General features: G+C 38.2%; 23 protein-coding genes, 4 non-coding genes and 3 pseudogenes across 36 annotated transcripts; 13 read left to right on the forward strand and 17 right to left on the reverse strand.

Moving 5' to 3' along the window:
* The first annotated feature begins 15,479 nt into the window (after window positions 1–15,479).
* On the forward strand, window positions 15,480–16,747 carry LOC121786909. The gene is made up of 2 exons (XM_042185507.1): window positions 15,480–15,623; window positions 15,713–16,747. Exons 1-2 carry the CDS (start codon window positions 15,480–15,482, stop codon window positions 16,745–16,747), a joined length of 1,179 nt encoding a protein of 392 aa, XP_042041441.1.
* Window positions 16,748–17,561: 814 nt separating this feature from the next.
* On the forward strand, window positions 17,562–19,395 carry LOC121785976 (uncharacterized protein At5g01610-like). The gene is made up of 3 exons (XM_042184472.1): window positions 17,562–17,912; window positions 18,580–18,634; window positions 18,818–19,395. The coding sequence occupies exons 1-3, from the start codon at window positions 17,700–17,702 to the stop codon at window positions 19,195–19,197; spliced, it is 648 nt and encodes a 215-aa protein (XP_042040406.1). The 5' UTR covers window positions 17,562–17,699; the 3' UTR covers window positions 19,198–19,395.
* Window positions 19,396–19,907: 512 nt separating this feature from the next.
* Window positions 19,908–22,106, forward strand: LOC121785838. The gene is made up of 3 exons (XM_042184300.1): window positions 19,908–20,229; window positions 20,360–20,482; window positions 21,568–22,106. The coding sequence occupies exons 1-3, from the start codon at window positions 19,989–19,991 to the stop codon at window positions 21,723–21,725; spliced, it is 522 nt and encodes a 173-aa protein (XP_042040234.1). The 5' UTR covers window positions 19,908–19,988; the 3' UTR covers window positions 21,726–22,106.
* A 2,598-nt stretch (window positions 22,107–24,704) lies between these two features.
* Window positions 24,705–28,740, forward strand: LOC121786286 (protein IMPAIRED IN BABA-INDUCED STERILITY 1-like). 2 transcript variants are annotated; one of them, XM_042184890.1, is made up of 9 exons: window positions 24,705–24,935; window positions 25,038–25,556; window positions 26,214–26,498; window positions 26,571–26,888; window positions 26,991–27,218; window positions 27,336–27,433; window positions 27,520–28,132; window positions 28,209–28,347; window positions 28,498–28,740. In XM_042184890.1, exons 2-9 carry the CDS (start codon window positions 25,215–25,217, stop codon window positions 28,515–28,517), a joined length of 2,043 nt encoding a protein of 680 aa, XP_042040824.1. In that variant the 5' UTR covers window positions 24,705–24,935; window positions 25,038–25,214; the 3' UTR covers window positions 28,518–28,740. The 2 variants fall into 2 exon arrangements, with proteins under 2 accessions (XP_042040824.1, XP_042040825.1); XM_042184891.1 differs by having other exon boundaries at window positions 25,051–25,556.
* A 324-nt stretch (window positions 28,741–29,064) lies between these two features.
* Window positions 29,065–33,282, forward strand: LOC121786056 (formin-like protein 20). The gene is made up of 3 exons (XM_042184574.1): window positions 29,065–29,310; window positions 29,663–32,885; window positions 33,036–33,282. The coding sequence occupies exons 1-3, from the start codon at window positions 29,259–29,261 to the stop codon at window positions 33,037–33,039; spliced, it is 3,279 nt and encodes a 1,092-aa protein (XP_042040508.1). The 5' UTR covers window positions 29,065–29,258; the 3' UTR covers window positions 33,040–33,282.
* A 4,417-nt stretch (window positions 33,283–37,699) lies between these two features.
* LOC121786055 (formin-like protein 20) lies at window positions 37,700–46,351 on the forward strand. Its single transcript, XM_042184573.1, has 17 exons — window positions 37,700–37,800; window positions 38,175–38,332; window positions 38,971–39,677; window positions 39,757–39,978; window positions 40,063–41,939; window positions 42,156–42,282; window positions 42,684–42,755; window positions 43,013–43,111; window positions 43,222–43,263; window positions 43,716–43,847; window positions 43,931–44,012; window positions 44,431–44,525; window positions 44,872–44,943; window positions 45,016–45,132; window positions 45,321–45,389; window positions 45,465–45,531; window positions 45,609–46,351. Exons 2-17 carry the CDS (start codon window positions 38,260–38,262, stop codon window positions 45,758–45,760), a joined length of 4,005 nt encoding a protein of 1,334 aa, XP_042040507.1. The 5' UTR covers window positions 37,700–37,800; window positions 38,175–38,259; the 3' UTR covers window positions 45,761–46,351.
* Window positions 46,352–48,289: 1,938 nt separating this feature from the next.
* On the forward strand, window positions 48,290–52,934 carry LOC121788048 (SNF1-related protein kinase catalytic subunit alpha KIN10-like). 2 transcript variants are annotated; one of them, XM_042186900.1, is made up of 11 exons: window positions 48,290–48,402; window positions 48,972–49,165; window positions 49,350–49,534; window positions 49,650–49,832; window positions 49,953–50,084; window positions 50,163–50,348; window positions 50,706–50,795; window positions 50,873–50,956; window positions 52,009–52,119; window positions 52,305–52,541; window positions 52,649–52,934. In XM_042186900.1, the coding sequence occupies exons 2-11, from the start codon at window positions 48,988–48,990 to the stop codon at window positions 52,799–52,801; spliced, it is 1,539 nt and encodes a 512-aa protein (XP_042042834.1). In that variant the 5' UTR covers window positions 48,290–48,402; window positions 48,972–48,987; the 3' UTR covers window positions 52,802–52,934. The 2 variants fall into 2 exon arrangements, with proteins under 2 accessions (XP_042042834.1, XP_042042835.1); XM_042186901.1 differs by having other exon boundaries at window positions 48,323–48,402; window positions 48,984–49,165.
* A 518-nt stretch (window positions 52,935–53,452) lies between these two features.
* On the reverse strand, window positions 53,453–60,445 carry LOC121787914 (LON peptidase N-terminal domain and RING finger protein 1-like). The gene is made up of 18 exons (XM_042186758.1): window positions 60,099–60,445; window positions 59,915–60,013; window positions 58,398–58,480; window positions 58,193–58,277; window positions 58,017–58,103; window positions 57,518–57,579; window positions 57,235–57,416; window positions 57,040–57,100; window positions 56,525–56,702; window positions 55,007–55,045; window positions 54,845–54,906; window positions 54,636–54,672; window positions 54,508–54,557; window positions 54,346–54,412; window positions 54,134–54,209; window positions 53,977–54,056; window positions 53,823–53,891; window positions 53,453–53,735 (listed from the first exon to the last, which is right to left on the reverse strand). The coding sequence occupies exons 1-18, from the start codon at window positions 60,162–60,164 to the stop codon at window positions 53,670–53,672; spliced, it is 1,449 nt and encodes a 482-aa protein (XP_042042692.1). The 5' UTR covers window positions 60,165–60,445; the 3' UTR covers window positions 53,453–53,669.
* A 13,671-nt stretch (window positions 60,446–74,116) lies between these two features.
* On the reverse strand, window positions 74,117–77,304 carry LOC121787517 (probable xyloglucan 6-xylosyltransferase 5). Of its 3 annotated transcripts, none has more exons than XM_042186264.1 (2): window positions 75,505–77,301; window positions 74,117–74,394 (listed from the first exon to the last, which is right to left on the reverse strand). In XM_042186264.1, exon 1 carries the CDS (start codon window positions 76,910–76,912, stop codon window positions 75,539–75,541), a length of 1,374 nt encoding a protein of 457 aa, XP_042042198.1. In that variant the 5' UTR covers window positions 76,913–77,301; the 3' UTR covers window positions 74,117–74,394; window positions 75,505–75,538. The 3 variants fall into 3 exon arrangements, with proteins under 3 accessions (XP_042042198.1, XP_042042199.1, XP_042042200.1); XM_042186265.1 differs by having other exon boundaries at window positions 74,117–74,387; window positions 75,505–77,300; XM_042186266.1 differs by lacking the exon at window positions 74,117–74,394 and adding an exon at window positions 74,423–74,740 and having other exon boundaries at window positions 75,505–77,304.
* A 2,819-nt stretch (window positions 77,305–80,123) lies between these two features.
* LOC121787444 (vesicle transport v-SNARE 13-like) lies at window positions 80,124–86,179 on the forward strand. 3 transcript variants are annotated; one of them, XM_042186168.1, is made up of 6 exons: window positions 80,124–80,428; window positions 80,543–80,636; window positions 84,441–84,499; window positions 84,579–84,764; window positions 85,393–85,563; window positions 85,801–86,179. In XM_042186168.1, the coding sequence occupies exons 2-6, from the start codon at window positions 80,543–80,545 to the stop codon at window positions 85,951–85,953; spliced, it is 663 nt and encodes a 220-aa protein (XP_042042102.1). In that variant the 5' UTR covers window positions 80,124–80,428; the 3' UTR covers window positions 85,954–86,179. The 3 variants fall into 3 exon arrangements, with proteins under 3 accessions (XP_042042102.1, XP_042042101.1, XP_042042100.1); XM_042186167.1 differs by having other exon boundaries at window positions 80,125–80,428; window positions 80,514–80,636; window positions 84,579–84,767; XM_042186166.1 differs by having other exon boundaries at window positions 80,126–80,428; window positions 84,579–84,767.
* Window positions 86,180–86,210: 31 nt separating this feature from the next.
* LOC121787443 (protein NEN1-like) lies at window positions 86,211–90,033 on the reverse strand. Its single transcript, XM_042186165.1, has 6 exons — window positions 89,622–90,033; window positions 89,058–89,215; window positions 88,676–88,722; window positions 88,334–88,397; window positions 86,764–87,557; window positions 86,211–86,627 (listed from the first exon to the last, which is right to left on the reverse strand). Exons 1-6 carry the CDS (start codon window positions 89,893–89,895, stop codon window positions 86,393–86,395), a joined length of 1,572 nt encoding a protein of 523 aa, XP_042042099.1. The 5' UTR covers window positions 89,896–90,033; the 3' UTR covers window positions 86,211–86,392.
* Window positions 90,034–91,497: 1,464 nt separating this feature from the next.
* On the reverse strand, window positions 91,498–96,243 carry LOC121786028 (annotated as a pseudogene).
* A 3,451-nt stretch (window positions 96,244–99,694) lies between these two features.
* Window positions 99,695–102,897, forward strand: LOC121786027 (galactoside 2-alpha-L-fucosyltransferase-like). Its single transcript, XM_042184537.1, has 2 exons — window positions 99,695–100,141; window positions 101,289–102,897. Exons 1-2 carry the CDS (start codon window positions 99,907–99,909, stop codon window positions 102,746–102,748), a joined length of 1,695 nt encoding a protein of 564 aa, XP_042040471.1. The 5' UTR covers window positions 99,695–99,906; the 3' UTR covers window positions 102,749–102,897.
* A 961-nt stretch (window positions 102,898–103,858) lies between these two features.
* On the forward strand, window positions 103,859–110,738 carry LOC121786910 (annotated as a pseudogene).
* LOC121787072 (peptidyl-prolyl cis-trans isomerase NIMA-interacting 4-like) lies at window positions 110,478–112,193 on the reverse strand. 2 transcript variants are annotated; one of them, XM_042185687.1, is made up of 5 exons: window positions 112,093–112,193; window positions 111,443–111,574; window positions 111,237–111,346; window positions 110,846–110,988; window positions 110,478–110,730 (listed from the first exon to the last, which is right to left on the reverse strand). In XM_042185687.1, exons 2-5 carry the CDS (start codon window positions 111,570–111,572, stop codon window positions 110,688–110,690), a joined length of 426 nt encoding a protein of 141 aa, XP_042041621.1. In that variant the 5' UTR covers window positions 111,573–111,574; window positions 112,093–112,193; the 3' UTR covers window positions 110,478–110,687. The 2 variants fall into 2 exon arrangements, with proteins under 2 accessions (XP_042041621.1, XP_042041620.1); XM_042185686.1 differs by lacking the exon at window positions 112,093–112,193 and adding an exon at window positions 111,949–112,051.
* Window positions 112,194–113,054: 861 nt separating this feature from the next.
* Window positions 113,055–118,492, reverse strand: LOC121787330. Its single transcript, XM_042186033.1, has 20 exons — window positions 118,171–118,492; window positions 118,011–118,080; window positions 117,492–117,534; window positions 117,277–117,354; window positions 117,059–117,143; window positions 116,830–116,912; window positions 116,377–116,434; window positions 116,171–116,281; window positions 115,834–115,891; window positions 115,660–115,756; window positions 115,281–115,316; window positions 115,062–115,198; window positions 114,916–114,986; window positions 114,772–114,825; window positions 114,536–114,678; window positions 114,315–114,449; window positions 113,951–114,181; window positions 113,806–113,865; window positions 113,456–113,731; window positions 113,055–113,364 (listed from the first exon to the last, which is right to left on the reverse strand). Exons 1-20 carry the CDS (start codon window positions 118,319–118,321, stop codon window positions 113,212–113,214), a joined length of 2,130 nt encoding a protein of 709 aa, XP_042041967.1. The 5' UTR covers window positions 118,322–118,492; the 3' UTR covers window positions 113,055–113,211.
* A 7,623-nt stretch (window positions 118,493–126,115) lies between these two features.
* On the reverse strand, window positions 126,116–138,406 carry LOC121786478 (NAC domain-containing protein 100-like). Its single transcript, XM_042185121.1, has 4 exons — window positions 138,032–138,406; window positions 137,746–137,943; window positions 126,836–126,906; window positions 126,116–126,754 (listed from the first exon to the last, which is right to left on the reverse strand). The coding sequence occupies exons 1-4, from the start codon at window positions 138,216–138,218 to the stop codon at window positions 126,335–126,337; spliced, it is 876 nt and encodes a 291-aa protein (XP_042041055.1). The 5' UTR covers window positions 138,219–138,406; the 3' UTR covers window positions 126,116–126,334.
* Window positions 138,407–144,190: 5,784 nt separating this feature from the next.
* Window positions 144,191–147,006, reverse strand: LOC121786479 (2-hydroxy-palmitic acid dioxygenase MPO1-like). Its single transcript, XM_042185122.1, has 4 exons — window positions 146,565–147,006; window positions 144,829–144,891; window positions 144,683–144,754; window positions 144,191–144,589 (listed from the first exon to the last, which is right to left on the reverse strand). The coding sequence occupies exons 1-4, from the start codon at window positions 146,901–146,903 to the stop codon at window positions 144,473–144,475; spliced, it is 591 nt and encodes a 196-aa protein (XP_042041056.1). The 5' UTR covers window positions 146,904–147,006; the 3' UTR covers window positions 144,191–144,472.
* A 3,299-nt stretch (window positions 147,007–150,305) lies between these two features.
* Window positions 150,306–150,379, reverse strand: TRNAI-AAU. Its single transcript has one exon. It is a non-coding gene; the product is annotated as a tRNA-Ile (tRNA).
* Window positions 150,380–161,378: 10,999 nt separating this feature from the next.
* LOC121786911 lies at window positions 161,379–162,093 on the forward strand (annotated as a pseudogene).
* Window positions 162,094–165,312: 3,219 nt separating this feature from the next.
* LOC121788141 lies at window positions 165,313–165,402 on the reverse strand. The gene has a single exon (XR_006047593.1). It is a non-coding gene; the product is annotated as a small nucleolar RNA R44/J54/Z268 family (small nucleolar RNA).
* An 85-nt stretch (window positions 165,403–165,487) lies between these two features.
* Window positions 165,488–165,575, reverse strand: LOC121788140. Its single transcript, XR_006047592.1, has one exon. It is a non-coding gene; the product is annotated as a small nucleolar RNA R44/J54/Z268 family (small nucleolar RNA).
* A 64-nt stretch (window positions 165,576–165,639) lies between these two features.
* Window positions 165,640–165,714, reverse strand: LOC121788139. The gene has a single exon (XR_006047591.1). It is a non-coding gene; the product is annotated as a small nucleolar RNA Z267 (small nucleolar RNA).
* Window positions 165,715–167,340: 1,626 nt separating this feature from the next.
* Window positions 167,341–170,403, reverse strand: LOC121786069 (agamous-like MADS-box protein AGL65). The gene is made up of 12 exons (XM_042184589.1): window positions 170,213–170,403; window positions 170,028–170,074; window positions 169,610–169,801; window positions 169,255–169,314; window positions 169,145–169,163; window positions 169,003–169,067; window positions 168,898–168,913; window positions 168,755–168,816; window positions 168,514–168,610; window positions 168,137–168,363; window positions 167,674–168,055; window positions 167,341–167,573 (listed from the first exon to the last, which is right to left on the reverse strand). The coding sequence occupies exons 3-12, from the start codon at window positions 169,792–169,794 to the stop codon at window positions 167,562–167,564; spliced, it is 1,125 nt and encodes a 374-aa protein (XP_042040523.1). The 5' UTR covers window positions 169,795–169,801; window positions 170,028–170,074; window positions 170,213–170,403; the 3' UTR covers window positions 167,341–167,561.
* Window positions 170,404–197,324: 26,921 nt separating this feature from the next.
* On the reverse strand, window positions 197,325–199,396 carry LOC121787660 (cyclic dof factor 1-like). The gene is made up of 2 exons (XM_042186464.1): window positions 199,109–199,396; window positions 197,325–198,503 (listed from the first exon to the last, which is right to left on the reverse strand). The coding sequence occupies exons 1-2, from the start codon at window positions 199,271–199,273 to the stop codon at window positions 197,541–197,543; spliced, it is 1,128 nt and encodes a 375-aa protein (XP_042042398.1). The 5' UTR covers window positions 199,274–199,396; the 3' UTR covers window positions 197,325–197,540.
* An 11,129-nt stretch (window positions 199,397–210,525) lies between these two features.
* LOC121786912 (expansin-A23-like) lies at window positions 210,526–212,054 on the forward strand. The gene is made up of 2 exons (XM_042185509.1): window positions 210,526–210,640; window positions 211,435–212,054. The coding sequence occupies exons 1-2, from the start codon at window positions 210,526–210,528 to the stop codon at window positions 212,052–212,054; spliced, it is 735 nt and encodes a 244-aa protein (XP_042041443.1).
* A 6,041-nt stretch (window positions 212,055–218,095) lies between these two features.
* LOC121786913 (NAC domain-containing protein 102-like) lies at window positions 218,096–218,767 on the reverse strand. The gene is made up of 3 exons (XM_042185510.1): window positions 218,575–218,767; window positions 218,236–218,495; window positions 218,096–218,152 (listed from the first exon to the last, which is right to left on the reverse strand). The coding sequence occupies exons 1-3, from the start codon at window positions 218,765–218,767 to the stop codon at window positions 218,096–218,098; spliced, it is 510 nt and encodes a 169-aa protein (XP_042041444.1).
* A 12,972-nt stretch (window positions 218,768–231,739) lies between these two features.
* LOC121786535 (uncharacterized acetyltransferase At3g50280-like) lies at window positions 231,740–233,662 on the reverse strand. Its single transcript, XM_042185174.1, has 2 exons — window positions 232,807–233,662; window positions 231,740–232,321 (listed from the first exon to the last, which is right to left on the reverse strand). Exons 1-2 carry the CDS (start codon window positions 233,629–233,631, stop codon window positions 231,833–231,835), a joined length of 1,314 nt encoding a protein of 437 aa, XP_042041108.1. The 5' UTR covers window positions 233,632–233,662; the 3' UTR covers window positions 231,740–231,832.
* Window positions 233,663–251,336: 17,674 nt separating this feature from the next.
* LOC121786385 lies at window positions 251,337–256,179 on the forward strand. 3 transcript variants are annotated; one of them, XM_042185006.1, is made up of 7 exons: window positions 251,337–251,444; window positions 252,293–254,281; window positions 254,367–254,421; window positions 254,689–254,837; window positions 255,390–255,476; window positions 255,557–255,685; window positions 255,774–256,179. In XM_042185006.1, the coding sequence occupies exons 1-7, from the start codon at window positions 251,376–251,378 to the stop codon at window positions 255,858–255,860; spliced, it is 2,565 nt and encodes an 854-aa protein (XP_042040940.1). In that variant the 5' UTR covers window positions 251,337–251,375; the 3' UTR covers window positions 255,861–256,179. The 3 variants fall into 3 exon arrangements, with proteins under 3 accessions (XP_042040940.1, XP_042040942.1, XP_042040941.1); XM_042185007.1 differs by having other exon boundaries at window positions 251,338–251,444; window positions 252,318–254,281; XM_042185008.1 differs by lacking the exons at window positions 255,390–255,476; window positions 255,557–255,685; window positions 255,774–256,179 and having other exon boundaries at window positions 254,585–254,830.
* A 6,316-nt stretch (window positions 256,180–262,495) lies between these two features.
* LOC121785702 (myb-related protein 306-like) lies at window positions 262,496–264,162 on the reverse strand. Its single transcript, XM_042184111.1, has 3 exons — window positions 263,811–264,162; window positions 263,517–263,646; window positions 262,496–263,421 (listed from the first exon to the last, which is right to left on the reverse strand). The coding sequence occupies exons 1-3, from the start codon at window positions 263,941–263,943 to the stop codon at window positions 262,779–262,781; spliced, it is 906 nt and encodes a 301-aa protein (XP_042040045.1). The 5' UTR covers window positions 263,944–264,162; the 3' UTR covers window positions 262,496–262,778.
* Window positions 264,163–284,464: the final 20,302 nt, after the last annotated feature.

The following is a 284,464-nucleotide window of genomic DNA, read 5'->3' on the forward strand; positions in this document are numbered from 1 at the left end:
TGAATTCTACGACTCCTTTCAATTAAACTTCACAACTGAAAACTTACAGAAAAAAGATACGAGTATTTTTATTTTGCTCATTAAAACTACTCCCTCTGTCCCATCTCATGTGATGGATTTCTTTTCGGCACGGGAATTAAGAAAATGATATGTATTGAGTTAAAGTGGAGAGAATAAATATGAGAGAGGAAAAAATAAGAGAGATTAATAGAGAATAAAGTAAAAAAAGAGAGAATAAAGTAAGAGATGGTTGAAATTTTATTTTTAGCTAAAAAAGGAAATCAATCACTTGAGGTGGGACAACCCAAAATGGAAAGTTGGTCACTTGAGGTGGGACAGAGGGAGTATTTCTTTAACGATAATTGTTGAGATTAATATTATTTGATTACTACAAATATTATCAGTATTTGATTATGTGAAATCTATACTAATATAAAGTGAGAGTTGTCTTAAAAATAACAAGATTGCCATTGATGATTGTTTTGGCGGGAACGTTATCTTGGATTAAATTTTGACACCTTATTGTAAAATCCAGTTAGCTCAATTTGAAGCTTATAGTCTGATCTGTTTTGTATGAATCGAGATATATTATCTTTTTAGTGTGCAGTCTACTAAATATAGGTCTGCTTAGCTTTAGAAAAACAAATGAGATTCTATTACAATTTATATAATTTTTTTATTATTTCAAAACTGTTGCTCATCCATTATTCAATTTCCAATACAATTTATATAATTTTTTATTATTTCAAAACTGTTGCTCATCCATTATTCAATTTTCACTGCAATTAGTACTTGAAAAAACTTTAACATGTTAGTTTTCTTAACTATAAAGACATAAAATCAATTAAGAACCAAAAGATAATCCTTACCAGGAATCGGAATGAGCATGTTATGAGTAAAAATTCCATGCTCATTCCATACCAAGTGGCATGATTATGTGGTATACCTCACCACTAATTTATTGACAAATGGAAGTAAAAAAGGTCCCACATGCCACATAAATTTAACTCCAATATAGTAAGGTAACGACGTGGCAATTCTTTCATTTATGGAAGGTTATTAGATATGGAATGACTATAGACATGATACTCCAATATCTCCCTTATTATATAAAAATTATAAATTTGATACTTCAGTATCTCTCTTATAATTTCCTAGAATTGGCGTAAAATATACTTCAATATAATAGTAATATTTTATAAAAAAAAAGTAATCATACTAGTATACATAACTTTCATGTTATAATTGTTTGATAGTAGTGCTATTTTAGGATTTGATAGTAAGAATATTTGTCTTTATTTTATATTTATATATACAAAAAATTTATAGAAATAAAATTTATGACTATAGCTTAGCATAATAAATTATACAGTTTTCAATTATTAGCAAGTAAAATATTAAGAAATTTTATAAACAAGAAAATCAAAAACTAAAAATAAAATAGTATGATTTCAAATAGAATAACTTGAAGATCACCGAAAAGTATAATCTTATGAAACTTAGTCGGTAACTAGTACATAATATGTCTCCCACTTTCATAAACAAAAGAAAAAAAAATACTACTCCTTGTTCAAATTTAAAGTATCACAAAAATCTCTTCAAAAGTATTTCTTCACATTCTAGCAACGATACCTAAAATAAATTTCACCAATCCAAAGTACTTTTCTCAACTTGAGATAAAATCAAGGGGGGCAGTCACTCGGAAACATGATTTGAGGTACACTTGGAACACCTTGGTAACCCTACAAAGCAAAAATAATGTATATCTAGTTACAAATGAAGCACATAAGAAAATAAGGTAATATATCATCTTTTCAGTGTGAAATATACCTGAGTCAATAATGAAGTATATGAGAAAGGTTGTGCATGAGCATGCTGAATCGACATCATATTAGATGACAGACCCTACAAATTTGTACAGCAACAAAGAACTCAAATATGATATATTCATATAGATATAATATATATATATATATATATATATATAGATAAGCTAATATGCATAACTTTTAGACATACATACCATGGTTTGGTGGCTTGGATTCATGTGAAAATCTGTATTCAACATTGGTGTTTGCTCTATGGGAGTCATGCCATGAAATGGCGGCAAACGTTTTTTTCCTTTCGAAGAATTTCCCTTCTTTCGCTTCTCTATAGCACTTTTTCAGTCGAGTATTTGTCATCCCCTTTGGCTTTCTTCTAAGAGGATCAAGAATCTTAGTTGAAGCATGTTGAGGGACATCATTATCCTTATTTCTCATGGCGGGGTTTTCGCTCTTAGAAACCGAGGAGGCATAATTTCTAATCTCAACATCAAGCTCATGGAGTTTGTTTTTTGCAATTTTAACGGTTTCAATGTCATTTACACTTAAGCTCATGACGTTAAAAGATTGGCGCATCAACTCCTTCAGATGATAAGTTTTTGACATTGTCAAATCGAAGGAGCATGAACCACCGTCATCATGATGAAATTCTCGTCTTGCACTTTTCGTCCACCTCTTTAGTATGTATTGCATAGGAATAGTAGTCATATTCAAATGATTATTCATTACCGTCAATGCATGGCAACATAACCACCCCAATAAATCAAATAACCTGCATGTACATGAGATGATAACATTATTTGAATCAAAACTTACAGAATGCTCCGCATGACCTAATTCCTTCATCAAGGTGTAAGTGTAAACTCCGCCTTCATGCTTTGAACTTGTCACATGCCATGACAACCCTTGAAAATACTCGGCTTGAAATTTTTTGAATATCTTCAAAGTATACACTTGTGCCGCTTGCCTCAAAATACCACAATCCACACCGACTCTTGGCACCCCTCGAGTACATTCAAAATCATCGGCCACTTGATTATCACGCATCTTTTCTGCTTGCTTCTCATAGTGATTAACAAACTCGGTTAATGTCATTGTAAAGACTGTAAATGCTTCAAAAGGCTTTGACAATCTCCTGCACTTATTAAGTTCATCCTCTTTGACTGTAAAAAATTTCTACAATCCTGCAGAGTAAAACCAACATTTTGTGCTCCCCCCGCTTCATTTGTTAGGTAAGAATAAGCTTCTGTGGCTTTAATCCCAGATTCTACCATTGTGTTAAGAATGCCTCCCTTCGTTTCTGTAATTTTTCGACACGATCGAATCAAATGCTTTTGATTATCCTCAACAAAAGGATGATTATGAAAATCATTGAATTCGACCACTTCCCAAACACCTCCTTCGATATGAAATCTAATACGAGCCATACACCCACATCTTTTTAGTGACCTTTCAGTTTTTCTATCATCGGATGGGGAAAATTCTGAGTATCCCTCACAACAACACAAAAACGTGCATCCTCGAAGCTCGTTTTTACGATTATAAAATTTCTTACCTTTACGAATACCAAATCCCTTGCTGAAGGCATATGCATTATAGGCCTGATACGCCTCTTCTTCATTCGTAAAAGTCATTCCACGTTTAAATACAAATTCAGTCTCCACAAGACGCACGTAGGAATCAGATGGAATTTCTATCATAGAAAAAAATATGTATAACTCAATATAAATTCACGCAATTAAAAATACTACTATATGTTAATAAATTCAAATTAAGGATTCACTATCTTATCATTATTCAATCAAAATGAAATTATTAGTAATAGAAGAACGTCAATTGTAAAATCAAGAATGTGTATTTTCAAAAACATATTACAAAATGGATATAATAACATATTCCACTATCTATGTAGTCAAACAACACATACATACATCATATAAAGATAATGGAGGAAAACTTACCCATGGAATTCAAAAGGGATGGAGAATTGGAGATGATTTCTTCTCTGTTGCGTGATAAGACCGAATGAAAATGCAATACACAGACCGAATGAAAATGCAATACACATAAAAATATTTTTATATTATAAGGGAGATATTGGAGTATCATGTCTATAGTCATTCCATATCTAATAACCTTCCATAAATGAAAGAATTGCCACGTTGTTACCTTACTATATTGGAGTTAAATTTATGTGGCATGTGGGACCTTTTTTACTTCCATTTGTCAATAAATTAGTGGTATGGTATACCACATAATCATGCCACTTGGTATGGAATGAGCATGGAATTTTACTCGCATGTTATAGTCTTCAAGAACTTTCAAGTTTTTCAACTCACCAACCTCAGCTTGCAAAACTGAAAGCTTAATGTTATCAAGATACAGTTTCTCAAGATACAAGATACAATATAAGAGATATAAAACATACAGGGATTTTTCGTGCCAAACATTTAGGAAATAATTTTTGCAATAACTGATTATGTTTTAGATAAACACTTTTACGAATGATTTCCTACACAAAAGGGGCTATAAATAATTGAGTTCTGACTATGATAAACCTAAAGACATTTATAAATAATTGAGTTCTGACACAAATTCGTTTTTGTCATATGTAACTGGAGTGATGAAATCTTAGATAAATTCGTCTATTGAGTTTAAGATTCCATACATTTGTTATTTGGAACTCTAAAATAATTTCTTACATTTATATCTTCTTTTTTCCTTCTACTGATTGATTCAGGTGTAGACATCCATAGCTTCCATGCGTGAGAACACATGTTCCTCCCTTTGTAATGATTGTGTATTATGCATTTCTCTCTCCTTCTCCTTCAATGATAGAGGCGGCTACTTTTTTTAGGGTTTTTTAAAACCGATTTGTATTCCTAAGATAGATGTTAAATTTAAATAGGCCAAATTCATAATATAGTATTTATTGGCCAAGTCAGATGGCCCATTAATGAATAGGTTTAAATAGGTTTTAATGTTTCATTCTTTTTTTTATTTATTATTCGACCGTTTTTAGTGTGTATATATATATAGGAGTATTAAAGTCCTATTGCCCCCTTAGTGTTAAGTTCCAATTTAATATCAACCATTGAATTAAGATGCTGGACGGTATGATGAAGCCTTAATATAGGGAACCGTTTTCCATTATTAGTTGTAGTATGTACATTATAGGGTTATAAATGTAAAAATATAATGAATCACACACGTAATTAAGTGGGATTTTGAGTGACCTTCCAAATACTCACACTCTCTCTCTCTCCCTCTCTCCAACCGCATCCCTCTTCAACCCAAAATCCTCAATCGTCTCCCCGCATTCCCAACCATTCCTAAACCCTAGCTTCAATTTCCGCTGTCAAATCCACGTTCCGCCGCCGTTTCAGAGTTGAAGCCTCAATCCCTTCGCGCGTGGCGGTCTTTTTCCGTTCGACAAGAAGGTAGGTTTTAAAAGTTCCAATTTTTCGTGAATAGACACTTTGAATCGATGAATTTCACCATCGTTCGGTTGATTTTTCACGATTTTTTACAAACGTTCAGTTCATATATCCTTAAATCCTGAAATCGGGCTCATTTTTGTTAGGGTTTTGTCCATTGTTGAATTGTGTAGTTAAGTACAGGAATACAATTGTGTAATTGTCGATTTTGTAAATTAAATCTTATTATGTTTTGATTGTTGGTTTGTCTGATAGAACATTAATGACGAAAAGAGACAGACCCTTCAAAAGCCAACCTACCCAGACTGCAGGTGAGCAATATATTGCATTTGCCATTTGTATCCATCGAGAAGTTGGTCATTATTGTAGTCTGTGGTGTATATGATGATTTTGTTCTAATCTGAAACGATTGATTCCCCTGAATTTTTGCATTATTTGTTTGTTGTGGTACATTATTGACCAATTTCTTGCATTTGCCATTTGTATTCATCGAGAAATTGTTCATTATTGTAACTGTGGAGTATATGATGATGTTGTTTTAATCTGAATCGATTGGTTCCCTTGAATTTGTGCATTATTTGCTTGATGTTGTACATTATTGACCAATCTCTTACATTTGCCATTTGTATTCATGGAGAACTTGTACATTATAGTACGCAGTGGTGTATAAGTTTTTGGTTTAAGCTACATCTATTAGTTCCCCTGAATTTGTGTATTATTTGTTTGTTGTTGTACATTATTAAGCAATCTATTGAATTTGTCGTTTGTATATATGGAATAGTTGTACATTACTGTAAGCAGTATTGTCCATTATGTGTTTGTGATATGTTGTATCAATTGATTTCAAAGAAATCTTGGAATTAAGTGGATGTTTTATTGATCTGTGCATTATTTGCTTATTTTTGTACATTATTTAGCTAGAAGTGTTCATTACAGTAAATTAATGTGATACATTAGTGTGTCTTATTTTGGACAAATCGTTTAGCAATCCATGGGCTAGGGTATAATAGTCTCTATTGTATTCTTACACATATTAGGTTACATTATTCAGGTTAATTGTTACATTATTTGCTACTAATGTACTACATTATATGTGATGACATATTCATTAATTGATGTTGCGTGTACAATATTATGTTTGATGAATCCGCGAATTTCTGATGTTGATGAATGCAGGAAAATGCAGATCACGACACAGAGATTTACGTGGTTCGATTTACTGAGGTAAATCTACGTCCACGGGAAGAAAAGAGGGCAGAGTTGTATTGCTTGATCTGTTTTCTACAGCTTACAATACAGACTTGCTATTTGATCTTTTATCTCTAGAGAGCTTAACAGAACTTAACCTTATCTATCTGATCTAGGTTCTATTTATACATTGAACCAAGATCGTGGCATGCAGCACTATTTACTAGGCAGTGGATGTCGTGGAGATCGTGGCGATCTTGCATGGGTCCACTATCCTGCATGAGTTAAAGACTGCTTGACACCACTAAATAGATCGTGGGTGTAGTGGAGGTGGAAATCCTGCATGAGTCCACTGTCTCCTAGTTCGGTCGAATACTGAGACCGAACTGCTGAATTATTGTCGAGCAGCTTTTGCCGATCTGAGAGTAGAGCTTGATGCCGACCTGAGAGCAGAGTTTGATTGGTTGGCTTTTACCGAGCTGTAGGCTGGGGCCGAACTCTTTGGTTGTGCCGAACTGATCTCTTTAGTCATGCCGAACTGATACTCTTTCTTGGGCTTTAGGCTGATGGGCTTGTTTAGTACGTATTCCATCACTACCCCCCCCCGAAAAGCGAAGTGAATCACTTCGGCATTCTGGATAAAGGTACGGGGTAAGTTGATGTTTGTCCTCGGTCTTATGAAGTGAACTCTTCTTTGACCGGACTTGGTTTGTGTCCTAATTTGGCGAGTTTTATCGCTCGGATCGGACTTTCCGTTGTCCTAATTTGGGGATCGGACTTTCCCTTGTCCTAATTCGGCGAGTTTTATCGCGTGGATCGGACTTTCCCTTGTCCTAATTCAGGCAAGTTTTATCGCGTGAATCGGACTTTTGTTGCAGTTCGTTTCAGACGAAGTGCTTGATTTTTAAGCCGAATTGTGGTCTTGTATCCTCTTTAGAAGCTTGGACTTCACAATCGTTGGCTTATTGCAGTTCGTTTCAGACGAAATGCTTGTTTCTTAAGCGGAATTGTGGTCTTGTATCCTCTTTAGAAGCTTTGACTCACAATCGTTGGCTTATTGCAGCTCGTTTTAGACGAACTGCTTGTTTAAGCTGAATTGTGGTCTTGTATCCTCTTTAGAAGCTTTGACTCACAATCGTTGGCTTATTGCAGCTCGTTTTAGACGAACTGCTTGTTTAAGCTGAATTGTGGTCTTGTATCTTCTTTAGAAGCTGTGACTCACAATCGTTGGCTTGTATATGTTCTAAGAAGGGGATCAGCCTTCGAAGAACAAGATACCTCAGTAACATTTGTAAGAGACGACACGCACAGAGACAGGCAAAACACACAGACAAAACGCACAGAGATAAACAAAGACCAAGCAAACCAAAGAAAGCACAAAGACCAAGCAAACCAAAGAAAGCACATTGACCGAACAGGACTCAAGACTGACTGACCGGACTGTCTCTTACAAATGGAACTTCTTGAGGTTGGAAATGTGCCATGTTCGGGGTACCTGTTCTCCTGACATGTGAGCCAATTTGTAAGACCCTTTGCCGAGGACTTCTGACACCCGATACGGACCTTCCCATGTGGGTTCGAGCTTGCCCAGCTTTTCTGCTCGGCTTACTTCGTTGTTTCTCAAGACGAGATCTCCCACTTGAAATTGCAGCTTCTTCACCCTTTGGTTGTAATACCGGGCTACTTGCTCCTTGTACTTGGCTGCTTTTATGCATGCCAATTCTCTTCTTTCTTCGGCAAGATCTAGCTCGGCTCTCAGTCCGTCGTCATTCATTTCTGCTGAGAAGTTTAGAGTTCGGGGACTGGGTATGCCGATCTCCACCGGAATCACGGCTTCAGTGCCGTACACAAGACTGTACGGAGTTTCACCGCTGGAGGTTGTGGGTGTAGTTCGGTAGGACCATAGGACTTGAGGGAGATTTTCTACCCATTGTCCTTTGGCTTGTTCTAACCGAGCTTTTAACCCTTTCACCAGGATACGATTTGTTACCTCCGTTTGTCCGTTTGCTTGTGGATGAGAGACCGAAGTGAACCGCTGTTGAATATTCAGCTCTTGGCACCAATTCTTGAACGTCTTGTCGGTGAACTGAGTCCCGTTATCCGAGATGAGGATGTGGGGTATGCCAAATCGGCACACTATGTTCTTCCAGACGAAGTCCAATGCCTTTGAGCTCGTTATCGCAGCTAATGGTTCAGCTTCCACCCACTTCGTAAAGTAGTCCACGGCAACGATAAGGAATTTCATTTGCCGAGGAGCTTGAGGAAGTGGTCCCACTATGTCTATGCCCCATTGCATGAAAGGCCAAGGGCTTTGCATAGTGTATAGATCGGTCTGCGGCATCCTTGGGACATTTGCATGGATTTGGCACTTCGTACACTTCTTGTACCATGGTTGGCCAATAATATCCCCATCTCAGAACTTTTTTAGCTAAAGCTCTGGCTCCGATGTGGCTACCGCACGATCCTTCATGAACTTCTCTGAGGATGTAGTCCGTCTCTTCTGGTCCTACGCACCGCAATAACGGCTGGAGGTAAGACTTTCTAAAGAGGACTCCTTCATGAAGTTCGTACCGAAGTGCTCGGCACGTGATCTTCCGAGCTTCTCTCTTATCCTCGGGCAATTGTCCTTGATCCAGATACTGCAAGATCGGCGTCATCCAGTTCGGCGAGCTGGATACTGAATGTACCTCGGCTTCATCAATGCTTCGATGCATTAATTCTTCCGCCTTTGAGCTCGGATCTGAGGCCAACTTACTTAAGGTATCTGCTCGGCTATTTTCCGCTCTGGGAATGCGGATTATCCGAAAATAGGAGAAACTTCGGCTGATGCTTTGCACTTTGTCCAAATACTTCTTCATTCTCTCGTCACGAGCTTCACTTGTACCCAACATGTGATTTACTATGACTTGTGAATCACAATGGACTTTGAGAGATTTGACGAGCAGACTTTGCGCTAACTGGAGTCCGGCCAGGAGGGCTTCGTACTCGGCTTCATTATTAGTAGTGGGGAATAGGAACCGAAATGAGTAGGTTACCTCGTGTCCGTCGGGAGCGACAAGTAAAATACCAGCTCCACTTCCCATCTTGTTTGAAGCTCCATCTACGAATCCGCTCCAGCAGTCCGGCGGCTCTACTTCGGATTCCAAGGGCTGTGCTAGTTCGGCATTGGCAGAATTCTTCTGTTCGGCAATAACAGGAATTGCTTGATCGAACTTTGCTTCTGCAAGAAAATCTGCCAAGGCTTGTCCCTTGATGGCTTTTCGAGGTAGGTACTCGATTGAGTGTTCTCCCAGCTCTATGGCCCATTTGGCGATTCTGCCTGATGCTTCTGGCTTAGTCAAAACTTGCCGAAGAGGCAGATCGGTTAAGACGCATACCTTGTGAGCATAGAAGTATGGCCGCAGTCTCCTTGCTGCATTTACTAACGCCAGAGCAATTTTTTCCAGAGGTTGATACCTTGTTTCTGGACCTCTTAATGCTCGGCTTGTAAAGTAGATGGGAAACTGCTTTAGGCCCTCTTCTCGTACAAGCACCGCGCTGATGGTTTGATCCGATGCCGCTAAGTATAAGAATATTACTTCGGCTTCGGTTGGAGCAGAGAGAATAGGAAGCTCGGCTAGATAACTTTTGAGCTCGTCAAAGGCCTTTTTCTGCTCGGCTCCCCACTCGAACTTTGGTGCCTTTTTTAACACTTTGAAGAACGGCAGTTGCTTTTCGGCTGCTTGGGAAAGGAATCTATTTAATGCGGCTAGACATCCAGTTAGTCTTTGCACATCGTGTATGGACTTCGGCATCGCCATGTTCTGAATAACTTGAACTTTTGAGGGATTTGCCTTGAGTCCGTCCTTTGAAACCCAACAACCCAGAAATTTTCCCGAATCTACCAAAAAGGTACATTTTTGGGGGTTGAGTTTGAGGTTGGCTTTTCGGAGTACGTCGAGAGTGGATTTGAGGTTGTCTTCGTACTCCGAAGTGCTTTTGCTTTTGACAACTATGTCGTCGACATACACTTCAACCTGTTTTCCGATTAGGTGCCGAAAAAGCTTGTCTACCATCCTTTGATAAGTGGCTCCGGCATTCTTTAAACCGAATGGCATCTTTTTATAAGCGAAAATGCCGAAATCGGTAATGAAAGCTGTTTTCGGAGCGTCACTCTCATCCATCAACACTTGGTGATATCCTTTGTATAAATCAAGAAAACAGAAAATTTCGAAGCCGATCAAAGCTTCTACTTTTTTATCTATATTCGGAAGGGGATAGCAATCTTTAGGACAGTGCTTGTTTAGATCGGTAAAATCTATGCACATCCGCCATCCTCCTTCTTTTTTCTTGATCATCACAGGATTGGCCACCCAAGAAGGATATTTCACCTCGAATAGTACATCCGCTTTTAGTAATTGGCGGACTTCGTCATGGATGACTTGGCTTCTTTCTGCCGCAAAGAGTCTTTGCTTCTGTTTTACTGGCCGGATTGAAGGATCAATATTTAACCGATGAGTGATTACCTCGGGGGGCACTCCGGTCATGTCCAACGGAGACCATGCAAAGACATCTTTGTACTCCTTGAGGAGCTGAATGGTCTTTTCCCGGAGTAGAGGCATTCCTGCGAAGCCGATCTTGACCGTTCTGGATGGATCATCTTCGTATAACTGAACGGTCATTGAGTTCGGCTCTGAAGTGACTTCGGTCATCTTGCTTGTCTCTGACTCCGGTTGCTGTGATTGCTATGCTTGATGGTGCCGAACTGATTGTTCGGCACTTTTAAGCGCAATCTGCAGACATTCTTTTGCTCTCTTTTGATCACCTCGGATGACCGCTATCCCACCTTTAGTGGGGATCTTGATGGTGAGGTGATAAGTAGAGCAAACGGCCCGAACTGTGTTGAGCCAGTCTCTCCCCAGGATGATGTTGTACGGGGACCGAGCTTTCACCACAAAGAACTCGATCATCGTATTGGAGCTTGTAGGCGCTTTTCCCACCGTGATCGGAAGGCTGATAATACCTTCAGGGCGGGTGTCCTCCTGGGCGAAACTTTTCAGAGGAAGTGGAGCCGGACTGAGCCGAGCTGGATCCACTTCCATTTTATCGAAACATTCTTTAAAAAGAATGCTGACTGACGCTCCTGTATCCACAAATACTCTGTGGATCAGTTTGTTTGCCACTCCGGCTTGAATGACAATAGCGTCTTGGTGAGGAGAGATGGCTGGGACGGGATCGGCATCTGAAAATGTAATCACTTCGTCTTTCTTCAGCCTTTTATGTGTTGGCTCCTCTTGATTGGAACCTCTGCGTTCTGCTTTTAGAGACGACTTAGTCTTCCCGGCAGGGAGAGCATCAATAGTCTGGATTACTCCATCATATTGCGGCTCGTCGTCGTCTTCGGGATCCTCATGCCTTTTCGGATCCTGAGGATTGCAGTTCGCACCTCTCTGCCTTTTGTTCTTTTTCGGCTGCTTGCTTTGGTATTCTTTTAACGTTCCTGTTTTCACAAGAACATCAATACCTGCAGCCAAATTTCGGCACTCCTCGGTATCGTGACCGTGGGCTTGATGGAAGGAGCAATATTGATCCTGAGGTCGCCGCGCGGCTGATTTCGTCATCCGCTTTGGTTTTTCGAACATATCGGAATGTAGTTCGAAAATTTCCGCTCTTGACTTGTTTAATGGTACGAACTGAGCGGGCGGCTTCTCAGGATTGAGACGTGGCCCCAATCTGCCTTGTACCGGTGCCCTTTGAATTCTTTCAAAAGGAGTTCGGCGAGGAAGCACCTGGCCGCTTTGATCGGGCTTCTTTTTCTCTTCTCGGGATGAGCTGTCTAAAGACCGTTTTCGACGGTCTGCCTCATCCGCACGGGAAAACTGGTCCGCAATGTCCCACATTTCTTGAGCTGTTTGCGGACCGCACTCCACGAGCTTTCTGTAGAGAGCTCCGGGCAGGATTCCATTTTGGAATGCCGAAATGACAAGTAGATCGTTGAGATCATCTACTTGTAGGCATTCCTTGTGGAATCTCGTCATGAAGTCGCTGATCTTTTCGTCGCGACCTTGACGTATAGAAAGCAGCTGAGCCGAAGTGATCCGGGCTTCCGCTTTCTGAAAGAACCTCCTGTGGAAAGCATCCATTAGATCTCGGTAGGATCTAATGCTACCTTGAGGAAGGCTGTCGAACCACCTTCTGGCGTTCCCGATGAGCAGCTCGGGGAACAGCTTGCACATATGGACCTCATTGAGACCCTGGTTCGCCATATTATACTGATAGCGTCCCAAGAAGTCATGAGGATCCACTAGCCCGTCATAAGTCATTGACGGTGTCCGGTAGTTTCCGCGGCAAAGGAGTTCGGGTGATATCGTCCGAGAACGGAGTCTTTAATGCTCCGTACATGGCGAACCCGATATTTCTTCGGTACGGAGGAGATGGAGTTCTCCTGTGGTTCCGGTACCGAGGAGGAACAGGAACATGTCGGGGTTGAGGATTCTTTCTCCTGGAAGACACGTCACTACTGCGGTAGTGACTTTCATGTCTGGATGAGGAGGGAGAATCCGCCGTTGTCTTCTCCGGCTGTTGGCTCTTCTGCAGGAAGGTTAAGAACTCCTCCTGCTTCTCGGCCAAGAACAGCTTGACAGCTTCATTTAAATCAGGCTGCTGGGAAGACTCGGTGCGATGACTCCTGGAGTGGCTTGTTCCTTCTTCGTGAGAACCGGAGGTAGATGTCTCCCGAGGCCGTTTTTCAGACCTGCGAGCTGGACTAGCTTCCTCACGGTTATCACGAACGGTATTATGGGTGTTATGTGATCTGGTATGCATTTTTTTTTTTTTTTTGGGTGGAAAAAGGGGTCAAAAATTCGCTTTATCACAAATTTGGTTCTCTGCTTCCCACAGACGGCGCCAGTGATGAATCCGCGAATTTCTGATGTTGATGAATGCAGGAAAATGCAGATCACGACACAGAGATTTACGTGGTTCGATTTACTGAGGTAAATCTACGTCCACGGGAAGAAAAGAGGGCAGAGTTGTATTGCTTGATCTGTTTTCTACAGCTTACAATACAGACTTGCTATTTGATCTTTTATCTCTAGTGAGCTTAACAGAACTTAACCTTATCTATCTGATCTAGGTTCTATTTATACATTGAACCAAGATCGTGGCATGCAGCACTATTTACTAGGCAGTGGATGTCGTGGAGATCGTGGCGATCTTGCATGGGTCCACTATCCTGCATGAGTTAAAGACTGCTTGACACCACTAAATAGATCGTGGGTGTAGTGGAGGTGGAAATCCTGCATGAGTCCACTGTCTCCTAGTTCGGTCGAATACTGAGACCGAACTGCTGAATTATTGCCGAGCAGCTTTTGCCGATCTGAGAGTAGAGCTTGATGCCGACCTGAGAGCAGAGTTTGATTGGTTGGCTTTTACCGAGCTGTAGGCTGGGGCCGAACTCTTTGGTTGTGCCGAACTGATCTCTTTAGTCATGCCGAACTGATACTCTTTCTTGGGCTTTAGGCTGATGGGCTTGTTTAGTACGTATTCCATCAATGTTATATAGCACTCTAAAATTTTTGAAACCGTCTTTTACACAACATCAAAACTACCAAGGGTAGACTACGAAGAGATGTTGGATGATGTTGTTCCGATAGCAATTGCGCATCGTTTCCAGCAGAGAATGACAGAACAAAAAGATGAGCCCCCTAAAGTGCAAGCTGAAGTGGGTGAAGGGCCCAGTAGATCAAAGAAAGGGAACCTCCTCTATTTCAGGAGGGTTTAATTGACTATTTGGTCGTTCACCATTTGTTGTAATTGTATGGTTGTTTTTTTATGTGTACATTAATTCTTTATTTAGTTACATTATTAACATATTAGTGTACATTAATTGCTTGATTTTGTGCATTATGCATGTCAAAGGATGTATATAGTACATTAGATTAATGTGATACATTATTGATGGTTCCGCTCATGAGTGGGTACTACAACCTAGCCCCATGGATTGCTACACCCAAAGGGAAAGAATTCAATTTCCTTTCAACATTATTCTCTTCAATCTGTACATTATTTACTGATTCGTGCACATTATTAGATACTATCGGTACATTATTTACTGTACCAAATCTTAAACGCATTAAAAAATGAAATTTAATTCATGTGGTGGTGCTATAACCTAGCCCAATGGGTTGCTAAACTCAAGGGGAATGATTCAAACTCTCTACCCTTTGTAATGGTTCCGTTTGTGAGTGGGTACTACAACCTATCACCATGGATTGATGAACCCAAATGACATGAATTCAAGTTTCTTTCAACATTATTCTCTTCAATATGTGCATTATTCACTGATCAATGCACATTATTAGATACTATTGGTATTCACTGAATCACTCAGCTACCTACCTTTACTCTGTTTGTAGGTAGTTCTTACCAATTCTTACCATTCAGAGATTAATATTCTGATTTTATTCTTTGTTTACAAATATGTTCATTTATTCTGATCGTAGTATAGATATTTTCATCTATTCTATTGTTTTCATGCTTAGTATCTTTCTTCTTTGAACCCATGTTTTAGTTTTTATTGTTTCCTGTTTTGTCAGCAAACAATGCTTACACTTTCTATCATTCTATTTTAATTTATATGTAGATGTTCAGTATAATCCTAACCTTTGTTAGTGCCTCTTTGATCCCATGTATTTTCTTTTATGTATATCACATCCTGCAAAAAAGAGTTCAACTGACATTAATCCCTTGACTGCAATTATTTATCTGTTAATAAATTCTGTAGATTATTATTCCCTTCTTTGTTTACCATCTTTCCTGATTCTGTTGTTATTTCAAGTTAGTATATTTTGGTTTAGATTTACCTTTTGACTGTTTGATGTTAACTTCGTTGTCTTTGCTGCCATTAGTAACTTCTTTATTGTAGGACAATCCCTGCACAAAAACTGAACTAAAATAATATTTTTCTGCTGCCATTAATGTTTTCTTTTCATTCTAATATACTGATACTGAAAAGACATGCTTTGATCATACAGAAAACCTAATTCAAGTCATGGCACCTTTCATCACTGCTATTGATAATCTTCATCCCAGTATCTCCAACTCTGCTATCAAAGTTTTTTGTCTCCGTTCCTATCAACACAAATCTGCAGAAAAAAATGATGATATTTTAGAAGATGTTTTCCACGATAAAACGGTATGTTTACTGATTATAGCATTATAGCATATTATTAAACTGAAACTTTTATCTTTGTCGAATCATATGAATGTGGCTTCATATGAAAGACATTGTCTGCAGGGATTCGTTCGAAGGGTGATATTGTTTTGAATGTGGCTTCCAGTGGTATAGCTTCTTTATTATTGCCCGGTGGTAGAACGGCACATTCCCGCTTTAAGATTCCTGTCAATGTGAATGAAGATTCGATGTGCAATATAAAACCAGTGAGTGCACTTGCTGAGCTCATTTTGAGAGCTAAACTTATTATATGGGATGAAGCTCCTATGATCCATAAACATTGTATAGAAGCTGTAGATAGGAGTTTCAGAGATATTATGCTTGGATGTAATGAGTTTAGTATGGACCAACCTTTTGGTGGAAAAACTGTAGTTTTTGGTGGTGACTTTAGACAAATTTTACCGGTTATTCCTAATGGTACCCGACAAGATGTTGTGAATGCTACCATTAACTCTTCTTATCTTTGGAGGAGTTGTATAGTTTTGAGGTTGACAAAAAACATGAGACTATTGAGTTTTCAATATGGTGATGAAGCCTCCAAGTTAGAGGCTTTTTACTCTTGGGTTGCCTCTATTGGAGATGGGGTTATTGGTGGTCCAAATGATGGTGAAGTATCTATTCATCTTCCTTCTGACATTGTTTTGTCTAATTCTGGAGATTCTCTTATAACCATTATTTCCAACATATATCCTTCGTATATGAATCTCCATGGGTTAAGTAATTCTTTGCATGGTCGTGCAATACTTGCTCCTACTTTAGAGATAGTTGATGAGGTTAATCAATTCATGATTTCATTGGATCAGTCTCAAGGTCGAGTTTATTTGAGCTCTAATAGTATATCAAACTCTGATTTGACATTAAATGGCTTTGCTGAGATTCATACAGTTGAATTTTTGAATAATTTGAAATATTCATGTACTCCTAATCATGAATTATTGCTGAAAGTTAATACTCCAATGATGTTGTTAAGGAACATAGATCCTTCTAATGGTTTGTGTAATGGCACCCGATTGATTATTACACGTTTAGGTGACTATGTTTTGGAGGGACAAGTATTGGCTGGTCATATGGTCTTAAGGTGTTGATTCCTCGAATGACTTTAATACCATCTGATCCAACGTTGCCATTCAAATTCCAACGACGACAATTTCCATTAGCTGTGTCTTATGCAATGAATATTAACAAAAGTCAAGGTCAATCGCTTTCACATGTTAGATTATTTCTGAAAAAGCCCGTCTTCAGTCATGGACAACTGTATGCTGCTGTATCAAGAGTCACAAGTCGTGATGGTTTGAAGATATTAGTTTGTAAATATGATGTTGATAGTAGTGGAGATTCTACTATTAATGTTGTTTACAAAGAAGTTTTTCAAAATTTATAAACTCCTGGTTGTTGTTACTATTGAGATTCTACTATTAATGTTGTTTACAAAGAAGTTTTTCAAAATTTATAAACTCATGGTTGTTGTTACTATTGTACTTTCTATTTTTCTATTTTTATGATTTTTGTTATGAAAAGTTATGATCTATTTATTTAGTGAAATTGTTAACTACTATTTTATAATTCTGATTTTATAATATTGTATTTGTATAAGATTAGCCCTCAAAATTCATTTTAGTTGCTCATTTCCTTATATACATTTTAATCAAAGGAATTATATTCTACATTCTTAAATATAAACATCGTTATTTCTTCATTATACTTTGTCTTACTTTTTCACTCAATTTTACAAATCAATTTTTCATAAATTCATGTGTCTATTACTAAATAGTTTACTTCGCGGACAGAGAATAATATTTTTCTTTGTATTGTATTTATATTTATTTTAAATTACTTACCAATTGTTGTCATTATTGAAAATTCTATGACCGTGCATAGCACGAGTATTAATGCAAGTCAGATTAAATCGGAAAATCGGCGGATCAGAATCTCGTTGATTTAAAAAGGGTAGTCGAGTTGCAATCTTATTTGTCGGGGGCGCCGGTTTTTCTTTGCTCTCTGCCATTTAATGCCAAATTTCCAATCTTGGATCAGTGAATGAGCTGTATCACACACACACTACTGTGTGAGAGGGACAGAGAGGTTTTCATAAAAAGCAAGAGGGAACCTTTCATTCTCGTTTGTGGTGGAGGAAGTGAGCTTTTGAAAATGGAGAAAGCTCTGGTAAAAGTTGCCAGTATTAAAGCAGGCTCCTTTTGGGTTTCCAAGAAAGCCAAAGAAGAGATCTCCAACATCTCTCAAGACATCTCTGTATGCCTTCTCTCTCGATTTTTTATTTTTTTTGTCTTTCTAGGTTTTGTTTGAGCCCTCTTTCTTGTAAAAATTTGTGTTTATGTGTTTGAATGAGCCTTTTTATGTGTGATGATAATGCTGATTGGAAAAATCAATGCTTGTTCTTGATTAGTGCTGAATTGGGTGTTTTTGCTGCTGTTTGAGTCTTCACTTACAAAAGATATCACAATTTTTGAAAAAGACTGCCTTTTTAATGGAATGATGTGATTTAATGTGTGAAATGCTGATGGAAAGGAGATGGTTGAATTCTGCTTTTATGAATCTGTATCACCAATTGCAGATATGTTTTATATTTAGTTAGATTTGAAAATTCCATCCAATTTACCTCTTGAGTTATGGTGCAATCTGCTGATAGATTCTCCAAGATATTATTCCTAAATTGCTGTTTGGAAGATTTAAAAGTTCATGTAATGGTAGTATATAATGACATGTTGGATTAATTGATTTTCCTTTAGCATAATTTTCTTTGGATTGAGTATTTGATTTGATTTTTCATCAATACTCTTTAGATATATATCATGTTGAAACATAGTAGTAGTAGTAGTAGAATTCTTGTATGCCGCTCTGTGAGTGATGCTGACAATTAGGCGAAGACCATGACTTGTTTTTGTGTGTCGAATTCCAGACTCTGTCAAACACCGTTGAAGAGAAGGCGAAATGGATCTTCAACAAGCTCAAAGGTACATTGCAAAACCATAGGTTGAATGGACTTGCTAGATTCACATTCATTTTTGAATCACATCTTAGGTCATGGTTGAAGAAATGAAGAAATTATCACTTGAATGTGAGATGATTTCAAGTTTATCATAAGATCAAAGCATCTAGTTTCTTGAATCATGATTTGTTGCTTAATCTCACTGCAGGAAAGCCATTGAAATCGTTGCCAGATCTCCTCCGAGATTACAATCTTCCTCGTGGCCTCTTTCCTCAGAACATAACATGCTACGAATTCGAGGAGGCAAAGTCCAAGCTCATCGTCCACATGTCCTCCCCGTGTGAGGTGTGCTTCAAGGACTCGTCCGTTGTGAGGTACTCGACCCGTGTGAAGGCCACATTGTCGAGAGGGAAGCTGACAGGAATCGAGGGGATGAAGACAAAGGTCCTGGTGTGGGTGAAGGTGAGCAGCATCAATGTGGAGGGCACTAAGTCTGATAAAATCTGCTTCATGGCGGGAGTGAAGAAATCGAGATCTAAAGATGCGTACGAGATGCCTCGGGATGGCCTTCGAGTCGAAGAATTCTGAAATGCAAGAGCTTCTCAGTTCTCACCATAGCAGTCTGTCGATATATTCTTGGAATTCTTTGGTTAATTTGTTTGGAAAAATCAATAATTATTGTAGTAGTATTATTTGTTTGTCCTCGGTTTTCAGAGTTGGATGATTTGGGAGTCTGGTTCTTGAATCTTGATTGTGATCAATTCATCAATACAAACAGATGTTGGCCAAATTATTGCTCTGCTAAGAATGTAAATAATCGTGAAATTAAGTAGAATATTACCTACTACTATTCAAAACCAACAATACAATAACTCTCGGGTTCATGAAAAATAGTTTTGTTTTTTCATTTGATCCGCTACTAAAATTGTCTAGTGTTAAATTTTCTCTGCAACGTATCTCATTTTTTACAAATAATATTTCAATTATTTAATCAATTTCATCAAATACTAAGACTATTTTAGTAAATAACAGAGAAAATTGTTTTTTAGAAGTATATTAGGTTAAGTCTACATTAAGAACTGGTCATTTTTCTAATTGAAACATTTCTCTTTTTTGAGACATTTTATTCAAATTGGATCACTTAAAATATTTATATCTGCTTTATTTTTATTTTTACATTATTTTATCTATTCATAAATCTATTTATTTTGTCACTAACTATCAAAATAAAACATAAAAAATCGAGGTTGAAGACAATCACAAATTCACAATGAAAAAAAAATACTAATATTACTACTACATTTTTTATTGATGGAATTCCCAACCAATAAAAATCACAGAAAATTAACCGAAAAACAAATTTCAGTGGGCTCGACGGTATGAGCTCCGCGCCCGGTTCGGTATCGCCGCCGCGAGCTCGGAAACCGAAGGATGAAGAGCTGCCCAGGTTCTTCGACACTAAGGCCAAGAGCATGTGCTGGGCCAATGCTGACACAGTGCCCGGCCGCCACCCGGAGCGCTGGCGCAAGGACGCTGCCGGCAACGTCGTCTGCAAACGCTTCTGCAATTGCCAAGGCTGCCTCTGCTTTGAATATGACCACATCGTCCCCTTTTCCAAAGGTCCCCCTCATGTTTCTAGGGTTAATTGATTGTGCTTAATTATCATAGCATTGGAAATTTGTGAGATTTCTGTTTATTTTTGAATGGAAATTTGGGGGAAACTAAGTTGTGTAGTTGTAGTTTTGTGTAGGTGGTGAGTCTGTAGCAGAGAATTGCCAGATTCTGCAGACGAGGGTGAATAGATTCAAATCGGACAAGGAGGGGATTGATGATTCCATCTTGAAAGGCTACTCTTGTGACATCAAGTTCACTGGTATACATAACTTTGCTTCTTCATGTTCTTCTTCTTACTTGTTTGTGCTTATTGTTTATCAATGCAAGTTATTTTGTTTGATATGCTTATGCTTGTGGTGAATAAATGATTCATCTTGTAAATGGTAAAGGATTGGCTCAACCAATACATGTGCTATGTCTGTACTGGGATGAATTGAGTAGTAAATGAGTGATTTATCTTCGTCTCCTTGAAATAAAGATGCTTCGTGTAATGTAATTGTAAGTGGTATGCATAAGACGATGGTAGCAGTGTTGCGTATGCTAAGACAGGTGCGAGAAGGTTAGTGAAAGCATAGGAGGAGGTTCAAGATTTTCGATCTAGGTGGAAAATTTTGTGTAACTTGGAGAGAAACGAACTTTGACAGGCCATGTTACCAGTGAAAACTGATGATGAACTGACTCTTCATGACTATGTATTAACTGTTTGATCTAGTGGCACACAAACCTACTCATGTTTTAATCTTTTTATCCTTGTGATTATAGTACTTAGTTGATCAAATCACTAATCTTTTTCTGTGTTTAGCCACACTAAGCTCAAGTCAATGTGGCAGTTCTTATTTAGGAGTTGGGAGATTGTGAACCAAATGCATAGGAACAAAATTAGGAGAAGAAAAGAATACCACACTGACCTAAAAAGAAGAGATTTGAAGGCCATGTTGCTGGTCGTTATGACATTGGTTTATGAGTTTGGACTTTGGAGGATGACTTGGATGCTGAGTGAAACCTACTACTAATCCAAACATCTCATATTATCTTGTTGATCGAAGAAGGCATTATCTATGACATTGTTTTATGCCTGAAAATTGTGTAAGAGTATCTATTATAGAGATATATACACCATATATTTAATGAATGCTGCAAGTGAGAAGCAACCCAACTGCAAATAAGTGCTTCTTCAGTGTGGTTATATTTGTCAAAATGATTATACATAATGTGTTTGAATATATGGTGTATATTTCTAGAATAGATATTCTGTTACAATTTTCATCTGAATGTTTTATTGAGTTGATAAACTGTATCATCTGATTCTACTTTAAAGGGTAACTCTGCCATCTTTTATGACAGACAAGGAGCTCGATATCGTTGAAATGGCTGTCTATGGAGATGTTATAAGGCCAGGAAACCAGTGCCGCTGCAGAACCATTGCTGAAATGCTCGGGCAACAAATATCCAAAGATAAAAAGGCTCCGTGCAAGTTGCCCTACGATGACAGCTCTTCATAGAAGCGAGGTGTTCAAAAGCACAGAGTTCCATTCAAAGAATGTCGACTACTACTTCAACCAACACTTAGACAGCCGACTCGAATCAATTCTTGTAACAGCCATTACAGACCCTATGATCTCATTTCAATAAAACAGCGAAGACAGCGTGGCATTTATCAATGAATCAAAACAGCATTATGCATTCTGTGCTGTGATGAAAAAGTAGGTTCTGTCTGATTTCTTCGTGGTACGTGCTTGTTTCGAGATTGAAAGTAGTGTAAACCATCAGACATACTTGTCTTCAATCTCTAGTTGATTCTTGGATACAGATTGATTAAGGAAATGTTCATACTGTGCTAATTTTGTTGTTTAAACCAGTTGAGAATACTTCAATTTATTAAATCTCTCTTTTTAACCAGTGAAACTGTACAGAATTTTAAATTCACTCTTAACATTTGTTTTTCACTTTGATCTTATATCAACACTTTCTTTTTCAACACTTTCTTTTACAAAGTCAAATAATTTTTTAAACCGACACCAAATTAAAATGATTCTTTAAATCGTGAATCGAAAGAATATGAATCTAACTTTTCGGTACCCCAAACTTTAAAGTTTAAACATAGCCTTCTTTTATTCATTATCACAAGATCCAAAGTGCCACTTTCTTGAACTTCTCAAATTTCTGACATTGTCAAATTTTTTTGAGATATTTCAAGAAACTGGAAAACGGAACAATGTCGAGAGAAATCATGTTTACTATAATGAGTGGTATTAGCATTATAATGAGAAATAAGACGTGGGAAGCAGCAATGATTGAGGTTAAAATATTTGGAGTCGAGTATTGTAACATAGCACATGCTACTTTCTAGTGAAAATTGTTGGACTGTCAAATGACAAATCCATTTAATCTAACTGCAGAAAGTTAACTTCATTTTTATCGATCACAACACTACGATTATAATAACGTACTGTAATTCATAGATTATTGGTGTTACAAACTAATGCTGCAATTATTATTATTTTATTCACGTAATTTATGCTATAGTACATTAGTACTACATGAATAATGATACACGGACTTATATGATTAAGTTTCTTGTGATTTTTTAATTATTTATAATGTAGATTTTTATTTGGTTTATAGGGACAACAGAAAACGCCATTACTAGAAATAAATGAGAATAATCTTCTCATAACCAAAATAAATTGATATGGACACTTTAATTTATATGATACTAAAATATAACAAGTGTGGAAACTCGAAAAGATTGTAGAATTTGATCTAATTAAATAGATTGTAAAGTTAATAATCTCAATTACTTTAATTATTGTAATTTTAATTTTTAAAGAAGGGTATTTATAGGAGGTATGTTAAAATCGTGAGACACACCTCATGCGCGGGCGTGTTCACGTGCCTGCATGCAGCTCGGACCTCGTTGCAAACCTCAACCGCGGTGCCACTGGCCTCCCCAACCGCAATTGGAATGCGGATGTCCTAAATGAAATAGAAATATATGAGAGTGAATTGATTATATCATACTTAGAATTACAAAAAAAAGGTGTAACTTCAGGCTTCAGCAATAAAAAATTGTACTGTACTTAAATACTACTGTAGTATTTTGACTGTTTTAAAGGTATTATATTTTTTCACTAGATTATTAAGTGTATACTAGTATATTTGACCGTTTCAATACGTTATCATACTTTTCCTCTCTTAAACTCAATTATATTCAAAATAAATTAGTATTACTCAATCACATTTATTTAATGTTTTTAAAGATTTTTTTTTAAAAAAGTTATGCTGGACGATTTAAGGGGTTAAATATTTGGATCCAAATCCCTATATTTGCATTCATGTCATGATAAAATTATAAATTCAGTCTTATACGGGACTTCTATTTTATTTATTTATTTATTTAAACACGGTAAGTATATCTAAATAAGCATTTTGTGATTGTATCATATAGTAATTATTTAGGCGTTAATAATTATTTCAATATGGATAGCAAAAACAAAAAGCAATTAAACACAAAAACATAAATATTGTTGAAAGCAAAGTGAAGGGGCGGGCGTGCATGTGCGATGCTTTGAATTATGGGATATGGTAGCAAGCAATCAAATTAATGCATTTAATATTGCCTTAAAAGTGGTAACACAAATGCACAATGCAATATGGTAAATTAAAAATGATAATTTTAGTTGAAGACTATTTCTAAAGTGGAAGAAATGGAAAAAAGATTTGAGAGTGGATGTGGAATTCTACTCTACTACTATAAGAGACACCCTTAATAATTTCCTCTTTGCCTTCTGTTTTCCTATTCTTTTGTTTGGGGTGAATTTTATTCCACTTTTGCTTTATTTTTGTTAATGTGAATATTTACTAGTACTACTTTGTCAACTTGTTGTACTCAAATCGAATTAAAAGTAAAAACAAAATGAATATTTTTGATACACTTTATTTGGGGTGAGTTCATCTAAAAAAAGATAGTTATATGGAGTAGAATAATTTCTTGAGTGTTTTAGGTGTTATTTAACTTTCTTATGTTAAATCACTATTCATTGAGAGTTTTCACTTTTCGTTTTCTCTCGACATTTCGTCTAACTTAGTGATTAGTCTTGATCAAATTCATACCTCGTCAAACGAAGTTTACGTACAAGTATAAATTATTTCTATTTTAAATTTCCATAAACATGCTCACGTTTTTACCATACATCATTTTCTTCTTGTCCAATCAACTCAAATTCAATTCTTTGCATTCATCGGATTACACTAATATGCAAGTAGTAAATATTGAATATCACTATTATTCACCTTTTTATAGTGGAATTCGACAGTTCACTTCTTTTATTTTTAATCTTCCCACCCTTTTTGTCCCCTCTCAATACACAACTACCCCACTAAAAAAATAAAAAAAATTAATCAGCAAAACATTATGAGATAAAATGTCATAAAATAAGAACTACACATAAATTATAATTTAGGCCTTAAATAAATTAAAATGCAAACCACCCCAACCCACCACCTCCATATTCTCATTTTCAGTGACTGCAACTAATCCCCCACCAAAATGGGGTGTTTAGTTATGATGTTTGAACGCTTTTGAAGGCAAGTAAAATATGGAGTACTAACATGAAAACCAAAATTGAGTGAAGAATGGTGCAGAAATTGAGCCCCAATCCCAAAATTCAAATCAACGTCAAAGTCAAATACCATTCCCTCGGTTTTTCTTGGTATAATTCTGCCAACTTTTCTTGATTTTACATTCCCAGATAGATACAGTATACGTACGTATACGACTAGCTTCTCACTGCGTTGATTCCGCTTGAAAAAAGATCTTTTCCGCAGCTTGAACCAACCGAAGCTTGAACCAACCGCCATTGCTTTTCCGCAAAACAGAGCTCGACCCGTTTCAAGATTTTGTATTTTCTGATCTGGGCCGGGCTTACTTTTCAACTCCGACGCTCACAGCGGCGGCGATTTTGATGGGCTGGTGAGGCGGCGCCGCCGCTATGGGTTGCGTGTCGTCGAAGCAGACGGTTTCGGTTACGCCGGCGGCGGACAACTCCGTCGTTGGGTCGGGTCGGAGCAGGGTGGGGAGCTTCGGCGGTGGGAGCGGTTTGGCGGTGGAGCTGGATTCGAAGCTGAAGAAGGTGAAGAAGAGAGGCTCTACTGAGTCAGGGAGCGAGTTGGGCGAGTCTGGTAGGGCGAGTTCCAATAGGTCGGTGAGTTTTAGGCTGCACAAGTCTGTGGAGGGGGCGGCGGGGTGGCCGGCCTGGCTGAGCGCGGTGGCCGGAGAAGCCATCCAGGGATGTGCCCCACTCAGAGCAGACTCCTTTGAGAAACTTGAAAAGGTTTGAAATTTACAATCTTGAAATTGTGATTGTATATGATTCAAGTTGTTATCATCTTTGTTTAGTAATTTTGAGGTATTTTTTTTATTTTTAATGATTAGTTATGGAATGGATCATTTGTCTGCGTATACTGAGTTTTGAGATTACTTTTATTCAATTTTCTCTGCATATCAAGATCAGTTAAATGAGTATGAAATTTACAATCTTGAATCATGATTAGCCATGTTTTTGGTTGTAGATATGTGATTAAGTTGTGATAATCTTCGTTTAGTAATTGGGGGTATTTTTTTAATGATTAGTTATGGAATGGATCATTTGTCTGCATTTTCTGAGTTTTGAGATTACTTTTATTCAATTTTCTGCATATAGATTAGTCAAATGAGTATGAAGTTTTGTTGAATTTGTCTTAACTATGGACACAGTGTGTGTGTGAAGGAGTTGCTGCAATTTATTGTAATCATTTAAGCCTAACCTACCTTTGAAACTGTCCCTAGATAGCTACGGTATTGAATTGTAGTTAAAAAGGACTAGTTTGTTTCCATTTTCAATTTTAGTAGTAACTCATTTCAACTAAACATTACCTTTACTGCTTATTACAAATCATTGATAATAGGGATTTTTGCTGATGAAGATAATAGTTCCAAATTGTATAAACAGATTGGTCAGGGAACATATAGCACTGTATTCAGAGCACGTGACTTGGAAACCGGGAAGATAGTTGCTTTGAAGAAGGTCCGGTTCGACAATTTTGAGCCAGAGAGTGTTCGTTTCATGGCTCGGGAGATAGCAATTCTGCGCAGGCTCGACCATCCAAATATTATCAAGCTGGAAGGGCTGATCACATCCCAATCTTCAAGCAACATCTATCTTGTGTTCGAATATATGGAGCATGACATCTCCGGACTACTATCTTCCCCAGAGATCACTTTCACCGAAGAACAGGTTTGCATCCTTTTTTGAGTTAATCTTCTTTTCTTGGACTATTGTTATGATTCCTCTGGCTTGCTTTTACAGGTCAAATGCTACATGAAGCAACTGTTGTCTGGGCTCGAGCATTGCCATGCTCGAGGAGTGATGCATCGGGACATCAAAGGTGCCAATCTTTTAGTTGACGATGGTGGAGTCCTCAAGGTTGCTGATTTCGGATTAGCAAACTTAAGTTCTTATGGGCAGAGGCAGCCTCTGACTAGTCGAGTTGTGACTTTGTGGTATCGCCCTCCGGAGCTCTTGTTAGGCTCCACAGAATACGGGGCATCCGTTGATCTATGGAGCGTAGGCTGCTTACTTGCTGAGCTTCTGATTGGTAGACCCATCCTTCAAGGGAGGACTGAGGTTAACACCCTCTCCAACACACTAAATCGCGCACTGTCTTTGCTCGTGACTTATGAAGTGCGTTTTGAATAGTGAAGTTTTTCGTGTTATTTGTATAAACAGGTTGAACAGCTGCACAAAATATTCAAACTCTGTGGATCCCCGCCAGACGATTACTGGAAGAAGACAAAGCTTCCTCATGCGACATTGTTTAAACCACAGCATCCTTATAAGAGCTCTCTGTGGGAAACCTTCAAGAACTTACCCGAATCTGCTGTTTCGCTCGTGGAAACTCTTCTATCTGTGGAACCGCACAAGAGGGGCACGGCAACCTCAGCCCTGGCTTCAGAGGTACTCTTTTTTCACAATCAATGTTCACTTACATTTTGCAAGTTATTTGGTGCAAATGGTTTCATGTCAATTAGGAGGATCTGTCTGATCACTTGATTCTTTCTATGTGATCATTAGTACTTCAAGACGAAGCCGTATGCTTGTGATCCGTCGAGCATGCCAAAATACCCTCCGAGTAAGGAGATAGACAATAAACAGCATGAGGATGCTAGCAGGTAGTGCTTAATATACCTAAAGGTGGAGTCTTGAAGCCTATTTGCTGATTCTTCAGAGTTAGAACTTTAACTGTGTTATGTTTCAGGAAACGGCCCGTTGGAAGATCACGAGGGCCTGAATCGAGGAAGCCTACTAGGAAGCAGAACGGAACGAATAAACTAGCCCCAGAAGAGGCCCTATCTCTCAAAAGACAGAACTTGCCTCCTCAAAAGCAAGGTGAAAAGAGAGTGAACGATGGAATCAGCGTCAGCAATCGCAAAGCAGACAATGCACTGGATCAGGAGCTGCCTAAGCGTGTGACCAAAGAGGCGTGCCATGTGAAGAATGCGTCTCAAGGCGATGATGCATATGCAGGCCCTCTACAAGTCTCAGGGTCGAGTGGCTTTGCCTGGGCGAAGAAGAGGATGATGGATTCATCGTTGAGGTCGCGGAGCAGGTCTAGTTCGAGAAGTCTCATTCTTGAACCTTCCGGTGCTATGCAACCAAGGAATAATTTGGATTCAGCCAGGGAAGAGAATTGTGAAGGTGTGAAAGGCAGTACGAAAGGCCACGACTCATATGGAACGTTTAAACGATCGATGCTCAAGAAATGGAGCCAGTTGGAGCGTCCGGACTCTTTTGATGCTTCTGATGGATACCACTCTCAAGAGCTGTCAGCTGCACTCTACCATAAACAGGATTCTAAGAGAAGAAATTTGGTATTTTTCTTTACATGTAACAATGAAAATGATGAAACATCTTTTCTTTTACTAATGTGCATTGGATTTGATACAGGTTCATCATGATGATCAAGGGGAGAAGGTTGAATTTTCGGGACCCTTGCTGTCTCAATCGGATAAAATTGACGAACTCTTGGAGAAACGCGAGCGTTGCATTCGCCACCAGGCAGGTCGTAGATCATGGTTTCAAAGAGGTAAGCTACAAGTTTCTTCATACTGTTATGTCTCATGTAGATTATGAATTTGCTACTATCAGAAGCCTAGTTGATATAATGATATTGTTATCCAATATCTAGTTGTAATACTAATCAAATTATACTAATCACTACTATTTTTTAATGCAGCTAAACACAATGGGAAGTAAGTGGAAATTGAAGCATTTATGGGGTTTAGAGAGGAATGGATTATCATGATTTGAGGTTTTTGAAGAAAGGGTCTCTGCTTCTTCTACATATCCCATTCATCCAATGGCTCTTCATTTTTGTTGTAATGTACAGCAAGTTTCCAGAAAGTGTTCATTTGAAACTATGAATTTTGATGTAATTTTTATACTTTTTTTTATATAATATATAGATAAAAGGTGGTCATTATTTGAAATAATAAATGAGGAAGGAAATCCGACTGGGTTCTATAGAAAGAGAGAAGGTCTATGACTCTAATTTTTATTTATTTTAAAATTGGAAATGATGACTTAGCCAAACCTAACTTTGTATTTTTATTTATTTTTAAATTGGAAATGATGACTTAGCACCCAACCTAACTGTGTATTTTTATTTATTTTTAAATTGGAAATGATGACTTAGTACCCTAAACTTTGTCTTAATGTGTTTGTTTTTTTATTTGAATTAATATTTTATTCCAAAAGTCCAACAGTTTAACGTTCCACAGCATTAATTAAAGACCAGCTGCTGCATGCGTCTCTATTTTCCTGGGAATTTGATTGATTTAAGCTGGAATTTCTTCCCTTTTTCCTTGTTTGTTGTGGTTCCTGAATCCTTTTCTCGACCATTTCGGTTTCTGCGAAAATTAGAGTGTTGGATTTGGATTGTGGAGTAGTAAATTGGATTGGGTTTTGTATGTGGTGAGGGGGAATCATCGGCATTAGATGGCGCTATTCAGAAGGTTCTTCTACCGGAACACGCCTGATTGGCTCGACGGTATGCCATTTTCAGCTACTGCTTCATTGTGTGATTTTGATGAGTTTTACTTCTTCATCATTATGAAAATTCTTTAATTTTGAACAACATTCTAGTGGATCAGGCATTGAAGTTTTGACTTATATCTCCAACTCAACTGTTCATTGTTTTCTCTTTTGTATGTAGGTTGGTTGGATTCATATAGTTTTGTTTTGGAAATGTGATTGTATTTGTTATATTGTTGAATTCGAAACAGCTCATTAATAAACCTAGGCATTAAATGGGTTGATTGCTTTGGAGTTTTATCATATGTATCATCATATCTTGGATTGGTCACATGAATCCCGTTTTTGTGATTCTATTGTAAATACAGAAGAAGATGAAAGTGGGTATGAAAATGAAACAGAGAATGCCGAAGCTGAGGAATTTTTTGATGCAGAAGAAGTATTCAGCACTGCAGTTTATGCACAGCTCGGCATCGAGCCATGCCCGGAAACTCCCCTATCCCCTGCCCCTCATCCCCACCTGTCCAATGTACATAATACCAGTAGAGTGCCGCCACCACCACCTCCCTCTCCCCTTATTTCTTCCAGGAGTTCATGGCATGTGCCTTTAAGAGTATCAAGTTCTCCCTCACCTTCACTTCTTACTTCTGCATACTCTAATACATCTTATAGCATAAGAAATCCCTCTCCACCTCCACCTCCACCTCCACCTCCACCACCTCCTCCTCCACCACCTCCCCCTCCCCTATTTTCTTCCAGGAATTCATGGAAAATGGCATCATGTTCTCCCCCACCTTCACTCCTTACTTCTGCATACTCTAATAGATCTTATAGTATAAGAAATCCCTCTCCACCTCCTCCTCCACCACCTCCACCTCCGCCACCTCCACCTCCACCACCTCCCCCTCCCCTATTTTCTTCCAGGAGTTCCTGGAAAATGGCATCATGTTCTCCCCCACCTTCACTCCTTACTATTGCATACTCTAATAGATCTTACAACATAAGAAATCCCTCTCCACCTCGACCTCCACCCCCACCACCTCCTCCTTCGCCTCCACCACCTCCACCTCCCCTATTTTCTTCCAGGAATTCATGGAAAATGGCATCATGTTCTCCCCCACCTTCACTCCTTACTATTGAATACTCTAATAGATCTTACAGCATAAGAAATCCCTCTCCACCTCCACCTCCTCCTCCGCCTCCACCACCTCCACCTCCCCTATTTTCTTCCAGGAATTCATGGAAAATGGCATCATGTTCTCCCCCACCTTCACTGTTTACTATTGCATACTCTAATAGATCTTACAGCATAAGAAATTCCTCTCCACCTCCACCTCCTCCGCCTCCACCACCTCCACCTCCCCTATTTTCTTCCAGGAATTCATGGAAAATGGCATCATGTTCTCCCCCACCTTCACTCCTTACTATTGAATACTCTAATAGATCTTACAGCATAAGAAATCCCTCTCCACCTCCACCTCCTCCTCCGCCTCCACCACCTCCACCTCCCCTATTTTCTTCCAGGAATTCATGGAAAATGGCATCATGTTCTCCCCCACCTTCACTGCTTACTATTGCATACTCTAATAGATCTTACAGCATAAGAAATTCCTCTCCACCTCCACCTCCTCCGCCTCCACCACCTCCACCTCCCCTATTTTCTTCCAGGAATTCATGGAAAATGGCATCATGTTCTCCCCCACCTTCACTCCTTACTATTGAATACTCTAATAGATCTTACAGCATAAGAAATCCCTCTCCACCTCCACCTCCTCCTCCGCCTCCACCACCTCCACCTCCCCTATTTTCTTCCAGGAATTCATGGAAAATGGCATCATGTTCTCCCCCACCTTCACTGCTTACTATTGCATACTCTAATAGATCTTACAGCATAAGAAATTCCTCTCCACCTCCACCTCCTCCGCCTCCACCACCTCCACCTCCCCTATTTTCTTCCAGGAATTCATGGAAAATGGCATCATGTTCTCCCCCACCTTCACTGCTTACTATTGCATACTCTAATAGATCTTACAGCATAAGAAATTCCTCTCCACCTCCACCTCCTCCGCCTCCACCACCTCCACCTCCCCTATTTTCTTCCAGGAATTCATGGAAAATGGCATCATGTTCTCCCCCACCTTCACTCCTTACTATTGAATACTCTAATAGATCTTACAGCATAAGAAATCCCTCTCCACCTCCACCTCCTCCTCCGCCTCCACCACCTCCACCTCCCCTATTTTCTTCCAGGAATTCATGGAAAATGGCATCATGTTCTCCCCCACCTTCACTGCTTACTATTGCATACTCTAATAGATCTTACAGCATAAGAAATTCCTCTCCGCCTCCACCTCCTCCGCCTCCACCACCTCCACCTCCCCTATTTTCTTCCAGGAATTCATGGAAAATGGCATCATGTTCTCCCCCACCTTCACTCCTTACTATTGAATACTCTAATAGATCTTACAGCATAAGAAATCCCTCTCCACCTCCACCTCCACCTCCTCCTCCGCCTCCACCACCTCCACCTCCCCTATTTTCTTCCAGGAATTCATGGAAAATGGCATCATGTTCTCCCCCACCTTCACTCCTTACTATTGAATACTCTAATAGATCTTACAACATAACAAATCCCTCCCCACCTCCACCTCCTCCTCCGCCTCCACCACCTCCACCTCCCCTATTTTCTTCCAGGAATTCATGGAAAATGGCATCATGTTCTCCCCCACCTTCACTGCTTACTATTGCATACTCTAATAGATCTTACAGCTTAAGAAATCCCTCTCCACCTCCACCTCCTCCGCCTCCACCACCTCCACCTCCCCTATTTTCTTCCAGGAATTCATGGAAAATGGCATCATGTTCTCCCCCACCTTCACTCCTTACTATTGCATACTCTAATAGATCTTACAGCATAAGAAATCCTTCTCCACCACCTCCTCCTCCGCCACCTCCACCACCTCCCCCTCCCCTACTTTCTTCCAGGAATTCATGGAAAATGGCATCATGTTCTCCCCCACCTTCACTCCTTACTATTGCATACTCTAATAGATCTTACAGCATAAGAAATCCCTCTCCACCACCTCCTCCTCCGCCACCTCCACCACCTCCCCCTCCCCTATTTTCTTCCAGGAATTCATGGAAAATGGCATCATGTTCTACCCCACCTTCACTCCTTACTATTGCATACTCTAATAGATCTTACAACATAAGAAATCCCTCTCCACCTCCACCTCCACCACCTCCTCCTCCACCACCTCCCCCTCCCGTATTTTCTTCCAGGAATTCATGGAAAATGGCATCATGTTCTCCCCCACCTTCACTCCTTACTTCTGTATACTCTAATAGATCTTACAGTATAAGAAATCCCTCTCCACCTCCTCCTCCTCCACCTCCACCTCCACCACCTCCTCCTCCGCCACCTCCCCCTCCCCTATTTTCTTCCATGAATTCATGGAAAATGGCATCATGTTCTACCCCACCTTCACTCCTTACTATTGCATACTCTAATAGATCTTACAACATAAGAAATCCCTCTCCACCTCCACCTCCACCTCCACCAGGCAGGTCGAAGATCATGGTTTCAAAGAGGTAAGCTACAAGTTTCTTCATGCTGTTATGTCTCATGTAGATTATGAATTTGCTACTATCAGAAGCCTAGTTGATATAATGATATTGTTATCCAATATCTAGTTGTAATACTTATCAAATTATACTAATCATTACTATTTTTTAATGCAGCTAAACACAATGGGAAGTAAGTGGAAATTGAAATATTTATGGGGTTTAGAGAGGAATGGATTATCATGATTTGAGGTTTTTGAAGAAAGGGTCTCTGCTTCTTCTACATATCCCATTCATCCAATGGCTCTTCATTTTTGTTGTAAAGTACAGCAAGTTTCCAGAAAGTGTTAGTTACTCAAATCTTCCATCTTTACACCAATCATTTTCATTTTGAAAAATATAACTGCCCACACCCCGTCCACTATTCATAATCGCAATAAAATATTAAGAACAAGTGTTTCAGTTAGGGCTGGACATTCGGTTTTCGGATCATTTTTTTTCCTCAAATCGAACTGAACTGTAAAAACCCAAATTATCCCAAAAAACTGAATTCTGAACTACAAAAATCCATACCAACTGAAAAATCAAAATTCCACTATTATATCTAAAAATCAAAAAATTAAAAGATAACGAAAACTGAAATTTCATAAATATATAAAAAAAATCCAAATTTTAATTTTTATAATTAACATAAAAATATGTATCACATCAACCAGTTAACATATCAAAAGTTCAAAACAATTATAATTATCATGATATCTAATACCTTAACATTTATTAGTATAAACCAACACAAATTCAGTTTGTTTTAAGTATAATATTAATATAAATTTTGTTTTTATTGGTTTTTATACATTTGAACCGTACAGAAAAATCAATATTTGTCAAAAAATGTAAAATGTACTAACCAAAATCAGGAAAAAAAATGAATCAAATTTAATTTCAGTTTGATTCGGATCAAATATTCAATTTTTGAGTAGTTTACTCACCTCTAATTGCAATCATATTTTGGTTAGGATAATTTAATGCTTGATATACATAAACATAATAAATCCATTTATATTTTTTTAATAGGCTAAAGGTCAGGAAAAAATTTCTCAGCTTGTTCGAAAAACTTAATTAGTTTCATTAGTGAATCAATTTTGTGCCTCTATTTAAAAGCATTGTGCCAAGACATGTCGATAAAAGAAGAAATCAAACATCATCAACCACTGGTGGGTCTAGGATTTTCGGTTTGAGGGTACGATAAATAATTATAGCGAGTTGAAGTTTCAAAATACAAAATTTTTTTCTTCTCTTTAATTTTTTCTCTCAATCAAAATTTTTATTCTTTATTTTAGTTAAAATTATTTATTGAATGTAAATATGAATTATTTTTAATTTAATGATACTACTTAAATGACTTTCAATATTCAAAATAATGTAAATTATAGATAAATTATTTTAACGTTTGTATTGTGTGTTATCTTTACTAATAAATAATTCTTTTTGGCTTATTGGAGATATGTTTCAATTATTTAAAGAAATAGAAGATAAAAAATAGAAGAATATAAAACAAAAAAAAAGATAATAGTACTAAATTACATTAGAAAATAATTTTAAAATGCATAATGATTTATAAGATGAGGAATTCTTTCTAAAATAAAATGCATAAAATATTTAAGATGAATTCGAAATAGAAATATAGGAGTACAAAATAAAGGGATCCGAAGAGAATGGAATTAAATCCATTAAAAAGTCAAAATACTAAACGTTATAACTTATAAGAGAATTATTTGAAGAACCTGAAAGGGAAAAATACTTTATAAAATGAAGAGAAGACTGAAAATTCGGATCTAAGTGGGAATCAAACTCGGCTTAATCAAACGCTAAAGGAAGCATCTACCGATGGAATAGGGAAGCAAACTTATTTACATATGGATTGTATAATACTCCCTCCGTCCACGAATAGGAGTCCCGTTTTTTCATTTTGGTCCGTCCACAAATAGGAGTCCCGGTTCATAATTACCATAAATGGTAAAGAAACTCCACATTCCACTAACTCATTCCACTCGCATATTATTTAAAACTAATATATACAAGTGAGACTCATATTCCACTAATAATCTTCCACCCATTTTTCTTAACATTTCTTAAAACCCGTGCCAGATAGAAATGAGACTCCTATTCGTGGACGAAGGGAGTATTAATTCTAATTTTGGGGTATAGTGGTATCCCTCTTTGCTCCTTAGCGGATCCGCCACTGTCACCAACATGAAGTCATGAACTACAAATATACAACTTAGGATTTTGGACCATGTATAAGAACAACCACCCAACTCAATCCAAGCAACCGATTTTTTAATATTTAACCAATTTCTATCTCTTCCCACGTTCTTAATATTCATCCAATCTAACCATACATTTTTTTATAGTTTGTCAATGATATCACACCATTATTTCTATATTAATTTTTTAAGATAATATTAGTAATTAAAATATTTTATTACGACAAACTAAAAATTATAAAAATAAATAAATAAATAAACATAAATGATTATAATTGAAATATGAAATTGAAGATAAAAAAATATGTGGTGAAAAGTAAAGAATATTGAAAAAGTTAGATATTATACAGTATCACAGAAGGACTATAAAGGAAGAAAAAATGAAATTTGTGTATGTGTTTTAAAACATAGCATAAATGGTCTCTATTTATAAAAGATGAAAAACTATGAATTTTGATGTTAATTTTATAATTTTTTTGATATAATATATAGATAAAAGATGGTCATTATTTGAAATAATAAATGAGGAAGGAAATCCGACTGGGTTCTATAGAAAGAGAGATGGACTATCACTCTTAATTTTTATTTATTTATAAATTGGAAATGATGACTTAGCACCCAACCTAACTTTATATTTTTATTTATTTTTAAATGGTGGGCTCCACCTCCACCACCTCTTCATCTTGGTGTATCTGGTGTACAGTCACCCCCACCACCTCCGAGAAGGGGAAGGGGAAGGGGAAGGGCCTGACATACCGTCTCCTCAACCACCTCCCGGACTGACAGGGGTAGCGCAGTTGCCAACGGAGGGACTTATCTTGCTGCAATAAATAGGGTCTCTTTTATAAATATACAAATATCGTAAAGCAATTTATCAAATGCGAAGGTTACGTTCTTTTTCTTTCACGTGACCGTTTTGAAATCGATTACCGTTACATATGTTACAAAATCACATAAAAATTAATTTTAATTAAAGCTATAGGTATGGAACAAAAACGGTTGATAAATTGGAGGAAAAGCCGTACTCATTAATTAATGATACGATATCAAACAAGGTACTATGTTTATTTATTTTAATAAACCCGTAAATTGCAATACTTTTGTTTCGATTATGCTTGATTAACAAAGACTTCCTAACTCTGCAACATTTATGATCCCCTTCTTGGTAGTTCAACTGAAATGTCATTTTTCAAACATCAAATAATAGATTCGAATATCTTTTATTGGTTAGATTTGTTTAGGGGAGGCTATCATTATATAATCACATTTTTTTTTGTCTAAAACAAGAATTCGAAAAGGACTCATTGGTAAAGTTGGCAACAATATTATGCTGAAAAGGATTAAAATCTTCAAATGATCAGGTAATGTTTAGCTAGTTTTTAAGGAATGGAAGTATTTAACAAAAAAACCTTTATTGTGGGAAATAAACTAGATTCTTAACGTTATATTCTGAAATTTCCCAACGGTTACATCATAAAACAATTAGATCTTTAATAGTTTTATTTTATTTTTATATGAATTAAATAGCAAAAATACCCATCACGTTTCCATAAAAAAGCAAACAGATTTTAATTCAAGGGATGCAGTTGAGGAATGAGACTCTGTTCATCTTTAAGTAAAGGTTATGAGTTTGACTCTTGCCTATATAAAATAACCTTAAATTCTTAAGTCAGTTGTTTGGTCCTTCAATATGTTTATAAATCAAAACCAAAAAGTAGTTATTGCTATCTCACCCAATCCCGTTAGTCTAACAAGTAACAACCAAATAGAAGCAAATATATTATAAATGTTCACAAATTGGACAAATAGGTCGTCCTGTTTAATAGGTGGTCTTCTAACCATCGATACAATATACTTCATATGTCCCATTAAAAAATGAAACGCTTCTTAAATTAGAAACAACTCTATCTCTATTTTTTTATATCTCTTACTTTACTCTCTCTTCATTAACTCACAAAACAATACTACATAAAATCTTGTGTCAATTTCCAAATGTTTCATTTTAAATGGGACGGAGGGAGTACTCCATATCTTGTGAGTTAAATGAAAAAAATACACGAGAGTATATATGCATGCTACACAATAGGAATGTGATCAAATACAAATTATAAATCTTGTACAAACTCTGCTACAATAACTATTATCAAACCAAAAATTATGAATCTCCTATAATTAATACATTAATTAATAGAGTCATTTTACTATTTTGGTAAGTTTAAGTTAATTGAGTTATTTCTATTTTTGATAAAAAAATGTAATCATCCTTCTTATTTTTATTCCCTCTTCATCCCTCTTATTTTATTCTCTATTACTTTATTTAGCATCTAAGTAACATATTTTTTAAAATTCGAAAAGAAACGCATTTATTAACAAGAAATGGAAGGAGGGAATACTTTGAAGTCGAACTACATAAAAATTGGGTCTTTGAGAAAAGAACTCTAAGTAGGAATAAAAAATTACGGCAAAATAAACGTTTTAATTGTTGAAGTATATTAAAACTGTTCAGAATCATTATATGGATTCGAGCTAGATGAGTATATCTGTCTCTTGATCGTTGTCACCATTTATCCACGTGAGTTCAATATCCCATCAAAACAGCAATCAGTCCAAAAACAAACGAATCAGAGTTGGAGAAGGAAACAACAGTTTCAAGATATCGACAAACGCAAAATCGTGTATTTACCGTTTATCCGAGTTGGATAACCTTTCTCATTTGTGTCCCACTACGTTTCCCCCTCTCTCTCTCTACACCCCCATGTGATCAAGTCCCCCTTTTCGCAATCACAAAACGGTCCTAGTGTTTTTCATGCTACCAAGAATTGTGTATCGCTAATTCATTATCATTTATGCTCGCACTCGATTGATCGTCAGCTCCTTGTGCTCAAATTTGACTGATTTTGAGCTCAAATTTCTTCCTTTTTTTTCCCTTTTCTTGTGTTCTTGAATCTTTTTCTCGGCCATTTCCGTTTCTAGTTCAGTGATTGAACTGTTTGGATTTGTGAGGTGGAAATCCGGAGCTGAATTGCGTGGTTGGTGGTGTTTTGATCAGGGTTTTGTTCAGCCTGGTGAGTTGCGGTGAAGTTTGGATTGTGGAGTAGTGAATTGGGGTTTTGAATCCGAAACGGCGCCGTTAGATGGCGCTATTCAGAAGGTTGTTCTACCGGAAGCCGCCTGACCGGCTTCTTGAGATTTCCGAGAGGGTCTATGGTATGGCATTTTCAGCTATTGCTTCATTGTCTGATTTTGATGTGTTTTAGTTCTTCTGCATACATTCTAGTGGAGTAGGATTACAAGTTTTGACTGATTCTTGGGAGTTTTCTTTCTTTGGTCAATCAATTCAATGTGTGACAACCTCTAGCTCTAGCTCAACTGTTCATGGCTTTCTCGTGTTATGTAGCTTGGTTGGATTGATGGTGCTTTTTTATGGATGCTGCAAATTGGTGCAAATTGGATAGAATGTGGGAATGTGATATATTTGTTATATTGTTGAATTCGAAAAAACTTTTGGAATCGTTGAGCTTGGATATATTAGTCAGTCTTATGTATTAGGTGAAGCTCGATGTACATATTCAAGGAAAACTATGGCTCCATATGCTGCAGAAAAGTTCGTATATAGCTTGGGAGTTTTATCTTAGATTGGTCAAATGAATGCATTATTGTGATTCGTATCTAGATTTTTTAACTCTAGACATTGTGAGTTTGGCAAGTCATTTAAGCATTGCAGACTCGTAACTATGGATACTTGGAAAAAATGATGTTGGTTTCGGTGATTATAGTTTTATGTATGCTTGCAACACTCTTGTATTGTGCCATATACTGATGCCATTTGGTTTTTTTTACTGTAGTGTTTGATAGTTGCTTCTCCACCAATGTACTTGACGAAGATGAGTACAGAACATATATGAATGGAAATGTTGCTCAGTTACAGGACCACTATCCCGATGCTGCTTTTATGGTTTTCAATTTCAAAGGAAGAGAAAAAAGGAGCCAATTGTCCGATGTGTTATCTCAGTATGATATGACAGTAATGGATTACCCTCGGCAGTATGAAGGGTGTCCGTTGTTACCACTGGAGATGATTAACCATTTCCTGCGTTCAAGTGAGAGCTGGCTGTCGCTTGAGGGCCAACAGAATGTGCTTCTAATGCACTGCGAAAGGGGAGGATGGCCTGTCCTCGCCTTTATGCTTGCAGGCCTTCTTCTGTACAGGAAACAGTACACGGGCGAGCAGAAGACACTTGAAATGGTGTACAAACAAGCACCGAGGGAACTTCTTCATCTATTGTCTCCTTTAAATCCACAACCGTCTCAGCTCAGATATCTTCAGTACATCTCTAGAAGGAATAATGGGTCCAACTGGCCACCGGCAGATACACCTCTGGCTCTGGATTGTATTATTCTTAGGATCCTTCCTTCATATGACGGTGGAAGAGGATGCCGGCCCGTATTCCGTGTATATGGTCAGGATCCTACTTCAAAAACATCTACTAGAAGTTCGAAGCTTTTGTTCTCAACCTTGAAAGTCAAAAAGAAAATCCGCTTCTATCAACAGGTAATGCCTCAATCCTTAAATTTACATCAATAGATGTAAAGATTGCGAATTTCAGTGTTCTTATGTCTTGTGGATGCAGGAAGAGTGTGAGCTAGTAAAAATTAATATCCGTTGCCGTGTTAAAGGAGACATTGTTCTTGAGTGCATCCACTTGGAGGATGACTTGGTGAGAGAAGAGATGATTTTTAGAGTGATGTTCCATACAGCATTTGTCCGATCAAACATTTTGACGCTAAACCGCGATGAAGCTGATGTTCTTTGGGATGCCAAGGATCAGTTCTCTAGGGAATTCAGAGCAGAGGTAAGATTTAACATTGTTCGTGCTTTGTTTGTCGATTTTTGAAGCTTTAGGATTAGGAGTTGAACTTCCCATCCTTTTGTGCAGGTACTCTTTTCGGATGCAGATTCTGTTCATTCCATTGTAAACACAGAAGAAGCTGAAAGTGAAGATGGAAATGAAACAGAAAATGCTGGAGCTGAGGAATTCTTCGAGGCGGAAGAGATATTCAGCAGTGCAGTTCATGCTCATGATGGCAAGGTGGAGTCAGAACCAGAATCTGATGACTATGCAGTTATCACAGGTTCTGAGGTCAACGAGAGTACTCAGGAGGTAGCTGTGAAGGGCGATTCAGATCATTATGCATTTGAAGATTGTGTGTCTGATGAGGGAATTCAGAGGCGTAGTGGGAATGCTAAAGTAGAGTCTGTACTTCAGACTGATAAAGAAGCTACTAGTGCTGAAACAAAATCTATTAACGGTGGAACGGGTGATGAGTGTGAAGATGAAAAAGAAGACGAGCAAGGGGAAGAAGCTCCTCGGGTAATTAAGTATCTCGAAGAGCAGGCCCATGAACAGAGGCTTATGGCTGATAGTAATAAGCCAAAGTTTGATAGAAGCCTCTCGAGTGTATCTAAAAAGCCACCAATTTCACGATCTGCTTCTGATGCAATCACTACCAACAACAAATCTAAGCTGCCAGAGTCGCAGAGCACTCCAGCTAGAGTGGCAAAACCAAATGCTGTATCGAAGTGGATACCTACTAATAAAGGTTCTTACACTAGCTCAATGCATGTGTATTATCCTCCATCAAGAAATAACAGTGCTCCGGCATCACTAACTCTTGGCAAAGATTCTATGCCTGGAGGGAAATCTAAGCCTCCCTTGGTAATTTCATCTTCACCATCTGCTACAACTGACAGAGGTACTGCATCAGGCCATTCCAAGCATGTATCTAGCCCATCATCACTAGACGCATCACTGGCTTCTGCCCCGTCTCTACCTTTACCCTCAGAGGTGGGAGGTGAAGCTGAACATGGTACAGAATCTCCACCACCTTCAGATATACCCCAGCAATTGCCTCCTCCACCACCGCCGCCCCCACCTCCTCGGCCTAATGTGCAGAATAACAGTAGAGTGTTGCCGCCTCCACCACCTCCTCCACTCCCGTTCTCAGCTGGGAGTACATGGCATGTACCTTCAGGAGTATCAAGTTCTCCTCCACCTCCACTCCTTATTTCAGCATACTCTGAAAGATCTTCTAGCATAAGAAAGCCCTCCCCACCTCCGCCACCTCCTCCGCCACCACCTCCCATGAATGAGCTTCCTTCTATTCAATCACATAGTGATTCGCCTCTTCCCACAGTCCCACCTCCTGCTCCACCACCTCCTTTTTCACGTGGTGTACCCCCACCTCCTTCTCATGCATCTCCACCACCTCTACCACCTCGTTCTCCTTTGTGCAGTGCTCCACCTCCATCACCGCTTCCTCCTCCTGGTGCATCTGGTATACCAGCACCTCCACCACCTCCTGGACGTGGATTGCCTGCTCCACCACCTTCTGGACGTGGAATGCTTGCTCCACCGCCTCCACCACCACCTCTGAGACAGCCTGCGCCACCTCCCCCTCCCCCTAGTGGAGCTCCAGCACCTCCACCTCCTCCTACACGTGGATCCCCAATTCCACCTCCCCCACCTTCAACTCGTGGCCCTCCACCACCTCCACCCATAGGAGGTCGTATGCCTGGTCCACAAACACCTCCAGGACCTTCAGGAGGTGCCCCACTCCCACCTCCCTCGTTTGGGGCAAAAGGACCTGCAACAGATAGTAAAGGGTTGCTTGTTGGTAGAGGGCGTGGGCTTTCACGTCCAATGGCAACAGCAGCTCGAAGACCTACCTTAAAGCCACTTCATTGGAGCAAGGTAACCAGGGTATTACAAGGAAGCTTGTGGGAAGAACTACAGAGATTCGGGGATTCTCAAGTGTATTTCTCTCTCTCTACTGGTTTAGTTATTTGAATTAAATGAATCTATGTACTCTATTTTAGCATTGCTAGGTTTCTTTTTCCCTTAGAAAATAAAGTAAGTCACTTTTATATCTCTATATCAAATGAATCATGGGATAGATTTCTGCAATTTATTCCAATTCCTTTCTCTTTTGTCACATTTTTTATGACTAATATGCTTCTTTCTTACTCTAGTTCACCAGAATTTGACGTTTCAGAACTCGAGATCCTTTTCTCTGCCACAGTACCAAAGTCAAGTATAGGAGGAAAAGCTGGGAGCCGCAGATATTCTACTGGATCTAAGACTGAAAGAGTCCATCTGGTAATGTCAAACTAATCATTTTTTTTAATAATCTCTTTCCTTTTCATGGTAGTGTGTGGGTGGGGGTGTGTTTGTGGCAAATGACTGAATGACCGATGTCTTCTCAAACGGCTAAAGATCATTAAATTTGTTCATAGTGTCATTTAAGTGCACATAGTTATTAAATTAATAAATCTGAATATGTGTTATTTAACTAACCAGAAAACAACGTACTATCTTTAGGGTCCTACCTATATGATGCAATGCGACTTACTCATGAAAAAGATGATGAATAAAAATGCTGAAGAACATGAACTTTTGAGCTTAACTAGTGCAGGATTGGAAACATATATTGGACTAGTTTTACTTAGTGAATCCTTCCTTCAACTTGTTTCTGAATCATACTGTTTCTGTTTTTATAGATTGATCTGAGGAGAGCCAACAACACTGAAATTATGCTTACAAAAGTGAAAATGCCCCTTCCGGACATGATGGTATGCTGTGCTGTGTATTTCCTGTTAAATTTTCCTTTACAACTTGTTTCTACAAGTATATCCATTTAACATGTACAATGTAGCTCGAGATATCATTTTTAGTTGTGCATTACTACTTTCTAAACCAATTTTGAATGCCCTTCTGTGTTCATGTTTAGTTATTTCCTTTAATAGAAATATGTATTCATAGCATCTATATCCAGTCTACGCTTTCTTTTGGGAAGTATTATACCATTATTGATAGATGACCTTGACAGGCTGCAGCACTTGCAATGGATGAATCAATTTTGGATGCTGATCAAGTCGAAAATCTCATTAAGTTTTGTCCAACTAAAGAAGAGATGGAACTTCTTAAGGTGAAGTTTTATAGTGCATATATTCTGCATTGTTGCAATTCTGCACTTTGCACTAATCAATAAAAGCATATATGATTTCTTTTAACTGATAATGAATAGTAACTGTTTAGGGCTACACAGGAAACAAGGACAATCTGGGGAAGTGCGAACTGGTCTGTTAACTCTAGCCCCATTGCTTTATTTGATCTATTATGTTAGTACTGCATTATGATGTTTTTTTGCTTGTAAGATTAGTCTAGTCAATCTTTTTTGCTGATAATATCTTGTTATATCTTAGCTGGTTTAATGATACCCGTGCTAGTACAATTTGAAATTTGTCCACCTATTTTTCTGAAAGATCGTGTAATTTCTCATTCTTGCAAGTTTCAAGTCATTATTCGTGGACGAGATGATTTTCAGAGAAAAACTCTAAGGTTCCTCATAGGTTCTTAGTCAGTTGTACTACAATCTGACTCCAATTATGATTTTGCTGAATTGTGGTATAACATTCAAAGTGTGAGGATGAGTCAAGTGTATCGTTGTGACAAAATTCTCTCCCATGCGATCCTATTTGTATTGGTGCTCTATAATCACTAACGGATCTCGTGTTTCTGATTTCTCTCAGTTTTTCCTGGAGATGATGAAGGTTCCACGAGTTGAATCTAAGTTACGGGTTTTCTTATTCAAGATCCAATTCATCTCTCAGGCTTCTGATTTCACGAGAAGCTTGAAAACTGTAAATTCAGCATGTGATGAGGTACACTAAATTTTCTTTTGAAAAACATCCAACATGTATTTATCAGAAGCATCTCACTGACATAACTTCTTCTCTCGTGCTAGGTTCGGGGGTCCTTCAAACTGAAAGAAATTATGAAAAAGATTTTACACCTTGGAAATACTTTAAACCAAGGAACTGCTAGAGGTATGGCCTTTTTATAAAACATGATAAAGATGCAGGATTTTTCTCAGGACCTCTCTTTGTTCCAAATTTCAAGGTTTTCGTTGAAATGAGTGCAAAAGGTCGAAAGTTACGCACTTTTGAAAGTCTTTTGGACTACTTCTGCCACCACTTTAATTTGCGGGACCAAAACCCTTTCAGAGAGTTATGAGGCTAAAAATGCATTTTACCCCTTGTTCTTTAAATTTTTGGATTTATTGCATGATTTTGCTAATTCTTGTCGGTAAATACTGCGTATTTGATTCCACACGTAAATCTATTTTCCTCCGTATGAGTCTTATTCTCAATAAGAATGCTATTTCTTACTGTTCATATATTATGTGAAAAACTCATTTTCAGTTCTAAAAGCATATTCAACTTAATATTTACTTTCTGTTTTCAGGTTCTGCTCTTGGATTCAAATTAGACAGTCTCCTGAAACTCACAGATACACGTGCATCCAACAACAAGATGACGCTCATGCATTATCTTTGTAAGGTATTGTCTCTGTACCATGTTTATTTATTTTGTATATTTCTATATGCTACCCCTTCAATTTCTCTCACGCACCAAAAATTTATCAATGAGTCAACGTGCTTTGTCCTGATTGAGTCTATTATAATGCCAAAATGTTGATCCCTCGGTTGGCCATCACATTCTACAAAATTCCAGCACCTACTAATTGAATTGGTTTAATGACTATACAGCTAATTAGAAATGTCACATTTCCTCTTTGCTGTTACAGCATGTGTTAAAGTTTTCTCCTGACGTGTCCATTTATTTCCGGAGGCTGTGCACACCAAGTAAAATCTGGAATCATGTTATTAACACCTTTTTTTCGCAGGTGCTTGCTGCAAAGACACCAGCACTTTTAGACTTTCATGAAGATCTTGTTAGCTTAGAGGCTGGCTCTAAGGTTCATATTTATCCTCTTTCTGTTGGATAGATTTCAAAAGTTCTTGAAAGAATAATGAGTCCCCTCGTGTAGATACAATTGAAATCTTTGGCAGAAGAGATGCAAGCCATTCTCAAAGGCATAGAGAAGGTGAAGCAGGAATTGGTTGCTTCGGAAAAGGATGGTCCCGTATCTGAAACTTTTCGCAAGGTATTCTGGTATTCAATATGTGTTCAATTTCTATTGATTACATTCATTCTTACCCTTGTGCTGTATAATTCGTAATTTTGAACTTCTCGTCATTGAGACCGTGGTTGCATCTTTACTGTTCCTTACCAAGGGCTTCCGAAAATCTGTTTTGTTTTTCCTTAACAAGAGAAGCTTATTCTGTTGGACAGACATTGAAGGAATTTGCCACTGTTGCTGAGACCGATGTTGCATCTGTGATGCATCTCTATTCTCATGCGGTAAATTTCTCTTAAACAAATGTCTCAGATAATTTTCTGCTTGCTGTTGGTGATGTCATTGATCGTTGTTTGCAGGGGAGAAATGCAGATGCACTAGCTCTATATTTTGGCGAGGACCCTGCACGATGCCCTTTTGAACAAGGTAACATTACAATATGCTCTCTTCCTTGTTGATATTTCACTTCACATTGCTGATCCCATGCCTTATCATTTGTGCAGTCATTGCAACCCTCTTGAACTTTGTCAGAATGTTCCGCAAAGCTCATGAAGAAAACAGCAAACAAGCTGAATTAGAAAAGAAGAAAGCTCGGAAGGAAGCTGAAGTGGAGAACGCCCAAGGATTAACTCGGTCAAAGAGAGCGAGAAACTGAGTTGAATGCTTTTTAATGGGTCCATATGGCTGTTCCCAGTGATCATCAGCCTATGCTCGTCTACTATATTTTACTGCAGACGCTGGAGGATGCAGTCAACGAGCCCTCAGTTTGCTGGAAATGTGGTGCAGAGAGTGATGTCGAGCCATCACAAAACCTGAAACTGTAGAGAGAAGGAAATATGAGAAAGCCTGGTGGCGATTGGGTGCTGATCTCATCGAAGATTTCTTCATCAGAGGTACGTGTTGAGCCCTCACATGTCTTGAAACTCCGTTGCACGCTGACAGGTTGGACTACTGAGAAATATGCACATCGCCAGATGAAACCTGTACATAAATGCTAACCCCTCATCTTAGATTTAACACTAATTCTTTGATGTAGTTATAGATATCGATTTTGTTCCTCGCGTGGAACCTTTGATGAAATGCGTCCTTGCATAGATACGGAGTCAAGAGGATATATAGAAGTATATAGTCGTAAGACTCGTAGATAGTGATGATCTAGTCCGTCATAGGTTTTTTGGTCTCGTCTGTTTCAAATTCGGTTTCTAGAATTGGATAATTCATTCATTAGTGAGCATTACGAGCTACATCTATGTTTCGATCTCGTATTTATTTTACTGAGTACTTTTTTTGTATTGTATGAAGATGAAAAAGGTTGATTGAAATAGGTTCAACTGTCCGAACAAACTTTTTTTATGGATAAATGAATTTAAAATTTAAATTTAAAGCTGTGTTACGGAGGGCTGGCTCAAACAGGAGGCATTAATCTCTCTAACGCTATGCCAAACTTTTGACTACATAACTTTTCACTTGGCCAATAAGAGATAAAAATATTGCAGTTCTAACAGTTTATAACTATGCTTTATTTATTGGGCAAATTTTTGTACAAATCATCATGAATTTTGGTCAAATTATAATCTGTTTTGCAACTTTAAAAATTAGCCATGATATTTTGATTTTGGTCAAATATCAAGATTTTGTTGATTTGACTCACATGTGTTTTAAATTGAATGTGTTTTAAATTGATGATATAGTTGAATTATTTGTTAAGCTGGTTCAGAAAAATTATAAATCTAACGGTGGTCTTGTTCTTGCAAAAAAAGGATACCACATTAAATGCAATTTCACCCAAATTAGATCTCGTGGAAAAAATGAGAAAAATATATTCATGTTTTTATGGCTAATTTTTAAAGTCTGCTGGATGAACCCAACTTAAACCAAAAATCATGATTTTTTTCGCCAATTTGACCTATATTCCATTATATGACCTCTTGAAACCTATCTTTCTATGAAAACCGCGTACATCATTATAATTTCTTTAAACACTCTTTAAGATTTTTTTTTCATTATAATTTCTTTACCACCCAATACCTATATCCCTATTTAAATTTACATACTTTTTTATTTTTTTTCATTCATCATTTATTCCAACTGTATCTTTGTCTTTACATTTCATAACTAAAAATTCTACTTACAAAGACAAAAACAGAGAATTACACATTTATAATAGAAAAAAAAAGAAGGAAGAAATTCAAACCACCAAATCCAGTGCCTTCACCTGTTTACAAAAACAGAGATGATGCTGCTCTTCTCTGCAACTTTTCAAGAAAAAGTAGCCAACAATGGTGTCGACAATCACAACCATCGCGTAGATATATGCGATCACCGCCGCCTCCAAAACCATCGCCGGAGTCACCGCAGCTCCACGGCCGTAAGCATTAATCACGCGGTACTGAAATAATGCTTCCACGGCGGCAAGAGCAACATCATCGCCGCTGCGAGTGACAACGCGGCGGAGCTCCGGCCGCGGATAAGCACGAACGCCTCCACATTTCATAATTGATTAAGATAAACTTGAATATGAATATTTTCGCTAAATATTATTTCAACAACTATATATATGAACTTGAAAAAAAGAATATCTTACAAATAACTTTAAATCATCCCATTATCACTATTAACTTTGATATTGGACTACTTGGTCCTTCCATTAGGCTTCAACAGTTCAATGAACTTAGAAACACATTTTATATAGACTCCAAAAGTCAGTCATTGTCACGTAGCTATCTACAAAATTTGATAACGACACATTTTTGTCAATATTTTCCATACCATATATAGACTGTTCGATTAGGTTTTGAATTATGAAATTTATTATGTACATTTCACTCTATATTGTTTACTTAGCATACTAAATTCAGATTCATTAGTAGTGAATTCGGTAATTTATTGAATGTGTATATTAACGTAAGTATTTGAATCCCAATTTATAAATGTTGGATGCTAACAAACATAAACTATGGAAAATTATTTTCACGAATTTGGATTCATTGGCATGTAGTGGTTATCAGTACCTTGTACGTTAAATAAACTTTCATTTTCACCATTCAATCAAACGCAGAATTATGCGACACTAAAAGACAAACAATCAATTGAAAGCTTAATTAATAGTAAATACTAATTGTCAATAATTAATTACGTAAATTTGCCAATACTAATTGTCAATAAATAGAGGAGCACACGAGATGCTGAGTCAGCACCCCAACCATATTTATCTCTTAATTTTTTGGTGTAAAACCCAATTACTTATTTTGTTAACTGTTCCTCTAAATCAGAAGATTGTTTTGCATGCTTCATCAGGTGATTTCTCACTCCAAAATCGAGGTTTTACAGTTGATCTTCCACTCAATTATCCTGAAAATGCTTCTGCAGTTGTTTCTCCTTCGTCTGATTTAGGTGTATGCCTAGTGTTTCAAAACCAAATGATTTTGTAGGTCGATTTTGTGATTAATTAGGGTTTGTATGTCTGATACTAGAAGCGGAATACTCGAAGACTGTATTAGCTACATCTTTAAACTGGATAAACTATGGGGTTTTAGTTTGATTTGTATAAAGGGATTGATTTAAAAAAAATATTAGGTTGCTCTCAGCTGCCATAATTATGCCAATATTACACTTATTGGATAATCGGTTGAGGAGTTTATTGATAGGTGATACAAGAAGGGAAAAAATAGATTTTTTGCAGACGTATGTTGCTCGGTGAGCTTTATGTAACCTCGGGTAATGTTTAATTATATTTCCCAAACATTTAGCTCAATCATAGAATGGTTTGTGCCTGTTATAATTTCGGTGAACATAATTGCATTTGAACTTCTGACAAGTATTAATCTCAGTGAGCATGTAGTTTTCTGACGTCCATTGAAATGTAGTTTTTTATATAGAAAGATGGAGGCTGTAGGTGCGGCTGCAGATTCATTTCTGAGGAACTATAGACTCGGGAAAACACTTGGGCATGGTTCCTTTGGGAAGGTCAAACTTGCGGAACATGTACAGACCGGGCATAAGGTGGCCGTTAAAATCATCAATCGTCGGTTGATGGGGGGTCCTGAAATGGAAGAAAAGGGTAAGAAGATTTGCTTCATTGAGAACAATAAAAGATATGCAAGAATTTCTAGTCGCATGGCGGAGGATATGCATATTCTAGTTTCTCGAGTCTGGTGCTATTATGTTTGCATTTAAGGCATTACCCTTTCATTTTATTAGCAAAAGTGTTTTATAGCCTTCTAAGAGTCAATGGTGTTATGCAGTGAAAAGAGAAATTACTGTATGCCGAATGTTTGTGCATCCACATGTGATCCGCCTCTATGAGGTTATAGAGACACCAACAGATATATATGTTATCATGGAGAACATGACGCGAGGAGAGCTCTTTGATTATATTGTGGAAAGGGGCAGGCTGCAAGAAGATGAAGCTAGACACATTTTCCAGCAGGTAGAATCATTTTTGTGTTCTCTTCGTCTCTGGTTGCTGTCTTGCCCACATGATGTGCAGACAATGTGTTGAGCTTATAACTCATTGTGCTTAATTTTTATTTGCTTTTGGGCAGGTTATTTCGGGAGTGGAGTATTGCCATAGGAACATGATAGTGCATCGTGACCTTAAGCCGGAGAACTTACTTCTAGATGGAAATGGCAATGTGAAGATAATTGATTTTGGATTAAGCAACATTATGAGGGATGGGCACTTTTTAAGAACAAGTTGTGGAAGCCCAAACTATGCTGCCCCTGAGGTTGTACAGTCAGCATGCTTTGAAATATAGAAAACTATTGTTCTGATGATAATAGTGTCTGTAATACATGCCACGAGGCTTTGTATTATGGCTAAGTTAGTTTAATGGAGCTCATTGCAGGTTGTTTCTGGAAAACTTTATGCTGGGCCTGAAGTGGATATTTGGAGCTGCGGTGTTATTTTGTATGCTCTTCTTTGTGGGGCTCTTCCTTTTGATGATGAAAACATTCCCAGCCTCTTCAAGAAAATAAAGGTATATGTACTAAATGTTTCCTGGAGCTTGTAATGTTTGACACAAATTATTACATTAAGTAATTTTGATATATCTTAGAGTGGAATGTACACTCTTCCGAGCCACTTGTCTGCTGGAGCTCGTGATTTGATTCCAAGATTGCTGCTGGTGGACCCTATGAAGAGGATAACCACGCATGAGATACGACAACATCCTTGGTTCAAAAAAAATCTTCCTCGCTATTTAGCTGTCACGCCACCCAATGCAATGGAACATCTAAAAACGGTAACTGTTATCTAATGCTTTAATGCTCTTTGGTGTGATCTTATGAACGATCAGATGAAACATTCTTGTGATTCTATCATTTGAAAAGTATTTTGTCCTTCAGCCGATCTTTGTCTAGCTTCTTCTTTTTTCCCGTTGAGAACTTTTATATGCATTGTCTTGTGGAGCATCTTGTTTGCCAACTAGAATTTAGTTTGCTTAAGCAATCAATTTACAAGTGACAGCCTATAAACATCTCATTTACCAAGAAACGTTTGGAGTTAGATTTCTCATTATGCTTCCAAACATCAACCACGGATCAAGTTTCCAAATTCACGTGCAGGGATATTACTGATGCAGTTTGATTTATTGTTGCAGCTTGATGAAGAAATCATTCAACAAGTTCTTAGGTTGGGATTTGAGAGGGGGCAGCTTATTGACTCACTGCAGAGCAGGCTACAAAATGATGTTAACAATTGCATAAATATCAGCAGTAGTTTAGTTCTAAACCTTATAGATTGTTAATAGTATGGCCTTTACTGCAGGCTACTGTTGCATACTATCTTCTATTGGACAAGCGGTCCCCCATTTCAAATGGCTACCTCACTGCTAACATTCAAGAGTCACCGGTATGCATATCTTTTTCTTTTGCATACATAAATGGAACTTATTATTCTCTTCAAATGTTTTTCAAAGTTTACATTCTCTGATTCTCATAACTATCTATATTAGATGTGTTTTTTTACCAGGGACGGCAACCACACATAAAGTGTTGAAAGCCCTTCACCATCTTATGATGACAGTGTAGTTAGGCTTTTGGGAACTTTAAAAATGGGCTCCAACTACCATCCCCTTTCTTCCTATTGCAGTAACCCTTGATATTCATTCTTGATTAGTTTCTATTCTTGTTAAATCTGCAATCTAATGATTCCCGGGCACATGTAAAATGCTTCTTGTCAAGTGCCTATATTGATGATTTGGATGTGTGGGACACATATCAGCTACGGTCACGAGTTATCATATGTTGGATATGGGCATAATCCATTCCTATAAAAGCTTATCCTCATATGCAAACTAGAATAGTGTCCTTGGTCTTTCTTTGTTGACCAATGTAGGATCAATTCAAAACTGTAAAATAATAATGAGATAACTAGGTTAAGAACCCATTTCAATGAGCTGGACATGAGTGAAGGATTCTGAGTATTTCGTGCATAACATTGATAGAGTAAGGAGGTGCTAGGTATGACGGAATACTGTTAGGGGGGGATGGAATGGAGCTAGGAACTAATGGCTAATCCCATGGGTTGAGGAATTATCTAGTGGGAATGGCCATTCCATATGGACTATTGATTCCTAAGAAAGAGTCGTACCAATTACCAAGTAAAGGAATGTGTTGGAGGTAGGAATCACCGTTCCATACCCTCTCCGATTCTATCATACCAAACACCTCCTTAAAGTTTGAAGAACAAAATCATCCAGTTCTGTATAAGATTAGTCTGTTTGAATAATTTCGAACACCAGTATTTAGTAATATGCATCAATATGTTTTCCAAAATATGCTGCCTGGTTTTTATCTTTTTCATATCATAGATGGCGATGCTTATACCTTTTGCTTCCAGATGGATGAGTGAAAAATTGCACTCGCTAAACATTTAGTAAAATTTGGTTCATCTTCTTTCAGGAAATTTATTCAGCGGCACCTAGTCCAGATCCTAATGTACAAGCCTTTCCAATTGACTTAAATTCATCACCATGGATCCCAAGAAAGAAGCAATGGGCTGTCGGAATTCAGGTAAAAATTGTGAAATTCAATGTTTATCTTTCTCGGGCTTTGGAACAGCCCTACATATAATACTTGATGTACCCAAATATCTTCAAAAGTTTAGTAACAATGATTGCTGATATTGAGTAGCATATATAGCTCTAGCAGTGCATTTGTTTATGTGCCATAGTTTCTCATGTTTGCTATTTTACCAGTCCCCAGCACGTCCAGGTGAGATAATGACCAAGATTCTCGGAGCTTTGCAAGGATTAAATGTCAGGTGGAAGAAGGTCGGGCACTATAATATGAAATGCCTCTTCACTCGTGGCATTCAAAACCTAGACAGCATGGCCACTACTAACCACATGAATGACAACCATTATGTTAATGGCATAACTTCCACCGGCACAAATGGGTCACAACAAAGTTCTGCTGTGAAGTTTGAAATACAGGTTAGACTTATATTTCATATACCAGGATGCATATCCCAATAAGAATACCGTTTAAAATTTGATGCATATCCCAATAATAATACTGTTTTAATTTGATGCAACGATAGCTTTACAAAACCAGTGAAGTGGAGTACGTGCTTGATCTTCAGATACTCAGTGGTCCTGTGTTCCTCTTCTTGGATTTCTGTGCCTATTTCATGACACGGCTTGAGTTTATTAGTATGTTTACTGACGACAATAAGTTTGTAACCTCCATGTAAATATTGCTATTTTCAATGGTAGAGTAAGACCATTTGTTAGGATTTAATTGTGTTGGAATTACGAAAATTTTAACTGGGCTTTGTATATATTTCCACATGATTTTGTTGACCAATAGCAACTTTGGTTTTATTAGAGGACTCTACTTAGGTACGTGATTATTTGCACATTTTAGTGGCTTGAGTTTGTATATATTTGGGACTATTTATTTATGTACTCCCCCGTCACAATAAGTCTTTTTTGTTTTTTTTATCCGTCCCACAATAAAAGACCCTTGTTAAAACTAGGTTTCATATTTTACTAATTTATTTCATTCACATTTTATTATAAAATTAATACTCCATTTGCTCATTTTATAAAGTGATTGATATTTCTGTTTTAGTGATTGATATTTCTGTTTTAGTGGCTCATTACACAATCCCACAATCCCTTCACTTTCACTGAGTACTAATTCTATTTCTATTGAACTTATCATTTTTTAAAATCTCGTGTCGAAAAAAATTGATCATTTGAGGTTGCTCCTATTCCCCAAATGGAGGGAGTACTAATTAAATTGATCATTTGAGGTTGCTCCTATTCCCCAAATGGAGGGAGTACTAATTTTGATAAATTGAGTGAATGCTACTGAAAAAACAGGGGAAATAGAATACACATACAAAAAATGGAATTTCTATACTATTTACTGTATGTTCATAACTAGTCTTTGATTTTTACAGTATACCATTTCCCACAGTTTAAAACTTTAAAGGTGAGTAAGATCCACTGCTATGTGGATCATCAATGAATAATAGTATGGATAAGCCTCTAAACAGAAAGAATGCCAACAATCAAATTGTGAAATAATACAAAGTCACACACTGTTGAATTGCCTCACTGCCAAATCAACCTACATCCTTGTTCTTCCGCCTTCATAAAAAGAAGAGACCTTGTAATTCTCTGCAACAACGAAGCCAACACAGTTTCAGTTGCTTGGCAATGAGATACAGGGAAGCATTAAATAAAGAAAATAAACGTCGTTGGTACCTCTCGAGTATCTCTAAGCCGAAGAAGCTCTAATCTCTCTGATGGCCTACGGTTTGTCAATGTAGCAAGCTGCATCATCGGGCACGCTATCAATTGTCGCGGAGAAAAACAAGTTTTCCCAATTATGATTCAACCAAAATGTGCATTAGCATACCCAAAAACTGAAGCGCTCAGGATCACGTGTCGATGGCATCAATCCTTCTGCTTTAAAAAGCTCAGCAAGTCTTATTCCATCTGTAGAGGGTATTTTTCAGAAGTTAGAAGATTTGGGTTTGAGAAACACGGCCAAATATACTGTAAAACGTATCTACCCCCTTGTGCTGCTTCTTGTGCCTCCTTGATCCATTGGCGAACAAAAACTGCTGCCTTACGTGTCATCTCCACCAACTGTAAGATTAGACGATCAATCTTCTTTAGAGAAAACGGAAACCGAGAAGATGGTGACAAACTAAGCACATCCCTCAAATTTTGGCTGATCATGTGAAAAATGTGCAAGGAAATCCAAATATCAGTTAGTACTCACAGCATTTCTCTCGTTTCCCTCCGCTGGATATGTGTCGTTCACCCACTCAACCTCGGCAACACGGTATCTTCATATCCAATGACAAAATAGAGTGAATCAGTTTTAGAAGCTATACTTATGTATGATATGGTCACTAGAAAGTAGAGGAAAACTGAATATTACCCATCTTGATCCCAATTTCGAATGATACGACATCTCCTCCGGCTTTCAACCTGCGTCCAGTAGTTGTTCATATAGCAAATAAAGTAGAAACAAATGCACATAAACATGTAGCTTACTTATAATTTTACCTCTAAAAAGAAACGTCCATCTGGAAGAGGCTCGCAGCTGCATTAAGAACCAGAACAAGTGATCATATGTATTAAGCAAGTGCAGTGTCGATAAAAGCAAATCCATATTCCCCATGAAAGAGTAAAAGGAGGGATCAAACAAAACAAAATACCAAAAAAGAAGAATACGAAATTATAGAAGTATGGTCCAACTATTAGCAACCACCTACTCCGTAATCTCCACCTCACATGCATAATCAACGACTGAACCAGTTGATGGGTCAATCACAACCTACACCATACAAGAAGCAAGAAAAAGAGTGAGCATCTACATTGGACCCTAACAGTTGCTATAATACAAGAATGAAGAAACAACTCAAGTAACATTATACCATTCCCATCCGGCGATTTCCTTCCATTATCCTCCTCACCTGTTGTGGCACAAAACGTGGGACTTAAAATCAGCCAGCAATAAGATGCGTATTAAATCTATACTCATTTAATATGCCCACAAGATCACTATTAGAACAACTTTTGGTGTCCAAAACTACCAAATATCGCCACTATATTGATTTGACAAAATTTGTGGGAGCGGATAATTATCATATAAGCAGCAGAATTCTCATTTAGCTAGGTTAAGGAGATCAGAGCATCCGCAATGGGGCGGACGATAGGCCGCCCGATGCCTCGGGCGCCATCGTCCGCCCACTGTGGGTGCGCGGACGATGCCCGATGCATCGTCCGCGCCTTATAGATCGTCCGTGGATGATAGGGCATCGTCTGCCCCATCGTCCGCCCATTATGGGCGACGCGGACGATGCAACGCGTTTTCATTTTTTTTTTAGAATTTTTGTCTATTTAAACCTCGTTTGTCATTCTATTTTTCATACGAACATTTCTCTCATCTCTCACATTCCATACAAATATTTCGATAATCTCTCACAAACAAAAATGAACCATGACGACGACTGGAGTACCTCGGAGGGCGTTAGTCGGACCTTGACGCGAGCCTTATTCGATGCCGTCAATGACGCAATGGCGGAGCTTTAGTCGGACCTTCGGTGTAGCAGGGTCGAACAATGACATCAACGTCCTCAACTTATCCACCCTCTTCACCGAGCAATGCAATGACAACGGCCCGACCATCGAGTTCACTGCCAACAGACGCCAATATCACATGGGGTACTACTTGGCCGATGGCATATACCCAAGGTGACCTGTTTTTGTGAAGACGATCAGCTGCCCAATGGGTGAGAATAGAGTTTTATTTGCGCAAAAGCAGGAGGCGGCGAGAAAGGATGTGGAACAGGCATTTGGTGTGCTCCAATCACGGTGGCAATAGTGAAAGGGCCGGCGCGTCTCTGGTTCAAGGAAGTCTTCGCCGATGTCATGTATGCGTGCATAATCTTGCACAACATGATAGTCGAACACGAAGGTGGAAGCGTCACCGATTGGGCCGATGATGAAGGTGGATCTAGATTCAGCACAGCAACCGTGCTCCACGCTCGAGGATTACCGACGGGCTTCAATTAGATTCTGTCTAGACAAGCCTCAATGCGCAACCAGCTCATGAACGACATGGTTGAAGAAGTTTGGGCCCGTAACCGCCGTCGTTGAAAATGCGTATTTTTTTAATTCGTATTGTAATGTATTAATTTTAAATGAAATGAAGGTTTTTTTTCAATTTTTGTAGTTATTTAAATATTCAAATAAAGAAAATGCTTAGGGCGACCTTTAGGGAGGCTTATAGGGCGCCCCACTGCAGAGAATGGAAAAACTCCAAGATGTACTATAAATACTCCCTTGAGATTTTGCCAATAGATAAGACAGAATGTAAAGAGGGAGTTCAGATTTTTAGAGCTAAAATTAGTCTGAAATAATGAAATGTGGAGGCAATTAGATCTACTCACCATAAGTCTATAACGTGGTTCAAAAATGTTAAGCTGTAACTTCTGGCACGGTAGGATAACATCCATGGCAAAAAGAGGCAACAAATCAGGACCAGGGTTTGTCAAACTGAGTTGCTCCAACTTCCTCTCTGCGTATTCCTCTGGAAAGCTCTTCTCTATGATGTTGTTTAATGTGACACTGCAAATGCCAATCAACTGACAAGTTATATCTGTCACACTGTCATAGTTATGTGCTTCTATGTGCTTGCTGATAGTAAGCACATTATACTGATTTTGTTTGAGCTCATGTAGGCCTTGTTAACGTAAATGGTTTGAGCTTGAGCTTGAACTTAAAATATTTTTTGGGTAGAATGTGTATCTAAATCACACAATTTGGCTAAAATAAGCTCACGAGCCTTATGTTTAATTATTTAAACTTTACTCAGCTTGATAATAAATGGGCCAACTTATACTTTCAAATGCTCATTCCTGTTTGGTTATGCCCATGATTGCAACTATAGCAGTAGAAAACTAACCTGATTGCACATGTTCTGGGACTAATAAACAAAATAGTACGACATAAAGGGCATCTGTTACCTGAAAATAAATTCAAGATATGATTAAAAAATGAACCATTGGAACAATAAAACAGAATCATGGATGTTATTGAAACAATATCAATGTAGAAAATGAAGAAAGGCAAATAAAGAGAAGGAGACAGGAGATAACACCTCGGTCCATAGTCTGAAACAGGCATGACCGACAGAAAGAATGTCCACAAGGAGTTGTGATTGGTTCGTACAGTAACTTCAAACATAAAGTGCAATCATAATCATCTGTTCGTTGAGGATTGGAATGGCTTCTCCTCAAAAAAGTATTGGCTATTTTCTTCTCTAAATTTGAAAGAGCGTTGCTGCAGACAGAAATATTATAAGTAATTATCGCAAGTTTATAAATAGGAAAAATATAGGTAGTATGATACCTATACAAGTTGAGAAGGAACCTCTATATTACCTTTGGGGATCAATCTGATGGCCTGAGCAAATAACACCCTGAGCCAGCTCATACTTTTCCAACTGACAGAAAGAGAATAAGGAATGGCATTACAAGCAAGATGCAGCACCCAGAAAAACCATAGAGGCGTATATGAGAATAAATACAAAAACACAGTAGAAAGCAAATTGCCTAGATTATAAAATTGTACGTACACAACTTTAGATGCAGAGATCTATCAACAGCTAACTGTTGTAAACCTAACCAGGACAGAAATTTTCCTAAGTATAATATGTCTATCATTTTTTGAGTTTCTACCAAGCCAATAAATGTCTGATTGTGTACCAATTGTGAACTCTTGAGGAATATGTAAACCTAATCATGGAAGAACTTTTCATTTGTATCAAGTATTTTTCAGTTACTATTAAGCTGATAAAAGTTATTACCAAATTACCAATTACCAATTACCAACCACAGCATATTGAGATGGAAGAAAACTGAAGCAAAAAGGCATTCTTACCAGAATAAGAGCATTAGCCTTAAGAATGTAGGAGGCTGCTGTATTACTATGTAGATTCATCACCTTCTCCGCATCATTCAGTGCAAGCTAAAATACATTTTAAACAAGAAATTGATAGGACATCTCAAGAAAAGATGGAGCAAAAATTGGGAGGAACACTAAGATATGGAACACACCCCAGCATGGGTTGTTGGATCCAACCCATTCAATGGCCTATATTCTGAAGCCGAAGGAGACCTGCTTCTGAGGAATTGGCTAATCCTGGGGATCAACTCAAATTTAAAAAAATAAGAATTCAGATACCTAATCATACCAATCAAATTAATTGGACAAATTGCTCAAAAACACTGTCACGATAAATCATGGTTAAGGACCTCGTACCGGAGATAGGCAGCACATCGGTTGCTTAGAATAATAGAATCACCAGGCTTAATGTGGTTAGCTCTTGAGTATAATTCAATTGCCTGATAAAATTCAACATTAGGATGATAAGTTGGTGACAAATTTCATGTGTACTGTCCAGAAAGACATGCCCACTTACTATGCCTAACATTAACAAATATAAAACTAGAACAGAGTAGATACGTGGTCCAGACAATTTCTGTAAACTATATAGCACTAACTAAACTTACTAGGCTAGCATCAACTGGCCTTGCTAACCTGGTGAGCTTAACCCTAAGAAATTTGATAAAATGATTATGGTGTTGCTAAAGTTGACCAACAATAACTTCACAAGTAGCAACCACAAACAGATGTCATTTTTTATGCCAAGAATGTTCTGATGACCCAATTACAAAAAAAAAATGAAACCTCAACTTCTTATCTGTGTATTACTCCCTTCATAATATAGGTGGATAGCTAAAGAAAATTAGGGGCTTGGTACAATTAGAGATATTCACTCAGAAAAATCCATACCAGCGTACCTACTACTCTGGCCTCTAATATCCGAAACCGAGAAATGGCAGATGAAAATGAAAAAATGTATGAATATGGGAATTGGTGGTACTTTCTCAGCATCAAAGAGAACAATGATTATCGAATGAACATGACTAGGCTCCTACTATTTGAGCCATCATTCACTTACTTATGTTGTCTCAGTCATAGTAATAAAATTGCAATCATGGAGCATCAAAATAGAATATAACTATATACCCATGCAACCCAAACACATCTTCAACAAGCAGCAAGAATTGAATTATATTCCTGAAGTCCTAAAGGAACTACTTTGTTCATGTTCCATGAGACCCAAACCATAACCAATAATCAGTTTTTGAGCCACCAATGTCAATGAACCTTCAGTGCTGATGTCTTATGTTCCCAAGGCTAACACCCAGTTCTCCAAATACAGTGTTGCTTATTCCTCGAGAATGAATTGCTTATCATCTACTGCTTTATGTATATGTAAACTTTCTAAGGCTTTATCTTGCCATGGAAGTTCTTCACATTACCCTCTGATTGGGGTCAAACAGATTCAAGAAGCATGGAGCACCATCCCATGAAGATTTGCGGCATTAATTCAAACCAAAATGACGCCTCTTGCATTATCGAGATTATCCTGACACTTATAGACATGATTTGTACCAAAAGAGCAGGTAAACACTTAGGCTTCAACCAGACCAAAAGTAGAAAACACCATTAAGGAGTTCATCCATGGCAACACAGCAACAGCCTAAAGCATAAGGCCAAGTCCTCTAACCGCCAATGCACACCTCATGCTCATAGGATAAAGAACAAATAATCCAACTAAACTAAACTAAACCACCAACTAAATACTAGCATTCTTCCAATTCCAGACAATAAGACCGATATGTTCCACAAAGAAGTCCAATTTTTGAAAGAAAATCACATATAAAAAACTTATCCAATTACATAAAACACTAATTAGGACGGCAGATAACCTGATCTAATCGACCTTCACGAAATTCCGTGTTTCCCCTTTGCATGAGGTCGTAGAGATGGCCATACCGCTCCAACGACATTGGTGATCCTTCCTCATTCTGCCAACATCACCCAATTTAATTAAGCTCCCAACACATACACACGCACAGATAAAAGAAGCAGCATATTCAGTCAGAATCAGACCCATGGAAAATCGTGGACATCATCAATCCCTTCCAAGCTGAATCCGGTAGCTGGAGAAGACTCCATTTTGGGAAGAAAAAAAATCGGCAAAACAAAGTAAATGAGGTATAGAGTCCTTGAAAGAACAAAAGTGGTGGCCTATGTGTATCGAAATGAAAGAGGGCGACGTGTAGCCAATGGAAAAGTCGTTTGATTGATTGATGAATGAGAAATGAGATTGTGGCGGTAGTGGTGAGTGGAAGCGGCGTGTTCGCTCCTGTATCCTTTGTTCCACACTTGGACTCTATTCGTTTACGTGTTTCTCTCTCACTACACTCTTCTCTTCTCCATCTCTCTCTACTTACTCTATGCATATTGGAGTATACAAAATGTAGGCTGCTACACTGTGGAGTATGATCGATTATGCATGTAATAAAACCATTGAAATTTCTCTCAGCAATCGTAATTTTGTGTGGATTACTGTTTTTCGCTGTGCACGTGGCAGAATATAAGCCCCGAGTTTATATTTGTGTATTGATTAAGAAATTAACCATTTGAGTTTATACGTCATCAATGAATTTTTTTTGGAATAAAATTTTACTGTAAAAAACTTACGAGTAGATATGTCTTCAGTGATTTTTTTTTTCTCAAATTATTCAAGTTATTATGTTAACAATAATATTCGTAATATTTTAAAATTTAGTCTAACGAATTACTCCTATAATTATCCTAGTCCAAGAGTCAAAGTTTAGCTAAAATTTGAATAATTTGTACAAAATATATTTCTATTTAAATAGGGTTGATTGATTTATAATTAGTCACTCCACGGATTTGGCCATTACGTTTACTTTAAATTTTTATATATTAATATATAGAGAAAAGCATTCATGAGTCATGACCCATCTAACCTAACCTAACCTAATTAAAGTGGAATTGAAATTAAAACTTCTTTCGTTACTATCAACAAAATTGAATATTTAATCTTTATATAAATATATGGCTATCACGCATTATCGTAATCTATAAAACACACTATATACATAGATGCATTATTGCAATAATATGTTTGTAAATATTTAGATAGTGGGTATTATATAATAGGTTGATGAAATGGATCTTGTTAAGCCGACCGATTTAGAGATAGGAACAAATTGAAGGGTATATAATTAACACATTCCAACAAAAAATTAACGACAAAACATCATAAGATTTGTTCCAAAACACATTACATGTACTATGTATTTATGTTTTACCAACATTCCAAAATATTAAAAGACATCAATAGTGAATCATCAACACGTTTTACTTGAATGTCAAATTGTGAACTATACTTTCTTTATTCAACTATTTATCTCAGATCACAATATAATGACTGCTGATATTTGGTTAATTTCTTAACAAATTTAAAAATAATTCGTAATTAATTCCAAAGTGCATTTATAATAATTTAATGTGGTACCGAAATTTCGAAGATGGTACTAGTATTGAAAGTGATGGAATATGGGTCGTCTGCCTAAAAAAATTGTCACTTAGGGAGAGTATTTCAACCAGCAAATGGAAGGTGCCAAGGTTGAAATAAGATTTTTGATGTAAATTATTTAAAAGATAAGATGGTTAAATAATTTATTAACCTTGATCTATTAGTTTTTAAATGTTGATTTTATGTTGTTTTGTCATTGTGTTTTAGTGTTAGTTCTAGAAATTCTCAATCTATTGGTTTTAGGTGTTGCATATAAGCATTGTTGCTTGCAGTAAGAGCATCCACAATGGCAGAAGTCCCGGCGGCACGCCGGGCGTCGACGTCCGTCATTAGGCAGCATGCATATGGATACGAACGTCCGCTGCGGACACCGGAGTTCCGCGGCTTTCCGGGACGTTGACACGACGGACGTCCCGGCGGACGCCCCAATTTTTTATTGTTTTTTGTGGATGTCGGTCGGGATATCCTTGGGGATGTCCGTCATTGTGTAGTGGGATGTCCTTATGACGTGACAGTGCAATGGGATGTCCTTATGACGTGACAGGAGGTGTCTTTGGGAAGTCCGTCGGGATGTCCGCCGGGATATTCATCCCATTGTGGATGCCCTAAGTTGCATGAAACTTCTTATGTCCTGGTTTTGCTCATTGTCTGTGAGTCTTTTATTTATTAAAAAAACATAATTAAACAAATTGAGTATAATATATGTTCGTTATTATAGAATATAAATTTTATGCACGATTCGTATATTATTATATTCTTGCCCTGTGTAACATAATTCAAAATATTCAAATTTGGAACTCGGAAAGTTGTACTAATATAAAAACAAACATGCTAGATTACTACAATCACACATTCTCTAGGTGATCAAATCAAACCCAATGGCAGCATGGATCAAATTCTTGACTTATTATTAGAAAGTGATCAAATCAAACCCAATGGCAGCATGGATCAAATTCTTGACTTATTATTAAAAAGTACTAACTGCTGCTACTCCCTCCGGTCCAAGGAAGATGACCCTTTCATTAAGCGAGACGAGATTATATATAACTTTATTTTGTGTATTAAGTGCAGAGAGAGAAATGTAAGAGAGAGGAAATGAAGTAGAGATAAATGTATTTTTATTTTTAATAATAAGTCATCTTGATTGGGATAAATCAAAAATGAAAGTGAGTCATCTTCAATTGGACAGAAGGTGGAGGATTAATAATTGCAATTTGTCATGACTTGAATGGTAGGCTCCAAACACCAACCATGTGGTGGGCCTCCAATTATCCTAAATCTAAGTTCAACTATTTTTGTCACAAATTGAGGAATATTACAGCCGTACTAAATAGGCAAACAATTGTCACGTACCAACGAAAGGCCGATTTGGAATCCATGTAATTTGATTAAAACGAAAGGCCGAATTGGAATATGTCTAATTTGATTAAAATATTGGTACCAAATGATTTATTTTTAATCAAGAACTATCATTTCACATTAGTAGCCGTATACCAAAAATTAGTTTGGAGGTATCCTTTATTTAATTGAAAGTTGGTAGTAGTATTACTTAGGTGAACGTATGCAGATAACGTTATGCTAAACATGCTTTATGTGTTGGTTAGAGACTTAATCTCATTATTCCAAATGACACGTTAGTTTTTCTCATTCCAGTCCCAACACTTGCAACGTAGTTTTAATTTAAACCTAATTCAATTTCACAATCATCATTTAAAAAAGAAAAACTACTTCATATTATTTTTAAGAGTAAACTACATAGTACCTAATCTTTCACTTTCGCACAAAAATGGTACATAATATTTATTTTATATCATTTTTTGTACCTCGCGACAAAAATAACTCTAGATACCAAACATGTGACTTTTGAGTCATGGAGAGTATCTTTGAAAATTTTAATTAGATAGTATGAAACATGTGATTATTTTTCTTTTTCTTTCTTCTTTCCATTTTCTCCTTAGTTTGTATTTCCTCTTCTTTCTTTCTTTCTTTCTTCATTTTCTCCTTTTTTTAGTATTTTATCATTCATAATATAAATTAAGGACAAAACACCTAATTAAATCAATTGTCTAAAATAATTAAATTAATTGAAATATTTTTCATTTAATTGTTTTATATCATTTTAGAACTAAAACACCTAATTAAAAATATTCAGCTATTTTTTATTGTTATAAATAAAATTTATAATTTATAATTTTATTAATATTATATTGATTAGTTATTAATAAGATAAAATCATTATAGGTGTGTTTGAATTGGAGTTTAATCTTTCATTTAGATAAGAACACAATCATTTTGTATCAATGCTTTTCTTGGTTTTCCTTTTTTATTTGTGGTGTTTGAATTGATGGTATATTATCTATAATCCTTAATAACACATGTTTGGTTTGTTATTTAAAACCACATAATAGTAGGAAATTCCAAAATTATCCTCCGACTTTTTTGTATTTTACCAAGATTGGGGGCTATATTAGTAATTTTAAATAATCTAAGATTGAAATAGTGTTGCACATATTATTATCACTCAATTTTTTTATGATAATAAAACACTCTTTGAAGAAAGACAAAAATTTGAATAAACACAAAAATTTGGAAATGGGAAGAGGGTGAGGTGTGTGAAAATGAGAAGGAAATATGAGTATTCACAAACAAATACTACTCCATATTTATTAAATTAAAAAAAATGAAAATAAATTGATCATGCCGCCGCAAGCACTACTTGGCGACCGGCGATTCAGCCCCGAAGGAGGCAGTGGCCGGACGCCCGCATGGTTTTAGGAGAGGCAATGCAGCCCCAAAGGCAGCCGCCTTGAACGGGGCTGAATTGTGATTGCTCTTAAAACTAAAATTTATGTGCGTAACTTTTTAATATAAATCCCAAATAAAAAAAATATGTAGACATTTTGCTAAAATTTGGGGCTGAATGGTGAATGCTCTTAAAACTAAAAATCATGTAATTTTTTAGTATTAATCTCAAACAAAAAAAAATATGTAGACATTTAGCTAAAAAAATTTAACTAACATTTAAATGGGCTTATGGGACTCAGTCGTTTGTTAAAGAGTCTCATTTGATATGAAATAATGAAAGCCCATCCAGTTTTCCATGGGCTGCAGTTATACAATGCAAAATTCTCAAAAAAGAAATCTGAGTAACCCAATTATTGTGTATTTTTAATTTTTAATTAATTGGAGTTTTATTCTTAATAGAAATGACTTAATGAGTTGAGCCAGTGGCTGAGCCACATGAGAAACTTGTCTTCATAACCTAATTAGATATATGTAGCAATAACTTGGTGACTTGGTCCAACGTTATTTTCCACTTCTAAAACAGCAAGGGACCGAGTTCGAATCTCTTCAACGCATCTCCTAGTTTGTTTTTTCTTTGTTTATTCCATTTACTTCAATTCCCTTCATACTCGCTCGCCATTTGCTCTTTTTCTTTTGTTTATTCAATTATCATCTTTAATATTCTAATGTGGATTCCAAAATAGAAACCCATCCTTGCAGATATCTTTATTTTTTTGTTTTATTAAAGCTTATGCATTTCTTTTGTTTTTTTTTATAATATTTTAATGCATTTGAAAGTTGAAACCTACCCAATTCACATATGTATTTATTTTTTCTGTTTTTTTCAAATCTCTTAAAGCATTTTATTTATAACTTCATCATTTTAGGTTTTTAAAAAATGTTTTATTACATTTGAAACCTACACAATTAGCACATATATTTATTCTTTCAGTTTTCAAACCATTAAAAGAAATTTTTTTCATATGTTCATCATTTTAGATTTATTAAAATATTCTAATGTGTTTTAATTCCATATATATCCTTTGGTCATAATACATATCTTTCCAATTCTCTTGTGCACATTGTTTTAATAACAAAAATAAATCATAAATTTTGATTGAGAAACAAATTAAAGAAAATAAAAAGAATTGGTTAGTTTTGAAGCTTCGAAGAGCTATAATAATTTATCGTACCCCCAAATGAGAAATCCTGGATCCGCCACTGAGTTGAGCGAGAAAGTTTTAAAAGTTGAGCGGATAAGTTGCACTTTCACTTTTTACTTATAAAAAATGATAATTATAGACTAATAGAATTATTCTGGTATAGAGGTGCCGACGGTTTCCGGTTCCAGCGGTTAACCGCCGAACCGGAACCGTGACAATTTTTACGAACCGGAACTGCCGTATTTGGAACCGCGGGCCAGTTTCGGTTCAAGATTTTACGAACCGAAACCGTCACCGAACCGCCTGTTCCGGACGGTTCCAAACCACCGGTTAAATGGCGGTTTCACAGTTCTGGCGAGATATCCGAGGCGTCAGCCGTTGGCAGCTTTTTCATGCGGTTTTTTGACCGGAACCGGCAAAAATTGGCGGTTAACCGTGAAACTGGCGGTTTTCCGGCGGTTCCGGCGGTTCCGCCGGTTTTATCCCAAAACCGCCGGTTTCGGTCGATTTTCATTTTTTATTTTTAAATTCTGATTTTGAATTCAAATTGATCCATTCCCCCCCCTCCCATTTTTGAGATCTCCAGCGATCGGATCTACTAGCTTTTCGAATTGAGTGTCGCCTTTGGGTGGTGGCGCCGCCCGCAGCCTCTTGCATTTTCTCTTCTCACTTCCTACACTGGACATAGCTAAGATTGAGCAAATAAAAGAAGGATTGTGAAGGGAATGGTGGTTTGAAAAAGTGAAGAAGGTGAGTGCAGTTCAGAATCGGCTGAATTTAAGTAATGAAACGACTGTATTTATGGTGAGAGAGATGAGAGGGGAATCGGTAATGTACCTTTTTAAAATGACCGTTGATAAAAAAAATCAATTTAACCTGCGGTTATAACCGGAACCGTCGGTTTGAATTTGACTATTTGATTTGGATTTATGAGACAAGACAATAATGGTAAAACGTAAAAGCAACCTTACGTATCTATTCTTGGGAATTGATCGGCTATCAAGAGTTTCCGATACTCTCGATAATGGCTAAGGAGATTTTCGTCGTTCCCGCTTCCACCGTCGCCGTTGAGCAAGCTTTTAGTGTCGGCGGTTGTGTCCTAGACGACAAAAGGAGCAATCTCTCCGCTAAAAACATGTAAGCTACTATGTTATTTGATGATTGGGCAAAGGCAGACACGAGAGCACAAGAGCCGGATTTTGACTTCCGTGTAGAGAGTGATGGTGGAACTTTTCCACCGATGACGAGGTCGGAAGCTCAACAATATCAATGACGGGGGGAGTGAATGGCGAGCACGACCGACCAAAAAGGTAAGCAAGGTAAGAGAACTACGTGGGCTTTGATTCCTTAATAAAATTGTGGATACGTAGGCAACTCAACTTAAATTTGAAAAGTTTAACTTTGAAAGTTTAAGTTGAGCTCAAGCCATTTTCAATTTTTTCATTTTTCCCCTCATTTCATGTTTTTTTATTATGTTCCGACGACATTTATAAATTATATCACATTGTTGTATACTTGTATATGTATTGTAAATTGTAATGCATCGTTTCCGTTACAACTCAAATTCAATAAAATTGATATGATTTTCACCTTATTCGTCTTATTTCAATTTAAATTATCAATTGTCTTGTTCCAATTTATTGTATAAGTCCAAATTTCAAATTACATAGCCAAAAAAACCGCCAAACCGAGCAAGAACCGTGAGAACCGTCCGAAAACTGGCGGTTCAGAACTGGAACCGCCGGTTTTCGAACCGGAACCCTGAAATAGCCTCACGGTTCGGTTCCGGTTCCGCCTTTCTCAAAACCGGAACCGCCGGTTTAGTAACCGTGGGCACCTCTATTCTGGTATACTAGATGAAGAACATAAAAAGATTGTATTTTTCTACGAATACTATCAAAATTATCAGTTTAATTTTGTATGCAATAATGTTATTGGAGTTCATATGATAGTTTTTTTATTTTATAAAAATATCTATATAATAATAAAATCATTAACTCATCGTGCTCAGAATTAAAAAAAGGATCACGGAAACAACTATTGGGAAAAGTCTATTCAAACATATTAATATTTAATGCTATATATATGGGAAAACATCATAATGTTTGGTCATTTTGAAAATATGGAATGAAATATAGGAGTATTTTATTACCAAAGTACATATTTCTAACTTTTGATTTACAAAATAAAAGTAATTATACTGATAAAACTAATGATCTTCCAACATGTAAAATACATATTCAAACACAACTAATGAAAAGAAATGCGCAATCCTAAAATGAGACCACATTCTCCATACCCAAATCTTTTTTGAGTGAAAGAAGACTTGGAGTAAAAAGAATGGAGCTAATATAGTGACATTTATCAACTTTACTACCAAACAAATCAATTTCTCTAACACTTCTCCACTTGTATGAGTAGTATAAAAAGCGGTTCACAAATCACAACCCATAACATCAACATATTACCATTTTGTAAATTTTGATAGGCTGAAAACGTGGTTTGTCATGTATACATAATACATTGGTGAAGGTTAAACATGATGCGTAAGCATATAGGAGGAGGGTTAAACATGGAAAATCCTCCTAAATAAGGTTGTTCCATGATAAAAGTAGCTTGCTCCAACGTTCCTCGTCTTGTTCATATTCCCAAATCTCGTTATCATATGGCTCATCGTCGCATAAACACAAGGAATCCCCCAAAGTATACAACCTATATTCCATATCATGACCTCTTTTAATATCCACAAGAATAGGAAAAGTGTTAAAACATTCCGTCTCGACATCAAAGCAACAAATATAAAGAAGTCCCCCAATATTTGAAAGTAACCAACAGAGATTGCCATTAACAAATGCACCACCGAAGGAGAAGGAGGTGGGGCAGCAATAAAACCAGAAGTCAATAGGTCTCCATGAAGATCCTGTTTCAAGAGTTAACACATAACATCCGTAAAAGGGATTAAGATGGACAACCTTGTGCTGTCCACTTATTTTGCTAACTCCAAGTCCAAATAAATCTATGGCCCGATAGTGTCTAGGCCCACGGAGCTCAACAAATTCACGGGTGATCGGATTACATACATAAAGAAGATTATAAATAGTAGAAGGATTTACTAGAAGAAGCAAACCATTGGCATAGCAATGTAATTGTTGGAGAAGATTGCACCGAATCAGGGAAAAGATATACGAGAATCAATCTTTACCAAGTATAGGAGATTTGGAATCAATGTAATTATGTTAATTAGGTTTACCATATAGATGAGTCCTTAGCCCTATATATTGATGCTATGTGTATAATGTAAATTCATTGAGAAATAATATATCGATTCTACCGATACTTTAACATGGCCTCAGAGCAGGAATGATCTTGGCTCAGAACAATATCATCATAGCCACAATATACCAAATTCTCGACCTCATAGCCAAATCAACCACAGAAATCGAACCCTACATCAGAAACAATGTCAGACACCGAGAAGGATACAAAAACGGATCTGGAAACACCAACAAAGTTAAGGAACAGCAAGAACGTTACTGTCACGTTCAAACTGAACGGAAAGGACTACCCGATCTGGTCTAGATTGACGAAAGTCAAGATAGGAGGCCGAGAGGCCTACGGTTGGGTAAAGAGGGAGGTTGCCCGGAGGAGTATCAACACAGCCCCCCCACCCACCGGAGACGACGACGGCAGAGCAGCCGATTCGTCGACAGGAGGAGGAATTGGGCACGGCCTCACAGCCCAGAGCCAACGCCCCAACTCGCGCGGACCACCACGACCCACCACGACCACTCACCGACCGGGAAGCAGGCCAAACAAATCCCGGATAATCTGTTCTCATTGCGGGAAACCGAGACACTCCGGGGGGAATGCTTCCTTCTAATCGGATATCCGGAGTGGTGGGAGGAGAAACAGAAAGAGAGAGCTCAAGCAAAGCTCGCGGTCAGCGTAGATGAGAAGGGGCATCCCGCTCGAATTGGTGCCGGAAATAGGGAAACGGCGACTGGCCAAGGGAAATCGTCGGCTGGAGCTTCGACCGGCGGCGACGGCGTTCGTAGAGTCGGCAATTTTGCCGAGAGGGCGGAGGAGCTGAGGAAGACGAGCGGCGCCGTCTATGGAGGTAAAGGGTTTGGTTTAAAACCAAACCCTTGTATTTTTCCCTACTCTACTTTTGACCCCAAGAAGAAATGTTTATTACAAATTGGACCCCATGATATTTCATTTAGACCCCTAGATCCTATGGGTTATCAAACACGGCCCCAGAATATGGAAAATTCTCGAAAAAGCCCAAATATTTGCAGTTTTGTGTCAAACAACCCCTTTGCACCGTTAGAAACTATTTCCGCTGCATTTCATGTTTATAATAATGATAGAACGAGCAATAAGGGTTGGATTTTTGACTGTGGAGCCACAGATACTATGACCCCGGATAGAAATGATTTTAGTAGCTATGGTGAAATTGCTGATACATTTATTAGAACTGCAAATGGGGAGTTGATTACTGTTGTTGGGTCGGGAACTATCAATATATCTCCTACTCTATGTTTGTCAAATTGTCTACATGTTCCTACGCTATCTCAGAGATTGATGTCCATAAGTCATGTGACTAGAGACTTGAATTGTACACTTCTGATGCACCCCACTTTCTGTATATTACAGGATATTCAGACGAGGAGGATTCTTGGGCGTGGCACTGAGAAACAAGGACTTTACTACGTGGATGAGATAGCTCAACATGGCAATGCGATGCTGGCTCACGGAACCACGAAACAAGAAATTTGGCTGTGGCACCGAAGACTAGGGCACCCCTCTCCTGGTTACTTTAAACTTCTTTTTCCAAACATTTCTATTCCTACCGATTTTTCATGTGAAACATGTGTTTTGGCCAAGAGCCATAGACAGTATTTTAAGCTTACCAACACCCGTATGAATTCTATTTTTTCCTTAATACATGCTGATGTGTGGGGCCATGCACCAATTGTTGGTGGGGGCAGTTTTCGATATTTTGTGCTATTCGTGGATGATTGCACTAGAATGACTTGGATATACTTTTTGAAACATAAATCTGAAGTTGTGGAAAAATTTGTCTTATTCTATAAAATGATCCAAACCCAGTTTCACACCACTATCAAAACCCTTAGGTCCGATAATGGGAGAGAGTTTGTTAACAATTCTATGGCCCAATTTTGTAAGGATAAGGGAATGATCCATCAAACATCATGTTCCTACACACCCGAACAAAATGGGGTAGCCGAGAGAAAGAACAGAGTTATCCTTGAAATCACCCGGGCTCTCATGATCGAATCCAAGGTACCCAAACATTTCTGGCCTGAAGCTATAGCCACCTCTGTCTATCTCATGAACCGTTTCCCTACCAAAATCCTCAACAAAAAAACCCCGCTCGATACCCTCTCCAAAATGACCAAAATTCCCCAACACCTGAACCTTTCACCTAAAGTCTTTGGGTGCACCGTTTATGTCCATATCCCGAAACACGAGAGAACCAAACTATCACCTTGTGCAACAAAATGTGCCTTTGTCGGCTATGGGATAAACCAGAAGGGATACCGATGTTTTGACCCTCTCACCAAAAAGGTCATTACTACCATGAACTGTAACTTCCTAGAAACCGAATTCTTTTACCACACCCACCTTAGTAGTCAGGGGGAGAGTGATCCAGGTAGTTCACCAGACTATCTAAGTTGGGTTGTGCCACTTCCAAACTCTTCGATTGAGGATCCAACAGAACCAGTTGTTATTGCCGCCGAGCAAGTCTCACCACAAGAGTCATCTCATCTGCCGTCCCCGGATCCTCCTTCAATGATATCCGAGGTAATTCCTGAACCCGATCCTAGTGAGAATACAGTTTCTCCTAACCCCTTGAGTCCAGATTTCCCCGAAGAAGATAATACGATTGACAGTGATACTGGAGGGTATGTTCTCCCTCATCGGACTACAAGAGGAATACCACCAAAGAGATACTCCCCTGAGAAGATTGGGAAGAAGAGCCGTTATAGAGTAGCAAATTTTGTGCAAGGGAATTTGGCTAAAATGGCACGAGCTTTCGAAGCCGCACTGTATGAGGAAGAGGAAATTCCACAATCGGCAGAGGAAGCAATGAAACATAAACATTGGAGGGATGCTATGCTTACTGAAATGAGGGCACTAATAAGGAACAATACATGGGTGAAAGGCAAGTTGCCTGAAGGAGTAAGGACAGTCGGGTGCAGATGGGTGTTCACTATAAAACATAGACCAGATGGCACGGTGGAAAGGTACAAGGCCAGACTTGTGGCTAAAGGGTACACTCAAACCTATGGAATCGATTATGATTGTGGCGAAAATTAATACTGTGAGGGTCTTGTTCTCAATCGCCGCCAACAAGGATTGGCCACTTCACCAGTTCGACGTGACTAATGCCTTCTTGCAAGGGGAGCTACCAAAACCAGTCTTCATGGAACCCCCACCAGGCTTTGCTAGTGAGTTCCAAGATGGAGAGGTGTGCCAACTGAAAAAGACATTATACGGGCTCAAGCAGTCTCCAAGGGCATGGTTCGGGAGATTCACGGAGGTGATGAAGAAGTATGGATATAAGCAGAGTAATTCCGATCACACATTGTTCATTAAGAAGAAAGGAGGTAAAATTACGTGTCTAATCATATATGTAGATGACATGATTATCACTGGAGATGATACAGAAGAAATGATCGAGTTAAGGAAGAACTTGTTCAATAAATTCGAGATGAAGGATCTAGGACTCCTTAAATACTTCCTGGGGATAGAAGTGCTAAGATCGAAGAAGGGGATCTTCATAAATCAGAGAAAGTACGTCCTCGACCTATTGGCAGAAGTGGGAATGGTGGACTGTAAACCCGCGGACACTCCAATGGTCCAAAATCATGGGTTACAAATGAAGGAAAACGCAAGACTTGCCGACAGGGGGAGATATCAGAGGTTGGTTGGAAAATTGATTTATCTATCACACACTAGGCCAGATATTGCTTATGCTGTGGGAGTTGTAAGTCAGTTTATGCATGCACCACAAGAAGAGCACTGGGATGCAGCATTAAGAATCGTCCGATACTTAAAGGGGACGGCAGATCATGGACTTCTGTTTGAAAAACACGGGAACTTGGAGATACATGGGTTTACTGATGCGGATTGGGCAGGAAATCCGAATGATAGAAAGTCAACCGCAGGATACTTCACCTTTATTGGAGGTAATCTTGTGACATGGAGAAGTAAGAAGCAGAAGGTGGTAGCACTCTCTAGCGCGGAGGCATAGTTTCGCGGAATCAAAAGTGGATTGACCGAGCTACTATGGCTAAGGAGGATTATGAAAGAATTGGGCATGGACTCATCGAAGACCTGCAAATTGTTTTGCGATAACAAGGCAGCCATCAGCATTTCTGAGAACCCGGTTCAGCATGATCGAACCAAACATGTTGAAGTTGACAGACACTTCATAAAGGAGAACATTGAAGCAAAGATAGTGGAGATGCCATTTGTCAAGTCCGAAGATCAGTTGGCGGACATCCTTACAAAGGCAGTGAACTCGAAACTATTTCGGGAAGTATTGTGCAAGTTGAGCATCGGTAACCCCGTCGCTTAACTTGAGGGGGAGTGTTGGAGAAGAATGCACCGAATCAGGGAAAAGATATACGAGAATCAATCTTTACCAAGTATAGGAGATTTGGAATCAATGTAATTATGTTAATTAGGTTTACCATATAGATGAGTCCTTAGCCCTATATATTGATGCTATGTGTATAATGTAAATTCATTGAGAAATAATATATCGATTCTACCGATACTTTAACAGTACTGGTGATGTTGCTTGGGGCAAATTAAACTTGGTGATTGGATCGTGCTTGTGCTCGGCTTCCAATTTAGAAAAATTAAACCAATTTGAAGTCGTCAAGGGAATGGAGTCGTCCAATTTGAAAACAGTAATCCAATTTGAATCCTCGTCGTGAATCAAGACAACTAGGGCGGGAGCGGATTTAGAAAGACCTAAGTTGAGAAAATCGCCACTCTCAATCAAATTGAGCCATGACTTGGAAACGCATTTGCAAATTGCGATGTTTCTAAGAGAGAGTCTCGATAGGATGCCGATGACAATTTCTGAGGGCAGCTCTCCCCACAAATCTTGATTCATTTTTCCTTCACCTTCCAACTTTCTACTCCACATAAACCACATGATACAAACACGATAAATTAAAGTTGAATGAGTTCACATAATATACCTCTTTAAAAACGGATTAGTACTAGTATTATTTTTTAAACCAAATCTTTGCGAGATAAGGGAAGAGATATGCTCGAATTAAAATTAAAATTTCATGCCTTTTTACATTATTTCTATTTATAACACAAAATAAATAAATAAAAATGTTTCTGTTTGCATGAACAGTTTGACGTGATTAACTCTATTTTTCAATTAGGATTAGGGTTAGGACATTGTGCTAAATCGCTACGGGTTTATTTGTACAAATTGTTGTCTCATTTATTCAAATTACTTTATAGAATCTGAGAATAATGTAACAAACACGGCAATCATATTATACTCGTAAAAAGAAACCAATCTTTGAATTTGTAGAACTAGCAACTTCTGCCAGTTAAATAAATGTGCTCTCTTTATAACAAACATTTCATAATGTGTAATACTAGTACACGTGATCGAATTAGAACCCAAATTTTAACCTAAACCAATGAAAAAGGCTAAAACTTAAACAACAGCTATTTTAATCAACCCCAAAAAACAAAAAAAACTATCACAAAGGTTTTTTTCTCTCCATGTTTTCTGGCTTTACAGAACAGTACATCCAGCACCACCTCCCTATGTTCATGAACTCACAATGTCTTTGATCCCTCCCCTGTTAATGGAAGCTGTAAACTACAACAGAACAATATCAACAACAATTCACCATCATAGAGTTATTCGATAAAATTTCCAGTTACATCACATTTATCACAAGGCAGAGTGTCGAGCAAATTTCAAATCACACACTACAAAGATGTCAACTTGCATGATGGAAATATTAAATATGATGAAGGCTGAGAGAAATTAATGTATAGTGAACTGAGACAAATATAATAAATACATGATGAAAATAAATATAATGTGGACTTGTATGTTATATCTCCCACACATAGAATATACTTTTTGTGTCACCTTACTTTCTTTATATTCCTTCAATCTGACATAAGTTGGGATGCAAAATATGTTTACAGTTAGTTACCTGCTTTGGATAGCAAGAAAAAAGTTAGCATTGAATCAATCAATTTTATTTAGTTTTTTTGGATAAATTATATTAACTTTAAATCAATGTATATTAAACATTAGTGACAGCAGAGTACTTTTCCTAATAAATGTATCATGTATGAGGCTGGTAGAGTCTGATAGCAAAGGATGACTATAGGTTGGAAACTAGAGCAAGTAGAGATATGTAGTTTAAATTGTAGGAAAGCGGAGTAGTAAGGTAAATTGAAGTCAAGTTCCTGTTTATACAGGTAAATAGTAATAACAAAATCAGGGGAAATGAATTGAAGCCTAGGAATTAAGTGTCCACTCTTCACAACAAAAAATGGAGCAAATCACAGGCATTATCAATTAATTAATCTTAGGTTGGTGGGGTAAAGTTTATCAGTATAGCCTAAGCAGATCACAGTTGAAAGTTGACAGTAACTAAGATTTTGAACCAATTCAAACTTTCAATGAAATTGTTTTTTCAACATTAAGGTAATGGATGATAGAACTAAAGAGATTGCAATCATTAGGTTGCGAACACATGATCTGGTAGCAATAAATAGCAGCACAAGGTTAAAAGCACGATCTACAATTTATAAACCAAACTCATTATGAATTCAAGATAGAGTAATAGTTGAATGAATTCCAAATCAAGTACCCCAATACAACAGTTCCAAGATCAGTAAATATAACCAAATCAAGCAAGTAACCAAATCAGAGACGGTCATCAAACTCAAAAGCCAAGTAGTAATTTACCTGCAAGATGTTCTCAAAGGTTCCGGCGGGATAGCTAGCTCCGAGGTTCAGTGGTGTGGTGAGCAGCTGCATGCCGAATATCAAACTGATCTACATTCACCAAAGGAGCAGCCGTTTCATTCCTGATCCGCTTTAGATTTGGGCTAACCAATCCCTTATGCCTTAACCCATACAAGTTGAGAACTTGATTATCTGCAAAGTTGAAAGCTCTCTCCATACCCCTCAAACACCTCTCCACTGAATAATCTCCAGATTTACTACAGGGCTTGCAGCCCACAAAATGCGTCACCAGCGGCCACCTCTCATCTCCCATTCCCGGGTGGTTCTTCTCAATCATCTCCTCATACCTATCCACCAAACTCTCCCAAAATCCGTGCAAGTAAAAGGAGTTCTCCACAAACACCTTGCTCAGCCACTGCTTCTGCGAAAGCAACAAGTATATCAAAGCAGACTGGTCATCGGCCTCAAAGGCCGGACGCCCCTTCAGATAGGCCGTCAAGATCTTTCCAGCCTCCTCACGCATCGGGCCCTTGGGTCCCATAGGGGCCCAAGCATCCAACAAATCCAACGACCACTGGCAGTTCCGGAACAGGAAACTTCCTGTGTTCAACGCAATCCACGACTTCTGATTGAACAACAAATCAGGAAAGCCATGGATGACCATGTTATAATCCTTATACTTGGCAATAGGAATATCAAACACCATATCCGTAAACATAGCATCACTATCCATCCACCAAATCCACTCCACATCTGGATGCGACAACATCAACCGCCGCAGCAGCGGCAATTTCGCCCAAAACCCGGCCATTTCCTTATCCAAATGAGCCATATTATACAGGATCTCAATTCCATGAATCCTACAGTAATCAATCTTGTTTTTCAGAGACTTCAGCAAGTAATGATCACCAATCGCATTGTCACAAGGCGCCGGCTGCGAACCAGTCACAAGCAGAATCCTAGGTTTTCCCTTAACATAACTCGGAAATTGGTGGTTTTTCTCAAGCCATACCTTGCGATCTTCGTCCCAAGTGCTGATCCTCGGCCCTAAGCTGAAGGTATCATTGAGGCTGAGATATCGCACAGGCGCCTCGTCCGGGTCGCTCGGATCCTTGTCGGATCGGATCTCATCGAGGATCTTATCCGTTTCCTTAGTCAGATGCTGATTCTCCGCGTCGGCTTCGGAGGAGACGAGGTTCCCGAGCCCAATCGTGCCTCGCAGCACCAGAATCGTGACGAAGCCGCAGAGGATTGTGATCTTGATGTTGTTGAACGTCTTGTGCATCTGCCGCCCCCGAGGCAGCAGAGCTGCGGCACGGCCCCGCGCTCCTCCGTTCACAGCGGCGTTCGCCGTCGGTAGGGCGCCGGAGCTCCGCTTCTGAGCGGAGAAAGCTCCCTCCGATCCCATCTACTCGGATTCAAGCTGCTAAAGTGAGAAAAAGGTAGGGTTTATAAGCAGGAAGAGTGTGGGCTTAGCAAGTCGTCCACGATTCAGAAAATTTAGTATGCACACATTTCCCACCTCGATATTCCTCTCCCCTCACTTTAGAGGAAAAAAATGGGATGAATGTGGAGAAGAGGAAGTGGAGACGAAGAAGGAAGCAAGCAAGCAAAGCACCGACTGCGATTTTCTTTCTTCTTTTCTTTTTTGGTGGCATCTTAGATTAATTTAATGCGAGGTTTTGGATTTTTTAATGATAATTAGTGGGTCACTTGGAAAATTAATTATAATAAATTAAAAATACGACGACGATGGTTAATTAAGGCGACAAAGGCGCTATCTATGGGCTGGATTTCACGCGTCTGTGTGAAGTTTGTTTTTCACCATTTTTGTTTCGAGTGTTTTCTGAATTTCGTGGTTAGGTTACCTGTGAGGGCTGCTGAATTCGACGGTGAAATGATAACCATGTGATCGGAATCCAAGGCCAAATCGACCGTTCATATTTTGCCGATGAAAAGTGGTTATATTTCTAAAAAATGAAACCGTCGATCCAATCCGAGGCCAAATCGACGGTAGTAGATTGGAATATTGAAGGTAATAGTAGTATGGAAAATGTGACCAGGCTTTGCACACAGTAGATGCAAATGACAAGTGATTTGAAAAATATAATAGTGTTAGGTGTGGCCGAATTGTGTGGGGATCATTCCATGTGTGGCCATTTATTTACTCTTCTCACACTCTCCATATCTTTCTTATCTATATTATTATATTCAATACACATTTTGTTTAACATGAGCATGGACCGGACCTTAAATGAACTGAATTATTGTTGTTCAATTCAATGTAATATGTAAAATCCAGAAACATTGAAAGATTGGTTGTTGAAAACATATTAGTAGACGAGTAGTTGGGTTGGTAAGATATTAGTGACAACTTTTTATTGACATATTAGGTTAAACTCAACATTTTGATGATAGTAATTCAACTTCCCCAATGTGTTTTTGGATTATTTTGTTTTCTAGGGTCAGAAATATATTGCATTGGATTAAATCCAATTATATGAGTATAATTTTTTTGTTAATATTAAGGGACACTAGTTTTAAAAAAGTAAAACTTTGGACGAATTTAGAAAATGGTCTTTAAGAATCACAACTTTTGAATGAACAATTTTCTCAATTCGATCTGAATAGAATTTTTTTTGAAGTTCACGGAAAATAACATGAGTTTTGGATTTAACGAGTTAGTAAGAGCATCCACAATGGCGCCAGCGCACCGCCTAGCCGAGCGCCGGCGATAGGCGGTTGCTAGGCAAACCATTGCAGGAGCCGAAAACCGCCGAGCGGTTTTTCGGAAATGAATTTCGCCTAGCGCTAGGCGGTCAAAAACCGCTGGGCTATGCGCTGGGCGATCCGCCCAGCGGTTTTTTTTTTCTTTTTCGAAACACTATATATACGCGATTTGCACTTCATTTTCATTCGCACCACTTGTATTAACGAGTACTCTCTCTATCTTAATTTCTGTACAAGATCAACACCGAGAAATGAGTAACGCGAGTGGTAGTAGTGGAGGTAGTGGGGGGGACGCTGAGGAGTACGAACGTCGAATGGCCGAAGCGCTTGAGGCATATACCAACCGCGGGATAGACCAATGGATGCAAAGCGCCTTGCAGCCGGCGGTACCTCGACCTCGGGCAGTTGTCCATCGCCGACAAGTGATTGATCGTGATCACGTAGTTGCACATCAGAGCCTATACGAAGACTATTTCGCAGAGGAGCCGCGGTTCAACGCCAACCTTTTCAGGCGACGTTTTAGGATGAGCAGAGCCCTGTTTATGCGTATTGTTAACGCCTTGGAGCAGCGATATATGTATTTCCGCTTCAGGCACGATGCTGCTGGCAGACCCGGCCACACACCTATTCAAAAGTGCACTGCGGCAATCCGGCAGTTGGCCTACGGAGGCGCGGCAGACATGTGGGACGAGTACCTCCACATCGGTGAGACGACTTCCCTGGAATGTATGAAGTATTTCTGTGAGGGCGTGATTGAAATATTTAGTGATCAGTACCTTCGAAGCCCTACCCCCCAAGACTGTCAGGATCTGATGCAGATGCACGGGGAGAAGCATGGGTTCCCGGGAATGTTAGGCAGCATAGATTGTATGCATTGGGAGTGGAAGAACTGTCCCACTTCCTGGAAGGGGTTCTACACGACCGGCTATAAGGGAAAGAATCCCACGATGATCCTCGAGGCCGTAGCTGATTACCGGCTGTGGATTTGGCATACGTATTTTGGGATAGCTGGGTCGAACAACGACCTCAACGTCCTCAACTCGTCGCCCCTTTTCAACGAGCAGTGCCAGGGCGTCGGGCCGGCCATCAGTTTTGTCACCAACGGCAACCGGCATGATATGAGCTACTACTTGGCCGATGGGATATACCCTAGGTGGCCCGTGTTTGTGAAGACGATCCGATCGCATCAGATGAGAGGAAGGCCTACTTTGCGGCACGGCAGGAGTCGGCACGCAAGGACGTGGAGCGCGCATTTGGTGTGCTCCAGTCTCGATGGGCGGCGGTTAGGGGTCCAACGTGTTTGTGGCATGTTGACTGCATTGCTGATATGATGTACGCTTGTATTATCATGCACAACATGATTGTCGAAGATGAAGGTGTACAACTGACTGATTGGGCCAACGACGATAATGAAGCCGGTCCAAGCCACGGCGTCGCCGCCGCCAACGTACGAGGTGGAGTACCTCACGATGAAGAAGCCCTCCTTCAAGCACATACCGACATGCGTCAGACGGATGCTCATATTCGACCCCAAAAGGATTTAATTGAAGAGTTATGGGCGCGGAGGATTGCAAGACGTTAGTTTTTATTTAAATTTATGTAATTTTTTAAAATGTAATTTATTATAAATTTAAATAAAATTGTTGCATTTTCCCATATCTGTGGCGTAAATTTAATTCCGTATTTTGTGTGATTGTTCATTATTTGTTTTATATAATTTTGAATGATGTGGCTGGGCTATGGCTGGGCTATTTGCTTGTTTTGATGATGTGACATGAGGATTTTTAGTGCTGATGATGTGGCAGGAAGAGTTTGTGGCTAGGCTATGGCTGGGCGAAAACCACTGTGGATGCCCTAACAGCTGTGAATCTGTGATTGAACACATAATTGAAAATTGCTGTGTGTCAATTCTAGTTTAATCCGACAATGATGGGATGCATAAATCAGTAATGGCGTGATTTTTGGAGTGGTGGCAATCCCAAAATTATAGTCAAAGTTTAGTTTACGCGTATTCGTTGTTTCGATTGCTGTAAACGGTAATTGGAAACTTTCATTTACTGAAAGTATTGTCACCAATCATCCGTTCACACCACATTCCGACTACACACCTAAAGGCCTTTTCAACGCGGCGGTTGTTCGATCAAATCAGATCATTCTCGGCATCCCGATCTACGCCGATCCGTTCAATTTCAAGGTGCGTGGACTTTGTTCTCTGATCCTCTCACAATTTCATCTATTGCGTTCTGAATTTTCGGTTGTTTTTATATTCCTTGTTGCAGTAGTTTCTAACATACTAGCGTTGATTCAGATGAGTCAAGCGTTCGAAGGTTATGAGCGGCAGTACTGCGAGCTGTCTGCTAACCTATCCAAAAAGATTACTTCAGCAAGTCTCCTTGATGGAGGTGAGGCGACTGTGCTATTTTATACATTTTGTTATTCAATGTGGAGTTTTTGATTCGACTGCAGTAGCTGAATTAAGTTCACTATTCAATTATATGTTCTTGACATTAGGTTTTTCAATTTGGCATCCCAATTGTAAGAGAATTAATTTTGACATTGGTGCTAAGATTAGACCAGGAACTTGGACTTGCTTTCTTAACTTGTTAACTGATAGTATGATACTTGATGGAGTACGGACTAAACAAGCCCAACAGCAGTGACGGCCCATCAGCCCAAAGCCCAAGGAAGAGTATCAGATCGGCATTACCAAAGAGTTCGGCCCCAGCCTACAGCTCGGTAAAAGCCGACCAATCAAGCTCTACTCTCAGACCGGCAAAAGCTGCTCGGCAATAGTTCAGCAGTTCGGTCTCAGTATTTGACCGAACTGGGAGATAGTCAACTCATGTCAGAACCTCCACGATCTCCACTACACCCACGATCTATTTAGTGGTGTCAAGCAGCCATTAACTCATGCAGGATAGTGGGCCCATGCAGGATCGCATGACCTCCACGACATCCACAACCATCATTAGTGGTGATGCAAGCCACGATCTTAGTTCAATGTATAAATAGAACTTAGATCAGATAGATGGGGTGCTCTGCTCTCTAGAGATAAAATATCAAATAGCAAGTTTGTATTTGTAAGCTGTAAAAACAGATCAAGCAATACAACTCTGCCCTCTTTTCGTCCCGTGGACGTAGATTTACCTCGGTAAATCGAACCACGTAAAATCATTTGTGTCGTGATCTGTATTTTTCCTGCATTCACAAACATCAGAAATTCGCCGATTCATCACTGGCGCCGTCTGTGGGAAACAGAGAACCAAATTTGTGATAAAGCGAGTTTTTGATCCTCTTCTACCAAAAAAATGCATACCAGATCACATAACACCCGTGCCTCCGTCCGTGATAACCATGAGGAAGCTAATCCAGCAGCCCATAGGCCTGGAAAGCAGCCTCGTGAAAAATCTACTTCCAGTTCTCACGGAGAAGGAACAAGCCGCTCAAAAGGTCCACACACCGAGTCTTCCCAGCAGCCTGATTTGAATGAGGCTGTCAAGCTGTTCTTGGCTGAGAAGCAGGATGAGTTCTTAGCCTTCCTGCAAAAGAGCCAAGAGCCGAAGACGAAAAGGGTGGATTCTCCTTCCTCCTCCAGACATGAAAGTCACTACCGCAGTAGTGCCGTGTCTTCCGGAAAGAAGAATCCTCAACCCCGACATGTTCCTGTTCCTCCTCGGTACCGGAACCACAGGAGAACTCCATCTCCTCCGTACCGAAGAGATGTCAGTTCGTCTGAAACGAACTGCAATAAGCCAACGATTGTGAAGTCCAAGCTTCTACAGAAGATACAAGACCACAATTCAGCTTAAACAAGCAGCTCGTCTGAAACGAACTGCAATAAGCCAACGATTGTGAAGTCCAAGCTTCTAAAGAGGATACAAGACCACAATTCGGCTTAAACAAGCAGTTCGTCTGAAACGAGCTGCAAGCTAACGATTGTGAGTCCAAGCTTCTAAAGAGGATACAAGACCGCAATTCGGCTTAAACAAGCAGTTCGTCTGAAACGAGCTGCAAGCTAACGATTGTGAGTCCAAGCTTCTAAAGAGGATACAAGACCGCAATTCGGCTTAAACAAGCAGTTCGTCTGAAACGAGCTGCAAGCTAACGATTGTGAGTCCAAGCTTCTAAAGAGGATACAAGACCGCAATTCGGCTTAAACAAGCAGTTCGTCTGAAACGAGCTGCAAGCTAACGATTGTGAGTCCAAGCTTCTAAAGAGGATACAAGACCACAATTCGGCTTAAACAAGCAGTTCGTCTGAAACGAGCTGCAAGCTAACGATTGTGAAGTCCAAGCTTCTAAAGAGGATACAAGACCACAATTCAGCTTAAGAATCAAGCACTTCGTCTGAAACGAGCTGCAACAAAAGTCCGATTCACGCGATAAAACTTGCCTGAATTAGGACAAGGGAAAGTCCGATCCACGCGATAAAACTCGCCGAATTAGGACAAGGGAAAGTTCGATCCCAGCGATAAAACTCGCCAAATTAGGACCAAAGACGAGTCCGGTCAAAGATGTTTATTTCATCAGACCAAAGACGAGTCCGGTCAAAGATGTTTATTTCATCAGACCAAAGACGAGTCCGGTCAAAGATGTTTATTTCATCAGACCAAAGACGAGTCCGGTCAAAGATGTTTATTTCATCAGACCAAAGACGAGTCCGGTCAAAGATGTTTATTTCATCAGACCAAAGACGAGTCCGGTCAAAGATGTTTATTTCATCCGACCAAAGACGAGTCCGGTCAAAGATGTTTATTTCATCCGACCAAAGACGAGTCCGGTCAAAGGTGTTTATTTCATCAGACCAAAGACGAGTCCGGTCAAAGATGTTTATTTCATCAGACCAAAGACGAGTCCGGTCAAAGATGTTTATTTCATCCGACCAAAGACGAGTCCGGTCAAAGGTGTTTATTTCATCAGACCAAAGACGAGTCCGGTCAAAGATGTTTATTTCATCAGACCAAAGACGAGTCCGGTCAAAGATGTTTATTTCATCCGACCAAAGACGAGTCCGGTCAAAGATGTTTATTTCATCCGACCAAAGACGAGTCCGGTCAAAGATGTTTATTTCATCCGACCAAAGACGAGTCCGGTCAAAGATGTTTATTTCATCAGACCAAAGACGAGTCCGGTCAAAGATGTTTATTTCATCAGACCAAAGACGAGTCCGGTCAAAGATGTTTATTTCATCAGACCAAAGACGAGTCCGGTCAAAGATGTTTATTTCATCAGACCAAAGACGAGTCCGGTCAAAGATGTTTATTTCATCAGACCAAAGACAAACATCAACTTACCCCGTACCTTTATCCAGGATGCCGAAGTGACTCGCTTCGCCGAAGTGATTCACTTCGCTTTTCGGGGGGGGTAGTGATGGAGTACGGACTAAACAAGCCCAACAGCAGTGACGGCCCATCAGCCCAAAGCCCAAGGAAGAGTATCAGATCGGCATTACCAAAGAGTTCGGCCCCAGCCTACAGCTCGGTAAAAGCCGACCAATCAAGCTCTACTCTTAGACCGGCAAAAGCTGCTCGGCAATAGTTCAGCAGTTCGGTCTCAGTATTTGACCGAACTGGGAGATAGTCAACTCATGTCAGAACCTCCACGATCTCCACTACACCCACGATCTATTTAGTGGTGTCAAGCAGCCATTAACTCATGCAGGATAGTGGGCCCATGCAGGATCGCATGACCTCCACGACATCCACAACCATCATTAGTGGTGATGCAAGCCACGATCTTAGTTCAATGTATAAATAGAACTTAGATCAGATAGATGGGGTGCTCTCTCTCTCTCGCTCTCTAGAGATAAAATATCAAATAGCAAGTTTGTATTTGTAAGCTGTAAAAAACAGATCAAGCAATACAACTCTGCCCTCTTTTCGTCCCGTGGACGTAGATTTACCTCGGTAAATCGAACCACGTAAAATCATTTGTGTCGTGATCTGTATTTTTCCTGCATTCACAAACATCAGAAATTCGCCGATTCATCAATACTGCATACTGCAATCAAGTTTAAACAGCTGGAGGAATTTATACACGAACACCATAACTTTGGACTTTATGTACTTAAGAGCAGCAGATAGAATTGAACTGATAGCTCACGAGTCATGAGAAACGTTTATTAACAGAGTTCTTCATGTATTTATGTATTTGTCTGCATTTGTGCACTGCTGTTTTGCTGAATACACAACCCCGTTGTTGATGCAGAACAAAAGAAACAGAAAGTATTTGAAATACAGACACGATTGGGGGATGCTGAGTCATTGGTATTGTATTTCAAACAAGTAAAAATGACATATAATGACTTCTTAAAATGTAAACTTACACTTTGAGCTTACTGTCTAGATACGTAAAATGGATCTTGAAGCTAGGAGCTTGCCACCGAGTGTGAAGGCCATGCTTCTTGCCAAACTAAGAGAATATAAAAATGATTTGAACAATTTGAAATCAGAAGTTAAGAGAATCACATCAGCTAATGCCAATCAAGCTGCAAGGGATGAGTTGTTGGAATCTGGATTGACAGATACAATGGCGGTATTGTCTCCTTTTTTCCTATTCTTATTGCAGAAATGATACTTTATGCTGGATGATTGTTCATTTACAATTTGAGACATCCTGTTAAACAGAAATTATCAATAAATCATATAGTTCAGTTGCATTTGTATTTGGCTTTCCAAGAGTAATCCCTAATAATTGGAAACTTTCGTTTTGATTAACTTTTCATATTGGGAAGTTTCCTTTGATGCCCCTCATGGGTAACTAAGATTTTGGGGCAAGTGATGGCAGCAGTTGTAGGGCTCAAACTCTACTCCCTTGCTAATACTTCTTTAGTTGATCTTGATTCTTGTAGCAGGCTTGCCTAGTGAAGTTTGCTCTTCACATGTGGTTTGTGGGCGTGAGAGTCGAGTTCATTCTATGCACTCCATAATAAATGAGTTCTTGTCACTGGGATAAAACAACATTAGAAAATCTAAGCAAGAGTTTGTGAAATTTCAATTTTTTAAGTTTTACAAAATAAAGACTGGAACAGTTTCATTTTTCTGTTCTTTTTTCGTGCAAGAGATACTTCTATTATTATTGCATAGTGTATGATCAGTTACTGGCCCAAATTTTGCATAGCATTATTTATTGAAAAGTTTCAAGTATACCCTTTGTGCAGGTATCAGCTGATCAAAGAGCAAGGCTGTTGATGTCAACTGAAAGACTAAATAAGACAGGCGAAAGGGTCAGAGAAAGTAGAAAAACAATGCTCGAAACTGAGGAGCTTGGTGTCTCAATTCTTCAAGATCTGCATCAACAACGTCAATCACTTCTGCATGCACATGGCACTGTAGGTTTTACTCTCTTTAGCTTCTAATGTTGTGGTTTCAACTCTCAAGAATTGTCCATTTTGATATAGTTTTGCTGAGCCAAAATCTTCACATAAGGTTCAATTCTGCTACTAACATGAATAATTAGTGGAGTACTATAAGATTCATTCTCGTCACATACCTTCAGCAGTAAGCGATGAAGCGTGATACTGTTTGAGTTCAAAAGATTGATTTATTGACGGAGTTATGTTCTGCAGCTTCACGGGGTGGATGACAACATAGGCCGGAGCAAAAAGATTCTCACCAACATGTCAAGAAGGATGAACAGAAATAAGTGGATGATTGGAACAGTTATTGCAGTCTTGATTATTGCAATTCTTCTCGTTCTTTACTTCAAGCTGATCCATTAGATCGTCAGCTCTGATGATTGGACATCCTGTTTTATTTTTCCACTCCCAAATGTGGATGTCTTAAAATACACCATTTTTTATGATGTGTGATTGTCGCTTTCTTGATTTTGTTGGACTTAATTTGCATCTCAAAATATTATGGTAACTGTAATATGATAACGCTTCGATCAATTGAAAGGCAAGACACTGGAAAGTCACGAACATTGTATGTAATTCCTTTTGTTCCTGATGAAATGTTAAAATACAAGAAATGCTACTCAGATGAAAGTATTTAACACTATAAAACTTGTAAGTTGAATCTTGATTACAAATAAATAACTTTCTAAGAGAAATGTATTAGTATAAAATGACTTCATTTGCATCATCAGTACTGAGTTCTTATATGACTATCCAAAGGGTATCCTATCCAGCAGTTAGGGCGCTATCAAACTAGCAATTATCATGAACTTGGATGAACAATCAGTTTTTTTGCCACTAATCGGATGCCGGCATTTTGCTGAAAGTCGTAGGCAACCAAAGCGAAATAGGCATCAACAACATGCCCCGGAGTGAACAACGAATTCAGTCCAGCAACATCGTATCTGCTAAACACAAGCTTGTGTGTGGTTGAAATCTCCTTCTGGTATATCTCTGTTGTCCATCGGTTGATTTCACCGTCTGCTAAAGTGGGTACGCTGCGTAGCATAAAGTAAAGTTAGATATTCAATTCTATCCCAGCATTAATCAAAAGCGACAACATTCAGTTATCTTCTATTTTGACAGTTACATCATTCCTTTCTTGGTCTAGAAAGAAAAGGGGAAAGAACTTACTGCAATCGGACAGTGGGAGAGTTGAAGAACCCTTGCTTCCTAGCTACTACATGATGCCACTCAGAGGAGCTACCAGAATCAGTCGAAAGCTTCTGCGCTAGCCTATCAGCTCCATCTAGAATATTGCACAACTTTGGTGATGCATCCACAACAAAATTCAAACGTGGCCGACCAGAATGATCAACAAACTTCGTGCTGATCCCAAAACGAACTTTCAAGCTTGCACATTTAAGTTGCAATGGGAAGTTTTGGTGTAATATTTGTATTCTTTGAATTCCAGGGTAAAAAGGTGCAAGAGTAACAGATATTGAAGGTATTGAAACACCATCAGGCTCCAAGAAGTCATTAAAGCTGTCGAAACATCCATCCACTACTGAAGTTGAAGACTCTTGAGATGGTATAGCAGCTTTATCTTCTTCTTCTTCTTCTTCTTCTTCTTCTTCTTCTTCTTCTTCCATACTGTCCTCAGGAAGAGGCTCTTCCATTCCAGCACGCATACCGCCCAAGTCAAATGGACCAGCACCGGCTGCACTGGGTTCAGCTGACACATTCGCTTGACCAACCGTACACGCCTTAAGCATATCTACTGAGAATGGAGATAATGTTGATGGAAATTCAATCTTCATTGGAGATGGCGACGATGTTGATGGACATGAAAACCTGTCGCTAGGTGGTTTGATAATTTCATCCTTCCCAATCTGCTGTGTGGAATTTTTTCCATTAGTTCGTCTTCTTGTGGTCGCATTGGGAAAAACCTCGCTGTTCTCAATTAATATGTCTGGAAGGGTGGATTCCTGCGGCAAAGTGAAAGGCCAATATCATAGCTGATTCAACACTTCTATCGAACATTTGACAGCTTCAAAAAAGAACTAAAGCAGGATATGGGGAGAGTAGATGAATTGCTCAGTTAGAGTTTGACAAAAGGAAGCAAGTTTCCATTTCATATTACAAAACTATTGGTGTGAGACTAAATCTGTCGTAATCACCACTTTAAGAAATACTCCCTCCGTCCCATAAAAATATGGGCAATGAGTATGGCACGGGAATGAAGACAAATTGGTAAAGTAAGAGAGAGAGGAGAATGGTATGATAAAGTAAGAAAGATAAGAAGAATGGTAGTTAAAGTAGTATTAGTGGATAGTGGGACCTACATTATTAAATTGATAAAACTTTCCAAAAATGGAATGCACATATTTTTGTGGGACGGACGAAAATTGAAAGTGCACATATTTTAATGGGACGTAGCATTTTAGCCCTCACATTGTCACGTAAACAAGCTGATACGGAAAAGAATGGGCCTCTTGTAAAAATCATTTCATAAAAGTAGAACTCGTGTTTTTGGGTGACGAAATTCCAGTTCGTAGTTACACACAAATTAGCAAAACACAACCTTCCAGCTATCACCATATTTCCCTTTACCAACTCTTCAGAAGAATAATAAATGATGCCATTGGATAATCTCATTTTATGTGGAAAAAGATGCAGCCGAATGGTGTAAAAATAATAGACAATAAAGCTCATTCCACAGAGCTCGAGAATCCCCATAAAAGCTACAAATTTGAGAAATTACCAAAAACAGGACTGTTGCACAGTACTTAAGGACTTCAAGATTCATGCGTACATCATCCAGACTCCTGGAGAATAGCATCAAATTGTCAGCAAAGTAAAATTTCAACAGAGAGACAAAATCGCAAATCTCTACGATCTTGAAATTTTTTTTTAAAAAAAGAGAAATCTCGTTGTGCATAATCAAATGAATAGGTAGTTATCAAACATGCCACAAATTATAGTAATATAGTGTTGAATAACATTTTAAGACAAATAAAAGCATTTGCATCTCAGATAGATAAATCCATTGATCATTAAAGTAACGGGTAAGAACATGACACGAAAATAAAGAGATCACACTCACCTATGTGTTTGCTTTCCAAGCCCAAAATATGATGCAAGAGTTGCCATCTGAAAGCAAATCTCAGTATCATTACTCAATTAACATATGAAGCATGCACCTAAAATTAAATTTTAGCTATATTATGATGTATGAGGCCGACTAGTACAGAACCAAAATCAATATGGGGTTCCTGTAGCAAATATTGGCTAACAATCCTTGGTTTTCCTCTCTTCAGCAAATGGAAAAGGGAAAAAAGAACTTGACAAGCATACATAAAAACAAATTATGCTTGATTTTCTATGTAAAAGAATTGCTCTGATGTGTATTTTAAAACAAAAGCTAAGATTTATCTTTTCGAATGATGATGGAAGCTCTAACAGTTCCGACTATAGTAAGTATATACCTTCATATCACCAGCTCTTCTTCCAAACTTTTGTGTTAGCAGTTGTAGCGTATCTATAGCTCCTTTAGGCTCTGGAGCTGGCCTGTTTATCTCGGAAAACGCCTCTCGTACACGAGGACAATCAAAACGCAATATGTTATGGCCAGCCCATATTCTTCCTGGTGTGCACAACATTGAAATAGTACAATATTATCAGAACTCAAAAATCTGAAGAAAAAAAAAGTGAATAAAACCAATCCGTTGTAAATCAACTAAACCACTGAAAATTTGTTAAGACTTAGTCAGAACAATAAATTATCACCAATAAATTATCACTGACCACAAATTCCAATCAAATGAATTAATACCCCATTCATCTTTGAGATTATTTCATGATTCATCGAATGCACAAAATCACGTATAACTCCTTTACCAATAAACATAAACCCTATTTCTCAAATTGAGCCGCAATTATAACAAACGGCAATAGCAAATGACGCAAAAAATCCAATCAAGTGGAACACAGCTTCTCATACTTAAAACACACCGCTGAATCCCTAATTCCGGAGAAAAACGAGAAATTACCGTGCAGCAGGTCGTACACTTGATCTGCGACATCAGCGAAATTCGGAGCAGGGACGAGGGTGTCCTTGGTGATGCCATTGCAGCGGACGGAGAGGGAGGTGATTAGCGAGGGGTCAGCGGGTCGGATAAGGGTGGAGTAGCTCCGGAGCTCCACCATCCTCATGGGGCAAACCACAATGGCTCCGAATTCCAAAAGGGCGTATCCCTGCCCCGTTCGGGTGGGGATCGTTGTCTCCACGTCGAAGAAGACTATCTCGGAGCTTTCTTCGGCCATTTTGTTCACTGATTTAGGTTGTTTGGAGGGAAAGGGAAGATGATGTATCAACTATTACGAGCATGAGTATATCTCATAGAGGAAGAAGGATTAAGGATTTTGGGTTTTAGAGAGAAAATGGAATACGTGTGAAAGAGTCACACGAAACAAGGATGCATGTGGTGTTACTGTTATGCCCCTACACTACTACACAAAGAATTATCCCTTACTTGTACCCTACATTTAGATAATGTGAAATTTTATGTTTTAATTAATTACTATTATAGTGTTATGAGTTATTTTGGAAAAATCAAATTTCATTCAATGCTCATATGTAAAATATTTGAAAGTTGTAGTAATTGTATTATGTGTTCGACAGATACAGTGAATTGATAAATCAATTATATAGATTATAAATCAAAAGTATAATGATAAAATATGTTTTGGATTCTAAAATCACAGTTTATTTTGATTATTTCTAAGAAAATAAAAAAGAAGCTTATCAAAATTAATCAAAAATAAAAATAATACTACTACTGTATTACTACAGAATTAGAAATTATGCAGTGATATTATTATTATGTCTTTGAATCATAATCTTTTCATAAATTAAGAAATTTATATTTTACATGACAACAAAATCGACGAGAAAGTTGTGATTTTAATGATTAATATGTCTTGAAAATTTGTAAGTATGGTTTTTGACTCTTTATATCTGAACTAAATGTAAATTCACTCAGGTACGTGCCGATTTTGTGTGTATTAATTCTTACATCATTTATTACTCCATATCGTAAATTTTTATTTCACCTCTATTATATAGCAGTAGTATCATATATTTTTAACTATTTATTTATTCCACTATTTTATACTCCTACATCATAATTAAATTAAATTTATAATTTAATTAAAATCATAAAATAGCAATTTAATGAAAGCCAAAAAATATGCAATTAAATTTCTAAAATTACACATTATTCTAAGTAAAAAAATACATAATCAAACTATAACCCGTAGTTGGTGTGACCAAATCATGCGAAAATATGCTTGACAAGATCATGGGAAGCGACATCGTGCGAAAACTCATGCGCCTTAAGTATTCTTATAATGGTTGCGGCTCACTTTTATTTGGGGGATCGGTTGTTGTGGACGAGTTTGACAAGCTGACTATATCCTCCTTGGCCCGATTAAGGGCTCATGGGCGATGAGCCCTTAATCTTCAACGATCATGTTGAACATTATAATGCATCACCCATGATATCCACAAGCGCTCTCTAGGACCACAAACACCCGAGCCTTATATGACGGCGAAGCGTGCTAGTAGAAAACGCCAAGTGCTCATACTATGTCTATGCAGGCCACCTCTTGCTATTATGCAAAAAGAACACGTTTGGCTCGGTATAACACTCATATTGATGGATACCGCAAGAAAGGAGCATGGAATCGAGATTTGTTCGCAGATGATGGAGACGGGCATACAGCCTAACCTGGGGCTTTTACATGAAATGGCAATCAAGGGTTACAAGCCTGATGTGTTTTCTTACACTACACTTCTTTGATTTGAGGGCTTAAAAGAATGTGTCTTGTTTTGCTGTTTTAGCAATTTGAACTGATCCAAGCGGATAACAATGAGCTCATTTCTTTAATATCAATGGTGTAATGTACATTTTGTAAAGAAGGGAAAGTTTTGGGACAGAGTAGCTATTGTAGAATGTATTTCTACAACTCAAAATCATATTCATTCAAATTATACTACAAACACTACTCCCATGATACATCTAAATCACTCATCTCGTTGTAATTATTTGGTCGTCGTCTGCTTCTGCTTCTCGTCTGCAAACATATAAAAGTATAAAATCACATTGCTCATTGCTAATGCTAGTGCTGATAGTAACGTTTCCAAACGATAAACTAGTGCAATTCTGAGATGATTAGAGCGAATAAGGCGACAATATTGAGAAGTTTCGAAGCAAAAAACATAGTAAGATCCTACCTTGAAATAGGGAGAATGGAAAGTTTATACTGCAACTGCTACAGGCCTTTTGCTGGTTTTGATCCATTTGATAGCTGCAGTGCAGACACAATAAAAACGAAATTTAGATTTATCGCTCAGTACCAATTTTTCAATAAACACCGGATGAAGCAGCTGTATCCTTGCCTTCAGCATAATCAGGAGCTCCGAACACAGCTGAGCCAGCAACCAACGCGTTGGCTCCAGCCTCAATTACCTGTGCCAAGATATTAAAATAAACACATAAAAGTGAAAAGATAGCTACAGACAGTAGTTATTTTCATATGTCCTAGGATCTACGTTTCGTTTCTCAGTAGACTGGTAAAACTTGAGTTTGCTGTTCAAAGAATCTCAATGGATTGCACATAAGTTCATTCTTCCTCAAGCAAAATAACTGCTTCAATTGAACGGCCCAACTAGGAAAAAACAGAAGCAAATGAAGTCCTATCCAATTATATAGTCTATCAAGGAACAACAAGAAGGTGACAGGGAGAAACAATGGTATACGGAAAATTTCAATTTTTAAGACCATATCTAGCCTTAACTTATGGGCTAAGATCAGGATCATATACATTTGAATCGATCCTCCTCAAAGATGAGAATGTGTATGGAAGTTCGAGATTCTAATATGATGGTTTTGAGAACGAAAAGTTTCACAGAATTCGTCGTAATCTTTAGTAGTAATTGATAAAGAGAAAAGAGACAGTGTTGTGACCTTGTAAGCATTTTTTGGACCGACTCCGCCATCTACCTCAATCCACGGGTTCACTCCCTGTAACGAAATGTTTTAAAAGAGTAAGGGAAATCTAGAAGCATTGCATGCAAGAAAGCAAGGGAGGAAGTAAACAGCCATATTCAAGTTACCTTCTCAGCACACAATTTTCTCAAGTCTGATATTTTCTTTACTTGGCTCTCTATGAAGCTTTGCCCACCAAACCCGGGATTTACAGACATGATCAGAACTAAATCAATCACTGTAGATAAGAAAAAAAGGAGAAGGCATTAATTCACTCAACCGAGCACACTGCTGGAGACAGCAGCTCAACTGCTCAAGTATGAGAACCCTACCATCTACTGAGATTCAAAATTCAATTAATTTGTGTTAAATTCACATCTCCCAACCTCTAGCCACACAAAAATACAGGGAAAGTGAAATTGTTTTCGTAAAAATAAAGTGACTTTTAAGAATTAAGAATGTGACCATTAAGCACTGTTCAAAATTCAAACCAGTGTTATGGCTCTTTATTGAGTTAGCTCTAATCCGGTGGTCGTTTAAGCTACTATTATGGCAAGTTATGGCTCTTTATTGACATTATCCTCTTTGCAACTTGCCATAACAGATTCTCAAAGGAGACACTGAATCTTACCATCAAGAACATACTCTATTGTACTCAATGGAGTTCCAGGGTTCAGGACAACTCCGGCTTTAGCACCCAAGCTCTGAATCTGAAAAAAAACACCAAGTGAGTGACTATCATTTGGTCATGTGAAATTTAATCTACATGTTATAAATAGAAGTGTACAAGCTTCATTAACATGACAGATAAAACAACTCTTATTGAATATGCTTCACTCAAATTTCCCAATGATGTCTTAGTTACTCTATGTACAGTCTATAGGTCATTTCCGAAGAATGAACTGAAATACCAGAGGCTTAACGTACTTCAAATATTTGATATTCAGTGTCATGGTGCTAATGTTGAAGCTGTTAGAGTTTGTATACTAGAAATCACCTTTCGGGTGATTGAATACTGTAAAACTCTATATTTTATTTTCCAATGGATGCAACAGATTATTTTTGCCATAATGTTGTTATGTTTTACATTTAATGGATGTTTATTGCATATTTAAATGTATAAGTAACGTAACAAAGTCTAAGTCTTTGTTTTAGTAGATCGATTGTGGGTGCCGTCCACTTTAAGGTAACACGATCAGTTCTGAATAAAGAAAAATAAGAATTTCACAACCTAGATAGGCCTAGACTACCTATCGTGAAAGGTTGCAATGTCAGTCCGCATATTTCTAAGTCTTACTAAAATAAGATGACATTGGTATGGTATAGCACTGAATTGGATCTAACAGTCAGACGAGTCTTTATGCTATCTACTGAAAGACGAGGTCTTGATAATTAATTTCTTAATCAATGTGCGTTAGCATTGAGCATACAGTATCGATTATGCACTACTTTGACTTACCAAAAGGTGCGGGTTTTTCGCAACCCAAGAATTCTGGTATATTGGGTAGTGGTGATTGATATCTAGCGGTGCTAGGATTGCTATTATATTGAATCGTCCGCGAGGTGAGTCTCGTTTGATAACGTCCACAAGAGGAGCTCGAAACAAGGTTTTATTATTCAGAACCTAGCTAGTTGTGGAGTTTGATTACTCTATGAATAATAAATAAGCGTTTCTTGCTAAGTCCACTCTTGAAGTTAATAATATGCTAATTAATTAAGTTCATAGCAGACATTAATTAATTAATGGACGTTTCTATCTTAAGCACGGGAAATGAACGACAAACAAATGGAAACCCGGAATACTTGTAATTTCGGATTTGGATGGGTAGTGCAATATTACTTCTGTAATGGCTGCTCGTAGTATTCCAATATAAGCTTATATTAAATTGTGGGTTCAATTTAATTAGTAAAAAGCTAATTGGGGGAGGTCATATCCAAATTCTTCCATAGATCTCTGACTGGGCCTAATATGTGACTTAATATAAATAGGAAAATAAAGGAAACAGAAAATACACTTAATTTTTCTCCAAATTTTCGTCCCCCTCTCCTTGCACACGAGGGACGATTTTTCAGCTCCCCCATGAGTAGTTTTCGTCTTTTTTATTTAAGTTCTAGTATTCTGGTGAGATCAGCTCACACTGATATCAGCGTACAGTCCGGGAAGAACCAGACAGAAGATCCGTGGTTTAGTACTCATGATCTTCACGTGGAGAAGGCGCTAGCCAACTTCGATTCTTTAGAGAATTAACGAGGTAAATTGGCTAACTCCGTAGTAAGCATGTTTTAGGTTTCAATTACGCTAAAGCATGATTAAATTCAAGTTATGAGCATGATACACGTGATAATTACGCGAATAGATTTTGTCTAAATAATCTGCTAAATAGATCAGAATTTTTATGTGATCAATGTGATGCATGCTTCCGCTGCCAACCCTTCAGAAGCAAGTAAAACGAATGCACAACATACATAAAATGAGAACACTAGTTTAAATCTTACTTGATTCACTGTACGATGCAAATGAATGGTTGAAGCTAGTTCGCAATGAACACTAACTATGTCAGCTCCAGCCTTGATGAAGTCTGGTACTCTTTGCTCGGGCTCCACAGTCATCTGCCGTGCTTTGATAATGTTAAGAAAAGGTTGATTCGAAGCATTGCATAGTTTAAGGACAAAAAACTCAAGCATCGGTTACCAAATGCACATCCAACGGGAGATCAGTGACAGGGCATCGACTACGAGGGGGCCGATTGTAATATTTGGCACAAACCGGTCGTCCATCACATCAACGTGGATCCAATCGCAACTTGCCACCTCCACTGCTTTGACCTAGTTGTGTGATAACATAGTAAGGAAGCAGCACCTCTGTATAAATCGCCAAATTGATGCTTAAATTGTTTGAAACAGATGCCATTTGAATATACCTGCTCTCCTAATTTGGCAAAATTAGCAGAAAGTATTGATGGAGACAATTATGTGGCTTTTGGAGAACTTATCAACTCTAGCAGTTGCCTTAACTACAGCTCTAGATCTTCTCCTGTTATCAAAATGTAAGAAATATAAGAAGGGGCCTTAACATTTCAAGTCCAATGATTCATAATTGGTTGAATTTCACCACAGAAGCATATTCACAAACAGGTTATGCTAATCCCAAAATTCCAGTTCATCAAGAAATGATTTTTATTAATTTTCAAACCATAAGCATATTATGAGGTAAAATAGCCACATTAATCATCGATCCGGTCGAAACATTGGAGAGCAAGTCAATGCCCAGTTGTAAAAATTCAAGAAATTTGACCAATAAACAATCAAAATGAGTAGTAGAAGATGAAAAGGGGCTGCATCAGAATAATACCTTGTAGAAATGAGAGAAGTGGGGGTTGCAAGAGAGAGCTTTTGACCTTTAATTCCACCGGAAACTGACTGAATTAAGCTGAAGAACCCAGAGAAGCAGCTGCCGACGCCATGTTATTTAGCACTAATCTTCTTTATTTCTTTAAAGATTGCTCCTTTTGAGGCAATCAAGGGATAAAGCACCTCGGGATCATTCCACTTCAGATTCACCAAGCACCTCAGGATCATTCTATGCCAATAATCATAAATCATTTGATTAAAATGTACTACTACTGCAAAAGCTGACCCTAATTACTTCTTCATTTCGTATTTTAATTTGGTATTTATTTCACTTAAATTTTTCTATATTTATTTCGTCCCATTTTATTTTGGCATTTTTTATAAGCTATTTAAGAAAATTGTGTATATAAAGTTGGATGGCGATAATAAAATAAAGAACAGAATGTGTTTAGTACATTAGATGGAGATAATAAAATAGAATAGAGAATAAAGTGTAAAATAAAAAATAAGTGAGAATACATTTTTTATTTTTATCTATAAAAAAAATGACTCAAGCAGCTTGAACAAATTAAAACGAAATACAACTCAAATAACTTGCGATAGGAGGAAGTAACAAAAAAAAAACATAATCTTACTTATTTTATTCTTTTTTACTTTCCTAATATTTTATTCTATTTTCTAGTTTATTTGATCTCTGTTTAAATATTTAATAGAAGTACTAAAATTATAATATTTCGTGTAAAATAGAAATATAGTATAGTTATCAATTAATTTGAGATATCAGAAGTATTTTTTAACTTCACTTGAGTACATTGCCATTAGTCAATTACACAGTTCAAGTATACACAAATACTCCCTCCGTCTAAAAATAAGAACTTTAGAAATGAAACGAGTTTTTATGCAAAATTGATAATGTAAAAGAAAATAGAAAGAAAAATATGTTCATGAAAAATGGGTCCCACTTTTTTGGAAAGGAAAAAATTTTCTTATATAGAAACTTTTTATTTTTTGGGGATGGACCAAATACGAAATACATAGTATTTATTTTGAGGGGATGAATGTAGTATTAAATTATGAATTCTGTTTGTATAGTTAAAAAGTAATGGGCTTTAAAGTGGGAAGTCAGAATTCAAATAAAACTATTGGTTGTGTTTTCCATTAAATTGTTTGATCTCAAAGGAATAAATCGATATAGCATTAATGACGACATGCCGAGTTTCTAGTTTTAAAGAATTAATCTTTATTTCTCATTTCCATATATTAGAATTGGAAAACATTTGTATGTCACATAACCGCATAAACTAACAAAATATGGATCATTTTCTTTCTCATAAATAGCTCATTTATAACTTTGTGCGTATCATGGGCTAATAGAATAAATTGTCTAGGTTGTAACGGGCCAATGCTTATGGGCTAAGACAATTTATATTGATAACGGCCCAATGCATTTATTCTGATTGCATATATGTTTTGTTTTGACACGTATTTAACCGAAAATTAAAATATAGTGACATTTGACATCTGGTCTCGGTTTAAAAATACTTCATTTTTTCCATAAAAGTATGTACACGTTTTTTTATTTTTGTTCGTCCCATAAAAATATAAGCATTTCATATGAAAATTTGTTCCATATTATTATCCACATATAATCAATTTATTTACGACTTATACCACTTGAGTCCATCATTAAACACTAAAAATAACATTTCTTACTGTGTTCGTTAATTGTTGCATTAGGTTGGTAGCCTAATGCAACGTCAGAATAAATCTGATGTTGTATATATTTTGCGAAAAAAAGCATCAATGAAAGTCTTAGATAGCAACAACCAAAAAATTTAAACGACAAGCTATAAACTGGTGTCTTTTTATATTTAGTAGACCCAATTATAAATTTAATTGTTTGAAATGTGGAATTGTTTAATTATTATACACTATACACACTAGTCTATGTACTCACTCGAATTGTTTAATAGTTACTCGAGATATATATGATGTGATTGAAGAATAAAAGATTTCATATTGTAATTTGGCACAAGTATTAAATATACCACCATGTGCGCTGACATCCCAATATGGAAACATGCAACATCACAAATTTCGGTTTAAATTTAATACTAATATTTTATGTGTATATGATAACGATAATTTGCCGTGCCATACCATACGCTATTTTAATAAAATCTAAACATTATCACTTTCTATGTTTTTAACTTTTCTTCCTATAAAATATCTTATTTACAGCCAAAAATATGGACTTCAGCATATCAATTTACAATTATGAACTAGTTAGTTCGGTCAATTTGTGAATTCGTTCCTCATTAAGAAACTATGTTTATTCACACATGCAATGAACAATATATTGGAAAATGTATAAATAAGAATTGTTAATTATTGTAATTATTCAATTGTAAAAATGTGTGATGGATGCATCTCCTCAATGTAATTTCTTTAAAAATAATTAATTAATTTTAGTGATATAAATTTACAAAATTATTGAGAAGTAGTTGGTCATAGTCATTGATGAGATTAGGGGCCCATTTATTAAAAAATTTATATTGGTAGGCATCAAATAAATTGAAAGGCAACGACAACAATAGTTATGAACCATGATCCCCAACCCCACTACTATTAATAATGCCTCATCTATTTTCTGTACTATGTTACTCATATAATGAATCTAGCAAAATTGACTTCCATTTAATGCATCTTGTTAACGTATTTATGGGCTCTATATACGTGTAATTGCATTGGTTTAATAGCATTTAAGAATAAATTCCTTTTTCCTTACTTCGCACAAGAGAATTTAGATAGGTCATATATACAAAGATAAAAAGGAAATAAAAAATTCCGAGTTATCCTTTGGGATTACCATCGACTTAAGAAAAAAAAATCATATGATTTAGTACTATATAGTACTATTAAGTTTTATATAAGAGATTAGGAATAATTGTCTAAGCGAGTTTCACGAGATTAACAATATAATAGCTTTAAACTATTGATTATTGGATTCCATTTAGATTACACCATAGTAGTGTCACTAACTGTTGTCGAAGTGCACAACTTTAATTTATAAGATTTGTTTAAACACAAAAGAGTAAAACCCCCAAAAAAAAGACTAAATTACGGAAGTGGCTAACTGCTTTTTTTTGTCCTTTTCGTTTTGTTTAAATTAAAAATCTAAACAATCCAAAAAATATGAAATTTGGTCAGTTTTGATTCTATCTTTGGAAATAAGTCGGGAAAGTATTAAGTTTGAATTTGTTTTTAATTATCGCATAATTAAAAAAATTGATCGTCTAAATGTAACATATCGCTAATGTCTTCCAACCAATCACAATTATTTTTCATATGAATAAATAACATTGTTTAATTCATGGAGATGAAGTCAGAATTATTACTATATCATATGCTCTCTGTTTTTCATTATACTTGAGTCGTATTCTTTTTGTGTCATCCTAAAATAGTTGATTCGTTTCTTTTTCTGATAAAAATTTTATGCTCTCTTCCTCTATATTTTCTTTCTTACTTTATTTAAGCTTTAAAACCCTCATTTCTTAATCTTAAAAAACTGTCCAACTAAGATTGGGCGGAAGGAGTACAATTATATGAATATTGTAATAAATTCAAATAAAAGTTTTCACCATTAAATAATTATAAATAATTTAAAGTTAATAATTTTCTGTCTAATTTTAAAATTATGGGATGCAAATTAAATCCTCACCGACATCATACTAGCATTTGAGGTTTTAACCTCAGCAGCAAAGCAGAGTAAAAATCCTAAAAACCCCACACACACTCAGACACACACCAATACATGAAGTGCAGCAAAACTCATTGAAGATCACTCATAAAACCACGGTGATTGCTCTCTCTAGCAACGTCCCAGAAATTCCCATATGACAAAGACCTCATTTTTCGCAACAAACTGCGGAAAATGAAGAGGCCCAACGGCAGAGCCATTTCCGCCAACGCCGCCGGCCAACCCGGCGCCACCTCCGGCCCAGACTGGAAATGCGGCTTCAATCCCATGAAACTGATGGGTGTGTTTGTCGTCCTGGTGATGGGCCTCTCCGTCTTGTTCTCTGTCTCCGTCGTGCTCCGCGACCCGCCGTCGGACGGGCTTTGGACCATTGTCGAAGCCCGGAATCTTGATTTTGCCCATCAAAAAGGTATCTTTTTTGGTGGGATCTTTGACTCCTTGTCTGATCTTTCAGTTGTGTAACTGTTCTTGTCTTTATTGGAAACATAAAAAGTTAAAAACCTTTTCTTTTTGAAATGTTTGTTGTTTTTTGTGGTGTTTACTTTAGTGTGTTAATAATTGGAGATAGTGGAATTGTTCTTATTCTAGTGATGGTGAGGGAGTGGAATGTTAAGATCTTATGATGAGGTTGATGGATTGTTCAGTGTTGTTAGAAGTGGAGTTGTTTTAGTTTTTTTTTTTTAACCATTGAGTGGTCCTTGCAATGTGATTTTGGCTGCTTTAGCTTTCAAGTTCCTTCCTTTATTCAAATGTATGGTCCACATCACTTTTTCTTTTTTTACCATGTGTTGTTCTTGAATTCAGCCTCACAGTCAAGGAGGGAGGAAGATGAACTGGTTTCTGAACTTATGTGTTGTTATTGAATTCAGCATCACATTAATTTCACACTCACAGAACAGTGAATTCATCTACATGACCCTCTCTTAGTCAATAAGGTTCAAATTTCAAGGATTTTTTTTTTTTTGAAATTGGGATGGTCCAACAAAATCATAGAACAAATTTTTGGTTTAGATTTGATTGTATATCTTGAGAAACATTAGTGATGGTGAACTTGGTGGATTTGATCAACTAGTTGCATTGAAGCATCTTAAGCTTTGCTCTGTTTTGCAAGAACTGTTTTACAGCAAGAGTCTAGCTTGGCTTTAAGTAGTACTAGGCATTCTTGTAAAGATTAGATTTTTAGGATTTTCTGGGATTATATGAACTGAAGCTAGGCTGCTTTAGTAAATTTGAGCATCAAATTTAGCAGAAGGTGGCTTAGTTATGTTTTTTCCTTTTAATTTATTAGTACTTTATTTGGAGGATCAATCAAAGGAGTCCAATATCTATGAACTGTTAGTTAAGATAAATGTCACTCACATTTCAATCTTTACAAAGTGGCATATTCAAGATTTTCTACTTATGAATTTTGTTTAACTTCATTAGGAATCAATACATTTTGGGTTGTGAATCAGCTTTCATATATATTATTGATCCTTTTATCTTTATCTTGGAGACTGAATGTTCTAAATATAAAGTGTATTGCCGTTGTAATTTTTAGTTGCTCTTTTTCTCAGCCATACTAGAGGAAAACAGTCATGCTCAGCCTGTTGAGGTGCCTAAGGACAAGCTGCTCGGTGACCTTCTCCCAACCGGATTTGACGAAAGGTCTTGCCAGAGCCGGTATCAGTCCCTCCTGTATCGCAGGGGACTACCTCAGAAAGCATCTTCTTACCTCATATCCAAGCTAAGAAGCTATGAAGCCCGACATAAGAAATGTGGACCTTACACGAGCTCATACAACAAAACAGTCGAAGATCTCAAATCTGGTAGATACTCGAGCACACCAGAATGCAACTACCTCGTCTGGATATCCTTCAGTGGTTTGGGGAACAGGATCTTGACGCTCGCCTCTGCTTTTCTATATGCTCTCCTGACTGACAGAGTCCTCCTCGTTGACAGGGGAGTCGACATTCATGATCTTTTCTGTGAGCCCTTCCCAGAGGCCTCCTGGCTACTGCCCTTGGACTTTCCCCTGATAAACGAGTTCAGTAGCTTCAGCCAGAGCTCACATCAGAGCTACGGGAGTGTGGTGAAGAGCAACTCCACTGAATCAGTGCCAAGGCCGTATATGTATCTCCATCTGCTTCATGACTACGACGATCAAGACAAGCTTTTCTTCTGCGATCAAGATCAAGCACGCCTGCAGAGGATCCCGTGGTTGGTAATGAAGTCCGATAACTACTTCGTTCCATCCCTTTTCCTGATGCCCTCGTTCGCGCAGGAGCTCCACAGCCTCTTCCCAGACAAGGACACCGTGTTCCACTTCTTGGGGCGTTATCTCTTCCACCCGACAAACGCAGTGTGGGGGCTTATAAGGCGATACCATGAAGCTTATCTGTCGAAGGCTGATGTCACAGTAGGAATTCAAGTAAGGGTATTTGATGTTTCACCTGGTCCATTCAAGCACATATTAGATCAGATTCTGTCTTGCACGACAAGGGAGAATATACTCCCGGAGATCAGCCAGCAAGAAGGAGGCTTCGTCGGCTCATCAACTAAGCAGAAGACTCGAGTATCAGTGCTTATCACCTCTCTGACATCCGGCTACTTTGAGCAGATAAGAGACCTGTACTGGGAGAATCCAACCACGGCAGGGGAGGTGGTTGCGGTGTTCCAACCGAGTCATGAAATGCATCAGCAGTCGGAGAAGCAGAACCACAACAGGAAGGCGTGGGCGGAGATGTATCTGCTGAGCCTAACGGACAAACTGGTGACGAGTTCTTGGTCGACGTTTGGCTATGTGGCTCAGGGACTTGGAGGGGTGAAGCCGTGGATACTCTACAAGACTGAGAACCATACGGTGCCTGATCCACCATGTAGACGAGCCATGTCGTTGGAGCCTTGCTTCCATGCTCCCCCGTTCTACGACTGCAAGACGAGGAGAGGGATCGATACGGGCGCTGTGGTGCCTCATGTTAGGCATTGTGAGGATATGAGCTGGGGTTTGAAGCTGTTTCAGCACCACAGTCAATGATCAACTGTTTGTAAATTGATAATGATGAATGCATCATTTTATATTTTTTTGTGATCATATTATGGGAAGGAAGAAGACTGTGTTTGATGAGCTCATTTTTGTGATCATATCTTGGCATGTCTATCAGGTTTTGAGTTATTCGGATTAGAATTTTTTCGAGTGGGAAATTTACAAACCTAACCTTGACACCATGTTTATTCATGATCTACCTATTCATAAAACAACAAATACTACATGGTTTCGTGTTCCCGTGCGAGCTAAGTCATATGTCGGGAACGGGATTTGAGGAGAGAATGTTCACAGCGACTCGCTGGCTAATCTTGACGAGATTTTGAGCCTTCACACATTCGTTTTGTGTTTTTCTTCCCTGTTGTATAAATATCCGGCTAAGGTTCCTCCTTTTGAGATTTTGAACATTGTAGTAGAACTTATTTTTCTCATTTTGAGGGCTCCTTCATTTCTTGAAGAATTATCAAAAATCCACTTGTAGTTTCATTCAATATTGAAGTATGCTTTAGTAGTGTTAAATTGTTGTTTTGGTGAAGTAGCCTTTGGGCTGTTTTCATTGTATTAAGTAAGGTCTATGGTTCCAAACTTTAATCTATAGCATAACATAATATTCATCTTTTCTTCATTGTAATCATTTGTATTTTTTTTATTTCTTGTTGATTTTAGTTAGGCTTATTCAATATTGCAAGGACAAGTCTTGCACACTTGTGTTCTTAAATCTACAAGATTCATATTTATTGTATGGTGTCATTTGTCACAATCTCATTGATTCGTAATTTTTAAATGCATAATATTTCTTATAGTAAATATGAATTTTTCAATTTATTTATATTAATAAAACTAATGTAGATATATATATAGGGATGTGATCAAACTTACTAGGCCAGCCCCTCGGGTTTGTAGAAACTAAAAAAATATAGAAATAGAGACATAAAAGAAACCAGAGAAAGCAAGATATTATACGAGAATTTTATTATATGAATGAATTATGAATTACAAACTACAAGATGTAATGTATGCATGGCTGCGTGCGTAGAAGATAGATAAAAGAGACTTGCTAACAATGTGTTATTAATATTAATGTTATTAATAAAGGTAGGAATGAAAAATGCTAGCACGTTGCTGAAATCTCTCACCTGTTTGCTGTTGAATTCTAATTTTTTTTCCCATAACAGTTGGATTCAGAGCTGGATATTTTCAAATTTTTAAGCACGCACAATGCAAGCAGCCAAGCACTAACATGGTGATTTAAATTTATTTTAGGAACAAATTATTGCAGCTATGGAGAAGAGGGTGAAGATGAGAATAAATATGGTGATACACAGTTGCAGAGAGAGATTGATCTCATGCCTGTGTTTCTCGGTTTGGTGCTGGGCTTCTCCATTTTGTTCTACGTCTCTGTACTGCCACCGATCCTCGTTGAACACCGGAATCTTGATCTTACCCCTCAAAAAGGTTGTATCTTTATTGTGGAATCCTGTATCATCTTTCAATTTGACCAACTATTTGCATTGAAATATGCTCTGTTTTGCAAGAACTGTTTTACAGAATGAGTGAGGTATATTGCTGTTGTAACTTATAGTAGCTCTTTTTTGGCATCCATACAAGGGGAAAGCAGTCCTATTGAGGTGCCTAAGGATAAGCTGCTCGGCGACGACCTCCCAACAGGATTTGACGAACGGTCTTGCCAGAGTCGGTATCAGTCACTTCTGTATCGCCGGGGAGTACCTCAGAAAGCATCCTCTTACCTCATATCCAAGCTACGAAGCTATGAAGCCCGACACAAAAAATGTGGACCCTACACGAGCGCATACAACAAAACGGTTGAAGATCTCAAATCTGGCAGATACTCTAGCACACCAGAGTGCTGTGCAGCTACCTCATATGGATATCCTTCAGTGGTTTGGGGAACAAGATCTTGACGATCGCCCCTGCTTTCCTGTACGCTCTCCTGACCAATAGAGTCCTCGTTGACAGGGGAGTCCCTGTTAATTATGGAGCCTAAAATATCTCCTACCATGTTTAGGATTTGTTTCCTTGAAGTATATTTCCTTGTGATAGATTTATTCCTTAAAAGATATTTCCTTATGGAATATGTTTCCTAGTTTGACTAGAATTAGGGCTCTCTAGTTACTTATAAATAGAGGTGCTCCCTCATTGTTAAATCATCCTGAAATTATATAGTGAAATCCCTGGCTTGGCATCGCCCCCAGACGTAGATACACATTGTATCGAACTGGGTAAACAACTTCTTGTGTTCATTCTCTTTCATATTTGTGATTGCCTGCGTTTATTTCCCAACAACTGGTATCAAGAGCCTAGGGTTTAAGAGGCAGAAATCACGATGGGGATCGACGAGAAAATTGCTGTAGAGAAGTTCGATGGATCTGATTTCGGATTTTGGAAGATGCAGATTGAGGATTACCTGTACGGTAAAGATCTCTGGAAGCCTTTAAAAACCAAACCCGAAAAGATGGAACATGAGGAGTGGGAGCTGCTGGACAGAAAAGCGATGAGCGCGATTAGGCTATCGTTGTCCAAGGATGTGGCTTATCACACGACTGCAGCAAAGTCGACAAAGGAGATGATGAAGATCTTGGAGGACATGTATCAGAAACTATCAACGGCAAACAAGGTACATCTGATTAGACGATTGTTTAATTTTAGAATGCAAGAGGGAAAGCTGGTGCAACAACATCTCAACGAGTTCAACATGATTACTTCGCAACTGAACTCGGTTAATATAAAATTCGATGATGAAATTCGTGCCCTGATTTTGCTATCGTCTCTGCCTGAGAGTTGGGCTGGCACAGTGACAACAGTTACTGCTGCAGAGACAAAACTAACAGTTGACAGAGTAAGAGATCTGATGATTGGTGAGGAAGTTCGCCGGAGAGAATCAGGATCTTCTACTTCGGGATCAGCACTGAATACAGAACAGAGAGGCAGATCGAAGGGAAAGCAAAATCGTGGAAGATCAAATTCCAGAGGAAGGAGTCAATCCAAGAAGGATTTGGATAAAGTTAAATGCTGGAATTGTGATGAGTTTGGGCATTTTAGAAATCAATGTGAGGCACCGAAGAAGTATAAGAATAAGGATCAAAAGAACAAGAAGACAACAAACGCTACCATGTCTGATGACGATGGCGAGGCGTTGGTCTTGAGTGTCAGTAGTCCGATGGAAGCGTGGGTATTGGATTCTGGAGCGTCGTTTCACTCCTGCAGCAATGTGGAGATAATGGAAGACTACGTTTCTGGCGATTTTGGGAAGGTACATCTGGCTGATGACGAGCCCTTAGATATCGTGGGAAAGGGAAACGTGAAGGTAGTGACGTCCAATGGATCCATAATAAAACTGAATGGAGTCAGACACATTCCTGGATTGCAGAGAAGTTTGATTTCGATTGGGCAGCTTGATGCAGAAGGGTACACCGTGACGTTTGGCTGCAACAATTGGAAGATTACCAAGGGAGCTATGATAGTAGCTCGAGGTAAGAAGGAGGGTACGTTGTATACCACAACTAACTCAAAGATTGCATTGATATTGCAAGTGAGGCAAATAATGCAGATTTGTGCCACTGTCGTCTTGGCCACATGAGCGAGAAAGGGATGAAGATAATGTGCTCAAGAGGTTTACTGCCTGGCTTGAAAACTGTTGAAGTTGGCCTGTGCGAGGATTGCGTGTTTGGGAAACAGAAAAGGGTGAGTTTCTCAAGAGGAGGCAGAAAATTGAAGACACAGAAGTTGGAGATGGTCTATACTGATCTATGGGGACCAGCACCTGTGAAGTCCCTAGGAGGCTCTGAATATTATATGACTTTCATCGACGACTCTACTCGAAAGCTATGGGTTTATTTTCTGAAGAGTAAATCCGATGCGTTTGACGCTTTCAGGAAATGGAAAGCCCTTGTTGAAACTGAAACCGGGATGAAGGTGAAGTGTCTAAGATCCGATAATGGAGGAGAATATGAACTTGCAAAGTTCAAGGAATTCTGCGCCGAGAATGGAATCCGCATGGAGAAAACTGTGAAAGGAACTCCACAGCAGAATGGAATCGCAGAGCGCATGAACAGAATGTTGAATGAGCGAGCAAGATGCATGAGGTTGAAAAGTGGATTGCCAAAGAGTTTTTGGGCAGATGCAGTCAACACAGCTGCAGTCCTAATTAATAGAGGTCCATCAGTTCCCTTGGAGTTTCGGATACCCGGGGAGGTTTGGACAGGAAAAGAGGTAAATCTATCTTTCCTACCCATCTTTGGTTGTGTTGCTTATGCTCATGTTAGTTCCGTTGAGAGAAGTAAGTTGGATGCTAAATCTATTAAGTGTACGTTCATTGGTTATGGAGGCGATGAGTTCGGTTATAGACTCTGGGATGAGCAGAACCGTAAGGTTATTCGCAGTAGAGATGTCATCTTCAATGAACAGGTATTGTACAAGGATAGATTGGAGGCGTCAAGTCCCAGCAGTTCTGAGCCACAAGTGGTCGAGCTAGACATCTCAAACTCGAGTGGGAGCAAGGAGAGTCAGAATGCTGAATAGGTGCTTGAAGAAGAACTAAGCATTCCACCACCGACTATTCCGCTGCCTAAATCGACTAGAGAGCGACGTGCACCTGATAGGTACTCGCCCTCTAATTTCTATTTGTTACTTACTTATGGTGGTGAGCCCGAGTGTTATGCAGAGGCAGGAGAAGGCCCTGATAAACGAAGGTGGAAAATTTCCATGGATGACGAGTTTGCCTCTCTTCTCCTAAATGGCACATGAGAGCTTGTAGAACTTCCTAAAGGGAAAAAGGCATTGCATTGCAAGTGGGTCTATCGAATCAAAGGTGAAGCTGATGGTAGCAAGCGCTACAAGGCTAAGCTGGTTGTCAAGGGATTTGAGCAACGATACGGTATTGATTATACAGATGTGTTCACTCCTGTTGTGAAACTAACTACTATTCGTTTAGTGCTGAGTATGGTAGTTGCAGAAAATCTATTGTTACATCAGATGGATGTAAAGACGGCATTCCTTCATGGTGATTTGGAGGATGAGTTGTACATGACACAGCCTGAAGGATTCATAGTAAAAGAAATGGAAAACCTTGTATGCAAGTTGAAGAAGAGCTTGTATGGTTTAAAGCAAGCTCCAAAGCAGTGGTACAAGAAGTTTGATGGATTCATGATGGAGATTGGCTATAAAAGATGCTACGCTGACCATTGTTGTTACTACAAGAGGTTTGACAAGAGCTATCTTATTATGTTATTATATGTTGATGATATGTTGATCGCAGGAGGTGATCAAAAGGAGATGGATAAGTTGAAAAGACAATTGTCTGAACGATTCTCCATGAAAGATCTTGGAGAGGCTAATCAAATTTTGTGCATAAGAATCGAGCGTGACAAGGCGGCAGGAAAATTGTATCTTTCGCAAGCTGCTTACATTGGTAAGGTTTTGGAAAGATTCAACATGGATAATTCGAAGCCAGTAAGTGTGCCTTTGGGCAGTCACTTTAAGCTGTCGAAGAAGGAGTCGCCGAGTACAAAAGAAGAACGTGCTGAAATGAAGAAAATTCCTTATGCTTCAGCAATTGGCGGTATTATGTATGCAATGGTGTGTACGAGGCCTGATATTGCACAAGCAGTGGGAGTAGTGAGCCGGTTCATGGGTGATCCGTGCAAGCAACATTGGGAAGCAGTTAAATGAATCCTTCGATACTTGAGAGGTACTACAGAAAGCGTCTTATGTTTCAATGGAAAGAATGTCGAGCTGGCAGGTTATGTGGATGCAGACTTGGCGTCCAATGATCTTGATGGGAGAAGAAGCACAACCGGGTATGTATTTACTTATGGTGGTACTGCTATTTCATGGACTTTTAAGTTGCAGAAGACTGTTGCTTTGTCTACTACGGAGGCTGAATATGTAGCTGCGACAGAGGCAAGCAAGGAGATGGTGTGGTTGCAGAGTTTCTTAGATGAACTTGGGAAGGAGAACAAGAGTAGCATACTCTACAGTGATAGTCAGAGTGCTATTTTCTTGGCGAAGAATCCAGCGTTTCATTCTAGGACAAAGCATGTGGAGTTGAAATATCATTACATCCGACACCTAGTGGAGATGAAAATCCTGCAACTTGTGAAGATACTTGGAAGTGAGAATCCTGCAGACATGTTTACTAAGGTGGTGACCTTAGAGAAATTGAAGCTATGCATAGCTTCAATTGGCCTTGGAACTTGAAGAGAAGGTTAGGCGATGCTAAGCGGATGAAGGGATGAGATCACGAGGAAATGGTTGTTTAGGAGTTGTTAGTTTCCAAGTGGGAGATTGTTAATTATGGAGCCTAAAATATCTCCTACCATGTTTAGGATTTGTTTCCTTGAAGTATATTTCCTTGTGATAGATTTATTCCTTAAAAGATATTTCCTTATGGAATATGATTCCTAGTTTGACTAGAATTATGGCTCTCTAGTTACTTATAAATAGAGGTGCTCCCTCATTGTTATATCATCCTGAAATTATATAGTGAAATCCTTGGCTTGGCATCACCCCCAGACGTAGATACACATTGTATCGAACTGGGTAAACAACTTCTTGTGTTCATTCTCTTTCATATTCGTGATTGCCTGTGTTTATTTCCCAACAGTCCCTTCCCCAAGGCCTCATGGCTACTTACCTTTGGACTTTCCCTTGATCAACGAGATCAGTAGCTTCAACCAAAGTTCGCGTCAGAGCTACAGGAGCGTGGTGAAGAGCAACTCTACTGATTTAGTGCCACGGACGTATCTGTATCTCCATCTGGCTCATGTCTCATGACTATGATGACCAAGACAAGCTTTTTTTCTGCGATCAAGATCAAGCACGCCTGCAGAGTATCCCCTGGTTGGTATTGAAGTCGGATAACTACTTCGCTCCATTTCTTTTCCTGATGCCCTCGTTTTAGCAGGAGCTCCACAGCCTCTTCCCGGACAAGGAGACTGTGTTCCACTTCTTGGGGCGTTATCTCTTCCACCCGACAAACACAGTTTGGGGGCTTATAAGCCGATACTATGAAGCTTATCTGTCGAAGGCGGATGTTACAGTAGGAATACAAATAAGGCCATTTGATGCTACACCTGATCCAGTCATAGTGGATCAGATTCTGTCTTGCACAACGAGGGAGAATGTACACCCGTAGATGAGCCAGCAGGAAGGAGGCGCCAACTCATCCATTAAGCAGAAGAAGGTATCTGTGCTGGTCACCTCTCTGAGCTCTGGCTACTTCGAGCAAATAAGAGACTTGTACTGGGAGAATCCCACCACGACCGGGGAGGTGGTTGCAGTGTTCCAACCGAGTAATGAAAGGTATCAGCAGTCGGAGAAGCAGAACCACAACCGGAAGGCATGGGCAGAGATTTACCTGCTGAGCCTGACTGACAAACTGGTGACGAGTTCTTCGTCGACTTTTGGTTGTGTGGCTCAAGGGCTTGGAGGGGTAAGGCCGTGGATACTGTCTGAGACTGAGAACCAGACAGCACCAGATCCACCGTGTAGACGAGTCATGTCAATGGAGCCATGCTTCCATTCTCCCGCATTCTTCGACTGCAAAACGAAGAGAGGAATTGATCCAGGCGCTGTTGTGCCTCATGTTAGGCATTGTGAAGATAGGAGCTGGGGTTTGAAGCTATTTCAAAATCACAGTAAATAAAACAATTTGTGTCATTCTTAAGAAACTTGACACTTTTGTAAACTGCTAGACTTAATCTTGCGCACACACAAAAAAAGAGAGTTTATTTAATAATGGTAAATGTTTTTGCCCAAAAAAGGCAAAACTCACAAACCAAAAGAGCGTTTATATAATGATCCACAGTTTGCCATAAAGTGAACAAATTGTACTTGGCAGAAACAACTGCAGTTCACTAGTTTCTGCCTCAAAATCTGTAGTTTGATGATCAGCATATGATTCAGCTGCATCTCAGTTTTTCCTCCCTTCAGACAAGATAATGTGGTAGCCATGCCTGAATTTGCGAAAATTGAAATGAATTAGTACGTGCAATTAACGATTAATCGATTATAGAGTAGAGATCGGGGGAAATTTCATCATAACGAAATATGCTATGAAAGAAAACCCACGTTGATTTAAATGGTGCACTGGTCACCCCTACAGGTGTGTTAAACGCCACCTCCTGAAACGGACCAGCCATCTTACCACGTGGGAACCATCCTAGATCCCCACCTTTCTTCCCTGATGGGCATTCCGAATATTCTGCAGCTATCTGAAGAAGAGAAATAAAGAAACAAGGTTGTAAATGTGAGCTTCGCCTCTGTCTCTCATGCTAACAAATCACCTCATCGGTTTAGTATTTTAGTTCTTTCTAATCAATCAAGATTCAAAGTCTAAAGTTTAATGCTTGATTATCAACAAAAAGCATATCTTGCTCTTAAGATACTTGCAAATGAAAATTTACAATCATGCAATTGTTCCTAACCATTGAAAACAAGACATAACATCAGAAATCAATACCTTAGCAAACTCAGCTGGTGGAACTTTGTCTCCGTTACTGAGCCAGCCATCCTGTAGCTTCTTATAGGCTTCATTGATCTTTCCTTGCTTCTCACACAAGACATGCCTAGCTAATAAAAGTTAACAACAGATGCCAAGAAATCATTAACACACAATAAATCTAATACACTACACTACTAAAGTTGTAGTTGGGGGTAAGGAGGAACCTTTAACATATGCGCAAGTTCCTAAACCATCCGATTTCCCTCCTTTTGCTTTGCCCTTCGATCCAGCATCGTCACTGCCCCCAGCTGATTTTCCCTTGCCTTTTCCGGCTGACTTGGAATCCTTCCCCATCACTGCACACATGCATATACGACAAGACGCCCAAAAATAAGAGAGATTAAACTAAGGATACACCAAATCCACACCCCTTATGATTGAAGGATAGCATAATTGACAATTTTCCCTCCTTATTTCATATGCAGACTTCATCAATTTATCAAGTACTTATCCAATCTCATATAATATGAGAGATCATGCAGCTAATGAACTAAAAAACTGTATATTATTCTCCACAGCATCTGAATATATAGAATCCCCAAACGAAAAAAAAAATTAAACAGGACAACTAAACCTTCTTATCCCCCATCTAAAACCTCATCATAAAAACATAATGAAATTCGATTGAGGCAGAAATAATTCTACAGCAAACGAATTCCAGCCATCTCACCCACTGACAATAAATTCCACACGGAAAGAAAAATCTTTCTTCTCCGAGCTAAATTAGAAGAAGTAGGCGCAATGGATTAAGCAATCACGAGTATTAACAGAAAAAATCAACGATAAATGCAAATTTAGTAGCATAGAATCGTACCTCGGAAGTGAATATTTTAGAGTTGCGGAGAAAAATCTCCATTTCTTCTTCAAGTAGTGGATTTAGTATTCCTTTGCGTGACTGATTTGACGACTTTACCCCTAAAACCCTTGACCGTATTGGACATCAAATATTTGATTGTTTGCAATGTTGATTTGATTTGTTTATAAATTATAAGTGTGTTATTCTCAAATTTAACCTATTAAATAATACTTCATCACCAAAAATCGTTTTATTGGTGTACAAAATTGATAAAATAGAAAAAAGCAAAAGATACGGGGTAAAGTAGGAGGGGAAGAGAAAAAATATTGATAAAATACAAGATGAATAGATAAAAAGGTGAGTACTATAATAAATTGAGAGTAACTTTCCGTTTTTAGTATGATACTATTACTAATTTTAATGAAAGAACAAAAATGAAAAAAAAATAGATTTCATGAAATGTGAGGTGTGAAATTGGAATTCTAGTCTTCAATTTCAAATCCTAGTAAAAAATGGATATTTTTATGAAACAGACTAAAAAGAAAGGGTACATGCTCTTGTATAATGGGGAGAGAGGATATTTAAATATGAAATTGAATTATAACTAAAAATATCTCAACTACACAATGTGAATTTCATATATAAAGTGTACATACACTACACATGTTAGATAACCTTTTTATTGAAGGATACACCAAATCCACACCCCTTTTGATTGAAGGAAATTCCAAATACTTATTAGTTAGATACCTTCATTGCATATATCCATAACACACGTATACAAAAAATACATACACTGATACTACACATACTACATACACTATACACAAAATATACACGATACAAATACACATTGCATGTGTATAATGTGTATGTAGTGTGTATATTAGTACTAGTTGCATATATACCCGTAGAGAATTTCAAAACGCTGAAATACTGATATAGCGAAATTATCGTAAATAAAAGATTCATGCAAAATATAGTACATTAAAACTCATTTCTATAAATCAAATTATTTGTTATACCTAAAAATCTAATGTTGCAATATAGATAGAAAAGCAAAAAGTGAGGCCAATTAGCGTGTTCCTGAACAGCGTTTCTTGTGTAAAAATGCATGAAAGCGATTCTTGAATCCTACTATTCGGAATCAGAGTCAGAGAACGCTACTTGCTCTGCATTTTTGGGATCAAAATCAGTGGTGGACGGAGGGATAAGCTGGTTGGATACACTCCCTCTTTTACCTCTCATTCGCCTTCGTTTCTCCTCTTCCTGCTTTCGTTTCTCCTCTTCCTGCAACCAGTTCGAGCAGTCAACACAAGATTATGCGTAAGCGTCTTTTATTAAACGCTAAAATAGAGCCTGTAGGTAGAAGTTACCCGACCTTTGTTTGATCGCACTCGTTTTGGCTGTCGTTGGATTGAGTTTGAGTTTGAGTTTGAGCTGATCGGTTTTTATTTAGCCAAATGTAGCCAGATGACATCAAAGCTAGCAGAAGCAGAGATGGCCCGATTCTTGGATCACCGAGGTGATCAGTGAAACGGGATTTGAAGCTGCTGGCCAAGTGTTTGATGTTGCCTCCTGAAGGGACGAGCCTTTTGGTGTTCTGCGTCCAGCTCTGATCGGCCTCCTCAGGAACCAGCTCCGGAGCTTTTGTTCTCTGCAGAAACACAAGCACATTTGAGCAACACAAATTCGATCTCATCCTTTCACGTGAGGGAGGAACCGACTTACAAAAGGAGGGATCTCTCTGGAGTCGCCATCAGAAATTATTCGAGAAATCCAGCTTATGATCTGAGGCCAAGTAAATTTGAAGATGGTAACATAAGCATTGTTTACTAATCATGTGAATTAATATGAGTTTCGAAGAACTCTTAACCTCAGAAGTTTCGCTTGTGCCATTGTACTTGGCAACCAGTGTTGACACCGGATCAGATTCAGTCTGATACCAAGAATGCAAGATGTGCTCCTGTTTCTTCGCGTCTAGCTTCTCATCCCTAGGGAACCTCTCGTATCGCACTATAAACAAACGAGCTGCATCCACCATACTGCGTCTAGGCCCACACGTCTCAAAGCTATCTTCAGAATGGAGATTGAAGAAACAATATTTCTGCAAGAAAATATCACCTCCCCTTAAAACTACAGCATGTGATGCAAAAAAGCGCTCCCGTGTAATTACTGAACTACAAAATCATCCCAGAATACAAAACGATCAAAGTGAAAAGAGAAGGACCGAGGCTCACATTCTGGGCCTCCCCATCTAGCCAGGCAAATGTTAGTCGTTTTTGTTCAAGTGCTGACGCAGCTGGAGCAGATGCGGGTTCTTGATCAACTGTGCCTGTCGTATCCGTAAGTTTATCTTGTACTTTGCGCATGGTCTGTAAAAAAATGTCAGTTACTTCACTTTACGCCATAGTCTACCATGGAAAAGGGAATAAAATACTCGATTATAAAGTATCCTCACTTGGCGCATTTTACTGAGTTCTGGGCTTGGCCTTCCAGCAACAAGGGCACAATACCATATCTTGGTATCTTTCCCAGCACGTGAATGGCCATTGACGTCACAACCTAACTCCATCGAGGTCAGGCTTCTCAACTGGGGAAGCACTGCAAGAAGCAACACAAGGTTCAGAAACTTGCCTACTGTGACTGATTACATTGCTTTAGAAAGTGTCTCAATTAACGAAACGAAACATGTACCGTGATATTTGTTTTTCTCCATGAGATCTATAAACGTCGAACTGTTGATATGTCCTGAAAATTATAGATCTGTTAGCATGTAACAAATTAAATTTGAACAGACTTGTCCAACTCAACAAGGATGGAAGACGAGCTGGTGCACACCTTCATGCACCACAGGTTCGACTCCTGGATCTTTCACAAATACTATTGCGGGAGCGGACTCCACACCAAACCTGTTTGCTGAGAAATATGAAACAACTACAAAAATATGCGCAGGAGAAGGAGAAAACAGAAAAGAGTATACATACATATTCCACCAGAAAGCGGATTCCTCTTGTCTCCACATAGCAAAGGCAAAGGTGGCATATGGCGAGTAAGTTCTGGTAGCCTGGCGAATGAATGGAGTAGCACGCTCACCCGTTTTTGAGATGAGAATCACCTTAACCTACAAGGAAAAAGCCCTCATACGAATTAACCTGTGTCCATAAAATAATGTATTGTTCCTAAAATAAGTGACTTGACAATACCTGATGAGGTTTACTCTTAACCAGAAAATTTTGCACCTGATAAAATCAAAATTCATATTAAATGTGAATATCAGAAGGGGAATCTACACAATATTATATTGTAATGATAGTTTGAAATAAAACGCAGACGTTTTACCCAAGATTTGAAAAAAGTTGGTGGAAACAGAAATCAAAATCTTGAAAACACAACACATAGTGACAATGGAAATGCCACATAAGTATAAAAAGATATGCAAACTTGACAGTATTGCAAAACAATATGGCCAATCAAATAACTTTCATAACTAAACAGAGAGAATCCAGATGGGGGTGGAAAAAAATTGAAAAAGGATTTCAAATTAACACTACTAATGTGGTGCATGTAAATCTGATGGATTACCAGTGACTCCTTTGAATGATAAGGAATACGAGGTAAATTTAGGATGCTTGTAGCCAACCAATTTGTTACTGCATCAACAGAGAGCTCATCCTCATACCTAAGCAAGTATACTCATTAAGGCAACAGAAAGTCAAAAGTTTGCATAAAGAAACCATTTTTGAAGAGGATCCACACCTATAAAGACAGCTGGAACTTTTACACCCGGGTGGGAAACCCAAAATTGTTGGAAGTCCTGCACATTGTTGGACAAGAAATCAAAATACGAAGGGAGCTTTACTTTTCATGATTGATAAGATTCATGATTGAGTATTTCTTATCCTCGTTACTAAAATTTATAATCAAGTACTGCTATATTAAATTAAGCTTTTCATACCAAATGCCAATTGGAGGTTTCATACAAAGCCACATAAGTATGGATATGCATAAGCGATGAATCTGTCGAAACTAATTCTATCTCAAATGTGCACATAATTCAACCTGCAACAGTGATAAAGTGGTCAACTAGTCTTACCATTTCTAAACAAAGGTTGACCACTGGACTTTTTTTCAGCTAGATATGCAGCAAGCTTGACATCACTAAGTTCAACCACTGCGGTATTTGCAACCCCGTCCAGTAAACTGACTAAATTGTTCAAACAAAACAAAAAAAGAGTGAGAAAGGAAAATAAAAACTTGCAGCTTAAAATAGAATTGAGGTATAAAACTAGGGAAACTTGCCAATTCGCTTCCAAGTAGCCGAAAACTCCAACGAGCGCTTGCTTACAGTAGAAATTATCTGAACCAGATCAAATGATAGAGCACACAAATAATATCAGTAGAAATTTTAGAATATCAGACATGCACAGATCTGCAAATAGAGATAAAAGTAATAGTTTAATGCTAAAATTTCAACTAGTTATGAAGGGATAAATGGAGCCAGTGCGAGATGCAAGCACAAACAAATATGGGAACCCACAGTCAGAATAAAGTAAAAGAGAAATACATCAACATCCAGCTCCAAAATAGAAATTGGAGGAGTGAAAAGGTGCAATTAAAATAACAAGATATTGTGTGCCAGGATAAACAAATATACTTCTAATGTTGTTCTGGGAAGCTAACCATAAAATGTGAGTTAGGATTTGGGAATTGTGAAATTCAGACAAATCTATTTGCAAGATATGCTAGTCATACCTGCAGCAGAAGTGGCTTGTCATCTTCAAATATGGATGAGAAGTTCTCGGATTTGATGACCTCCAGATCTTGATCGACAGGATCTAAGATGATTAGCAGAAATATAAGAAATCACATTTTTACCGGTATATACATGCAAGATTATCAAAAGCAAGGTAAAACCATATATACTGCGAAAGCGAGATAAAGCATGACAAAAAATCATATAGTATAGAAGATTTCAACCAACCAAAGGAAGCGGCCTCTATAAGTGGAAGGTCAATTTCAGATAAATGTTTCCCAGAATGCTGCTCGTTGACTTTGTCAACAACATCCTATAAATCAGAAAAATGGAAATCGTATTAAAATGAGCATTCTGTAAAAATATGATAAGAGTATATATGAAGAATCGCTTAAGCAGAAAGGGGGGAGATTCAATAATATGACGACTAAAGGATAAAACCATACAATGTATTCATCAATGCTAAATATGTCATAGTCTCTCTTCAACAACTGATTTGTTAGCAACTCATAAGCATATTGAACCTGCAAAACCAGCCACATTATAAAGCAATGTCAACTGAATTCAATGTTTCAAAAGCTTCCTCACATTAAATGCATAAACTGAACCAAAGAAAATATGTCAATTAGACTTAAACTAAAGCAACATTAATGCTGCATACCTTGACAAGATCGACTTCTGGAGGAACTGTTACACTTGAGTTCCTGAATCAATGATAAAGTAAGTTCAACTACATCATCAAATAATGCCAGGATGATAATTTCACACAATGCCCAGTTCAACTACAATGCTCAATGAAGTCGAATTTTACATCAAAACATAGTGTGAGAAACTTTCTCATGTCTTATGTCCAACATTCATGATTACTTCAAATTACCTAAGATGCTTGATTACAATGCCAAGAATATTAGCTCTTCTACTTCATTATATGGGATATCTTCCTACATATAGACAAGTCAATTATGCAATTTTTCTATGGATACATTTACTAAGAACCACAAAAACTGAACTTGCTTCCAAATGAAGCAACAGCAAAAAGGCAACAGCACTAAGAGATGCATATTCAGGAAAATTCAAATCAAATAAAGGTGAAAAATGTGAACTTGTAATCAAATTTACCATATTCAGGAAAAATCAAATAAAATAAAAGTGAAAAAATTAAACTTGTAATCAAATTTACCATCTAGAGGTGATCTTCTCGTAGGCCTGAGTGACTTCTTCGACGGAGCTATACTTGGGAATCCCCAAAACTAGAAATTCAAACAAAAAAAAGTAAATTGGAAAAAACCCAACAAAAATTAAACTTAAATAGGGCGGAATTAAAGGGTGTGGCGGCGTACCATCGTAGTGAGATGGGGGAAAACTGCGAGGCAAGACGACGAGCTGGAAGAAAACAGAGGTGGCGAGGAGTAGAAGAGGGATGTAATAGTGTTTGATGGAAGAAATTGTGGGTGGATTGTTGGGAAGGTTTTGCCGGCCTGGAGTTGCCATGAACGCTAGATTCTTGATTGGAGAGTGAAGAGAGACTGTTTTTATAGTTGTTTGTAATAGAAAATTTTTGTACTAAAACCTCGATGGAGATCCCTACACACTGCAGAGAATCTTCGATTGAATTTATTGGTGCAAATTAGGGGCTGATTTATGAATAACAAGAAGATAGCGATGACTTCGATATAGTATTGAATTTAATCATTATATGTTGGAAGATATATTAAAATCACAACAATATGAGAATAGATTTTTTAAAATTAATTACTACTCCAATTTATAAATATTCATATCATATTTTTATAAGTATTTAATAGGATTAGAAGTATGTATTACCTATATAATGACCTATCATACATGACATGATGAATCATACCTAAGCATAATATAATGTACTTATAGTTATTCGAGTCTTTTGTTTATTTTACTAATCTTTTATTTTTGGCATTATATTTTCTAACATTATATAAATCAAACTACATTATATACACAGCAGTAAAAAGCATTGAACAATAAATCGACACTGATAAATACAAATTACATTTTCTTATGCAAATTTCTCCGTGCAGATTTATGAATTTGAGATTTTGTTAAAATTCTCATAAATCACTTTTAATTTGATACTCCATCTGTCTCAAGTAAGTTAAAGTGTTTCGTTTGAATACAAATTAAGAAGTTGATGTATAAAATTAAAATAGAAATAAAGGAAAGTAAGAGATAAAAAAATTACTTAAATACCTTAAAATGGACTGAAGGAGTATACTTTTGGTTGGAAAATATCGATTATTTGGGTGGTAAGACTATTGGTGGAGCTAGAATTTCATCTTTTTGGGGCGGACTATAGTACATAAATATTAAATATTACTTCCTCCGTCCCAGTTAAGATAACTCATTTCATTTTTTACACGTGTTTAGTAAAAATCATAATAAATAGTTAAATTGGAAGAAAAGTAAATTAAGAGAGAGAATAATATGGAAAACAGACTTTCTTCTACATTATTCTTTCTCTTACTTTACTTTTCCTCTACTTTAACTATTTATTATGATTTTTTCGAAACACGTATGAAAACGAAAGAGGTCATCTTAAATGGAACAGAGTGATTAATATTTAAAAATATATAAATTTACTTTTCCTCTACTTTAACTATTTATTATGATTTTTTCAAAACACGTGTGAAAACGAAAGAGGTCATCTTAAATGGAACAGAGTGAGTAATATTTAAAAATATATAAATTTCTATTTTAGTTTTACATGATAGTTGTCTCCTACAAATATTAATGGGGTATTATGCAAACGATCCAAATTCGTTTAACGAGTAATCTTTCAACTTTCATTTATTTTTGTATTTGTTATACATCAAATTTCATTAATAAGAAAATTAGGTGAAGTAAGTAACATTAAAAAGAGAGACTTTCTAAACTTTCTATTTTAAGAAGTGACCTCACAATACACTAATTCTATTTCCACTACTTTTTCTCTTCATTTCTCTTACTTTACTCATTTTTCTCCACATCTCTCTTACTTTATCAATTTCCTCTCTTATTTTACACATTGTTCATTAAAACTCGTGGTTTTTCAAATGTTTCTATTTTTCAAATGCAGAGGTAATAGTACTAGTATTAAAGACAAAAAAATAGAGTTCAATATACTAAAATAGTTAAAAATCTAAAGGCAAAAATATAGAGTTCAATATACTAAAATAGTTAAAAATCTAAAGGGTGTTGGCGAGTGGCATGTGACTTGTTCACCCTTAACAAAGTAATCAAGGATCCATCCCTGCCTTTAGGTATGGAGCAGCTTTGAATCCTTAGAGTGTCCACAATGGTGGCCCTTGAAGGCCACCATTTGTGGCCCGGCCACCATTCGTGGCTCTCATGTGGCTTCCGTAATGGTAAAGTCAACAAAACTATCAAAAATAACAAGGGCCACCAAATGTGGCCCTCTTTAAAAAAAATTAATTTGTTTATTTTTTTAATATTATTTTTTAATTTAAGTCTAATAAATTTTATTAGTTTTAAATTTATGATATTTATAAATTTAATTAAAGTAAAATAATGTGGATTGTAAATTAGAAAATTCACAATCTAGAAAAATGTAACAATAACTTCGTTGTATTATATTGAAATAGGAAAATTATACAACGAAAGTGACATAATTTAAAAACAACAAGCCGGAAACCCAAATCACTCTGTAGCGCCCCTTCTACGGTTCCAGACCTCTTCAACCATATCAACCTGCAGTGAATCATGCGATATTTGGCTCCGCATATCGGTGTACCTCTGGATCAAGTTGACAAGCCGGGTCGGCCGGTGGCATCATATCGCAAGTTGAAGCACCTGAACCGCTGCGCCAAACACGTCGCTATATGGACGAAGAGATTTTTCGACATTCTGAATCGCCGACGGAAAACTTCTGGCGGATAACGGGCGTTGTCGTTGAAGTAGTCCTCCATCAACCTGCGGTCTGCCCCGACATGATCACGATCGAAAAATCGCCGATGATGGAATGGCCGGCCAACTGCCACCGCCGCCTCCGCCGCCTCTTCTGCCTCTTCCGCTTCACGTTGCACCGCCGCAACAAGGTTTTGGAACTCTAGATCTACCGCTTGTTGGAATTGTTCATCGTCGGAATCCATAATTACAAGGTTAAATTGAAGTTGGAAGGGAAGATTGGAGGAAAATGAGAGTAAAATGGAGTTGGAAAATGGAGTGGAAATGTAGTATATTTATAACAAAATTTTGAAAATTAAAAAAAATAAAAAATAAATTTCCGCGGCCCAGCCGCGATTCGCGGCCCTTGCAATGGGAGGGCCGCGGCTCACACGGCTCAGCCGCGTGAAGGCCGCGGCCGTGGCTCAGCCACGATTCTCGCCTCACCGCCCCGGCTCTCGACCTTTGCAATGGGGGGCCGCGCGCCGAGCCGCGGGCCGCGGCTCCCCCATTGTGGACACTCTTAGGCTAACTGTTCCACCCATTGAAGTGTCTACAAATCAGCGCGGGAATAGACATTGGATCTACCGGTGAAAAACGTTAAAAGTTTTTGGAACTATGCTGGTCATGAATCAAATGTATAAGCATTAGAGAATAAATGGTGACATTACTAAATAAATGGGCGGAGACGCGTCAATACCTGATGGAAGACGTCTTCACGTCTACATGGGTTCTTCGGCGCTGATGGAAGATCCCCTGCCTACACCCCTTAATAAGACAAATTGTCATGTATTCTCATTTACTATTGTGGTCTCATCATCTCTCTTATTGTTAGATGATTTGGACTTAAATGGAGATGGTTCGAAAGTGTTTACCTCTTGGGACAAGGCCTTTGAGATATGGGGTGAGTTGGAGAATGTTATGCACCGCTTATAGAGAGCATGGGGAGGAAGCTTGATGGAGAAATGTTTTTTTCTATTAAAAATGAAATATTTCCGAAAATAGAAATTAAATTTTCTCTAATTTTTCTTTTATCCTACTTTATTCTCTCTTCTCAATTCACAAAACAAGCCTATATAAATTCCTGAAAAATAAATATTTCATATTTAATGGGATGTACCATGTCTTAGCTAGGATTACCTTTTAGACGCTTTGACAAGAAGCTTTAGATCTATATCTTTTATGTCACTTCATGGTCTATTTGGAATATCCGTGACAAGATTGTGAGTTTGAGAAAAGTCGATTGTTTTGGCTCCTTGGCACGTGGACTAGAGGATGGTGCCCTCACTTCCCCTTCTCACCGTGGGAAATTCTGGAGGATTGGAATGTTATCGAAGAGTGGGAGGGTTGACACTAGATTTGAAGACTTGCGAAACACATGAAATAGGTGGGTGCTGCCTCTTGCTTCCTACACGTTGTCTGATGTTCTCTCAAGTACCCCTTGGGTTGTTACTTAGCTCCTGAGGTCTATCTTCTCTTTGTTAGTTCGTGGTTCTGGACCGGTTCGGCCGGTTCGGTTCGGTTTGAGGACCTCAAATGAAATGTGACAATTAAGTTGGGACGGAGGGTGTAGTATATTAGTAATATATATATGTCGATTATTGACTATTAAAAATTATACAGTTCAGTCCTTATAATCAGTTTTTTCTGCGTCCGCCCCTGGTTGATACCAGCAAATATTGGGATGCAGGTTAGGAGTGGGTAGTATCTTATTGAATGTGGCGAGTATCGGGTAATACCAACCCAATATTGGTTACCCTACCCACACACTCATACAAAATTACCCTAATTAATAATTAAACATTCTTAAAAACACTCTCTATATTTATACAATACTCACTCAAACAAAAATAATTAATTAAGCCTCTGCTTAATTTATCGAATATATGAAATGGCCATGGTCGCATGAGTTGAATATTTAGGCTATGTTTTTTACGATGAATATTATTCACGATACCCTTCTTTTTTTTTCTTTTTTTTGCATTAGTTTCTTTCGTCCAATGAGGGCGAAATGGTATATCACTTGAGATAATAAATCATGTGGAGTATTTAATTACAAAAGGTAGTTTTTATTGGTGATCAAACAATCCAATAAGGGAAGTAGATTAGGGATCATACAGTGATACAGATGTTAATTAATTATTTCATTAATTTAATTAATAGTATTGATTAAAGAAAGGTATGTAAGTAGTATAGTAGTTTAGGCCCCAAATTCGTACAAAATGAGGTCTATGATTCTATCCTCTTGAACTAAATTTAGAAAAATATTTACTCCATATCGTAGGGAATCCAAATTTTCTTGAATTTTCAAAATTACGAGAAAATGGAAAAAAAATATGAGAAGTTTAATTCTTGTAGAATTCAAATTGTTTTAGGATATGAACATTGAACAAAGTGTAAGGCTTATAATATTTGTTGGTGGCTGAAATGAATGAGTAATTGAGGTGTGTTACATAAAATTCACTGTTGTGAGTTTTACCAGATATTCAATTCACACCACTTAGATTTAGGATTATATATAACTGTATAATCGTTTATATGCAATGTAATTAATAATTAGCAAATTCTTGGAAAAATCATCATCAAATTACGGTACTCATTGCAATTTTAAATTCAGGCGGAAAATAAAAAATTTGAATTTGTTTACAATTATTCCATATCGAATAAATCTGATCGTATATTGCATATTTTTCAATGAAACGATATTACTTACTTTATGATCGTTTAACGCATCAGTGCCACATATAGTTTCCATGTTGTCGTATTAGATACAACCAAAAAAAATCTTCATGAGATCATTGCTTACAAATTTAACTAATTTTCCAAACACAATAATAGATTACGGACATAACACAATACCCAAGTAACAATATGTTCAATCTCCAAAACTCAGCACACGTTAGTTTCACATGAGCATGTAAATAATTGGCATATTACCAAAATCAAGACTTAGCACCTTTTTGTCCCATAATTTGATGTTGCCGCAAATCCAAGATACAAATGGTGGGTGGTGTCGGGGTCGACCAACCTCACCATATGAAGGTCTAAAAATTCAACAATTTAGAGTGTCCACAATAGGGAGCCGCGGCCACCGCCCGAGGACATGGCTGGGCCGCGGCGAGGGGGGGTGGACACGGGCGGGCCGACTAGTCGGCCTGGACACGGCGTTGGTAGTAAGGCCGCGGCGCCCTATTAGACGCGGGTTGATTTTTTTTTTTGAATTTTCGTTTTTTTTGTGATAAAATAATGTGATTTGTGCTAACAATTGATAAAAATAATTAGATTTGTGGCTGTGGATTGTCCACTACTAGACTGGACAAATATTTTTGAGGCTGTGGACAAATTTGTGGCTTGGCCTTAGATGTGGCCAAACTATTGTGGTCACTCTTAGGTACTTGGAGTTGTTGTCGATTCACGGTGCGACAACTCTGTCATAACTCAAACTTTGGGGTGTTGGTTCACATCCGAAATTTGTCTGCCATCTATTATCACGATAGTAGTCACGCTACGTATGCCTTCAACTCGAATGACAATCTTTTTATTTATTGTGTCCGACTTCACTAGTTTATTTTTTTCCTTCCACATCTTAATATTGGAGTAGCATTTAAGAAAGTGTTACTATCAAATCAAAGTTTACCCCCTTTCTATTATGGTCACATTCATGATAATGATACAAAGTATTTGATGGCCAATCTAAAATGGAGTGGTTATTATTAGATGTCGTTTTCAAATTTAGAGAAGGCCAATGCATGTTTTCGGTATTGAATTCTTAAGTCCAAAAAAAAGCTAAACAAACATCGTAAAATTTAACAAAAGTTATACGAATTATTTGTATAGTTTTCGATTAGCAGTGCAACTATCCTCAATAAAAGAGTGGATGCGGTTTATATTTGAAAATAAACTCAAGTTATGATATATTATTGCGTATTTGCGTTGATATCAAAAGTGTCGTCCATTTCTTAAAAAATGAGCAAAACTTTGATGTAGAGTCATATTAATCCTTCAATATATACAAAACTAATAAGTGGAGTAATTGTGTTGGGCCAATTTAGCACTTGGACATTTTGTACTAGGTTGCGCAATAACACGTGCTTGGTACCTAGTTTTGAATATTTATTGTATGGTTATTATTTCGACTCTAAATTTTGATCATTTAGCTAAGGTTGTCGTTCAACTAATCAGCCCATTCCAAAATATATTTGATCTTTATGCTTTAGAATTTGATGTGTGTTACGGACTTAATTCCCACATCGGTTGTGAGAACAACTGATGTGGGGTATATAGACTAAATGGGATCTCTCTCCTAATAGGCTAGTATTTTGGGATGAGTTCTCCTGTTTGGTCTGTATCAATTGGTGCTTTCATTGAGAGCCCAAATGGCTCGGAGTGGTGGCCGGGCAACGAACTCGCCGTGACCAACGAGTGCGTTTGGGACCGCTCGGAGTGGTGACCCACGGAGTGGTGGCCGGGCAAAGAATCCGCCGTGACCAACGTGGCCGTGACCAACGAGAACTCGGAGTGGTGGCCTGGCAAAGAACCAGCCGTGACCAACGTGGTCGTGACCAACGAGGACGTTGGCCCTTAAAGGAGGGTCGAATGTTACGGACTCTATTCCCACATCGGTTGTGAGAACAACTGATGTGGGGTATATAGACTAAATGGGCTCTCTCTCCTAATAGGCTAGTTTTTTGGGATGAGTTCTCCTGTTTGGTCTGTATCAATGTGTCATAGACTTTTGGTATTTGAGGATATGGTTCGCGGCTATAAATACAACGAATGTGTAATGTAACTTAAAAAGTCCTGGATGTTTAAATAATAATGACTCATTCATCCTTAACTAAAGATCAGACAATCAATCATGATCTTGTATATATATTACTACTAGTTTTAAATTGTTTGATCAATTCTCATCTTACGAGAGAGGTGTCTACAAATTATTTGTGTGCATATTAATATGACCATCATAGAATGGCCCTCAAATAAAACAAGATATAAAAGATCCTCAATACATCCTAGTTTTGATTTTGCGATTATGTATATCAAAGCTAACGGGTATAGGGATGTACTTATATTAATAAATTATTGCATACCAAAGAAAATAAAAAAACAAAATTAATTATTTAATCACCAAATCCAATAGAAAATTTGACCTTAGTGAGGTAGAGCACCACATATATAGGGTTTAAAAAGTTGACTTAATCCACACATTATATATATATTTATCCAAAATCAAATTTGGATTAGTTAAAATATGCAGATTTGATAGGGATCATATTTTCAATGATGTGACTCAAGAATCCATCCATTCCCACGTTCAATCAAAGCAATTAACACAAAATCATACACTAAACTACAACGTATATTCCTTTCACTATCTTGTTAATACAAGTATATTACATAAAAACTGCTTAAAATTACAAAATGGTTGATTTTGTTCCATCATTTGGAATGCTTAATTTTACATGTCATTTTATTCTAAAAAATAAAGCGATGGGTAATGAACGATAAATATCAACATGATAGAACATATTTAGGTAAACGTATAATCCTTTTACCCTAAAAATAATAATATGCTCCGATAATTTGTTAAATCTGAAGTGATGAGTAACCCCAAATGCATTCCAAATCCTGAGGCTCAACTGCACTCTCCTGTTCCTCAAACGGCCTCTTTCCGGCGTCGAGATTCGAGACGCCAGAGGAGTTCTCACCACTCAACGCAGTCTCCTGCGACAAGCTGCGTCCATAGCTAGCGAGAAAATGCCGGAGAAAGGCCGGATCCGGCACCGAGGCCAATTGCCCCCACGGAATCGAGGAGGGAATTGAAAAATCATCGTTGATCGGAGCACGAACAACATCGGTGTTGGAGAAGCAGTGCACGTGGCCAGATTCCGTCTCCATCAGCGGCGGCAGCGCGGCGGCGGCAGAGCCCATCCTAACCAGACCGGAAATATGTACCTTTTTCCCTCCACTTGCCTTTTGAAACACCCTGCTGATCACCCAATCGTTCTGCACACAAATCGAGAAAACCGTTTTTTACAAATTTCTGTTCAAATAATCGAATCAATCTTCTTAAATTATTTAATTCACCTTGGTTGATTTATCGACAGTGAAATTGCCTTCCAATCTGTATTCGTGGCACACCCAATCGGATTTGCTGCCTGATGGGGTGCGTACTAAACAAGCCCAACAGCAATGACGGCCCATCAGCCCAAAGCCCAAAGCAGGAGTATGAGTTCGGCATTACCAAAGAGTTCGGCCTCAGCCTACAGCTCGGTAAAAGCCAACCTATCAAGCTCTGCTCTCAGATCGGCAACCAAAGCAGGAGTATGAGTTCGGCATTACCAAAGAGTTCGGCCTCAGCCTACAGCTCGGTAAAAGCCATCCAATCAAGCTCTGCTCTCAGGTCGGCATCAAGCTCTACTCTCAGATCGGCAACCAAAGCAGTTCGGTCTCAGTATTCGACCGAACAAGGAGTTAGTGGACCCATACAGGATGTCCAACACACCCACTACCACGTGGTGTCAACTCAGGCCACGATCGTAGGCCATGACCTACGCTACATCCACGATCTTAGGCCATGACCTACACGACATCCACGACTTAGGGTGGTGATGCAAGCCACGATCTTAGTTCAAGATATAAATAGAACTTAGATCAGATAGAAGAGGGTTAAGCTCTCTAGAGATAAAAGACCATATAGCAAATAGCAAGTTTGTATTTGTAAGCTGTAGAAAACAGATCAAGCAATACAACTCTGCCCCCTTTTCTTCCCGTGGACGTAGATTTACCTCAGTAAATCGAACCACGTAATTTCTTTGTGTCATAATCTTCATTCTCTACCAGCATTTACTAACGTCAGAAATTCGCGGATCCATCACTGGCGCCGTCTGTGGGAATCAGAGAACAAAATTTGTGATAAAGCGAATTTTTGATCCATTTTTTTCCACCCAAAAAATGCATACCAGATCGCAGAGTACCCGTATTCCTGCCCGTGGGAACCAGGAGGAAGCCAATCCATCCCATAGGTCTGGAAAACAGCCTAGGGATAAATCCACCACCAGTTCTCATGGCGAAGGAACAGGCCGCTCCAAAAATCGTCCCACTGAGTCTTCCCAGCAGCCTGATTTGAATGAGGCTGTCAAGCTGTTCTTGGCTGAGAAGCAGGATGAGTTCTTAGCCTTCCTACAAAAGAGCCAAGAGCCGAAGACGAAAACGGAGGATTCTCCTTCCTCATCCAGACATGAAAGTCACTACCGCAGTAGTGCCGTGTCTTCCAGGAAGAAGAATCCTCAACCCCGACATATTCCTGTTCTTCCTCGGTACCGGAATCACAGGAGAACTCAATCTCCTCCATACCGACGAGATATCGGATTCGCCGTGTACGGAGCACTGAAGACTCCGTTCTCGGACGACATCACCCGAACTCCCCTACCACAGAACTACCGAACTCCGTCGATGACTTACGACGGGCTCGTGGACCCTCACGATTTCTTGGGGCGCTATCAGTATAACATGGCGAACCAGGGTCTCAACGAGGTCCACATGTGCAAGCTGTTTCCCGAGCTGCTCATCGGGAACGCGAGAAGGTGGTTCGATAGCCTCCCCCAGGGCAGCATCAGATCTTACCGAGATCTAATGGATGCCTTCCACAGGAGGTTCTTTCAGAAAGCAGAAGCCCGAATCACTTCGGCTCAGCTGCTTTCCATTCGTCAAGGTCGCGACGAAAAAATCAGCGACTTTATGACAAGATTCCACAAGGAATGCCTGCAAGTAGACGATCTCAACGATCTGCTTGTCATCTCGGCATTCCAAAATGGAATCCTGCCCGGAGCTCTCTACAGGAAGCTCGTTGAGTGCGGTCCGCAGACAGCTCAGGAAATGTGGGACATTGCGGACCAGTACTCCCGGGCCGATGAGGCAGACCGTCGCAAACGGTCGTTAGACAGCTCATCGTCCCGAGGAGACAGGAGGAAGCCCGATCATAGCGATCAGGGACATCCTCGCCGAACTCCTTTTGGCGATCAGGGACATCCTCGCCGAACTCCTTTTGAAAGGATTCAAAGGACTCCGGTGCAAGACAGATTGGGACCCCGTCTCAATCCCGAGAAGCCGCCCGCTCAGTTCGTACCGCTGAACAAGCCGAGAGCGGAAATTTTCGAACTACACTCTGACCTGTTCGAAAAGCCAAAGCGGATGACGAAATCTGCCGCGCGCCGACCCCAGGATAACTACTGCTCCTACCATCAAGACCACGGTCACGATACCGAGGAGTGCAGAAAACTTGGCTGCAGGTATCGATGTTCTTGTGAGGGCAGGGACATTGAAAAAATACCAAAACAAGCAGTCAAAGAAGAATAAGAAGCAGAGAGGTGCGAACTGCGCTCCTCAGGATCCGAAAAGGCAGCCGGATCCCGAAGACGATGACGAGCCGCAATATGATGGAGTAATCCTGACTATTGACGCTCTCCCTGCCGGGAAGACCAAGTCGTCCCTGAAGTCAGAGCGCAGAGGCTCCAATCGAGAAGAGCCAACGCATAAAAGGCTGAAGCAGGACGAAGTGATTACGTTCTCGGATGCTGATCCCGTCCCGGCCATCTCTCCTCACCAAGACGCCATTGTCATCCAAGCCGGAGTGGCAAACAAACTGATCCACAGGGTGTTTGTGGATACAGGAGCGTCAGTCAGCATTCTTTTTAAAGAGTGCTTCGACAAACTAGAAGTGGACCCAGCTCGGCTCAGCCCGGCTCCGCTTCCCCTGAAGAGCTTCGCCCAGGAGGACACCCGCCCTGAAGGTATTATCAGCCTTCCGATCACGGTGGGGAAAGCGCCTACTAGCTCCAGTACGATGATTGAGTTTTTCGTGGTGAAAGCTCGGTCCCCGTACAACGTCATCCTGGGAAGAGACTGGCTCAACACAGTTCGGGCCATTTGCTCCACTTATCACCTCACCATCAAGATCCCTACTAAAGGAGGGATAGCGGTCATCCGAGGTGACCAAAAGAGAGCAAAGGAATGTCTGCAAATTGCGCTTAGAAGTGCCGAGCAGTCAGATCGGCACCACCAAGCATAGCAATCACAGCAGCCGGAGTCAGAGGCAATGACCGAAGTCATACCGGAGCCGAATTCGATGACAGTTCAGCTGTACGAAGACGATCCATCCAGAACGGTTAAGATCGGCTTCGCGGGAACGCCTCTACTTCGGGAAAAAACCATCCAGCTCCTCAAGGAGTACAAAGACGTCTTTGCATGGTCTCCGTTGGACATGACCGGAGTGCCCCCCGAGGTAATCTCTCATCGTTTAAATATTGATCCTTCGGTCCGGCCGATAAAACAGAAGCAAAGACTCTTTGCGGCAGAACGAAGTCAAGTCATCCATGACGAAGTCCGTCAATTATTGAAGGCGGATGTGTTATTCGAAGTGAAGTATCCTTCGTGGGTGGCCAATCCTGTCATGATCAAGAAAAAGGAAGGAGGATGGCGGATGTGCATAGATTTCACCGATCTAAATAAGCACTGTCCCAAAGATTGCTATCCCCTTCCGAACATAGATAAAAAAGTAGAAGCTCTGATAGGCTTTGAAATTTTTTGTTTTCTTGATCTATACAAAGGATACCATCAGGTTTTAATGGATGAGATTGACGCTTCAAAAACGGCCTTCATTACTGATTTCGGCATTTTCGCTTATAAAAAGATGCCATTCGGTTTAAAGAATGCCGGAGCCACTTATCAAAGGATGGTAGACAAGCTTTTTCGTACATGACGTGCAAAGGCTAACCGGATGTCTAGCCGCACTGAATCGATTCCTTTCCCAAGCAGCCGAAAAGCAACTGCCGTTCTTCAAGGTGTTGAAAAAGGCACCAAAGTTCGAGTGGGGAGCCGAGCAGAAAAAGGCCTTTGACGAGCTCAAAAGTTATCTAGCCGAGCTTCCTATTCTCTCTGCTCCAACCGAAGCCGAAGTACTATTCTTATACTTAGCGGCATCGGATCAAACCATCAGCGCGGTGCTTGTACGAGAAGAAGGCCTAAAGCAGCTTCCCATCTATTTTACAAGCCGAGCATTAAGAGGTCCAGAAACCAGGTATCAACCTCTGGAAAAGATTGCTCTAGCATTAGTAAATGCAGCAAGGAGACTGCGGCCATACTTCTATGCTCACAAGGTATGCGTCTTAACTGATCTGCCACTTCGGCAAGTGTTGACCAAACCAGAAGCATCAGGCAGAATCGCCAAGTGGGCTATAGAGTTGGGAGAGCACACAATTGAATATCTACCTCGGAAAGCCATCAAGGGACAAGCCTTGGCGGATTTTCTTGCAGAAGCGAAGTTCGATCAAGCAATTCCCGTTATTGCCGAACAGAAGAATTCTGCCAATGCCGAACTAGCACAGCCCTTGGAATCCGAAGTAGAGCCGCCGGACTGCTGGAGCGGATTCGTAGATGGAGCTTCAAACAAGATGGGAAGTGGAGCTGGTATTTTACTTGTCGCTCCCGACGGACACGAGGTAACCTACTCACTTCGTTTCCTATTCCCCACTACTAATAATGAAGCCGAGTACGAAGCCCTCCTGGCCGGACTCCAGTTAGCGCAAAGTCTGCTCGTCAAATCTCTCAAAGTCCATTGTGATTCACAAGTCATAGTAAATCACATGTTGGGTACAAGTGAAGCTCGTGACGAGAGAATGAAGAAGTATTTGGACAAAGCGCAAAGCATCAGCCGAAGTTTCTCCTATTTTCGGATAATCCGCATTCCCAGAGCGGAAAATAGCCGAGCAGATGCCTTAAGTAAATTGGCCTCAGATCCGAGCTCAAAGGCGGAAGAATTAATGCATCGAAGCATTGATGAAGCCGAGGTACATTCAGTATCCAGCTCGCCGAACTGGATGACGCCGATCTTGCAGTATCTGGATCAAGGACAATTGCCCGAGGATAAGAGAGAAGCTCGGAAGATCACGTGCCGAGCACTTCGGTACGAACTTCATGAAGGAGTCCTCTTTAGAAAGTCTTACCTCCAGCCGTTATTGCGGTGCGTAGGACCAGAAGAGACGGACTACATCCTCAGAGAAGTTCATGAAGGATCGTGCGGTAGCCACATCGGAGCCAGAGCTTTAGCTAAAAAAGTTCTGAGATGGGGATATTATTGGCCAACCATGGTACAAGAGGCAGTGCAGCTCGTCAAGAAGTGTACGAAGTGCCAAATTCATGCAAATGTCCCAAGGATGCCGCAGACCGATCTATACACTATGCAAAGCCCTTGGCCTTTCATGCAATGGGGCATAGACATAGTGGGACCACTTCCTCAAGCTCCTCGGCAAATGAAATTCCTTATCGTTGCCGTGGACTACTTCACGAAGTGGGTGGAGGCTGAACCATTAGCTACGATAACGAGCTCAAAGGCATTGGACTTCGTCTGGAAGAACATAGTGTGCCGATTTGGCATACCCCACATCCTCATCTCGGATAATGGGACTCAGTTCACCGACAAGACGTTCAAGAATTGGTGCCAAGAGCTGAACATTCAACAGCGGTTCACTTCGGTCTCCCATCCCCAAGCAAACGGACAAACGGAAGTAACGAACCGGATTCTGGTGAAAGGGTTAAAAGCTCGGTTAGAACAAGCCAAAGGACAATGGGTAGAAAATCTCCCTCAAGTCCTATGGTCCTACCGAACTACACCCAAAACCTCCAACGGTGAAACTCCGTATAGTCTGGTGTACGGCACTGAAGCCGTAATTCCAGTGGAGATCGGCGTACCCAGTCCCCGAACTCTAAATTTCTCCTCAGAAATGAATGACGACGGACTGAGAGCAGAACTAGATCTCGCCGAAGAAAGAAGAGAATTGGCGTGCATAAAAGCAGCCAAGTATAAGGAGCAAGTAGCCCGGTATTATAACCAAAGGGTGAAAAAGCTTCAATTTCAAGTGGGAGATCTCGTCTTGAGAAACAACGAAGTAAGCCGAGCAGAAAAGCTGGGCAAACTCGAACCCACATGGGAGGGTCCATATCGGGTGTCAGAAGTCCTCGGCAAAGGGTCTTATAAATTGACTCACATGTCAGGAGAACAAGTACCCCGAACATGGCACATCTCCAACCTCAAGAAGTACCACTTGTAAGAGACAGTCCGGTCAGTCCGTCTCGTGTCTAGTTCGGTCATAGGGGTATGTGTTTTTATTTGTTTGTTTTTTACTTGTACCTTTTACTTGTCGTTTTTTAAAAGGTTTAAAGTCTTTTTCTTTCGTCTTTTTCATTTTTTCCCTATGTGTTTTGTCTCTATGTGCTTGTCGTCTCTTGGTACCAAGGTATATCGTTCTTTAAAGACTGATCCCCTTTTTAGATCGATTATTAAAGACTATTGTGAGTCCAAGCTTCTAAGGAGGATATAAGACCACAAGTCAGCTTAACAAGCAGTCCGTCTGAAACGAACTGCAATAAGCCAACGATTGTGAGTCCAAGCTTCCAAGGAGGATACAAGATCGCAATTCAGCTTAACAAGCACTTCGTCTGAAACGAACTGCAATAAGGGAAAGTCCGATCCACGCGATAAACCTCGCCGAATTAGGACGACCAAGTTCGGTCAAAGAAGTTTACCTCATAAGACCGGGGACGACCATGTCTGGTCAAAGAGGTTTACTGCATAAGACCACTTCGGTTAACTGGGAAAGTCCGATCCACGCGATAAAACTCGCCGAATTAGGACAAGGGAAAGTTCGATCCCGGCGACAAAAATCGCCAAATTAGAACACAAACCAAGTCTGGTCAAAGATGTTTATTTCATCAGACCAAAGACGAGTCCGGTCAAAGATGTTTATTTCATCAGACCAAAGACGAGTCCGGTCAAAGATGTTTATTTCATCAGACCAAAGACGAGTCCGGTCAAAGAAGTTTACTTCATAAGACCAAGGACCAAGTTCGGTCAAAGAAGTTTACTTCATAAGACCGAGGACAAGTACGATGAAATTTTTTCGCTAAGCTGTAAATACAGTGTTAGAAGCGAAAACAAAATTTCATTTTTCAAATCTTGTTCGGCATACAACTCAACTACCCTACAAAATGGCGTTACGCTATTACAAAGGACTATTCTACTGTCCAGGGTTGCTGAAGTTAAGCCACCTATCTGCAAAATCCTCTGGAAGCCGAGTTCGGTTGTTCCGAGCAGATGAAGAATAAGCAGGTCGACGAGATGCTATCCTCGACCCAACGCCTCTTCCCCGAGCCCGAGAAGTCCTAACACCTCGGCGATGAAGAGTCTCTGCAATAATCATCTGCTGATCTTGCTCGCTCATAGTCACAACTCCTCGGCGAATTTCAGTCCGTCCCTGTCTTGACGATTCCGGTTGCTCCTGAGCCCGTTCTCGTCTTGACGTTTCCGGCTGTTCCGGAGTTCGTTGTTGACTGGAAGTAGGATTTTGAACAAGGGAACCAGAGGCTTGATCTGGAGTGCGAGCATCTGTTGGCACGACATGCCGAAGGAATCTTTCTATGGAGGGGCGCCGAGAAAGAACAATGTCGTACCGAGAAGCCCAGCGCCGTAATGATTTCACAACTTGTTGGCAAGCCGAGCTCTCCAGCGCATTGTTCCTCCGGAGTACATGATATTCCTCCCACAGTTCGTCAACTCGACTCTGAACATCTGATATGGTCAATCCCCCGCGCACACGGATGTAATCCTCGTACGCAGTCCTCTCAGCAACGGTCGTGTTCAGCTCGGCCTCCAGATCCTTCTTATCGGACTCTAAGTCCTTATTATCGGCCTCCAGCTTCACTAAACGAGCCAGAAGCTCGTCATTCTTCGTCTGATCGGCTATAGCTCTTCTCTCAGCTTCGTCCAAAGCCGAAGAGTACAGCCGTTTCCAGTGAAGTATCTCCATCTCCTTGGGTACAAAGCAGCTATATTAGTTCGGCAGCTGTACCGAGCAGATAGTAAAATACAACAGGAATAAAGGCGAGTACGAAAAGCTATACGAAGACAAGTGTAGAGAATTTTTCATTCACAAGGAAAATTTTTTACACTAGGAGGGCTTCAAGGCCATTTTACAAGGAAGAAACTAGACTAAAGAGAAGGGAGACGAAATCATACTCCGCCAGCTTCGTCTCCGGCTCCTCGGTCTGGTACAGCTCCTTTCTCCTGGGCTACCTCAGCCTCAGCCTCGCCTCTCGCCGGCCTCGCCTCCGCCTCCTGATCGGCTTCCTTCTCCGGATGCCCGGCCTGATCGACTTCGGCCTCCCGCTCCAGTGGCTCGGCCTCACCCTCTCCGTTGTAAGTCGAAGCGGGTGAAACGGGTCCCACGGAGGCAAAGATAGCCTCCAGGTTCTCGTCCCGATCAGCTCGACAACTCCGGACTCGGTCTGCAGAAAGCAGGACCGAAGATGAAGCGAGCTCCTCAAGGAGCGGCAGATTCTGAAGCCGAGCCGCTATCTCTCGGCTGTACAGAGGCAGCACGACGTCGGCCCCCTGCTCGCCCTTATCGGCAATTAGCCTTACCAGACTACCGACAAAGGCCGAGAACTGGCTGCTCAAAAAGAGTTTCTCCGTGTAAACACGGAGAGCCTCCCCTTGGGCAACCACGGCAGCAGCATCCAGACGTTTCGTCTGCTCCCGCTGGATGACGAGCTGGTTTTTGGCAAACTGAGCTTCATCCTGGGCCGAAATCCTAGCAGCTCTGGCCTTCTCAAAGTTAGCCTCAGCCTGTTCGGCCCGATGACAAGCAGCCGCCAACTTCCTCTGCATCTCAGCATAGTCATTGGACGCTTTGGAGAGTTCGACGGCGACGAGCTTGGAGAGCATATCGTTCCTCTGAAAATGAATAAAGAAAAAAGTCAACAAAGGGACCACAAAAAATACAGGAAAAAAGCAAGGCCAGAAAATCAAGAAGAGAATTCACCTCGGCGAAGTCCGTGGGCCATAAAAACGGCTCACAGATATGTTCCGAAGGAGGCGCCAAGACCACGTCTTTCTCTGGCGCTCTCGGGGGCTTCTGGGCCTTCCCCCTCCCCTTTGCCGAAGTTGACTCCGGCTTCTTCGGATCCGAAGAGGTTTTTTGCCTTTTCGGAGTCCTCTCGGCATCAGACGCCGAGCTGGTGGTTTTCGGCCTCTCCGGCTCCTTGGACTCCGAAGATTTTCGGGTAGCCTTGTTCAGCATGTACACTGCCAAAAAGCAAGAAAGCAAGGTTAGTTTTCTTCGTTAAAGCAGTAGAACATAAAGGTAAAGAAAAATCCTCACCCTCGGCCTCTTCGTCCGAAGACGAGATGTCGAACACGACGTCGCCCTTGACGAGCTCAGACTCCGTGTATTGTTTCCTAACTATGGGAATCTTGTTGAGCTCGCCATCGAGCTCGTCCAACGGTTCTAACCGAGGATGAGGAATCACGGACTTCGGCCCTCTCCAGGGGAAGCCCGGAGCCGCTGTCCTATTATAAAAAAAGAAGCGGTTTTGCCATTTCGGCCACTTGGTTTTGCAGAATGCCCTAAACGGCTGTAAGGGGATCAAGTAAAACCAAGATCCCTTCCTTTTAAATTGGAAAAAATTAAGGATTGCCCGCAGAGACAGATCCTTATCTAACCTACGGAGTTCGGCAGCAAAAGCCGACAAGTGCCTCCAAGAGTTCGGAGTCACCTGACCTAAAGGGAGTTGAAAAAAATCAAGAAGCTCTACAAAAGGTGGGGGAAGAGGGAAACGAAGCCCGCATTCTAAGCAGGCTTCGTAAACGGTGGCATAACCCTCCGGCGGGTCGTTAGCCCTATGATCATCGTCGGGAACCACCGCCTTCCCCCCAGGAAAAGAGTATTTTTCGTAAAGGGATATCACAGTATCCTTACTCAAGATACTGTGAAAATACTCTACGGTCTTCTCCCCGGATTCTTTCCGGCTAGAAGACCCCTTACCCCCTTTTCTACCGCTACCAGACTCAGACGAAGAAGAAGCAGACATGGTTCTTACTCTTTGAAAGTTTGAAGAAATCCTGAGGAAATTTTTGAAAGCGGAAGGAAATTTTTCACGCAAAAGATAGAGAGTGCAGAAGAAGCCAATAGCAAAGGTGTTCAAATGATGAAGAAAGGCGGTATTTATCAGATTTGGAAAAGATTTCAAATCATCGCACCGTTTCATATCCCACCTTTTCAGGATTCGACGGCCGGATTTTACTGTCGCATTTAATGCCGCATTTAATGCAGTCACGCGCAGGGCACGTCCCCTGACTTCAGCCTCCCCCGTCCCCTTTTTCAGAATGCCGAAGTGACTCGCTTCGCCGAAGTGATTCACTTCGCTTTTCGGGGGGGGTAGTGATGGGGTGCGTACTAAACAAGCCCAACAGCAATGACGGCCCATCAGCCCAAAGCCCAAAGCAGGAGTATGAGTTCGGCATTACCAAAGAGTTCGGCCTCAGCCTACAGCTCGGTAAAAGCCAACCTATCAAGCTCTGCTCTCAGATCGGCAACCAAAGCAGGAGTATGAGTTCGGCATTACCAAAGAGTTCGGCCTCAGCCTACAGCTCGGTAAAAGCCATCCAATCAAGCTCTGCTCTCAGGTCGGCATCAAGCTCTACTCTCAGATCGGCAACCAAAGCAGTTCGGTCTCAGTATTCGACCGAACAAGGAGTTAGTGGACCCATACAGGATGTCCAACACACCCACTACCACGTGGTGTCAACTCAGGCCACGATCGTAGGCCATGACCTACGCTACATCCACGATCTTAGGCCATGACCTACACGACATCCACGACTTAGGGTGGTGATGCAAGCCACGATCTTAGTTCAAGATATAAATAGAACTTAGATCAGATAGAAGAGGGTTAAGCTCTCTAGAGATAAAAGACCATATAGCAAATAGCAAGTTTGTATTTGTAAGCTGTAGAAAACAGATCAAGCAATACAACTCTGCCCCCTTTTCTTCCCGTGGACGTAGATTTACCTCAGTAAATCGAACCACGTAATTTCTTTGTGTCATAATCTTCATTCTCTACCAGCATTTACTAACGTCAGAAATTCGCGGATCCATCACTGCCCTTGGGAGCTCTCCCGCGGTAGAAAACTAGGGTTTTCTTCATCCCGATGAGGATTTTCCCGCGAAAAATCTGTGTATCTTTTCCGGTGGCCTTCCAGTAGCCAGCGGCGGTGGCTCTGTTCGTCCGCAGCCCGGTCGGGTATTTCTTGTCCCTCATGCAGAAAAAATACCACTCATTTTCTCCCAATTTCGCTCTCCCTAATCATCAATCAACACCAGAAATTGAATAATACAAGCAACAAATGAATGTTTCCTAAAAAAGGCAAAAAAATTGAGGAAAACTCACAAGGCAATTCCCAGGGCTCAACCTTGTTCATATCAACCTCGCCGATAGCTACGGCGGAAAAGCTTCCGTCGATTGCCTTTCTGCAGAGATAATGAGTGATCAGCTCTTCATCAGTGGGATGGAATCGAAATCCGGGAGGGAGTTCCATCAATTCATCAGTTTTAACAATACCACAACTGTTTTCCATCGGAAACAACGAAACAGGGGATTTTCAGCCTTTAACAATTTGGATGAGCTTAATCAAAATTCTGCGATTAAAGGAAAACAGTTGAGAATTTGTATGAAATGAATCGAAGAAGCAAGCAGAGGAAGCGAAGTAAAAAGAGAAATGGGAGAAACAGAATTCAGGTTGAAAAGGGCTAAGGGGAAGTGAGAGAAGCTATGAAATTAGAAGGAAGGAAACAGCATGATGAGCTTCCATTGAATATATAGGCTTAAGGGGGAATTAAAGAAACGTTTATTCTAAGCAACTCCAAATACAACTCACCCCCTAAATTCTTTATTCCAAATTCAATGTTTAGTACTACAGAATATTTAGATTCGGGATTGGATTACAATTTCAATTCATCTCAATTACACAATTTAAATTATATATCAAAAGTAGATGATTAGAATTCCAAATAATTATAAAATTGAGCATCTTCACATTATACGCCTACACACATTCTAATTCCTTTGAATCCAATTCCATATATCATTTTTACCGAACAAAGAATTTGGAATTCAAAACTATTGAAATTACCATGAAAAATTACCATGAAAATGTCAAAACTATTGGGAGTCATATGCCCCAATCCATATGCATCTCCGCCCGTGGCGGCCATTGCCATAACCTTTCGGGCACAATCCTACGATTGGAGAAATATTTTATCAAGAAGACAGCAAAATTTTTTGCTAGAGATTCAACTATATTTATAATTTTTAGACATCAACAGATAAGAGTCAATAACATTGTTGAATAATTTGCATAAATTTTGAATTAGAAAAAAAAAATAGTAGTAGGTCTTTACTAGTTCTGTTCGTGAGTATAACTCGGTTATTGTTATTATTCACAGGATGTATAATCTGTAACAAAGTCAAATGATAGGGTGTTAAATCGTACTTTCTTGCTTCTTAAATTAGCATTCAACTCCTATTTTGTTTATGATCAAATTATAGACAAAATTTTACAACTTCGACATCTGGATCAGAATACAGCTTGATTTGGGTGAATTAGTTAGAATAAAAAGAAATCGAGCGACGTCAACCCTACTTGAATTTTTATTATTATTATTCAACTCAACTTGGATTACATAAATAATGAAGTGATTCGTTGGGATAACAATGAATGGTGTTTGTAGAATACATCAACTATGTGATATAGTGCTAAGTTGACAATTTAAATGCATGTTCATATTGCAATCTAGCATCAAATAACATTGTTGTAACTACCTATCTATTTTATGGAAAGTGAGAATTTAATTCCAGTATAATACTAGTATATTTTATGTATTGAAGTGAAGCAACGGCCTATTTAATTGATTAATGGACATCATGTATCTTATTCAGGCTATGGTATCCGTTGCGACTGCTAATACTACTGTACTCCCTCCGTCCAACTCTAAGTGGAGCATTTCAAATTCTGCACGGGATTTTATGTAAAGTTGTTTGGGAGTAAGTGGACAGAATAAAGTAAAAGAGGGGGAAACAATAGAGATAATGATGTTTCTATATTCAGAAATGTGTCTTTTTTTAAAGTGAGACATCTCAAAAAGAAAAAAAATGTGTCCCTTAGAGTGAGACGAAGAGAGTCTTATATAATGGTTTTACTTTTATTTAAATATCATCAAACTGAGATTATCAAACTTCCTTTTAGCCTTCAATTCCTCACTATGGTTTGACAATGCCAACTTTTTCACTGTTGTGCACTATAGCGGGTGCTCTAATTAATATAGCATGTTTCTCAAGTTCAGTATGCGATATATATTATGATTGGAATGCTCAATGCTAATTAGGCCACACTTATCATGAACAAATAGTTGTAATTCATTCAACTTAAATGATTCTACAGTGTATGACTTGAAGATATGGCATGCCAATCTTTTAGAAAATGTTTGATTTTATTTTGAGAACCACGACTCTTTAGCATGTTTCATTTGATTTCTAATTAAGGTGTACTGTTTTAAATTTTTAATAAAAACGTTTTAGGTATGTTAATGGTAAAATACTACTCCATCAATTAATGATAACCTTGTCCTTTGGGTTATCTGAAATCATTTTGACGAAACATATATCAAGAATATGAGTTTCCATTTACAAACTCATGCATGTGATTGAGTATATATAGTACTAATATCTAAACATGATCTTATCAATATATACCTATAGGGATGCACCATGGTGCATCCTTAATTAGAGTGCTAACATACATCCAATCACGTGCTGCCACGTGACACGAAAAATGCAATATTATATATAGAAAAATGCAATATACATTTGTCAAGCTGTATATGCATTTTCGCAAATTGCATTTTAGTTATAGGAAATTTGCATTTTAAATTGTTGAGTTTTGCATGTTAACATAAATTGTCTACAATGCAAAATAAATCATATATAAATGCAATCCGTCTATATATAAAATGCAAATTAAACAGACAATATCTAAAATGCAAAACTCCACAATAAAAAATGCAATCTGCCTATAACTAAAATGTAATTTGCCAAAATTCATCTATCACTTCTACAAATGTATATTGCATTTTTTTGTTTACAATATTGCATTTTTCGTGCCACGTGGCAGCACGTGATTGGATGTATTTTAGCACTTTAAAATTAGTTAGCATATTAGTATATCCCCATATCTATATGAACATAGGAGTGTTATATTGCTAACTCAATACTTAATTGCTAGCTACAATTAAATAATAGCCCTTAAATATTCAAATCAAGGGTCAGATCATCATCCACCAAATATCAATACTATCAATAAAAACGTCAATAAGGTTATTAAGGTCAATTTACAATAAACTAGTTGTAACTAACTTTTGAAAAATATCACATAACTTTAAAATGCATATAATTTTTTCAATTTAAATTATTTTTTCACACAACATATATCAAATTAAAGATAATTTCATAAGGATTATAACGAGATCCCACTTGCATATGTTCCGATGTCAAAATTTGAAAAAAAAATTCAATTTTTTCCTATAGGAACAAATGTAACATAGTATGTAAAATATGTCAATATTATGCATGTAGAATGTCATTCTTGATATTTTTAAAACACTATATTGACATTTTTATCCAAACCCCTAATTTGGTAGTTTTTTTTATCTATTTCGATTTAATTAATAAAAATGAAAATTACACGTGGCAAATTTTAGACCACTAAATTTCTAAAATTCTATGGTCTTAAATTAGTTGTAGTTAGCAATTGATCACTCTCCCCGTACGAACATGTATATATTTTGTATAAATGGTGACTAATATGAATAAGTGGTGATTTGTACATAAGAAAATATGAAATTCTTGTTATCATCTAATTATTTATTGCAAACAGAAAACGGAACTAAATTCATTATCATCAACATATATATTTACATCAATTATATTTCATTGTAATTGCATTATATATCACATCTCTACGAAAAACTAAATCAACATATTTATTGGTTGATCCTTAATTAGACACTCCAAATATTTAATTTACAAAATCGCTAAGAACTTAAAATAAGAGCGATACCATATACCTATCTTTCTCAAAAGTTAAGACATGCATTTTTTTTTGTAGAATATATTCAATGATTAAGCGTGTGACACATGGTAGATCGATGCGATCAGATCAAATTTTATACTATTAATAAAGTTTAAGATATCAATATATAACGCACATTCAAAACTATAAGAACAAAGTCAAAAATCCAAATCATCAACTTATCGAAAAATTGACACTGTCGCCACATTAAATCAATAAAAAATCTTTCACCGCCTAATTCAAGTAGTACGAACATAACCTAACCAGAGAATTAGTGCCAATTAACCCAAGGGTTGACCACTAATTATTGGATTAAGCCAAACGAAGTGGGCCCTGTTTCTTTTGTTCCAGCATGTACCACGAAAAGCGACAGCTCCACATGGCGTCATTTGATTCGCCAATAAGCCGACTATGATTTATAGAATAATGCAATGGTCAATTTATAAGAAATTCTTCTGCGATTCGCTTTAGGATTTTCTTGAATACTCATTTTTTTATTAGCATAGTTCAATCAATTATTGACTATTTTATTGTTCTGCCTAACTTTGGGTAACAATCTTTGTGATAATCTTCTCATTCTTTTAAGTTATGTGACCAATTATTAAATTAGCATAGGTATATAGTAATAGACTCATATATAAATACGTGGCTCCTTGAATAATATATTAGTGAATCTGTGTGGATGATACAAAACCACCTTTTGCAGCTAATACGTATTTTCCTTTAACAAAACCGGCCTAATCTGGCTATTAATAAATTAAGATCATGTCATTGCCGTTTCTGATTATCAAATTAAGGAATTTTGTAATTGTCGTAGTTGTGTTTAAATTTGGAGTAGTATCCGTGTCCAATTGTTCATAACATATGGATTACAGCATGATCAGTTATCTTCATTTTTTTTAGAATTAGAGATTTTAGGTAGCTCATATTGTTTCCAATGAGGTAATTGAGTACAAGGTTGTATATAGGTTCGAATCTTGACAATAACAGTGTTATAGTTTCATCCGTCGTGGAACATCACATCACTAATAATAATGTATTCTTGTATATGGACCACGCATCACTAACATATACTCCCTCTTTATACAATTAGGAGTCTTATTTTTTCTCGCATGAATTTTAAGAAATGTAAATAAATATGGGTTGAAGAAGAGAAAGTGTGCTCTTATCAATTAAATAAAAGTGAAATAAAATTCTCATTGATGAATTTACGAAAATATAAAAAATGAGATTTTTATTGTTAGACAAAATGATTACATATTATATCTTATCTAGAATATTATATAGAAATTTCTTTGTATTCGTAGAGAGGGATGCAATACTATTTGAAAACCAAGCAATATTGAGACTTGTCTTTTTCTTTGAGTGGCGCACGCATGCACACATATTAATTTGATTTGTATAAGTAATACTTATAGATTTAGGGTGGACTAACGTGGTTTAAATTGAAAATTGATTGTCGACTTTTTGGGTAAGAGTAAAATAAAATAAGCCTTGCCATTTCAAGCGTTACTTTATGATGTTGAAAAATCCCAATTGTTCAATAGTTTTCATTTCACGCATAGGTTTAAAACGTACTTATATCTTATAATCTGCTTTCATTTGCACCCACTTCTTTTGAACTTGGATTCAGAAATATTATGAATATTTGATACTCCCTCCTCCGTCCCTGAAAATTTGTCACATTTCATTTTATATACTCGTTTTAAAAAATAATAATAATAGATAGTTAAAGTGGAGAGAAGGTAGAGTAAAAGATAGAATAATGTAGAGAAGACCCCTATCTACATTATTCTCTCTCTTACTTTACCATTCTTACACTCTAACCATTTATTATCATTTTTTCAAAACGAGTGTAGAAAATAAAATGTGACAAATTTTCAGGGACGTAGGAAGTATTAAAATTAGAGAAAAGGCAACATGGGAATTTTAATTCTTCGATTTATGCAAAACGTACACATTGGACAAAATCTCATAGAAAAAATTTGGACTATTGTAATTACAATTAAACTACTCCATAAGGCTAAAAGTTGGTTTGTGATTGCCAATAGTTTGTCAAGATTGCAAAATATTTTCTTAAGACGGTCAACTCAAAAAATAATTCAATTCCCAATTGTTTTGCTAGCTTGGATAGTAATAATAGTATTAACATAGTAGGTATTAGTTAGTATTAAAAGACTATAATAAGCCAACTAATAGATATGCCATGCTACAATACTATTCAATATAGAGTGTTTAAGCCCGAGTTGTTTATGCATTAAACTTAGATAATACTAATATACTATATGCCGACATATATATACACTTGGTTTTCTAAACTGAATTTTCAGTTTATATAGTTCACCAATGAGAATGAGTATGGTAACTGTTGTATGATGTCATGACTAAATCACCAATTTATTTAAAAGAAACACTTAGTATCATATATGGAAAACTTCTAATATGATTCAATCTTTCTTCAGAATTTCAGTAGCAATGTCAAATTTCAAAAGCCTCATGAAATGGATAGTATATTAGTACAGTATTAACTTAATCTATTTATCATTAGGGGGCACAATTTCATAGCTGAGGCACAACACTTCAAATTATTGGGGGCGTCTGACATAAATACATACATACTTTGGTCATATTTTCAGTAAGTTTAACTAGAAAATCACCATATTTATGTATAGAAATATAAATATGTTGGATCAAGCAAATAAAGATTAAGAAATTTTCTTATTTTTGGATTCCTTCCAAGCCCTGATTTCGGCGTCGACTTTGGCCTGGACTCTAGCGTGAAAGCCCGGGCAAGGCTCGTAACCGAATGCATACTGCAAAGCCTATCACCATTCAACAATACATCATCATTATAATTTGTATAATTGACAAATTATGCAATGTGATAATTTGGTGGTGATAGAAAATTCACATACCTCTAGCAGTACAAAGAATGGTGCCATGAGGAGTGCTTGGGCGAGGTTGTCCAACAGTGCAGGCGCTCGCTTCTGCAGAAACCCGTGCCATATATTATTATCTCAGCTCAAGATACTAAAAAGCACGACGATTGGTCTTAACTCACCTCAAACACGCCATGCCCTATGAACTGTCCCGTCCAGCAGAGTAGCTGAGATGCCAGAACCACCTGCTCAAACGATGCAAGAATCAGCACGAAACTCAGCCCCCCATATAGATTAAGAGCCTATCACAATTCTTTTGATCATAGAAGGGCACAAATTTTCATATGTTCACTCATAAAAGAGGCATGTCGCACACAGAAGAGTATTTCAGTCTCTTTCTTGCATATCCGTATACCTCAGCATTTCCTACATAGCACGCACATACATAAAAAAAACAAATGCCTTCTAAAGCGCCCCCTCTCATGGAGAAGAATAACACGACAAGGAATTAACCTTGTAATCACCTAAACAACTGATCGAACGTCTTGGAGACTTTGATTCAAAAAGAAGGTTGTATTTAGAACCAATGGGAATAGGTCCCCTCATTAGAACAGTAAATTGCAGGGAACTGGAAAAATACGCGAAACAAAACATCGAGAAAGCATTGCTGAAAGATATTTTGGCATGTGGGCGTAACAAAGAGTTACAGTCAAGATCATGTTTCGGTGTAAGCAGCAACATCAGTAATGTGGTGGAGAATCACTCTTGGCACATAAGTCAGTAAGTAGTGTTAATGATAAATTTTTGTTTTTATTTATATTTTTTGCAGTTCATGACACTTATTGATAAACTAGAAAAGGTGAAATTAAGGCTGAAAGGGTTTTTAAATAAAAATTGTCGCTCCTAGTTACGTCATACGTGACTGAAACGCTACCAATCCACCTGCCATACTCAAGAGATCGAAAATGCCTATTCCGCAACATTTATTACAGGTATAGGTATCATTGCTATTAAATCCCTTCAACAAAATTAGGAAATGCCGTGGCAGATGAATTCGGGTAACATCTTACCAATGCCCATAACATATTTATAGAATGCGGTAATGGCGAGTTAATAGCCTGACTAACTAAATCATTCCAAATCCATGACGTGAAAACAAGAGATTAATAGTAATTACAGATCCTATCTGTTCAGCCATATTTAGAACTGAGCATACAGAAGTATATAAAGTTATAAACACAAACGGGAAAATGCTATTAATCGGTTAGAATTATCGTCTTAAAGGTGTCACTTAACAAGAAACACTGCCAGTAAACTTTTAGCTTTCTATAATTACTCGAAGAGGCGAATGCTGGGAATCAACGAAAGGCATAACATTTTGTTTAAGCAGATTAAGTACTAGTACATCTAATGATAAGAACTCAACAGAAATTATCCAAACTGCCTTATATTGAAAAGCCAATAATGATACCTACCAATCTTGAGCAATGAATTAAACATAGAAGATTAGCAAGAATTTAGACCGACAACACAAAAGACCAAATTAAGAGCCAATTACTAACAAGTATCACCAACTGATCCTTTTCTATCAAGCAAGATTGCATTTTTATCTTTCAACTATCTTCGGCCAAAACCCATATATCATCTCATATTCAAAGTTAAAACCTAATCCCTTTTCTCAATAACTTATTTCCAGTTTCCACGTGCCAATAACTAACAAGTAGCATTAACTGAGATACCTTCATATCCTTTTTTATCAATCAAGATTGCATTTTTATCTTTCAATTATCTTCACCCAAAGCTCATACATCATCTCATATTCAAAGTGAAACCCTAATCCCTTTTCTCAATAACTTATTTTCACAGGCATAACAAATCAATTGGAAGAAATAATAGGATCCAAATTCGAGGAAATTACCTTCCAACCCAAAGCAAAGCCGAGGCGATGACCGAGAAAACTGCTTCCAGCCCAACACAGGAAACACATGAAAGCAGCCAAAGAGCCAGCTTTTTTGTCCAAACTCACATAATACAGAGCATAAATCAAAGTGGACAAGAAGCCGTAATTGAGGACCAAGAAACTCTGGCCCAGCAAAAGAATTGGGGATTGAGAGAATAAAGGCGGTGTGAAATTCAAAAGAAGCAGAGCTGTGAAGAGGATTGGCCAAACAAAGACCGTGTGCAGAGCAATGTTGATGGGGTTGTTGTGGTAAGCTCCGTAGAAAGTAAACTGCTCCTCCAAATCAAACATGCCCATCTCCAAAGTTTGCTTCTTTCTCTCTTTTCTGCAATCACAAATTGAATAAATAGGAAGTTGATTGGGATGCCGTTGTTTTCTATGGTCTATACTATAACTCTATGCCGGCTCTATCCGGAGCGCTGTTTCTTTATTTTAAAAAACGTTTATTTGCAATAAAAGATAAAAGAGAGAACATCTTTTTTGGTCTACAAACTTTATCAAAGTATCATTTTAGGTCTGTAAATTTTGAAAATATCATTTAAGGTCCACCAACTATGAGCTAATATCATTTGAAGTACTTTTTACTAATTCCAATTTTTTTGGACGAAAATACCCTCAATACCTTGAAGGATGTATATTTTTAATAAATTTATCATATACTCATATTTTTTTAGAAATATCTTGACAATATATTCTTAACAAATTTTCTAAATATAATTTGACCTTCAATATTATCATTTAATTTTGTGACATGCAAGAAAAGATCTTTATTCAATTTTTTATTATTAAAGAAAAATTCTTTATTCAATTTTAAAAAATTAATATAAAAAATTGAAGAAGCAATTTTACTTGCATGTCACAAAATTAAGTGATAACATTTAAGGTCAAATTATATTTAGAAAATTTGTCAAAAATATATTGTAAAGATATTTTTTAAAAAAAATGAGTATATGATAAATTTATTAAAAATATATACACTTTAAGGTATTGAGGGTATTTTCGTCCAAAAAACTTGGAAATAGTAAAAAGTACTTCAAATGATATTAATCTATAATTGGTGGACCTCAAATGATATTTTTAAAGTTTACGGACCTAAAATGATACTTTGACAAAGTTTGTAGACCAAAAAAGATGTTCCCTCAAGATAAAAACTATGTTTCTTAAAAGTTGAAACAATCTTCTATCGTAATGTAGATTCTTATAATTTATAAACATATGCGGCTATTTTTTTATTTTTTTTATAAACATATGCGGCTATTTTGTGCAATTGAGGTTACGTGTTCACCTTATCATTTTAGAAATGTCCGGTTTTAATTCTCGTAGATTTGGGATACTGTTTAAATGGGTAATGGAAGGTGTTATAGCATGTTTTATCCAAGAATAAGCCTCCAGCCTCCAGATATGCATATGAAGTTACTGTATCCATACACTGTTCACGAGAAAATGTCTACGCTTTCCCTCTTGAATTCACAAATTTAGTTCTTGCTGCTCTAATTCTTTTCCTCCACGAAGAAATTGCAACAGAGATATTCTCAAATTTACCACAATCAACACCAAACTAATAACCACAATCAATGACCCATTCTCAATTGTTTAATCAACTCAACACCAATCTCCTCATCAAGCTCACCTTCCTCCACCGGGGCCTTGAATCTATCTTGGATGAAGAGTTTTCCGGCGTCTCAAAATTCTGGATGAATCTTACAAGGAATTTTGGGATGAGCTCAGCAACGCCGCGATCTTCTTCTTGGGCTCCCCCTGTTCTCCTCTCATCTCCTCTCAAAATCGCTGGTTATAAGTGGAGAGGCGACACCGCCTCAGTGCTGCCGGAGCTTTTGGGATGAGCTCAGCAACGCCGCGATCTTCTTCTTGGGCTCCCCGGTTCTCCTCTCCGGATTTGCGGGGGCGTTCTTGCTCGGAACCCTCACGTGGCGCGCCTTTAGCTACTCTGGGTTCCTTCTTGATAGTGTCCGCCGACAAGAAAGCGGAGCAATAGCTTAGGGATTTTCGAGTTTGACATAATTTGGGGAAAGTACAGCTTTTTGGTGGGGAACGAAAATGAGGGGGTAAAGTGTAATCTCACCTTCATTTCTGGTGTTCCAAAATATAAAAACCACCTCTGAGCCAGTATTTGAAATTGGGCATATCATGAACAAACAGTGCGGGCCGTGTTTTATATATTGGGCTTCACAGTTTTATAACTTAAAACTTGAACACCCATATTTCACCAGTTTTGAGCCCAAAACTGGCCAAAACCGACAAAGTGAACGAGCCCTAAATGAATATTAGTACTCACTTTGATGCTCTATCTAGTATGGAGAACTTTTTCTCCCACTTATTACTCACATTTGAATATTTTGAACATTGGGTCGTTGAGGATATCATAAAGTGTTTAATTTTACGTTGTGAATATACACTGAGTTCACACAACTTATGACCCTCACTTAAGTATTATGGGCAATGGTTTGTTGAGAATGTCTCTTTAAATTTAGGTTCATGTGGTTGAAAAAGATAAATCCAAATTGAAATATTCAATTTTTAAGTTGTGAATACATATTGAGATCACAACTTATGACTCTCACTTGAATTTTTTGGCATTGGGTTATCGTGGTTGAAGAAGATAATCCAAATTGTAGTGTTTAATTTCAAGTTGTGAATACATATTGAGATCACAAGTTACGACTCTCACTTGAACGTTTTGATTAATGGGTTATTGGGAATGTCTCTTTAAATGTAGGTCAAGGAAAAAGTTATGACTCCTACTTTAGGCATTGGGTTGTTGAGAAGGTTCCTTTAAATGTGCATCCGGGTGGTTAAAGAAGAGAAATCCAAATTAAAGTGTTTAATTTTAAGTTGTGAGTGCACGTTGAGATCACAACTTATAACTCTCAGTTGAATGTTTTGGGCATGGGGTGGTTGAAAATGTCCCTTAAAATATAGGTCTAAAGTTGAAAAAAAGAAAGTCAAATTAAAGTCTTCAATTTGTATTTTTTTTTAATAATTAAAGTGTTTAATTTAAGTTGCGAATACATATTAAGATCACAACTTATGAATCTCATCTAAATGTTTTGGTCATCAGACTGTTGATTTTAAATGTAGGTCTAGGTGATTGAAGAAGATAAGTCCAAATTGAAATGTTTTAGTTTTAAGTTGTGCATACATGCTGAGATCACAACTTATGACCCTCACTTGAATGTTTTGGCTATTAGGTAGTTGAGAAGGTCCAAATACTTGACGAAAGTGGTTGAAGAAGGAAACTCCTAAATTGAAGTGAACTTGTTTTTTCTTTGAATTAAAGTTTTTAATTTCAATTTCTTTTTTTAAATCACTTGGATCTACATTTTGAGGGACCCTTCTCCACCAAAATTTAAAGTGGATCTCTTTGCTCACTTTCAACCCAATTTGTGTGGTGAATAATTTTATCTACTATATCATTATTTCCTTTATTTTACTAATTGTACGTTAAAAAACTGTATCATTTTCAATGTCTATTTTTTGGGATTAAAGGAATACTCATAAAAGTATTAAATATACCATGGTCAAAGCGGCGTGCAGGTTTTGACTTGCATGGGCCAAATTATTTATTGTCGAAAAGATATTCTTTCAAAACAATACTGAGGCCCAAATTGAGTGGGCCGAGGTATCCAATACATTATCCAAACAAAAAATGATTGGCCCATTTAACAAAAACTTAAAAAATGGCCCATGCAGGTTTCGAACCTGCGACCTTCGCGTTATTAGCACGACGCTCTAACCAACTGAGCTAATAGGCCAGTTGTTGAGAATCATATAATTACTAATTTACTTGAAATTTAATTCACATTAGATTTCTAGTAAATTTTTATTTCATTTTTGGCTGTAATAAAATGTCCACGATTAATCAATTCATAAGTGTAATTTATATAGTTTTGTATGTGCGGGACCCTCTCTCTTAGTATTTGAAATGTTGCACATGAAATAATGAACAAAATCTAAAATCGGTAATAGCAATGATTATACATGAATCAGACAACAATTTACATTTTTGCATTATCAAAATTTGGTTTAATACAGCGCATTCATGCTCTGGTGTTTCAATAAATGTCATATATGCTTTTTGATTTACAACAAAATCACCAATGTAACTGTTTTAAGCCAATCTCTATGTGGAATTAATTGTTTAAATTGTATTCAATAAATATAGTACATCCTATGAAGCAAATACTATGAATTCTTTGCTATTCACGGACAATTGCTATTAATGCTGAAGCACTTTAAATAATTAAAATATAAATCTACAATTTAATTCCAAAATTTATAGAATAGGAGATAGCAACCATTTGAAAATGGAACTCAAGTTCGACTTAATTTTTGAGTGGTGAAATGAATTTTTGAAAATACGTATTTTCTGGTCATTAATGTGTCTTGTATTTTCCATGGAGTACTCCACCCTCCAGATAAGAATCGATTATGCCCAATTTATGTGACAATTTATTTCATATATAGTCAACAGCAAATCGCCCAACTACTATTAAAGTAAACCCATCTTAACAATATTTTGGTGCTATATAATTCTCAAATTAGTGAGTGTTGTTTCATCAAAAAAAAAAAAAATCAAAAAAACAAACTGAGATGAGCACTTCTTCAGGCAGTGAAATTATGCAGCCGGTATTGCATATTCACTCTCGAATATTAAGCTCATATTTCCCCTAAATCTAGTTATACAACATTTTATAAAATAGATTTTTTTCTTGCTTCAATGTATTGTTTGTTCAAAAATAAGATGCAAATCTTGTTTATGAAAGGTTTGCATAGCTTCTTGATTAATTGTATACATGTTACATGCATATCATTGTCCATATTTTTTCATAAATTGTGGGTAAGATAGTTGAATATAATTAATTGTTAATGTTGAATTAATTGATATTTTTGAATGTGTAGGACGAGGAGGGCAACTTCCAAAATTGGGTGGATTCCTTTTTGGAAAAAATATTTTTTGAGAGATGTGAGTGCCATGATGATATGCAGAAGAGTGAACTGAATCGGTATTGCATAAGTTGTGATGCACCAATTTGCAGGTATTGCATCATAAGTGGAGAGCACTACAACCACAACATTCTCACTATTTACAGGCATGTTTACCAAAATGTTGTCCCTCTTTGTGAGATGCAAAATTACATTGACTGCGACAAGATTCAGGTATAATTTTATTATTATTTTTTTGAAATTATTTCGTATCAATAAAAAAAATTGTGATTGTATTTATATGTATTTGAAGCCCTACAAATGCAACAAGAAATGGGTTGTGTCTTTGACTCCATTGCCGCATAACGGGTCGGGTTTGCTGATTGAGGGCGACGGGGCTTGCTACCTTTGCAAAAGGAAGCTAACTGACCCGGATCGCTTTCGTTTTTGCTCTATTGCATGCAAGGTTTCTTTTCTAGTTTAATTCTCATTTAAAAAGACATTATACCATGTGAGATTATTGATTTTGATTGTGATTTTGATGTTGTGCGTAGGTTCAAACTGACATAGGAGAAGGGAGGGTTGAGCTCTATGTGCAAAAGCCCGAGGTTGTACACAAGCCCAATCGTAAGCGCGGCAGGAAGGGAGTGCCGCACCGAGCACCTTTCCTATAGAGTGATCAGCTACTCGCAAGCGTGGGAGGAAAGGAGTGCCTCAACTTGCACCTTTCTAAAATTAGATCCGTCCCTGCTCGGGTTCATGAGCGAGTAATTTTTATCTACATTATAATGATCCATTTAAAAAATTAAAAGGCAATATTTTTGTATACTCCGTATATCTTTCAAAATTGATTGTTGATTTTAGGAAGGTCTAAACTATTCAAATGTTATTCACTAAAATAATTCTAACTTTTCATTTTATGAAAATAAATAAATAAATAAATTATTACTTATAAAAATCTTTTTATGCCTTCATGTTTCAATAAAAAAGATTCCTTTACCATTCAGACTCTTCTCTAAATTCTTCAGTTTTATTCATTTTTTAGGACATAGACACAACAAATCAACTTTAAAAGACTAGACAAATAAAACAAAATTGAATGTGCAAGATGATTGACAATTTGACATCAGTTTATAAGTTAAAATACAATTTGAAATCTTTATCACTTCTACTTTTTATGCTAATTTTACTTTTTCACTTTTCTTATAATCAACTTTCAAAGTATTTCCCTTAAAAAAAAGGAGTTTAAAAATATTGCTCTTTCCTATGTTATTAATACATGCACATTTTATATTTTACTTTATTCTCTCTTATCCCTTATATTTCTCTCTTATCTCTCATATTTTATTCCTTTTTATTTTATATTTTATCTTATCTCACAGTACTTTACTTTATTCTCTCTTATCTCTTCTGTGTCTTTCTTATCTCTCATATTTTATTCTTTCTTATCTTATATTTTATCTTATCTCATAGTACTTTATTATCTCTCAATTCAAGTGACTAAAAGCTTTTTTTTTCTCAATTCCTTTGACAATTAACTATCCCACTTAACTTAGACAAAAGGCGTATGTAGGATGTATCACTTTTTCATGGGCTCGAGTTGTATAACTTTTTTCGACTAAATTATTTTTGTTTATATTTTCTTTTATGATGCAAATCGTGAAAATATTTATACATGAATTTAATAATAATCTGTCCATTAAAAATATAATTGAAATAATAGTCACAATTTATTATATTATCCTTATAGCTCTCAAATTGAATATCTAGTCAACTACTGTCGTCATGTAATAATATAGTGCGAAAAATACCGACAATAACAAGATCTAAATTCGTAATTGAGGATTCAAGATTATGTATTGAAAAATTAAACACAAACGATAAAATATTTTCATTATTTATTTTTAGCGTTTGATTAGATCTGCGAGTGAGTCCGATACTTTTGGTATTTAAGTGTATGCGACAAAGAAATAATTCCTTGTACACCTTTTTTATAGCGAAAGGTAAAAAATTCATACTAAAGTGTGCATTAGGGCTGACAATTTTCGACACGACACGATAATAATCCACACGAAATTATTGGGTTGGGGTCAAGTCTTATTGGATCTGTGTCCTTATCGGGTTGACCCATTAAGAACCCGATAATTTCGGGTTGGGTTCGGGTCGGATACAAGTAACCCATTAAGAAATAATATTATTATTTTTATTTAAAATATATATATTACTTTAATTTTTTAATTTCTTATAAATTAGGTTTAAATAGTATAAAACGAATTTTAATTGTGTAAATTAGGTTAAAAATTAAGGTTTAATCGTGTAATATTATGTTTTAATCGTGTAATATCAGGTTCGGGTTGTTATCGTGTCGTGTCAACCCATATTATATCGTGTCGATAACGGGTTCGTGTCGGGTGCAGGTCGTGTTCGGATTTGAAGGTAGCAGGTCGGGTTCGTGTTCGGATTTACAGTTTCCTTAACATGTCGGATTCAGGTTAGGCCTTATTGGGTTGGGTCATTATCAAGTTGACCCGATAACGACCTAATCCGCACGATTTGCCAGCCCTAGTGTGCATATTGTTTGACAAACAAAAGAAATTAAATTTATTACACCCTCTCAAATTGAATGCGATATAAACTATTCGTTTATTTTTCTAATGTATATTAATTGTTCCGTGAGTCTCGGGTCCATAAGCGGGTATTCATTTATCTACATTAATTAAAATACAGTACTTTTAATTAAAATACAAATATTTTAATCTAATTCATCAGTATATCTTTCAATATTGTTGGTTGATTATAGAAAGGTCTAAGCTGTTCAAATGTTAGAATAAGTTATTCTCGAACTACACTAAAATACTAACTTTTCATTTCAATGAAAATAAGTAATTCCTATTACTTGTTTAAATCTTTTATTCCTTCATGCTTTCAATAAAAAAAATATCCCTTTTATCATTTTAATGAGAATCAGTAAATGACCTTCTTACTTGTTTAAATCTTTTATCCCTTCATGCTTTCAAAAAACAAAAAAAGATCCCTTTTATATCATTTATTTATTTTAGTACATGCACACAGGCACAGTAGTAGACTTTGACAAATAAAACAAAATTAAATGTGTATGATGATTGACATCACCTAATAAGTCAAAATACCAGTGGAAAAATCTTTATAATGTTTTTCAATGCTAGTTTTAATAATTTCTTCTCTTTCAGTCAACTTTTGAAGTATTTCTATCTATAGAAAAGGAAAAGGAGTTTAAAGTACTCTCTACAAGAAAAAGAGTTTCAAAAAATTACTATTGGTGTTCTATCCACATTTCTTTTTAAAATTTTCAATGTTAAATGATTCATTTCTACTCTTGAAAAGGTTAACTTTTATGTTATTATAATACTTTAATTTATTTTCACTTTATTCTCTATTATCTTTCACTACTTTATTCTGTTATCTACTTTATTTTTTCTTATCTTCACTATTTTATTTCATCTCTTACTTTATTATTTCCAAATTTAACTTATTAAATAGAGTATTTTTTTTAATTCTTGTGCAAAATAAAATGACTCACTTAAATCGGGACAGAGATCTTAAATCGGGACAGAGATCGTATCGTACTATGATGTATCGTTTTTTTTAATTTAGGCTCGAGTGTCTAAATCTCTTATGGACCTAATTATTTGGGTTGAAGTTTTTCATTATCTGAACTTGAGCTGAGACTTGAGATTCATATTTTCTTTATTATGTAAATTGTTAAAATATATGCATAGAATTTAAATATAATCTCTTTTATAAAATAATTGAAATAATATGAAAATATTGGAATATTGGTTCTTAAAGTTAGACGATGACAAAATTTTGGTATTTTCCATGAACTTAAAAATTGATCTAAAATATTACAAATTTTACCTTCTATGTGTTATTTTTCAATTCGGCCCAAATAAGATATTTCTGTGAAAATTTACCCTACATGAGCCATTGTGAATCATTTGAGATATTTTAGACTAATTTTAAAGTTTGTGGCATGTAGGATAAAAAGCCATATAGATGTCCAGTTAATTTGGTTGTGTCAAGTAGGATAAAAAGCTACGTACACTAGTCCTATATGGCGATTGAAAGAGAAAATTTAAAGTTTAAGAAAAATATCAGATTTTGGTCAAAATTAGGGAGTAGGGACCAATATCCTGTTACTCAATCTGTTTCCTAAAAATAGAAACTTTGAAAACAAAAAGGATTTTAATACAAAATTGGTAAAATAAGAGAGATGAAGAGAAAAATGGGTAAAGTAAGAGAGATGAAAGGAAAAATTAGTTGAATTAATATTAGTTGATTGTGAGGTTATTTTTTAAAAATGATAAAATTTTTATTTTTAGAAAGCGGATCAAAATGAAAGAGTTAGTACTATTTTTAAAGAAACGGAACGAGTATTATTTTATCCCTATAGCTCCCAAACTGAATATGTAGTCAATTATTTGTTTGAAATGGAATTTACTAAAGTGGGACTCTATCACTCTCGAGGTGGGCACAGTCAAATTTTGTCTTTGATAAATGCCAACTTATTAGAACATCAATCTTCTACAACCATATATCCAACTTTGCGAATCATCGAGTCGAGCACTTTAGCTTTGCCACTTAAGCTAAAAATTTTGTTATCCGTATTCACTAATTAAATTTACCAATTAATAGTAATAATATAGTACGGAAAATACCGACAAGAACAAGATCTAGATTCAGAATTGATGATTCGAGATTGTGTTATATAGGTTGAGAAATTAAACACTGACAAAAATAATTATTGCATTATTTGTTTCCAGCGTTATATCGGATCCCGTAGGTGCGTGACGCGTCCATTAATTTTGGTATTTAGGTGTATTTGTTTGATAAAAGAAATTAATTTTATCACTCTCTCTCAAATTGAATGCGATCAAAACTATTTATCTATTTTTTAGGTCTAGTAAATTGTTGTATACTAGGTTTTTTATTTTTTTTGCCTTGGTTGTTAGATGTTTTTTTTATGTGGTTCAGCCTTACAGATTGCCTTATTAAACTAGTACATCAAAAAAATAAAAGCTACGAATAAAATCACTTTTATTTTACTATATAATTAAATTTTGAGAAAAAAATATAGTAGTACAAAATAGATGCGTATCATGTTTCTTGCTTGACACAAAAATGTTGGAATCCGCAACTTATGGGTTAGCACAATTTTATGAGAAATTTTGGATTATATTATGATTTTTTTAATGTTTTAGATGTGCCATGATTTTTTTTTTCGTAATTATACACCATTATGAAGTGCTATAAAAATTACTTACCTTTCATAATTGAAAAATATGCCAAGTCTAATTTGATTGTTTGTTTCAATAGGTCTTTATACTATTTTTTCATTTTAGTAAGTCCTTATACTTTTATATTTGATACATTCCAATCATTATTTGACGGAACTGTTAACTTTTTCGTTGTAAAATACTAACACATCATATATTAATTATTTAAATATATTCACTTAATATCCTAGTTGGAAAATATGCAAATAACATTAATATAAACAAAAAAGATAAAAAGAAAAACAAAAAAATTATATTTGGTTCCAATGATATAAATTCTTTTAACAATTTGGAATTCTTTAGTTTTTTTTTTGTTTTTATCTTTTTTTTATATTTATGTTATGTTCGTATTTTTCAAGTAGGATATTAGATGGAATATATTTAAATAATTAATATATGATGTGTTAGTATTTTATAACGGAAAAGTTAACGGTTCCGTCAAATAAGGATTGGAATATATTGAATATAAAAAAATAAGGACTTACTAAAATGAAAAAATTGTATAAGGACCTGTTGAAATAAATAATCAAAGTACAAGGATTTAAGGATGTGTTTTGCTTTATTTTTATCCCTGTTTTTCCAGTTTCATGTTTTTAATGGGATATGAAATAAACAAAATTAGCTTACTAACATCTACATTAGCACCCAAAGTTTTCATTATGATTGAAAAGTGTATCTCACAATTCCAAATTTAGTGAAAACTTTTGCTGAAATCGAAAACTAATTAACCCCTAATTAATTGGGTCCAATTGTATACTGACCACATTATTATAAATATAATGTGTAAATTGCAAATCTAATTGGATGAATCGGATCACACGTGACAGATTGTATAAACTATTAACTCACCTTGTTAGGAGCCTGGATTCGAGTTGGCACACTTGTTTATGAAATTTAATTTATTTCTTTAACCACTATGTCACAATTAACGACTATATATCAATAATTATGCCAGATATGATTTCCATATATTTTAAATGTTACATAATATTAGAACTTGGTGATTTCAATTGTTAACGCCATATTTTAAAAATATTAATTAAACGAGTGTGGAGAGTTATTGAAACGAAAATGCAATAAAACGGTCGTACTACACACGTGTGATAATTTTTTATCCTCAAACTGGAGAAAACTCACTAATTTAGTAGCAAATTTATAATTACTACTACTACTACCTATTATTTGTCGTATTTACCATTTGTAATATCCTATTAATGGTATTTAATTCTGATATTTAATTAATTGATTTCACTAATATTTTATTATAAAATAAAAATTCATAGTCCATAATAATAGTCTTAATAAGAAGCGACACAAATTTTAATACTATAAATTTTAAAAAATATAATGAAAAAATAACTATAATATTTTATTGAAAGTGGACTCAATCTTATAAGACTTTTGGTGTATGAATTAGAGGCACGTTGGAGCCTTCAATTTCAAATCTAGTGTTTGGTATCATATAAATTTTTGGATTTGTAATTGAATTACAATTCTATATCCTCCAATTTTATAATTTGAATTCCATATCAAAAGATAGTAGAATTTCAAATATTTATTAAATTACACACACGGCACATATTCACACACAATACACACATTCTTACACAAACATTCACACACACTGCACACATTCTCTCACACAGTGCACACACACTGCACACATTCTCTCACACAGTGCACACACACTGCACACATTCACACACACCTGCACACACTACACACACATATTCACACACACTGCACACATTCACACACACTTGCACACACTGGCACACATTCACGCACACACACGTTGCATGTGTGCTTAGTGTGATTTTAATGACCGTATAGTGTGTGTTCGCGCGCAGGCGTACCAAACAGACCCTAAAAGTTAGAAACTTACCAAAATAGACCGACATAAATTATGAACACACCAAAATAGAAAAATAAAATTATAGTAAGTTATACTCTGTAAATAAAGAAAATCTATAAAATAAAACCCAATGCCCGCAGGGGCAGCGCAGTTGGCAATGGAGGGGCAGATCTTGTTCCAATGAGCCTGGGTTCGAATCTCACTACTATCGTGTAGTTGTTTCCATCTCTCAGGCACAAGTATGAGGGCTTGGGACATCGGCTTCTGGCAGCCAGTGGGTTAGGCCTCCCCCTTAACAGGCTATTGCGTACCCTGATTTAACCCTCTCACATGATGTCGGGTAGGAGTGTAGGGACCGTCAAGACGACGATTTGCCTTTTTGCAGCAATAAAATAAAACCCAATTTTAATTATTTTTATTCAAAATAGTATTACTTAAATCATCACGTTTCTTTCATATACAAATCATTTTCTTTTTCTTGAACCACTTTTGGATATGGCATTGGTGGGACCCACAATTACATTTATCCGTTGTCTCATTATTTTTAAGAAATAAAGATCTCATTTCCAAGGAAATTATTTTACTCCTATTTTGCAAGAAAATAAACTGAATTACTATCATGAATTTATTAGTAAAGAGCTTATGAACTCCAAAACTCTATTAAAATATGACTCAAAATAGAAAACGAAGTAGAATAATAAAAAAAAAAGATCTGCAGGCTAGCTGATCCCAAAACAAAATCATGAGATCAAGAAGAGAATCAATCCTATAAACAAGCCTCCGTAATCTCAGCACCATCCCATTTTATTATCACATTACTCGAATTAATCATCACTTTCACCTCTATCCATAGTTCCATACCATAGTTTTAGGCAACATTAATTTCCTTAATTGAATAAAAAACCACCACTTGCAGAAATAATCTGGATAAAGGTAATCGCATGCCCCACACTACGAGAAAAAGTTAAGTGGTCTTGTCTCAGTATACCATGGTGGAAAGCATATATGGTATATCCTATCAATAGTATTTTGACATTTGGATATATATATTGCTCCAATTCCAACTAGATCAATACCTTATATAAACATTCTAAATATAAGCCCACACTATTAATTACATGGAAAGTTTATGCATATTCCATAGATAATACATTGACTACATATATACACACATATATCCATTGACGTTCATATATGCAATGATAAAATTGATTCATATAGTATTCATTCAATTAAAGTACAATAATAAAATTTAAATTAATGTCTACTGCTACTTGTTTTATTTTAATTTACTAGAACTATTACTGATTTTTAATGTGCAAATAATACTATTGAACTAATTAGAACTAATACGTACGTAATATATTTTATAAACATAAAAATATATTTTATTATCGTTTTGAACAGAGTTTATACACATAATATATATTTTATTATTGTTTGGAAGAGAGTTTTTTATACCTTTTAATTGGAATTATTACTTGTTTTATTTTATTTAAAATTTTTGATTGGGCGTCACGATCACTTATATTATAGGAGTAGTAATTTAATTTTTTTTACAATTTCAAGTTTAATTTCTATTTCATACAATAATCATTGTCGTATTTTATTTATAAAGTTTTTACATGATATACATTTTACCAAAAAAAAAGGATTAATGTAACAAAATTATTATGATTATTATTATTATTATTATTATTATTACTAACTATTTCTATAATTCAACATAATATATAATATTCATATAATAAATGTGTCAGTTTAACAATAAAATAAATCAAGAACTATATGAATCCTATAAATTAAGTTAACAAAAGCAAAGATTCAGAATATTATCTTGATTTATTTTATTATTGCACATTAATTGTATTATATGAATCAATTTTATCATGCAAATTGTATGTATCATGTATGAACCGTTAATGGAATACTTATATTATGTGTATATATGTGGTGTTTATATGTGGAATATGCAAAAACTTTTCCTATAATAAATAGTGTGAGGTTATATTTAGAGTGTTTCCATAATTTATTTACCTAGTTGGAATTGGTGCAATATATATTTCCAGATGTCAAAAATTTATTGGTGTGACATACCAAATAGGATTGCCACCTTGGTATTTCTAGAGTAGGGAATTTTTTCTCACACACTACACCCTTTTGCATTACATTTTGGATTATTTTAAAGCTCCTCTCACAGAAATTTCAACAAAGACAAAACCACAGACACCTATTTCTACTCAACAAACAACCCTATTTCCCCCCCTTGGTTCCTAGCACATTTCTCTTGATTTTCTTGGCGGGCTTTCTTGTTTGCTCGTTTGTTCAAGAAGGGTCCGTTTGTTGAAATAAAAAGTTGAAATCTTGGAGATATGTCTTGTTGTTTGAAGGCTGGACGCTCTGTTTATGGGTCCAATGATCTTGCTTTCAAGAACAGAGCAAAAGGGTGTTTTAGAGTTTGTTCTTCAATACAGACTCTTCATTTTAGAGAGTCATCCAATCCCAGAGAATGTTTAGGCAAAACCCTTCATTTGTTAGATCAGAAACCAGCTACAAATTTAGTCAATGCAAGTATCTATCTCCTTATTTATGTATTGCATTAAGCTTTGTATAATTTGTCAATTTTGATGTTTATTAATGATTTTACTCAGTGAGATGGTGAGAAAAAAATCCTCATCAGAACATGATAGAGATTGAATCAGCTCAAGAACTTGTTGATTCATTGTTGAATGGTGGTGAGAGATTGGCTGTAGTAGGTTTCTACTCCCCTGCTTGTGGAGGTTGTATAACTTTGCATCCAAAGGTACAATCTTTAAATTTTTTTTTTGTAGTCCTATTATTCATTATTGATAATTGCCTAATCTTGAACAGATACTTTGCATCCAAAGGTACAATCTTTAATCTTTTTTTTTCCTAATCCTGTTATTGATTATTGATGATTGCCTAATCTTGAACAGATATGTCAATTTGCTGAAATGAACCCTAATTCCCTTTTTCCTCCAAATCAACTATGATGATCACAAGGAGATGTGTGAAGCCCTCAATATTCAAGTTCTGCCCTTCTTTAGATTATACAGAGGTGCAGAGGGCGGAGCTTGCAGCTTCAGCTGCTCCAATGCAACGGTGAGGGACCGCGTTTTTTTTTCGTAATTCTGGTGCTGATTGATGAGTGTTTCAGATCAAGAAATTCAAGGATGCATTGGCTAGACATGGCAGTGGCTCGTGGAGTCTCGGATCAGCAAAGGGTCTGGATGAATCGGAGCTGGCTGCATTGGCCTCTCGAGGTCTGATTTCAAGAAATTTGGTGGGGAATGATTCAATATCAAAGGGTTGTGGAAGGGAAGAAGAGGGTGTGTTTAGCATGAGAAGATGACATGTTGATAGAGGTGTGAATGAGGGCAATGAATGCCATGTTGTTGGATTAGAAAATAAGATCATTAGTTATGGAATTGCTCATTACATATTCTTTATTTACGTATCTTTTATTTTGGTTCAAATGTAAATAATTTTTCATCGATGGGGTCCTTGTTTCCATCTTTGATCACTCTTGCTCTTTCCATAGGCAAGGCTCTGTTTTTTTTGAAGTAACTTACATGTTGTGATCTGTTAATAACTAAACTTTAATACTCATTAGAAATCAAATCCCAATCATTAAATAAAAAAAATGGATAAATTAGATTTTGTTTTAGAACTTTCAAAGTTTGTAAACACGGAGGTTAATTTTTAGATCATACAAGGAGTGACAGTCATTTTATTAACTTGATGTAATGTAATTTGCAAAAATAACCATTTTAGGCCTTTATTGTGGTATAGTTATGTCATTTCGTAGACGTATCAGATCATGTTTAAAGGATTTATATCAAATAGTGGAGATCATTTCTAAAGAAAAACAATGTATTTCAATTTTCAACGACCATTTTAGAAACGGAATGGACAATAATGACCTTTATCAGCATAAATGTGCAGAGATTTTAAAACCCAATCTCATTCTTCCATTTTTTTAATCGCTAGATAGAGTATATGTTAATATTTAGTTATAATCATTCAGCTTTACTATGAATAAAATAAAATATTGAGATATGCAAGAGATAGTAAAATCATCCAAAATTCATCCCAAAAGACTACTAGTATAAATATTTAGATATGCATGAGGTGCTAAATGGCCATATTATGGCTAGCCATAATTTGTCTTTTAGCTAAAAATTAAATGAGTTCACTTAATAATTAACTCACCTTAAAAGTATCAAAACTCTTAAGACAACTCTACCCCTTACCTTAGTTTATAAAGTAAGTACTTTATATTCATCCATCCAACAATGTTTTTATTATTTTTAGAAGATATTTACGTTTTATTAGAGTACTTTATATCCTTTTGCTTTTTATTCAGATGTTTATTTAAAATAATATTACTCGACATATACTGTAATCTTAAGAAATATTTTTATCAGTACTATTATTATTTTTATTTTTGTAAATTAAGTATGACGAAAAAGCTATTATAAATTCATAATTTAGTTATAACTTAATATTAAGTTTCAATACTATGTTGTCATAATATTTCACAATCTAATAATCGAATATCATAGTACACTATAATATATTATTATTAGATTATAATACACCTTAGTGTTTAATACATAAATTATTGACAGGGCTCGTAAATTGTGATGCTAATGTGGAGAGAATGCTAAATAATTATGGAGAGAGAATGCTAAATAATAATGATTAGAAATAGACAAATTAAAAGGTAAGTCAAAATAAATTGTGCATAAATTATTATGGAGAGAGAATGTTGTAAATTTAAATTTGAAGTAAAAAAATTTAGAAAAGGGTAATTAAGTAAAATTATCTTAGCACTAACTATTACTATTAATTTATTGCATTGACTTTAATAATTATTTATAAAAATGTCATTGTGTGGCTGGCCATATTATGGCCACATAGCATTATTGTAAGATTTAATACCGAATTATTTTTTCAATTGAACCTTATAACAATTCATTATAATGTAAACACTTTTACCAAACATAGATTGTCCATTATCATGGTCCAATGAAATCCTATATTGAAGCTAGGGATGTCAATTGGGCTAACTCGCTCGAGTTCGGGCCAATTCACTCGTATCGTTCGGCTATTTGGGTGCTGATTATTCAGGTTGTGTAATTTTCGAGTTATAAATTTCGGCCCTGACCCTAAATCTTCGGGTTTCGAGCTAAAACACGGGCTATTAAGGTTTAAAGTGATCTTATGTGTTACTTTCTATCCAATCCAATATTCTAACTTATAAAAAAACAGATGGTCGCAAATAGTAAATTATTATCAAAGTGATCAAGAGAAAAAAAATAATAGTAATTGAAAATTAAAACAAAATACATAAACATATCGTGAATTAGTAGCACACGTGAATCCAACACAATTAAATGAAAACCATGCATTTCAAAGGGATTGAATGACATTCTTTTGTATACCCAAAAATAAATTCAAAGTAGTTGAAAATGATAGTATAGATAAACTCCATAGAGTTGAATGACATTCTTCTACATCAATACCTTTTAAAGCTTCAGTAAATATTAATAACATCTATATTCCATATAACACTAACGTTCAATTTGAGAAAGAGGACATAATAATCATATATACTTCATATAAGTATTGCATTTAATATTATAATTACCATATATACTTCATGTAAGTATATAACCCAAAACTTTAATTATATTTTTATTTTAAATGCTTAACCAATGGGCCAGCCCGCATAACCCACCGTCCCCAATAGGTCAGCCCATGTAGCCCTATTTTGTATCTGAGTTGCAATTTTTTTGGCCCTAAACTTGTAATTTTAGCAGGTTATTCAGGTTGACCGACAGGTTTCAGGCTAGATTGACATCCCTAATTGAAGCATTCACACCCCATATTAAATCGACTAAATTTGAGGAGACTGGTCTTTTTGATGGTTACAAACGAGGACATATTTACTGAACACAATTACAACATTTTAATTATAGTTTCAAAATAAAGTTATAAATATTTTCCTCAGATTGGCCAAAACAGCTTGGAAATTCGTAGGGACACAGCCCCAATGCAGAGTTAACCCAAGTCTCACGGGGACCAAATGAATTAATTTTCATTATTTGTACTCCATTAATTTTCAAATATACGTGAAAATACATTTTAATCATTATTTAAAAGTTACTTTAAAGAATAGTTCATGACTCGTGTATGAAAAAAAGATGAGAAAAAAACAAGATACATAGATGATTTGCCTCAGAGGTAGTGACAATTCAAAATATCAACATCCTCAATCTGGTAATATATTTTTAGAAAATGCATCATTGGCAAACAATCTAACATCAACAAAAAATTCAATCTACAAATAAAAGAACTGATATGAACTTATTCTGTTACACAAGATGGAAGGAAATAAGGCCTCAGCTACGATGATTCATAGAAACAATCAAAGTTGTAAAACTCAATAATAAACAATGTTATGCATCATAGGCCATCCCATTCACAACATATACTCTACTAGAGTAATAGCTATAAACATTGTAATGCAGATTATCACACATTAACAGTAATCAAATTTGACAATTGAGCATCAGAGAGATTCCCATTAGACTAAGTCTATCATTACTCCAGAAGGAATTCTGATGTCCCTGTCTTTTCTATCATCACTTGCTTCCATCTTCATATCTAAATAAATCATCATATAATGATGAAAAACATAATTAATTTTGGCAGTAATTTGAATAAAAACTAGAGAATTTTAAGCATCAGAGAGATTCCCATTAGACTAGTCATCTTCACTCCAAAAGGAGTTCTGATGTCCCTGTCTTTTTTATCATCACCTGCTTCAAATTCATATAAATAAGAACATAATTTTATGATGTGAAATGAAAATATAAATGCAAATGCCTCAAAGCCTCAGCTGTATAAGTTTTTTTCTTAATGATGAATTCACTCAAAGTATATTTAACACCATCATCGGCGAAAGGGCATTCCAAGAAACATTCTCAATTTCTAGAAAAATAACTTCAAGCATAAAAAAAATGCATCAGAGATTCTGATTTCCGTGTAAAAGTATCAGCTTTCTCCAATTCGGAGTAAGATACGTTTTGAAAACCATCACTTGCATAAAACTTGATCAAATAAATACAAAAAGGATCTGAAATCGAAAACTAAGAAGATGATTTTTGAAGAAAGCAATTGACCAAGAATGAAAACAGCGAATCAAGGGTTTAGAAATTGGGAATTAGGGTTTATGATAAGACTACGAATTGAGGGGCCGTATATATATAGATGATTCTTTAAATTACGGCGACTCGGTAGCTAGGGTTAGGCCCCAAAATTTGGGCTCTAAAAATGCAACCAAAATAAATTTGGCCCAAATTTTTTGTCCAAGTAAGTGTAAGAGCATCTCCAGTGGGCGGATGTCCCACTCGGACATTCACTAGGACATCCCAAAAACACCTCCTGTCACGTCACTAGGACATCCCACCCCATTGCCACATCACTAGGACATCCCCTGCATAATCCGCCCTTCCCATCGCCCTTCCCACTAGGACATCCCGCAATAAAAAAATCATAAATTCACAAATAAAACAATTTACGTTTACGGAAAATAAAATTTGACCGAGAATACGAACGAGAAAAATTAACAACTGCATCGGAAAAAACATACATGATTCGAAAAAAAAAATTACATACTAGTAAAAAAAAATGCATACATTATCACGTCAACCCCTCAGAGAGAGAAACTTGTTATTAACACAAGTGGTGCGAATGAAATAAAATTCAACTAGCCGTATATATAGAGTTAAAAAAAAATTAAAACGGGACGTCCGACCGGACGTCCGACTTGAAGCCACAGTGGCGGACGTCCGCCCGCCTGTCGCCGGGACGTCCGAGGACACCCGACGTCCTCACGGGACGTCCGTATCCGACCTTCGACCTCCCAACGGCGGACGTCCCGGTCGCCCTTCCCGGTGTCCGACCGGACGTCCTACCGGAGGGGCGCCATAAGAGATGCTCTAAGTGTAACATTCAATATTTGAAACAAACAATTCACCTATATATAACTATTACTTTGCTTATTCCTTAGATTCCATCAAACATTTTCCATTTTACTACTTTAGTCAATTTCCTAAATATTCCGTATTGCATTTTGAATAACTATACCGCCACTACCTTTTATAGTCAATTTCCTAAATATTCCGTATTGCATTTTGAATAACTATACCGCCACTACCTTTTATATTCATATCAATCAACCCATTTTATAAACAATCAATTTTCGAAAGTCGTCCTATGATATGGTATTTGGGAATTAGAAATTTTCGATATATCCAGATTTTAATTGTGTGTGTTTGTAGGGATTAGGTAGGGAGGCTTGCAATGTTGGCCTTCTTAGCATTCATCATCCAGCACAAAGTCACCGGAAAAGCGCCGTTCGACAACCTGCTGCTGCACCTTTCGGACCCATCAATGATACAGACATTCAAGAGCTAAAATCAATACTTAAAAGGATGTAATTGAGGTTGATTTTGTCTGAAATTTAAGCTGTTTATGTCTAAAATTTGATACATAGTGCTACATCTATTTCATTCTCACTCATCATCAATGAAAAAACTCCAACAAACACATGCACCTTTCTTTCAGTTTTAGCCAACACAATGTATTATCTCTGTATTCCTACAAAACTAAACCAATTCTCTATGCACCAATTTGTTCATAATCCTCTTTGCTTGATCAACTCAGCTACATGTATTATGCATATATTTTCTCAACTCCAGTAAACTCGAGCAAGCTGCGTGCGATCCACACTTCGAGTCAATCACTGCATTAGTTTGGAGGCTGCAAAAAATGACAAGTAGTTTGCATCAAGTTTGCTAGCTAAAAGTTAGTTACAATTTGAAAATTTGTTACACATATCAAAAAATCGAGACGTGCTCACCTGAGGATAAGAGTGATCGTTTAGCATGGAAATGGCGCACGAGCCAGCTGCAGGAACCAAACTAGGAGGGAAGTTGTTGCAGACAGATCTTGGAAGGTCGAAATTCCCGTTTATCTGGTAGTCCAAGCTACTCAGTTGAAAATTTGCATCCTTTCCGGTCTCCATCATGTCGGGAAAACTTAAATTTCCGAACGAACTATAGGGATATTGATCGCCAAGAGGAAGCCTCAACTGAGCAGAATATGTGTAATCATCAACTGTCAAGCCCTCCTCTAGTCTCTCAGTTTTCATCTGTCTTGAATTCTCAAGCTCCTGTTCTTTCACATCAGCAAAGTAACCCGAGCACGTTGGGAAGGATGCATCTCTCGAGCATTCCATATCTCTGATGACACAAATTGAAATGAAGTTACCTCAATACAAGTCATAAACATGGATATATGTGAAAAAACAAAGATAAGGTTACCGGCTTCCCAAGAACTGGGGTTCCCCCGGTAGCATCATATGTTGAGCCTCTCCACCAGGAAGCCACGACTGGTTCGTGCAGTCCTGATCACTGGTTGTTGCTAAGGGAAAAGGCATGGCGTTTGGGAACTGCGGTTTGGGAAGTTCTTGCTCGTAAACTCTGCCAAAGTCTCCACACACCTGGCTTGTGCAATCAAACTGAATGAGTGGTTCCTTAAAAATCTTCTCCTGTTGAAGGAAAATGATATCAGTAAGCTTATATTCATCACGGTTAGCCTACATGTTTTGCGTTTGCGCCTACTGTTTCGACTCTATTTGACCTTGTGTTTTGATTGAGCTTCAACTTATTGAAATGGCCCATAAAGTCTACTTAGGTACCTTAGTTACTTGAGTCCTGTTCAGCGATTCCCGGAGAGAATCTTCCATCTGATTCAGGTGTTCGACGTCTTCAATAGTGTCAGGATTACTCCACCATCTGAATACAAATGAAACACTTCAGTTCAAATATCAACAAGCAATTCAGCTTGGAATGGAAATCATAGACAGATTTGAATCATGATTTTTGAGAAGATACACATCACTGCTTAGTTTATGAACCAAAAGACCTGAGATTTTTTACCTTACTCTTTCACGTGCTTCATCGAGTTGAAGTTGAAGAGACATTACTCGGTTTTGCATTTCCTATCAATTATTAGAACACATTAGGCATTTCAAGAGTTCGATCAACTCGACTCTCATATGGCTTATGGCTAGTGAGTGTACCTCAATAGATGGAGTACTGCCAAACGAAAATCAGAAAAGGAAAAAAACATCAGAAACTGCATAGGGCTTAAGCAGTTAAAATGGTCCACAGAGGGAATAGTTTACCTTGTATCAAGAAACTCTTCTATATCAACATCTTGGTCAAGCTTCTTAAAGTTTCTTTTTAAAGTCTATCACATCATAACATCTTCACTTACATTTCAAGAACAACATAAAGGTAAACAAGCATAGTTCACATTAAACTTACTTCAAGGCTCTCCAACCTCCTGTTTGAAATTCAGAACGAAAAGAGACCGCGTTATTATGACAGCCCTTTAAACGAATTGACAGATAACCATGTGCTACAATTATCAGTACCTCTTTGCCCTTTCTTTTGGTGTAAGTTGCGCGTATTTTGCTATCATTTCATCGATGTTGCTGAAACCAAAAAGAAGACGAATCACGACATATCCATTCTAAAGCCAGTTCGATGGAATGTACACAAGAAACAGCAGGTTCCTGGTTGTCTAAAAACATGCAGTCTTAGATACTACAAGACCTTATTCTTCAACATCAACCTTGTTACAGAGCTTACAACGATAACGTATAAGCTACAAGCACTCTAGAGAAGAGGCTTTCCATGTATATCTCATTGCTCATCAACATGATCATGCAGAATAAACGAATGATAACCTCGTTTAAAGTCCAAACTATCGATGTAATTGATTGCTACCTTCGTTGGCCGCAGAATATAGATGGCTTCCCAGATGGAGAGAACATGATAAGTACAATGGGAATGTCACATAAAACAGAAATTTCTTGGGCTTTTTTCAAGATTCCAGCCCTTCGTTTTCCATACGTAACCTGCCGGCTATTCAGAGTCTCCAATCTCTGAATCTTCAGCTTCACCCTTCCCATCCTACAACTTCAAACCAACAAATCCCTATGTCAACTTTCCAAATTCATACAATGAAACAGATTGAACTATTTCCATCTCCATTTAATGTATTGTCCTAAACCATTCATTGCTTTTGATAAAGTAAAAAACATCAAAATGGAGATCAACTTTACATGACTAAGAATCAAAATCACACATTTTCAGATTATAAAAAAGCAATCTTTCCTAATACTATATAACAACAAGCAAGCACCTTGATGCACAACCCTCCAAACAAGTGCAAATTCCGAGATACAAATCCTGTATTTCACAAACAAGGGATTAAAAGTAGGAATCAGAAAATAAAGATTTGAATGTGAGACAGTCCCTCATTCGAAGATTGAAACCCCTTTTGGCATTGTGGCAACAATATGCATAAAAATGCAAATGGAAAATGACCTAAAAAATTGGATATCCAAATGAAGGGATGAATGATGTAAGCTGCAATATTGGGTTGAGGAAAATAAAAAAAAGGAGAAAACAGGGGAAGGAGGAGGAGTGAATGATTTGAAGGGAGGTATGCAATGAGAGAGAGAAAGAGAAGGCTAAAGAGAAGGAGAAGGAGATGGATAAGGGAGAAGGAAGGAGAAGCAGACAACAGGTTGTACTATGATTTCGGCAGTTAAAACGATAACCGAACCTGCCTTCACCAGATGCGCGTACGGACCTAATATTTTAAAATTTTAATTTTATATTATAAAACCAAGTAAAAGAATATAAAATAATGTTTATTTTTGTTTTAAAAATTGATGGAAGTTAAACTTGTTGAAATTTGGCAAAATATTTGCCATCCCACATGGGCGGGGAGTAGATAGTTTGGGGGTGTGGCTTCCAAGAGCTCACCCCCCATTTTGTAACACATCCTCAAAATTGTATTCTCTTCTCCGTCTAAATATAACGGGCTCTGCAGAGGGTGCTCGGAGACGTAGGCATTTTGGCCGAACTCCGTTATCAAAGTTTCGGGTGTGTTCTTTCTTTATTATTTATTTTGTTCCGCATTTATTTCTGGGTTTATTTTCTGTTGTGATATTGTATTCAATATTATTTGCGGGTTTGGTAGTAGTGTTTTGTACGGTTCTTTTGGGTGTTTTTATATTGTGATAAATACATCGACTGATAAATTCTGTTAGGAATCTGGTATTTAAGAGGGATAGTGTCCTCGCCAGTCTTTCCAAAGAATTTATTTGGAGAAGTAATTTTATCGAGTAGACCCCATTGGGTTAACTCTGAAATTACTGAATCGGTTCATTTCACTATTTGAGAGAAAATTACCCGATTTTCTCAACAAGTGGTATTAGAGCCAAGGTTCGTCCTTGGTTCTATTGTTTGTAATATTGAATACTTTATTTTGAGTCTGTAATGGCGGGTAATGATCAAGAAAACAAGGCTAGTTCTTCGTCATCGTGGTCGAGGTTTCCACTGTCAAATATGAAATTGACGGTGGAAATATTTGACGGTACTGGCCATTTTGGTATGTGGCAGGGGGAGGTTCTAGACTCTCTTTTCCAGCAAGGTCTTGACATTGCCACTGAAGAAAAGAAACCAGAAGATATAGATGAGAAAGATTGGAGTACCATAAATCGGTTAGCTTGTGGAACAATTCGGTCGTGTCTGTCCAGGGAGCAGAAGTATGCTGTCAAGAATGAGACTTCTGCACATAGATTGTGGAAGACACTGGAGGACAAATTTCTGAAGAAGAGTGGTCAGAATAAGCTCCTTATGAAGAAAATGTTGTTCCGATTTGAATACCGACCAGGTACCACTATGAATGAACACATTACTTTGTTTAACCAATTAGTAGCAGACCTGCTAAATTTAGATGTGAAATTTGAGGATGAGGATCTGACATTGATGTTGTTGTCGTCTCTACCTGATGAATTTGAACATCTAGAGACCACATTACTCCAAGGTAAAGAGAATGTGTCTTTAGATACTGTATGTTCTGCTTTGTATAGTCATGAATTGCGAAAGGCAGATAAAATGAAAGGCAAAGCAGTTACAGATGAAGCATTAGTGGCAAGAGGTCGTCAACAAGGCCGATCAAAGGAGAGAAGAGGAAGGTCCAAATCGAAAAGGCGAGTTGCCAAAGATGAGTGTGCTTTCTGTTATGAGAAATGACATTGGAAGAAAGACTGCCCAAAGTTGAAGAAGAAAGAAAAGGCTTCGCAAGATGCAAATGTTGCTGAATGCAAAAATGATGCGGAGTCAGATTGTTCTTTGACGGTTTCACCTTCAACATCGCATCCAGACGAGTGGATATTAGATTCAGGTTGCACCTATCATATGTGTCCCATCAGGGAGTGGTTCTTTGATTTCGAAGAACTCAATGGCGGACTTGTTTACATGGGAAATGACAGTCCATGTAAGACAACCGGGATAGGCTCAATCAAGCTACGGAATCAGGATGGATCCACCAGAATTTTGAAGGATGTGCGGTACGTGCCCCAGTTGAAGAAGAATCTCATCTCATTAGGGGCCTTAGAATCTAAAGGCCTAGTTGTGATGATGCGAGATGGAATTCTTAAAGCAACTTCAGGAGCATTGGTGATGCTGAAAGGTGTGAGGAAGAACAATTTGTATTACTACCAAGGTAGTACAGTTGTTGGGACAATAGCAACTGCAACTTCGAGTAACAAGAAGAATGCAGAGGCGACGAAGCTTTGGCATTTGCGATTGGGACATGCTGGTGAGAGATCATTGCAAATTCTCGCCAAGCAAGGATTATTGAAAGGTACGAAGTCTTGCAAATTAGAGTTTTGCGAGCATTGTGTTCTGGGAAAACAACGAAGAGTGAAATTTGGCACTGCAATCCATAATACGAAGGGAATTCTGGATTACGTGCACTCAGATGTGTGGGGACCTGCCAAGACTCCATCACTTGGAGGTAGACACTATTTTGTCACTTTTGTTGATGATTTTTCCAGGAGAGTTTGGGTGTACACTATGAAGAGCAAAAATGAAGTCCTTGGGATTTTTCTGAAATGGAAAGCTCAAGTTGAAAATCAGATGGGGAGGAAGATCAAGGTTCTCCGATCTGACAACGGTGAAGAATACAAGAGTGATCCTTTCCAAGATGTATGCCAGAAGTGGGGCATAGTTCGGCACTTCACAGTGAGAAATACACCACATCAGAATGGAGTGTCAGAGCATATGAATCGAACAATAGTGGAGAAAGTTCGTTGTATGTTGTCTAATGCTGGGCTAGACAGAAAATTTTGGGCTGAGGCCATCACATACGCTCAACACATTGTCAATCGTTTGCCATGTTCTGCCATTGATGGCAAGACTCCTTTAGAGGTATGGTCCGGTAAACCAGCAACTGATTATGATTCTTTGCGTATTTTTGGTTCTATTGCATATTATCATGTGACTGAGTCAAAATTGGATCCACGTGCAAAGAAGGCTTTGTTTATGGGTTACAGTGCTGGTGTTAAAGGATATCGGTTATGGTGTTTGGAGTCTAAGAAGACGATTGTAAGTAGGGATGTTACCTTTGATGAATCTTCCATGTTGAATAAGGAAAATCCAAATAGTAGTGATACTTCGCAGCAGGTGGAGTATACACCGAAGCAGGTGGAGTTCGAAGAAGCAGTTGTGATCCCAACTACGAACACCACAAATGACTCTCCTACGGAAGAAGAAGAAGAGTCAGATGATGAAGAGGTTCCACCCCAAGAACCTTCGCAGCAATCAGAGCCAATTGCAGTCAGGCGAACGAGGCGGGAAAACAAGAAACCCGCTCGATTTGCGGATATGGTAGCATATGCGCTTCCAGTTGTTGATGATGTTTCATGTATCTTTTCGAAAGCTATTGGAAGTTCAGAAAGCGATGGTTGGAAAGGTGCTTTGGAAGAAGAGATACAATCTCTTCAGAAGAACAAGACGTGGAAGTTGATGACATTGCCGAAAGGCAAGAAGGCAATTGGATGTAAATGGGTTTTTGCAAAGAAAGAGGGATTTCCTGACAAAGATGATGTTCGCTACAAAGCAAGATTGGTAGCTAAAGGCTACGCCCAGAAAGAGGGAATTGATTACAATGAGGTATTTTCTCCTATTGTTAAACATTCCTCAATTAGAATTTTATTGGCTTTAGTAGCGCAGTTGAATTTGGAGCTAGCTCAACTTGATGTGAAGACCGCGTTTTTACACGGTGATCTGAAGGAGGAAATCTATATGACCCAACCGGAGGGATTCAAGGTTGCTGGTAAAGAAAATTGGGTTTGCAAGTTGAACAAATCGTTGTACGGATTGAAGCAGTCTTCAAGACAGTGGTATAAACGGTTTGACAAGTTTATGAAGGATCAGATGTACACAAGAAGCAAATACGACCACTGTGTGTATTTGCGCAGACTTCAAGATGGTTCCTACATCTACCTACTCTTATACGTTGATGATATGTTGATAGCATCAAAGAGCCAAGTTGAAATTGACAGATTGAAGGCTCAGTTGAGTAAAGAGTTCGAGATGAAGGATTTGGGGGAAGCCAAGAAGATTCTCGGCATGGAGATAACAAGAGATAGAGAAGGAGGCAAGCTTTGGTTGACACAAAAGGAGTATTTGACCAAAGTACTATAGCGTTTTGGTATAAATGATGATTCCAAACCTGTAAGTACCCCACTTGCTCCTCATTTGAAACTTAGTTCTCAGTTATCTCCAAATACGGAAGATGAGCGAGAATATATGGTGAAGGTTCCCTATGCTAACGCAGTTGGAAGCTTGATGTATGCAATGGTGTGTACAAGACCAGACATTTCACAGGCCGTTGGTACTGTGAGCAGATACATGCATGATCCAGGAAAGGGTCATTGGCAAGCTGTGAAATGGATTCTGCGGTATATCAAAGATACTGTAGACATTGGTTTGTTGTTTGAGCAGGATAAATCACTTGGTCATTTTGCAGTTGGATATTGTGATTCCGACTATGCTGGTGATTTGGATAAGCGAAGATCTACTACGGGCTATTTGTTCACTTTAGCGAGTGCGACAGTTAGTTGGAAGTCTACCTTGCAGTCAACGGTAGCTTTGTCTACGACAGAGGCAGAGTACATGGCCATTACTGAAGCTGTGAAGGAGGCGATTTGGCTTCATGGGTTGCTGAAAGAATTGGGTGTTGGTCAGAAACAACTTTGGAGAATCCTGCAGATATGTTGACCAAGGTGGTGACGAGAGCCAAGTTTGAACATTGTTTGGACTTGGTTAATATTCTGCGATTTGGAGCTGGCGCTTGACTGCGCCAATATGAAGGCACCGTGAGTCGTTTGTTTAGATGGAGAAGATTCGTGTTCGGTGGGATTTGAAATTTTGCCAAGGTGGAGATTTGTTGAAATTTGGCAAAATATTTGCCATCCCACATCGGTGGGGAGTAGATAGTTTGGGGGTGTGGCTTCCTATAAAAGGAGCTCACCCCCCATTTTGTAATCCATCCTCAAAATTGTATTCTCTTCTCCGTCTAAATATAAGCGGGCTCTGCAGAGGGTGCTCGGAGACGTAGGCAATTTGGCCGAACTCCGTTATCAAAGTTTCGGGTGTGTTCTTTATATATTATTTATTTTGTTCCGCATTTATTTCTGGGTTTATTTTCTGTTGTGGTATTGTATTCAATATTATTTGCGGGTTTGGTAGTAGTGTTTTGTACGGTTCTGTTGGGTGTTTTTATATTGTGATATATACACCGACTGATAAATTCTGTTAGGAATCTGGTATTTAAGAGGGACAGTGTCCTCGCCAGTCTTTCCAAAGAATTTATTCGGAGAAGTAATTTTATCGAGTATTCCCTATTGGGTTAACTCTGAAATTACTGAATCGGTTCATTTCACTATTTGAGAGAAAATTACCCTATATTCTCAACAAAACTACCCGGCTACCAAGCATTTGGGCTGATTTCAGTGTCCAAAGATGTGTAGTAAGCCCAAATATTATTTTCTTTGATTTGATGGGCTTTTCTTCATGGCCCATTTCACATTATATTTAACACAACAATATATATTATGGCCCTATCACGATTCTAATATAATTCTTTAGTGGCACACCGTATTATATTATTATTTTTATTAGGTTGTTAATTTATTAACAACTTTATTATATTAATGTCATTTTTAAAATTATGAATCATTGTTTACGTTGTAATACAGTTATATCAATTTACAATTTAATTTAACCAATCAATATATGTTTTACATTGGAAAAGTTTCCTAAACATTTTTTATTCAAATGATAAATACTTATAAGAATCATATTTTTATTTCCAAGAATCATATCTCCCAATAATATTTTTTCATGATAGAGATCTGTGGTTTTCTTATATGCGTACGTATATAAGGAGAAGGCAAAGTGCTACTCAAAGTATTCTGGATTTATTAATCCAATTTTTGTCTACTCTACTAGAAATTGTTAATATAGAATGGGAAAGTAAATCGACTAGATAGATACCAAAATCTTGTTAGATTTTTGTTTAGTTTGAGCAAATGGGATTTGACTTTAGGTTGTTGATGGTGGTTTCCGGTATAGAGGCAACTTTCTCTTTAATTTATCATATATTTCTTATCTTTCTTTTAGAAAGTGACAGCCTTTCATCTGCACTTTCTCCCTCAATGAGACTTATATCATCCACACGTAATTTATTTTCTTTCATTGTGCCTTTTTCTTGAGGCACTTTCATGCCACTTTTATAAAAGAGAAGAAGGAGTAAAATCTAATAAAAGTTGACATGGTTGACTTTCTTTGTGTAGTTATAATATTCCTTCTATTCCATAAAAATTACCACACATAAACATTGATATGAAAAATTTAGGCAATTTTGTGTAATGTATTGAACAGAGAGAAAAGATATTTGAATAGAATGATATAGGCCGTGCAATAAAACAATAGTTGTAATAAAGAGAAAAAAATAGTACTTCGTCCGTCCACTATTATTTGTCACTAATTTTCTTTTTAATCTGTCCACTAATACTTGTCATACTTACATTTTATTGCTTTAGGTAATGGACTTCACATTCCATTAATCTATTCATACTCATATTTTAGTATAAAACTAATACTCCTTCGGTCTCCTAATATAAACTTTTGAAATGACACGGATTTAATGCAAAATTGGTATATTAAGAGAGAGCTATAGAAAGAAAAATGTATTAGTAGAAAATGGATCTCATCTTATTAGAGACAAAAAAATTTCTTAAAATAGAAAGTTTTCCTTTTTAGGAGACGAACCAGAAGGAAAAGAGATTAAATTTTTAGGGGACAGGGGGTATATTAAGAACATCTTCAACCATTTACACCAAACTCAAACCCATTTTAGTATAATGTCACATTAAATATGATTTTACTCTAATCATTTACACCAAACTCAAACTTAAAAGAATATTTTCCATATTATGCCTTTTTTTACTTACAAAATTTGAAAAACTTTAGGGTTTAGTGTAAACCTAAAAATACGTATTTTTTTCTCAAAAATAAAAAATGGGATTGGTTTTTTAGTACTATTAGAGCTAAATACCTATCTTATTTTAGGTTTTAGTGCACCATTGGAGATGGTCTAAAATAAAATCCACTTTCCACTAACTTTTTCAATCAATTTTCATTATAGTATTTCTTACCATATGTGCTAAATCAAAGTTTGACAATCAATAACGAACAATGGTGTAGTTGAATGTATTAATGACAATTTACCATTTTCATAAATAGAAAGTTTGACATATTTTCTATGATAAACCGAAAAGAAATTTTTTGATAATTGTATGTAACAAACGATTATCACATGCATATCAGTCTTGCTGGATCTAATTCAAACATAAATTTCAGCCGTACAATAAATTAAAAAAGTCAAATCTAAAACATTCAGTATTTTGTGCACTTCGTATCATCTCTAAGTGAAACCTTAAATTATGGTCGTCACAAAAGCTTATTATAATTCAATATAATTCAACCAAAGCATTCAATATAATTTAATCGTATTTATTTTCAGACTGTTTTATTATAATTTTATAATAAAAAGTAACACACTTAATATCTCTTATTTTATTTATTTATTTATTATCTACTTTATTCTTTCATCTGTTTTATTATCTCACCATTTTATTAACTAAATACTCTTTCCTTAATCTGTTTGTTCAACAAAAATGCACCAATTACATAGGGAACTGATGAATACTATATTCACCTCGAATAATTTAATTAATCTGATTTGAAGTGGTCAATTTTTTATATATCCCTTGTAGTGGAATCAAATCAATCAGAAGTCCACTACCTTAAAAGCATTTCACTTCATTTTATTTTCATTTTTGAATAGTATTGACGTCACATACGTATAGCAAAGGAAAACAACGTTTCAATAAGAAAAATTCCTCCAAAATTTAACGGAAATGGATCCCCTGGTATGCACAACATAACTGCATTTCATTCATAAAGCATTGTGTTTTTGAAGCTCAAATTTAACAAGCTCAAATCTGAACTTTTAATCTTAGACATTACTACTCTACCAACTAATATACACAGTCTCTCCGATGATTTTGGCAAAAAAGACTATCGACACTTTGTCTAATCTCAATTTAGGTGTTAATTAAAATCATTAACTATTCACAATAAATATTTAACATAAATTCCTAGGGGCCTCGTAATGTGGCGACACACACAAGAGATCTTCTCTATATAATTTTAGCGATTGCAAAGTGTTGTAGATTAATGTGTAATTTTAAAAGAATAAAATATAAAAAAGGAAATGAATACATCCCTATATATATATATATATACATATATATAGTCCCATTATAGCAAATCCACTCTTAAAGATCGAATTAGAGACCAAATTTGGGCCCTTAGATCATAAATTTGATGGATTAGATTAGATAATCAAGGGTTATTTTTCGCACTTCATTGCATACTCAATTTACTTCAATGCGGGGGTATTTATGTAATTTCATAATTAGGGTAAAAAATCAAAATCACCAAAAATTTACTCGTCCCGCTTACGAGTCTTCAGTTGTAAGCTTCTTCTCTCTCAAAACTTCTCCCACTAACCTAGCTAAAATCCGACGAAGAATCTTCATTTCCATTGGCCATCTCTGGCAAAAACGACTGAAATCGACGACATTCATCGACGATTCAGCACTTCGATCTATATGTTCAGCATTTAAATCGGTAGATTTAGCATCTACATCGAATCCACATATTCAAAATGGTTGATACTCGAAAAAGTTCGACCGAAAATTATGGCCTCCACTTGCGTTTTGGCCGATCTTCTGGTGAAGGTAATACACCTTTGAAGCTTTGCAAAGTTCTTAGTCTTAATTTACGTCATCTAATTCCTAACTTGGAAAATGATTTTTGTCAAAATAGTAGTAAAATATACTCGCAAGCAGCCGGGTAAATCAAAGATGGTCAAACAATCAAATTCGAAGCCCGATGCAAATGCTGGAAACAAAATTCCAGATCCAGAAGGTAAAACCTAGAAATTAAATTGGTAAAATGAAGAAATAAATTATCATAATGAGGTAGCAAAGTATTCCAAGTGAACTATCTATAATTGTGGATGATATGTTGTATATTGATACAATGTTTCTTATGAATGTGTTTAGGGTTTTAGGATTAAACTTAACTGTTGTGTTGTTTCCACATAAAAATGAACTACATATTTTTTTAATGAAGTAGTAAATTGATAAGATGAAGTAATAAATTATGATAATGAAGTAATATAAATGACATGTTTATACAGTAGGGTTTATGACTAAAATGAAGTAATAAATTACGATAATGAAGTGTTGTTCTTATTATATGAAGTATATGCACATAGTACTGTAGTAATGATATATTTTGATGGAGTAATATTATTATTATAAATTGAAATATTCTATTTCCTAAATTTTTTATTGTACTTCATTCTCACAGTTTATTACTTCATTCGTGTGGTCTGTTACTTCATTACATAGGTCTTCTTCCCCATATGTGCGAATCAGCATTATTATGGTATTTGCTTTTGCTTCAAAAGAAGTGGAATTGTTGTACTAGATAACTCTGGAAATGGCAACAACAATGATCTCACCATCAATTATGGTGACATTCCAGAGACGCTGGTTTGTATTCTTCTCATATGATTAAATTTTATTAGACTTACATATGAAATTGATACACAACTAAAAATAACATATATTTGTTCTATACATGCATAGATCATATTTTTGTCACTTCTTCACCCAAACTGGTCTTCACACACAGTGCAAGACAATATCCAATGCTAAAATACAAAGATTCAAAATGCCATGGAGAACTTATGATAATGTTGAAGATTGTGGAGTATTTCTAATGCGCCACATGGAAATATACAAGGGTGAGCGTGAAGGTTGCTGGAACTGTGGCTTAAAAAAAATCAAGTTTAGGTGTGCTCCAGAGCTTGAGGGCCAAATATTGCTCAGCGTTGATGTTAGCAAATAACAGCCATGAAAGCTTCAACAGAAAACACGTTACAGTAGCATACTACGAGGAGGAAAGAAAACACCATGTAATAGATGTTGAGAAAATGATTGCAGCATATTTAAAGAAGAAATGATGATTTTAGCATATTAAGTTTTGTAATACTCATACATTTATTTTGAGCAATTGAAAATAAAGTACCACGCTTTTTAATGTTGTTCATTATTAGCTTTAAATACTGCATTGGGTAATGGATATAGTTCATTGGGTAGTAAATTGGTAGAATGAAGTAACAAACTACATATTTGAAGTATCAGACTCTAATAATGAAGTAACATACTCTAATTATGAACTATATATAACCTCATGTGATGAGGTAATGCAAATGATCTGTTTTCATATTAACTATAACCTAGTTGCTGTGAAGTACTGAATTGCTATAATGAAATTATCTGTGTACTAAATGAAATAATGACATATTACTTTATTTCAATTAATAAACTAAACTATAGAACTTATAAAATATTTTCAGCCTCAACAATAAAAAAACATCATAATAAAGAACAACATAAGCCATTATAAAAACACTTTAGTCTATACTCTTTAAGATTGCAAAAAGTTTAAACAAATTCAAATTCAAAGTGTAAATGAAATAAGAAACTACGGGACTGAAGTACAGAACTTAAAGAATGAAGTACAGAACATATCCCACTGAAGTAATAAACAATTGAATAGAACTACTGGAATAGAACAGAACAACAACCTCAACATTGTTGTTTCCTCTTTTTCTTCTTCTTCTTCTCCTCCTGTATCTTGTCATAATTCCTTGAATCATGCCGACCAACCTCGCCACATTTGGCACATTTCTGACCAGGCTTGGACAACTCTCTTAATTGTTTCTCAAGGCGTGAAAGACGTCGACCGGAACCCTTGGTGCTGACAACATTAGGTGGATGAACTTCTATTTCACTAGGGACTTGTGAGCCATAAAAATTCTCAATCATCTGTCTCTTTTCACTTATGGACAATACATTTCCCTCACCAAGTACTTCTTTTCTCACATAGTAGTTCATTATGAGTCGTATTGATCGCATACAAATTACTATTAGTGGAAAATCAAAACAAAAATCAAATCAAAACAAAACATATTCATTCAACAAGCATATAAGTTCATTCGGCTCTATTAATACTTCATTATAATCACACAATAGTTCATTGTGAGTCGTATTGATCGCATACAAACTACTGTTAGTGGAAAATCAAAACAAAACAAAACATATTCATTCAACAAGAATATAAGTTCATTCAGTTGTATTACTACTTCATTATAATCAAAGATTAGTTCATTATGAGTCGTATTTATCGCATACAATATAGAGCATGTCAGCATACATATTACGATAAAATCTTCATTAGTGTGTTTGTTACCGCATTAATTCGACCTTTTACTTCATTATGAATCTGTTTACACTATAGCATGAAAAAAATTAAAATTACAAGCCTTCAACTGCGTTACTTTCTCCTTCTAACTCTGAATCTGAATCTGTATCGAATAGAGTGCCTCCTTGATATTGTAGATCATCCAGAATTGATCCAATACTAGCTTCTTTATTATTGGTCGATGAAGATCCATCTTTAACCCCAGAATTTGTCGGTGTCGTTACTACTCCATCGAGATGCTGATGAATTTCACGTGTGGAATTCTCCATAGATGACAATTGAGGAAGATCGTGAATTGAAGGAATTGCGAAAACTGAGGCAGATCGATCGAGTATTTGATGCAGATCGCGATTGTCCGGCGATGCAGATCGTGAATTGACGCAATTGCAAAACGATCGTGAATTGAGGAAGCAAAACTGAGGAAGCAAAACGTGATGGAGGTAGAACATGAATTGAAGGAATTGCAGATTGAGGCAGATCGCGATTGAGGTAGATCGTGGAGATCGATGCAGATTGAAGAAGATGTTGATGCAGATTATACAGCTAACATAAATTGCGAGGAAATTGAAGAAGATTGCGTAAAAATTGATGGAGATTGCGTGAAGATTGTGTGAAGATTGTATGAAGATCGAAGAATTGAGAGATGGAAAGAGATTCACGTATTTTATGAAGATTAATAAACTGATTTCCGAAAATGCCCCTCAGCATGTTTTAATTGAATAAAATATTAAATTAATTGTAAATTAATCCTAACCACAAGATTAAAAAAATGGAGGGCACTAATTTGGTCTCTAGTTTGACCCTTAAGAATGGTTCGACATTGATCACAACTCTATATAGATATATATATAATTGGACAAAAAGATGAATATGGGATAATTTTTAAATTTTAAATTCAGTGTAATTAATTGAAGCAAAAGTATTTATCAACAATATTTTATTTAAAATAGCTATAGATTTGATGTAAAATTATTGGTGGTGCTCTAAGAAAAAGAAAGAAATTTTGAAGTGGGGGACTGACTTTTTACTCGTCTGCATTATGTGACACAACTTAGAAACTTTATATGTGCAAAAAGAAGATTTCTTGGCCGACCGTGACATTACCAAATAATTCAATCTATGCCAAATGATATTCTTTTCTACCACTAACTTAGACATATATGTTAAATACTATAACTTCCATTTTTTATTAGCATGCATCCCAATAAATATCTCATTCTATTTCTACTTATTTTTCTTAAATAGATCTTATATTTTATTAATTTATTTTATAATCTTCCCATTTCTATTATAATTGACAACATGATTTAACAAATACTCCGCGAATATACACTGTCCGTCATTAATTGTTCAACTTGCCATTTTCGTCTTCCACGAATAATTGTTTCACTTGTTTATTTACTATTTTTGTAATGGACCACATAATTCACTAACTTTATCACACCCACGTTTTATTATAAAACTAGAGTATACAAAAGTATGACCAATTTTTACAACCTTTTTTTTATCAACTTTCATTATATTTTTTTAATTTGAGCCTAGTCAAATTGGGACTCTTAGAGTATCTCCAATAACCGGCGTCACCACCGCGACGCCGATTTTTCGCCCACGCCGGTTTGACGCCGAACCATTGGAACCGGCGTGGGCGAAATCGGCGTCAAAATCGGCGTCGCCATGCCGATTCCCGCGCTGACGCCGGTTCTGATGCCGATCCTCACGGGCGCCATTGTGCGTCCCGGATCGGCGCCAAACCGGCGTCGGATTTAATTTTTTTTTTGTTTTTCGAAAACACTATATATACGCGCGTTGAACCTCATTTTCATTCGCACCACTTGTTTTAACGAGTACTCTCTCTCTACCTTACTTTCTGTACAAGATCAATAACGAGCAATGAAGAACAACTACGAAGGTACTCCAGTTAATCCCGGGGGATGGTCTCAGACTCTCCCGCCTCCCAGTGTAGGGTCTTAGACGCCCCCGACTCTCGGGGCAGGGTCCCATACTTCCCCGGCTCCTGGGGGAGGTGGTTGGCCTCCGATGAGCGGGTACTACAACATGTACCCGTGGCAGCATATGATTCCGGGGTGGGCACCCGGCATGCAGCCCCCTATGCAGATGATGCCGGGGTGGGCACCCGGCATGCAGCCACCGGCGCAGCAGATGATGCCACCGGCGCAACAGATGATTCCCCCGGCGCAGGGGACGCACGGGGGGGACAACGCCTATCGGCCGACTTTTGATTTTTCCACCGTTTCTTCGCACACATCGACCCCAACGGATGCACAGTATACGGAGACCTTCTCCTTAGCGGACTTGGGTTTTGATATTAACGAGGTTTTGGAAACTCTCATTCAAAGCCAGGGAGTAGGGCGGGGTAAGAAGAAGGGCAAGGCGAAGAAGGTCGGCGAGTCGTCGCAGCCCCAAGCCGAAATCCAGGGCCGGAAGAAGTGGACAGACGCGGAGAACGTTGCGGTTACCAAGGCGTGGGTGAGTGTCTGCGACGATCCTCTGGTTTCGAACAACCAGAGGATCGTCAACTTGTGGGCCAAGATAGCCGCAGCCTACAGGGCATTTTGCCCTGAAGGGAGACCGTGCACCGGGGAGGAGGTCCGGAAGTGCTGGGACCGAATCAGGGCTGGCGTCTCTCGATTTTCGGGTTTGTACGCCAACGCCCTCCGCATGCAGACCAGTGGCCAAACAGAGGAAGACTGCAGGAGGATTGCGGAGAGAGCCTACCCCGATCCGGATAAGAAGTACTATGAGTTCACCTACTGGAACTGCTACGTTGTGCTCAACGAGTCGGAGAAATTCCGGGCAGGCGTCGACGCTGGCTGGCCGAAGAGGCAGAGACTGAACTATACCGGAGATTATAGCGGCAGCAGCGGTGGTTCGTCAGACCTCCCTGAGACGGCCCAGGAGGTCCCGACTCCTCGGTCGTTCGGTCGCCGACCTCGCCCGGTTGGGCAAAGGCGGGCGCAGCAGGTTGCGAGGGGGGGCACCCCGAGTTCCCAGGACGTCCATTCGGCATCCCCCCTCGGCAGGTCTACCGAGGAGCTCAAATTCTTCGCGCGCCAACAAACGCGCGCTCAAATGGTGAAGACCTTAGCCGACTTCCAAGCGGCGGTGGACCCCGAGGTGAAGGATTTTCTTCGTGTATTGCTCCAGAGCCAGCGTGAAGAATTGGAGGCGATGAGGAGGGACACCGGCGGGAATAGCCGCGGCGTAGGTGGCGACGGAGGCGGCGGCGACGACGGTGAAGAAGCGCTGGGCGACGACTGAGACGAGGACGGCGGCGATGAGTGATTTTGTTTTACTTTTTTAAATTAATGTACTTTTTAATTTTTGTACTTTTTTAAAATTATTGTACTTTTTTTTAAAATTAATGTACTTTCTAAATTTTAATAGTATTATTCGATTTTCCCGTATTTGTCTCGTAAATTAAATTCTGTATGTTGATACGATTGTAAATTAAATTATATAATTGTTATTAGTGATGTGGATAGGTAGTGTGAAGGCTACGTGAGGGCTATTTGATGTCCAGTTGATGTGGCAAGCTGATGTGGCAGGAGAATTGTAGTGCTGATGATGTGGCAGTGTGAAGGCTATTTGATGGCTATTTGACGTCCAGTGCTATTGGAGATGCTCTTATTTGTCAAACAGAGAGAGTAGTAAGTTATGTCGAGAAAAAAAAATAGAAGATAAATAAAATAGATAAGCAAAGACATAGTAGAATGAAAAAGATAACAAATTAAGAGTAGATAAAAGTTTGTATTTTGCTAAAAAATAAATGATTCAATAGAACAACCAAAATTAAAATACAACTCAACTATAATGAAATAGAGGAAGTACTTGTCATTCAAACTCTAAGGTTGTGTTTGGTATGACTGTATTGGGGATTTAGATTTAAAAATAAAGCCTTCAATTCTAATTTCATTTTTAGTACTAACAAAATACTTAAATGTAAAATTGAGTTCAAATCTCATACTCTCTCAATACAATATTTTGAGTTTTGTATCTAAACTAAATAATGAAAATATAAAGACTGGGGGTAGAAAAATAGAAATGAATCCCTCTTGACTCTCTCTCTCTCAATAGATAACTACAACGGATCTTCAGATATGAAGATTATAATATCCCAAACCCAATTCATAAATAAATTTACTTTGAAACATGTGGATGGAATCGGTTGATATAGAAAAGTCTAAATTTGGTACGTGCGACAAGGAAAATTGTGATAAATGGGAGAAAAAGTGTGAGGGCACAAAAAGGCAAAAAGAAAGTTGGAAAGAGGCAAAAGCCATTAATGGGATGACAACTAATTAATGTATTAATAATAATATAGATGTGGCTAGCATTTGCCCTCTCAAAATATCTCAGTTCCTGGTCAAGATTATATTATACACATACTTTATCTGTCTTTTCATACTCTATTTTTCTTTTCTTTTTTGAGACGATCTATTAATTATTATCTATAAAGTCCATGTCATATGAAGGAGTTTCTAAATAGTTGATATGATGGTATAAGGTAATATTTCTTTAAATCTATAGATTTAAAAACACTTAAACACAGTTGGAAAATTCAAAATTGTTGGAAATGACAATTGTATTATACGTTCACATATATAGTCAATCTATAGATTTTCTTTTTGGGGCTCTATTTGCAAGTGGGAAAAGGGGGGAGCGCCGGGCACTGGCTGCTTGCGATGGGATTTTCTTTTCTAATTTTAATATAGGAGTATTATTTTATCTTTAAATACTTATCCTATTTTAGGACTTAGTTATTGCAGGTTGATGGGGTACGAACTAAACCCTAATGGCAAGCCCAATAACTGTGACGGCCCATCAGCCCAGAGCCCAAGAAAGAGTATCTGTTCGGCACCAAAGAGTTCGGCACGACCCAAGAGTTCGGACTCAGCCTACAGCTCGGTAAAAGCCGACCAGTCAAGCTCTCCTCTCAGATCGGCAAGAGCTGATCGGTAAAGTCCAGCAGTTCGGTCTCAGCATTCGACCGAACTAGGAGTTAGTGGACTCATGAAAGGCCTCCACGACCTCCGCTATACCCACGATCTATTTAGTGGTACGAAGCAGTTATTGAGCAGTTATTGCTCACCCACGATCTTGTTAGTGGGGCTGCAAACCACGACCTTAGTTCAATGTATAAATAGAACTTAGATCAGATAGAAAAGGGTTAAGCTCTCTAGAGATAAAATCATATAGCAAGTCTGTGTTGTAAGCTGTAATCCCAGATCAAGCAATACAATCTTGCCCTCCCTTCTTCCCGTGGACGTAGATTTACCTCAGTAAATCGAACCACGTAAATTCACCGTGTCGTAATTTATTTTTACGAGCATTCATCATCCTCAATAATTCGCGGAATCATCACTGGCGCCGTCTGTGGGAAGCAGAGAACAAAATTTGTGATAAAGCGAATTTTTGATCCATTTTTTCCACCCAGAAAATGCATACCAGATCGCAGAATACCCGTATTCCAGCCCGTGAGAACCAGGAGGAAGCCAATCCATCCCATAGGTCGGGAAAACAGCCTAGGGATAAATCCACCACCAGTTCTCATGGCGAAGGAACAAGCCGCTCCAAAAATCGTCCCACTGAGTCTTCCCAGCAGCCCGATTTGAATGAGGCTGTCAAGCAGTTTTTGGCTGAAAAGCAGGAGGAATTCTTAACCTTCCTGCGAAAAAGCCAAAAGCAGCCGGAGACGAAAACGACGGATTCTCCTTCTCCCTCCGCACAAGAAAGTCACTACCGCAGTAGTGTCGCATCTCCCAGGAGAAAGAATCCCCGTCCCCCACATATTCCAGCTCCTCCTCGGTACCGGAATCACAGGAGAACTCAATCTCCTCCATACCGACGAGATATCGGATTCGCCGTGTACGGAGCACTGAAGACTCCGTTCTCGGACGACATCACCCGAACTCCACTACCACAGAACTACCGAACTCCGTCGATGACTTACGACGGGCTCGTGGATCCTCACGATTTCTTGGGGCGCTATCAATATAACATGGCGAACCAGGGTCTCAACGAGGTCCACATGTGCAAGCTGTTTCCCGAGCTGCTCATCGGGAACGCAAGAAGGTGGTTCGATAGCCTCCCCCAGGGCAGCATCAGATCTTACCGAGATCTAATGGATGCCTTCCACAGGAGGTTCTTTCAGAAAGCGGAAGCCCGAATCACTTCGGCTCAGCTGCTTTCCATTCGTCAAGGTCGCGACGAAAAAATCAGTGACTTTATGACAAGATTCCACAAGGAATGCCTGCAAGTAGACGATCTCAACGATCTGCTTGTCATCTCGGCATTCCAAAATGGAATCTTGCCCGGAGCTCTCTACAGGAAGCTCGTTGAGTGCGGTCCGCAGACAGCTCAGGAAATGTGGGACATTGCGGACCAGTACTCCCGGGCCGATGAGGCAGACCGTCGCAAACGGTCGTTAGACAGCTCATCGTCCCGAGGAGACAGAAGGAAGCCCGATCATAGCGATCAGGGGCATCCTCGCCGGACTCCATTTGAAAGAATTCAAAGGGCTCCGGTGCAAGACAGATTGGGACCTCGTCTCAATCCCGAGAAGCCGCCCGCTCAGTTCGTACCGCTGAACAAGCCGAGAACGGAAATTTTCGAACTGCACTCTGACCTGTTCGAAAAGCCAAAGCGGATGACGAAATCAGCCGCGCGCCGACCACAGGATAACTACTGCTCCTACCATCAAGACCACGGTCACGATACTGAGGAGTGCAGAAACTTGGCTGCAGGCATCGATGTTCTTGTGAAGGCAGGGACATTGAAAAAATACCGAAGTAAGCAGCCAAAGAAGAATAAAAAGCAGAGTGGTGCGAACTGCGCTCCTCAGGATCCGAAAAGGCAGCCGGATCCCGAAGACGATGACGAGCCGCAATATGATGGAGTAATCCAGACTATTGACGCGCTCCCTGCCGGGAAGACCAAGTCGTCCCTAAAGTCAGAACGCAGAGGCTCCAATCGAGAGGAGCCAACGCATAAAAGGCTGAAGCAGGACGAAGTGATTACGTTCTCGGCTGCTGATCCCGTCCCGGCCATCTCTCCTCACCAAGACGCCATTGTCATCCAAGCCGGAGTGGCAAACAAGCTGATCCACAGGGTGTTTGTGGATACAGGAGCGTCGGTTAGCATTCTTTTTAAAGAGTGCTTCGACAAGCTAGAAGTGGACCCAGCTCGGCTCAGTCCGGCTCCGCTTACCCTGAAGAGCTTCACCCAGGAGGACACCCGCCCTGAAGGTATTATCAGCCTTCCGATCACGGTGGGGAAAGCGCCTACTAGCTCCAGTACGATGATTGAGTTTTTCGTGGTGAAAGCTCGGTCCCCGTACAACGTCATCCTGGGAAGAGACTGGCTCAACACAGTTCGGGCCGTTTGCTCCACCTATCACCTCACCATCAAGATCCCTACTAAAGGAGGGATAGCGGTCATCCGAGGTGACCAAAAGAGAGCAAAGGAATGTCTGCAAATTGCGCTTAGAAGTGCCGAGCAGTCAGATCGGCACCACCAAGCATAGCAATCACAGCAGCCGGAGTCAGAGGCGATGACCGAAGTCATACCGGAGCCGAACTCGATGACAGTTCAGCTGTACGAAGACGATCCATCCAGAACGGTTAAGATCGGCTTCGCGGGAACGCCCCTACTTCGGGAAAAAACCATCCAGCTCCTCAAGGAGTATAAAGACGTCTTTGCATGGTCTCCGTTGGACATGACCGGAGTGCCTCCCGAGGTAATCACTCATCGGTTAAATATTGATCCTTCAGTCCGGCCGATAAAACAGAAGCAAAGACTCTTTGCGGCAGAACGAAGTCAAGTCATCCATGACGAAGTCCGTCAATTATTGAAGGCGGATGTGTTATTCGAAGTGAAGTATCCTTCGTGGGTGGCCAATCCTGTCATGATCAAGAAAAAGGAAGGAGGATGGCGGATGTGCATAGATTTCACCGATCTAAATAAGCACTGTCCCAAAGATTGCTATCCCCTTCCGAACATAGATAAAAAAGTAGAAGCTTTGATAGGCTTTGAAATTTTTTGTTTTCTTGATCTGTACAAAGGATACCATCAAGTTTTAATGGATGAGATTGACGCTTCAAAAACGGCCTTCATTACTGATTTCGGCATTTTCGCTTATAAAAAGATGCCATTCGGTTTAAAGAATGCCGGAGCCACTTATCAAAGGATGGTAGACAAGCTTTTTCGGCACCTGATTGGAAAGGAGGTCGAAGTGTATGTTGACGATATAGTCGTCAAAAGCAAAAGCACTTCGGAGTACGAGCACAACCTCAAGTCCACTCTCGACGTGCTCAAGAAAGCCAACCTCAAACTTAATCCCCAAAAGTGTACCTTTTTGGTAGATTCGGGAAAGTTTCTGGGTTGTTGGGTTTCAAAGGACGGACTCAAGGCAAACCCCTCAAAAGTTCAAGTCGTTCAGAACATGGCAATGCCGAAGTCCATACATGACGTGCAAAGGCTAACCGGATGTCTAGCCGCACTGAATCGATTCCTTTCCCAAGCAGCCGAAAAGCAACTGCCGTTCTTCAAGGTGTTGAAAAAGGCACCAAAGTTCGAGTGGGGAGCCGAGCAGAAAAAGGCCTTTGACGAGCTCAAAAGTTATCTAGCCGAGCTTCCTATTCTCTCTGCTCCAACCGAAGCCGAAGTAATATTCTTATACTTAGCGGCATCGGATCAAACCATCAGCGCGGTGCTTGTACGAGAAGAAGGCCTAAAGCAGCTTCCCATCTATTTTACAAGCCGAGCATTACGAGGACCAGAAACCAGGTATCAACCTCTGGAAAAGATCGCTCTGGCATTAGTAAATGCAGCAAGGAGACTGCGGCCATACTTCTATGCTCACAAGGTATGCGTCTTAACTGATCTGCCACTTCGGCAAGTGTTGACCAAACCAGAAGCATCAGGCAGAATCGCCAAGTGGGCTATAGAGTTGGGAGAGCACACAATTGAATATCTACCTCGGAAAGCCATCAAGGGACAAGCCTTGGCAGATTTTCTTGCAGAAGCAAAGTTCGATCAAGCAATTCCTGTTATTGCCGAACAGAAGAATTCTGCCAATGCCGAGCTAGCACAGCCCTTGGAATCCGAAGTAGAGCCGCCGGACTGCTGGAGCGGATTCGTAGATGGAGCTTCAAACAAGATGGGAAGTGGAGCTGGTATTTTACTTGTCGCTCCCGACGGACACGAGGTAACCTACTCACTTCGGTTCCTATTCCCCACTACTAATAATGAAGCCGAGTACGAAGCCCTCCTGGCCGGACTCCAGTTAGCGCAAAGTCTGCTCGTCAAATCTCTCAAAGTCCATTGTGATTCACAAGTCATAGTAAATCACATGTTGGGTACAAGTGAAGCCCGTGACGAGAGAATGAAGAAGTATCTGGACAAAGCGCAAAGCATCAGCCGAAGTTTCTCCTATTTTCGGATAATCCGCATTCCCAGAGCGGAAAATAGCCGAGCAGATACCTTAAGTAAGTTGGCCTCAGATCCGAGCTCAAAGGCGGAAGAATTAATGCATCGAAGCATTGAGGAAGCCGAGGTACATTCAGTATCCAGCTCGCCGAACTGGATGACGCCGATCTTGCAGTATCTGGATCAAGGACAATTGCCCGAGGATAAGAGAGAAGCTCGGAAGATCACGTGCCGAGCACTTCGGTACGAACTTCATGAAGGAGTCCTCTTTAGAAAGTCTTACCTCCAGCCGTTATTGCGGTGCGTAGGACCAGAAGAGACGGACTACATCCTCAGAGAAGTTCATGAAGGATCGTGCGGTAGCCACATCGGAGCCAGAGCTTTAGCTAAAAAAGTTCTGAGATGGGGATATTATTGGCCAACCATGGTACAAGAGGCAGTGCAGCTCGTCAAGAAGTGTTCGAAGTGCCAAATTCATGCAAATGTCCCAAGGATGCCGCAGACCGATCTATACACTATGCAAAGCCCTTGGCCTTTCATGCAATGGGGCATAGACATAGTGGGACCACTTCCTCAAGCTCCTCGGCAAATGAAATTCCTTATCGTTGCCGTGGACTACTTCACGAAGTGGGTGGAGGCTGAACCATTAGCTACGATAACGAGCTCAAAGGCATTGGACTTCGTCTGGAAGAACATAGTGTGCCGATTTGGCATACCCCACATCCTCATCTCGGATAATGGGACTCAGTTCACCGACAAGACGTTCAAGAATTGGTGCCAAGAGCTGAACATTCAACAGCGGTTCACTTCGGTCTCCCATCCCCAAGCAAACGGACAAACGGAAGTAACGAACCGGATTCTGGTGAAAGGGTTAAAAGCTCGGTTAGAACAAGCCAAAGGACAATGGGTAGAAAATCTCCCTCAAGTCCTATGGTCCTATCGAACTACACCCAAAACCTCCAACGGTGAAACTCCGTATAGTCTGGTGTACGGCACTGAAGCCGTAATTCCGGTGGAGATCGGCGTACCCAGTCCCCGAACTCTAAATTTCTCCTCAGAAATGAATGACGACGGACTGAGAGCAGAACTAGATCTCGCCGAAGAAAGAAGAGAATTGGCGTGCATAAAAGCAGCCAAGTATAAGGAGCAAGTAGCCCGGTATTATAACCAAAGGGTGAAAAAGCTTCAATTTCAAGTGGGAGATCTCGTCTTGAGAAACAACGAAGTAAGCCGAGCAGAAAAGCTGGGCAAACTCGAACCCACATGGGAGGGTCCGTATCGGGTGTCAGAAGTCCTCGGCAAAGGGTCTTATAAATTGACTCACATGTCAGGAGAACAAGTACCCCGAACATGGCTCGTCTCCAACCTCAAGAAGTTCCACTTGTAAGAGACAAAGTCCGGTCAGTCTGTCTTGTGTCTAGTTCGGTCATAGGGGTACATGTTTTTATTTGTTTGTTTTTACTTGTACCTTTTACTTGTCGTTTTATAAAAAGTTTTAAAGTTTTTTCTTTCGTCTTTTTCATTTTTTTTCTCTATGTGTTTTGTCTCTATGTGCTTGTCGTCTCTTACAAATGGTACCAAGGTATATCGTTCTTTAAAGACTGATCCCCTTTTTAGATCGATTATTAAAGACTATTGTGAGTCCAAGCTCCTAAGGAGGATATAAGACCACAAGTCAGCTTAACAAGCAGTCCGTCTGAAACGAACTGCAATAAGCCAACGATTGTGAGTCCAAGCTTCCAAGGAGGATACAAGACCGCAATTCAGCTTAACAAGCACTTCGTCTGAAACGAACTGCAATAAGGGAAAGTCCGATCCACGCGATAAACCTCGCCGAATTAGGACGACCAAGTTCGGTCAAAGAAGTTTACCTCATAAGACCGGGGACGACCCTGTCTGGTCAAAGAGGTTTACTGCATAAGACCACTTCGGTTAACGGGGAAAGTCCGATCCACGCGATAAAACTCGCCGAATTAGGACAAGGGAAAGTTCGATCCCGGCGACAAAAATCGCCAAATTAGAACACAAACCAAGTCTGGTCAAAGATGTTTATTTCATCAGACCAAAGACAAGTCCGGTCAAAGATGTTTATTTCATCAGACCAAAGACGAGTCCGGTCAAAGATGTTTATTTCATCAGACCAAAGACGAGTCCGGTCAAAGATGTTTATTTCATCAGACCAAAGACGAGTCCGGTCAAAGAAGTTTACTTCATAAGACCGAGGACAAGTACGATGAAATTTTTTCGCTAAGCTGTAAATACAGTGTTAGAAGCGAAAACAAAATTTCATTTTTCAAATCTTGTTCGGCATACAACTCAGCTACCCTACAAAATGGCGTTACGCTATTACAAAGGACTATTCTACTGTCCAGGGTTGCTGAAGTTAAGCCACCTATCTGCAAAATCCTCTGGAAGCCGAGTTCGGTTGTTCCGAGCAGATGAAGAATAAGCAGGTCGACGAGATGCTATCCTCGACCCAACGCCTCTTCCCCGAGCCCGAGAAGTCCTAACACCTCGGCGACGAAGAGTCTCTGCAATAATCATCTGCTGATCTTGCTCGCTCATAGTCACAACTCCTCGGCGAATTTCAGTCCGTCCCTGTCTTGACGATTCCGGTTGCTCCTGAGCCCGTTCTCGTCTTGACGTTTCCGGCTGTTCCGGAGGTCGTTGTTGACTGGAAGTAGGATTTTGAACAAGGGAACCAGAGGCTTGATCTGGAGTGCGAGCATCTGTTGGCACGACATGCCGAAGGAATCTTTCTATGGAGGGGCGCCGAGAAAGAACAATGTCGTACCGAGAAGCCCAGCGCCGTAATGATTTCACAACTTGTTGGCAAGCCGAGCTCTCCAGCGCATTGTTCCTCCGGAGTACATGATATTCCTCCCACAGTTCGTCAACTCGACTCTGAACATCTGATATGGTCAAGCCCCCGCGCACACGGATGTAATCCTCGTACGCAGTCCTCTCAGCAATGGTCGTATTCAGCTCGGCCTCCAGATCCTTCTTATCGGACTCTAAGTCCTTATTATCGGCCTCCAGCTTCACTAAACGAGCCAGAAGCTCGTCATTCTTCGTCTGATCGGCTATAGCTCTTTTCTCAGCTTCGTCTAAAGCCGAAGAGTACAGCCGTTTCCAGTGAAGTAACTCCATCTCCTTGAGTACAAAGCAGCTATGTTAGTTCGGCAGCTGTACCGAGCAGATAGTAAAATACAACAGGAATAAAGGCGAGTACGAAAAGCTATACGAAGACAAGTGTAGAGAATTTTTCATTCACATGGAAAATTTTTTACACTAGGAGGGCTTCAAGGCCATTTTACAAGGAAGAAACTAGACTAAGAGAAGGGAGACGAAATCATACTCCGCCAGCTTCGTCTCCGGCTCCTTGGTCTGGTTCAGCTCCTTTCTCCTGAGCTACCTCAGCCTCGGCCTCGCCTCCTGCCGGCCTCGCCTCCGCCTCCTGATCGGCTTCCTTCTCCGGATGCCCGGCCCGCTCGACTTCGGCCTCCAGCTCCAGCAGCTCGGCCTCACCCTCTCCGTTGTAAGTCGAAGCGGGTGAAACGGGTCCCAAGGAGGCAAAGATAGCCTCCAGGTTCTCGTCCCGATCAGCTCGACAACTCCGGACTCGGTCTGCAGAAAGCAGGACCGAGGATGAAGCGAGCTCCTCCAGGAGCGGCAGATTCTGAAGCCGAGCTGCTATCTCTCGGCTGTACAGAGGCAGCACGACGTCGGCCCCCTGCTCGCCCTTATCGGCAATTAGCCTTACCAGGCTACCGACAAAGGCCGAGAACTGGCTGCTCAAAAAGAGTTTCTCCGTGTAAACACGGAGAGCCTCCCCTTGGGCAACCACGGCAGCAGCATCGCTCCGCTTCGTCTGCTCTCGCTGGATGACGAGCTGGTTTTTGGCAAACTGAGCTTCATCCTGGGCCGAAATCCTAGCAGCTCTGGCCTTCTCAAAGTTAGCCTCAGCCTGTTCGGCCCGATGACAAGCAGCCGCCAACTTCCTCTGCATCTCGGCATAGTCATTGGACGCTTTGGAGAGTTCGACGGCGACGAGCTTGGAGAGCATATCGTTCCTCTGAAAATGGATAAAGAAAAAAAGTCAGCAAAGGGGCCACAAAAAATACAGGAAAAAAAGCAAGGCCAGAAAATCAAGAAGAGAGTTCACCTCGGCGAAGTCCGTGGGCCATAAAAACGGCTCACAGATATGTTCCGAAGGAGGCGCCAAGACCACGTCTTTCTCTGGCGCTCTCGGGGGCTTCTGGGCCCTCCCCTTCCCCTTTGCCGAAGTCGACTCCGGCTTCTTCGGATCCGAAGAGGTTTTTTGCCTTTTCGAAGTCCTCTCGACATCAGACGCCGAGCTGGTGGTTTTCGGCCTCTCCGGCTCTTTGGACTCCGAAGATTTGCGGCTAGCTTTACTCAGCATGTACACTGCCAAAAAGCAAGAAAGCAAAGTCAGATTTTCTTTGTTAAAGCAGTAGAGCATAAAGATAAAGAGAAATCCTCACCCTCGGCCTCTTCGTCCGAAGACGAGATGTCGAACACGACGTCGCCCTTGACGAGCTCAGACTCCGTGTATTGTTTCCTAACTATGGGAATCTTGTTGAGCTCGCCATCGAGCTCGTCCAACGGTTCAGGCCGAGGGTGACGGATAACGGACTCCGGCCCTCTCCAGGGAAAACTAGGAGCCGCGGTCCTATCATAGTAGAAGAAGCGATTTTGCCACTTCGGCCACTTCGTTTTACAAAAGGCTCTAAAGGGCTGTAAAGGGATCAAGTAAAACCAAGACCCCTTCCTCTTAAATTGAAAGAATTTAAGGATCGCCTTCAAAGACAAATCCCTTCCTAACCTACGGAGTTCGGCAGCGAAGGCCGACAAGTGCCTCCAAGAGTTCGGAGTCACTTGGCCTAAAGGAAGCTGAAAAAAATCTAGTAAATCTATAAAGGCAGAAGGGAGGGGGAAACGAAGCCCGCATTCTAAGCAGGCCTCGTACACGGTGGCGTACCCCTCCGGCGGGGAGTCAGCCCTATGATCACCGTCAGGTACCACCGCCTTCCCCCCAGGAAAAAAGTATTTTTCGGGTAGGGATATCACAGTATCCTTACTCAAAATACTAGGGAAATACTCTACAGTCTTCTCCCCGGACTCTTTCCGGCCAGAAGACCCCTTATCCCCTTTCCTACCGCTACCCGACTCCGAAGAAGAAGAAGACATTTTTCTTACTTTTTGAAGATGAAGAAAGTCGGAAGAAGCTCTTGAAAGCGGAAGAAAATTTCTCGAAAAAGAGAGAGTATAGAAGACGCAACAGCAAAAGTGCTTCAATGATGAAGAAAGGAGCATATTTATCAGATTCGGGAAAGATTTCGAGATCGTTGCGCCGTTTCGAATCCCACCTTTTCAGGATTCAACGGCCGGATTTTACTGTCGCATTTAATGCAGGCACGCGCAAGGCACGTCCCCTGACGTCAGCCTCCCCCTTACCATTATCCAGAATGCCGAAGTGACTCACCTCGCCGAAGTGATTCACTTCGCTTTTCGGGGGGGGTAGTGATGGGGTACGAACTAAACCCTAATGGCAAGCCCAATAACTGTGACGGCCCATCAGCCCAGAGCCCAAGAAAGAGTATCTGTTCGGCACCAAAGAGTTCGGCACGACCCAAGAGTTCGGACTCAGCCTACAGCTCGGTAAAAGCCGACCAGTCAAGCTCTCCTCTCAGATCGGCAAGAGCTGATCGGTAAAGTCCAGCAGTTCGGTCTCAGCATTCGACCGAACTAGGAGTTAGTGGACTCATGAAAGGCCTCCACGACCTCCGCTATACCCACGATCTATTTAGTGGTACGAAGCAGTTATTGAGCAGTTATTGCTCACCCACGATCTTGTTAGTGGGGCTGCAAACCACGACCTTAGTTCAATGTATAAATAGAACTTAGATCAGATAGAAAAGGGTTAAGCTCTCTAGAGATAAAATCATATAGCAAGTCTGTGTTGTAAGCTGTAATCCCAGATCAAGCAATACAATCTTGCCCTCCCTTCTTCCCGTGGACGTAGATTTACCTCAGTAAATCGAACCACGTAAATTCACCGTGTCGTAATTTATTTTTACGAGCATTCATCATCCTCAATAATTCGCGGAATCATCACAGGTGTTGTGACAGAAATTAAAAATAAATATTGGTGTGGCATGTGATTATGAGTTGTGGCTGATTTTTGGGAAAGCCCTGACGGTTGCAAGTAAATAGTTTTGGGGAAACTAAAATTGAAAATTTCCAACTACAAGAGGTACTAACTACTCTATACATTTTTTAATGTCTCATTTCGGCACATCCAAACTAGATTGAAAGCGGTTAATGAGTATGATTACAAGCATCTAAGTTCTATAATTCATACTACTATACAACTTGTACAAAACTTATCTACATTCACCGAAGCTACAACAACAAATCAAGCACCCTCTTGGAACGCCAGGGACCGCGAAAGAGCCGCTGGATTGGCTTGCATCAGCGGCGACGCTGCTGCCACCTTCCCCGGTTTCTTGTCGCCGCCCTTTGCCTGCAAGGCCTTGAAAAGCCCTTCCCTACTACTAACAGCATCGTACTTGATCCCGAGCGTCGACCATATCGAGCTCTTAGCAGCCTCTTCCGGATCGTCCATCCTCAGCGTCTTTGGCACCACAACCGAGCTCTTCCGCCTCTGCCCTTCCGGCTCCACAACCTCCCCGCTCCTCGAATGCTTCCCCAACGGCGACTCAGGGCTAGCCGCTGCCAAATTCCAATTTCCGGAATTCCATAAATAGTATGGCATCGGCATTGGCATTGCCATTTGCATTGGAGGGAGAGCGGCTGGGTTCCACGGAAACGGCCATGGGAATCCATTCATACGGTGATGGAATCCATCCATGGCCGGATTCCGCGGGGCATTAGTACTTTCTTCGCTCTTTTTCTCAGTAGAGGGCATTTGGTGCGAGTCCTGGCCGAAGCAGAGGACGGTTCCATTTGGTTTGAATTTGAGGCTGTGGAATCCGTCGGCGTGGAGGGCTTCGGAGATGGTGAGGTGGCGGAAGTTCTTGGTCTTGCGACGGCCGGCGCCAACTGGGACGTTCCGCATTGTGCCCCCGGCCGTCCAGTACCTCTGGCAGCTCTTGCAGAAGTGGCGCGGCTGGTTCACGTTGTAGTTGTTGTAGTAGCAGAACTTGGTGTCCATGCTGTTGCATCGTGGGCACGGGATGATTTTGTCTGGCTTCTTTAGAGTCTTCTGCTCCGAGTTGGTCGTCTCGCTCTTCTCCTCTTTTTCCGACTTGCTGTCTTCGTCGGTCGGGGGTGTTTTCGGATTCTTGTCTGACTCCGATGGAGCATCCGTGATCTGTGATTCCGAATTTTCGGCACTGGTTTCTCCTTCTGCTACCTCCTAAATTTTCCAACATACAAATTCATGTTAACTTTATGTATTAGTATGATATTGTTCGCTTTGGATTTAAAAAGACCTCACAATTTTATTCTTCATACACTTCCCAAAAGACATCCTACAGTCATACACTTCCCAAAAGACTATCAGAGTTGGAGTAGACTTTATATATTCTTTGCAATTTTATTTATTCCTCGATGTGGGATATGATTTGCACCCCGACAAGAACTAACATCCCCTTTTCTACAAACCAATGGTGTAAGGAAAACAGAGCAGAGAAAGGGTATCAATACTTCTAAAATGTCAATTTGCTTTGAATCTTTAAAACAGGGAATAGTCAAAAGGGAAATGCTAAAACAGGAAAGTAAGAGCAAAAATTAGACGATTTGACTATGTCAAATCGAAATTCCAGTTCAGATTGATCCAAATCAAACTGATAAAAAAACATATATAACATTTGCAATTAAAATTGACACAAAAAAACTAAATAAATAAGCATCTTTCAATTTCCACATCAAACCAAACATGAACTAAAGAACCCCCAAAAAAACCAGATTCACAATTCCAGAAAAGGAAAGTAAAACATGTACAGTTTGAACAAAATCTACCTCATCTCTATGCTCCTGTTTTTTGGATTCAGCTTCTTCTCTGTTATTTTCCAATAAGCGATCACAATCACTGCTCTCGCCGGAGAGTTCTCCAGCGGCGGCGTTCTCGGGGAAGTAGATCTTCCGACCGAACAGCTTTATCTCCGGTTCCTTCAGCGTCTTCATTTTCTCTTTGCTATTAATCTAAGAGTGAGAAATGAATAAAATGAAGAGTAATTCGGAAAAAGATTGTGTGAAAAGGGGAAAAAAGCTTCGTTGGCAAGGCTGAATGGAATGATTTTGATATCTTTGTAGAAAAATTGAATTTAATCAGCGCTCGAGTGGGGTTTTAAGGATGTTGATGCTACGTCATTACATATCTTGTTTCTGAGCCACATGTTTTTTCGGTGGGCCCAGATAAAATTTATCGTTTCATTTGTACCCCCATAATTTTGGGTTATTGTGAATGCCACTTTTATGGAGTTTATAATACTCTTCAACATAAATTTTAAGAAATATATAAAAATAAAAGGGTGGATAAAAATAGTGGATTGGGAGACCTATTATATGTTAGTTTAATAATAGAAATAAATTGGTGGAAAATGAGGTCTGCCTATTATTTATAGTAAAATTGAACCGAATTTTCTAATGACAAAAGGACTAAAATAATAAACCGGGATTTCTAATGATGACGGAGGGAGTAGTATTGAATTTCATTATAATCTATAATTTTTATATGCGTCCATTTATTCACTTTAATCGTGAGTGATAGATCACAATTAAAATAAAAATTATTTTTAAGTTTTAATTTTAATAAGTTATACATAGAGGAAGAATTGTGATACTCCCTCCTCCGTCTCATAATAATTGTCACTTTTATTGTGGGCATATGTTTTAAGAAATATAAATAAAAGTAGGTTGGAAAAGTTAGTGGAATGTGAGACCCACTTTTTTATATTGTTATTATAATAAAATGTGAGTGAATTAAGTTAGTGGAATGTGTGACATACTTACCATTTATGGTAAAATGAAGTGTAACAATTTTTGTGGGACGCTGAAATGGAAAAGAGTGACAATTATTGTGGGACGGACGAAGTATAAGTTAGGAAAGATTGTTTCTGGCATGTCCTACATTTTTCAAAATTTGAAAAATATTATTCCTCCTATCTCATAATAGTAGTCGTATTATTCCTCACTTATATATAGTATTAGTTTTATAATAGAGTGTGAGTGAAATAAGTTGGTGGAATGTGAGACTTATTTACCATTTATGGTAAAAGTAAAATATGACTCTTATTTTGGGACATACGGAAATGACAAAATAAGACTTTTATTGTGGGACGAGTGGAGTATCTAATTAGTACGACCTTATGTGGTATACGTTAAATATCTGGACAAAATGGCTTTGGGCATAACAAGAGTGTCTAACTAAGTTCGTAACAACGTTTTATCCATTTGTTTTAAGCCGACTATCATACCAAAACGTAATTTGATGGAAAGGGAGGGATAAGATACTTGTGAAAATTTAATCTTTTGTGATATTTTTTAAATATTTTGGAAATTGTGGGACAAACATGAATTTGACAATCTTTATTCCCTCCATACCATCATTCTACACATTTTTTCTTTTGAAATGTCTCACTCTAAATTGCACACTTCATAAAATATAAACATCACATTCTTTACTTTTCCTCCCCCTCTTACTTTATTATCTCCTCATTTAACTCAAAAATATAGTACACAAATTTTTTTATTAAATACAAAACATTCCAACTATAATGAGACGAGGTATAATTTATCTGGCAATTTGACCTTCTATAATAGGACTATATTGTAATACCCCGACTTTTTCTACCTTTTATTTGTTCTCCAAAACGTTGTTTACGTAGCTGAAATTTTTGCCTTCAATTCTTTTCGATGATTAATAGAATGGGCTAAAGCTGTTAATAGAAATCGGGCCATGATCGTTTCCATTATTTTATCAAGCCAATTCTTTTCTTGAGGAAGCCCAATTATTAAGAGCCCAAGTGAGCCTCATTGTTATTGCAATCCCACAAAATCAGCCACTCCCTTTTCTGTTGAGGAATTTTTGGCCATGATCAGTAACCACCGGAAGATATGAACCAAATCAGTTTATACTTTCAACGTGAGACCATCTATATACTTTCTACCTTTCACCACGTTTCATCACTGGAAAATAAATTCCAAAGAAAACAAAGAGTTAGAGAGTTAGAGAGAAACAAGATAGAGCAGAGAAATGATGTGAGAGATACAGAGCAACGAGGAACGCAGACCGGGATGATGCGGTGCTGGATTTGCGACGCCTCTTTCCCGATCAGCAGCCTCGCAACCGGCGGCCAACAACAGCGCATTGATGAAATTCCGAGAGGGCAGCGGCGGCGAATCGAGGAGAAGCGGACAGGCATCGTATTGGCGAGGCTGCCGGAGCGGCGACGCAGCGGCTGCTGCGGCGCCGAGCGACAGCGGTGGACGTGGAGATGGCAGAATCAGCAGCAGCGTCTTCCCGGAGGAGATGGAAGAATCAGCAGAGGCGGCGTCTCCGAACAGCAGGGGTGAAGCCGTCAGTGAACGACGGTGAGCCCGAACCTGTGACGACGATGGCTGCACAGAAACAGTAGCGACGACTTCAACGGTGGAGAATTCGATTTGGGGAAAACGGAGATAAGAATCCAATCGCCGGAATGGGAGCACCGTCATGTTGACCGACGGTGAGTGAGCTGTGGTGAAATGACCGGCGGCGTGGAGTGAAACGGAAGGGGCGACGGAATTTGGGAATTTCACGTAAGGTGAGAAGAGAGAAACTTGGGCTTTTGTTTTATTTTAATGATTGGGCCAAAGGTTTTATTTTAATGTTTTGGGCCACTTTGTATAATTAAGGAGATGGCTGGAGTATATTCAATCAATGGACGTTTTCATGCAAGCTTTTCGAGAATGAAATGGAACAAAAGTTAAGGCTCTAGACGATTGAGGTGGGCTTTTCTACCCTACTATACTGTGGGTTATCTTTAATACGGACTTTGTTCCGGAAATGTTTATGGAGGTGAACTGTTTGTCTTGCCAACTGTTTTGCTTTGAAACCTATCTGAAGTGGTTTACCACATATGTTAATCGAATTCGGGTCTGTTGGGCTGCGAACCCTCAGGCTAGTGTACACGAGACCGGGAGCCATCTGAGAGCAAGTTGGCCGGTCTAGTTGACCTGGGGTGTGGCCACGCCCCTTGTCACCCGTTGGATCAGATAGTGTATGATGGTGGAAATAAGGGTGGCAATATCTGAAAATGACTGCGCAGTCGAATTTGTGAAATCTATTTTAGTGTACTTGGGTTATTTTCTTTACACTCAAAACCCCAAGGTTGCACTGTTATGGCATGACAAACTATGATTTTGGCGTGTGTCCACTGAGTGCATCAAGTACTCAGCCCTGCATATGTTTTCCCTATGTGCAGGTTGAGCGGTGACGAGCGCGGTGGGTGTTGAGCATAAAAGTGAAGAATGTCTACCAAATGTCAAGAATATGTTGTGTCTTCATACATAGCATTATTCTACTCTCGAAATGCTTCCGCTAAATATTGTTTCTTTTGAGTTGTTGATTGTTGAGATACTCTGATTTTTTTCGAACTATTCCCATTTGTTTCGAGCTATGGTCGATTTGTGGTGTTTTCCCCTTTCTTCCCCGCTTCTTTAATCCTCCCCTAGTCGCGATCAACCGTGTTTTCTATCCTTAGAAAATGCGGGCGTGACAAAGTGGTATCAGAGCAATTTTTCTTTCCGCTCTGGACCCGAGAATCTTTTTCAGCCTTAGTCTAGTCTTGTTTCGCTAGACTAAAATAATAAAATAAAATAAAATAAGAGAAGATATATAATAATTGTGTATTGAAGGCTCAACATCCCGCTTCACCACGCTCAACCAAGAAAGAGGTAATATATTTTCTATGGGAAAATTTTTATGAGAAAGTTTCGGAGAAAGGACGACGAGAAAAAAAATTTGAGAAAGAAAGAGGAGAAAATTTTTATAAGAAGGAGGAAGTAGAATCTTTCTTTGAGAGATTGATTTCGAGTTGAGAATAGTATTTTCTGATGTTTGAGAAAAGAGCAAGTTTTGAAAAGAAATTACGACTTTGATTTCGAGTTTGAGTTTTAAAGTATGAAAGTGTTTTTACTTTGGGATGTTAAAATGTTGTGTGTTATACTTGGTTATCTTTAAGTATGAATGATGATGAAGTATGTTGCGAACATAGAGTGCTTATGTTGTAGGCTAGATTGAATACGCGCGAACATTAGTTTTAAGTTGAGATAATCTATCACTTTCTCGAGTGACGAAAACGAACGAGAATCTGAAAGTATTGGGCGAATCCCTAATTTGTCAAGGCACGACGAGGCAAGGAGAGCGAGAGTGCGAATGGAGGCCGGTGGACCATGAAACTTTTCTTGGAATGGCGTGAGACGTTGGAGCAAGTTTTATGTGTGAATTATTTTACTATTTCCTACGTTTTCCCTGAACGACAAGAACAAAAAAAGAATACGAGGAAGATTTCAAGAAGTGGAGGATAGCGAAGACGAAATGAAGTTCAAACGCAAGAGAGGGTGCAAGACAAAGAGGGATGATGCGAAGTGCTCGATTTAATTTAACATAATCTAATCTCGCGTAATTTTTTTAAAAGTAGCAGTGACGTGACGTTCAACTACAATGTTAATTAAACAATATGACGAAGCTGCTTGGAAGACAAGATGATGGAGAATTTCTACATTCGAAGGATGTAAGCAAATTTCGGGACAAAATTTTTGTTAAGATTGGTAGATTGTAATACCCCGACTTTTTCTACCTTTTATTTGTTCTCCAAAACGTTGTTTACGTAGCTGAAATTTTTGCCTTCAATTCTTTTCGATGATTAATAGAATGGGCTAAAGCTGTTAATAGAAATCGGGCCATGATCGTTTCCATTATTTTATCAAGCCAATTCTTTTCTTGAGGAAGCCCAATTATTAAGAGCCCAAGTGAGCCTCATTGTTATTGCAATCCCACAAAATCAGCCACTCCCTTTTCTGTTGAGGAATTTTTGGCCATGATCAGTAACCACCGGAAGATATGAACCAAATCAGTTTATACTTTCAACGTGAGACCATCTATATACTTTCTACCTTTCACCACGTTTCATCACTGGAAAATAAATTCCAAAGAAAACAAAGAGTTAGAGAGTTAGAGAGAAACAAGATAGAGCAGAGAAATGATGTGAGAGATACAGAGCAACGAGGAACGCAGACCGGGATGATGCGGTGCTGGATTTGCGACGCCTCTTTCCCGATCAGCAGCCTCGCAACCGGCGGCCAACAACAGCGCATTGATGAAATTCCGAGAGGGCAGCGGCGGCGAATCGAGGAGAAGCGGACAGGCATCGTATTGGCGAGGCTGCCGGAGCGGCGACGCAGCGGCTGCTGCGGCGCCGAGCGACAGCGGTGGACGTGGAGATGGCAGAATCAGCAGCAGCGTCTTCCCGGAGGAGATGGAAGAATCAGCAGAGGCGGCGTCTCCGAACAGCAGGGGTGAAGCCGTCAGTGAACGACGGTGAGCCCGAACCTGTGACGACGATGGCTGCACAGAAACAGTAGCGACGACTTCAACGGTGGAGAATTCGATTTGGGGAAAACGGAGATAAGAATCCAATCGCCGGAATGGGAGCACCGTCATGTTGACCGACGGTGAGTGAGCTGTGGTGAAATGACCGGCGGCGTGGAGTGAAACGGAAGGGGCGACGGAATTTGGGAATTTCACGTAAGGTGAGAAGAGAGAAACTTGGGCTTTTGTTTTATTTTAATGATTGGGCCAAAGGTTTTATTTTAATGTTTTGGGCCACTTTGTATAATTAAGGAGATGGCTGGAGTATATTCAATCAATGGACGTTTTCATGCAAGCTTTTCGAGAATGAAATGGAACAAAAGTTAAGGCTCTAGACGATTGAGGTGGGCTTTTCTACCCTACTATACTGTGGGTTATCTTTAATACGGACTTTGTTCCGGAAATGTTTATGGAGGTGAACTGTTTGTCTTGCCAACTGTTTTGCTTTGAAACCTATCTGAAGTGGTTTACCACATATGTTAATCGAATTCGGGTCTGTTGGGCTGCGAACCCTCAGGCTAGTGTACACGAGACCGGGAGCCATCTGAGAGCAAGTTGGCCGGTCTAGTTGACCTGGGGTGTGGCCACGCCCCTTGTCACCCGTTGGATCAGATAGTGTATGATGGTGGAAATAAGGGTGGCAATATCTGAAAATGACTGCGCAGTCGAATTTGTGAAATCTATTTTAGTGTACTTGGGTTATTTTCTTTACACTCAAAACCCCAAGGTTGCACTGTTATGGCATGACAAACTATGATTTTGGCGTGTGTCCACTGAGTGCATCAAGTACTCAGCCCTGCATATGTTTTCCCTATGTGCAGGTTGAACGGTGACGAGCGCGGTGGGTGTTGAGCATAAAAGTGAAGAATGTCTACCAAATGTCAAGAATATGTTGTGTCTTCATACATAGCATTATTCTACTCTCGAAATGCTTCCGCTAAATATTGTTTCTTTTGAGTTGTTGATTGTTGAGATACTCTGATTTTATTCGAACTATTCCCATTTGTTTCGAGCTATGGTCGATTTGTGGTGTTTTCCCCTTTCTTCCCCGCTTCTTTAATCCTCCCCTAGTCGCGATCAACCGTGTTTTCTATCCTTAGAAAATGCGGGCGTGACATATATTGTTATAATGACATTATGTTTAATTGCAGGATCATGTTAAATTTTATTCTTCAAAATTATTAATAAAAAAATACATCAAAATTTGTGAATATTCAGAGTTTATTACTACTCTTAGTAAAAAAAAGAAAGATATTCATTTGTTTTAACTCGAAACAGGCCCCACTCATGTCTGAACTAACAGTTGCACGAAAATTTCGGTGCTACCTTGGATTGGGTGTACGTGATTACCGTTAAACCCTTAACTGCCGATGACGTGGAAAGACATGATTAGCTGAAGTGGATTGGGTTTTATATTTGGATTTTTTCAGAGGCTGAATCCTGGCCAATCATCACTAAAAGCTGCGATACTTTTGACGGCCCAGATTATTAATGATATTTCAAGGCATCTTTTAATTTTTCTATTTATCGCTTTGTACTTTAGTTTTAAGGCGATTTTCAAACTTTCTTCTTAACTTTTTCCCCTACCTTTTCTGCAGAAATCTGATGTCTGTCTAAACCGAATTGGTCCGAGCCGATGTGAGACAAAATATTAAGAATTTTCAACACGCCCTCTCACGTGTGGGCCGGAATGACACATCGGACTTCCATCACGTGGATAGGTAAGAGAAGAGATAAAGAGATAAATCCATCATCGACTTGGGCCCGCTCTGATACTATATTAGAAATGGACCACTCACGAGGGTTATCCATAATTTTATAGATGAACTAGGATAATCACCAAGCCGACGTGGGACCAGATATTAAGAATTTTAACACGTCCAATTAAAAAATGTACTGATATTTATTTTAATCGTACCCTTTAATAATAGGCTATTATTATAAATATAATTTTCACATACACGATAGATTTAGGTTCCTGTCGAATAGGTAACATGGTTGTGCACGGTGGTTTGAACTCTCAATTTATTAATTGAATAAGAAATATAGTTGGGTATTAGTCATTAATTTTATTTTCTAGATAATATTGGGCATTGTATATCCGAAATAATATAATTCTATAGAAGTCCAAAACTAAAATATGACATGCGATAGCGAATCTAATTATATAATTTTGGGAAAAGAATACATTTTATTTTAGAAGAAAAAAACAAAAAGAAATAAGAAAGAAATAATATTTAATAATAAGAGTGAGAAAATGCAATGAGCAACACCATTCGTCATATATGCACATGGCAGTGTTAAATTGGTTTTAAAGCTTTCAACCCTACTTATTATTATTGGTTCATTCTTGTCTGAATATTACTTAATTAAAAAAACTTATATTTCGAAAGTTGATATTTTCATTTTTAGATAAATAATTAGTTTTTAAAATATCATGTGTACAACTGTACTACTATCATGTTGGCGCAGAGAGAGGTTAGGTGACAAAAGCAAATGAAAAAAAATACAAATAAATAAAGGCATAAATTTGAATTTAAAAAATTCAGAAAAGATATTGCATTTATTATGCACAGATATTCAATAGAAAGAGATTTTCCTATAGAATTTTTTTAAAACTAGTTATAAACTTATAACGAAAGAAAAGCATAAGATCTTTGGTTTTACAATTTACATATACTATATCGAAAATATATCGAGTTTGGGTAGCAGGAACTGCAACAATTGAACTGATGGTCACCCAACTTTTTTAGTCCTATTTCAGATATTTTATTTATTTAACACAATAATTAACATGATAAAGTTAATTAGATAATTATGTGATGTGCAATCACATATTTTATGATCACACTTAAAAGGGAAGTGAAAATATTAAAATGAAAAAAATTAAATTAAAAGGTGAAATATGAAAAATGAGATGAAGAAAATCATACTTATAAATAATTATAGCTATTTTCTACGTCATATTAACTTTACATTATCGTTTTCAAAAAGATCCTTTCAGATACATCTAACTAAACAATAAAGTTTTTCTCTGGATCAAAGGTGTCATAAATTTGAGTCACATGATCTATAAATTTATTATCATATAGTATTTATTAGTTAGAAAAAAAGCTTTTCTATATAAGCAATAGATCTATAGAGATTAGACTCACCACTCATTTTTTTCATAAAATGTTACAATTATATTTTCCCTTAAAAAAATTATCATATGTTGAATCCACACAACTAATTAAAATGTCTATTTTGCTTTATGTTAATGATCAACAATCAACATTAAATATATAAAGTCTATTTTCGTGGAATTAAAATTTTGTGAAGTGGACAAAGGTCGCTATTGGAGGGCGGTGCATAAACAGTTAAACACGTATGATAACTAACACTGATATCAAATTTAAGAATATAATGCTACATCGACAAATAGCTTTTATATTTTAGAAAAAAATAATTTAAAAACAATATAATAGACACATAAAGTTCGAACCTAAAGTTTTTTTATGCAAACCTTAAATTAAATTTTAAAATAATGGAGTACCTTTTGGGGATCGTAAAATTATTTATATTAATGTCGTTTTATTTCATATTATTTGCAGCAATGGATGACTGATTAATTAGATATCAAAAATCTATCTTACTAATTGAATGATTTATCAAATATCTGCAGCGTTCGCTACCCATTGAGCCAGCCAAGAAACCTCGAGTCTCTGAAGAAAATGTGACTTGGTTTATGAAGGCAGAAAAAAAATATTTGGATTACACGTGTAAATCACGATTAGACTTATTTAACACATCGTATAATATCTTCATTATTTAAAGAAGATAAATAAATAGAAAGAAAAGAAAAGTGATGCCAACAACTTTTGCTCTTCGCCTCTTTCGGTGTAAAGTCATGCTCCTTTGTAGTACTTTAAAATATTACTAGTAAGCAAGTAGTTTAAATATAATTCCTAAATTTTAATTGGGCTATTAAAATTTGAACATTCAAAATTGATAATGATTAGTTACAAGTCTCCTCCGAGGGAGACGTATTTAATTATATATTCACTTATTTTAATTTGTGCCGGTGGATGATAATAAATTAAGGACAACTTTAGATTTTGACAAGTTTGTCTCTGTGTGATGTGTATATATCTTCAATAAAACTTTCTTTTATAACATATACTTTCAACACTACTTATTCTTTCTTAATTTCCCCACATTTGGGATAAAATATGAAGACCAAACTAGTAAGAGAACTAAAGACTTAACTGCCTAAAAACATCTCTAAAAATGTATGTTTAAGAGGATATTAACTTCTTTTGGAGAATGGTAACATCCAAGACACCCCTCTATGTTGTGATAGTTTTTGCTTAATATTCCACATTGCTTGTTGATTCATTAAGTATGGAGGATAAGTATGATTTAATTTATAGGACTCCCTCCGTCCATGAAAAATAGGACACATTGTGAATGACACGGGTTTTAATGTGCAATTGGTAAAGTAAGAGAGAAGGGGAAAAAGTAAGAGATAAATAATGTTAGTGGAATGTGAGGTCCATATAATTAGTAAGAGAGAGAAAAAAAGTAAGAGAGAAGTAGTGTTAGTGGAATGTGAGGTCCATATTATTAGTAAGAGAGAAGAGAAAAAAGTAAGAGAGAAGTAGTGTTAGTGGAATGTGGGGTCCATATATTAATAAGAGAGAAGGGAAAAAAGTAAGAGAGAACTTGTTGAAAACTTTCTTTTTTAAAATGTGCTATATTTTTCGTAGACAACAAAAAATGACAAATGTGCTCTATTTTTCATAGACGGAGGGAGTACTTTCTTGGGCTTTTATTTATGATCTCTTATTTGGGTTGATAGATTGGCCCAATTAATAGTTGAAAACAAATACTTATGGAGCTGGTAAAGATAGTGCACTCAGTGATCATCGTCTCATCGAGAGAGCTCCCAGCTCAATCACCAATAACTTTCTTGTACATATATAATTCAAATATTATCATCATTAGCTAAATAGAAAATTTACTAATTAAGATAGCCTTTTCAAGGCATGTAAATGACACAAATTAATGAATTGATAAAATGCAAATGAATTTTATACTATACACTTAATATTTTATGTTTTGAATACAACGTGTTTATATTTTTATAAATAAAAATAAATTTGTTGAAAGTAATAGCCAATCTCTATAATCATGCAAATAAAATTTAATGCAATTTGATGTATACTGATATGCGTGTAATCAAAATGAAAACTACTCCTTAAAAATTTGTCACCTTTCACTTTTATCATTTTTCGTCCGCCCCTAAAAATTTTTTACCTTTCACTTTTACCATTTTTTATAATGACACTCACATTCCACTAACTCATTCTCACTCACATTTTATTATAAACTTAATATATAAAAATATGACCCACATACCACTAAATTTTTCAACGCACTTTTTATTACATTTTTTAAAAATCGTGTCGGATGACAAATTATAAAGGACGGAAGGAGTATATTTACAATGATAACAAAAAAATAGTTTTACTTTTAGATATTGTAATCCAATACTTCGATATACTTAGCTATTATTCTTGAAATAGCAAATACTAATTCCTAAAGATAGAAATTGTTTGAGCAAATGCAAAATCTCTTAAATTCCATCAAATGTCGTTTCCTTTTATATATACTCCACTATATATTTTGGCAATACAAAGTCAGTCAATATGATAATAATCACAGCAAAATTTCATGACGACGATTATAAATAGACAAGCTTAACGTCTCAAGAAACATAATTTGTAGCAATATTTGAATATAAGATTGTGATATTAGTTTCATGGGTTTTGGTGGAGCGATGTTGTATAGTTTAGTAGCTATTTCAGTAATTTTTGGTGTTGCTTTTGCCGTTAGTGGATGGGATTACGGCCCATCCGATGCCATTGATGGAATGGGTATTTAGTAAATTTATGTTTAAATTATAGCGTGTACTTTTTAAATTATTAATTTAGGGAAAATTGCCAAAAAAAACTATATGAAGTTTGGTTAAAATGTGGTTTGTTTCGCAATTTTAAAAATTAGTTAAAAAAATTATAAAGTTTCATAATGATTGCCAAAAAAAACTATATGAAGTTTGGTTAAAATGTGGTTTGTTTCGCAATTTTGAAAATTAGTCAAAAAAATTATAAAGTTTCATAATGGTTTTTTTGGTGAAATTTTTATGTGATTTGGAAGCCAAAAACATACGTACATGGCCGATGAATTAGAAAATGTTGTTTATTTATGCATAAAAAGAGACATTGTTTGGTTGAAAAATGGTGAACAATATACTACCTCAGTTCCATAAAAATATGGGCAACAGATATGGAACGAGAATTAAGACAAAATTGGCAAAGTAAGAAAGATGGGGAGAATGATACGGTAAAGTAAGAGAGAGGAGGAGAAATGATAGTTAAAGTGGTGTCAGTGGATAGCGAGACCTATATTTTTAAATTGATATAACTTTTCAAAAATGAAAGCATATATTTTTGTGGGACGGACGAAAATGGAAAGTGCACATATTTTTATGGGACGAAAGGAGTATATACTTTGCATATGTGACTTGAAACATTCAATCATGGAATAATTGAGAATAAATCCAAAGTGAATGATTTTTCTGGATGATTTTTAAAATTGTAGGATAAACCCGAATTAAGAAAAGTGCAAAACGTGATTGAATGACTGAAAATGATTATGTGATCGTACATAGGTGCGGCACGTGGATACACGAACGTAATCGAGCATGGGTACAACCAGGAGACGACGGCTCTAAGCACGACCCTCTTCCATGACGGCGCGGCCTGCGGTGCGTGCTTCCAAATCATGTGCGTGAACGCCCCACAGGCCTGCAAGAAGGGCACGATCCGCGTGACCGCCACTAACTTCTGCCCTCTGGACTACACCAAGGACCATGACATATGGTTCAATCCTCCTCAGAAGCATTTCGACCTAGCCAAGCCGATGTACCTCAAGATTGCGGAGTACAAGGCCGGGGTCGTCCCGGTCTTGTACCACCACGTCAAGTGCGGGAAAAAGGGCGGGGTCAAGTTTGTGATGGGCGGGAACAACTACTGGACAATCGTCCTCGTCTACAACGTCGGAGGCGTTAGGGATGTCACGTCCGTGAGGGTCCGAAGCTCTAGCTCATCTAACTGGGTTCCGATGAGCCGGAACTGGGGCAAAAACTGGCAGGTCACTCAGAGCCTACTCAGAAAGAGGCTCTCTTTTGAGGTGACCGCTAGTGATGGCTCAGTCATTCAGGAGACTAATGTGGTTCCATCCAATTGGCAATTTGGGATGAGTTTTGAGGGCAAACATAATTTTAATTAGTTAAGTATGGGATCAATTATTTTCATGAATATTTGAGGTATCAATATCATTTATGTAAGCTAAATAAAATAAATATTGTACAATTGGTCAAAATAATAAGGGTTTGTTATTATCTTCACTAAACTTTGTTTATTATAGTAAAAACTCCTCACTGCACTAGTGTATATTGTATACCACTGCTCCGTTCTTTAAAAATATGGATGTCAATATAATCTATTATCTGTGGGCTTGCTCGAATCGCCCGCTAAATTTAGAGAATGAGGACTGAAAATTTTCAACCCATAAATTAAAATTTGATTAACCCACATTATTGGTTGGGCAAAGATTTTAATGTACAATTGTCAAACTAAGAGAGAGAAAGAGAAATAGTAGTGGAAATAGTGTTAGTGGTTAATGCGGTCCACGTTATTAATAGTGTATTTGAATTTCCAATAAAAACTATATAATTAAATAAGTTTCAAAACTATAATTGCACACAAAACATCGATCTCTATTAAAAATCAACCACACACAATTTAATGCTTAGCAAAAGAAAAACCGATAAATTATTGCTTTATACTAGTATGTCGTAGCATATATGATTTGACGTGTGCAAATCCAATCCGAATATATTCATTTCCTTTTATAAAAATAGAAACTATTATCATTTTGGTTTATCCTAAAAAAATAGTCTACTTCTACTTTTAGTAACTTCTTCTCACAAATAAGAGTGTGCTCTATTCTCCACTAACATGTTAACAAGATATGTGCAAATCAAGAATAAATCAAGGAAGATCATAGGCAATCAAATCAGGAATTACATTCCTTATTTGTAGAACCTAATTAGTGTGTAAATATTTTCCTAGAATAACTACACGTCTTGCATTCTCTATTTAAGAGAGATTACATTATACAGTAAAGAGAAAAATATTCTCCCCAATACAGTTCAACATGGTATCACGAGCCATACGATCCTAACCCTAAACATAAGTCGTTTTTTCAAAGCACAAGAACTCAGAATCTTGTTCATTACAGTTCCTCAACAAACAGCCCAGAAATCAAACAAATCTGCCCACCCGTCCCAAATCCAGACGATTCAATCGAATCTTCGAACTAAGAACACATTCATCATCGTTCGGACCTTCCTCAAACCCTCGACTAAAATCAGGCAACAACACACGACTCATATCAGCCCCGAACCTGCACCAATTAGCAAAATCAAGTGAAAGCAACCGATGGCCACAAAAACAATCGAATCAGATTCAATAGGAGTCAAACTAGATGGGAATAATTTTAATGTCTGGTCCCATCTAATGCAAATAGCAGTTGGAGGTCGTGAATTGCTCGACCATCTTGAAGGCGATACGAATCCACCCAAGAAAGACAACTCGAAATTCAAAGCATGGCAGACGACAGATTACGTCATTTTTTCTTTGTTGATCCAAAATATGGAACAACGGTTGGTGTTACAGTTTGCTCAACACCAAACTGTGGCCGCAACGTGGCAGAGCCTCACTACCACGTTTGGAGCTCGCAAGGATCCATTCTAGATATATGATATGGAGGATCGAACCAACAAGTTGGTTCAAGGAACCGATACACTCGAAGCCTACTGGGCGGAGCTTCAGAACTTATGGGTCGGGATGGATAACCGGAAGCCCTGCCCATACACATGTTGCGACGAAGGGGTCAAGATCTGTCAGATGGAGACAAAAATCAAGAGATTCCATCAGTTCCTCTCTGGCGTGAACATCAAATACGATGGACTCCAAAGGGAGTTTTTAAGGAAGACCCTGCACCCGACGCTGAGACCGCGCTTGGGATTTTGAAGCAAGAGGAAGGATGGAACGAGATTTGGAGGCAGCCCCAACCTCCAGTTTTCGGCATCGGCGCCGGATTCGGAATCCGTCAAGGTTACCCTCCTCCTCCCCATCAACAGAACCGACAGTCAACGCATGGCCAGCAACCGCAACTGCCACGACGGGGCCAACCTCCGACCGAATCTGCCTCAAATCGGAAGGAAAATGAAGACAAATCCAAACTTTATTGCACCTATTGTCAGATGCCTCAACATACTAAAGAAACATGTTTCCAGTTAATAGGATACCCAGAATGGTGGGAGGACGGGCGTAAGCAGCCAAATCAGAACTAGACGGCTAGGGGGACATCCGCCGTCAGTTTTCCAACCAACGAATAAGAAGTGGTCCGACGGAGACGCCAGCCGGCTGGTGGTGGGCGGCGAACCAAGCGGTCGACGGTAAGGAGGCGCAGTCGACGGGAGTGAGAGCTAATCTCGCGGCGCAGACAAGCTTTGGAGGTAACAGGTTTAGTGTTTTAAACCTAAACCCACAATCTACCTCATATCTAGATAATGACCCCATTACATGCCTGATTTGGAAATTGTACCCCAGAGTTGTGATACATTGCAAATTGACCCCAGAATTATGTGTAGTAATCATTTTTCAATCCTTGATAATGATTCTGAAAATCCCATGGCTTGTCATGTTAAAAAACCTGTTATAGAAGATGATAGGGGATGGATATTTGATTGTGGAGCGACAGACACTATGACATATGATAGATCTGATTTTGGTGAATTGTTTCAAGCTAAACGTACTTATGTGGAAGCCGATGCTGGTGATTTGGCTCCTGTGGAAGGGGCGGGAACTGTGAAAATTTCTCCCACTTTGACAATATCAAATTGTCTCTATGTTCCATCTTTGTCACAAAAATTAATGTCTATTAGTCATGTAACTAGGGAACTCAATTGCACTATCTTGATGCATCCAAAATTTTGTTTACTACAGGATATCCGGACGGGGACGATCATTGGGCATGGCACTGAGAGCCGATGGTTGTACTATGTAGACGAGATAGCTCAAACTGACAGGGCAATGCTGGCTCACAGATCTTTGGAACGGGACATATGGTTGTGGCATAGGCGGTTAGGACACCCGTCTTCTAGTTATTTGAATATTTTATTTCAAAACCTATTTAAGATTTCAACTTTTGAGTGTGAGACTTGTATTTTGGCCAAGAACCAACGACAGACTTTTAAACCCAGTAATACTAGAGTTGATTCTATTTTTTCGCTTGTTCATTTTGATGTGTGGGGTCCGGCTCCAGTACTCGGGGAGGGGGATTTCGGTATTTTGTTACTTTTATTGATGATTGCACTCGCGTGACTTGAGTGTATTTTCTAAAAAACAAATATGATGTTTTAAAAGGTTTACAGTTTTTTATAAATTGATCCTTACTCAGTTCAATACAAAAATCAAAACCCTTAGGTCTGATAATGGGGGGGTGGAATTTGTTAACACCAAAATGAGAGATTTTTGTGCCCAAACTGGTTTAGTACACCAAACTTCTTGTGCATATACAGCTGAGCAAAATAGGGTAGCCGAACGTAAGAACCGTATTATTCTTGAAAAGACTAGGCCCTTATTTTTGACTCAAAGTCCCAAAATCCTTCTGGCCAGAAGCCGTTGCCACATCTGCCTACGTTATTAACCGTTTCCGACAAAAATACTTGACAAAAGAAACCCTCTCCAAGTCCTGTCCACACTAACCAATATTCCTCCTGCATTATCTCTAGATCCCCGTATATTTCGTTGCTCTGTTTATGTCCATATCCCAAAACATGAGCGTACAAAACTTTCTTCATGTGCCGTCAAATGTGTCTTTGTTGGATATAGGTCTAATAAAAAAGGCTATAGATGCTACAATCCCAAAACCAGCCACATCATCACAACCATGAATTGCACCTTCCTAGAAACAGAATTCTTCTACAATAATTAACTTACCAGCCAGGGAGAGAGTGAAATAGACTTCAATGCTAGTGACATGTTAAGTTGGACACCTGCGACCATTAATCATAATCCTACTGGAGATCAACCCGAGTCAGATACATCTATGCCCCAAGCAAGTCTTACCTACTGTACAGCCCGAGGAGCCCATTGCTCACCCGACATCGCCTCCCACTTTGGTGTCGTTGAGAATTCCCTTACTACTGACAATATACATGATGAGATTATAGATGGGGATACCGAACAATACATCCTACCTCCAAGGAGCACGAGATGAATCCCGTCAAAACGGTATTCTCTAGAGAAGATAGACAGATGGTCACTATACATGATTGGAAATATGGCCAAGGCAAACATGACAAAGATGGCAAGGGCGTTTGAAGCTGCTTTATATGATGAAGAAAAAATCCCACAGACATGGATGGAGGCTATGAAAGTCAAATATTGGAGATAAACAGTGTTGTTGGAGTTAAAAGCATTGGCAAGGAATCACACTTGGGTGAAGTGTCTTCTTCCTGAAGGGAAGAAACCTGTAGGTTGCACATGGGTATTTACGATAAAAAGAAGACCAGATGGATCCATTGAAAGATACAAAGCCCCCTTAGTGGCAAAAGAATACACTCAGACATACGGTGTAGACTACTCAGAGACATTCTCCCATGTGGCTAAAATGAACACTGTACGAGTACTACTATCTATTGCAGCCAATAAGGACTGGTCATTGCATCAGTTCGATGTAACAAATGTCTTCCTACATGGTGAGCTGAAGAAGGAAATCTGTATGGTGGCTCCTCCTGATTTTGAAGATGAGTTTGCAGTTGGAGAAGTCTGCTTATTAAAAAGGACTTTGTATGGGTTGAAGCAGTCTCCAAGAGCTTGGTTTGGGAGGTTTACAGAGGTGATGAAAAAATATGATTACCAATAAAGTCATGCTGATCATACGTTGTTCTTGAAGAAGAAAGGAGACAAGATAACATGTTTAATAATCTATGTTGACGACATGATCATCACTGAAGAGATAGAGCAGTTGAAAAAAGAATCTTGCCAAGGAATTTGAGATGAAATATTTAGGGGAACTCAAATACTTCTTAGGAGTTGAAGTCTTAAGATCAAGTGAATGAATCTTCATTAGTCAGAAGAAGTACATTCTTGATCTCTTAGCAGAAACAGGGAGGATGGAATGCAAACCGACAGAGACACCAATTGTTGCGAATCATGGACTTCAGATTGCAGAAGGAGCAAAACTAGCCGACAAAGAAAGGTATCAGAGACTAGTAGGTAAGTTGATTTACCTATCCCACACCAGACCCGACATAACTTATGCAGTTAGTGTGGTTAGCCAGTTTATGCATCGCCCGCAGAATGATCACCTTGCAGCGACATTGAGAATAATCAGATATTTGAAGAGGACTTTTGATCATGGAATAATGTTCAAGAAAATGGACATTTTGAAGTACATGGATACACAGACGATGACTGGGCTGGGAACCGATGGATAGAAGATCTACCTCAGGGTACTTTACCTTTGTAGGGGGAAACCTTGTTACGTGGAAAAGCAAGAAACAAAAGGTCATGGCATTATCAAGTGCTGTAGCTGAGTTCAGGGGGTATTAGGAACGGTTTAACGGAAGTATTGTGGCTTAGAGGGTTGATGAGTGAATTAGGGCTTGTGTCACAGAACACTTGTCGATTATTCTCTGATAACAAGGCAACAATCAGTATTGCAGAGAATCCAGTCCAGCATGATCAAACAAAACACGTTGAATTGGACAGACATTTCATCAAGGAAAACATTGAATCTGGTGTTGTTGAATTTCCTTTTGTTCGGTCTGAAGATCAGTTAGCAGATATTCTGACAAAAGCAGTAGGAACAAAGAATTTCTCATAAGTGAGCTATTAGATTATATTTTCTCAATATTTAAATTTCACATCACTAACTTCAACAAATGCAAAATCCAATTAGTGTAATTCCATCAAATGTCAATTATAGAGAATCTCATGAATAATTTTAATTAGTTAAGTATGGGATCATTTTTTATGAATAAATGCATTAATAGAGAATATTATCATTTAGTATATATATTAAAAAAACAGTATACTCGGTGAAATTAAAACCCTTTAATGTAGGGATAGGGTTTGTTTTTATCAAACCCAAACTTTGTTCAATATATATAGTAACAACAGCTTTTCACTACACTCGAAACAATTGGTGCTTACTAAATTGAAACAAAGAATTACTAATATTATAGATTTTTGTCAACTCTCTTCTTGAGCTCTTATCCTTGCGACCACCCACTCTTCTCTACCTGAATCCTGAATACAAATTTAAGAAGAAAATTAAAAATTAAATAAATAAATTATAAATTATAAATTAAATGAATAATGTTATATAGTACCTCTTGATTGTTGGGCACATGCAAACGGTAGAGCTCCATTCTCCAATTTGTTTTCATGGAATTGGGAGAGAAAAAGGTAGAATGGATCTTGTAGGCGATTACATTTCCATCCTCATCGAAGATTTCCTCTTCATTTCCCAGGTAACTCCAGGATCCGACATTTCCTTGGCCGACAAGTTTCATCTTGTCGATTTTTCCATGGAAATATTCATCTCCATGGATCAAGAAGTATTCTCCCAGTAGCCTCAACGTGCCATGCACTGCGAAATTCAAAATGATTAGAGGTATATATGATTCTAAATATAATTTATAAATGATTGAATGAATCGAAATCCGTACCTAGATTCTTGGGATGGTGCTGGTAGAAGTGGAGAGCATCGATCTCCTTCATGGCCTTAGCCGGGAGAGGTTCAGAGCCCACTATTTTTGAGAGGTAGAACTGGATCAGTTCTACGTCGGTTGGATCGAATCGCCAACCGGTCGGCAGCCTGAGCTCTTCCACAACTGAACTTTCTCTCCAAACAATGGTCATCTTTTGTTCAGTTTATAAGTGAGATATATGAAATGTTCGAAATTCAGCCACATTTTATAGAGGCCAATGCCGTGCGGTTATTAATAATTTAATACTAAGAATTGTCCACCGTTAATAATTAAGGATGATTTTGAATTATGTATGATATGGGAGTGTATCATTTATTACTACAATTAATAACATGCGTGCCCAAATAGTATATTCTATTTTATATTTCTTATATTCGTAATAAATTTACAAATAGGATCCTGTCATGTTTCAGATATTGATTTGAAGAAATGAATTTTTGGAATTTTTACAATGCTCATAGATTCACTAAAAAATAAGTATGTCTGACTAAGGGATCGTTTGGTTAGTTCCAGAATGCATGAAATTGTGCTTTTTTCTTATCTGCAGGTTTAATATTCCGCCATTAAATTAATCCTATTATGCATCCATTTGAATTGTAAGAGTAACTAGTGGTTAATCAACGATCATATTCATTCATTGCAACACCATGGGTGCCATATTTGTATCGCTTGTGGGTAATAAATGCAATACAGGTTGGGCCGAGGCAGTGCCGAGAGTGAGGACATCGATGATTGCTATAGAGAAATTCACTGACTGGACGTGCATGAAAGGGAGCTATGCTTCTTAAAATCGTGGGAATATGCCAACAATGTATTTATGGGAGGCGATAAAAATTAGGGTTTGAAGGGAACACATGGAAAAAAAATTTGATAGGGGCTATATATGTCAATTTTGATTATTCATTGTAAGTGGTTTGAGTAACAATCGTATTCAATCATTGCTACACCACGGATCCCATATTTGTATAAATGAAGAATTTATACAATCCATGTTGGCAAACAACAACTATAAGGAGGCTCAGCAATTGCACGCTTGAAAAGGAGCCATCGATTCTCTCTGGTACCTTTAATAACGGAAATGAGCCAGCAATATGTTTATGGAAGGCACCAAAGATTAGGGTTGGATGGGGAAATTCGGGTAATTAAAAATTTGCTAGGGCTACTATATACATCAATTTTAATTGTTCAGAGTAAGTAGTTGAGCAACAATCGTATTCAATCCTCGCATCACTATGGCTATCGTATTTGTATCGAAGAAAACTGTATCACTTGTGGGTAATAACGACAGTCCCTGAAGTGAGGAAATCGATGATGGCTATATGGACAGTCACTGGATGCATGCAGGAAAGGGCGCGACCGGTTCTCCACTTTGCTCATTCAAATTGCGAGAATGAGACAACAATGCATTTATAGTAGGCGACAAATATTAGGGTTGGAAGTCGATTCAAATTCATGATATATGCATTGTTTAATATTTGATGTTTCATTATTTTTATATTTACTTGAATAAATAATTGGTGTAAGAGAAGTGTTAATATAGTATATGATTTCTATCCCACATTGGTTATTTAACATAGCCTAGCTTAGTTTCTTGTACTATATATATGTGGCTTATGTTTACTAATGATATATACACTACTACTTTCTCCATTATGTCTGTATATTTTACTGTTCTACAAGGTATCAGAGCGGGTTCGAATTCGTCGCTAGTTTAGTAAAAAAATAAAAAATAAAAAAAATTAGGGTTTCGAAAATTAGGGTTTTTTTCCTGCCTCCGCTGCTCTGCAACTGCTCCTTCCGCTGCTCCTGCTCTGCTCCGGCTCCGCTGCTCTGCAACTGTTATCTGCCTGCAACCTTATCTGTCTGTTGTTCTACTCCTACTCCGTTGCTCTGCGCTATCATCTGCCTGCGCTACTGCCCGCTACTTCTTTTTTGGCTTGCGCTCTTGCCTACTGCTCTGCATCGGATTTACTCTCGTTTTATCATGTCTGATTTTAGACCTCCTATTGGAACCACCATTAAGCTGAATGGTTCCAACTATATGCTTTGGTCCCGTGCTTTTCTCCTATTTTGGGATCACAGAAGAAGAAAAGCCATGTTCAAACTGCCCCGCCTGCTACTACAGATACCAACTACGACACTTGGTGTGCCGATGACTGCTCCGTCATGACTTGGATTCTCAATAGCCTAGAACCAGCTATCAGTCAAAATATCATGTGCTTGGATAGTGCCAAAGCCATGTGGGATGCTATACGGGAGATGTTCTTCAATGACAAAAACGTCTCTCGGGTATTTGAATTATATGAGAAACTTTTCTCTCATACTCAGGATACTCAGTCAGTCAATGATTACTTCTCTACCTTGAAAGGCCTTGCTGATGAGATCTTAGTTTATCATCCTCTTTCCTGTGATGCCACAACAAGAGCAAAACAGTGGGAGGAATTCATGGTAGCAAAATTTTTGTCAGGTCTTAATGCTGATCTCCAGCCACTTCGAGATAGCTTAATGGCTAGTGATGACATTCCAACGTTGTCTAATGCGTTGTCTCACGTTCTTCGTGTCTCCACCGGGCGTACGGAATCCACCTTGTTTGATAATTCAGCTATGTCTGCTCGCGGTCGAGGTTCGTATGGTGGACGTGGCCGGGGACAGGGACGTGGCCGAGGTCGAGGACGATGGTTTCATGATCGACTATGTGATCATTGTGGTCGTTCGAATCATGAGTCTGATAAGTGTTGGAAGAAGTTTGGCAAACCACATTTGGGCTAATAACATTGAGTTTACTGCGCCAAGTTCTTCATCTACTACTACTACTGATGCCTCTACCTCTGTAGCTGCGTTTGATGTGTCTCCTGGTAAGTCTTGGATGTTGGATTCGGGTGCCTCTACCCATATTACTGGTACAAAATCCCTTTTGACATCTTTTTCTCCATCTTCTCTCTCATCTGTTCGTCTTGCTGATGGCAACTATTCTCTTGTAACTGGCACTGGTGTTGTCAAACCCACTACTCATATTACCCTTGATAATGTTTTGTTTGCCCCAAATTTTCCAGTCAGCTTAATATCTATTGGTCAGCTGACAAAAACTCACAATTGTTCTGTCACTTTTTATCCTTCATATTGTATCTTTCAGGACTTGCAGACGAAGAGGACGATTGGTGGAGGACATGAGCGTGGCGGTCTGTACTACTTGGATACTGTTTCACCTGTCTCTCCTAGTGCTCTCTCTGCTGCTGTGTCTCCATATCAATGGCATTGTCGTCTTGGTCATCTGTCTTCTGCTAGTCTTCGTAGTTTAGTTCCAGTTGCGTCTGTTGATTTTAATTGTGAGTCATGTGAGTTGGGCAAGCACCATCGCACTTCCTTTCCTTCGCGAGTCGAGACTCGTAGCTCTTCTGTTTTTGATTTAGTTCATTGTGATGTTTGGGGTCCGATTAGGATTGAGTCCAGGGGGGTTTCAAGTATTTTCTAATTCTTGTTGATGATTATTCCCGTATGTAATGGTTGTATTTGCTTAAACACAGAAGTGAAGTCCCTACTGTTCTAAAATCTTTTTATCATGAAATAAAGACCCAATATTCTGTTGATCTACGTATTCTTCGTACTGATAATGCTCTTGAGTTCACACAACAATCTATCTCATTTTTTTGTGAATATCATGGTATAATTCATCAAACCTCTTGCTCTCACACTTCTCAACAAAATGGGGTAGCTGAGCGTAAGCATCGTCATGTTTTAGATGTTGCGCGTACTCTTATGTCTCACATGCATGTGCCTAAGTATCTATGGTCTGATGTTGTTCTTACTGCATGCTTCCTTATTAACAAGATGTCATCTAGTGTGTTGCATGGGGATATTCCTTTTTCGTGTCTTCATCCTGATAAACCTCTTTATCATATTCCTCCACGCATTTTTGGATGTACTTGTTTTGTTCATGATCTGACTCCTGGGTTGGATAAGTTGTCTCCTCGCTCTATTAAGTGTGTTTTTCTTGGTTATTCTAGAACCCAAAAGGGATATCGATGTTGACCCTCTTACCAAACGCCATTATATCTCTGCAGATGTTACCTTCTTTGAGTTTCAGCCTTATTTTACTAATTCTCAAACTAAACCAACCAACCAGTTATATCCTACTCCTTTACCTGCCCAAACTTTTGTTTCTCCTATGTCTTCTGCTCCTCCTGCTCCTCTTTTACAGGTCTATACACGACATCATCGACCTGCAACAACCCCTTAAGCCCCTGAAACAGTACCAACAGTCTCATGTCCACTGCCACAGTCATCTTCGCCTCCAGCTTCTGAAGATCCACCTCCTTCTGATGAGTTACCCATAGCCATTCGCAAAGGTAAACGTACTTGTACCACCAAACACCCCGTATCTAATCATGTTTCTTTTACTCGAATGAGTGCTCCTTTTCGTGCCTTTACTCTTTGACTTTTGTCTACAGTGATTCCAACTTCTTTCCAAGAGGCACTCAAACACCCTTTATGACGAGCCGCTATGGATGAGGAGATGCGAGCTCTCTTGTATCGTGGTACTTGGATTCTGGTACATGCCCCTGATTCGGTGGATATTGTATCTTGTCGTTGGGTGTTTACCATAAAATTTCTTACTGATGGTAGTATTAATCGTTACAAAGCTCGGCTTGTGGCCAAAGGATACACGCAAACTTATGGTATTGATTACTTTGAGACGTTCTCGCCCACTGCTCGTATGAATTCAATCCGAATTTTGTTCTCTTTGGCTATTAATCTTTCATGGCCCATGTATCAACTTGATGTGAAGAATGCTTTCTTGTATGGTGATTTGACTCCGACGGTCTTTATGGAGCAACCTCCGGGATATGTTGCTCAGGGGGAGGATGCTACTAAAGTTTGTTGTCTCAAAAAGGCAATTTATGGCCTTAAACAAAGTCCCAAGGCGTGGTTTGATAAGTTCAGCAGTGTCCTTGGAACTATTGGTTTTAAGCAATGCAAGTCTGATCATTCGGTTTTTGTGCGACATCAAGCATCGGGTATTGTTATTCTCATTGTATATGTTGATGATATACTCATATCTGGAAGTGATGTTCGTGGAATTGAGGAAACTAAGAAATATTTTGTTATCAAGGATCTGGGTCGTCCTAGACATTATTGCATGAAGTGTCGAGTTCGAGCCCTCTTAACATCAGTTGTTTCGAGCCCTCTTAACATCAGTTGTAATTTCCTCCCTTATATAGGAGTTAATTTAAAAAAAAAAACTCTCTTCCTTTAAAAAAAAAGATCTGGGCCGTCCTAAGTATTTCTTGGGAATTGAAATTGCACACAGAAATTCTAGAGTGTCTCTATCTCAGCAAAAGTATGCTACAGATCTATTGAAAGAAACTGGACTACTTGGAGCAAAACCCGTTGATACTCCTATGGAGGTTGATCCAAGTGTTTGGGATGACAGTGGAGAAGTCTTGGAGGATAAAGCTAAGTATAGACGTCTAGTTGGAAAACGTATCTACTTGACAGTAACAAGGCCTGATATTTCCTTTGTTGTTGGCTTAGTCAGTCGTTTTCTGGATAAGCCTAAGCAAGTTCACTGGGATGCTGCTATTCGAATTCTTCAATATGTCAAGAAATCTCCCGGCAACGGATTGTTATTCAAAAAGAATGGGCATCTAAAAATTGAAGGATATTCTGATGCTGATTATGCTGGTTCTAAGTCTGACAGAAAGTCTACTTCTGGATATTGCACCTACTTGGGAGGAAACTTGTAACATGGCGAAGTAAGAAACAACATACTGTTGCGAGATCGTCTGCCGAGGCTGAGTATAGAGCTATGGCTGATAAACTCGTATTTTAACTGTTTTATTGGGCGTTAAACGTGATGATAATTGGTGTGTAAATGCATATTACTTGAGTTTACCTCCATATTTCACTATAAAGGTGCTTTGATGAATGAGTTTATCCAGTGTTTGAAGTTAAAATAGGTAAAAAAGGGAAAATGAGTCAAGCCGTGACTGGGGTCTGCTTCAAACGTAATCTGCCTATCAATATGGGGTCCAAATCCTATTTTGAGAGTACCATTGTCTTCATCATCGAAAGAGCTTCGCGTGGGTACCTCACACGCCCCAATCGGAGTTCTGATGAGAGAGATATGGCCGATCTATAAAAACCGCGCGGACTGCCGGGAGCTACCAGGCCAGGTGAATTTTATGTGCAATAATTCCACCCGGCCGGGTGGCCAATTTTATTCATAAAGAGTCCAGAGACTTCTGCCCGACCGGGTGGATTTTATGTGCAATATATTTTTGTGGGACGGACGAAAATGGAAAGTGTACATATTTTTATGGGACGAAAGGAGTATATACTTTGCATATGTGACTTGAAACATTCAATCATGGAATAATTGAGAACAAATCCAAAGTGAATGATTTTTCTGGATGATTTTTAAAATTGTAGGATAAACCCGAATTAAGAAAAGTGCAAAACGTGATTGAATGACTGAAAATGATTCTGTGATCGTACATAGGTGCGGCACGTGGATACACGAATGTAATCGAGCATGGGTACAGCCAGGAGACGAGGGCTCTAAGCACGGCCCTCTTCCATGATGGCGCGGCCAGCGGTGCATGCTTCCAAATCATGTGCGTGAACGCCCCGCAGGCCTGCAAGAAGGGCACGATCCGCGTGACCGCCACCAACTTCTGCCCTCTGGACTACACCAAGGACCATGGCATATGGTGCAATCCTCCTCAGAAGCATTTCGACCTAGCCAAGCTGATGTACCTCAAGATCGCGGAGTACAAGGCCGGGGTCGTCCCGGTCTTGTACCACCACGTCAAGTGCGGGAAAAAGGGCGGGGTCAAGTTTGTGATGGGCGGGAACAACTGCTGGACAATCGTCCTCGTCTACAACGTCGGAGGCGTTAGGGATGTCACGTCCGTGAGGGTCCGAAGCTCCAGCTCATCTAACTGGGTTCCGATGAGCCGGAACTGGGGCCAAAACTGGCAGGTCACTCAGAGCCTACTCAGAAAGAGGCTCTCTTTTGAGGTGACCGCTAGTGATGGCTCAGTCATTCAGGAGACTAATGTGGTTCCATCCAATTGGCAATTTGGGATGAGTTTTGAGGGCAAACATAATTTTAATAAGTTAAGTATGGGATCAATTATTTTCATGAATATTTGAGGTATCAATATCATTTATGTAAGCTAAATAAAATAAATATTGTACAATTGGTCAAAATAATAAGGGTTTGTTATTATCTTCACTAAACTTTGTTTATTATAGTAAAAACTCCTCACTGCACTAGTGTATGTTGTATACCACTCCTCCATTCTTTAAAAATATGGATGTCAATATAATCTATTATCTGTGGACTTACCCGAATAGCCCGCTAAATTTAGAGAATGAGGATTGAAAATTTTCAACCCATAAATTAAAATCTGATTAACCCACATTATTGGTTGGGCAAAGATTTTAATGTACAATTGTCAAACTAAGAGAGGGAAAGAGAAATAGTAGTAGAAATAGTGTTAGTGGTTAATGCGGTCCACATTATTAATAGTGTATTTGAATTTCCAATAAAAACTGTATAATTGCACACAAAACATAAGTCAATAAAACACTTTTCGATCTCTATTAAAAATCAACCACACACAATTTAATGCTTAGCAAAAGAAAAACCGATAAATTATTGCTATATACTAGTATGTCGTAGCATATATGATTTGACGTGTGCTAATCCAATCTGAATATATTCATTTCCTTTTATAAAAATAAAAACTATTATCATTTTGGTTTATCCTAAAAAAATAGTCTACTTCTACTAACTTCTTCTCACAAAGTGTGCTCTATTCTCCACTAACATGTTAGCAAGATATGTACAAATCAAGAATAAAACAAGGAAGATCATAGGCAATCAAATCAGGAATTACATTCCTTATTTGTAGAACCTAATTAGTGTGTAAATATTTTCCTAGAATAGCTACACGTCTTGCATTCTCTATTTAAGAGAGATTACATTGTACAGTAAAGAGAAAAATATTCTCCCCAATACAGTTCAACATGGTATCACGAGCCATACGATCCTAACCCTAAACATAAGCCGTTTTTTCAAAGCACCTGAACTCAGAATCTTGTTCATTACAGTTCCTCAACAAACAGCCCAGAAATCAAACAAATCTTCCCACCCGTCCCAAACCCAGACGATTCAATCGAATCTTCGAACTAAGAGCCCATTCATCATCGTTCGGACCTTCCTCAAACCCTCGACTAAAATCAGGCAACAACACACGACTCATATCAGCCCCGAACCTGCACCAATTAGCAAAATCAAGTGAAAGCAACCGATGGCCACAAAAACAATCGAATCAGATTCAATAGGAGTCAAACTAGATGGGAATAATTTTATTGTTTGGTCCCATCTAATGCAAATAGCAGTTGGAGGTCGTGAATTGCTCGACCATCTTGAAGGCGATATGGATCCACCCAAGAAAGACAACTTGAAATTCAAAGCATGGCAGACGACAGATTACGTCATTTTTTCTTGGTTGATCCAAAATATGGAACAACGGTTGGTGTTACACTTTGCTCAACACCAAACTGCGGCCGCGGGAGGGGGTTTAATCTATAATTGTGATTGATTCAACAATTCTACAGACTTTAAATGGTAAATTGGTTTTATTTGGGTTAGGCTATGAGTTGTGCATCGGATCCTTGAATTCTGCATATTTCTCCATCATCCTACACAACTTGCTTAATTGCTTTCTTGTTTAAGTGTTCTATTTTAATATCTGCATTTACATGTTTTCAGTAGTTATTAGTTTTAAAACCAAAATTTCTGATCGTCTGGATAGTAGTTGAAATTAGTTCGTGGTACTTAGGTTGACACTTAATTGTCTCTGTAGGATACGATATACTCTTGCTTGATGTTTGCTACAATAACCCCGTACACTTGCAGGTATTATTTGGGTAAAATAAAGTTGAGTCAAGTTTTTGGCGCCGCTGCCGGGGACAATTTGTGTTATATAGCTTGATGTCGTGATAATAATCAAGATTACTACTTCAGATTTTACTGCTTTATTTTTCGTTTAATTTCTATTTTTTTTAGTTCTCACATTTGTATTTCTTGTTCAGGTGTATGCACACACGTTCTAAAGGCTTGCCTCTAGAACCTTTCGACTCTGAGATCGAAGCATCGAACCGGAAGAGGAACGCATATAGGAGGCTCACGCAGAAAATTCACACATCTTCGCCTACCCGCGCAGGAGCATCTTCAGATCAGAGGGATCTTTCACCCATCCGATCACCAGTTCAGGATCATATTCAGTTTGATCCCGTTTCTCCTAGTCTGATGGAGAACGAAGAGGGTAACAACGGTCCACCACCTCCTCCTCCTAATTATGCTGAGCTTCTACGACAGCTGGAGGAGTTGCGTCAACAGGTTAACCGTGGACCACCTGTGCCTGTGCAGAATCAATATGTATACCAAGGCCAGGCAAATCCAACCGTCCATAGCAACATCGCGGCCAATACTTTTGAGCTGAAAAGAGGACTGATTCAGATGGCGGAGAACATTGCTTTTAGGGGCAAATCCACATATGACCCTAACAAGCATATCACCAAGTTCATTCAGATTTGCAACACAACAAAGATGAATGGAGTGACAGATGAGCAGGTTCGACTAAGGTTGTTTCCTTTCTCTTTAGAGGATTCAGCAAAGGATTGGTTGGAGAGTTTGGAGCCAGGATCAATTAGAACATGGGATGCTATGGTGGAAAATTTTTTGGAGAAATTATACCCCCCTAGTGAAGCTATAAAGAGACAACACGAGATCATTGCCTTTCAGATGACTCCTACAGAGAATATCAGAGACGCATGGGGGAGGTTTAAATCTTTGATGAAACGGTGTCCCAACCATGGGTTAACCCCGACAGTCTAAGTTATTACATTTTTCAAGAGATGTGTGCCTGAAGCACAAAGGGAATTGAACTTGAGCTCAGGCGGTAATTTTCTCAAGAAATGAGTGAATGAAGCCATGGAAGTAATAGAGGAGCTTGCATCTAATGACGAAGGATGGAGCAACGAAAGGAGTAAGGTGCATAGGGTAGCGTCTACTACAGATCATGATCTTATGAGTGCCCTATCCGACAAGTTGGATGTGCTGATTATGAAATTTGACTGCATTGCAATGGGACAGCCGTCTCAAGAACCCCAAGGAAAAATGAGGGACGTGAACTATGTGAATCAAGGGGACAACAACCGGTACTTCAATAATCACCGCCCCAACTTTTAGGGTGGAAGATATAATCAGTTCGGGAACAAATGACATCCCAATCTCTCTTACGGAAACCCAAATAATGCTCTGCAACCACCCCCGGGGTTCACAGTTACTGATGGAGTGGTTAATGATCCGAAGAAGATGACCACGGAAGACATACTCAAGTCTTTCATGCTACAGTCCAACAAGCTTATGAGCAGAACAATCAAAGGATGGAGAAGGTTGAGACAGATGTGCAAAGTATGGCCACTCATCTGAAGAACATCAACACACAGATCAACCAGATTTTCCAGACTGTGAGTACTATTACTCAATCGGGAAAATTCCCTTCGAACACCATCATAAATCCCAAAGAATGCAAAGTTGTGCATCTAAGGATTGACACTGTTTATGAAGCTCCCTTACTGTTTTACAAGAAGTACATACATGTAAAGTAAAACAAAAATGTTCAGACATGTAAAGTTAGAAGAAAGAATTTGGGCTTTTACATTTTGGGCCTTTGAATATTAATATGAGTGTGAACAATCTTTTGGGCTACACTAGCTAAAAACAATTATTCTAATTGGGTCATTATTGATTCATTGACTGGGCTAATTTTATACTCCCTCCATCCCTCTGTTATAGTAAGACGGTTCATTTTGAGCACCCATTTTGAAAAAATTATAATAAATAGTTAAAGCGCAGAGAAAGTAAAGTAAAAAAAAGATAATAATATAGTTAAGAGTCTTCTCTATATTAATCTTTCTATTATTTTATATTTTCTCTATTTTAATTATTTTTTTACCATTTTTCTAAAACGGGTGCTGAAAATGAAACGCCTCTACTACAGAGGGACGGATGGAGTATTAAACCATTGGAAGCTTAGCAAAAAAATTCTTTTCTGTGACAACGGTGTACATATAATGTTTCAAATAATATTTTGTTTTATAATTCTAATAAATGTACATTCTAAATTCTTGGATTTTTAGATTTTTCGTTTTAAAGAATATTTTATATAATTATGAATTTCTCATTTCAGATTTTTGACAATCGATTTTCGAATTTCTTTTATTAGAATCCGGATTTTCAAATTAGATCACAAAAATAAGGACGGAAATTTGAGTTATATCCATTCCTATTTAATTACAACAAAAATAGAATATAAATACAACAAAAATGTTGGATATATCCATTCCTATTTAATTATTTGAAAACACGTTGAGAGCACCCGCAACGCGTCGCGCGGGTGTCTCGTATCTCGTCCCTCCGAGACGAGACGGCAGCAAGACGCGTTGCAGCGTCCCGTCTCGTCCCGTCTCGTCCCGGTCTTGCAGAGACGCCCGTGACGGCTGGCGCGTCAGCTCGCCATGCGCCCGCGCGACGTGACGCCCACTCACCGGCCCGCGAGTGGGTTTCGTCACGCAGACGCAATAAATCAATTTTTTTAATTCGAATTTAATAAAAAATAAATTAAAAATTCAAACGGTAATGTTACCGTTTTCGACCGTTTTTTTATTATTTTTTTTATTTTTTTACTCTATAAATACTCATATTTCATCCTCATTATACACACAAATACACATCTATTCTTCCTAAATCATCTCCATTTCCTCTCCAATTTTCATCTAACCCACTTCGGAAGGAGGCCGATTTAAATCAAATGCTTAAAGTACCATTAATTTCAAAAGCACCATATGAAATAGTACCATCTCACACCAGTGGATCTTGAAAAACATATTTTCTAGTATTAAGCATATAAATAAATGACAGACTTCGGAAGGGACAGTGAACAGGAGGAAGGGTTTACAACATAATATATCAATTTCATTATTTTATGTGAGAAAAAAAGCAATTAGTTTAAATCCACCTATTGTCTCCAATTTCAATAAAATATATGTACCTATTTCGGAAGGGACAGTGAACAGGAGGAAGGGTTTACAACATAATATATCAATTTCATTATTTTATGTGAGAAAAAAAGCAATTGGTTTAAATCCACCTATTGTCTCCAATTTCAATAAAATATATGTACCTATCTCTATCTATTACAAGTCCCACTAGTGAAAAAATTAAGAAGATGATGGATGATCTCTACTAGGAGTTAATTAAATACTTCAACTTTAGTCAACTTTACGTGAGTAAACAAATTGGAAATCTGCATTATCGACAGGAAACATGACTGGATACGTGGGCCTTATCTTGTTGATTAATCAAGAAAAACAATAATAACAATATCAAATTAATTATATAAAGCTTCCTTCCTATTTGTTTGGTGGGCCTTATCAACTACTACTAAATACTCCTACTCCCATCACATTTAATTAGTAAAAAACTGATAAATAAATAAGACCACCGATTTACAACTAAAATAAACAGAGAATTGAATAAATCAAAGCTTAAATTTCTGAATTTCTTTATGATATCACTGATTGGAATTGAATAAATAAAGCTCAAATTAGGAGATTTGACTTTGATCAAATATTTAATAGGTCAAATTTCCGAGTGAAATTGTATAGTTACAACAATCCCAGTTTCCAATATATTTTTGGAAGAAAAAAAACAGACCTTTTAATTAAGGCAGTTGATCGATCTAGCTCGTTGATTTTCTTGAAATCAAACAGTTCATATTATAGTTTCAAATTTTTTGTTGATGTTATTTATCATTTGTTGACATCAAATCTTAAAATCAAACAGTTCATATTATAGTTTTGAATTTGAAGAAAAGATGCCATTTGTCATCTATTTATATTTGTTTTGCTTTATTTTCACATTTCATAAGTGTACCTCATTTTTTATTAATTCATCAGACTCACATTTCATTATAAAATTAATATGTAAAAGAATGAAACTAAATTGCAAAATTCTTTAATTCATTAAAGAAATAGCTGCATTTAAGACACTCCACTCCCCCTCCTTTACATGCCTTACCATAATTATTGATCAAAGCCAGAAACAAGAATAACCCCTTATTATTGAAAATAGAACACATTATGCAAGAAAAGCCTCCATGAACTCGTGGTCGGCTTCCATGCCCTCCATGACCTCCGGAGCCAGGAATACTTCTGCATCGATGCCGCCGGCTTGTGGGGCCGGATAAACGGTGACCATCCCGTCAACCTTCTGACTGTTTCCCCGTCTCACAGCGATCGGTTTCCCCCATCCAAAATCAATCCCATACACATTGTGGCGAGGCGAACTCGAGATGAAAAATGAATACCCCTCTTTCCCATGAAATTTAGGGTTTTCACTCCAATCCCTCACAAATTTCTCTAGAGACTCCTTTGTCTGACCCGCAACAAACTCGTTTATCCTCAACGCCGTGTGCCCTAATCCCTTGTGCAACAGCTCCGCCTCACTAACGGCGGTTCTCGCACCGTAAGCTGCATTCCCGAAATACCCATCCGGCAGAGGGAATCTCGCTCTCGCGCTCACGCTCATCATAAAGCCAGCTTCTCCACCTCCACCAGAGCCTTGGCACTGCAAAAAACTGATCTTTTTAAAAAATCGAGACCCAATTACTTGCATTGGTTTTTTTTTAAATAATTATCTATTTATAAGGGAAAAAAAGCTTTTTAAAATTTTTTTAGGACGCTCCCACTGGCGTTCTTTAATTTTAGTTGGGACACTAACAATAAAACTGTTTTTTAAGCGTTAGTGATATATGGTTGGACTAGGATGTTAACTATTTACAGTAATAACTATAACTATCAATGCTATGTATTAAAATTATCAACACAAAGATATAATTATGTCAATACAACATGTAAATTTAAATATCAATACAAAGACATAATTTATCAACACAAGAAAGATTGACAAATTTATATTGTTGATATTTTGAACATACAATACTGATATTTAGTTATTAGTTATTACTATAAAAAATTAGTATTTGATCACAAACCTAGTGATATATACCCAAATTAGCAGCGTCTTTAACAATATTAAGAAATGTGCTTAACGGTTTTTTTTGTTGTAATGTGGCGGCGGCGGGAGAGCATAGAGCTCCGCCACAAATGAGCGGAGAGTGCTTGTAGAGAGGATATTCTCCCGTTGGCGCCGGCCTCGGCGTTGGCCTTCGCCTTCAGTTTCGCCACGCTCTCTTTGCTGAAGTGGAAGACCCGCGCCAGCAGCGGGGGCGGGGCGAAGCTGGCCTTCCTCGGCAGCGGAGGGAGGCGCAGAACGGCGTCGGGGTGAATCAATCGCTGGAAGACGGGGAGCTTTGCTACGGAATCGCAGCCGCGGGCGATCTCCGACCACGAGTTGAGGAAATGCCAGAAGGAGACGCCGTCGATGACGCCGTGGTTGGCGGTGCAGGCGACGAAGACGCCGTCGGCGAGCTCGGTGACCTGGACGCCGATCAAGGGGTTCGAGACGCCCTTGTAGTTTCGGACCCCGTTGAGGGTGAAGAGAGAAGCGACGACGTCGGGAATGTACCTCGGGGTTATGATGTCGGAGACGGTGACGTCGGCGGCGACGGCGTGGGTGAACTCGACGCCGGCGTTGTTGCAGTCGGTGAAGAAGGTGGTGGTGCCGTCGGAGTGGGCGGTGGCGGCGAGGCGGCCGGCGAGGGGAGGGAAGAAGTCTAGGGTTCGGGAGAGGGAGGTTTTGAGGAGATTGATGTCGATTTTGGGGGATTTGGGTTTGCGGAAGAGAACGCCTCTCTGAATTGGATCGAGTAAGAGTAAGCGTAGATCGAAAGGAGAGAGCTCCATTCTTGAAATGGAGGAAGAAGCATCGTTTGCCATTTTAACTACAGACGAAGATATCACGTCGATTCCGGCCATTTTCTTCACAAATTTTACTCACAATTTCTTATGGTTTCCAGAAAATGCGTGTCATAGTCATACCGCAGTGCCCTATTTATAGCAGTAGTGAATCCATAGCAGTAGTGAATCCATAGCATGTCATAGTCATACTGCACTGCCCTATTTACAGCAGTATCGAATAATTATTCTCCTACGATTTTGATCTTCTATTTAATATACCATGATTTAACTTGTAATCTAACTCTTGTACTCCCTCCCTCCATCCCAAAAACAGCATACACTATTTCCTTTTTCATTCGTCCTCAAAGAGTATTAACTTTCAATTTTGAAAACTCTCTTTCTCCCTAATAATACTTAAAAAACTTTCTCTATCTATCTCTCCCTTACTTTACCAATACTGCATAAAGCTCGTGCGGAACCAAAAGTTCATACTCTTTGAGGACGGATGGAGTATATTTTTGTTGGATGATAACATTAAGAAATTAAATATATATACACATACAATGTAGTTATTTTTATGACTTAGAATTTTAATAATTATTTAATACTAATAAAATAATTTGATTCGAATGACTATTTTCTTTTCATTGATGATATCAAATGTAGAAATTAAGTATATATACGTACGTATAGATACTAGTTTTTTTACAATTTAGAATTTTAAATATTACTTATTAAATAACAAAATAATTGGATGAGAATGCCTATTACTATTTCGTTGGATGATAACACTCAGAAATTAAGTACTCCTATATATACATGTAGTCGTTATAGTAATTAGAATTTTAGTAATTATACTACTAAAATAATTTGATACGAATAACTATTATTCTTTTGTTGAATGATAACATTAAGAAACTAAGTATATACGCATGCAATCGCTTTTATAAATTAGAAATTAAAAAAATACTAATAAAATAACTAAAAGATTAAATTCAACTCATTTTATATTATGCAAATTTGTAGAAAGTCAATTTATAATACAGAGTATATTACTAAAATATTGGAAAACTCAAAATTAATGCATTGATTAAAAAGATTATATCATTAAAATTAATTTGACAAATGAAAAATTAGTGCTTTAATTTGAAGAGTTCATATCTGTGCAATAATGAGTGAATTAATTTGGCAAGCGCGAAATTAATGCATTAGGTTGATTTGAGTTAGGCTTTTCTTTTACGATAAATTGATACATATTTATCCATTCAATTTTCATTTTACCTAAAGAATAAAGATAAGGATATATTAGTCCATACACATTATGTCTCTAAATCACTATTCAAAATTGAGGCCGATGCAGGTGGCTCACGTATATGGAGCAGGTTCCCAACGTCGTCCGATCAGGATGAAGGCGACTAGGGTAAGATGAGGCCCGGCCCCCGAATAACCAGATAAAACCTTAATATCCTTGTTGTTCAACGTCACAATTGATAGAAATCCATGGGTTCCATCCTAAAACCAATTGGTGATAGGAGGAGTGGCCCATTAGAATTATATAGTGGTTTCAAGTCTATGTGAACACCGATGTGTGATAATTGTAATATTTTTTAATTTCAATTGCCAACACCCCCCTCAAACCCTTCAAGGTGAACCTTGGAGGGTTGGACTTTTTTTTCTGATCGATTGGACACTAGCCCTTTTGCCAACCTCCTGCGAGGCAGCCTCTTGTGCGGCGCTGCCCGAACCGCCCCCACTAGACGAGTATTGGCCATCCGCCGTGTGCTTCGTGCGCTTTGAGGTCGAGCCAGAGCTGGACCGCACACCACCGGCTCACCTTTCCTCGTTTTTGACGGCCTCCCAGACATCGACATGTCTGAATTCTTTGCCGGTGTCGTCGAAGTAGACTCGCAAAGCCGATCTCAGAATGTCGGCTCTCGTGGCTCCGCTTTGGTAATGAGCCGCTTCGTTCTTGTGGATGCCACAGAATTTTTTGACCTCCCTGTCGACTCGGTCAAAGTGAGCGCGGAGCATCTTCAATGTGCGGCGGCGGGACCCTCTTGGCTTGATCTCGTTGTAGGCATCGGTGACCTTTTCCCAGAAGCACTTCCGGAATTATTGATTCCCGACGATGGGATCGTACGAGACACTGATCCAGGCGTTGTACACCGCCATCGGGTCCTTGCGGCTGTATGGATGTCGGCCTACATCCTCATCCTCCTCGGTCGCCTCCGCCTCTTCCTCCACGGCGTCCAATGCCCTGGAGCTTCAATCGCCTCGTCCTCCTTCCGGATGGGGTTCATCCGGATAATCATCCCGAATTTGGGATAATCCCTGCAAATACCTCGGGGCGGAGGGACCAACGTATGCATCCACATCAAAATGTGGTGGTTGGTACCCCCAGCGTCGACGAACCCTGGGTGCCCGACGTAGACGAACTGGAACCGGAACCAGAACCACCCAACACGTTGTACATGCCCCCAGTCACCAAACGCGTTGATGTCAAACCCGCTAGAGCCACCACCGCCAGAGTTTCCGTCGCCGGACATTTTGTGATGAGAGGTTAGATGAAAATTGGAGAGGAAATGGAGATGATTTGGAGGGATTGATGTGTATTTGTGTGTGAAATGAGGATGGAATAGAAGTATTTATAGAGTAAAAAAAAAGGAAAACGGTCGAAAAACGGTAATATAACCGTTATTTATTTATTTTTTAATTAAATTCGATTTTTTTAAAAAAATGATTTATTGCGTCAGCGTGACGAAGCCCACTCGCGAGCCGGCGAGTGGGCGTCACGCATGGCGCCGGAGCGCGCCACGTCGCGCAAGCACGTGGCGAGACAGCCCGCGAGGTTTCTCGGTGGGACGGGCGTCTCGGAGAGACCGGGATGAGACGGGGCGCTGCAACGCGTCTCGCCGCCGTCTCGTCTCGGCGGGACGAGATACGAGCCACCCGCGAGACGCGTTGCGGGTGGCCTTATTTACATGCACGAAAACAATTACTACAATCCAACTTTCTATAATTTCCTTTTATAGAAGAGTAATTTCTTCCCTAAAGAAATTTGAAATGTAGGGTTTAAAATTGAAACTGAATAATCTATAACTAAAGAAGAAGCAAAAGAATAGCATAAAGAGACACTCATTAAGCACAAGACAGTGCATAGAGGGAAGAGCTTAGAATTCTAAAGTGCAAAATCAAATAAGAGCTACAAATAAAGCAAAATTCACTTGGCATTTTTGGTTATTCCAACTGCACAAATCTTTGCTTTCAATGGCTTCTGTCTCAATTCTTGCAGCCATTCCACAACTCCCTTTTTCTTGTTTTTATTTGGCCATTCTTTATAGTGAATGAAGAATATCCAATGTGGAAAATAATATATGACATGGAAAATCGAAAGAGACATAAAAGGGATTGATTGAACGTTGGTCTACAGCAAATCCACATATTCTTGGCTTCAATTCAACTAACTTTTATTCAAACATGTCAGTCTTCTAAAACAGCCTTAGATATTTGCTTATGATTGGGGTGAATCCAACTTCTCTTCATGTCTAATTTTTTCTGCTTTTTTGCTTTATTTAACCTCACAACACATATAATAATAACATATAGTGTCTCAACAACAACAAAAATTCCCCCTTGAGCCTCACACTGCAAGAAATGGGCTGCTTGATCTACATAGTGGCCTTCGTTGCAGTCTTCTTCGTTGCGTTTCTCTCTATAGATGTGGAAACTGTCTCGGGGATGAGAAGCATAGAGCTTGCTCTAAGAAGGAAGAGGATTCTGAATGGTGATGATGCATTACAAGACAGGAGCACGCCACTAGTTATCGTGCCTTCCCCTGCGATGGTGGTTGACCCGAACGAGTCTCAGAAGAGAAGAGTTCGACGTGGAGAGGATCCCATTCCCAACGAAATAGTGGTGGGAGCACATGTTATGGGAGATGAACAGCCTTAATATTTGCTTCTTCTGAGTTTTCAAGTACAGATTTGTTTTGTTTTGATTGTTTTTTTTTTTTGTTTCACATCAATGAGTTTTGACCTGAAAAAATGAGGCTAGAAAGAGCAAGAAGGAAAGTATAGTTTTAGGCTCTAACCATAGTTCAAATAGTTTAGTTACTATCTTTTAGCTATCAATGGCTTGTTCATGTTTCTTGTTAATATGTAGTAAATCCTAAAATGAATACAATGTTTGATTTTTTTTTAAGTATTATGTGTTTGATTTCCACCAAAATATATTAAAAAATCACACCTGAAAGAAGCACTATCATGGCAAATTAAAAGACTGTACACAGCCTAAACAGTCAATCTCTTTGGGCCTAGAAATTTTCATAATCTCACCAAATCTAACTAGTAAGTAACTATACAAATTGGGCCCGAATTATGCATAATATAAACTCAGGCCTTTTATGATTGGGCTTCAATCTCAAATATTTTGTTTCCACAAACCACTTGATTTTTGGATTTCTAATTCAATTCTATTCTATTCGAGGATCTTAATTATAGTAATACTATCTTACTAAAGTTCAAATACTTTTAAATAGAATTATTATATGCTAGAACACATATAGTCATATAGATAAAATAATACTATATCTAAAATAAAAGATTATTAGACATGGATGGTCATAATATGGATAATAAATATCTTTTGATTGTAGATTTACTTTCATCACTCCACCGATGGATCAAAACCTCATATTTTCTAGCCAAAGAACTTTATTTTGTAGGAGACTATGGAGTAGTTATAGATATTGAAGAAAAATAAACGATGGAAATTAAAATCTTGTTTTCAACATGGTAATTGTAAATTGTTTAGTTCCAATGGGAATTGAATCAATAATTGAGTCACATGGTTTGGGTATTCGATGTGAAAGCTATCAATATATGTAGAGAATTTATGATCGATCTCTATATGAAGTTAGCAGAGATCGACGACTCACGATATTATATCATTTCGACATTGATAATCTGTTTCTAAATGTATATGAATTTTTAATATATTTACTAATTTAATGGTCACATGGCATATAATTATATCATCTACGCCGTGAAATGAAACAAGACAATCTTTCAAGTTATTTACTTGTAATACATGACTTTGGAGATTTACTATTTTCACCAAAAATATTTTTATTTATCTAAAAGCATCTTTGGGAATAATAAAAAAAAATTCAAGTCCAATAATTTCAATCATACTTTTTTTTTGAATCGCAAACCAATTTTTTATATTGGCAGTTCCGGTTGGGAGGATGATGCTATTCATTTGATATTGACAATTGACCGCGTGTGCTTATCTTCACGATTAACAACCTCACAGTTGCCCTCAATAACATTTTGATGAATAAATTTGGCCGTGCATTAATACATTTTATGATAGGAGTTTATTTTACATTTATATAATTCATATTAAGAATCTGAAATCATGCTATTTAATAAATGAAATTTTAACTATTTAGTTTCTATGTTACGAAAATTAGCTATCCATTTTGTCTTTTTTTCCACATTTCTACATCATCGGATTTTCTCTTTATGCTAGGAAGTTGTAGTTGATTCCATGATGAAATTTGTGAAAGTGGGTAATGCGAGAAAGTTCCATGTATATATCACAAGCTTCTTAGTGCTATGGTGAGTTTGATTGCATATTGTGACTTCCTATTTATATATTGGTGTTTTCTTTTTAATATTCTTCGCTCATCCCTATGAATTTCACAGTAATTTAAGAACATGTGGACTGATTATCATCTCATTAATTATTTTTGTTTAAGGTCAAGTAATTGCCAACAAAAATCACAAACTTTTGTTACTCACAAATTTCACAACTAAACCTCTTCAACTTTTTTTAAACTTAGCCAAACAATGACATATACGTTGTTGTATATAAGGAAGGACTGCATCAGTTTTATATCAGAAATTTGATTCCTCCAAAAATAAAACCAAAACAAATAAGAAAACTATACTGCACTGTAATTGAAAATTTACAGAGGTAATTTTGTGAAAAAGTAATTCTCTTTCTAGAAAACTTTTGCTTGACTTTGAAGACTTTCTAGTTCATTCCGACAGACGGTTTATTTTAATAATGTGATGAACTTTGTCTTCTAGTTTTTATTGCTTCTTTTTAAAGAGTTCTCCACTGCAAGATACCCTAATAAAATGTTTTATGTCTGTTTTCTCGAAATTCGCAACTAATATAGTATAGTAAGATTTAGTACTGTAAATAATTAAAAATATTTATGCAAAAAAAACATTTATCAAATAAGTATCAATTAAACGCCTATTCAAGGACCAGATTTTACATGAAACAAATTTTTTTTATTTGAGATCTCTCTACATATATATCGAGCTTTTCATCCATCATCCAAACCTTTTGAGAAGAACTGTTCTATTTTAAGCATTATTTATGATACCTAGTTGCTATCTACTTTTAAAAAATCTTCTCGTGTTCGTGGGAATTAATTATAAGTAAAAAAATCTGTTTAATTAATGGTAAAATATTTTCTTTGGAAAAAATCATCACTACTTTTGATATTTTTAGTTGAATCAGAGTTAATTATTAAATTCTTAAGGATCAGTGCCTTAGAGAAATCATATGTACATATTACAAGTTTATGCCATTCTACATAAGATCTTTAGAGAAATCAACCGTGCATTAGTATAATGTTTCATCCTAAAATGTATGGTTTGTTCGAATTCGACTAACAAACTAAATAAATTATGCTTGAGTTTGATTCATACTTTCTTTTGTCTCACCAAACAAAATACTCCTACGGATTCATATTTGAAGGTGATTCAAGTAATTCATGATTATCCACTCATTTACAAATCTAAGTATTCTTGGATGACGTTCAGTTTGTTAGACAAGATACGATATAAGATATGCCAAAATATTCTGTATAGAATTAAGTTAGTCACATGGTTAGAGATGGATAATCGGGAGACACAATTAATGTAATATTTGGCACTGTACAGGGGACGGGTCGAGATACATTTTTTCGTGGGCCATGTTATTGAGAAAAAGGGCAACAGGACTTGAGATAAAGATAAACATAGCTTCTAGTCATGAACAATAGTGAGAAATCGAAGGGTGCTTAAAGTACCGTTAATTTCAAAAGCACCATATGAAATAGTACCATCTCACACCAGTGGATCTTGAAAAACATATTTTCTAGAATTAAGCATATAAATAAATGACAGACTTCGGAAGGGACAGTGAACAGGAGGAAGGGTTTACAACATAATATATCAATTTCATTATTTTATGTGAGAAAAAAAGTAATTGATTTAAATCCACCTATTGTCTCCAATTTCAATAAAAATATATGTACCTATCTCTATCTATTACAAGTCCCACTAGTGAAAAAATTAAGAAGATGATGGATGATCTCTACTAGGAGTTAATTAAATACTTCAACTTTAGTCAACTTTACGTGAGTAAACAAATTGGAAATCTGCATTATCGACAGGAAACATGACTGGATACGTGGGCCTTATCTTGTTGATTAATCAAGAAAAACAATAATACAATATCAAATTAATTATATAAAGCTTCCTTCCTACTTTGTTTGGTGAAAAAACAACTAGTTGAACAGTTGGAATTCTTACATATTCTGTCTTTTGGTTCCTCACACTCCCAAAAAGTTCCAAATCCGATCACCCTATTTTATTCTTCTTCTTAACTGGATGATTCCATTGATATATGCAGCAGCCTGTTCAACAACAGCCTATCACACCTGTTTTTAATTACTAGCAATTAAATTTTTTAAATTTCCATCTTGGATCCTCTGTCTGAGATCTTCATCACTAATATTGATTATTGTCTGAAGATAGTCGATTTTAGCTCTCTATTTTTAGTGGCTCTCTATTATTAATGAAGAAAAAACATATTATTTCATAAAAAAACAGCAATAAATCAGCAGCAGAGATAGGGTATACTTATCAACTACTGCTAAATACTACCACTTCCATCACATTTAATTAGTAAAAAACTGATAAATAAATAAAACCACCGATTTACAACTAAAATAAACAGAGAATTGAATAAATCAAAGCTTAAATTTCTGAATTTCTTTATGATATCACTGATTGGAATTGAATAAATAAAGCTCAAATAAGGAGATATGACTTTGATCAAATATTTAATAGGTCAAATTTCCGAGTAAAATTGTATAGTTACAACAATCCCAGTTTCCAATATATTTTTGGAAGAAAAAAAACAGACCTTTTAATTAAGGCAGTTGATCGATCTAGCTCGTTGATTTTCTTGAATCTTGAAAATCAAAATAATGGAATCAAGAAGGGGAGGAACTGTCTTCGCGGTCGACCTCGCGGCGATGGAAGTTTCTGTGGCAGCCGCAGGCGGCGCAGCTGAGGGCAGCGGCCGTCCCTTCTGCGCCGCCTGCCATGAACTCCCGGCACCCATCCACCGCGTATCCGCCTATATTCGCTGCATGATTTTTCTGGCATTCGCTGTATCTCACCGTTTGGATCACTTGATTGCTTGAGCTTCGACGAACCGATTCTTTTCTCAACACCACTTGCCTCTTCTTCATTTTTTAGAACCCTAATTTCAAGAATTGCTTGGAAAAAATTGATTAAAATTTAAAAATGATACTTGTAGATTAAGTTTGGGAAGAATTTGGTTTCAACAATGGAATCAAGGGAGGGGTTGAAGATAAAGGTAAAATGCCAAAAATATTAATTTGAAGTGAGGGCACCTTAACCTAACCCTAGCAAGAGGGTATATTTATATGGGCAAAGATCCTATTTTTCCCACTTTGAAAAGTAAAGGTTGGGGCAGTTGCCATTTTTTTAATTATTACTCCATCCATCCCAAAAAAAATAGACAAAGTTGTAAATGACGTAGATTTTAATGCATAATTGCTAAAATAAGAGAGAATAAGGGAAAATGTAGTCGAAGTACTGTTAGTGGATTGTGGGGTCCATATTTAAAATGATGTGTAGAGTTAATATTAGTTTAAAACTTTCCATTTTTAAACTTAATCTAATTTTAGTGAACAACCCAAAATGATAAAACTTGTTTATTTTTTGTGGACGGAGAGAGTATTACTTTAAATATATACCCTTTGTTGTGGCAATAGATTTATCACCATTGAGTTTATTAAAGATTCCGCCCATAGAAATTAGACCATCCCCTATCCACTAACAAAGTGCCACGTACATACAGAGTGTCATTTCAATTTTCATTTTTCCCACAGCAAATCATGAAATTTAGGTCAACAATATTAATTTCTTGTTTAAATTCGTTTGTAAGACTTGAGGGGTATTGTCTAAATTATTTGCATATAATGTAGTCAATGAGCACTTATTTAAATTAAAATTATTAAGGAAGAAAATGGATTGAAGAAATGAGTAGAAGGGTCGTGAGAAATGATCTCCCAACTGCCTTGAAAAGGTGAATTAGGCCAACAATCTAATTCTTGATGGGAAAGCATAATTTTGCTTTGGATGTGTTTAAAGTGATTGATTTAGCCTTTAAAATGGCATCTAATTCTAAATTTGTGGGTCCTTAATGACAACTTGAACATGGCCCTTCAAATCATGTCATCAAATTTTTTGTCTAATTACCTAGCTCACTTCCCACATTTTACCTAATTTGATCTGACACATATTTGTTCAGTTTAAGGAAATGTGACCGAATGTGTCATTAAGAATAAAAGTATAGCCTAGCTCCTTAGGGATGTCCATAGCCATGTATTGTTAAAGTCAAAGTCTCGAGTTCAAATTACGCCAACCGTCTCTATAGATTTAAGCGATCATGTTCGGTTATGAATCTATATGTACTCTTGGTTTAGTGGTTTTCGAATAAATTTCTATCATTAAAGTCAAATGTCCCGAGTTCGAATTGCATCAACATCTCTATGTATTTGAGAGATCATGTTCAGTTATTAATTTATATATACTTTTTTGTTTAGTGGTTTTCGAATAAATTGTATAATATTTTGAAGGTACACATCCATTGGCTAAATATTCAATTGGTCCATGAGTGAAAGGTGGGAAAGAAGACAACACAATAGGATAATGGCAGACAAGTATGATATAATCGTCAAATATGAACAAGTACTAATTTGAGTTATATGTTGGTACTCAATAGTAGTCCTATTTGAGGAGGTAAATTTCAATTTCTAATTAGTAAGGTTCCGACCACTTCAAAGTTACCTTACTTGGGGTGTTTTTTATACCACATGTGAGCCATGTAGGACTGACATGGATGGAGATTAGAGAAGCTTGTGTGGTGTAGCTGATTCCATTCAGAACAAGCTCCACTATTAACTACTCCCTTCGTTCACGGTTTAAAGATTAGTTTTAATTTAGTACGAATTTTAAGAAATTATTTAGTTCGATAAAAAAAATAGATGGAAATAATTAGTGAACCGTGAATCTCACTGTTATAGTGTGATGATTTACTGAAGGTCCACTTATTAAAATTGAAAAAAATATATAGATTTTTTAAATTTTACGTGCACAACGCATGAATGGCAAAGTGAATAATTATTTAATGGACGGAATGAGTAGTATTTAATTTATAACCAATACAAACTTGGATTTCAATGGCTAAAGATAAAATAAAAATGCACTCTCTTAGTTCCAAGTCAGTTGAGTCGTATTTCTTTTTGGATCGTCCCAAGATAGTTGAGTAATTTTTTTTATAAAAAAATTATATCTCTTTCATACTTCTCTTTCTCTCTCACACTTTAGTATATCTTCTATTTATTCTCTCGCACACTTTAGTATATCTTCTATTTATTCTCTCTCATTCTAACTTTTAAACATCAAAATTTACAATCTCATATATATATAAACAAATGCATAAACTAACTTGGAACAAAGAAATGTGCTTGTTAATTAGGATACAATTAGTTATATATGTAAGCTTGATCTCAGTAATATTACATTACATTTCATTCTAAAATTCTCCATTGAAAGTGCAATCCTGCTAAAACTGACTGCCTAACAATTATTCTTCATTCCAAGAAATTAATAATGGAGTTAATTAACGCGTCATCATAATTCATTTTACATAAGAAAGGGATATATTATGTCCAAATGCATAAAAATGCGAAAATAGTAGTCTTTGTCACTATTTTGCTCTTGCCGTGTGACATAAGTTGTGGATAGTGTAAATAATATACTACTCTCCCGTCTCACTCTAAGTGACAAATTTTCACTATTAGAATGCCTTACTCTAAATGACATATTTCTTAAAATAGAAACCTCGCTCTCTCTATTTTCTCTCTCTTACTTTGTTCTCTTACTATTTAATTCACAAAATAACACCACATAAAATTTCGTGTTGAACAAGCAACGTCCAATTAGAGTGTGACGAAGAGAGTATTACGTAAATTTGCGACTTGCATACTAAATAAAATGTCTATATTGTATGAATATTTTCTGTATATATATGATATATTTTGTGTGTATTGAAAATACAGAAAACAAAAGCACGCAACCAAAGAGAATAAAGACCTTTAGCAAGAACAAATTTAAAATGTTTGAGATCCAAATACCTTTAGCCAAGAACAAATTAGCACTAAAATATTAGTGTAACTGTGTAAGTGTACAATGCAATTATAATATTATTAATTTAATCAGGAGTATCATATCTAAAAAAGACCAATAATTTAATAATATATACTGCAGCTTTACTTTTTAACATATATTCATCTGGACATTTCTGATTATATATTCAAACTTCATCTTCTCTTTTTATTTAAACATATTAAATATTAACTTTTAAAATATTGTGTTATTTAATAAGTGAGACATTTCAATTGTAATGAAAAGAGTATTTACTCCCTCTGTCCCAAATAATTGCCACTAATTTTTTTTTCATCCCTAATTAATTGATACTCTTATCTTTTACTACGTACATTTCTCTAACTCATTTCACTCTTATTTTATGAGAAAATGAACCTATAAAATAAAAGTAAGATTTACATTTCATTAAATTTTCTATTGACTTTGACTATATTTTTAAAAATCCATGCTAAGTTAAATGATGCCAATTAATTAAGGAGGGAGGGAGATGTTGTATTTAGGTTGACGGTGGATTATGAAATTGATTTCCATACAAACCCATTCAAATCAAATACTACTATTGATTAATCATTTTTGGACAGTAAGCCTCCTCAAAATTCACAATCTAGGTAGAACCAATTGTCAGATTTATTAAAACATTAATAATGTCTAGCTAGATAAATAAGTCAACGAATCCAGATATGCATTTTTTATAGTTTAGATTTTAGATCTTGAATTTTAGAATCAAGCATATCCAGTATGGCACTTCAACTTTACAATAGTGTATTCGACCATTACACCATTTTTATCAAAACAAATAATTTTTTTTAAAAGAAACTTATATAGTAGTACCGACAATGAGTTTGACGTAGATGGAGTGCAACTCATAATTGATAAAACGCTTCTTCTTTAACTAATATGTCTGGATTTAAGTTGCCATGTTGGGAATAATAGTGAAATAGATGATTACATATGATGCTTTAGGTTCATAATTTTTATTTATTGTTATATTTCAGATACTCCCTCCGTCCCGGGCTACTCGCTCATTTCCTTTTCGGCTCGGAGATTAAGGAATGAGTGTATAGGAAAGTCAAAAATGACGGCTGTAGGTGAAATTTTTTACTAAAAATGGAAAGAGTGCAAGTAACTTGGGATGCCCAAAAAGGAAATAAGTGCGAGTAGTGCGGGACGGAGGGAGTATTATGGGGAAAATATTTGTTTATTATTTGATATTTGAACATATTAGTAAACTTATATAAGTACATATTATCCTTCAATGTTTTTACTATACATAAAGTAAATATGACACGTAGGGGATGCAAGTTGAGTAAAATGCAGCTCAAAAAGTAAGTCACGATCGACCATCCCTTGACTACATATTAACTGCCTCTAAATTGGCATTTTTCAATTGTACTTGCGTTGTACATTGCTACTTGTTCACGTGTGCCTCTGCAACTTTTTTACATTATGAAGTATTGAATCATCTTTTATGCTAGTAGTTGTTTTTAGTTAATAATATTAAGAGATTTCAATTTAAATATCTGAAAAACTTTTATGCTAAAAAGTTGCACCATATTTATTTTATGTCTTATTTTACAAGTATATGATCCAAATTTGAAAAATAGTAGTCCGTAAAATCTTAAAAGATACTACTACTACTATATAAAAGTTAAATACTTTAATTTAAAATAAATTAAAATTTAATAGTACAAATATTATAGTTCAATGACCATTTGTGAAATTAACCTACTGTATTACCAATCTAGACTATTGAATTGAATAAATCCACTGATTATTTAGTTCTAGAGCCCAACTAATTTTAATAAATTAGGGCCCAAATATTTAGCCCATATAACTAATGAAATAAACAAAATAAGAGAATGAACGATCTTCTTCTTCCTTTAACCATACATGAAACTCTTTGAACCTTTAGTGGCTTCCACCTCTCCTCTATTCCTATAACTAATTCTCCATCCTCTTCTTATATCCCAAAAAATATGAAGGATTGGGTGCAAGTAGACTTGCATCGGACTGAACTATGAAGGTCGATTATTAAAGTGTTTCCACACCGGTTGGCCAATGATGGAATCGGTCGACCCCATATATGGTTGGTGATAGTCTTACACTTGATATTAACAATATCAACCCATATACTTTATAATATTAACAAAACCATTGGCCTGGAATTCTCAAAGGGAGAAAAAGCATTGTCCTTTTGGCCAATACAATATAAGTAATTGGATTCATATTAAAAAGCAATAAAAAAGCTGATTGAGACTTGGGACAAGAATGATTGAATTGATTTAAATATACATAGATTCCACATTATGTTTCTCAACAACCGCACCCCCTATATTACCCTATCAATAGGTTATAACCCTACGACAAAAGGCTATGTAAAAAATGTTATCTGACTTGGAAAGACATACACATTGTCTATTGGCGACATACCAATATTAACATACTTTCATGGAGATATGTTATGATATGAGGCATTGGTAATGTACCACGACACGATGCACTATACGTCGTGCAGATAGGGAGGCATGAAATTGTAGTCAACAGGACATGACAAGTGTAATGTACCATGACACGATGCACTATACGTCGTGCGGATAGGGAGGCATGAAATTGTAGTTAGCAGGCCATGACAAGTGTAATGCACCACGACACGACGCATTATACGTCGTGCACATAGAGAGGCATGAGACTCTAGTCAGTAAATCATGACATGTTTATACGCGATAGAGTATAAATGTGCAAGGAAGCACACCAGGAACCGATGAGATGCACTCTCTTTCTTCAGAGAATCAACACCGTCCATGTTTTTCGGGCATGAGTCTGCGTCTAATCTAGAAATGTGACAGTTTTAATTTTTTAAATAAAATTTTAAAAATAAAAGTTTCCCTAGGTTTGAAACATCGTCCAATATTTTAGATGTTTCTTTTTGACACGTTATTTAAGACTCCAGATAAAATATAATAGAGAATAAAGCGAGATTGAAAAGAAAGAGTAAAGTACAAAATAGTGTAAAATAAATTATACTCGCTCCGTTCCCAAAGAGTATGAACGATTTCCTTTTTCGTCAGTCTCTAGAGAGTATGAACTTTCTAATTTTAAAAAATTCAAACAACATAATACCCCTACACAATATTTTATTTACAACTTATACAATTACCATTAACACTTATACCATTATAATAATATGGACCCACTCTCCACTAACATTATTTCCACTACCATTTCTCTCTCTCTTACTTTTTCCTTCATTTATTAAAACCCGTGCCGAATCTAAAGTTCATACTCTTTGGGGACGGAGGAAGTATTAGATGTTTTGTTTTTAGTTGTAAAAGAAAATGATTGAAGTAACTTTAGACATCCTAAAATGGAATATCATTCAAGTAACTTGAGAATGAGAGAATCTAAAAAAAAATTTAATGTTTGAACGATCATAAAGTAACTTCAGATGTTTAACTCTTCAACTAATTGTGGTTGTATATCATGTGCATTTGTAAATTATGTACTCCTTTCGTCCACGAAAATAGTCTCATTTTGTCATATTGGGATGTCCACAAAATATAGTCATATTTCTTAAAATAGAAAGTTTCACTCTCATACTTTATCCACTTTTTTCTCAACGTCTCCTTTACTTTACTTTACCTACTCTTCCTTTCTTACTTTATCAATTTCTCATTAAAATTCGTGTCGTTCATAAATGAACTATTTTTTTGTACAAATGGAGTATTATTTATAACTAATCAATCATTTAGAATGTGGGGATTCGAATACTTCAACTAACCATCTATCTTCATCACGTGGGGAGTATGCTAGTATAATAAAGGCATGGTTAATAACTTGATGTGTAGGAATATAATGAAATTAAATGAGAACATGAATGGAATGGTCGCATTCTTAATCCTTTGATTGGTTTTGATTTTTAACGTGGGAATCAACATTTATGAAGGAATGCACGCACATGAAGATGGAGTTGGTCATTCCAATATGAAATTAATTTATTGGTACTTGGTAGAATATATGAAAGACTCCGGAGTAAAATCAAACATCTCAATTATATAGAGAACCCAAATTATGATGCCCCTTTCCAAATCATATGAACGCTCGCATCAAAAGCCACAAATCACAATTCACAAATACCATCTAACATTAGATGATGTGTCACCTTTATATTTATGGATGTTGCAAATTTGAAAACAATTATTGGAATAAATTGGGCCGGATGAAAGTGGCCCAAAATGCTAAATTAATCACTCGAATCTATCGGCCGCATTTGAGACAAGCAAAGTTCTATGGGATTTGCAATGGCTCTCACTCGACCCCATTCAAAAAGGGATTCTCTTCCACAACCCTCAATCCAAACAAACCCTAATCCCTCACTCTCCCGCGCTCTCGACTTCTTCCCTCCGCTCGCCACCACCACCCACGACGACAGCACGGTCAGCTACTTCCTCAGCTGCAACAACGCCGGAGTCGAGTTCGTTCACGCCATCGCCGCCGCGACATTGGCGGTGTCGAGTTCCTCTTACTTATTTTATTTTCTCTACTTTTCTCACTTTCCTATTTTATTATCTCTTTACTTAAATACACTTAATATCTTTTTCTTAATCTTTGTGCATGGTCCAGTACCTAAAATAGAAAAAGTCAGCGACACTATAAATTAAGGACGTTCTAAAATACTACTCCTAGTAGTAAATTAAGACATTATTTCGTGGACAAAAGAAGTAGTAGTAATTTTTGTTTCATTTGTCAGTCTACATATACTTTGTTAGCTATGTAATTTATTGTTGGATTAGTTAAATTTAGCTCATAGTCATTTTTGTTTCATTTGTTAGTCTAGATATATTGTCGAATAAATGATTTTACAATTTCAGTCCAGATATAATGTTGGATCAGTTAAGTTTTGCTCATAGTCAGCGACTACTCTGATACCACGATAAAAATTCATATAATTTCACCATAAAATCAATTGGCTATAAGGGAGTGGCCTAATAGACATATAAAATATTAATTTCAGTTATTTTATTTTCTAAATAATTTGGATTGGTGTAGTCCATAACCGAATAAATCTGAATCATGTACTATTATATTTATATTTATAATTTATAATTGTTTGTAAAATAACGTAGATAATAATAATAATAATAATAATAATAATAATATTGTTCCCTAAAATTTAAAACTTTTGGCTGAATTTTGGTATTTGCCATAAACTTTAAAGTTGATTGCAAAAATTATAAACATAGTTCTTGTAGTCAATTTCCCATAAAATCATATTTTTCCTAAACTCATGCGAAATTCACTACAATCTATAAGTTCATGATTTTAGGGACCAAATTTTAAATTTTGGAAAATACTAGCAAATTAGGCTAAAGTTTGTGATAATATTAACCAATAGCTTTATTTAAAATTTATTCCTACTATCATTTCTCATACAAAATTTCTTATTTTAAACTTTTGAAATAAAGTTTTGGAGTTTATGAAAAACGTTATTGCAATTTGTGTGAACTGTTTATTTGAAATGATATTTCATTTTTTTCTTCTAAGGGAAGTACATTTTTTTATTTAAAAACAATTATCTTTTAATACTAACAAATTCAACTATATAGTGTGTTACTCCCTCCGTCCTTAAAAATTTGTCACATTTTATTTTATGCACTTGTTTTGAAAAAATGATAATAAATAGTTAAAGTGGAGAGAGGGTAAAGTAAAAGAAAGAATAATATAGAGAAAACTCTCATTTGCATTATTCTCTCTCTTACTTACCCTTTCCCTACTTTAGTTATTTATTATCATTTTTCTAAAACGAGTGCAGAAAATTAAATTTGATAAATTTTTATGGACGGGTAAGTGGTTAATACTACTAGAGTTAATGTTTTGGTACAAAATCACGAATTTATCCCCTCGTAGTGGATTTCCCGTAAATTCAGAAAAATAACATTATTTCATGTGAAATTTACTACTCCATAAAACCTAAGTTGATAATTTTTGCTACTAATTTTATAGTTTGTAGATATACCAAATTTTGACCAAAATTTATGACTTTAGGGGCCAAAATAATAATAATAATAATAATAATAATAATAATAATAATAATAATAATAATAATAATAATAATAATAAATGGGCCGATAAACAAAAATTGAACCCAGCCCAAAAAACAAGTCAATAAGTCCAATCACCATATAAATCGACCTTAATTATAAGGAAGAAATTGAATACTCCATAAAATAACAACTAACTGAAGTAGTGAAGCGGAGGGGAAGAAGGCGCGCAGCAATGGGAGCTATGGCTCCGCCTCCAAATTGGATCCCCGAAGACGACGTTTTGCTCAAACAAGCCGTTGAGGTACTTCTCCAATTACCTTCAATTTTCACGCTTTCTTCATCTTCTTTTTTGCCTGAGGCGTTAAATTTTACCTGGTGCTCTTTTTTCTGAATTCTAGCTCCAATTCATGCTGCTTGTACTGATTTCGAGTTGTTTAAGATTGAAATAGAAAAGTGCTCATCTTTTATGGTGTTCAAATTGAGTTTTGTTCATGTGATTTCTCCTTTTTAGTAAATAGTTTTTTAATTCTATCTAGATTTATGTGTTACATGTATTTGGAGTTTTCACTCGTAATGCCGTGCCTGAAAAGCTTTAATTTTTCTTTTTTATGTGGTCTTGGTTCATTGTTTGTCTGCTTGGTGTTGATTTTTGTTTTGGTATGAGTTTCTTAAAGCTTTATCTATGGTGATTCTTAGTTTATTTTCAGTTAGAAATGCACGGTGTGGGAAGTTCTCCACATCTTTATGATGAATGGCTCAATGTGAAACACATGTTAAAGATGAATATTGGTATCTTCTTTCTTCATATTGTATAATCTATCATTTTCATTGTCATTTCCTTAGTAAAACATCTCTTAAATAATTATAGATTTCCATATTTATGTAGTATACATATGTTCGAATAAGAATCAGGGCATTCTGTTGCATACCTATATAGTTCTTTCAAAATTTAATAAATAAAACGAATTTTTTAGGAAGTCATTGATTTTTGCAATGAAATTTGAGTATCTTTTTGGGAGATTATTTGTTACTTTTCACGTTATAAATCATGTTCGATTATCCTTCGTAACCCAATCATTTGTACTTTAATGCCCTAGAATGGTGACCTTGAATTTCCATCCATTCCTCTGTTTCTTCTTTTGACTCTAGGCTGGTGCTTCTTTGGAATCTCTAGCTAAAGGTGCTGTGCAGTTCTCTCGGCGATATACTGTACATGAGCTGCAAGATCGCTGGGTTTCTATTCTCTATGATCCTGTTGTTTCTGAAGAGGCATCAGTACACATGTTTGAGCTTGAACGTTCTGGGGTAATAAATCAATTGAGACCTAATAAGTCTGAAGGAGTAAAAGATGTAGCTTGCAGTTCAGTGAAGAGAAGAGCTGAAAGTGTCCGGAAACATTATTATGCCATGCGTAAAAGAATATGCATTGAACCGCTGTATATGATGGATACCAATCTTGCTCCTGGTCCTGGTTATTCTAACTTTAGAGATGGTAATGAATTCTCGTCTGCAGATTGGAAAGTTGGCAATTCAGCTTCAACTGTTCTCGGAGCTCAAGGCCCGGGTTATGGCATTAGGCATCATCCCTCTTCTGAATTTAGGCCGCATGCTGCTGAGTCCACTGGAAATGGTCTTACGCCTGCTTTCAGTGGTGTTCAAAATCATGGGCAAGAAGACCTTGGTGCGGAAAATGTGTCAAACGACCTTCCCTATCGATATGAGGAGAATAACTCATTAACTGGGGATTGCAGTGAGATTCGTGGATTCGTCCACTCAGAAGATTTGCCTCCTTGTAGCTTGTTTGAAGCTGAGGGATTAGTGAACCAGGCAAGTGCGTGTACAGAATTTGGTGACCAGTCATTTCGCAGTTTTGGGTGTTCACCTCCTTTGCCTCACATGCCAACTACGAATAATTCCCATGACATTTCTGCAGCAGAACTGCTCAATGAAATTGCAGATGCAGACCTGCAGCTAAGTGATGCATTTCTGGTTCCCCAGACTGCAAATGAGTCAGATGCATTAGGATATGGTGATGGCCCCTCAAACCTTGAATTTGAAACTCCACTCTCTCGTGATGGCACGATAGATTTGACTTCTAGAACACAAGACTACCTTGAGGAACTGTTTGACCTTTCTAATGATGAAGGGCTACTCTACATGGACAATGATGGAAAAGAGGATATAGGAAAATCTTATCTTGATGGTTTGAGTTCGCTTCTATTGGATTCTTCCAGTCAGTGTGATTTGTCTGGTTCAGGTCTAGATGAGGCTGCAGTGGTTGCAGATGGACATTTAGTTTATAGAAGTGATATACGTGATGGAGGGTCATATAACGAGGACCTCAGTGATCAGCAGGAAGTTGCAGATGTTCAAGTGTCAGCCTCTGAAGTTACCCTAAAAGTAGGCCCCGAATATTGTAATGGAGTCATTTGGTGCACATTAAATACCAAAGACCCAGATATTCCTAGCAATGATGATGTTTTTCTTCCCTATCGCTTTCCGTCTCTAACTGATTCCTCGGGGTCTCACTGGGCATTACATGACCTTAGCTATTTAGGGTCCTCATCGGTTAAGAATTTCTCAAGCACTAGCAATGCAAATGGAGGACACGTTGTGATGAAAAACACACACACATATTCATCTGTTCCTTCTGGCAGGATGGGACAATTCCATCCATCAGATGCGGGTTTAAGATGCCGAAAAGATCATCGAGTTAAATTTGAGTTGCCTGAAAGTAGTGTCCAGCATGCAGCACCTAGAGAAGCTTGGAACAGTGACAACCCACATAATGTCAGTTTAGCAAGTGTGAATGCCAGCAATGTAATCACTGGAGTTAAGGGAGGTCCGACAGAGATGGGACAGGGTAGGAATATTGGCCATACACCCCTCAACCCTCGCAGAGACGAGCATGAAAGTAATTTGGATATTCGTCAAAACCTTCGAAAAAGTTCTGTTGGCTGTCGGAGTGGAGTGGATTGCATAGCTGAGATTTCGAATAATGGATCATCAAATGTCGGCATGAGTTTCCAGTATACTGATGTCCCAAAGGAAATTGATCACTCCCTACTATCAGATCATGAGGAGCTTTTCTCTGAAAATGAATCTGGCGTGCCTTATTTTTCTGATGTGGAAGCAATGGTATAACATCTGTGCTATCGTAATTTGTTAGTTTCCTCTGCTTTGTTTTCATTAATTTCAGCATTTGCTTGATTATGTCCTTCAGATCCTAGGTATGGATTTGGATCCAGATGACTTTGATTTATACACCAATCCTGAAGGTATTTATCCACTTCCCTACATATTAACTTGTGATTGTTTCGAAGGGATGCTCTTAGATAACTACACTTTAAGTTGATTATATGTTTGTAATTATAATCTTAAATGAGTTTCGCTAGAGGTGCTTGTAGAAAGCTTAACTTTTTTATTTTCGCATCTACCTAGTCTCTGTTGGTACCAGAAAAGAACTTGGCTGCCACTCCCTTGCTATTTGGCTTTCAGCAATTGTTTTCTAGTATTTCACATTATGCACAATGAGACCCTTGCAGTCCAGAGATATCAACTTGAAGAAACCAAGAGAACAATCATAAGGCTGGAGCAGTCAGCTGAATCTTTCAGACAGAGAGCCATTACGGCTCAGGGCGCCTTTGCAGTTTTATATGGGCGTTTCTCAAGACATTTAATAAAGAAACCTAAGGTATGGCCTCTCAACCATGTTTACAAATTTTTCATCAAAATGCTGCTTACCTCTGCCATTGTGAGCATTTTCATAATTACTCAGCCAGCTGCGTGCAATATAACAAAATCTGCAACGAGCTTTTTCTGTTGTCTTCTTTTTATTATGTATCAATGCTATGAGGTGGAGTTCAAACCTCTGCCTTGTCATTAGCAAATATTAGGTCAGGTTATCGTTTAACTTGTATGGGGCTCAGCTGTGGTTCTTAAGGTACAAACTAAAAGGGCTCTATACTAAAGCACAAACAACATAAACACCACATTTAGGTCTGTAGATGGGCCAAGTTTTTCGTGAGACTCAGGGCTTGATTCTTTAAAGCTTGTTCGAGCTCGTTTATTGAGGTTTGTTAACTTAAATGAGTCAACTTGAATTTGACACTTTGCTCGTTAATGTTTAACTCGTTAATTAGAACACATAAAGTTATAAGTAATGGAAATGTTGTGAACTTTGAGGTATTTTATGTACAATTTACCGTCTGGATTTTGCTTTACATAAGAATCATATGGCTTTCAGGTGTTACTCGGAAGGGCAACAGATGATATTAAAGTTGATATCGACTTGGGAATGGAAAAAAATGGTGGTAAAATTTCTCGAAGACAGGTATGCTAACCCTTAAAACTTACGTTATGTGAGTAGAAAATCATAATTGTTGGTTTTTTTCTTTTTTGGGCATTGGTTAGGCAACGATGAAGATGGACATGTATGGAGCTTTCCATTTAACGAACCTCGGAAGAACTCCAGTTTACGTGAATGGCAAAGAAGTTTCCCCTGGGCAGAGCCTAGGCCTTATTTCTGGCTGTCTCGTCGAGGTATATATCACATTCTAATCGTCATTAGGCTCATTGTTCCATCTTGCGTATAAGGGGAAGAACATGACTTCCTGTTTCTATATTCCAGGTTAGGGGATTGAGCTTTGTCTTTGAGACAAACCGTAAAGCGATAAAGCAATACATGGATATAGCTTTGCAGGAGAGGGGGGTTTAGCAGAATATAACCATCGGCGAGGTGTTGAACAAGGTAATCATATTCAGAATCGGTACATGTATAGAGTAGTCGTCGCCATTATTTCGCATAGCTCCAAATTTAGGTTGACTACAGTCTACAGCTCTTTTCTGCTAAAAAGATTGTTTCTTGCAGCAGTTTAGTCCCTACCACAATTTTTTGAACCTTGGCAACTTTGTTCATATGCTGTAGATACTCTAATTTCTCAGGAATTAGCCAAGTAGAAAAAGGTTGTGCCACTGTATGAATGTTCAGTTCCTGATTCTGGCTTGCTTTGTGTTGATTGAAGAGATGGCTTGTACTCCCTTTGTCTGGATTAAATGTCTCATTTTGACTTGTCACGGGTTATAAAAAATGTAAAGAAAAATGGATGGAAAAGTTATTGGGACATGGCTCCTACTTAGGGCCGGGGTGGATGCAGAAAAAAAAATGTTGGTAGGGGCTTACCAAAAGAGATGAGTAATGAGAAGTAAGGAATTAGGAGACGAATAATAAAAACTAGAGATAAATACGATGGTTGTTGATAAATTTTAAAAAACAATGTCAACGTCGAAAGAATCGGTTGTGTCAAGAACTAAATTAAACGGATTGTTCCTATCTAGGGGTTCCACTTGTAAATAGATTGAAAATTCTTTTAGTTTTTAATGTGGGATAGCAACATTTTCCATCATTTTTCCATGAATATTGCTTCAAGTGGTGAAATAATACCCATACTAAATTCATATACTCAGAACTAAATTTCATATCTACTATAATTTAATCTCATTAAATAAACGATTCAGCTATATATTTATTATCAAATTTTCCAACATAAACACCCTTCTATAGTCATATAAAAACTCGCCTGGAAAGCCACAACTCACAAATTACCATCTAACTAATATTTTCTTTGAATTTGGTATACCTTTTGTTTCTTTAAATAAAATTCCTTCTTACGTCGATAATTTGAGAGTTAAGTGTCAACAAATCTAAGACTAGTGAATAAAAAACGAATATAAACCTTGGAAATGTTTGAGTGATATAATTATAATGTATTGTATGTGGATAGATACATTTTATATTTATTTACGTACCAACAATATTTATGAAGGCTAACTAGTTTTATTCGAAGCTTAACGACTTTAGAATTTTTTTAAAAAATAATTCTATATTAAAGGGTTTTATCCTTTGAATTTGGGTGCACAGCCGACCTCTGCGAAAGACTTTTTCAACATGTATATAATAAATATTTCAGAATCACATGACCTAAATAAATACTCGAAACAGTTTTGATACATAAAAAAATGGGAGACCCTCCTTCAATGCACATGATATTGTCAATTGTGGTTCTACTTAGAAAAAAGAAACCAGCTGGATCAGTCTTGCCTAAAAATTACTATGAGAAAAGATCAATCTACACATGCTAATTACATAAATGTGCATGGCTAAGTTAGTCATTTCACATAAAGTGATACCGTAGGGTATTAGTTACTCCATGACTTATGAGGATTGAGTATATATAGGTGATGTTCGGTTTCCTAGATAAAATAATATGAATATATAATCTAGGATTGAATTGTGAGATTATTTTAGTCATAGGAGGTTAGCTATGACTAATTATCCCATGATGATCCATCTAGGTTGAGTTATTTCATGAATTAAACACACTACATATTTAATCTCCGGATACAATCTTGCAAACCGAACACCTCATAGTGTACCGAGTCAAGGAACAAACTGAGATCAAACTGTGATAAACCTCCTCACTATTCTGTCGGGACGGGGTGTAGGATGCCTTGGGGCAACCGAGAGAATCGCCTTATGACTTGAAGGATAACTCAAAATTATTAATTAATCTATCAAATATGTGATGAATGAGTCTATATTATTTTTATTTATGGAACCTTTCACCCAAGTATGCACCCCCAATAATATATACTCCCTTCGTCCCTTATAAATAGAGAATTTGGAAAGTACACGGGTTTTAATGCGAAATTGATAAAGTATAATAGAAATTAAAAGAAAAAAAGTGATTGGAATATTGTTAGTGGAGAATGGGCGACCTCGTCGCATTAAGAAGAAAAAGTTACCAAAAATGGAAGCGAACTTAGTGGCGGACCAAAATGACAAAAGTACGCGGACTACTTTTTTAGGACAGATGGGTCGTATTTTCCTTAAGCACATGGATATATAAACTAAAATCGAGGAATCAAACAAAATATACTTTTCCTCGTAAAGTTTTAACAAGGTTGTTGAAGATTTTCGAGCTTTTGATCCGCCCATATCCTCTCTCATTTAACAAGATGTCTTTCCTCATTCAGATATTCACATATGAGTTGTAATTTTATTTTAATAGACAATGCCTAGCCTCCTATTGTATTGTAATTTTCTTTTACTTATTATATACTCACCCAAATTATAATACTAATATTAATGATAAGAAGAAGATAAGAGACTAATAAAGAGCTAACTAAACTTTGACCAGATATAGTCTTTGTAATTTTGGCCTCAATCAATTTAATTTGAGATTGCAACTAGCTGGCTATATATCTTGATGGTCCATGGTCCATGATATGACTACATTTAATTAACATATCTTTAATATATAAATAAACATGAAGCAAATTAAATTAGAGGTGACATATATTAGTATTATACATTTAGCTGTCATTCATTTTTGATTCTACATTTGTGGGAGAAATGGGCTCTCATGACCACCTCCATGCCAGCTTAATTACACTCTCCATGTATGATCCATCACAGTCATAAATGTTTATGTCTGAAACAAAAAGGAAACTTCCTATGTACTGCCAATCCCATGACTTTCTTCTCTGTAATAACTTCAAAAATCACTGTATTAATGGATGCAAACTATATATAATAACAACCAAATATTAAAGAGGGGTGTTTTTTCTTGCCTTGATAGTTGATGATGATGTTAGAATTCATGAGGGGAATTGGACTTTTTTTGTTGCTTTAGGGTGAGGGTTTCATGTGTTTGTACAGAGAAGTTTAGGTTGTAAATTTTTTTGAGAGAAGTCAAACCTTTTTTGCATGTGCATTTAAGAATTGCAGTTGCAATATTTCCAATGCAGATTTGTTTCTTGACCTGGTATTTGATGTTGAGTTTTAATTAGAATAAATAAAATATATGTGGATGGAAATGGATGACTCGTGATTTCACTACCTTTGACTTCATAGACTCATGCACGGAACAGTAATTTAAAGCATTGTCGTTTGTTAATTTGGTTTAATTAATTGCATCTAAGCTCTTTAATAATTCTGTTTCAACTAACTCTTTGAGATTTAGGCGGCTAAGCTGAGTTTGTAATGATTAATATTGTATGGTGATTGACTCTACTACTCTCGTGCATTATTGAATCTCATTATCAATCATTGTTTTTTTTAAATGCTATGAAGTAGTATATGTACCAATGATCGATCACATTTAATAAGTTTGAAGATCGAATGAATAAGATTAAGTTATTGAATTTGAAGGTCTAATGATTTCTATTTTTACATGACAATCTATTATTATTAAATTTATAGCATAGTCTAAAATTTGACTCATTATATTTTGTTATTAATTTTGTGATTTCCATAATAATGATAACATCGTCAATCTGTAATAATAAAATTTTAATATTACTGAACAACTTGTAGCTCTAGAGTGATTAATCTTATAGTTATGATGTCTAAGTTATAACATTATAATTTTATGATAGATAGATTTTGTCGTGAACATGATAAAAAAAGGAAACATTATGATGAGTAAAATTCAATATAAATGAAATAATGTTTTGTTTGCATGTGTATACTTCGATGTGTTAATCATAGAAAATTAATTATAATCATGTGTATATTGTGATGAGAAAGCTATGATATTATGATGATCAAATTTTAGCGTTATAGACAGATTTACAACCTTAAAATTTACAACTCTTAATATACGATTTGGATATTACTAACGTTTTGTGCTAATTTCATATATTTGAAATGATTTGATTTTCTAGCAATCCCATACCTCCAAATTTTGATCCAATGAATATTATGGAGTATGATTTTTGTTTAGCATCAAGGATTTAGTAATACTCTAATGCACATCTATACATATATGCGTGTGGGGTAGTGATAAAATGCAAACTCTATATATTGTGCAAACTCCAAACTCATCAACACAATATCAACATAGTTTCAACACAATGTTAATACAGTGTAAAATTTCATGATTTTGATGTCAACACAATGTCAATACATGCAGTGGCGGATCCAGACTTATTGGATTGGGGGTGCGAATTTTATGTTAAATATTCCCTCCGCCCCATAATATATGGTACACTTGCGTAATGTCGCGGGGTTTTAGGAGATGTTATTTTGTGTGTCAGTGGAAAGAGAAAATAGTATATTTATATTAATATGAAAGAGAACTTTTTTCAAAAAAAAATTTGACATTTTTGTGGGACAAACTAAAAAAAGTATGACATCTATTATAGAAAGGAGGGAGTATAACATATTTAAAATAAAATAATAATATTTAAAATTACATCTTACAATAATATTCAATTTTTAAGTTATTTTACAGCATAATTAAACTTAGAATCGTATCACATAAAAACAGCTAATATAACCATAGAATAAAAGCATAAAAAGTGTAAACTAATTGAATTTCTGAATTCATACTAAAGTATTAAAATGTTAATAAAAAATGAAATAAAATGCAACCAATATCTAAATTCTAAAATAAAAAATAGAAAAATAAACAAATTCACACCCATACATTAAAAATAAAATAAAATATAGTACTACCTAATACTTACAAACCCAACCTAAAATCTGCAAACATATAAACTTATAAACTAAGTAGTAACTAAATTATATAAAAACATAAAATACCAAACTACTTAAACAAATGGCTGAAGACACAAAATGCTCAAGGTTGGGGAATCGAACTCGGGTGAATCCTATGCAGAAGTGCTTCAGGAACCACTAATGCATTTGACTACTTTGTAATTTCAATATATATATTACATTAAGAACACATTATTTTGGGGGTACAATTATACCCCCTTGTTCTGAGCTGCATACACCAGTGAATATAGTGTCAACACAACATCAACCGTTGACACTGTATTGACATCTTTTGTTGCTGTTATTTTGTCATCTGTTGACATTTTCTAACGGTCCAGATTATAGTTTGAGGTTTGTACAATATTTAGAGTTTGCATTTGATTACAATTCGTGTGTTTGTATAAATATATATATATACCTACCGGGTTGCGTTAGTGTGCTAACTAATTTACAGTAATAACTAATAACTTTCAATTCTATGTATTAAAATTATCAACACAAAGACATAATTATATCAATACAACATGTAAATTTAAATATCAATACAGAGACATAATTTATCAGCACAAGAAAGATTGATAAATTTATGCCTTTGTATTGATATTTTTAACATACAAAATTGATATTTAGTTATTAGTTATTACTGTAAAAAGTTAGTTTTTAATCACACATGTACCTATATATATATATATATATATATATATATATATATATATATATATATATATTCAATTCTTGAACTAAGAAATTTCATGTCTAAGTCGTTTCACGTTTACAAAACTTTCTTTGTGTAAGTCAACCTATGAAACAACTGTGTTAATTGATTGATGTGAGAACAAATTAAACGTCACTGTTGCTGACTTTAAAATTTCAAAATGTAACGAATAATAAGTCAACGGCCTTTGGATTTGAGGTATAGAATTTAGTCACTAAAAAATGGTAAAGGGATTTTTTTCTATTATAATAAAGATGTTAATTTATGTTTTTAAATATGCCATTAATACTTAAAAAAGCGTTCACATTCTTGATATCCCGACCAAAATTAGGGATTACAAATGAAAGGGTTTAAGAAAAACAAAAAAATAAGAATAAAGAAGAATGGATTGAGTAAGAAGTGTATATCATAATGTATGGTTTGATAAGGTTATAATTATATGAGAGTAGAAAAAACAAACGAAAAAAGGAAAATAAAAAGAGAGAATGATTAATAATGAAAACTCATTTAGTTGAAAACACCACAAGTATTAATGTGTACCATTATATTTCTAACTCTATAATTAGATATAATTGGATTCAAAACGTGATTTCTGAAGCAAATATTTAATTGTTGTTAGTGTAAAGCTGAGATAAAATTGCCAAAAATATAATACTAAAAGACATTCAATTTTACTTTGAGATTTAATTTTAAAAGTTGACAATTTGTTAAGCTTCTTGTGTAGAGACAATGGTGACCGGGAAAACGAAAGATAGATGTTGATCAGTCGAAAATATCAAAATCCAAAATTCATATTCAAAAGATAATTCATTAATATCCCAGCTCATAAAGTTACATACTGTCACCAACAGAAATGGCAAAATCTCGTGTAGGCATATCTTTAATTTAATTTCAATTACTGATTTTACTTTGATGATTCACAAATTGAGTTGAGCACAAATCAAATAGTATGAAGTATTTAAACTAACTATAAAGAAATCATGTTTCAAATTAGGCAAGCCTTAGGCATGAAGTGTAATTAGATGATAACAATGCCTTTTCTTCCCAATTTGCAAACCATCTAAATTAATTAAAGTAAAACCCTAATTCCAACATCTCATTATATGGAAAAGAAAGTACATATATTAGAGCTTATTTCTATCCAGCACATATGCAAAGGCTATAAAGGCGCTACAAATAATTACACTTTGATATCTCTAAAACACTAGTAATTAGAGATAATCTACATACATGTAGTAAAAAAAGCCTAAAACCATCCCAAAAATGGCCAAATTTCATTTTTTAACCATAAAAAAGCAGTTGCCCTAATCATAATTAAACTAAACTCCTGAGTTGTTTTGAAGAAATTCTATTTTTCTTCAGAACAAATCAGCAGTTTCACCCAAGGCCAAGTCCATGAAATCCCCATCCTGCCCCTGCGCGGCCGCGTCGTCTAGCAGCCACTTCTCCAGCAGGGTGAGGGGCATTTGCGTCTCGAACTTCACCTCGCAATCCGCCTCCACCGACGCAGGGAACGTCGTGCTGATCGCGCCATCGCTAGGGCTGGAGCTCAGCCCGGCCGAGAAGTTGGCGTTGCTGTCGGAGGAGACCGCGGATGGTGAAGAATTCGGAGACTTCTTCATCCATTTCTGCAGCAGACGAGCGATGTTCTCGGTGCTGGAGGCGTACGTGGGCGTCGGCACCACCGAGTTGACTCGCTGAGGTAGGGTTAGGTTTGATTCCATCACGGAATTGGAATTGGAATTCGAATTGGAATTGGAGATGGAGATGGAGATGGAGATGGGTTTGTCGAGGGATAGCGCCTCGCATAGGGCTTGTTTGGTCGTGTGGATGTCGGTTTGAAGCCTCCTCTCCCACTGCCCTTTCGCAATCGATTTCATCTCCGAGTCATCCCCCTTCCCGCCTTGGCCCTTCCCCAGCTTCTTCTTCAAGTGCGTGTTCCAGTAGTTCTTGATGTCGTTGTCTGTTCTCTGTGGGAGGTATGAGGCTATAGCAGCCCACCTACAGTTATTGTTGGAATATGAGAAATATGTTAGAGGAGTAATTTAGTTTTTGCACGAACTAATTCTAAACCATAGATCTTGTGAAAAAATCACCTGTTGCCGAGGAGGGCTTGGAGGTGGATGATCATCTTCTCCTCGTGCTCGGTGAAGTTTCCCCTGCGGATTCCCGGGCGGAGATAGTTGGTCCACCGGAGACGGCAGCTCTTGCTGCATCTCAGCAAACCTACAAAACGAAGTAGCCAACAAAAATTAATATGCCATCAAAGAAGACAGTGGCGCCGCTGCACACCATTTATTGCTCAACATTAAATGGTTTCAACTACTCCAAAAAAAAGAAAAAAGCAGATTTGATTAAAATTGGATCAACTATTTTGATCAGATTAGTACCTGTGTTAGTAGGAACAGCCCTCCAATTGCCCGGACCGTGCTGTTGAATGTACGAGACGAGGACGATGTCTTCCTCGGGAGTCCATGGCCCTTTCTTCATTCCCACTTTATCACAGCAAGGTGGCCTCCCCATCTCTATACTAAAACTACACAAAATCAGTGTGTTTGTGTTTAAGGAGGAGAAGAAGAAGAAGAAGAAGAAGAAGAAGAAAGAAAAGGGTTTTTTGTCTTATTTTTTTCTTTTTTTGGGTGTTGAAATTGAAGAGAGATTGTAGAGACAAGAGTCTAACTGAGGGGGAAGAGATTTGTCCGAGGAAATATCTAGAGAAGGACTGCATAGGCTGACTATGAGAAATAAAAAAAAGGCTATTTAATCTTCGAAATAGTCAAAACAGGACAGCAAAGATCATTTACTCCTTTGCTTGAAAAAAGTCAGCTTCTCTCTCTCTTGTGGTTAAGGGTATCCATTAATCACTGCGCCCCTCATAAAACCGCGTGGCAATCAATGTAAAAAAAAATTTAATTGAATTAATAAGAATACGAAATCACATAATTTTGTTGTACCACACATGATAAATGGACATTATTGATTTGATACGAAGAAGAAATTATTGGGTTTGGAGCTAATAGTTTTTAATCTGTACATCCCTAAATCATAGGCGGGATCGCTCTTTAAAGATAGATGCATCATTTTTCAGAAGTAAAATTCATTTTTTTAGAAAAGTAGTGGTAATTATAAGTCCAAAATATTGATGTCATCTGAAATAAATACTGAAGATTTATTTTCAAGCCTTTGGACTAATGAAGAGTGAGTGTGTCACTTGTAATCTACTGTAGTCTTCACCTTTGCATAATTTAGTTGAGGTTATTATAGGCATCCATATAATGGAAGAAGATATCAAATTGTACCAATATTCTTCATTTAATTTCTTACGGTGAAAATTATGGCTATGATGAGTACATAATAAAGGTTGACAAACTTAACACTCTAGCTAGTACAGTCGAGCCATGTTGTGTGTGTCGGTTGAGTCAGATAGGACCCGTCCCGTTCCCGACTCAAACATATTCTATGATTTAGATGTACGCTTGTGATAAATTAAAGTAATGATTGTATAATTGAGTTATCATTGTTATGAATAAAACTAATTGTTATTATGAATTAAAAGTTAAAAAAGCCCTCAAATCCTTAAGGATATTTTAGACTTTATGTAATCAAGTACTGATTTGTATTCGAAAATCATTATATCAGGTATAAAAAAATATTATTAGATCACTAAATTGGAAAATATTACCTTAAAAATAATTGCGTGCCTTCAAATCGAATTATGTTGTCAAATTGGTGTTAGCTCACTTTCTCATATAATCCCTATACAGTAGAATGTGACAAAATAGAAATTAATCTAGAACAGCTTTAGATGGTATCAGAAATATACGGTGTGACAGGAATGAAATTGGAGAAGTAGAAAACGACCATTCATATCATATATTGATTAATAATTATCTACTTGTTAATATAAGACTTAGTCAATCTTGTAGGTGGTTTGCTTGTCAATTTTCGTCACCGGGGATTCTTCGATAATACTGAGATGGGTACTAAAATTTGGACCGTCCATTCAAGTCAGTTTATTTATTTATAAAATTACTTAATATGTAAATCACATTTAATTATATGGGAATAAACGATCACAACACGGAAAATTACGTGGTTCGATTTACTGAGGTAAATCTACGTCCACGGGAAGAAGAGAGGGCAAATTTGTATTGCTTGGTCTCGCTTACAGATTACAATACTGATTTGCTATAAGATTCAGGATCTAGAGCTTAACCCTCGTCTATCTGATCTAAGTTCTATTTATACACTCGAACTAAGATCGTGGTTTGCAGCCCTGGTAGTGGGGTTGATAACTGCTTAATACCACTAAATAGATCGTGGGTGTAATGGAGGTAGCGGGGTTGATTACATGGGTCCACTATCTCCTTGTTCGGTCGAACACTGAGACCGAACTGCTGAACTTTGCCGATCAGCTTTTGCCGATCTGAGAGTTGAGCTCGATTGGTCGGCTTTTACCGAGCTATAGGCTGTGACCGAACTCTTTGGTTGTGCCGAACTGATACTACCGAGCTATAGGCTGTGACCGAACTCTTTGGTTGTGACGAACTGATACTCTTTCTTGGGTTTTGGGCTGATGGGCCGTCACTGCTATCGGGCTCGCACTTATTGTTTAGTTGTTTAGTTCGTATCCCATCACCACCCCCCCCGAAAAGCGAAGTGAATCACTTCGGCATTTCGGATAAGTGTAAGGGGGAGGCTGACGTCAGGGGACGTGCTCTGCACGTGTCTGCATTAAATGTGACAGCAAATCCGGCCAGAGAATCCAGAAAAAGTGGGATTTGAAACGGTGCGACGAATTTGAAATGCCTTTGCGAATCTGATAAATATTTCCTCTCTTCATCATTGGAATACTTTTGCGATTATTTCTTCTGTATTCTCTCTCTTTTTCGTAAAATTTTCTTCCGCTTCTTCAAGAATTTCTTCAGAGACTTTCGACCATCAAAGAGTAAGAATCATGTCTTCTTCTTCTGAATCTGTTTCTGAATCAGGTAGTGGTAGGAAGGGGGGTAAGGGGTCTTCTGGCCGGAAAAGGTCCGGGGAGAAGACGGTAGAATATTTCCACAGCATTTTGAGTAAGGATACTGTGATATCCTTACACGGAAAATATTTTCTTCCTGGGGGGTTAGTGGTGATTCCCGACGACATTCATAGGGCTAACTCGCCGCCGGAGGGTTATGCCACCGTTTACGAAGCCTGCTTAGAATGCGGGCTTCGTTTCCCTCTTCCCCCTGCCTTTGTAGAGCTTCTTGATTTTTTTCAACTTCCTTTAGGTCAGGTGACTCCAAATTCTTGGAGGCACTTATCGGCCTTTGCTGCCGAGCTGCGTAGACTAGAAAAGGATCTGTCTCTGAGGGCAATCCTTAATTTCTTTCAGTTTAAGAGAAAGGGATCCTGGTTTTACTTGATCCCTTTACAGCCCTTCAGAGCATTCTGTAAAACCAAATGGCCGAAGTGGCAAAATCGTTTCTTTTTTTACAATAGGACAGCGGCTCCGGACTTTTCCTGGAGAGGGCCGAAGTCCGTAATTCCTCATCCTCGGGTAGAACCGTTGGACGAGCTCGAGGGCGAGCTCAATAAGATTCCCATGATTAGGAAACAGTATTCGGAATCTGAGCTCGTCAAGGGTGACTTCGTGTTCGATTCCTCGTCTTCGGACGAAGAGACTCAGGGTGAGGATTTCTTTTTTATGCTTTACTGCTTTAGCGGCGAAAACTAACTTTGTTTTCTCGCTTTTTGGCAGTGAACATGCTAAGCAGGCTAGGTCGCAAATCCTCCGAATCCAAGGAGCCGGAGAAACAGAGAGCCACCAGCTCGGCGTCTGATGCCGAGAAGAATCCGAAGAGGCAGAAGACCTCTTCGAGTCAGTCTTCGGATCCAAAAAAGCCGGAATCGACTTCGGCAAAGGGGAAGGCGAAGACTCAGAAACCCCCAAAAGCGCCGCAGAGAGACATTGTCCTGGGGGGTTGTGGATCCGGAGCGGTTGCGGCCACTTCGGAACATATCTCTGAGCCCTTTTTATGGCCAAAGGACTTTGTGGAGGTGAATTTCCTTCTTGATTTTCTGGTTTTGCTTCTTTCCTATATTTTTTGTGGCCCCTCTGTTGACTTTTTTCCTTTTTCCATTTTCAGAGGAACAATATGCTCTGCAAGCTCGTCACAGTTGAACTCTCTAAAGCGTCCAGCGATTATGATGAGATGCAGAGGAATTTGAATGCTGCTCGTCACCAGGCCGAACAGGCTCGGGCAGACTTTGAGGAGGCAAGGGCCGCTAGGATCTCGGCTCAGGATGAAGCCCAGCGTGCCAAAAACCAGCTCATCATCCAGAGAGAGCAGTCGAAACAGAGGGAGGCTGCTGCCGTGGTTGCTCAGGGGGAGGCTCTCCGTGTTTACACGGAGAAACTCTTTTTGAGCAATCAATTTTCGGCCCTTATCGGCGATCTGCTGAAATTGATGACCGATAACGCTGAGCAGGAACCCGGAGTCGTTTTGCCGCTGTATGGCCGAGAGATTGCAGCGCGCCTCCAGAGTCTGCCGCTCCTTGAGGAGCTTGCGTCTTCATCGGTCCTGCTTTCTGCTGAACGAGTCCGTAATTGCCGTGCTGACCGTGACGAGAACATGGAGGCCATCTTTGCCTCCTTGGGGCCTGTTTCACCCGCTTCAATTTTCAAAGAGGGTGAGCAGGAAAATGAGGCCGGCCGGGAGACCGAGCAGGAGATGCAGCAGATCGGCGATGGGGGCGCCGAGCAGGAGGGAGGGAATAGGGAGGCCGAGGCTGAGACCGAGGTAGACAAGGAGAAAGAAGCTGAAACCCACAGAGAAACCGGAGACGAAACTGGCGGAGTATGATTTCGTCTCCCTTCTCTTAGTTTAGTTTCTTTCTTTCTATTTGTAAAATGGCCTTGAAGCCCTCCTTGTGTAAATTTTTTCTTTGAATGAAAAAATTCTCCTTTCTACACTCGTGTCTTCTTTATAGCTTTTCTTAATCTCTTTTACTCCTATTGTGGTTTACTGCCTGCTCGGTAAACTGAAATGCCGAACTGACATAGCTGCTTCGTATTCTTTACTCTAAGGAGCTGGAGGTACTTCACTGGAAGCGGCTATACTCTTCGGCTTTAAATGAAGCTGAGAAAAAAGCTATAGATGACCAGATGAAGTATGATGAACTCTTGGCTCGTTTAGTGGAGCTGGAGTCCAACAATAAGGACTTAGAGTCCATAAGGAGAGATCTAGAGGCCGAGCTGAATACTGTCATCGCTGAGAGGACTGCATATGAAGATTTCATCTGCGGGCGCGGGGGAATGACTATATCTGAAGTTCAGAATCAAGTTGATGAACTGTGGGAGGAGCTTCATGTACTCCGGAGGAACAATGCGCTGGAGAGCTCGGCTTGCCAACAAGTTGTGAAATCATTGCGGCGCTGGGCTTCTCGGTACGACATCATTCTTTCCCGGCGTCCTTCAATCGAGAGATTCCTTAGCCGTTTCCCGCTAACAGACGCTCATGCTCCAACTCAAACCTCGGATCCACTTACTCAAACTTCTACTCCAAATCAGCACCGGACTCAGGAGCAACCGGAAACGTCAAGACAAGAACCTACTCCAAGTCAGCAACGGACTCAGGAGCAACCGGAAACGTCAAGACAAGAACGCCCTGAAGTTCGTAGAGGAGTGGTGAATATGAGTGAGCAAGATCAGCGAATGCTTCGTGAAGAGACTCTTCGCCGCCGAGGTGCTAGAACTTCCCGGACTCAGAGAAGAGGCGGTAGGTCGATCAGAGCATCTCGTCCACCTACTGATTCTTCAACTGCTAGGAACGCCCGAACTCAGCATCATGAGGACTTTTTGGATAGGTGGCTCAACTTTAGCAACCGTAGACAGTAGAGTAGTCCTTTGTAATGGTGTAACGCATTCTCGTAGGGCAGCGGAATTGTATGCCCAACAAGACTTAGTAAATGAAATTTTTTCATTTCGCTTCTATCACTGCGTATTTACAGTTCAGCGATTTTTTATTTCATTTATTGTACTCGTCCTCGGTCTTATGAAGTAAACTCTTCTTTGACCGGACTTAGTTAGTGTCCTTATTTGACGAGTTTTATCGCTTGGATTGGACTTTCCCTGTACTCGTCCTCGGTCTTATGAAGTAAACTCTTCTTTGACCGGACTGAGTTTGTGTCCTTATTTGGCGAGTTTTATCGCTTGGATTGGACTTTCCCTAGTTAACCGAAGTGGTTTTCGGCTTATTGCAGTTCGTTTCAGACGAATTGCTTGTTTCTTAAGCTGAATTGTGGAATCTTGTATCTTCCTTGGAAGCTTGGACTCACAATTGTCTTTAATACATGATATAAAAGAAGGGGATCAGCCTTTAAGGAACAATATACCTCAGTAACATTTGTAAGAGACAAAACGCACATAACCCTAGGACCGAACTAGACACAAGAACAATAAAAATAAGAAAGCACATAACCCTAGGACCGAACTAGACACAAGACTGACCGGACCTTGTCTCTTACAAATAGAACTTCTTGAGGTTGGAAATATGCCATGTTCGGGGGTACTTGTTCTCCTGACATGTGGGTTAATTTATAAGACCCTTTTCCCAGGACTTCTGACACCCGATACGGACCTTCCCAAGTGGGTTCAAGTTTGCCCAGCTTTTCTGCTCGGCTTACTTCATTGTTTCTCAATACGAGATCTCCCACTTGAAACTGCAGCTTTTTCACCCTTTGGTTATAATACCGGGTTACTTGCTCCTTGTACTTGGCTTCTTTTATGAAGGCCAATTCTCTTCTTTCTTCGGCAAGATCTAGTTCGGCTCTCAGTCCGTCGTCATTCAGTTCTGTTGAGAAATTAAGAGTTCGGGGGCTGGGTATGCCGATCTCAACCGGAATTACGGCTTCAGTGCCGTACACTAGACTGTACGGAGTTTCACCGTTGGAGGTTTTTAGTGTAGTTCGGTAAGACCATAGGACTTGAGGAAGATTTTCTACCCATTGTCCTTTGGCTTGTTCTAACCGAGCTTTTAATCCTTTCACCAAAATACGGTTTGTTACTTCCGTTTGTCCGTTTGCTTGTGGGTGAGAGACCGAAGTGAACCGCTGTTGAATATTCAACTCTTGGCACCAATTCTTGAATGTTTTGTCAGTAAACTGAGTCCCATTATCCGAAATGAGGATATGGGGTATGCCAAATCGGCAAACTATGTTCTTCCAGACAAAATCTAATGCCTTTGAGCTCGTTATCGTAGCTAATGGTTCAGCCTCCACCCACTTTGTGAAGTAATCCACGGCAACGATCAAGAATTTCATTTGCCGGGGAGCTTGTGGTAGTGGTCCTACTATGTCTATGCCCCATTGCATAAAAGGCCAAGGGCTTTGCATAGCACATAGATCAGTCTGCGGCATCCTTGGGATATTTGCATGGATTTGGCATTTCGTACATTTCTTAACTAGCCGTACTGCTTCTTGTACCAAAGTTGGCCAATAATATCCCCATCTCAGAACTTTTTTAGCTAATGCTCTAGCTCCGATGTGGCTACCGCAAGATCCTTCATGAACTTCTCTAAGGATGTAATCCGTCTCTTCTGGTCCTACACATCGCAATAACGGTTGAAGGTAGGACTTTCTATATAGGACTCCTTCATGAAGTTCATACCGAAGTGCTCGGCATGTGATTTTCCTTGCTTCTCTCTTATCCTCGGGCAGTTGTCCTTGATCTAGATACTTTAATATTGGCGTCATCCAGTTCGGTGAACTGGTTACTGAGTGTACTTCAGCTTCATCAATGCTTCTGTGCGGTAATTCCTTCACCTTTGAGCTCGGATATGAGGCCAACTTACTTAAAGTATCTGCTCGGCTATTTCCCGCTCTGGGAATGTGGATTATCCGAAAATAAGAGAAATTTCGGCTAATGCTTTGCGCTTTGTCCAAGTATTTTTTCATCCTCTCACCACGGGCTTCACTTGTACCCAGCATGTGATTCACTATGACTTGTGAATCACAATGAATTTTGAGAGATTTGACAAGTAGATGTTGCGCTAACTGAAGTCCGGCAAGAAGGGCTTCGTATTCGGCTTCGTTATTAGTGGTTGGGAATAAGAACCGAAGTGAATAAGTTACTTCGTGTCCGTCGGGAGCGATAAGTAGAATACCAGCTCCACTTCCTGTCTTATTCGAAGCTCCATCTACGAATCCAATCCAACAGTCCGGCGGCTCTACTTCGGGTTTCTGGGGCTGTGTTAGTTCGTCATTGGTAGGATTTTTCTGTTCGGCAATAATGGGGATTGCCTGATCGAACTTTGCCTCTACAAGAAAATCTGCCAAGGCTTGTCCCTTGATGGCTTTCCGAGGTAGATATTCTATTGAATGTTCTCCCAACTCTATGGCCCACTTGGCAATTCTGCCTGATGCTTCTGGCTTAGTCAAAACTTGCCGAAGTGGAAGATCGGTTAAGACGCATACTTTGTGAGCATAGAAATATGGCCGCAGTCTCCTTGCTGCATTTACTAATGCCAGAGCAATTTTTTCCAGAGGTTGATACCTTGTTTCGGGACCTCTTAATGCTCGGCTTGTAAAGTAGATAGGACGCTGTTTTAGGCCTTCTTCTCGTACAAGCACCGCGCTAATGGTTTGATCTGATGCTGCTAAATATAAGAATATCACTTCGGCATCTGTTGGAGCAGAGAGAGTAGGAAGTTCGGTTAAATAACTTTTGAGTTCGTCAAAAGCCTTTTTCTGTTCGGCTCCCCACTCAAACTTTGGTGCCTTTTTCAAAACATTGAAGAACGACATTTGCTTTTCGGCTGCTTGGGAAAGGAATCTATTCAGTGCGGCTAGACATCCAGTTAGCCTTTGCACATCATGTATGGACTTCGGCATTGCCATGTTCTGAACAACTTGAACCTTTAGGGGATTTGCCTTGAGTCCTTCCTTTGAAACCCAATAACCCAGAAATTTTCCCGAATCTACCAAAAAGGTACATTTTTGGGGATTGAGTTTGAGGTTGGCTTTTTTGAGCACGTCGAGAGTGGATTTGAGATTGTTTTCGTACTCCGAAGTGCTTCTGCTTTTAACAACTATGTCGTCAACATATACTTCAACCTCTTTTCCGATCAGGTGCCGAAATAGCTTATCTACCATCCTTTGATATGTGGCTCCGGCATTCTTTAAACCAAATGGCATCTTTTTATAAGCAAAAATACCGAAGTCAGTAATGAAAGCAGTTTTTGAAGCATCATTCTCATCCATTAAAACTTGGTGGTATCCTTTATACAAATCAAGAAAACAGAAAATTTCGAAGCCTATCAGAGCTTCTACTTTTTTATCTATGTTGGGAAGGGGGTAGCAATCTTTAGGACAGTGCTTATTTAGATCCGTAAAATCTATGCACATCCGCCATCCTCCTTCTTTTTTCTTGATCATCACAGGATTGGCCACCCAAGAAGGATATTTTACTTCAAATAATACATCCGCTTTCAGTAATTGGCGGACTTCGTCATGGATGACTTGATTTCTTTCTGCCGCAAAGAGTCTTTGCTTCTGTTTTATAGGCCGGACTGAAGGATCAATATTTAACCGATGTGTAATTACCTCGGGAGACACTCCAGTCATGTCCAACGGAGACCACGCAAAGACATCTTTGTACTCTTTGAGGAGCTGGATGGTCTTTTCCCGGAGTAGAGGTGTTCCCGCGAAACCGATCTTGACCGTTCTGGATGGATCGTCTTCGTATAACTGAACTGGTCGTGAGTTCGGCTCCGGTGTGACTTCGTTCATTTCGCCTGCCTCTGACTCCGGCTGCTGTGATTGCTATGCTTGATGGTGCCGATCTGATTGTTCGGCACTTTTAAGCGCAATCTGCAGACATTCTTTTGCTCTCTTTTGATCACCTCGGATGACTGCTATCCCTCCTTTAGTGGGGATCTTGATTGTGAGGTGATAAGTAGAGCAAATGGCCCGAACTGTGTTGAGCCAGTCTCTTCCCAGTATAATGTTATACGGGGATCGAGCTTTTACCACAAAAAACTCGATCACCGTACTGGAGCTAGTAGGCGCTCTTCCTACCGTAATCGGAAGGCTGATAATTCCTTCAGGGCGGGTGTCCTCCTGGGCGAAACTTTTCAGAGGAATTGGGGCCGGACTGAGCCGAGCTGGATCCACTTCCAGTTTATCAAAACATTCTTTAAAAAGAATGCTAACCGACGCTCCTGTATCCACAAACACTCTGTGGATCAGTTTGTTTGCCACTCCAGCTTGAATGACAATAGCGTCTTGATGAGGAGAAATGGCCGGGACGGGATCTGCATCTGAAAATGTAATTACTTCCTCCTTCTTCAGCCTTTTATGTGTTGGCTCCTCTCGATTGAAGCCTCTGCGCTCTGATTTTAGAGACGATTTAGTCTTCCCGGCTGGGAGAGCGTCAATAGTCTGGATCACTCCATCATATTGCGGCTCGTCATCGTCTTCGGGATCCTGTTGCCTTTTAGGATCCTGAGGAGCGCAGTTCGCACTTCTCTGTTTCTTATTCTTTTTCGGCGGCTTGCTTTGGTATTTTTTTAACGTCCCTGCTTTCACAAGAACATCAATATCTGCTGCCAAATTTCGGCACTCCTCGGTATCGTGACCGTGGTCTTGATGGAAGGAGCAATATTTATCCTGACTTCGGCGCGTGGCCGATTTCGTCATCGACTTTGGTTTTTCGAACATATCAGAATGCAGTTCGAAAATTTCCGCTCTCGACTTGTTCAATGGTACGAACTGAGCGGGTGGTTTCTCAGGATTGAGACGTGGTCCCAATCTGTCTTGTACCAGTGCCCTTTGAATTCTTTCAAAAGGAGTTCGGCGAGGATGTCCCTGATCGCTATGATCGGGCTTCCTCTTGTCTCCTCTGGAAGAGCTGTCTAAAGACCGTTTTCGACGGTCTGCCTCATCAGCACGAGAAAACTGGTCCGCAATGTCCCACATCTCTTGAGCTGTTTGCGGACTGCATTCAACGAGCTTTCTGTAGAGAGCTCCTGGCAGAATTCCATTTTGGAATGCCGAAATGACAAGTAGATCATTGAGATCATTTACTTGTAGGCATTCCTTGTGGAATCTTGTCATGAAGTCGCTAATCTTTTCATCGCGACCTTGACGTATAGAAAGCAGCTGAGCCGAAGTGATTCGGGCTTCCGCTTTCTGGAAGAACCTCCTATGAAAAGCATCCATTAGATCTCTGTAAGATCTAATGCTGCCTTGAGGGAGGCTATCAAACCACCTTCTTGCGTTCCCGATGAGCAGCTCGGGAAACAGCTTACACATATGAACCTCATTGAGACCTTGGTTCGCCATATTATACTGATAGCGTCCCAGGAAATCATGAGGATCCACTAACCCGTCATAAGTCACTGACGGAGTTCGGTAATTCTGTGGCAACGGAGTTCTGGTGATATCATCCGAAAATGGAGTCTTCAGCGCTCCATACATAGCGAATCCGACATCTCTACGGTATGGTGGAGATGGAGTTCTCCTGTGATTTCGGTAACGAGGAGGAGAAGGAACATATCGGTGGTGAGGATTCTTTCTCCTGGAAGATACGACACTACTGCGGTAGTGACTTTCATGTCTGGAGGGGGAGGGAGAATCCGCCGTTTTCTTCTCCGGCTTCTGGCTCTTTTGCAGGAATGTTAAGAACTCATCCTGCTTCTCAGCCAAGAACAACTTGACAGCCTCATTCAAAGCGAGCTGCTGGGGAGGCTCGGTGCGATGACTTTTTGAGTGGTTTGTTCTTTCACCGTGAGAACTGGAGGCAGATTTCTCCCGAGGCTGTTTTCCAGACCTACGGGCTGGACTAGCTTCCTCACGTTCATCACGGACGGAAGTATGGGTATTATGTGATCTGGTATGCATTTTTTGGTGGAAGAGGATCAAAAACTCGCTTTTATCACAGTTTTGGTTTTCTGTCGGTTCCCACAGACGGCGCCAGTGATGATGTGGCGAATTTTTGATGGGAATAAATGCAAGTAATAAACGATCACAACACGGAAAATTACGTGGTTCGATTTACTGAGGTAAATCTACGTCCACGGGAAGAAGAGAGGGCAAATTTGTATTGCTTGGTCTCGCTTACAGATTACAATACTGATTTGCTATAAGATTCAGGATCTAGAGCTTAACCCTCGTCTATCTGATCTAAGTTCTATTTATACACTCGAACTAAGATCGTGGTTTGCAGCCCTGGTAGTGGGGTTGATAACTGCTTAATACCACTAAATAGATCGTGGGTGTAATGGAGGTAGCGGGGTTGATTACATGGGTCCACTATCTCCTTGTTCGGTCGAACACTGAGACCGAACTGCTGAACTTTGCCGATCAGCTTTTGCCGATCTGAGAGTTGAGCTCGATTGGTCGGCTTTTACCGAGCTATAGGCTGTGACCGAACTCTTTGGTTGTGCCGAACTGATACTACCGAGCTATAGGCTGTGACCGAACTCTTTGGTTGTGCCGAACTGATACTCTTTCTTGGGTTTTGGGCTGATGGGCCGTCACTGCTATCGGGCTCGCACTTATTGTTTAGTTGTTTAGTTCGTATCCCATCAGGTACTAAAATTTGGACCGTCCATTCAAGTCAGTTTATTTATTTATAAAATTACTTAATATGTAAATCACATTTAATTATATGGACTCATACTTACAAAATTTCGCTTAGATTTACGTACACATGTTATTTTGCAATTAAATTTCGTCTTTGTTAATATTATAATTGTGTTAAATATATGTTTTGTTCGCATGAGTATAAAAATGTTTAAATTCAGAAGCTGGCAAGCAGAATCCATTAAGAACGGTGACAATACAAATAATACAAAATTTATATATAAATATAAAGTTGTATCAAGAAGCTAATAAAAGACTAAAAACTAGTACAAATAGGAAAATTCCGCAGTCAAATCAGCCGGCTATCTCTTTTAGGAAAAATATCAAATTTGCAACACACATCAAATCCAAACAAAGTCCACACATAGCAGAAAAGAGAAGTTCTCTTAGTATACAGAATATATGGATATTGAGAAATGAAGTTGAACCTTAGAAGCAATAATATACAATGCAAAAGTTTATGATTTCTAGGTACGAGGATAAGTTGGCAAGTGCAACGATGGAGGTTCAAATTAATGGGTCGTGCGACATGACGTTATAATCTTCGACCTTCAAAGTTGCATAGGTCAATCGTTGTCATGCTTAGAAATCACATGCTTCCGCACTGTATAGTTTGTCTTCGGGCACAATTATTTTAGTTCTCGTTAAGGGTGGAGTTTCAGTCGCTTAACATCTTTATCGTGACCAACACATCTTTACTTATGTATTTTTCAAAAATTATATTTTATTTTATCTACTTAGTAGGAGTTCTTTTGTTAGTCTTAGATAATATTTGACCATAGAGGATAAAATTTTGTCTATATGCTATGCTGACAAATGAAAAACGATTAGAATCGTGCATATACAAATAATGAGTAAAGAAATTCTTTAGAAAATATTAAAGAATTTATGCTAAAGTTTGACTGAATTTTATACATTATATTTATCTTGTTTTTAATTTATAAATTATTAAAATAATTTTGTCTATATGCTATGCTGACAAATGAAAAACGAAAAGAATCATGCATATACAAATAACGAGTAAATTAATTCTTTAAAAATTATAAAAGGATTTATGCTAAAGTTTGACTGAATTTTATAAATTATATTTGTCTTATTTTTAATTTATAAATTATTAAAACCAAACATTTATCCTTAATAGAAATTCAATCTCTTACAAATTATTCCCATATATACCAATTAACTACTATAACTTTTTTTTATCATCAATTACTTTCCTATGGCTTTGCTACCATATATAATCAATTACACATTATGACTTCTCGACTTAGTGTGTGTCTTATTAAAGGAACATAATAATTATTCTTAATTAGAGTCGTAGCCGGCTTCTAGTCGCAATCTTGCAGTGGAAGTAGCATTAAACTTCACATTAATTTTTTTATATATATTTAATGAAGATTGATGGGGTGCGTACTAAACAAGCCCAACAGCAATGACGGCCCATCAGCCCAAAGCCCAAGCAGGAGTATGAGTTCGGCATTACCAAAGAGTTCGGCCTCAGCCTACAGCTCGGTAAAAGCCAACCTATCAAGCTCTGCTCTCAGGTCGGCATCAAGCTCTACTCTCAGATCGGCAACCAAAGCAGGAGTATGAGTTCGGCATTACCAAAGAGTTCGGCCTCAGCCTACAGCTCGGTAAAAGCCAACCAATCAAGCTCTGCTCTCAGGTCGGCATCAAGCTCTACTCTCAGATCGGCAACCAAAGCAGTTCGGTCTCAGTATTCGACCGAACAAGGAGTTAGTGGACCCATACAGGATGTCCAACACACCCACTACCACGTGGTGTCAACTCAGGCCACGATCGTAGGCCATGACCTACGCTACATCCACGATCTTAGGCCATGACCTACACGACATCCACGACTTAGGGTGGTGATGCAAGCCACGATCTTAGTTCAAGATATAAATAGAACTTAGATCAGATAGAAGAGGGTTAAGCTCTCTAGAGATAAAATAGCAAATAGCAAGTTTGTATTTGTAAGCTGTAGAAAACAGATCAAGCAATACAATCTTGCCCTCCCTTCTTCCCGTGGACGTAGATTTACTTCAGTAAATCGAACCACGTAAATTCTTTGTGTCGTAGTTTACATTCTCTACCAGCAATTACTAACATCAGAAATTCGCGGATCCATCACTGGCGCCGTCTGTGGGAACCAGAGAACAAAATTTGTGATAAAAGCGAATTTTTGATCCATTTTTTTCCACCCAAAAAATGCATACCAGATCGCAGAGTACCCGTATTCCTGCCCGTGAGAACCAGGAGGAAGCCAATCCATCCCATAGGTCTGGAAAACAGCCTAGGGATAAATCCACCACCAGTTCTCATGGCGAAGGAACAGGCCGCTCCAAAAATCGTCCCACTGAGTCTTCCCAGCAGCCTGATTTGAATGAGGCTGTCAAGCTGTTCTTGGCTGAGAAGCAGGATGAGTTCTTAGCCTTCCTGCAAAAGAGCCAAGAGCCGAAGACGAAAACGGAGGATTCTCCTTCCTCATCCAGACATGAAAGTCACTACCGCAGTAGTGCCGTGTCCTCCAGGAAGAAGAATCCTCAACCCCGACACATTCCTGTTCTTCCTCGGTACCGGAATCACAGGAGAACTCAATCTCCTCCATACCGACGAGATATCGGATTCGCCGTCTACGGAGCACTGAAGACTCCGTTCTCGGACGACATCACCCGAACTCCCCTACCACAGAACTACCGAACTCCGTCGATGACTTACGACGGGCTCGTGGACCCTCACGATTTCTTGGGGCGCTATCAGTATAACATGGCGAACCAGGGTCTCAACGAGGTCCACATGTGCAAGCTGTTTCCCGAGCTGCTCATCGGGAACGCGAGAAGGTGGTTCGATAGCCTCCCCCAGGGCAGCATCAGATCTTACCGAGATCTAATGGATGCCTTCCACAGGAGGTTCTTTCAGAAAGCGGAAGCCCGAATCACTTCGGCTCAGCTGCTTTCCATTCGTCAAGGTCGCGACGAAAAAATCAGCGACTTTATGACAAGATTCCACAAGGAATGCCTGCAAGTAGACGATCTCAACGATCTGCTTGTCATCTCGGCATTCCAAAATGGAATCCTGCCCGGAGCTCTCTACAGGAAGCTCGTTGAGTGCGGTCCGCAGACAGCTCAGGAAATGTGGGACATTGCGGACCAGTACTCCCGGGCCGATGAGGCAGACCGTCGCAAACGGTCGTTAGACAGCTCATCGTCCCGAGGAGACAGAAGGAAGCCCGATCATAGCGATCAGGGACATCCTCGCCGAACTCCTTTTGGCGATCAGGGACCTCCTCGCCGAACTCCTTTTGAAAGGATTCAAAGGACTCCGGTGCAAGACAGATTGGGACCCCGTCTCAATCCCGAGAAGCCGCCCGCTCAGTTCGTACCGCTGAACAAGCCGAGAGCGGAAATTTTCGAACTACACTCTGACCTGTTCGAAAAGCCAAAGCGGATGACGAAATCTGCCGCGCGCCGACCCCAGGATAACTACTTGCTCCTACCATCAAGACCACGGTCACGATACCGAGGAGTGCAGAAACTTGGCTGCAGGTATCGATGTTCTTGTGAGGGCAGGGACATTGAAAAAATACCAAAGCAAGCAGTCAAAGAAGAATAAGAAGCAGAGAGGTGCGAACTGCGCTCCTCAGGATCCGAAAAGGCAGCCGGATCCCGAAGACGATGACGAGCCGCAATATGATGGAGTAATCCTGACTATTGACGCTCTCCCTGCCGGGAAGACCAAGTCGTCCCTGAAGTCAGAGCGCAGAGGCTCCAATCGAGAAGAGCCAACGCATAAAAGGCTGAAGCAGGACGAAGTGATTACGTTCTCGGATGCTGATCCCGTCCCGGCCATCTCTCCTCACCAAGACGCCATTGTCATCCAAGCCGGAGTGGCAAACAAACTGATCCACAGGGTGTTTGTGGATACAGGAGCGTCAGTCAGCATTCTTTTTAAAGAGTGCTTCGACAAACTAGAATTGGACCCAGCTCGGCTCAGCCCGGCTCCGCTTCCCCTGAAGAGCTTCGCCCAGGAGGACACCCGCCCTGAAGGTATTATCAGCCTTCCGATCACGGTGGGGAAAGCGCCTACTAGCTCCAGTACGATGATTGAGTTTTTCGTGGTGAAAGCTCGGTCCCCGTACAACGTCATCCTGGGAAGAGACTGGCTCAACACAGTTCGGGCCATTTGCTCCACTTATCACCTCACCATCAAGATCCCTACTAAAGGAGGGATAGCGGTCATCCGAGGTGACCAAAAGAGAGCAAAGGAATGTCTGCAAATTGCGCTTAGAAGTGCCGAGCAGTCAGATCGGCACCACCAAGCATAGCAATCACAGCAGCCGGAGTCAGAGGCAATGACCGAAGTCATACCGGAGCCGAATTCGATGACAGTTCAGCTGTACGAAGACGATCCATCCAGAACGGTTAAGATCGGCTTCGCGGGAACGCCTCTACTTCGGGAAAAAACCATCCAGCTCCTCAAGGAGTACAAAGACATCTTTGCATGGTCTCCGTTGGACATGACCGGAGTGCCCCCCGAGGTAATCACTCATCGTTTAAATATTGATCCTTCGGTCCGGCCGATAAAACAGAAGCAAAGACTCTTTGCGGCAGAACGAAGTCAAATCATCCATGACGAAGTCCGTCAATTATTGAAGGCGGATGTGTTATTCGAAGTGAAGTATCCTTCGTGGGTGGCCAATCCTGTCATGATCAAGAAAAAGGAAGGAGGATGGCGGATGTGCATAGATTTCACCGATCTAAATAAGCACTGTCCCAAAGATTGCTATCCCCTTCCGAACATAGATAAAAAAGTAGAAGCTCTGATAGGCTTTGAAATTTTTTGTTTTCTTGATCTATACAAAGGATACCATCAGGTTTTAATGGATGAGATTGACGCTTCAAAAACGGCCTTCATTACTGATTTCGGCATTTTCGCTTATAAAAAGATGCCATTCGGTTTAAAGAATGCCGGAGCCACTTATCAAAGGATGGTAGACAAGCTTTTTCGGCACCTGATTGGAAAGGAGGTCGAAGTGTATGTTGACGATATAGTCGTCAAGAGCAAAAGCACCTCGGAGTACGAGCACAACCTCAAGTCCACTCTCAACGTGCTCAAGAAAGCCAACCTCAAACTTAATCCCCAAAAGTGTACCTTTTTGGTAGATTCGGGAAAGTTTCTGGGTTGTTGGGTTTCAAAAGACGGACTCAAGGCAAACCCCTCAAAAGTTCAAGTCGTTCAGAACATGGCAATGCCGAAGTCCATACATGACGTGCAAAGGCTAACCGGATGTCTAGCCGCACTGAGTCGATTCCTTTCCCAAGCAGCCGAAAAGCAACTGCCGTTCTTCAAGGTGTTGAAAAAGGCACCAAAGTTCGAGTGGGGAGCCGAGCAGAAAAAGGCCTTTGACGAGCTCAAAAGTTATCTAGCCGAGCTTCCTATTCTCTCTGCTCCAACCGAAGCCGAAGTAATATTCTTATACTTAGCGGCATCGGATCAAACCATCAGCGCGGTACTTGTTCGAGAAGAAGGCCTAAAGCAGTTTCCCATCTACTTTACAAGCCGAGCATTAAGAGGTCCAGAAACAAGGTATCAACCTCTGGAAAAAATTGCTCTGGCGTTAGTAAATGCAGCAAGGAGACTGCGGCCATACTTCTATGCTCACAAGGTATGCGTCTTAACTGATCTGCCACTTCGGCAAGTGTTGACCAAACCAGAAGCATCAGGCAGAATCGCCAAGTGGGCTATAGAGTTGGGAGAGCACACAATTGAATATCTACCTCGGAAAGCCATCAAGGGACAAGCCTTGGCAGATTTTCTTGCAGAAGCGAAGTTCGATCAAGCAATTCCCGTTATTGCCGAACAGAAGAATTCTGCCAATGCCGAACTAGCACAGCCCTTGGAATCCGAAGTAGAGCCGCCGGACTGCTGGAGCGGATTCGTAGATGGAGCTTCAAACAAGATGGGAAGTGGAGCTGGTATTTTACTTGTCGCTCCCGACGGACACGAGGTAACCTACTCACTTCGTTTCCTATTCCCCACTACTAATAATGAAGCCGAGTACGAAGCCCTCCTGGCCGGACTCCAGTTAGCGCAAAGTCTGCTCGTCAAATCTCTCAAAGTCCATTGTGATTCACAAGTCATAGTAAATCACATGTTGGGTACAAGTGAAGCTCGTGACGAGAGAATGAAGAAGTATTTGGACAAAGCGCAAAGCATCAGCCGAAGTTTCTCCTATTTTCGGATAATCCGCATTCCCAGAGCGGAAAATAGCCGAGCAGATGCCTTAAGTAAATTGGCCTCAGATCCGAGCTCAAAGGCGGAAGAATTAATGCATCGAAGCATTGATGAAGCCGAGGTACATTCAGTATCCAGCTCGCCGAACTGGATGACGCCGATCTTGCAGTATCTGGATCAAGGACAATTGCCCGAGGATAAGAGAGAAGCTCGGAAGATCACGTGCCGAGCACTTCGGTACGAACTTCATGAAGGAGTCCTCTTTAGAAAGTCTTACCTCCAGCCGTTATTGCGGTGCGTAGGACCAGAAGAGACGGACTACATCCTCAGAGAAGTTCATGAAGGATCGTGCGGTAGCCACATCGGAGCCAGAGCTTTAGCTAAAAAAGTTCTGAGATGGGGATATTATTGGCCAACCATGGTACAAGAGGCAGTGCAGCTCGTCAAGAAGTGTACGAAGTGCCAAATTCATGCAAATGTCCCAAGGATGCCGCAGACCGATCTATACACTATGCAAAGCCCTTGGCCTTTCATGCAATGGGGCATAGACATAGTGGGACCACTTCCTCAAGCTCCTCGGCAAATGAAATTCCTTATCGTTGCCGTGGACTACTTCACGAAGTGGGTGGAGGCTGAACCATTAGCTACGATAACGAGCTCAAAGGCATTGGACTTCGTCTGGAAGAACATAGTGTGCCGATTTGGCATACCCCACATCCTCATCTCGGATAATGGGACTCAGTTCACCGACAAGACGTTCAAGAATTGGTGCCAAGAGCTGAACATTCAACAGCGGTTCACTTCGGTCTCCCATCCCCAAGCAAACGGACAAACGGAAGTAACGAACCGGATTCTGGTGAAAGGGTTAAAAGCTCGGTTAGAACAAGCCAAAGGACAATGGGTAGAAAATCTCCCTCAAGTCCTATGGTCCTACCGAACTACACCCAAAACCTCCAACGGTGAAACTCCGTATAGTCTGGTGTACGGCACTGAAGCCGTAATTCCAGTGGAGATCGGCGTACCCAGTCCCCGAACTCTAAATTTCTCCTCAGAAATGAATGACGACGGACTGAGAGCAGAACTAGATCTCGCCGAAGAAAGAAGAGAATTGGCGTGCATAAAAGCAGCCAAGTATAAGGAGCAAGTAGCCCGGTATTATAACCAAAGGGTGAAAAAGCTTCAACTTCAAGTGGGAGATCTCGTCTTAAGAAACAACGAAGTAAGCCGAGCAGAAAAGCTGGGCAAACTCGAACCCACATGGGAGGGTCCATATCGGGTGTCAGAAGTCCTCGGCAAAGGGTCTTATAAATTGACTCACATGTCAGGAGAACAAGTACCCCGAACATGGCACATCTCCAACCTCAAGAAGTTCCACTTGTAAGAGACAGTCCGGTCAGTCCGTCTCGTGTCTAGTTCGGTCATAGGGGTACGTGTTTTTATTTGTTTGTTTTTTACTTGTACCTTTTACTTGTCGTTTTTTAAAAGGTTTAAAGTCTTTTTCTTTCGTCTTTTTCATTTTTTCCCTATGTGTTTTGTCTCTATGTGCTTGTCGTCTCTTACAAATGGTACCAAGGTATATCGTTCTTTAAAGACTGATCCCCTTTTTAGATCGATTATTAAAGACTATTGTGAGTCCAAGCTTCTAGGAGGATATAAGACCACAAGTCAGCTTAACAAGCAGTCCGTCTGAAACGAACTGCAATAAGCCAACGATTGTGAGTCCAAGCTTCCAAGGAGGATACAAGACCGCAATTCAGCTTAACAAGCACTTCGTCTGAAACGAACTGCAATAAGGGAAAGTCCGATCCACGCGATAAACCTCGCCGAATTAGGACGACCAAGTTCGGTCAAAGAAGTTTACCTCATAAGACCGGGGACGACCATGTCTGGTCAAAGAGGTTTACTGCATAAGACCACTTCGGTTAACTGGGAAAGTCCGATCCACGCGATAAAACTCGCCGAATTAGGACAAGGGAAAGTTCGATCCCGGCGACAAAAATCGCCAAATTAGAACACAAACCAAGTCGGGTCAAAGATGTTTATTTCATCAGACCAAAGACGAGTCCGGTCAAAGATGTTTATTTCATCAGACCAAAGACGAGTCCGGTCAAAGATGTTTATTTCATCAGACCAAAGACGAGTCCGGTCAAAGATGTTTACTTCATAAGACCAAGGACCA

Source organism: Salvia splendens, chromosome 22 (genome assembly GCF_004379255.2).
Source record: "Salvia splendens isolate huo1 chromosome 22, SspV2, whole genome shotgun sequence".
Classification (NCBI taxonomy): Eukaryota; Viridiplantae; Streptophyta; class Magnoliopsida; order Lamiales; family Lamiaceae; genus Salvia; species Salvia splendens.

What these genes read in the sequence shown, in the direction of transcription:
- LOC121786478 (XM_042185121.1), bottom strand. Translation starts at nt 138,218, where the DNA reads ATGGAAAACAGTTGTGGTATTGTTAAAACTGATGAATTGATGGAACTC. An exon ending in CCGCGGGAGAGCTCCCAAGG is followed by an intron (nt 126,907 to 137,745) that starts GCAGTGATGGAT and finishes GCACCCCATCAG; the next exon opens with GCAGCAAATCCGATTGGGTG. An exon ending in CTGTCGATAAATCAACCAAG is followed by an intron (nt 126,755 to 126,835) that starts GTGAATTAAATA and finishes ATTTGTGTGCAG; the next exon opens with AACGATTGGGTGATCAGCAG.
- LOC121787072 (XM_042185687.1), bottom strand. Translation starts at nt 111,572, where the DNA reads ATGGGGAAGGATTCCAAGTCAGCCGGAAAAGGCAAGGGAAAATCAGCT. An exon ending in CACCAGCTGAGTTTGCTAAG is followed by an intron (nt 110,989 to 111,236) that starts GTATTGATTTCT and finishes TCTCTTCTTCAG; the next exon opens with ATAGCTGCAGAATATTCGGA. An exon ending in AGTGCACCATTTAAATCAAC is followed by an intron (nt 110,731 to 110,845) that starts GTGGGTTTTCTT and finishes TCGCAAATTCAG; the next exon opens with GCATGGCTACCACATTATCT.
- LOC121786912 (XM_042185509.1), top strand. Translation starts at nt 210,526, where the DNA reads ATGGGTTTTGGTGGAGCGATGTTGTATAGTTTAGTAGCTATTTCAGTA. An exon ending in CGATGCCATTGATGGAATGG is followed by an intron (nt 210,641 to 211,434) that starts GTATTTAGTAAA and finishes GATCGTACATAG; the next exon opens with GTGCGGCACGTGGATACACG.
- LOC121788048 (XM_042186900.1), top strand. Translation starts at nt 48,988, where the DNA reads ATGGAGGCTGTAGGTGCGGCTGCAGATTCATTTCTGAGGAACTATAGA. An exon ending in CTAACATTCAAGAGTCACCG is followed by an intron (nt 50,957 to 52,008) that starts GTATGCATATCT and finishes ATCTTCTTTCAG; the next exon opens with GAAATTTATTCAGCGGCACC. An exon ending in AATGGGCTGTCGGAATTCAG is followed by an intron (nt 52,120 to 52,304) that starts GTAAAAATTGTG and finishes CTATTTTACCAG; the next exon opens with TCCCCAGCACGTCCAGGTGA.
- LOC121785976 (XM_042184472.1), top strand. Translation starts at nt 17,700, where the DNA reads ATGAGCTGTATCACACACACACTACTGTGTGAGAGGGACAGAGAGGTT. An exon ending in ACATCTCTCAAGACATCTCT is followed by an intron (nt 17,913 to 18,579) that starts GTATGCCTTCTC and finishes GTCGAATTCCAG; the next exon opens with ACTCTGTCAAACACCGTTGA. An exon ending in GATCTTCAACAAGCTCAAAG is followed by an intron (nt 18,635 to 18,817) that starts GTACATTGCAAA and finishes ATCTCACTGCAG; the next exon opens with GAAAGCCATTGAAATCGTTG.
- LOC121786385 (XM_042185006.1), top strand. Translation starts at nt 251,376, where the DNA reads ATGGGAGCTATGGCTCCGCCTCCAAATTGGATCCCCGAAGACGACGTT. An exon ending in TGCTCAAACAAGCCGTTGAG is followed by an intron (nt 251,445 to 252,292) that starts GTACTTCTCCAA and finishes TTTTGACTCTAG; the next exon opens with GCTGGTGCTTCTTTGGAATC. An exon ending in TTTATACACCAATCCTGAAG is followed by an intron (nt 254,422 to 254,688) that starts GTATTTATCCAC and finishes AGACCCTTGCAG; the next exon opens with TCCAGAGATATCAACTTGAA.
- LOC121786069 (XM_042184589.1), bottom strand. Translation starts at nt 169,794, where the DNA reads ATGGGAAGGGTGAAGCTGAAGATTCAGAGATTGGAGACTCTGAATAGC. An exon ending in ACAGGACTCAAGTAACTAAG is followed by an intron (nt 168,364 to 168,513) that starts GTACCTAAGTAG and finishes TTCCTTCAACAG; the next exon opens with GAGAAGATTTTTAAGGAACC. An exon ending in CCCCAGTTCTTGGGAAGCCG is followed by an intron (nt 168,056 to 168,136) that starts GTAACCTTATCT and finishes TTGTGTCATCAG; the next exon opens with AGATATGGAATGCTCGAGAG.
- LOC121787914 (XM_042186758.1), bottom strand. Translation starts at nt 60,164, where the DNA reads ATGGAGTCTTCTCCAGCTACCGGATTCAGCTTGGAAGGGATTGATGAT. An exon ending in AACCACGTTATAGACTTATG is followed by an intron (nt 55,046 to 56,524) that starts GTGAGTAGATCT and finishes GTGCCACAACAG; the next exon opens with GTGAGGAGGATAATGGAAGG. An exon ending in CGAAATTGGGATCAAGATGG is followed by an intron (nt 54,413 to 54,507) that starts GTAATATTCAGT and finishes TTGGATATGAAG; the next exon opens with ATACCGTGTTGCCGAGGTTG.
- LOC121787444 (XM_042186167.1), top strand. Translation starts at nt 80,543, where the DNA reads ATGAGTCAAGCGTTCGAAGGTTATGAGCGGCAGTACTGCGAGCTGTCT. An exon ending in TGGGGGATGCTGAGTCATTG is followed by an intron (nt 84,500 to 84,578) that starts GTATTGTATTTC and finishes CTTACTGTCTAG; the next exon opens with ATACGTAAAATGGATCTTGA. An exon ending in GATTGACAGATACAATGGCG is followed by an intron (nt 84,768 to 85,392) that starts GTATTGTCTCCT and finishes CCCTTTGTGCAG; the next exon opens with GTATCAGCTGATCAAAGAGC.
- LOC121787330 (XM_042186033.1), bottom strand. Translation starts at nt 118,321, where the DNA reads ATGGCAACTCCAGGCCGGCAAAACCTTCCCAACAATCCACCCACAATT. An exon ending in CGAACCTGTGGTGCATGAAG is followed by an intron (nt 114,826 to 114,915) that starts GTGTGCACCAGC and finishes TATAATTTTCAG; the next exon opens with GACATATCAACAGTTCGACG. An exon ending in CCAGAGAGATCCCTCCTTTT is followed by an intron (nt 113,732 to 113,805) that starts GTAAGTCGGTTC and finishes GTGTTTCTGCAG; the next exon opens with AGAACAAAAGCTCCGGAGCT.
- LOC121785838 (XM_042184300.1), top strand. Translation starts at nt 19,989, where the DNA reads ATGAGCTCCGCGCCCGGTTCGGTATCGCCGCCGCGAGCTCGGAAACCG. An exon ending in CATCGTCCCCTTTTCCAAAG is followed by an intron (nt 20,230 to 20,359) that starts GTCCCCCTCATG and finishes AGTTTTGTGTAG; the next exon opens with GTGGTGAGTCTGTAGCAGAG. An exon ending in TTGTGACATCAAGTTCACTG is followed by an intron (nt 20,483 to 21,567) that starts GTATACATAACT and finishes CTTTTATGACAG; the next exon opens with ACAAGGAGCTCGATATCGTT.
- LOC121787443 (XM_042186165.1), bottom strand. Translation starts at nt 89,895, where the DNA reads ATGGCCGAAGAAAGCTCCGAGATAGTCTTCTTCGACGTGGAGACAACG. An exon ending in CTTGGAAAGCAAACACATAG is followed by an intron (nt 88,398 to 88,675) that starts GTGAGTGTGATC and finishes GCTATTCTCCAG; the next exon opens with GAGTCTGGATGATGTACGCA. An exon ending in TCTCCCACTGTCCGATTGCA is followed by an intron (nt 86,628 to 86,763) that starts GTAAGTTCTTTC and finishes TATGCTACGCAG; the next exon opens with CGTACCCACTTTAGCAGACG.
- LOC121786479 (XM_042185122.1), bottom strand. Translation starts at nt 146,903, where the DNA reads ATGGGCATGTTTGATTTGGAGGAGCAGTTTACTTTCTACGGAGCTTAC. An exon ending in GCTTTGCTTTGGGTTGGAAG is followed by an intron (nt 144,892 to 146,564) that starts GTAATTTCCTCG and finishes TCGTTTGAGCAG; the next exon opens with GTGGTTCTGGCATCTCAGCT. An exon ending in CATTCTTTGTACTGCTAGAG is followed by an intron (nt 144,590 to 144,682) that starts GTATGTGAATTT and finishes GAATGGTGATAG; the next exon opens with GCTTTGCAGTATGCATTCGG.
- LOC121787660 (XM_042186464.1), bottom strand. Translation starts at nt 199,273, where the DNA reads ATGAAGACGCTGAAGGAACCGGAGATAAAGCTGTTCGGTCGGAAGATC. An exon ending in AACAGGAGCATAGAGATGAG is followed by an intron (nt 198,504 to 199,108) that starts GTAGATTTTGTT and finishes TGGAAAATTTAG; the next exon opens with GAGGTAGCAGAAGGAGAAAC.
- LOC121787517 (XM_042186264.1), bottom strand. Translation starts at nt 76,912, where the DNA reads ATGGGATCGGAGGGAGCTTTCTCCGCTCAGAAGCGGAGCTCCGGCGCC.
- LOC121786286 (XM_042184890.1), top strand. Translation starts at nt 25,215, where the DNA reads ATGGGTTGCGTGTCGTCGAAGCAGACGGTTTCGGTTACGCCGGCGGCG. An exon ending in TCACTTTCACCGAAGAACAG is followed by an intron (nt 26,499 to 26,570) that starts GTTTGCATCCTT and finishes TTGCTTTTACAG; the next exon opens with GTCAAATGCTACATGAAGCA. An exon ending in CAGCATGAGGATGCTAGCAG is followed by an intron (nt 27,434 to 27,519) that starts GTAGTGCTTAAT and finishes GTTATGTTTCAG; the next exon opens with GAAACGGCCCGTTGGAAGAT.
- LOC121786056 (XM_042184574.1), top strand. Translation starts at nt 29,259, where the DNA reads ATGGCGCTATTCAGAAGGTTCTTCTACCGGAACACGCCTGATTGGCTC. An exon ending in CACGCCTGATTGGCTCGACG is followed by an intron (nt 29,311 to 29,662) that starts GTATGCCATTTT and finishes TTGTAAATACAG; the next exon opens with AAGAAGATGAAAGTGGGTAT.
- LOC121786027 (XM_042184537.1), top strand. Translation starts at nt 99,907, where the DNA reads ATGAAGAGGCCCAACGGCAGAGCCATTTCCGCCAACGCCGCCGGCCAA. An exon ending in TGATTTTGCCCATCAAAAAG is followed by an intron (nt 100,142 to 101,288) that starts GTATCTTTTTTG and finishes TCTTTTTCTCAG; the next exon opens with CCATACTAGAGGAAAACAGT.
- LOC121785702 (XM_042184111.1), bottom strand. Translation starts at nt 263,943, where the DNA reads ATGGGGAGGCCACCTTGCTGTGATAAAGTGGGAATGAAGAAAGGGCCA. An exon ending in GGCTGTTCCTACTAACACAG is followed by an intron (nt 263,647 to 263,810) that starts GTACTAATCTGA and finishes TTCGTTTTGTAG; the next exon opens with GTTTGCTGAGATGCAGCAAG. An exon ending in CAAGCCCTCCTCGGCAACAG is followed by an intron (nt 263,422 to 263,516) that starts GTGATTTTTTCA and finishes CAATAACTGTAG; the next exon opens with GTGGGCTGCTATAGCCTCAT.
- LOC121786909 (XM_042185507.1), top strand. Translation starts at nt 15,480, where the DNA reads ATGGCACCTTTCATCACTGCTATTGATAATCTTCATCCCAGTATCTCC. An exon ending in ATGTTTTCCACGATAAAACG is followed by an intron (nt 15,624 to 15,712) that starts GTATGTTTACTG and finishes TTCATATGAAAG; the next exon opens with ACATTGTCTGCAGGGATTCG.
- LOC121786055 (XM_042184573.1), top strand. Translation starts at nt 38,260, where the DNA reads ATGGCGCTATTCAGAAGGTTGTTCTACCGGAAGCCGCCTGACCGGCTT. An exon ending in AGACTGAAAGAGTCCATCTG is followed by an intron (nt 42,283 to 42,683) that starts GTAATGTCAAAC and finishes CTGTTTTTATAG; the next exon opens with ATTGATCTGAGGAGAGCCAA. An exon ending in ACGATGCCCTTTTGAACAAG is followed by an intron (nt 45,532 to 45,608) that starts GTAACATTACAA and finishes TCATTTGTGCAG; the next exon opens with TCATTGCAACCCTCTTGAAC.
- LOC121786913 (XM_042185510.1), bottom strand. Translation starts at nt 218,767, where the DNA reads ATGACCATTGTTTGGAGAGAAAGTTCAGTTGTGGAAGAGCTCAGGCTG. An exon ending in GCACCATCCCAAGAATCTAG is followed by an intron (nt 218,496 to 218,574) that starts GTACGGATTTCG and finishes TGAATTTCGCAG; the next exon opens with TGCATGGCACGTTGAGGCTA. An exon ending in ATGTGCCCAACAATCAAGAG is followed by an intron (nt 218,153 to 218,235) that starts GTACTATATAAC and finishes ATTTGTATTCAG; the next exon opens with GATTCAGGTAGAGAAGAGTG.
- LOC121786535 (XM_042185174.1), bottom strand. Translation starts at nt 233,631, where the DNA reads ATGGCCGGAATCGACGTGATATCTTCGTCTGTAGTTAAAATGGCAAAC. An exon ending in ACATTACAACAAAAAAAACC is followed by an intron (nt 232,322 to 232,806) that starts GTTAAGCACATT and finishes AGTTTTTTGCAG; the next exon opens with TGCCAAGGCTCTGGTGGAGG.